The 288358-nt window shown below is 41.5% G+C and overlaps 1 protein-coding gene and 1 long non-coding RNA gene across 51 annotated transcripts; both read right to left on the bottom strand.

Moving 5' to 3' along the window:
* Window positions 1–212: 212 nt before the first annotated feature.
* Window positions 213–180825, bottom strand: CLASP2 (cytoplasmic linker associated protein 2). 50 transcript variants are annotated; one of them, XM_053904085.1, is made up of 44 exons: window positions 180458–180825; window positions 166213–166291; window positions 160129–160232; window positions 158328–158419; window positions 157085–157160; window positions 155209–155306; window positions 146180–146250; window positions 123427–123573; window positions 107959–108038; window positions 104760–104852; window positions 100697–100842; window positions 98051–98186; window positions 92599–92669; window positions 88347–88406; window positions 87083–87160; window positions 86194–86361; window positions 83952–84007; window positions 82587–82760; window positions 76362–76385; window positions 74631–74648; window positions 72477–72581; window positions 72294–72320; window positions 68933–68959; window positions 66201–66371; window positions 65649–65756; window positions 61639–61701; window positions 60549–60655; window positions 58862–58885; window positions 57220–57464; window positions 54761–54824; window positions 43373–43536; window positions 42541–42619; window positions 42364–42414; window positions 38483–38626; window positions 24551–24694; window positions 22713–22819; window positions 21162–21315; window positions 17671–17899; window positions 10830–11023; window positions 10195–10323; window positions 6165–6371; window positions 4539–4655; window positions 1843–1983; window positions 213–1774 (listed from the first exon to the last, which is right to left on the bottom strand). In XM_053904085.1, exons 1-43 carry the CDS (start codon window positions 180650–180652, stop codon window positions 1897–1899), a joined length of 4713 nt encoding a protein of 1570 aa, XP_053760060.1. In that variant the 5' UTR covers window positions 180653–180825; the 3' UTR covers window positions 213–1774; window positions 1843–1896. The 50 variants fall into 50 exon arrangements, with proteins under 50 accessions (XP_053760060.1, XP_019274100.1, XP_053760061.1 ...); XM_019418555.2 differs by having other exon boundaries at window positions 107959–108041; XM_053904086.1 differs by lacking the exon at window positions 74631–74648 and having other exon boundaries at window positions 107959–108041.
* An 88492-nt stretch (window positions 180826–269317) lies between these two features.
* On the bottom strand, window positions 269318–270432 carry LOC128777208 (uncharacterized). The gene is made up of 2 exons (XR_008422382.1): window positions 270250–270432; window positions 269318–269433 (listed from the first exon to the last, which is right to left on the bottom strand). It is a non-coding gene; the product is annotated as an uncharacterized LOC128777208 (long non-coding RNA).
* Window positions 270433–288358: the final 17926 nt, after the last annotated feature.

The following is a 288358-nucleotide window of genomic DNA, read 5'->3' on the forward strand; positions in this document are numbered from 1 at the left end:
TTTCTTCCTAAAGATAAGCGATGTCACAGACATGCTGTACAATCTTGTGGATGCTACTCCTGACAAGTCTTTTCTCCTCAGATGCACTTACAAAATTCATGAGAACACCACTGATACAGGACCTTCAAAATTAAAGACCTAGTTAGGAGCTAAATGACTTGTCACACAGTGAGACAGAAAAACAACCGATGCACATTGTTAATTTTTTCAAGTAATGTTATGTACAGTTTTATTGCCAGTATATGCACAACAGTAAGCATAGAACTATAAATACACAATGTAATTAACAGTAGAAAACAAAATTGTTACAGGTAAAGGGGGGGATATAGAGAAACTATTTTCCTGCTGCTAGAACAGAAACAAAGGGAAGAGCCCATGACAAACCATCCATCCAGTACTTTTGTCTTAAACTCTTTACATACATTTCTACATGTTTTTCAGTTAAACAAAGAAAGTACAGATCACTCCGTAACAATAGCAAACTGCTATTTGCCTTTCCAGTCAAATTCACTTCATGTTAGGATTAAAAAAAAAAAAAAGTCAAGATGAGAAATCATTAGTGTCCCGGTTCCAAGTGATCTCATTTGCTTTGCACCAAACTGGTGAGTTTTGCAAGTCGGCTGCACAGGAAAAGAACAGGTGTAGCGAAAGGTGATTAAAACAATGTGTTAAAATGTAACAGAAAATCACCCTTGAAGTAGTTTTCCAAAAGACACTGTAGGCAGCAGCTCAGTTAAAAGGATCAGCCCTGAAGAGGTAGAGAATTTGAGTCCATTACAGAGATAATAGCCTTGTGCCACCTTCTCTCTCGTCAGGATCAACGTTTTCAAGTAAGACAATTTCACGGTCAAAGGAAACCAGGTGCCACCATTTAAAGAAAAGGTGCTGGTTGACTCGCGCGTCTCAGTGATTAATAAGTTTGTTTTTTAATGAGAAACAGAAGACGGTCAAGACGCACATGCACTGGATTTTCTTCTCTCTTTCCATTATCAAGTTTATTCATAAGTGAATTTGATATTAATAAATACGAAAAAAGCATCATTCACAACAACGAAAAACAAACCAGAAACCCTGCAAGAAAACCTTCTATTTTAATAAGCATCTAGAAAACAACAGGCAGATGATCTGGTGCCGCTTTCTTAAGGGGCCGCAGGGGGGACACGGTTTTAGGTGAGGCGGCAAGATCGAGAGCCAACACGCGGAATCGGCGTCACAGAACTGGCTGATTCTGTGGCACTCTCTGAGGACGTCGCTTTACGCTACGGGTCACCCCAAAGAAGTTGCGACTAACGACACGTGTCACCGTCACGTCGACAGAGTCCAGCCGTGGTTCAAATCAGTCCTGCATCGTTTCACATCATTTCAGTATTTCTAGCATAGGACGTGATACAGAACGAAACTCCAAGTAGCAATAAAAATAGTATTCTGCATTTGAATAGAGGCAAAAAAATGTTTTAGACTGTTAAACTTTTAAAGCTTTAAGCATTCCTCTTTCACCAGCATTTAAAAAAATGTATACAATCATAACACTGGCAAAGGTTAATGGGAAGACAAGTACAAACGTGAAATGACGAATTCGATTAAAAATTACTCTGTATCGATCCACTGATGTTAATACTGCTTCTTCTTGAATTTGGAATAACTATCATAAAAGTTACATGCAGACTGAGGAGAGCCCTCTGTTACAGAAAATACAAAACGAAACAAAAAACTAAAGCCGGGAAAAGATGGGAGTTCCGAAAGATGCGTTTGAGTACTTCCTCTCGCTGCTGAGGGGTGGTCTGCCCGTCCCGGGCCGGGGCGGCCTGGCCCGCTTCGGTCCGTATTTCCTTTCACTGATGAGGGTGGTCTGCCCGTCCCGGGTCGGGGCGGCCTGGCCCGCTTCGGTCCGCGTCACTAACTCTGTCCGGAAACATCAGCAGCGGGGTCAGCTCCTCCAGAACCTGTCTGTGCACGTTTGATGTACAGATTCAGGAGCTTCATCTGCGGATTGAAACCAGAGCGAAGGCGTTTAGCAGGCTGCTCTAAATTACAGGAAGATGCTCACGGAAACAGGTTTTGTGCGTATCGTGAGTCTAAGAAGAGAGGCTTTAGGGGCGCCTGCCTGGCTCCGTCAGTGCGGCATGGGGACCCTCGATCTCAGGGTTGGGAGTTCGAGCCCCACGTTGGGTGTAGAGATTGCTTAAAAATAAAAACTTAAAAAAGTAAATAGAGATTTTAGATTACGTTACGCCCAAGTTATTGTTGATAGTTAAGAATTACCAAAAAGCTTTTCAAGTCTCCATCTGTTTATGACTGAGTGCTCTATTTATGCATTTATTTAAGTAACCTCTGCACCCAACGTGGGGCTTGAACTCACGGCCCCGAGATCAAGAGTGACGTGGTCTACCGACTGAGCCAGCCGGGCGCCCCTGGTGACTCTTACAATGTGCCTTTTCTGTAACACTAAACCTGCTGTAGTGTTAGCATGTGAAGCTTAAACGTAGAAAAGAAGTCTCATTAGGACAGTCGGGACAAACATTCGAGCACTATGTGCTATAGAGTAAGCTAACGACCTGAGGAAATCAAGACACGAAACATGCCAGTCGTTGTCTAGAGTCACAGAGGCAGGTAAGAAGTGGCCCAGGACAGAAAACCAGGCCCCTGGGTTCCAGGACCCGAGATCTTCAACGACTGTAACACTGCCCTCCAAGAATGTTCTTGATTTGTGTCATTTTGTGGTCTTTACCAGATGAGACCCTATTTTTATCAACTGTTAATGCATATGCAATTTTGTATTCTACTTTTTTTCGTCTGATGTCATTTCCAAATATTTTTTCGGCCTGGCTATAGTCTTCATATGCAACATTACTGGCTGCCTCATATTCTGACAAAGTGCTTAACTTTAACTCTTCCACAGACATCTTTGGTCATCAGGACACAACCTGAGCTTATCACAAAACCTGAGATCGTTTCTCTTTGAAAAGCACTGTGTTGGGGCGCCTGGGTGGCTCAGTCGGTTGAGCGTCCGACTTCGGCTCGAGTCATGATCTCGCGGCCCGTGAGTTCGAGCCCCGCATCGGGCTCTGGGCTGACAGCTCAGAGCCTGGAGCCTGTTTCAGATTCTGTGTCTCCCTCTCTCTCTGACCCTCCCCCGTTCATGCTCTGTCTCTCTCTGTCTCAAAAATAAATAAAAACATTATAAAAAAAAAAAAAAAAAAGAAAAGCACTGTGTTGGGCACCTGGCTGGCTCAGTTGGCAGAGCACGTAGGGCTCTTAATGTCGGGGTGGTGAATGCAAGTCCCATGCCAGGTGCAGAGTTTACTTGAAAAAAAGAAAGAAGAGAGAAAAAAGAAGACTGTGTTGTTTCAAGTTTGCTTTTGTAACATTAAATCATTGATCCAACGGGTTTTTAGTCTGATGTCCAGGGGCTTCGGGCACTCACTGAATCCCCTGAAACCACGTGTAAAATTTTCTGTATTTATTTACCTTTCTTGGGATGTGGTAGTAATGCCCGAATCTCAAAGCGGGTCTGCGAGTCAGAGAGAGTTAAGAACTACCACCCACAGAGAATGCACGCAGGTATTTACCTGAGCCTTACAGGCATTTTCTCTACTGTTTCGGTATTTTAAAACTAAATCTGACGATAGTAATGACGATCGCTAGGGTCCTGGGAAACTCTTAAAATGAGGGTGTCTCCTGCAAACAGCTCATAAGCAACAATCCAACAATCATCACCTCGTACAATAAATTTCAATGTTTGACAGTATCAAAAAAATGAGGGAAACAAGACTTAAAAATTTTTTTTAATGTTTTATTTATTTTTGAGAGAGACAGAGACAGAGTGTGAACAGGGAGGGGCAGGGAGAGGGAGACACAGAATCCGGAAAGGGCTCCAGGCTCTGAGCTGTCAACCCGGACGGAGCCCGACGCGGGGCTCGAACTCACAAGCCACGAGATCGTGACCTGAGCCGAAGTCGGATGCTCAACCGACGGAGCCGCCCGGGCGCCCCAAGACTTACATTTTTTAAAAGTTTATTTATTTAAGTAATCTCTACACCCGACGTGGAGCTTCAACACACAACCTTGAGATCAAGGTCATGTGCTCTACTGATTCAGCCAGCCAGGTGCCCCTGGTTTTTCTTTTAAGTCTTAAGGACAGTAAATACTTGATTATCGGAGTTCATAGGGGAAAATCTAAGAAATATTCCCGGATTCCCCGTTTTGGGAGACAGGAAGTGATCCACGAATACACAACCACTATTTATTCTTAAACTGTCCTTGGGGGCTAGGATCGGGTGTGGGAGCTGGAAAGGAGTCAGCTGACTGGAGGCGTTTCTCTCACGGCCACACACCCTCCACCGAACCGGCGGCGGCTTCCCCCAGCGACCGATGCGAAAGTAGAAACAGTTAACACTCAAACGGTAGGAGGAGTGAGTCAGATACTCAGGGCCTGACTTATCCGAAGCCAAATACGAATTTACCCTTAACCCGACAGAGACCTAAATTTTGAAACAGGCACCACTGCCACCACCCGTGGACCAAAGGTCGCCACTTACCTTGCTGCCCGTGAGCTGACTGAGATGTGGTTTTAGTTCATCACCAATTACCGCGTGAACGGCCACCAGGCAGAAGACACAAGCTTTCCGAACACTGCTCTCCGAGTTATCGTAACCCTAGGGAGGAGAGTCCTCGTTAGCACTCCTGGGGGGCCGGAGAAAGAACCATTCCAGCATGGACAGGCGGGGTGGCTCCAGCACGAGATCGCGGGCGCACCAAGGACAAGAAGCTTTAAGGACGGAAGCGACTCCTCCAGCTCTCCCGGCGGAAACGCGCCCTCCTCTCGGTCCGCCTCCCCTCCACCGTCCGCTTTCCCTATCGGCTCCTACCTTATTTGGCCTGGAAGGCGGTCCCTTTGCCAACCGGCCCTGTGACGTCTCCGGATGGACCTTGCTAAAGCACTCAGCCGTAGGGAGCCCAAGAGCGCCTCCCTTCCGAAAAAAACCTGAACTGAAGTAACACTGGGCCTGGCGGTCAGGGCCCGCCTATGATCCAGGCTGAGTTCTAAGCTCAACATCTGTCCCACCCCTACCGTTACCCTAAGTCATTCACCCAACAGAACATGTAGTCGGTAGCCACCGTGTGTATGATACCCACACACCATGTACATTCTGTGCAAAGAAAGGGATTTGGATCCCATCTTCAAGGACCACACAATTCGGTGAGCGATATTAGACTCAGAACAGAGTCAAAGAGAACATTATAGATGCACAAAGAAATGAATAATTCTCTTCGGGAGGGGTATACGCTCTGTAATTCTGGTCATTAAAATTACATTACAGAATAATAATTTACTGGATGGGAGAGTTAACAATTCATGATTAAGCAAAAAAGCACGCTATAAAATATGATCCCGTTATGAAAATGTTTCTGTGGATGGGCTTGTGTGCATAGAAAAAAACCACATTACATCTATGGCTGTAAATCAGTGTAACCATTTTGGAGAGAAATTTGGCAACACCTAGGAATTCTACTTCTAGATATATACACAGAAGTATAAGAAGATATTATAAAGAAGTTCACTGCAATATTTATATCATTAAAAAAGGAAACAATCCATATATTCATGAAAAGACGAGTGGATCAACCAATTGTGGGATTCACATACGTGGAAATTACTCAGCCATAAGACAGGAATGAAATTCTAACACATGCTGTAACACAAGCCCCGAAAACATTACGCTAAATGAAACAAGCCGGCCACAATAGGACAGATACTGCGGGATTCCATTTACGTCAAGAACCTAGCAAGCAGAAGAGCCAGAGCAGAAGAGGAGTTACCGGGGGCTAAAGGGCACGGGAACAAGGAATTATTAATTAATGGGCACAGTTTCCATTGGGGACGAGGAAGTCTGTCCTGGACATGGGCAGTCGTGAGGGCTGCACAACAGCATGCACGTATTTAATGCCGACGAATCTCACGCTTAAAAGCGGCTCAATGGTAAGTGTTAGGTTACGTATGTACTTAACACACACACACGCAAAGCTGGCCATGGAAAGTCTCTGCTCTGAACGTCCGGGACGGCAGGAAGGCTTGGTTATGCCGCTCGTGCTGCCTAGAGCGTGCCTAAAATAACCGAATCCCCGATGTAGTACAGCTTATGCCTCCAAGTTTGGATTCTTACCTGTATCAAGCCTGGCATAATCTCTGGCAAAAGCAGGTTAAGGGTGTCCTTGGACACCCGCTCTATCACTTTCGTTTGCATCTTGATTGCAGCCAGGTTGATTGGGTAATCTGCGGTTTGGATGATGGGGCAAAGCACTTTGATGCACTGCTCGGGGCTGATAGAAGTGGCCAGCACCGATGCGGCTTCCTCAGCAGATCTCACCACCTGAGACAAAGGGGAAATTGGGCCGGGAATAAATTTAAGAACGTTATGCTGCGTCCTGGAAGTACAAAGTCATGAAATACGCAACAGGACAGGATATCTACAATTAAAAGCAACTTTTTAAAATGCTTGTTTATTTTTGGGGAGAAAGGGAAGGAGTGGGGAGGGGCAGAGAGAGAGGGAGACAGAGAACCCGAAGCGGGCTGCGGGCTCCGAGCTGCCCAGAACCCAACACCGGGCTCGAACTCACGAACCGTGAGATCATGACCTGCGCTGAAGTCGGGATGCTTAACCGACTGAGCCACCCAGGAGCCCCAGCACATCTACAATTTGCTTTGAAAATACTACAAGAAACACGACAAAGTGAGGGTACAGGTAAAACAGGAGCGGCAAACTACAACCTGTTGAAGCCAGAATGGACACGGGGAGAATATTTCTTCCAGAATTCTTCCTTCTTTTGTGTTCTTAATGTTGGCTAATGGCGATTTTTACTTTTATTCTTTTTGAGAGACAGAGCAAGTGTGTGTGTGTGCGCACAAACGTGGGAGGAAGGGGAGGAGGAGGAGGAGAGGGATGAAGAGAGGGAGGGAGAGACAGAGGAAGAGACAGAGGGAGAGAGAGAGAGACAGACAGACAGACAGAGAGAATCTCAAGCAGGATCTGTGCTCTCAGGATGGAGCCCAACACAGGGCTCGAACCCATGAACTGTGAGATCACGACCAGAGCTCAAGTCGAGAGTCGGATGCTCAACCGAACAAGCCACCCAGGCACCCTGGCTAATGCAATTTTTAAGTGCTACTGTAGTCTTGCTGTGCTGGGCAGTGAAGGCTCTATTTACCAAGACTATAATGCGAATGGACCCTCTACAGCAGCCGTGCTGAGACGCTGCTCGTTATCCTATACCCTCAACTCCAGGAGTGTCTGTGTTCTTCTTTTCATCACATTAGTACAAAATAAAATAAAACCTCATTAGTAAGTTATCAAGTTAACATGCTATTCTGTTCACAGTGATTTTCTTTCCTTCCGTACTGGGCCTAGGAGAACAGACACTGACTTTGCAATGAAGAAAAGAAACGGTTGTCCATCTTCATAGAATCTGTAATCTCTAAGATGGTCTTGAGACCACGCAAACATTACTGCTTTGGACTCTACTCGTTTCTCACTTAGGGTCTCAAGCTGTGAGCGGCACTAAGGAAAGGTACAGCGGCAAATCCAATGGCAGACCCGGGGCTAATTTTAGCTGTATTACCTTAAGAATGTTGATTTTACCTTTTGTAAACATAGGGATTCCGGGTCTTATTTGGGTCAGAGGGTGGATAACTGAACCACAAATAGTCGTTTTTTAAACCTTCAGCAAGATACTATGGATGTTCCACTACTGCTGAACAATAGCTCAATAAAAAATAATCCGAATAAAAATCCATACAGATTTAAAAGTTATGACTGACTCTCCTACAAGACTCACAGTCATATCATTTGAAACCCAGAGGGTTTCGAGTTCTTCAAATATGTACCAACACTTCTTTTTTTAAGCTATCTCTACACCCAAGGTGGGGCTCGAACCCATGGTCCTATCAAGAGCTGCTTACTCTACTCACTGAACCAGCCAGGTGCCCCAAAGTCCTCACCAACACTTTTGTTTTATTTATTCATTTTGAGAGAGAGAGAGAGGGAGGGAGGGAGGGAGGGAGGGAGAGAGGGAGGGAGGGAGGGAGGGAGGGAGGGAGCCTGTGTGCCTGAGTAGGGGAGGGGCAGAGAGAGAGGGGGAGACAGAAGATCCCAAGCAGGCTCTGCACTGTTGGTGTGGAGCCCAACTCAGGCCAAACCCGGGAACCCTGAGATCACAACCTGAGCCGAAAGCAAGAGTTGGATGCTTAACTAACTGAGCCACCCGGGGGCCTCATCTCACCAACACTTCCGATTGTCGTTCTTCCTAGTGTATATATAAAGTGGTATCTCATTGTGGGTTTAGCTGTATTTTCCTAATGAGTACCGATATTGAGCATCTTTTCATGTGCTTATTGGCCATTTGTATATCTTCTTGGGTGAACCGTCTATTCAGGTCCTTCGCCCATTTTTAAATTCAGTTATTTCTTTTCGTTGTTGAGTTGTCAGAGTTCTTTATATATTACCTCATCAGACATAGGATTTGCAAAGATTTTCTATTCTGTGGGCTAAATTTTCCACTTTTTTTATGGTGTCCTTTGAAGCACTAAAGGTTTTTTTTTTTTTTAAACATTATTCTTTGTGACACTGCTTTATTTATTTTTTGAGTAAACTCTATGCCCGATGTGGGGCTTGAACTCATGACCCTAAAAGAGTCTCACTGACTGTCGCAGCCAGGTGCATCTGAAGCACAAAAGTATTTATTTTATTCATTTTTAAATGTTTACTTATTTTTGAGAGAGAGAAGAGAGGGAGGGAGACACAGGTTCCGAAGCAGGCTCCAGCTCTGAACTGTCGGCACAGAACCCAACGTGGGACTCCCAACTCACATGCTGTGAGATCGTGACCTGAGCTCAAGTTGGACACTTAACCGACTGACCCACCCAGGCGCCCCGTTATTTTATTTTTAAAACAATATTTTACTTTTAAGTAATCTCACCACCCAACGTGGGGCTTGAATTTACAAGCCCGAGATCGAAAATTGCGTGTTCTGCCCACTGAGCCAGCCAGGCGCCCCGAAGCACAAAAGTTTTCAATTTTGATAAAGTCCAATTTATGTTCCTGTTGCTGTTGGTTACTTGTGCTCTTGGTGTTACATCTAAGAAACCATTGCTCAATCCAAGGTAACAAAGGTTACAATCATGTTTTTTTCCTGAAAGTTTAGTTTCAGCTCTTTCATTTAGCTTTGATCTACTTTGTCTCACTGCTGTTTTCTAACTTTTCTTTTTTGATTTCTTTTGCTTATGTCTTGGTTCTACAGAGATATCTAATGCTACTGCTCTGGTGCCTTCTCTTAGAATTGCAGTCTGTACCTGACATTTCCTTTTTTTGTTATGTCTGAGACATAATAAAAATCCTCATGGTTATCTCATCGATGCCACTGTAGCTGGTAGAAATATTGTGACTAAAAAGAGAGGAGACAGGAGAGAGAGACAAACCAAGAAACAGACTCTTAACTCTAGGGAACAAACTGATGGTCCGCAGAGGGCAGGTGGGTGGGGGACGGGGGAAACAGGTGATGGGGACTGAGGAGGGCACTTGTGACGGACCTGGGGAGTTGTATGGAAGTGACCAATCACTGTATTGTACCCCTGAAACGAATCCAACTCTGTGTTAACGAACTAGAACTTAAATACGAACTTAAAAAGCACCCCCACCAAATGTTTTTTTATACAACTGTAAATGCATACACAGAGGAGACAGATTTACAGGACTTCCAGGAAAGCTATCCTCATTATTTTACTGAATAAACTTTTAACAGAGGCGATTCCCAGAGGCGATTTACTACCACTTTAAAATAATGATTCTTGTCTTCATTAGTTATCTCAAAAAACCAAATTCTTATCGGTAAGTGGAAAGAGAAGGCTGGCGATTCTAAGTAGAAAACTACAAGACAAATTACAGAGGAAATGAAATCAGGATTATTTCCCAGAGCTGGTTGTATTAGGGGAAAGTCCATGATATCACCAGAATTCACTTAGTAGAAAAAATATGACTGCAACTCCATCAGATGTTACCCGGAACATCGAAGTTAAGTGTTCGTTTGATTGAAATGATTGATACTCTCCAAGGGTACTCTTCAAGCGATGTTTGTATGTTTCATGCAATCACATCAGAGGTGCTGAGAATAAAATAGTAACTTAATCATCAGGTAACTTACCTCCTTATGAGGGTCTTTATGTGCTTCCAGCGTTTTCATGACCGTCAGTTCTGCATAGTTTTTAAATCTGGCTGGTTGATGCCTTAGGATTTCTCTTAAAACCTTTAACGCCAAAGCCCTGATTGTAGGCTAAGAAGAAATATTTTAATGTTTTTAATATTTTGGGTTGTAGACAATCTACTACATTTTCTGTCTGTATTAAGGATCTTAACGTTGGGGCGGGGATAAGTTGCAGACAACTGTATAAAGCATACGGTATATGGCATAATTAAGTTTTCACATCTCTAGTTGAAAACTCATGTCATACTTCATATATTTGTAGGAGATCCAGAACCAACAACATTCCACGAAAAAGGAAATTTTACTTCTGAACTGGTTTAAATACGCAAAACAAGTACTCTTCTATAAAAACACTTTCAGCTACCTTTCATTTCTCCCATTGTCAATTGTTCCAAATCCACTGAGTTGCTGGTTTAGAAGACAAAATACTCGTAATGAAAATTTCACACGGGAAGAAACAGTAAAAGAGACCGATCTTCTCAATTTCCAAATTTGTGAAGCACTTGATTAGCAGGCAAGGACGGGCAATCCAAGACAGGAAAAACAGGCTATTATTTACATATTCTGCCATTTACCTCTTTATCCCCAAGGGTTTCAAGCAACAGAAGTAATATTGTTTTGAAGTGTTCATCCCAAACGCTGAAAGATTCCTCCTGTGTCAGTTTCATGAGTTCATAGAGGGCAATTTTTCTTTCCTCTACACGTTCATTATGGTTAGACAACTCCTTCAACAACTCTGCAACCAGGTCAGAATGGTCTAGGGAAAGATCTGGCAGGAGGACACAAGATTAATTCTGTAACTCTTGTTAAGTATGGGGATGACAACTTTAGTTTTAAGGGAAAAAAAAGGACTAATTTTCTTTTCCATTTAGTCATCTTGAACCCATCAGTTTTAGTTGAAAACTTTTTATAATAAAAATTTACATGGAGAAAATATATAATGAACCCCATATACCCATCGCCTAGATTTAATAATTAGCCAGATTTTACCATTCTTACTTCATCTTCCTCCCTCCCCACATTCTTCCTGAAATATCTCTAGTAAATGGCAAATACATCACTTTATCTTTTATCTTTAAGTACATCAGCATGCACGTCTATGGTGTCACGCCAGGAGGCTCACAATGTTTGATGCCTCCATTTTCAGAGGTACCAATAATGGCCAACAGATTGAAGTGGTGACAACGTGACCCTACCGTTGTAAAGTTCCCCATCAATCTTTTTTTTGAGGGAGCTGGGGTATGGAGAGAGAGACAGACACAGAGAGAGAATAAGTGAGAATAAGTGGGGGAGGGGCAGAGAGAATTTTAAGCAGGCTCCACACCCAGCACGGGACCCGAAGCAAGGCTTGATCTCAGGGCTGTGAGACATCATGACCTGAGCTGAAATCAAGAGCTGGATGCTCAACCGACTAAGCCACCCAGGCACCCTAAGAAAGACTGTATTTTACTTAAGGGGATTCAGAAACCTGAGGAAAGGAAATAGAGCTGAACCATTAGAACAGATGAGTTCAATGAGAGTAAAACTAACAGATGATAGGGAAGGAAAACGGAGCCAAAATGATGACAACATTCGCTATTAAAAAAAAAAGTTTGCTCTGACAACTTTCATGGAATTACAATTAGAACACTAACGTCATCATACACAGCACACAAGATATGATTACTGAACTTAAAAATTTGAGATATGTGAGAAGACCACTCACATATATGAAGATCTATGACCACTAAGGTGAACCAAGTTGGGGTTTTGGAAGATCAAGCGGAAGAACCTCTATAAAGAGCAGAGCAAACCATGAAGAAGAAATCTGAGTTTAAGGATAACATCAACATCTTAACCTGTAGGATGAAAACTGTCCACAGTAACTTCATTTATACAGACCAGCACTGGAACAGCATTGCCAGTTTAACAGGAAATACCAAAGCAGGATAAATGTGTCTCTATAAACCTCATAAAAGACATTCCTGCAAAGTTGTGTTATCAGACTTGCACAGAGGATTGTTCCAGTAAGAGTGAATTTTATTTCGGCCCAATAAAGGGAAGTCACCAAAAAATGCTTTCCAGGGAATGCAGCTCTTTTCTCTACGAATATAAGCTTTGTAGTTACACTAGGAGATAATCAGAAATGACTAAAATGGTCTGGACAGGTGACTAACAGGAAAATCATTTCTGCCAAAGAAAACACATTTGTTACAAAACCGAACTATTTATATCATACAAATGAGATAAGCCTAAAGTCATTAATTCAGATAAAGTGTAACCGACTGTATTTCCTCTTCTGATAGACAGGCATCAAGGTCATGTGAAAAGATAAGGCTCTGGACCCACCAAACCTGTGCCTCTGATCCTGAGTGCGACAGAGGTACATTCTTAATTACTGTGGAGGCTCAGATTTCTCACGAGTAAAATGGGAAAAGAGCACCGACTTCCTACTGTCACGGGGACCTGGGCTGAACTAATAGTTTTTCTTGTGTCTTTATGATTAATATTGGCCCAATTACAACTCTGATAATACTTCTGTTGCAGTGCTGAAAATATACGGGATATTCTTTTCACTGGCAAACTTTGATAAGAGGATTCCTTGAATAACAGTGTCATCCTCACCAGCAGTAATATTCTGATATTTTATGGTCTCTGGTAAACTTTACAAAGGTCATGTGGACATTAGTGGGGTGTTAGTTTTTTGTGACACGTTAATCTTGATAAATTTATCACTCATGTGTCTGTAATGTGTAGAGAATCATCTGAATAATAGACATACTAATTAAGTCTCAGAATTTCAAAACAATTTCTTTCTACAGAAATTCTGACTTAAAAAAATAACTACATCCTGCCCAAAGTTATGGATTTTAAAAACCAAAAAAAAAAGAGGAGGAATTTTGCAACCAGGCAGACATGAAAGGACAATCCAAAAACCAATGGAGGTCAATACGTTAAAAAGAATGGGTAATGCTAGCAGTGTTCACAAAATAGGCCTTTCTAACAAGGCCTTCCCTACCTCAAGTTTAAAAATGAACACAGACAATAAATGAAAATAACTGCAATATGAAGCTTAGAGCAACTACTATTTTGTTTGATGGCTTATCCATTTTCAGAGAGCGTTTACTCAACGTAAAATGGCTGTCTTAGGTTTCAGAAGTCAATCAAGTGTTATGCTGCGAAGAAATTAATTTTCTCAAATTCAAAAATATTCCACCCAGTTTAGATTTTGGTTATGTAATTTCCAAACATGTCTTCCTTTAACAAATGGAAAATATATGATCTTTAGTAAAGGAGAAGAGAATTAGACAATGAGTGGAGAACCTTGCCAAACTGTTATAATTTTGGCTTTGTGATAATATTAACTCTCTTAACTTGAGCAGTTGGTAAAAACGTAATTCTTCAGCCTCACAAATGAAGAGATTTTTCACCAAACTACAGATGACCAGGCCTGGGAACACAGATTTCTGAGCAGCGTAGGCAGGGTCTCCACACCTGACAGTGGTGAACTACGGAATTTCAGGGCTCAGCCAGGGCAAGAAGGGTGTCCACATGGAGTGGTGACCAGGTGTGACCTGTGAGAGCCCAGGGAGAAGGAGAAGGGCACCCATGGCCCCGGGAGTCAGAGCCCAAGGAGGCTGAGCGCACCCAGGTGGAGTGGCAGAGGTCAGGAGTGCAGGAGAAGGAGGAGGGGCAGAGATGGAAAGCTGGCTGCAGACAGGAGGACTGATCCAATAGGTAAATATATTAAAGGTAATGAAAGGCAGGTTGCTCAGTGTCACAAAGGGGGGGCTTGTCCATATAGAACAGGAGGATACTAGAAATAATCTTATGGCGCTAAATTGAATTGGGAGTTTATGTAAACTCATAGCTCTTGATATAGAAATAAATAGGTATACATCAGTGTGTGTATGTGTGCACGTGGATAGACATACGTATACATATATTCCCTTAGCTTTGGCCGCTGAGAGGTCTTAGGGGGAGTGATATCCCACTAGCAGTGGCTATACCTAGTGCTCAGACTTTAGCCTTTAAAGACCATTTTCTATTAAATGAAACCGAAGATCGACCCCTGGGGAAATGATTGATTCGAAGACTCAAGCAGGGACAGCACAACATTTTGTCATGCCAGATGCAAGGATGGGGACACTGGCAAGAGAACAGGTCAAATCAAAGGCAATCTGAGCATCAACATAAATAATGATATTACAAATTATAAACGGTTGAGTACAATGCAAACCATGAGTTCATGTAATTATAAATACATAAATGAAACTTTTTAAATGAATACATTTTAACACAGTTTTAAAGTACCACCTTACAAGGCACTTACTAATTATACTTTTTTTTTTTTTTTTTTAAACGTTGACTCCTTTTTGAGAGATAGAGAGACAGGGCATGAGCAGGGGAGGGGCAGAGAGGGGGGAGACACAGAATCTGAAGCGGGATTCAGACTCTGAGCTGTCAGCACAGAGCCCGATGCAGGGCTCGAGCCCACGAACTGTGAGATCATGACCTGAGCCGAAGTCAGACGCTTAACCGACTGAGCCACCCAGGCGCCCCAAGCACTTATGAATTATAAAAAGAGTAACTTCACAGTGGAGAGCCGTGGTAAGCACCAACATAATCAGGTGATAAAAGTTTCTATCACCAGGCACTGGGCAAAGTGAAACCATTTATTACCTGAAGAATGGACTTTCACTTCTGGGACACTGATGCCAAGAGCACATGACCTGAATCCAACCACAAGAGAACGTCAGACAAACCCAAAGTGAGGGAAGTGCTAAAATATAAGTGGACGTCACAAGTGCCACGGCCACCGAAGGAGACTACAGAGACATGATGAGATTCTGAAGTGGGTCCTCTGGCTACAAGGTGTTATCACTGGACAGGTGACAAAACTCAAATGGGGTTTCAGGACGGGCGATTATTAATGCACGAATGATAATCGCCTGATTCTGAGGCGTACCTTGGGGTTATGTGGGAGAGGGTCTGTGTTAAGGGGAGCACATCCTCAAGTACTTGAGGTGATGGATCATCGGTCTGAAGCTTACTCTCGAGAGGTCAAGAGAAGGTTCGTTGTGCTGTACCTTCATTTTTTAAACTTTCGATTGCTTTAAAATTAAAAAAAAAATACATAAATTGCAGCTGAGGTAAGAAATGTCAGCGGACCCAGTCTGGTCTGCCAGCTTGTGACGGCTATACCTAAGTAATTTAAGAACAAAGCTGCTAAGCTACAGGTCTCAGTTTACTGGGCTGCTGGAACCACAAAGGGATTAAGGGACAGGCACACGCTACGTCCAATGCATTCCCTCTGGTTCTGTTGCTGCCACAACTAAACCTCAGCAACAGAGCCAGCTAATTGTGACAGATCAAAACACACCAAAATCAATCATTTCGGCAGTTTATAGATTCTTCTGTAATTCAGAGTTAGTTTGGCAAGTTGCCATAATTCTGTCTTTGTGATAACTGAGATATATTAATACTTAAAAAATTTTTTTTAAATGTTTATTTATTTTTGAGAGAGAGACAGAGAGAGAGAGAGGGAGAGAAAGTGCAAGCAGGGAAGGGGCTGAGAGGGAGACACAGAATCCGAAGCAGGAGCCAGGCTCTGAGCTGTCAGCACAGAGCCCGACGCAGGGCCTGAACTCATGAACTGTGAGATCATGACCTGAGCCAAAGTCTGACGCTTAACAGACTGAGCCACTCAGGTGCCCCAAATTTTTTATATTATTAAAAAAATTTTTTGTTTTAATGTTTGTTTCTTTTTAACACAGAGAGAGACAGAGTACAAGCAGGGGAGGGGCAGCGAGAGAGAGGGGGAGACACAGAATCTGAAGCAGGCTCCAGGACTTGAGCTGTCAGTACAGAGCCTCATGTGGGGTTCAAACCTATGAACCACAAGATCATGATGTGAGCCAAAGAAGGACGCTTAACCGACTGAGCCACCCAAGGTGCCCCTAAAAATTTTTTTAAAGTGTTTCTTTTTGAGACAGAGAGAGACAGAGCGTGAGCAGGGGAGGGGCAGAGAGAGAGAGGGAGACAGAATCTGGAGCAGGCTCCGGGCTCTGAGCTGTCAGCTCAGAGCCCGATGTGGGGCTCAAACCCATGAACCGCAAGATCATGACTGGAGCCAAAGTCGGGTGCTTAACCAACTGAGCTGCCCAGGCACCCCGATACATTAAGGCTTAACGTGACATATTGGTAAAAACATGATTCGTCAACCTGGTTGGTAATCAAAGAAATAAAAATGAAGATATTTTTCCACTTACCAAATTATAAAAATTAAAAAAAGATTGCTGATCTCTAACTTCTCAATCTTTCTAGTGATTAAGGAAATGCTATCATTGGGATGACCTATTTTATATCCGTCATGGTGACAAAATTTTAAAAGGTTTGAATATTCTGTGCTGGTGAAGCAATCAGCACTACACCTCAACTGGCCAAGTATTCTGAGTCAGTAATTGGGTAGTAACTCTCAAAACTTCAACTTAGATATCCCTTTATCAAGCAATTCTATCTCTAGAAACCTCTCAGAGTAAGTTACTGACATAGGTGCATAAAAGCTTATGCAGAAACATGTTCACTGACAGCAACACTGGGGGAACAAAGGAGAACCAGAAACTACCCGAGCGTAGTATCATACGAATGTTAAGGGGTGGATTTTCAAATTCACCCACATACAGTTATCTATTATTTTACATTACTTGAATCTTCAGTAAAAAATTAAAGACTTATATAAATTTGCAGAGAAAAATGTAGTTCCTTGTTACTAAAAATACCTAAGCCATATGCAGTGTTTTGCACTTTGTGTCTGTACGTCTTACTCAAACCTAACTGCAAAGTGTGGCTGGAAGGGCAGATGGGTAGTACATAGCCATCCTCCTTCCGAAGGGACGCTGAGGAACAGTCAACCAAGCACCAGGCCGGGCAGCAGCGTCAATGTTGGAACTCAGTCCTGTGCCCTCGGTCCAAGCCGCTCAAAGTGCTGGAGTTGGTCCTAAGCTGACTTCAGATTCTCATGGTGACTTTGTCCACACTTGGTCGTGAACGCATCTTAAGACAGTTTATGATTTCACACTTCATTAAAGGGCCCTTACAAAGAATGAGTAGTTCTTCAAAGGTTTTGTCACGCTGGTCTAAAAATTAACGGCTGAACGGCGTCTGGAGATAAACTAAATTTAAGCCGCAGCGGACTTCACTTGTTTCTGGGCAGTCAGTATGGTTTTCCTGGTTTTTGAGGATGATGTCAGGGTTACCCTGTTTCTCACTCTGGGGCAGAAAACTACCAAACCACCGGAAAGGAGCTCCTGGAAGATGGGGGAACACCTCTCCCTTCCGAAGCTCCTTACTTCTTAGGGAGTTACCGTATTTCTCCTGCTCCACTGATTACCAGCCCCCGAAAGCACAGGTGACCAAACATGACCCACGACCTACCGTCAGGAAACTGGTCGGCGTCGTCGTCAAACATGGCTTCCTTGAGGGCAGACTTATTGAAGGGACTGATGCTATCTGAATAGTTATATGGATTATAGTCTCGCGAGCGTGGGGAGGAATGAGCAGGCATCGACTGGAGCAACGAAGCTTTATTATCAAGGGAGGTTTGGCTTGAGTCGGTAGCATCGCCTCCTGCCCTTGGGTCAGGCATCCCGGGACCGCCACACATCTATTAATGGGAAGGGGAAGGCGCAGAAAATTAACTCACTTTCAAATATCTCTTTGAAATTCTAAAAATGATGTTTCTCTGTTGCTTCAAAGGAACCAACGTGAGAAGTTAAAACTTACATTCAAAATGTCAAAGCTTATCGTAAAGATGTAAAACAGAAACAAAAAAACCTAAACCCGCAGCTGTGAGAGCAAATAAGAACCATAAAAGAATGTCGTTTCCAATGACTCCTGCAGTTCCCTTGCTAAGGGCTTGACCAAACAACACGCAGGCAATTACAGCTCTCTATGCCAGTTAAAGACATAAAAGGACTTTCACTACCAACACGGAACTAAAAGCTGCCAGATTCCATTGTTAAGGTAGTAAATCACACAAGGACAGGATGTCAACAAAGTATAAAAGAATCAAATTTTGGGGTTGCCGGGGTGGCTCAGTTCGTTAAGTGACCGACTCTTCATTTCGGCTCAGGTCACGATCTCACAGCTCCTGAGACTCAGCCCTCCGTCAGGCTCCATGCTGGGCATGCAGTCTGCTTAGGATTCTCTCTCTCCCTCCCCCTTCCCTGCTCTCTCCCTCTCGCACGTGCACCCTCTCCCTGTGTCTCTCTCTCAAAAAAGAAAAAAAAGGGAGGGGGTTGTCTGGGTGGCTCAGTCAGTTAAGTGTCCCACTTCTGCTCAGGTCATGATCTCACGGTTCATGGCTTCGAGCCCCGTGTCGGGCTCTGTGCTGACCGCTCGGAGCCTGGAGCCTGCTTCGGATTCTGTGTCTCCCTCTCTCTCTCTGCCCCTCCCCTGCTTGTTCTGTCTCTCAAAAATGAATAGTAAAACATTAAAAAATGATAAAACACTTTTACCAAAGGCCTCAAGGCTTGTAACTTTTGAAAGGATGGCTGATGGAGTTGGAGCGCATTAACATACTTTTATCATAAAACATCAATACTAACGCTGATTCTAATGCTAGCATGAAACTCATTACTACCACCAGATCACCATCACCACCGTCTACTCAGCAACTATGTGCTAAGCCATTACTCAGGTGCTTTACTAATATTCTTCAAACATGCGCCGTGCACCTACTGTGTGCCAGGCTTCATTCTTGGCAGTGGGGGTATATTAACGAACAAAAGAGCATGCTGGCCACCTTCACGCAGTCTACATTCTAGTTGGGGGACAGACAGTACAAAACGCAGTGAATGAGTAGACAGAATGCTGGAAGATGATTCGCGTGCGGGAGGCGGTGCCGTGTTAAAGGGACCGCGAGTGCTGCGGCGGGAGGGAGGCAAGTGCAGGCCAGCTAGGGTGGTCGGAGTAAGCCGTGCGAACCGGGACTTGGAGGAAATCAGCCAGGAAGCAGGTTTAAGACAGCGGGAACGGCCCAGACAAAGGCCCCGAGGCAAGAGCGCGCCCGGGAAGTTCAAGGAACAGCAAGGAAGCCAGTGTGGCTGGAGCAGAGGAAAGCGGTAGGAGACGAGGCCAGAGAAGTGACAGGGAAAAAAAGCCTGTTGTGTAGACGTTGGCTTTTATTCCGGGACGTCCCACAGGGTTACAAGCGGAGGTGTGCCAAGACACGACAGGGGGTCACCGGCAAAATCAAGGAGGCCGGTGAGGTGCCGATTTTCACAGCCCAGGGGAGAGAGGACTGGTGGTAAGGCCGGCTGGAGCCGGAAGGGCAGTGACGGAAGTGGACGGAGTTTGGATCTATTTTGAAAACGGGACGACAGAGCGAGCGTGGAGGATGAGAGAAAGAGGGCTGTGAGGACAACTCTCCGGTCCCAGGCTTTTGGCTAAGTGACTACTGCTACCAACCGCGACACAGAGGAGCAGCCTCGTGGCGAGACTGCCGGTGCGGCAGGAAGCGGGCCGGAGGCATGTGAGCTCCAGAGGGAAGCTGGGCTGCACAGACTCGTATCACTTCTGACACGGACCACACCTTTCAGAGTACCATGTCGTCGCCTCATCTTCCTAACGGAAACACTGAGCTTTAGACGTGATAACGTCATCTGACTACTGGGTATCTGCCAGGAAGCGGGATTTGAAGTTACTTCGGCCAGAATCCTGTTTGAGCTCCCCACCCCGCAGCCTGCGATCTCTGAGGAAAAAAAGTGTCAGCAGTGATTCTTACCAAACCGTTACTGCTTTTGGGGTGGGGAACCTCAAATATGAGTGGTGAGCCGGCTCTGGCCCGATAGGCACGGGGAGAAAAACAACAGCGGGAAGGCAGAGGAGGGAGCCCTTTCGAGATGTGCTGACGAACTGCCACGCTCCCCAATTCTGCCAACGCTGAGAAACCACAGATTCCATAGGAAATGACGGGATGGCTTGTTCTGAGAAAAGTCTAAGCAGCAGCAGCAGCAGGGTAAAAGACAACTACTCTTTTTTTTTCCTTCCCTCGCCCCAAACAACTACTCTTTGTATGAACAAACTGAGCAGTATTCACCAATGTCAGAAAAATGGGTCCTAACATCCTTCACTGGAGCCACACAAACCGGTGACACAAGTCTCCACCACTGCACTAAGGGGGAAAGAAAAATCGAAACACATTAGGTCTTACGAGACCCATGTGATCTGGCCCACGTTCCACCCCCAACCCTCTCTCAACGATCCAACAACACTGCCTCTCATCCTGGTTCCCGACTAGGCACAACTTGCTCTCATCTAAATGTCTTTAGACTTGCCACTTCTTCTATGGGATTCTCCTCTCCCAGACCTTGTACGGCTCCATTTAGGTCTCGGTGGAAAAATCACCTAGTGAGAGAGGCCTTCCCTGACTGATTAATCTCAAATAGATTCACTTTGGGGAGCCTGGGTGGCTCAGCTGGTTAAGCGTCCAAGTCCCGATTTCGGCTCAGACCGGGATCTCATGACTGGTGAGATCTGTCCACACGAGGGGCTCTGCATGGACAGTGCGGAGCCTGCTGGGGATTCTCTTTCTCTCTCTGCTAGTCTGCTTGTGTGTGTTCATGTTCTCTCTCTCTCAAAATAAACGAACGTTAAAAGAACCAGATTCATTTATGTTCTAACCTAAAACTCAATAGTACTCGTCTCTATCAGAAAATTCATAAGGAACTTGAGGGCGGCGATTTTGCCTTGTAAAATCTAAGACCCAGCACGGTGCCCGACGTGTGGCAGATACTCATTGAACGCTTACAGAGCAAGCCCTAAAAACTGACATCTGAAGACGACAGAAAGTTAAAAAAACAAAACAAAACCCAGCAAAAGTCTTAATGAACAAATCTGCACCGTAAGAATGTTCAAATACTCACAGAATCACCATCATCTTTTTTAGAATCTCTTTTCAACGGCTCATTCATATCTTCTTGACTACGGAAGCTGAAATTCTGAATTGCTTCAGTGACACCTCTAAGAGAGCTATAAATATCTTCAGAGTTCATATTTTCTGTGTCATAATCAAATGCACTATGAAAAAGATGACTAGTTGTTATTTGGGGGTCGTTTTAAAACACATAACACATTTGAGATTAGGTAGGGTATTTCTAACAACAGGATGAGAATGTACACTCCCCGAAGCACAATTAGCAAAACCAAATCAAACCTGACAACTGTCAACGGTGAAGGCACATGTCCCCTGGTCCATCCACTAAGGGCAGCTTACGAGGACTGTGAATGCATAGCCCTTAACAACTGGTTTGTCTTTCACCTTCCAAAATGTTCTGATTAACCAGAGGTCAGCAAACCATGACCCGTGAAATCTAAAAATGTTTACTTCTTTAGACACTTGGGAGAAAAGTCAAAGTAACGATTCATGACACGTGAAAGTTACATAAAAGTCTTCTTTCAGCGTCCGCAAATAAAATTGTATCGGGTAATCGGGTATCGGTACCCACAACACTTACTTACTCCGGCCTCCTCTACAGCCGCCTTTACGCTGCACCAGCAGAACCGGGTACAGGTAACAAGGCCTAAAATATGTGCCATGCGGCCCTTTACAGAAAGTTTGCTAACTCCTATGATTTGTTTACAATAATGGCACAACTTGAAGACAAGACAAAGGTATTATACACAAATTTACAGGAAGGCAGAGAAGTTTCGCTACTGAACATATGTTTATAGTACAATTCTATAATTAGATTCTAAAACTCAACTGAAGCTGGAATTCAGCCATCAGATCGTCACATGTGTGTGACAAGGAATAACTAGGCTAGATGTTAAGTCTGCAATGTATTTTTCTTCCTCAGACGCTGAAGCATTCTATAAATGTAATGAATATGATGAAGCATGCTATGATACATGGCTAATAATAAAATTGATAACTACACTAATAAAAATGGACTGCTATGCAAATGTTTTTAAAAGCTAGAAAAGGGAAACAAATGTTAGTCCGTTAATGAGTCAAGAACTTCATCTGAAATACAGCCTATGCTTGAACTTCACAAGTGTGTGAAAAGTTTACACAGCTTATATTTTGTATTAAGGCCCAATCTCATAGTCACATTTTTTTCCGAAGACACAGTCATAATGCTATTTCATATTTAGCCTTTCCCCATTCTTCACTATTTTTATGCTTTGGTCTATAAGCACATCTGAGAAACATAACTATGCCATTTAAAGCATCAAGCAGTAATTTACAAAAGTAAGTGTCCTTTGCACTTACCAAAAAATTTGATATCCTATGCGTTATTTTCACTTAAGGCTTAGTTTGGGAATAAACTTAAAAATTTTTTGAATCTGCTACATTTCTACATGTCAAGACCTTTGAAGCCAAGTGGAAATCAACTGGAATTATATCAATGTCCGTTGTCTAAGAGTGGGACTCTGCAAACACAAGCCATGATGGAAAAGAACTCTTTTGTTACCTTGGAGATAAAGTATTCTGTGATGTGTTGGTAGGAGAAGTAAGAGGACTGGACCAGTTGGCTGGTGAACGTGCTGTTGGCCTTGTCAAAGGACTCCCCATGGGACCCTGATGGGGGGAGTCAAGTAAATATTAACACATGACAGGTAAGTTCAACTAAAAGGCTCTTAAGGAAGCCATGCAATCAAGAAGTTGAACAGTATGAAAGAGCTGTATTTGTAGGTCAGTATTTTAAATATTCATGTCCTTATCTCTGCTTTCTGTAGGGAAAAACTTTCCCCCTATTTGGAAATCTAACTCTTTAGTCTTCTCTTGTTTTCCTTACCCACTTCCTGCCCTCAAATATCATCAACATCTTCCTCCTCAAAGAGTCATTGGACCCCAAACTAACAATTTGTTTTTTAAAAACAGTTTTGTTTTTAAACAACAGTTTACTTATTTTGAGAGAGAGAGTGAGCGCGCATGTGAGCAGGGGAGGGACAGAGAGAGAGAGAGAGAGAGAGAGAGAGAGAGAGAGAGAGAGAGAGAATCCCAAGCAGGTTCTGTACTGTCAGCACAGAGTCAATGTGGGGTTTAATCCCATGAACCATGAGACCACGACCTGAGCCAAAATCAAGAGTCAGATGCCTGGGGCACCTGGGTGGCTCAGTCGGTTAAGCGTCAGACTTTGTTTGCCTCAGGTCATGATCTCACGGTCTGTGAGTTCAAGCATTGTGTCTGGCTCTGTGCTGACAGCTCGGAGCCTGGAGCCTGCTTCGGATTCCGTGTCTCTCTTTCTCTCTGCTCCTCCCCTGCTCGCACTCTCCGTCTCTTAAAAATAAATAAACGTTAAAAAAAAAAAAGAGAGAGAGAGAGACGCTTAACCTACTGAGCCACCCAGGTGCCCCCCAAACTAACAATTTTAAATTAGCTCCCCATTCTGGGGTGCCTGGGTGGCTCAGTCGGTTACGTGTCTGACTCTTGATTTTGGCTCAGGTCATGATCTCATGGCTTGTGAGATTGAGGCTAAGAGCCTGCTTGGGATTCTCTCCTTCTCTCTATGCCCTTCTCTGCTCATGCTCTCTCAAAATAAACAGAAGTAAAAAGAAGTAAAATTCACTCATATTATTAATTTGCCTGCCTGTTAAGATACAATTAAACGATTCCTTCTCCTTCTAAAAAGATAACTAGCTTTAGTCCCAAGACATCATTCTGATTATTTTTAACCCTCAGACTTTACCTTAAGCCTGCTATAAATGCATCTAATTTCTCTTTCATCCACAGTACAAGGTCTGTCCTTTTAAAAAACCTAAGTTCAGTTCTTTAGGCATATTATGTAAACGATGCTTGCCATTTAAGGTCTATAAAATACTGTAATGTTTCCTTTATTCAGAACTTACTTTCCCAAAACCAAAGTTTGCACCTTCAAGCAAGTATGGGCCCACAAACCTGTGAACAGGTTTTGGAACATCCCTTCCAAAGCCCCAGCTTCTTCAGATGTTATTTGTCAGTCAAGTCACCCCTTCTAGCCCTCCAACAAGGACCCATTTCTCTAAAGAGCATGTCCCAATTCCAACGGCCTGCAGAGCCGCTGCCGTCATCAGAGTTGTGCTCGCGTTTTACTTTCCTGTTTGTGTCCTGGCCATGTTCATCACCAACCTAGTTGATACAAACATGCGAAGCCTAAGGACCGTACTCTTTCCAGGACGGGATTTAATTCTGCTTAGGGAATGCTGCCCAGTACAGATGCAAAAATTATACACTAGGATCAAAAGTTTACTTCGTGTAAAAGCAAGCAACTACTGTGAAACCAACCACCCATCATACCACAGGATAGCCGAGAGAAGAACTGAAAGGTACCTGGGTTCCATTGCCAGTGTTTCGAAGGTGATTATGAAGAAGCTTGGTAGCACCATCCTGAAAAGTTTTTGGTAAAGCTCCTAATAACATTGTAAACTCTGGAGTATTGAGTTCAAATAGGGAAATCAGCACGGACTGTGCTGCCTGTAAAATGAAGACATTTAAGAAGTAGATGAGTGTACTTTGGTAACTCAAAGGAGACAATTTTCTTCAGTCAACATTTCTGTTCAATAGCACAAGGCCATCTTTCCCACAGAAACATAAGTTGCCTTTACATACTTTCAGATTTTGTTGCTGGGAGAATAAAAAAATATTTATTTGCGAGAGACAGAAAGCGAGCACGCACGAGCGGTGGAGGCGCAGAGAGAAAAGGAGAGACAGAAGAAGCCCAAGCAGGCTCTACGCTGTCAGCACAGAGCCTGACATGGGGCTCGATCCCACGACTGAGAGATGACGACCCGAGCCATTACCAAGAGTTGGATACTTAACCGACTGAGCCACCCAGGTGCCACATCATTTATTTTTTTTTGAGGGTAAGAAGGGAAGACAAAAATTGTCAAAAATATAATATAGCACTCAATGGCAGCAGTTAACCAGTCTCCGGGGTTATTTTTTTTAAGTTAAAAAACAAAAAAGTATTTTGAGATAGAGAGGGAGGGAGGGAGGGAGGGAGGGAGGGAGGGAGAGGCAGGGCCAGGCAGAGAGAGAAGGTCAAGCAGGCTCTGCATCGTCAGCACAGACCTGATATGGGGCTTGATCTCACAAACTACAAGATCATGACCCGAGTTGAAACCAAGAGTCAAATGCTAAACCGACTGAGCCACCCAGGTGCCCCAAGACAGTTTCCTTCCCAGGGTTATTCTACCAAAATATACCACTTCAGTTTTCCTAATAAATAACTACAAAAAGATGGATGGAAATACCTAAGTATGGGTATCCCATACCCTTCAAAAATTCCCGTCGTACCACTTGACTTTTATGAAAGACCTACCACAGTACCTGCTTTCCCTAACCAAAAGAAAAACAAAGATCCTCACTTTTATCAATAAAGGCAAAAAGCCAAACTACACTCAGCATTTGCTTTGCACTGAGCCTGTCCTCCAAGCAGTGAGAAGGGCGTCACCAAGCTCCTTCCCCAAGAACTACACTCAGCATCGCAGCATTGAGCCAGCATCGCTTTGTTGAACTGGGTTGTGTATGTGTGCTTTATCTTGATTTGTGCTGCGTGTCTGTTAGCAAGCTGCACCCTAAGGTGTCAGAAAAGACGAAGAGGGAACTCTCAAAGGTTTTTCCATGGAAACTAATGGCACTGCTTCTTTGCTCTACACGTTTTGGTGTGTGAAAGGGTTCACACAACAGTCTACTTTCGGGTAGCAGGGGAAACCTGCATATCCCTAAGCTATACAAAGCTCATCCAGAGCAACTGAATACTTACTTTTCATTACATAAGTGAAAAACCAGTCTAACGTTTGGGTGGAAACGGGAACAAAACAAAGCTTACTCAGATCGGTTAAGAAAACTTATAAATTTACTTTCTTCTTTTAAAATAACCAACTGAAGGGCGCCTGGGTGGCTCAGTCGGTTGGGCGTCCGACTTCGGCTCCGGTCACGATCTCGCAGTCTGTGAGTTCGAGCCCCGCGTCGGGCTCTGTGCTGACAGCTCAGAGCCTGGACCCTGCTTCCCATTCTGTGTCTCCCTCTCTCTCTGCCCCTCCCCTGCTCATGCTCTGTCTCTCTCTGTCCCAAAATATAAATGAAAACATTAGAAAAAAATAAAAAAAAAAAATAACTGAGTTACTGAAAGCCAAACTTTGAAATTCAGATTTCAAAGAAACTTAACGAGAGGAGAAAGAAACCCACATAGCTCACAATCATGACTCAGAGGGAAACGTGTGCATCTGATTCTGGACGTGTTCAGATCCCAGTCTTAGAAAACTTAAGTGTCCTAAGTTTACGACATCTGAACACGCAACACCAGTGGAATGGTTACATTCTGCTCCACTGGTGCGACGGCAGACCGCAGAACACAGCCTTGGAAGGTGACAGAGCTGAACACACGGAGAGATTGGCAGAGGGCTGTTAGACACTGCCGAAGGAAAGAGCTAATAAAACCACAGCTGTGACATAAGCCCAGTTTTCTGAGAACGACAAAACACACATTGTGCGGGTACGCACTCTAACACAGTGCTTAAATGAAACCGTGTATTTTGAAACAAAACTTTATGATCTTTTTTGGAAAATATTAAAACTACCTCAAGTTTATTTGAGCCAATGAATTAAGGTACACTTTATTCCATCTAGGGTTTATTCTGGTGTATGAGACTCTGCTTTCTTTCCTCCCAGAGACAGAGAACCCAGCTGTTCCAAAACCACTTCCCGGTCAGTGTATCCTTTCCTCGTGACTCAAAGTGACACCCTTATTGTGAGTTAACCTCCTAAATAAACCTAAGTGTCTTGGATCCTCTATGTTCTATCAACTATTTCTCTATTTCTGCATTAAGTAATATGGGTTTAAGTTGCATGATTTGAAATGCAATAGTCTGTGAGTATATTTTGATAAAGCCCGTTTTCATTAGTTTATATTATAGTATCACATTTTTTTTTTACTAGATACATTTTTTAAAATGTTTATTTTGAGGGGTGGGGGAAAGGCAGACAGAGAGAGGGAAAAAGAGAATCCCAAGCAGGTTCCATGCCGTCAGTGCAGAGCCTGACATGGGGCCGATCTCATGAACTGACCTGAGCCGAGATCAAGAGTCGAAGCTTAACTGAGACACCATGATGGCCCTAGATTTTAATTAATTAACTTACTTCTTTCACAGCATAAACCAGGTCTTTATTAGAGTACTGTATTCCATTTCTGTCTTTTTATTTTCTTAAAGATTTGATTTTTAAGTAATCTCTACACCCAACGTGGGACTTAAACTCACAACCCTGAGATCAAGAGTCCTACACTCCACTGACTGAGCCAGCCAGGTGACTCCCCTCCTTTTTTAAAAGTTTTTACCGTTAGTTAGCATAACAGGGTTATCAGTTTCAGGTGTATAATACAGCAATTCAACAATTACACACCTCATCCCGTCTTCATCAGAAGTGCGGTCCATTACCTATGTAATCTCCCCACCAATCTCCCCTCTGGTAACCTTCAGTTTGTTCTCTATAGTTAAATTTGTTTCTGGGTTTCTCTCTTCTTTTTTTCCCTTTACTGCTGCTGATTTTTTTTTAAGTTTATTTATTTTGAGAGAGAGAGAGAGAGAGAGAGAGAGAGAGGAGTGGGGGAGAGAGGGAGAGAGAGAACATGTGCACGCATGCAGGGGAGGGGCAGAGAAAGAGGGAGACAGAGAGAATACCAAGCAGGCTCCACACTGACAGTGTGATGCAGGGTTCAAACTCACAAACTGTGAGATCATGACCTGAGCCGAAACCAAGACTTGGATGCTTAACCCACCAAGCCATCCAGGGGCCCCACTTGTTTTGTTTCTTAAATTCCACATGAGTGAAATCATATAGTATTTGTCTTTCTCTGACTTACTTTGCAAAGGATTATACTCTCTAGCTCCATCCATGTCATTGCAAATGGCGAGATTTCATTCTTTTTTATAGCTAATATTCCACTATGTATGTATACCACATCTTCTTTATCTATTCGTCTATACATGGATACTTAGGCGGCTACCATAATTTGGCTATTACAAACAATACTGCTATAAACATAGGGGGATATGTATCCCTTCGAATCTGTGTTCATGTATTTCTTGGGTAAATATCCAGTCGTATGACTACTGGATCGTACGGTAGGCCCATTTTTAGCTTGAGGAACGTCTATACTGTTTTCCACAGTGGCTGCACCAATCTGCATTCCCACCAACCACACAAGAAGGTTCCCTTTCTCTACATCCTCACCAACACTTGTTTCCTGTGTTTCTGATTTTAGCCATTCTGGCAGATGTGAAGTGGTAACTCATCGCAGTCTTGATTTGCATTCCCGGGACGATGAGTGATTTTGAGCATCTTTTCATACGTCTGTTGACCATCTGTATGTCTTCTTTGGAGAAATGTCTGTTCAGGTCTTCTACCCATTTTAAATTGGATTGTATGTTTTTTGGGTGTTGAGTTTGATAAGCTCTTTATAGATTGTGGAGTTCTGTGGCAAACCTCTGTGTTGAACAAGTCTGTCGGCACATGTTTTCTTTTTTGATTTTAGAGAGCGGGGTGGAGGGGAGAGAGAGACAGCATGAACAGGGGAGAGGGGCAGAGGTGAGAGAGAATCTTTTTTTAATTTTATTTAATGTTTATTTATTTTTGACAGAGAGAGTGAGCAAGCAGGGAAGCAGCAGAGAGAGAGGGAGACCAAGAATCCAAAGCAGGCTCCAGGCTCTGAGCTGTCAGCACAGAGCCCAACATGGGCCTCGAACTCACAAACCGTGAGATCATGACCTGAGCCAAAGTTGGACGCTTAACCGACTGAGCCACCCAGGGGCACCCCGCCTTTTTTTGAAAAAAAGAAAAAAAGAAAAAAAGAAAAAAAGAAAAAAAAAATTAATGTTTAAGAGAGAATCTTAAGCAGGCTCCAGCCTCAGTGTGAAGCCTGATGTGGGGCTCGATCTCACAACCATGAGATGATGACCTTAGCTGAAATCAAGAGTTGGCCATTCAACTGACTGAGCTACCCAGATGCCCCCGGCACACTTTTTCAAACAGCATTTACTCATTTTGCGTCTCTGTGTCACATCTGATAATCCTTGCAACATTTCAAACTCTTTCACTGTGATCTCTCACGTTACTTTGTAATTCTTTTGGGGTACCGCAAATTGTGTCCAAACGAGATACCAATCGATACATGTGTGTGTTCTGACTGCTCCACTGAGCAGCTGCTCCCCGTCTCTCTCCTTCCCCCCAGACCTCCCTGTTCCTGGACACACAGCCGTGTTGAAATGAGGCCAATTAATAGCTCCACAACGGCTTCTACGTGTTCAAGTGAAAGAAGGCGTTGCGTGGGTCTGACACTGAATCCAAAGCTAGCGGTGATTAAGCTCAGGAAGGCAAGTCAAAAGCCAAGACAGGCCAGAAGCTAGGCCTCTTGTGGCACGCGGCCAACTTGGGACTGCAAAGGAAAGGTGCTCGAAGGAAACGGAGCATGAATGGTAAGAAAGCAGAACGGCTTCATGGCCGATCTGGACCTAGTTTCGGTGGTCTGGACAGGAGACCAGAGCAGCCACAACGCTCCCTTAAGCCAAAGCCTCATCCGGAGCGGGGCCCTAACTCTCTTCAATTCCGTGAAGCCCGAGATTGGTGAGGAAGCCACGGAAGTTGGCTCGTGAAGTTGAAGGAAGGGAGCCGTCTCCGTCACCTACAGGTAGCAAGGTAGCACAGGCAGCACGGGAGTCCCAAAGCGTTCCTCAGAGGACCCAGCTGGGGCGACCCCCGAAGGTAGCTGCCTAAACAGCGGATTTCCAGTATAGACGGAGCAGCCTTGCATCAGGAAGGAGACGCCTCCTAGGACTTTGACGGCTGCAGAGGAGAAATCGGTGCCTGGCTTCGGAGGACAGGGTGACTCTCTTGTTCGGGCTAATGTAGCTGGTGACTTTGAGTCGAGGCCAGTGCTCGCATCATTGTGAATATCCTGAGACCCTTAAGCGCTGTGTTAAATCCACTCTCCTTGTGCTCTGTAAGCGAAACAGCAACGCCGGAAGGACAGCCCATCTGTTTACACGGTTTCCTGAATATTTGAAGCCACTGCTGAGAACTATTGAAGGAAAAAAGATTCCTTTCAAAATATTATGGATCATGACAATGCACCGGTACCCAAGAGCTACAATGGAGCTGTGCAGTAAGAATTAATGTTGGCCTGCTAACACCATATCCGTGCTACAGCCCATGGGTCATAAGCTAATTAAAAAAAAAAAAAATGTTTCTTTAATGTTTATTTACTTTTGAGAGAGAGAGAGACAAAGAGAGAGCAGGGAAGGGGCAGACGGAGACAGAGGATTTGAAGCAGGTTCTGTGGTGACAGCAGAGAGCCCAACGTGGGGCTCGAACTCACGAACCGTGCGATCGTGACCTGAGCCGAAATCAAGAATTAGACACTTAAATGACTGAGCCACCCAGGTGCCCCAAGAAGTAATTTTGACTTTGATGTCTTCTTACTTAAGAAATACATTTTGAGGGCACCTGGACGGCTCAGTAGGTTAAGTGTCTGACTTCAATTCCAGCTCAGGTCACGATCTCGCGGTTCCTGAGTTCAAGCCCTGCCCCGGGCCCTGCACTGGCAGCACGAAGCCTGCTTGGGACTCTCTCTCTCCCTCTCTCTGCCCCTCCCCACTCAAGTTCTCTGTCAAAAACAAAAAAGAAACAAATACATTTTGCAAGGCTACCGCTGCCACAGTGATTCTTCCGATGGATCTGGGCAAAGGAAATTGAAAATCTTCTGCAAAGGATGCACCATTCTAGATGCCATTAAGAGCATTTGTGATTCATGGGAAGAGGTCAAAATATCAACACTAACAGGAATTTCAAAGAAGCTGATTCCAGCCCTCAAGGACAATTCTGAGGGATTCAGGACTTCGGGGGAGGACGCAACTGCCGATGTGGTGGAAACAGTAGGAGAAGTGGAATGAGAAGTGCGGCCTGCAAATGTGCCCAGATTTCTCTTGACGAAACTGGGACATGAGGAGACGCCTCTTACGGATGAACAGAGAAAGTGGTTTTTGAGATGAAAGCTATTCCGGGTGAGCACGCTGTGAAGACTGTTGAAGTAACAGCAAAGGATTTAGAATATTACATAAGCTTAGTTGATAAAGGAGCAGCAGGGTTTGACAGGACAGACTCCAATTTTGAAAGAAATTCTGTGGGAAAAATGCTATTAAACAGCATCTCATGCTACAGAGAAATCTGTTGGAAAAGGAAGAGTGGATCGATGTGGGGAACTTCACAGTCTTATTTTTTAAACATGAATTCTTAATGATTTTATTTTGACTTAGTTATTTTACAACAATTTTAAAACTCTGAGTGTAGCTGATACCCAACATGACATTGTTTCAGGTATGCAACATAGTGACTTGACTTCTCTATTATTCTATGCTCACCGCAAGTGTAGCTATCGTTTGTCACCGAGCAATGCGGTCATGACATCCCTGTTCATATTCCTTCTGTGGTACCTCTTACAACTGTGACTTATTCACTCCGTAACTGGAAGCTGGTATTTTCCATTTCCTTTTACCCATTTTTCCCATTCCCCGCCCCCCCCACCCCCCGGCCCCTTTCCCTCCGACAACTGTTTGTTGTCTATACTTATAGGTCCGATTCTGCTTTTTGTTTATTCATTTGCTTTGTTTTGTAGATTCCACATAAGTGAAATCACATGGTATTTGTCTCTCTCAATCTGACTTCTTTCACTTAGCATAAGACCCTTTAGGTTCATCCATGTTGTTGCAAATGGTAAGATCTCAACCTTTTTTTTTTTTTTTTATGGCTAGTAATAGATCTCAACCTTTTTTTTTTTTATGGCTAGTAATAGATCTCAACCTTTTTTTTTTTTATGACTAGATGAATAGATCCATTCATCTATCAAAGAACACTTGAGTTGCTTCCATATCTTGGCTATTATAAATAATGCTGCAATAAACACAGGGGTGCAAAAGACCTTTTCAAATTAGCATTTTCACTTTCCTTGGGTAATAACCAGTAGTGAAATTATTGAATCATATAGTATTTCTATTGTTGTCTGAGGAATCTCCATACTGTTTCCCACCACTTCTGCCTTTTAAAAAAAAAAAAAAAATTAATGTTGATTTATTTTTGACAGAGAGAGACAGAGCATGAGTGAGGGAGGGGCAGAGAGAGAGAGAGAGAGAGACACAGAATCTGAAACAGGCTCCAGGCTCTGAGCTGTCAGCACAGAGCCTGACACGGCGCTCAAATTCACAGACCACGAGATCATGACCTGAGCCAAAGTCAGACCTCAACGGACTGAGCCACCCAAGCGCCCCAACTTCTGCCTTATTTCAAGAAACTGCCACAGCCATTGCTTCAGCAACCACCACCTTAACTAGTAAACACTGAGACAAGCCCCTCCACTTGCCAAAACATTACGGCTCTGAAATCTCAAATGATAATTAGCATTTTTTAGCAGTGTTTTTAAAGTAAGGCATGTACTTTTTTTTTTTAGACATAATGTTTTTGCACACTTAATAGGCCACAGCATAAAGATAACTTTATATACACTAGGAACTGAAAATAATCATGTGACTTGGCTTTATTGCAGTGGTCTGGAACTAAATTTGCAGTTTTCTTAAGTATGCCTGCCTATATAAGGTTTTAAAATCAGGAAGTGTGAAGTCCTCCTACTTTGTTCTTTTACAAGATTGCTTTGGTTATTATGGGTCTCTTGCAATTCCATATGAATTTTGGAAAGAGCTTGTAAATTTCTACAAATTTCTGGGATTTTGATAGGGATTACATTTCACCTGTAGATCACTTTGGGTGGTATTGCCACCCTAACAACATAAAGTCTTCTCATCCATGAACATGGAATGTTTTTTGGTTTATTTAAATCTGTAATTTCTCTCAAAACTGTTTTGTAGTTTCTACTATAAATTTTGCACTTCTTTTGTTAAATTTATTCCTACAGATTTTAATCTTTTCGATGCAGTTGTAAATGAAAGTGATTTCTGAGTTTCATTTCTGGATTACTCATTTCACGGGTTTAGAACTATAATTTCTGGATAGCGTTTTATATCCTGCTGCCTTGCTGAACTTGTTTATTAGTTTTAATAGTTTTTTAGTGATTCCTTAGGATTTTTTCTACATATAATCGTATCATTTGCAAATGGAAATAGTTTTACTTCTTTCCAATCTGGATGCCATTTATCTATTTGTTTGTTTAGCTTTAAATTCAATTTAGTTAACATACAGTGTAATCTTGGCTTCAGGAGTAGAACCCAGTGCTCATCCCAAAGAATGCCCTCCTTAATGCCCACCATCCATGAGATGGGATCTTTAGCCCATCCTCCTCCTCCATCTCCCCTCCAGCAACCCTGTTTGGTCTCTGTATTTAAGAGTCTTTTATGGTTTGCCTCCTCTGTTTTTATCTTATTTTTCCCTCCTTTCCCCTATGTTCAGCTGTTGAGTTTCTCAAATTCCACATGAGTGAAATCATAAATCTGGCTTTCTGATTTCACGCAGCATTAATACCCTCTAGTTGCCATTTGCAACAATGTTTATCCACATTGTTGCAAATGGCAAGACTTCATTCTTTTTCACTGCTGAGTAATACTTCATTGTGTTTATGTATGTGTATGCTTGTGTGTGTGTATCCATTCAACAGTCAATGGACATTTGGGCTGTTTCCGTGATTTGGTTATTATTGATAGTGCTGGTATAAACATTGGGGGTTCCCCTTTCAATCAGTACTTTTTTAGTGTTTGTTTTTGAGACAGAGACTGAGTGTGAGCGGGGGAGGGGCAGAGAGACAGGGAGACAGAATCTGAAGCAGGCTCCAGCCTCTGAGCTGTCACACAGAGCCTGATGTGGGGCTCAAACCCACAAACCAGATCATGACCTGAGCTGAAGTCAGACGCTTAACCAACTGAGACACCCAGGTGCTCCAAATCAGCATTTTTGTATCCTTTAGATAAAGTCCTGGTAATGCAATTGCTGGGTCACAGGGTAGTTCTATTTTTAATTTCCTGAGGAACCTCCATACTGTTTTTCAGAGTGGCTGCACCACTTTGCATTCCCACCAACAGAGCCTAGACGGTTCCCCTTTCTCCACATCCTCGCCAACATCTGTTGTTTCCTGAGTTGTTAATTTCAGCCATTCTGACAGGTGTGAGGTGGTACCTCATTGTGATTTTGATTTATATTTCCCTGATGATGAGTGATGTTGAGCATTTTTCATGTGTCTGTTAGCCATCTGGATGTCTTCTTTGGAAAAGTGTTTATTCATATCTTCTGCCCATTTCTTGACTGGATAATTTTTTGGGGGGTGTTGAGTTTGGTAAGTTCTTCATAGATTTTGGGACACTAACCCTTTATCCAATATGTCACTTGCCAAGGATGCCTTTCATTTATTTTTTCCTGTCATAGCTAGAACCCCCAGTTGAATAGAAATAGAAATTGCTGAGTTGTACATATTTTTAGACATAAGGGTACTGCACACTTAGACCAGAGTGTAACACATAGTATATACTGAATTGCAGAGTATATGGTGAATAGAAATGCTAAGAGCAGACATCCTGTCTTCCTCCTAATTTCAAGGAGGAAGCATCCAGTCTTTTACCATTAAGTATGATTTTAGCTGTGGATACTTGCAGGTACCCTCTCTTGGGTTGAGAAAGTTCTCTTCCATTACCAGGTTTTTTTGGTTTTGTTTTTTGGGGGGGGTTAAATCATGAAAGGATGTTAAGGTATTGCCAGTTGTCTTTTTCTTTTTTTCACAGATTTATTTTTAAGTCATCTCTACACCCAACATGAGGCTCAAACTTACAACCATGAGGTGGAGAGTCCCATGCGCCACCACCTGAGCCACCCAGGGACACCACCAGATGCCTTTTCTATTGATGTGATCACATGTCTTGTCTTGTGACTGACAGGGTGTATTACATTAACATACTTTCAGATGTTAATTTAACCCAGCATTCCCGGGATAAATCCCATTTACTTGTGCGTGGTGTGTAATTCTATGCTGCACGATTTAGTTTGCTAATATTTTGTCAAGGATTAAACGCATCCATATTTGTAAGAGATACTGGCCTGTAGGCTTTTGTGTGTGTGTGTGTGTGTGTGTGTGTGTGTGTGTGTGTGGCATCATTGTCTGGTTTTGGTATCAAGGTAAAACTGCCCTCGTAGAATGAGTTGGAAAGTGTTCTTTCTTCTGTTTTTTGAAAGAGTTTCTAAAGAACTGGTATTAATGTTTGCTGGAATTCACCAGTGAAGCCATTTGAGCCTGGGCTTCTCTCTGTGGGTTCTTTTTTGATTACTAAGTCAATCTCTTTACTTGTTCTTTCATTTCGAATTCTAGTAATTTAAGTCTCTTTTCTTCTTTGTCAATCTAGTTAAAAGTTTGCCAATTTTGTTGATCTTTCAAAAAACCAGCTTTTAGTTTCACTGATTATCGTTTTTGTATTTTGCTAATTTGTGCTTTAATCTTATGTCTTCCTGTTTACTTTAGGGTTTGTTCTTTTTCCCATGTCATAGGTGGCAGTTAAGCTTTCTAATTTAAGATCTTTCTTCTTTTTTATAATAGGCATTAACACTTATAAATTTCCCTCTAAGCACTGCTATAGCTGCATCCTGTAAGTTCTGGTATATCATGTCTTCATTTGCATTCACTTCACTGTATTTTTCTAATTTCCCTTTTGAGTTCTTCTTTGATCCACTGGTGATTTAGAAGTTCTCTAATTTCCACATATTCGTGAGCCCTCCACACTTCTGTGTTACTAATTTCTAGTTTCATTCCATTGTGGTGAGAGAACATTCTCTGTATTATTTTCATCCTTTTAAGAAAGCTACTGAGGTTTATCACCTAGCATGTGGTCTTATCCTGGAGAATGTTCCATGTACATTTGAGAAGAAGGTAATATTCTGCTTCTGTTGGGTAAAGTGTTCACCATTAGAAATAAAGGTCAAAAAATGTATACTCCATGCTCTTCTTTGTAGTAAATATTGAAGATAATGATTCACAAAGGAAGAGAGTGAGCAATGCTACATGCAGGATGCAAGAAATGACGGGTGAAGACGAAGTCTCAGGAAGATGGCGAGAAGAACAAAACGTCTAAGAAGGGGCTCCCCATGGAATAAATAAATAAATAATTTACGTCTTTGAGCACATGGAAAATGTTAGCCATAAGCATGTTGCAGAGATGGCGAAAATATGAACAGATAAACATTAAAAAAAACCCAGGCAAATGAAAAACAAGGCAAATTATTTACACCACGACAAAACTCTTATAAGAAAAGAAGGAAGCGACAAACCACTTGGTATAGGAGTGAATTCTTCCACAGTCAAAAGGTAAATTGATTCTATTGATTACCAATATCTGATTCATACGTATTCTGAAAATTATGGGGAAAGATACACGGAAAGATGTGGGAATGGTATGGGTTAAGCTAAGTTCTTATGTACAAAGGTAGATAGAAAGCTACTCATGGCTAGATTTGTCAATAGATCAATAGATCATGCCCAAAATGAGTAAATCAGGAAACACTGTAAATTCTTATCTGAAATACACTGGTACATCCAAGTAGAAACATTTGGACTACAGTTGACCCTTCAACAATGCAGCGGTTAGGGACACCAACCTGTGCAGTCAACTCTGCACTTTTTATAAGTTGATTCCCCCTAAACTTAATTACTAATAGCCTACTGTTTACCAGAAACCTTAACGGCAATATAAACAGCTGATTAACATATCTTTTGTATGTTATATGTATTATATACTGTATTCTTTTAATAAAGTAAGCTAGAGAAAAGATGTTATTAAGAAAATCATAAGGAAGAGAAAATACATTCACAGAACTACGCTATAAAAAAAAATCTGCATGTAAGTGGACTGGCACAGTTCAAATCTCTGTTGTTCAAGGGTGCACTGTATTTTTTTGTTTTTATTCACTTTATTTATTTTTTTGATCATGATACGTGTACTCTTTAATCACCCTTCTGTATTTCCCCCATCCCTCTCAGTTTTTTTCTACAGTTAAGAGTCTGTTTGGGGTGCCTGGGTGGCTCAGTCAGTTGAGCGTCTGACTCCAACTCATGATCTCGCGGTTTGTGAGTTTGAGCCCCACGTCGGGCTCTGTGCTGACAGCTCAGAGCCTGGAGCCTGCTTCAGATTCTGTGTCTCCCTCTTTCTCTGCCCCTCTCAGAGCTCATGCTCTTTTTCTTTCTCTCAACAATAAACAAACGTTAAAAAAAAAAAAAAGAAGAGTGTTTCTTGGCTTGTCTCTTTTTTTTCCACCTTTGTTTTGTTTCTGAAGTTCCACATGAGTGGGATCATATGGTATTTGCCCTTCTCTGACTTATTTTGCGAAGCATTGTATTTTCTGGCTCTATCCATGTTGTTGCAAACGGCAAGATTTCATTCTTTTTTTATGGCTGAATAATATTCCACAGTACATGTATATGCTACCTCTTATCCATTCATCAATTGGTGGACACTTGGGCTGCTTCCGTACTTTGACTATTGTAAATCATGCTGCTATAAACATGGGGGTAAATGTATCCCTTTGAATTAGTGTTCTTGTATTTTTGGGGTAAATACCTAACAGCGCAATTCCTAGGTCACAGGGTAGTTGTTCTATTTTTAATTATTTGAGGAGCCTCCATACTGTCTCCCAGAGTGGCTGCACCAATTTGCATTCCCACCAGCCAAGCAAGAGGGTTCTTTAGTCTCTACATCCCCACTAATGCTTATTGTCTCCTGTGTTTTTGATTTTAGCCATTCTGACAGATGTAAAGTGACAACTCACTGTGGTTTTGATTTGCATTTCCTTGATAATGAGTGATGTTGAGCATCTTTCCATGTGTTTGCCTGCCATCTGTATGTCTTCTTTAGAGAAATGTCTGTTCATGTCTTCTGCTCATTTTGAAAATTGGATTATTTGTTTTTAGATGTTGAGTTCTGTAGTTCTTTATGTATTTTGGATACCAAAGAGGGTCAACTATATTTTGAATGGTTACAAAATTAGAGGTTGGGAGGACTATGGCAATGAGAGTTGGTTTCTTATTCTAAGTTTGAAAACTATACTCATATTAACTGGATAAAATTTTAAATCATTTAAAAGAGAAGATTAAAAAAACAAGTCTTCATATCACCAAGTAAATAAATCAATACTAACCGGTAACGTCCAGAAATATTAATTCCCTTTGTTGGCAATCCAAAATGACTGACTTGTTTTTCTAATTTACCTTCTAAATCTTACGTTAAAACATACCTTCCGAACATCAGAACTTTTGGGTTCTGTTGTCCAAGTGATGACCCGAGACACTGCCAGGCGAGTTTCACTGGAATTTATAAAATCTCCTGGATCCATCTGCTTGGCCAGAGTTTCTATGTATTTAAGGATAGCAACCTTCACCTGCAGAGGTAAGCAAATGAGAGAGGACAACCAGACGGTCACTGAGGGATACTGACTACACTTCAAAAGCAATCAGGCGATTATTTTTCCAACCAATACGAAACGAAACGTCAACAATAACAAAAAAGAAATTACATAACCACCTACATACCTGAGGCACAAATACATGGAAATGTGGATTTTTGTTTTCACATATAGCAGAACTTTTAAATCCCAGGTGTTTCATTCCCTGTGTCTGAAATGCTGAAGACTCTCTTGACAAGATTATACCCTTCTCCTTGAGTCGGCCTTCAGAGCTTACAGCTGACTCTTGTCTACATTTCCCTGGGAGCCAGTCTTTATAAATTAAGTGTAATTTGGCTTTTGGGGAAATGAACCAAAGTATTCTGGAAATAAGGTATCATAAACCAAGTAAGTAATCAAGGTGGGCAATACAGGTTTTTCTGCCAAACATACAGTAACGTTCACCCCATGAGATCCGGAACCACCTTTCAAGAGAAGTGTCACAAAGAAGTTTTACACAAGGACCGCTGGAGCAAAGACAACATCTCTTTGTAATTCCTGAGGTTTGGGTGCCTGGTACAGGTGGGGGTGTGGCCAAACGCAGGCTTCAAAATCAGGTGGGGCAGAGCGTACATGCTTCTTCCTAGGCTCAGCCTTTGTCATCCTTAGAGTGAGCCGCTGTTCAATTACCGCCGTTCTCTCAGGGATGCGAGGGCAGAAGCACCGGCTGAGAAAAACTTCGAGAAGTCACATCTTCTAACACCCTAGCGGTTCTAGACAAGGACTCTGAAAGACTCTGCTAGTGCGGTTTAGAAGTGGCAGCTGGCAAACCGCACAGCTGGATAGAGCAGGTGTTACGTAGAGCAACATACTAAACACCCACTTGCTGACTTAGATAAAGGAAGGCGTGTATGATTAAAACAGCAACATTGAAAAAATACTGCCAAAGACGAAGATAATCAGGTTTTCAATGTTCTGTCTCCCCTTGTTATTGATCTTAAGATGTTACTTGTCTCCCTAAACCCAAATAAGGTCTTCGGGAGGTACTGTGCCAAGTTTTATGTAAAGGAAGCAAAGTGTTAATATAAGGTTCTGACTCTTGCACGTTTTCCCCCTTTGGCTTCCAGTTTAAAAAAAAGGGGGGGGGGATCAGATTACATTCTTCATTTCAAAATGATTAAAGTTTTAAAACTTTTTTAATACGTTTATTCATTTTTGAGAGAGAGAGAGAGAGAGAGAGAGAGCACGTGCAAGTGTGAACAGGGGAGGGTCAGAAAGAGAGGCAGCGGGGCGGGGGGGGGGGGGGCGGATAGAGGATCTGAAGCGGGCTCTGAGCCGACAGCAGTGAGCCTGATGCAGGGCTCGAACTCACAAACCTCAAGATCGTGACAGGAACTGAAGTCAGATGCTCAACGGACTGAGCCACTCAGGCGCGCCTCAAAATGAATACATTTTAAGAAGTAACTATAACTTTTAGATGTATTGAGAAAAAATTTGAGAGTTAATCCGTCATCTGTCCAGGTAAGATGTACAGTGGAGAGGGAAAGAGGCTTATGACTGATTTTGCAGTAGCAAGCCCGATAAAGTACAGTAGCACTTAATATTCTGGATTCCCAAAGCCGTGTCACCTCTCAGTGTGAATAACTGAACAGCAACTACAGTGAATCAAAGAATGAACATCAATGTCGTCGTTTTCAACTTGCTACCACCAATAACTGAATATATTTATTTGTTCTACGTGAGATTCAACTAGTGCAGGGCCTTAGCAATTTACGGAGACACGTAAGCTTTCAAGGGCTTCACAGAGTAGGTGCGTTTATAATCCTACTAGGCAAAATAACCACAATACACACATAATAACCAGTTGAAGGTTTAGATTTAAGTAGGATATTTCACGAGTTTATATACACAGTCTGGAATTTTAATAACACAAACATGCATTCAGAGAAGGAAAAATAATCTAGCTGCTCAAGTGTGTTTAACTTTACAACATATCTGTGAAACCCAGAAAAAGATCCCCAAAATCATTCTTTTTAATATTACTCAGAATCACTCTGTATTGCTATTTCCCCCTATTCTATTGCTTCTTTTCTGACATTTAACCACATGACTGTGAGAAATAAATTTTCTCTTTTATCTGAAAGATCCATCATTTTTTATCAATAAAGAATTTTATAGACCTCATACACAAGTTGTTTGTGTATAACCTGTTTTTTCTATAACCTGTTCAGTGTTTTAATCTTAATCTGTCACCCAATTTAAAGTTACTTTTATTTTTGGCCTAAGGTATGGCTCCAATTTAACTTTTCCTTGTTATCTTCAAGTATCAGTTTAGGAGTTTTAGAGTGATTTTCCCCTACAACGTTGCCTGCATACGTGTGTGTATATAATCTATAATACATGTATATATAACATAAGATATAAAAGCCATATAGATAATGGCTTTTACAGATTTAGTCTGTAACTCCAGTACCCACTATGTTTCCCAATAGGAAAGCAAATTTTAATTAGTTTTGTTTCCCACTGTTTTTCTTTAGGCATTTAGCAACTTTATTCTCTCCCCGAACTCCCCTATGACCCTTATTTCTTAAGCTAACGGTTTAGACCTCCCTTTCCGCGTCCCCATGAAAAATCTCTACGTATATTTTCTACGGCACTTGAGTGCCTACTCCCTGGTACCTAAATCATAATCCTTACTACAGTTTATCATGCATTATAATAATGATAAGAAATTGTAAGTTTTATATTCCTAGGAGTGCCTTGCACAATGGCTAGAACAGAGAATGAATTCAAAACATATTTATCAATAATATCAAGTAAATTATTCTCCTGTAGGTCACGTTTTAAAATCAAAACAGATAGAATCCCTTTCATAAAGCAGCTCTGAGAAATTAACATTATGTCGAGTCTAAGTCAACCCTGGTAACAAACATAATTGTGAATTTTAAGGCAAAATCATATTCAGAAACTTAAAGGAAAATTGATCATTGGCAACAATGCTTGTAGAAATATATTTCGTGCAGAAGAGAGCAGAAAAACGTAAGGCTTTTAAATGCACATATGCTTGTTATTTCCCTGACTTTAATCTCATTTAATAAAACTAAGAAAACATCCCTACTAAAGAATTTAGGGGTCTCTTTATTATTTTTTCTTTTACGTTTAAGTCACAAATTGGAATCCACCTTGTTTTCACATAAGTTAACTAGAAAATGTGTGCTAATAGCAATTGAGAAAGTTAACCCCGACTCTAAATTTTATGCACACATTAGAAATATCACATTGCACAAAGAAGAAAAAAGTTATCGTTTCAGTTAAAGAGAACTGGAGAACAGCAGGGAGATTAAACTTAAAATTTTTGTTTACTAGAATAAATACATAGGCAAAACTGACAGTTTGCCCAAAATACCTATTCAAACTTCTACACTTAAAAAAACAACTGGGAAATCACAAACATAAGATGAGAGAGGACTTTATAGAACGAGTCTGCGTTACCAGCTTAGAGTTAGACGGCCATACTTGTGCTGCCTTCTAAATGGAGATCCCCAGGAAGCTTCTCCCAGAGACAGTCTGGCATTTGAGCCACATTTGAAACAAAATCTGTGCATGCTTAAAGTGAGGCTTACAGAGGTTAGTAGTTGAAAACAGATGCACACAAACATTCTCTGAAACACGGCAGCGTTTTTAAAGAGAGTCAAGAAAAGAAATAATGCAGATTAAAACAAAAACAAAAAAACCTTGGAGCTCCAAAAAGAGTGAAGCTGGTCCCGAAGCGCTGGCTTGAGTGTCTGAAAGTTTATAAAACAAAATCCACTGATGGAACAGCTTCTTATTAGACAGAAATATAAACGTCAACATTATTAACAAAACGCTTTAATTCCTTACAATGTCTTCGAAAGACTGCAAATTTTTACCTTCAAGCTTGGTGTTTGGGTCTGATCAACTGTAAATCTCATTAGAATATTGAATTGAAGATCATTTGGAAAAGATTCTCTGAAATAAGGAAAGAACAAAGCAGAACAAAAATTAATCAAGTAAACGTTTAGCAAACTAAACAGAAAACTATGCTTACTACCAAAACATCACGTCACTCAAAGAGCACGCACAAAGCAGTGTCTGTGAGCGGTATACCGTCTATGTCGGGAGGCACACAAGCTGTTCCCAGAACAATCTGAACATCTGAATCTATGCCCAAAGGGGCTTAAAAACCAACACTACAGCAATAACCGTCTATCTTGCTTCAACTGTGCATGTAAACAGAACATTCTGCAAGTTGACATGATCAGAACTGGCTCCCTAGACCTAGTATCTGAATTCTTAGACTCACCTCAACAATCTATCTACACAAGAAAGTAGAAACAGATCACTGGTTCAACATCATCTGAAGAAAGATGCTGAATGTTTAAATGCATAACAAAACATTCTTTTTAAATTTAGGAAATATTTTTTTTTTTTTTACATTAGATTGAATAAGATCTTGAACTCTATTTTGAATATCTTAAGTAAGATAAAATACGACCTTGAGTTACTCAACTAATGTTCATGACAGTTTTAGATAAGAAAGGCAGTGTTTGATTTAAGGACCATTGTTGCATTAAATATATCATGTGAACGAGCATGATTAATAATTTTCAAATGAAGCCCATGCAGCATAAATGGACTGAAAGGACTCAGAAATTGAAACAGAGAAACTAAACACTCCTGATTACTACTGGATAAACTGGAAATAGATGAAGAAACTATTACCTTGTAACATCAAGGGCTTTCTGAACTTTTGCCTGAACAGACCCCAGCAAATCAGCACCCATTTTTTTTAAGAGTTGAGTCAGCAGTACAAACAACCAATCTTGAAGATCATCTTTGTGGACTTGTATGAAATCCACTAGAGTCTCCAAGAACATGCTGAATACCTACGGTGGGTAAATGGGGAAGGGGAGAGAAAAAGGAGGAAATATTGACCTCTATGCTTCATTCAAAACCGAAATAGAAAGGGAATACAGGAATCAGAGGCACAGCGATTGGCAGCCAAGCGGAAAAACAATCTCTCTTGCTTTTCATTGGACTCTGTGATACAAGAGTACGTTTGAAATGTTATCCAACTTCTGCCGAAGTTCAACAATTAGCTATTCCATGCAGCATCACTTGGTAAAGAAACTTTGGCCACAATGGCTGGCACACCTAATGATGTCAATGATGCCATAGCTTAATCTGGTTCAACCGAAATCCACGGTAATCTGAAATTTCGGGCAAGGAACTACCTACTGATAGCCTCACCAGGACTCAGCTCTTTGAAGGAGTGGCACTGAGTTAATCAGAGGGGGACTATGCTGACAGCTACCTTAAAATATAAGAACATCCTGACATATTGGGCTAATTGGAGACTCCTACATTTCTCAATAGGTCAGTTGTCACTCATTTTTTTGGTATGAGATCTATTATTTATTAAAACCTCCCCAAACATCATTTTAACTGATCTGGAATAAGTAGAACTGTACCTAAAATAAAATAAATTCAGGACACAACTCTACATCTTCATTTTAGTGATTTCTAAAAAAATCCTAGATGGCTATTAGTCTCCATTTCTTTTGATGGGTTTTGTACTTGGTTCCAGTATTTATCTACTAGTTTAAAAAACTTTATAAGATAAAAAAAAAATTAAGGAAAGGAATGCTAATATTCTTAAGTAATGCATCTCATTAAAATACTTATGAAAAATGACTGACACTAAGGTATATCTCTACAAGAAATTCACCATAGTGGAGAATTTATTTCCAGGTAAAGAAAAAAACTCTTAGGACAACGTCAGGCATTTTATTATGAGACAACTTATAATCACAACAGACCATAAAAACTATAGTTTAAAAAAGTTAATAATCTCAAAACTTTGCTAATTTGGGAATTAAGGAGTTTTGCTCAATATATATCTTATTATTGACTTCTCGTTATTCAGTTATACACGAACTCCCATTTTTTCTCTTATGTTAGAAAATGAAGGATTTTCCTGACCAGAATTAGAACTAAGGTTTCATATTTGACCCCGAGTTAGAAAAAAATACACCTTAGCTCTGTGCTCAAATGTACTCTAATTATAAAAGCAGGAACTATGACTACTTAAAATTTTCTAATACCGTCCGATCCCCAGGCCGTATCTCTTCAACACTGCTCCTGCTTACAGTGCAAAATCATTAACTTCCACCCCACTTCCCCCAAAACCTGGCTTCTCTTAGATATAAAACTTGGCCCACTGACTCGAGTAGCTGCTGGCTGTCTCCTCAGAGTCTGGCATAAAGTTGAGGAACCCCACTAAACCCACTCTAGAGCAAGTGCATGTATCGAACTTAGTCCTCACTCTTACTGGTACCTGGCAAAACAGTCCAGTGCTGTGCTGGAGTCAGTGGGTACTCGCCTAGAAAGCTGACTGCTCAGCGTACAGGAATTTTGTAAGCTGGCTGGTAGCCTGAAACCGGCCATGGTGGGAGTATGCACACCTCAGAAGTTACAGCAGACACTACACATTGGGGCTTCCGGCGCATCCCCTTAAACCTGCTTTGCCAGGCACAGCACTCTAATTCTTTGATTCGCTTTTAATCTTGTTTCAACTCCTGCCTCTTTTCCTGAAGATTCCAACTTTAAGCTTTCACTACAGCAAAGCTAACATTAGAATGCCTAAGTCAACTCTCGTTTTATCTGGTTCTCAGGAAACTGAGAACCAGAAAATTACATGACTTGCCCAAGGCTTCCATAGTGAATGGTTGGATCGGGACTTAGAGCTAAGTCGCTAGGTTTCCCACTGTGTTCCATCCACTCTATTATGAGATAACTTACCTCATTCACTTTACTGTCATTCGACATAAAATTCTCCACTGACATCCCCTCACCCCCTTTGATTTCCTCTACAGCCACCCTTCTAATAATCGTTTCTACAAGGGAGAACCAGTTTTATTCCTCTTTAAGACTAATCTTTCTATTCTGGATTCTTGTTCTCTCCCCTCTACTATCTTTACTCTTTTATTCTCAGTCTAAATCCCTTGCTTACAGCTGCAGAAGACAATGTCTCACGAATTTCCCCTTCAGTTTCCCTCCCACCAATCATCTTCTCACCGTGAAATGCAGTAGCTCTTTCACTAGCTTAGTATGCTTGGCCATTCTGGAGCTTCCACTGCTTTCCTCTCATTATCTCCCGTCTTTCTTTCATTCTAGTTGCCAGCCATTGTGCTTCTCCATCCTAAATGTGTGGCGATTAAGAGCTAGTCTTCTTCTGGTTGCCAGGCATTGTGCTTCTCCATCCTAAATGTGTGGCGACGAAGAGCTAGTCTTCTTCCTGATTCTCTTTTCATCAAAAGTGTGACCTTAACAGACCCTCTCTGATCTAGCCTACTAGGCCCCATGACCTCTAGAACAGTTCTCTTGAGGCCTTCTCCAAATCTGCCCGTCACACTATCACTTTAGGCACCACGCCTTTCTACCTCAGGTCTGGATTTCTAGAACAAGCCAGGTGAGTACACGTTCTAGGCTTTGTAGGCCATATGGTGTCTGTCACAACTACTCGACTCTGCCACTGCAGCACAGCTGCAGACAGTATGCGCGTGAGCGTGCACAGCTGTGCTCCAACCAACTTTATCTACAGGACAGGCAGCAGGCCGACGCGTGCCTGCTTTCTCACCTGCAGACGGGTACCATTCTGAGAGAAAAAAACCCCTCCACTGTCTACACAACGGTGTGCAGAATAACATCTCAAATGCTTAGACAAGGTTCTAAGTCTCCAAACTGATCTCAGACTATCTGGCAACACACGGTCTACTGTTCCTGAGCACATCTCACCACACTCCTGATCTCCTACCATACTTCCTCTATTTATACGCAGCATGTGACTCGCTACAAAGTTGACCACTCACGTCCCAGCCAAAGAGCTTCTCCGACCACTTGAGGATATAGCCACTGATCTTTCCCTCTCGGAAGCTGTTGTGGGACTAGCTCTATGGTGCTATTTAGCTTTTTCTGTATTTATATTATCTTCCCATTTGAAACATAGAACACTCGAGAATGAAGCCTCTGTCTTTGTATAGTCGTGCATTACCAATTAGAACCAAGCTCACAGTTTACCAGAGGCTGAGGACTGAGTAAAACGTTGCTCAATTAACGTGTAGGAAAAGTTCCTTAAAGGATAAGGATCTTCTATTAAGTGGAAATTTACCCTGTAATTGGTAGCCAGCCCTTTGTTCTCATTGGCAAGGGAAGATGCACAGGATCTTCCCTTCACCCCGGCCCAGGTTAACCTCTTTCTCTCTTCTACACACTTCCTGACATCTCCCACTTCTCGGGACTCAGGGCAGTCCTTCCCAGGAGGCCCTACCATCTCATGCTGCCATAGCCGAAGTTTATGTTCCCGACAAGATCTGAACTGCTATTTTCTTCAAGAAGACTTCTCTGAGTCTCCTGGGTAGAAATTTCTTTTGATAGAGTACAGATGCACAAAAAAGTAGACATGTTATCTACAGTACTCCACACAGAGAATTCTACTATTGTTTTTCAAAATACATCCTATCAGTGGTACTTACTAAGTGACAACATACACGCCTGTATCTATCTATCGATCTATCGATCGATCTATCTAAAATATATATTGGGAATGTCACGTAAAATTTCTTATGTGGCTGCCTTATCACAAAGAGTTCATTGCCAGATGTTGATATCCTCCCATGACCTTATCTAAAATTAAAGAAGAAAATGGAAAGTAGATATGCTAATATTAGGGTTAAAAATTTGATTTCAGAAAAGAAATTTGAGACCCACTGCACCATAAACTGTTTTGTTTGCTTTTATGGAATGACATTTATAGAATATTAGAAAGTATATATGGGGAGATTGGGACTAATTTTTTTAGTAATTGCAAAATTTGGGAATTACTTTTTTAAATAATTCAATGGAACCAACCTTCAGTGGAATCGATTTGTAATTCCACGTATCTCACACCTGTAATTTACTAGAAAACGACTAGACCACTGGAGCTATTACAGTCGAGGTGGTCTTTTCTTAATCTCACTTATGTCTTAGGTGTGCCAGTCATCAAATACAGAACAGAAGAACATCATCAAATTAGATCAATTAGTAGATTAAGAAGCACATCTCCAAACAGAATGACAGTTTGCATAACTGCAAATAGCATTTCGTGGATTGCAAAGGGTCCAACACTGCATGAACTCTTCGGGAGAGAAAATAGAGAAAAAGGGTTAATTTCACAGTCATGCAGTAAAGTTAGGTTTCCAACAAATATTGAACCAACTTACTCTCTATTGAGAGTTCCAACACAGGGGACAGCATGCAAAAAGAAAAAAAGAAAAAAAAGAAAAACACACAAATTAGTCGCCATCAATGCAAAGTTCCTGTATGGAAGAAAAACACTTAGAAAATAAAAGTGACAAATGTTTTTCAAAGTTTTGTGATAAACTCAAAGTAGTTTTTAAAACAAGAGTTAAATGAATAGTATGAGAGAAGAGTATGTGATTTTTCCTGTGTTTCTCCCTCACCTCCTTGCAAAAGAAATTTAAAACCAAAAACCAGAAAACCAACTTCTTTTCCAGACCCTAATATCCTTGAGGCTCAACTTCTAGAAAGAATCTAAGACTAACAGCCACCCGCCCCCCGTTTCTGAAGAGTGCCAGCATTTATGTCCAAAGCACAGCATCTAGAGTTTCTCTTTTCCTCTTCAGAAGCAGTATGTTCATAAGTGACTTCTGTGAAGGTTTAAAACAACCACAGCTGTCTGGAAATAAAAAGGAACCGTTTATGCCACAACTTTAAATCTTGCCCAGGTAAGATGTCTGTTATGGTGTCCTGATCCTAGGACACCTCTGCTGCCTAGCACACTCTTTAAGAGACCAGATGTGACCTGGGCACTCAAGTGTGTCCATTTTAGTAGCCAAAGATTAAACTCCTACCCTAGCTATTCGAGACTCAAAGATAGGACCTCAAGAGGTAGGACTAGACGGACCATAAAATGCCAACTCACAGCACGCACCTTGGTGAAGGCGGCTCTTTTCCAATAGTCTCTTCAGAGACAAATGTCAGAACACGTAAGATAACTTCTAGCATCTGACGCTCCTTACGTTTGAGGGGAAAAAATGAGTCTAGAGCAGTCCAAATAAAAATCTTCCCTGATCTCCTTAATTTTCAAACTTATTTAGTCTTGAAAAACTTACATGAGTGCTTGGCTTTCTAAAGGCTTTACATATATTAACTCATTTAAATATCCTCACAATCTTACGAGGTACTACTGATTATTAGCTATTCATTACTATTAAAACTTGATTTTACAGGTTAGGAAACTAAGGCACAGACTGCCAGTAAGTGCTGAGGCACATCTGCACCTAAGGATCTAGCTCTGCCATCCACACTTATCACCGTGTTGCTCTCTCTGTCTCTGGAAAAATATCAACAGGCTTTAAATCAGACATTTGTAGGGGCACCTGGGTGGCTCAGTCGGTTAAGCGTCCGACTTCGGCTCAGGTCATGATCTCACGGTCCGTGAGTTCGAGCCCCGCGTCGGGCTCTGTGCTGACAGCTCAGAGCCTGGAGCCTGTTTCGGATTCTGTGTCTCCCTCTCTCTCTGACCCTCCCCCATTCATGCTCTGTCTCTCTCTGTCTCAAAAATAAATAAAACGTTAAAAAAAAATTAAAAAAAATAAATCAGACATTTGTAGCTTCTGTTCTAAATTACTGTCATACATACATCATCACTTATTCCCAACTCTAGGTATCTGAAGTAAAAAAAAAAAAAAAAAAGCGTAGCAAGTTACAGGCATATCAACTAACTTCAGCCTGCAAACTCTATTTGCCAATCCTGCCCAGCGTCTACCTCCACGGGATTCAGAGAGTGCTCTTTTCTGGCCCTTCTTTTCTGGGGTGTCTGCCTCATTTACCAGAGCTCACCTGATACTTTAGTTGGACTCGGGTGTTTACCGTGAAATATGTAAGAGGGGAGCATTCTGGGGGCTGGAGAAGGAGATCCTATATGAAAGTGGACCGGGCTGCCCACAAACTGTTTCTCTAAGTATCTTGTTTCTGCTGAGGACAGCAGGTAGTCTGGATCGTGTTGGGCGTGAGAACAACTCTCGTTTACCATGGCAGCTGGGTAATACCCAGAAGGTGTGAACACAGGACTGAAGTGTTGATTTCCACCTAAAAAGACATGGGAAAATCCACCTAACCAAGCTCATGGAATGAGATGTCTCCCGAACACTGCGGCCCATTCTGGGGGCAAGTCTTCAGAGAGTTTCTGCCCTGTGAGCTTTCAGGACAGTTGAGGTTATGGATAAGAGATTCCAGTTCAGAGTGGAGAGCTAACCCAGGTTTCAGGAACACAGAGAAATGTCCCTGATGGCATTTTTCAAGGCTATGAAAAAAAGTGCATGGCTCCTCTGGGGACATGGACGTAGTCCAGGCTGGGGTGAGAGCGAGGAAGGGACGACCAGCAAAACGATAGGCTCTGTTTGGGCGTTTTCTTGGGGACAGCGAGCAGTCACCGCAGGGTTTTAAGCTGGTAGAAAAGATCTGTCTCCTGTGCAAAGGACGCGGTGTGGAGCAGGTGCCACAGGCAACAGACCGCTCTGCCCCGAGTCAGCAGTGAGAACAGAGAGAGGTTCAGAAGGCTGAATGAGGAGTAAGTGGAGTTGCCAGAGTGATGCCCAAATCCTTCCCTGGAGCAATGAGGGAACGGTGATTTCACGAGACGAGATAAAGCAACGCAGGAGTTCTGAGGCTGAAGATGGCCACGAGGCAGGAGACTACGTGCAAGAGAAAATATGGGCTGGAAGTGCACATCTGTGAGTCACCAGGTTCCCGCCAGTGGTAACGTAAGCTCCAGAGAAGGTACAGAATTAAAGACAAGAGCCCAGGGCAAGAATCGAAGCAACACCTATGCTCAGCAGAACGAGCAGAGAGAGGTGCCGTAAGACGAGCGGTACGAGAGAGACCGGCTAGGACACAACAGGCACATCACAACAGGCACATCATGCTCCTCAGAACGACAGAAAAGACACAGTGAATGACTGACAGCAAAGTTGAAAGGCAAAAAGGAATGTCAACCAGCAAACTGGAATTTATGAGAAGTCCCCGGAAGCCGAGAGGATAAGACCATCTCAGCGAAAAATAGAATACTTATTAATGTGGCTAACGACAGCTCTAAGGTGACACCTCCTTCTATTTCAACCGGAGGAGAGGCAGAAAGCATGAGTTTATGTGTAGTTACAGTGGCTGGTCTGGAGGCAGGAAATGGAGTTTCTGCTTGATGGCTTCCGTTTTCTGGGTAAGCTAGGAAGCCAGGACACGTGCTTAGGGCATAAGATAGGTTGGGAGGTGAACGGGCTGCAGTTCTGAGGAGAGAAACTGTTTGACATGGTCTCCATGGAGAACAGAAGACAAAGAGGAGGATTCCTACATAGCACTGAGCACTAGACAAAAACCACAGATCAGTAGTGGAGAATGGCAGGAATACACATAGCTGATTTCACTCAGGGGCCAGTACAGTGTTTCCCTTCAAGAATCCTAACCTCCAACCAGGTGCCACGAGCTCCACGAGCAGATAGGTTCTTGAACCTATGTTTCTATTACAGTGTCAATAACTTAAGAATTAAGCATAAAAAACAGGGATCAGCAAACTATGGTTTGCACAATGGTTTTTACAATTTTAAATGGTTAAAAAAACTTTTTTTTTTTTAAGGCAATTTCGTGGGGTGCCTGGGTGACTCAGCCGGTTAAGCGTCTGACTCTTGGTTTTGGCTCAGGTCATGATCTCACGGTTCATGGGACTGAGCCTTGCATTGAGCTCTGTGCTGACAGGGTGGAGCCTGCTTGGGATTCTCTTTCCCTCTCTCTGCCCCTCCCTGCTCACTTGTGCACTCCCTCTCTCTTCTCTTAAAATAAATAACTTAAAAAAAAGTAGGCCTTTTGTATTACATAAAAAGGCAGTTTTGTGACACATGAAAATTAAAATTTCAAGGTTCATAAAGTTTTGTTGCAACCCAGCCACATTCATTTGCTTACATACTGTCTAAAGATTCCTTTGTGCTATATAATGTCTGAGTTGAGCAGTGGTGACAGTGATCAATATGGATGCAAATATTTACCATCTTGCCCTTTACAGAGCAAAAAATGGTCAACTGATAAAGAACAAAACTGTATTTGGAACGGGGCACTTGAGTGGGTGGCTCAGTCGGTTGAGCAGCTGACTCTTGATTTGAGCTCAGGTCATGATCACACGGTCGTGAGACTGAGCCCCACATTAGGCTCCAAGCTGAACATGAAGCCTGCTTAAGACTTTCTTGCTCTCGCTCTTGCTCTCTCTCACTGTCTCCCCTGCTCCCCTCCCTCCGCCCCTCTTCCCAGCTCATGCTTTCTCTCTAAAAAAACAAAACGAAAACAAAACCAAAAAAACGCTGTATTTGGAAAGAAAAGCCACAACCGTTGCCTGATCCTGAAGACGGGGCTGATGGTACTTTGTAAGATGGGGAGGGAGAAATCTGCTATTTTAATAATATCAGGATATGATGCAAAAGCTCAAATCAAACCCTGACATTTTAAAAAAATTTTTTTTTTCAACGTTTTTTATTTATTTTTGGGACAGAGAGAGACAGAGCATGAACGGGGGAGGGGCAGAGAGAGAGGGAGACACAGAATCGGAAACAGGCTCCAGGCTCCGAGCCATCAGCCCAGAGCCTGATGCGGGGCTCGAACTCACGGACCGCGAGATCGTGACCTGGCTGAAGTCGGACGCTTAACCGACTGCGCCACCCAGGCGCCCCAAACCCTGACATTTTAAACTCAGCACAGTATGGTGACATATCCAGTGTATTCTTTTTTTTTTTTTTCAATTGAGAGGCAGTGTGAGCAGGGGAGGAGCAGAGAGAAAGGAGAGAGAGTGCCAAGAGGACTCCGTGCCCAGGGCAGTGTGCAGCCTGATGTGGGGCTTGATCCCAAGACCACAGATCATGACGTGAGCTGAAATCAAGAGTTGGATGCTCAACCAACTGAGCCACCCAGGAGCCCCATCCAGTCTATTCTCAACGAATTCCATTACTGGCAGGGCCTCTGACAATCACCGAACAAAAGTCAAACAGAAACAAATGAATAAAAATCCTCCCATCAGTCTTTGCTGAACTAAAAAAAACCTAATCAAACACACCAGATGGGTAAGAATTATATACTGTTATAAAACCTGATGAAGAAAACCCAAAAAGTCACCTTTCTCACAACTCTAGGGAGGACTGTAGCTGGTTCTCCGAGTCTGCTAAGGAAAGCCAAACATACGTGCTCGGTTCAGGTCCTTTACCAACATCAAACTCAATTTCCCTATTGATCTCTAACAGCCTCTTTTAAAAAGCAGTTCTCTTTATCACTGTATAAATCCTAGCATCCAACTAAATTGTATTATTGCCCTAACGAAAAATAAAAAATTGTGACTTTGAGAAATAATCCAGCCCTGGTCCTATACCTTCCAGTAGACAAGAATTTTACCACTTAATGAAGATGTTTTAAAATTCTGTTTTTAAAGGCTGTATAGATAATTATTAAAATATTATTTATAAAACAGGTCCATCCAGATCACAACTGTCTTGTCCTTTGGTTTATATGGCCAAGAAAATATTTCAACAACCAATTTGTTCAGGATTTACCGAACTTTTGCATTACAGGGAGTCCTACAGCTGTGATTAGTGGTAGGAATATAAGTGTACAATGGTAGAGTTATCTACATGCCCAGCTTGAAAATTATAAACTGTATGTACGTATGTATGTATGTACGTACATACTTATTTATAATCTCTACACCCAATGTGAGGCTTGAACTCATATGAGGCCCTGATTCCAAGAGTCACATGCTCTGTCAGTTGAGCCAGCCTGGTGCCCCTGAAAGTTGTAAACTTTAAAACAAACTGCTTGCCAACTGTTTTTTTAATCTTTGTTTTTAATGGAATCTTGTATTCTTGGATAAGATAAATATATCTTCCGATAGAGGATAATCTTTGAAAATTGTTTTAAAGTAGAAGCAATTTATCACCTTCAGCTGGATTTTATTATGTATAAAATGGGATTTCATTATCTTTAGCGTTCCAAGTAATGAAAATCTTGAAAATAGAAAAAAAATGAGAATGATATGCGCAACAATAACGTGAAGACAGTAAAAAAAAAAAAAAAAAAAAAAAAAGCAAAATTCATTAATATTTTTCTTATAATTTCCCTTCCACATCTCCCTCTCACTTAGGTTAGAAATTCTCAGGTAGACAACTGGTAACCTAAAAAAAGATACTTAAAGTTTCACCACTGTCAGACACATTACTGAAAACAGAATAAACAAATACGTTTTATAACAGTACTATCCTGCAACGTAAACCACAATTTCACAATACACATGCAGATTATGCCTCAGTATTTAAAATTAAGTATGTTTAAAAACTTTTTTTTTTTAGCAATCTCCACACCCAATACGGGGCTTGAACTCACGACCCCGAGATCAGGAGTCACATGTTCCTCTGACTGAGCCAGACAGGCACCCCTAAAATTAAGTATGTTTTAATCAACATTAAAAATTAAACAATGTTCTGAAAATTTTTATGGACTACTTCAATAAATAAAATGCTTTTTTGACTGTTCCTACGAAACCGTGGCCAACACTGTATTTTGTGCTTTTGTGTTATTTAATGGCAATTCTTTTCTACACAATTGCTCTTTTAAGAATATATTCACGTTAACCTTGCAAAAGAAGAAAACAATAAGAAGCTCACAGAAACATCTCTTTTTGACTTACCCCAATTTCTTTTTTTTATAAACAGTAAAAAGTTTCTAGTAATACAAAAACATTCAGTTTGACTAATTCTGTGAGTTGTGCTTGTTACTGATGTCCCTCAATTTATATAGTCTTAAAACAGTTCCTCTTTGGAGAAGCTTAAAAGGTTGCCAGTGAACAATTTCTAAATTATGTATGACATCAAACAATTTCAATTGTGTTTGAAAAGATTATTACCATTTTGAAGCAATAATAAAACGCAAACGGCCTACAGTGTTTTGCTATCACTTTCCTTTTTTTTGCAGCACACAAATGACATCCCATAGGAGTAAATAATCTTAAATACTAAAACATACCTTGCCGTGAGGATCAGCAAACATTCTTGTGAAAATTTCACATAATCTTTTCAGTTCAACTCGACTGTCAAAATAATAAAATAGCTAATTAATATCTTGCTATAGGAAGAATTCATTTAAAAGGAACTTTAGGGGTACCTGGGTGGCTCAGTCGGTTAAGCATCTGACTTCAACTCAGGTCATGACCTCATGGTGTCCAGTTTGAGCCACCAGGCTCTCTGCTGTCAGCACAGAGCCCGCTTCAGATCTTCTGTTTCCCTCTTCCTCTGCCCCACCCCTGCTTCTTCTCTCTCTCTCTCTCTCTCCCTCTCTAATAAAAAAACAATGAAACCCAAAAACCAAAAAACAAAACTTTGGAGTAATCTTAGCTGTAATTAGCTTCTTGCAAAAAGAAAGGCTAAAAAAAAACCAGTCCTCAAAATCATAAAGTTTGTGGGACTTACTAATCAGGAATAAACACAAATTTATCAAATGCAACAATAATCCTGTTGCAACCCACATTATCTTAAAAGTTGAAAGTTATATTAAAAGAAATACAGTTGTATTTCTTTAATGTAGCATGACAGGGGAAACTGTACAAATGACATTCCTAACACACAAATTTTATCCTTTATTTTTATTTTTTAAAAACTTTTTATTTATTTTGAGAGACAGAGCATGCATGTGAGCAGGAGAGAGGGCACATGTGTGATATGGGGCTTGATCTCATGAATGGTGAGATCATGACCGGAGCTGCAATCAAGAGCCAGATGCTTGACCAAATGAGCCACCCAGGCGCCCCTGAATTTTTCCTTTAATTTTTTTTTTATTAAAAAAAATTTTTTTTTTAACATTTATTTATTACTGAGAGACAGAGAGACACAGAGTGTGAGCATGGGAGGGGCAGAGAGAGAGGGAGACACAGAATCGGAAGCAGGCTCCAGGCTCTGAGCTGTCAGCACAGAGCCCAACGTGGGGCTCGAACCCATAAACTGTGAGATCATGACCTGAGCCGAAGTCAGACGCTTAACTAGGTAAGCCATCCAGGCGCCCCTGAATTTTCCCTTTAAATGCGAAGATGTTTTCTTAAATTTGGCCACCTGACGACTAAAATCTTTCTAAACTATGCCTACTCCCTCGCCACTGAAAATGATATACTGAACCTAATATTAACCTAATCTTGATGGGGCCAGGAACAATATTATGATGATTTATTGCAATGATTCATGAAGTGTGATATACACACATTAGAATATATTAGGTAGTACATAAACATCTACTTTAGATCAAATAGTTCTAATACTTCCTAAAGTAAACATACAACTAGTAAATCTAACCCTGATTTCAGGTATCAAGTCAGGAAGTAGCCCTCTAATTTTCCAGTACCCTCAAACTTATGAATTATCTGAAACTAGTTTTTTTTTTTTTTTTTAAATGTATACTTTTTATTTTTGGGAGAGTGACAGAGAGTAAGCGGGGGAGGGGGGGAGGGGCACAGAAAGAGAGGGAGACACAGAATCTGAAACAGACTCCTGGCTCTGAGCTGTCAGTGCAGAGCCTGACATGGGGCTCAAACTCACAAACTGTGAGATCATGACCTGAGCCGAAGTTGGACGCTTAACCGAATGAGCCACCCAGATGCCCCTGAAGCTAGGTTCTTAAAGGGGTTGGCCAGAGAAGTTTAAAACATTACAAAGATAAAGACAATAAAAAATTTAGGGGGAAAAAAAGGAAGTAAAAACCATTAGGAAAGGAAACCAAATCAAGTCAAACCAAACTAAAAACCAATATAAAGTTCTGTTGCATTTCTTTTATTTTATTATTTATTTATTTATTTATTTATTTATTTATTTATTTATTTATTTATTTATTTATTTTTTATGAAGTTTATTGTCAAATTGGTTTCCATACAACACCCAGTGCTCATCCCAAAAGATGCCCTCCTCAATACCCATCACCCACCCTCCCCTCCCTCCCACCCCCCATCAACCCTCAGTTTGTTCTGTTTTTAAGAGTCTCTTATGCTTTGGCTCTCTCCCACTCTAACCTCTTTTTTTTTTTTTTTTTCCTTCCCCTCCCCCATGGGTTTCTGTTAAGTTTCTCAGGATCCACATAAGAGTGAAAACATATGGTATCTGTCTTTCTCAGTATGGCTTATTAAGTTCTGTTGCATTTCAATACACTGGTCAACTTTTTTTTTTAAATAAACCAGTCAGTTTTAATTTTATGTACACTTTATTATTTTTAATTTTAAAAATAACTTTTTTCATTAACTTGTATTTGTGAATACAAAGTTTCCTTTTAAATAAAAATTTCTAGTTTAGATAATACAGATGGCCTTGGAGACTGGGAAAATATTTTGGTATCACCTTCTGAATTTAAAACAAGTCTGTTCCCATACGAATATCTTGAAAGTGTCCTGGGAACAAAGTTGAAAGTGCGAACCTGACAGGACAATTATTTTAAGATAATAAACTCACCTTAGCGTTCTCTGATTTTTTAGCAAGTTTTGTAGCCCCAGGAGGCCTTCTTTCCTTTCTGACCAGTTGGAACTGGCACATCTATTGAGGACCTCGGCCACATCTTCCGTCTGCCTCATGTAGGTAGGAATACTGCCATTTCGAGAGCTATACGAGCGTTCTGAACAAGCACTCGATGCATCGCTGTTGGCGTCATCATCTGAATGCATTCCGTAGGATTCGTATCTTCTTCGAGCAGGCTTTTTCTGTTACACATAAAGACTCTCATTAGCAGTAGCCAAAAGAATGTACTGGTATTTCACAATTTCTACTGACCACAAAAGGACTGTTTTTTTTTTTTTTTTAAATCAGTACCAAGCATGCGTCTAAGTACTGTAATAATAAAATTATTATCAAGGTTGTATCCATCGATAACTGATTTTATTTTCAATATTTAGTTTTGCTTCAGAAAACAGGTTTTAGAAGTTAGTAGACAATGAGATAGTTTTTAATGATGGGATATAGTGGAAACAGAATAAGACTACACGAAAGTTCATGTATGTAAAGTGAGAAGTGCTCAACTTGTGGGTTTTTCCTTTTCATGGAAACCAAAGAACGACTAGTATATATTTTAGATGAAGAGAAATTACTGGGAATTTGAGTTGGTAAGAAGAGAACATTACTTTATTTTTTTTGAATATTACTTTTTTAAAGGATGAGAATGGGTCAGAAAAACACGTTTTCTTATATGAACTTCTACTTTTGCCTGTGTATCTTCTCTTTTCTCTAGTCTCCCTTTTACTTCAGCTACTGCTTCTCTTGTCACTCTTTCTTCCCTTGTACCCAACCCTCAAGTCTCCTAGAGAAGTAAAATACAGACATCATGAGAATGATGAGAACCTATTTTGCTTACTATTATTTTTAGGAGGCAAGCTCCTTGAGGGCCCTCCATGTTTTCCCCAACGTGTCTATACTGTCTATTTCAATAAATGCAAGAAAGTCCACTTAGATTCGATTTCTTTACACCTGAAGCTTACCGTTTAATATATGTAATTGCTAATTATGCCTTGCATACTAAAAATGAAATGAGCAAATAGTTTATTTGAGATTTCCTTGGAAGAATTGGAGATACATCTTTATATAATCTGGTATTTGAATTTAGGCTAATGAACAGTGAAGACATTTCTAGAAACATGTTAATAAGCACAAGAATTTAAAACAGTTCCAGATGGCTGTAAATTCTCCAAAGTCTAAAATCTTAAAAAAACAAACTTGAATTTAATTCAAAACAGTTTTATAAAGACATTTCCATCACTAAATGCCTCTTACTCATTTAGAGACACCAAGTTAATTTAGAATGTGATAATGTGCCATGTCCTGTGCCGGGCTCCAGGATCAGTCTTGTCACAGACAGAAGTGTCAATGGTATCGCCTCATCTGTACGGAGCAGTCAAGCTTAAAGGACAAGAACCCCCACAGGACATTCTATCCAAGCAGTATCTCCCTAGTAATAAGCATATATACAGAAAAGTGGGTGTATTAAAGGATCTTATTACTTCCACTTGAATATTTATTTTATAGAAGACTATCATCTGTTAAACTGATGAAGCAAAGGAAAAAAGTTATGGTATCATAAGATGTCAGAAAACAGCAATGTCTATACCTTAGTCCGTATGTCTCCTAAGAGCTGAGCGCAGTAAATTTTTAAAGAGAAAAATTGAAAATAATGAAGAACATTTTGCTAAACAGCACAATGAAGCAGGCATAAACAATGCCCATAATCAGAAACAGTAAGTTTTGTTTGTATACAGATACATAAAAACTGCTTAGTAGCAGAGTAGATCTTCAACCTTGGCAATATCCTTTAGTCCTAAGCTACGAGAATATTCCCATAACCAGTTTCCTAAAGAAACTAACATTTTCTTTCTAATTGGATCCTTTTGTCGTTTCCAAAGTTAACTTTGTTTCTATGATTTTCCCCAGGTCCAAATTAGGCTTAATCAAGTTTTTTTTCTAGAAATTGATAGTTACAACTGGAATATCTAAACTATGCAAATAATGGAAGTAGACCGAAGGAGATTATTGGGATTTAGCTTTTAGCCCTGGTGGCTAAATACCCCTTATATAATCCAAACACACCTTAGTATTAGAAGTAATAGTTCAAAAATAACCCATTCAATTCATAAAACTTATGTGAGCACAGTTTAACTGGTACAACTTCCATCTAAAAAGAAACTAGAAAACATGATTTAAGGAATACGTTGATTAGGAATAGTAAATTTAAAGCACTTGACTGATCGTCAGAACAAGATGTGATCAATATATCCCATGCCCAAGAGAACAAAGTTCCTACCTAGTTGTATTATTTATAAAAAATTAAATAACGGAGGTAAAGGGGAAAATTCCGCACTTAAAGACTGTTAGCGCAGAACTACACATGTGATTACATTTCCTGTACTACAGCTATGATCAGCAGATATTTTTTAAAAGTTTTTTCCAAATACACGTGGCATAAATTGTATTATAGCAACACTGGTTAAGATGTGATACACAGTTTTAAAAGGCACGACGTATTTTTTTTTTTTGTTTCAGAGCAAAGATGAGGACTTTTATAAGTTATGATAAGTAACTGAGTAAATGCTTCTTAAATATAGATGGGATTAATATAATTTGAAAGAGGAAGTGCAGACCGAATTGATGTGGGAGATTGGCAGAAACCAACTGTATTCACTGTTTCAAATGATACTCCCTTCATAATTTTAAGTGAGAAAAACAACGGTGATATATGGACAGCACTCTTCTGACAAACTATCATGGATCTGTAGATGATGTTTTTAAATCTCACTCCTTAACGTGTCAGGCATAACAAACCAGGAGGGTATCTTAATTATAATTTGTCTTGAAGTCGTGCTTCTCTCAGCTCAGAAAAATACAAGCAAGTAAGACTAAATAAAATCCTACCCCGAACTAAAACAATGCCTAAATACTCCAAACGTGAAGCAAGCCTTGACACGTATGCCTGCAGTGCACCCATTTATGTACTAAATCTGCCCTTACTCTTCGTGGACGACAGTGCCCCAAACACATCCTCATGTTAACAACATCAATATTCACATTACATTCCTGACACCCCATCAACTACTTCTGGCCCTCGCTTCAAATTCTGACCGAGTAACAGGGACCAAGAACTGATGACACAACTCTGCTTTTTCCATGGCCCACGTTTGATCTTCCTAGATTGAATCCACTAGCTTTTCCCCGTGACCTTCCCCACACCGGGAGACCGGCTTACCCACACGTGAGTTTCGTAATTGGAATATCTCTAATGAAAAGGAAATGGAGAAGAGTACCAAGGCATCTGCTACGGCCTCCTCCACGTCAGAGCCTGTGTTCAGGACTCGCATGGCACTGACAGAAGACGACAGTCGGCTCGATTGGCTCATCCCATACCCTGGACCTAATTCATCAGAAGGAGGAAAAGAGCTTTGAGAGAGTCATAAATGTAACAGCGTCACATTGGAAACTTCAAGATCCTTAAGGGGAGGGGAGGGGAAAAAAAAACAACAAAAAAAAAAACCAATGGGGCAAAGCATTTTAAAAGCAATTCTGTATTTTCTGGGTACATTTGGTCTTTGGTCAAATAAAATGGTAAAGGCAATTAAATTACTGACAGTGTATGGAAAATAAATTTAAAGAACAGTAGCTATGATACATTTATGACCAGAAAATAGAAGAAAGCATGGGTGGCTAACTAAGGGCTTGTGAATCTACAGCCCTGGCAATGAATCCAGCTCTATCAGCCAGGCAAATCTCAGCCATGCAGGTGAGCCATGGAGGAGTCTAGAACACACGTCAAACCTCAAACCAATGAAGATGAGGGAACTCAGTGAAGCTACACCAGTCTACAGGGAAAACCCGCCAATTGTTGTCTCTTCTCCGTCAGGAGAGGGTTTCATTCTACAACTAAGATATGCCATTCGACATCTGTTAAGCACCTAGTGTGTGCCCAACACTCTGAGGTATGTAAAGACAAACCAGAGATGGATTCTCCCCCTCAACTACTTTCTACACCATCATTTACAATTAAAACACTTCATCCACCATTTTGGTTTTTTTTTTTTCCAAAACATGTACAAAGATGAAGTACATAATTGAGAACAGAAAACAATTCCATATTTAAAAATGACGTAACTTAGATTACATACACACAAAAAGGCTATCTGTCAGTGAGAAAAATGCTCAAATAAGGTTGTGGGAGGGGGAAAAGTTACTTGGGGGAAAATGAAAAAAAAATACACAGATGATTTATTATCTGACAAATCAAACTTAAACAAAAACAAAGTGATTTAAAAACACGAATGTACCATTCAATGGAAACTGAAAAGGACAAAAATCTGAGATGAATGCACAGATGATAGTGAAAATGTACTCATCCTTCACCTGAGGCCCCATACACATCGGGGGCGTAGAGGGCACCAGTAGATCTGGAATGGTGTCTGGAGGCTGGAATAACAGGACCATACAAACCTCATCTATTACCACAGAAACAAGGAATAGTGGCAGCACTATAGTCAGGCAAGGAGACTTAGTCAACACTGGTATTACTAGTAATAGGTAAGGATCAGAATACTGCCAAGCAAGGCAACTGAACATCAGGACCGTAACATTATCCTCGACACACAGAAGATCTTACACCTAAGGGGACAGACACAAGCCCACAGGAGACAAAAAAAAAAGCAAGTATTCAAATGGAAGGAAATGTCGAAAGTACAAGCATGAGACAAAAAAATGAACACCGTAGTTTAAAAAAAAAAAAAACCACCATGGTAACTAGTAACCAATAATACACCTAAATCCTTTAGTCCCGAACCCAATGAGGCAGGTATTACTGTTCCATGTCATAGATGGGCAAATTGAAGCAGACAGGGACGCTAATTAACGTGACCAAAGCCACACTACGAGTAAGTGATACACCTCGGTATCTGTACTCTTTCAAGGCCTTTGCTCTCGAATGGTACATGTGCCGTCGTCACATCGTTCAAAAGATAACATACCTCACTTACGTTAATCAAACATTTTCCATAATGGTTCACAGAATACAAGTTCTGCATTCGGTAAAAGATTTAAATATCAAAGACATGTGAACGTAAAAAAAGGATATCAATAATACAATCAAAAGACCTACAAAAGGTCTCCCTATATTTATGTCATGTTTCTCTACGTCTAATTTTAGCATATTTTAAGTTGCATACATTAAAACCCCGATTTTCACAACACCATAAAGTCCATCTTCTTCCTACATAAATATTAAAGATTCATTTTAATATTTAATGAAATAGATTACTCATAGTTAGAAAGTTACTCTTCTTCAGATATATATATATTTTATTAAAAAAAATTTTTAATGTTTATTTATTTTTGAGAAAGAGAGACAGAGTGTGAGTGGGGGAGGGGCAGAGAGTGGGAGACAGAGAATCCGAAGCAGGCTCCAGGCTCTAGGCTCTAGGCTCTAGGCTCTGAGCTGTCAGCACAGAGCCCGATGCGGGGCTTGAACCCTTGAACTGAGAGATCATGACCTGAGCCGAAGTCGGACGCTTAACCAACTGAGCCACCCAGGTGCCCCTCTTCAGATATATTAATTAGAGCAGTTAAAATACTTTTTTACAAAAAGTTTATTTACTATTTTGAGAGAGAGAAAGTGAGCAGGGAAGGGGCAGAGAGAAAGGGAGAGAGGGAGAATCCCAAGCAGTGGGATTAGTCCCCAACGTGGGGACTAAACTGACAAACTGTGAGATCATGACCTGAACCGAAATCAAGAGTCGGATGCTTAACCAACTGAGCCACCCAGGTGCCCCCAAAACACTTTATTACATGAATCACTCTTTTCTTTGCCACTGGACCTTAATGAACACAAAAATGATCAAAAGGATTGAGACAAAGGATTAAACAGAATGCTGTTCAAAATGTTTAATCAGACTCTAAGAGGTGACTGCTGTTGTTAATAAAACATAATACATAGTTTTAATTCTACCTGAAATAATTTTTAAAATGGTGACCGTTGAGTCAATATGAACATGCCCAATGGATGAAAATTTGTGAAAAATTTTATGGTATCAATAGTGGCTGAAGGTAAGAGGTGAGTGGCACCACTCACATTCTTGTAGGAACATAAGCCTATTTTTTGAAACTTGGCTCCAGAAGTAAATGGCAACTAGGGTACAAGTTCCAGAGAAGTTCAGCTTTGCTCAGCTCTGATTTATTTCTGATGCTTTAGAGCCCTTACACCGGTTCTGTGCCCCAGCTGAATGCATAGCAAACTACGGGGCTCACTTGCTGAATGGCAACATTCAAGTCGGAGGTGAAAAAAGAGATTCACCGGGTAAAGCCAGTAAGGACGGCAGAATGCAGGCAGACGCCACAGACACCGGGGATGGGAAGGGTAACCTGATCTCCGAGGCGGCTACTCCTCACCCGTCTTATAAGAGGGCGGATCTGCTACCTTTACGAAGCAGCATCCAGATATAAATAAAAGGGCTACAAACATCAATTCTCCTAAAACTACAGGGTTAAAAGACCTAATCTTCTTTAACCCAAATAGAATGTTTCATTAGAATCAGGAAAACAGCTTCCTTTAATAATAGAAATTTAAGTGATTTAAGTTGTCAAATGGAGGCTTTGAGATGAATCTAGAAAATTAATGGCTAGCTACCATTTCTCTTTAAAAAGACCTAGTAGCAAGGCTTATTTTTTAAGTGATTCATGGTTGGTTATAAATTTCCTCTCATGTCTGACTACTGCACAGGTTTAAAAGGTACAGAAACAGATTTTGTTTTCTTCTTGATATCTCATGCTTTCTAATAATTCTGCAGTACGGCATTATGCAAATACAGGTGTTACCCCATTAAAAACATCTAAGATCTCTGCCACAGAAGTACAAGGAAACTACTTCGAGGCAAGCAGTCAGAGCTTGGTCAGATGACCAAGTGCTTACTGTGTGCCAAGCACTGTTGTCTATGTTCTCTCGTTTATAGCTTCTTCAAAACAATCCTAACAAGTGCATGCTATTCATGTCCTACTTCTACAGATGGGGAAACTCAGGTACAGAAGTTACAGAGCCCAGGCCGTCTGACCCTAGAGCACAGGCTCTTAAACCATCACACGCCCACTCACTTTCTTCAACTCTTCAAGATGGCATGCTTACTTTATACAAACGTAGCATTTATTTCATTTTTAAACATATACACACGAACATATACCATGTACATCTATATGCAGGCACGTGTGCATATGCACATACATAGTCTGCATATGAACTAAAAATACTGTATATGACTCTTGCATATGAGTTAAAAACATCCCTGGCAAAGCACTGGAAGGGAACTCTTCACCCGGAACTAGAATGCACACATCAAAGGCCGAGGATGTCCCTATCTGTGTCCCCAGCGCAACAGGGTTTTCTAGGTCGGTACACGACAGTCCAGTGACTTATTTGAACCAAATGGCCCAGAGAACAAGAATTTAACCTCTGGATGTTCTACACTAACATGTCTATTGAAGGAAATAATAATTCCACTTGGCAGAACTGCACCATGTGCAGAACTATGTTGTACTTAAAAGTCACAAAATCTGAAGAGCAAATCTCTAAGTATTACAGTAATCTCTGTTTTGTGGAATTAAAAGAAAAAAATCTGAAAGGGCTTTAGGTATGTATATATAAACAAAGTACTAGTTAAAAAGCTGAAAGATCATGCAGAAATTCTAAAACATTTCAATGTAAAAAATTCTGCCTCTCTGATTATTCTCAAAAATTGTAAGTTTAAAAAATCATTTACTATTTTTATAGCTGAGGTAAATATACTATTATAGGGAAGGACATAGTATAATCTCTATAATCAGGAACACAGAGGTTTTACAGCAGTGACACAACACAAGCTAATATATGCGGAACAACTATTAACCTGTATAATTACTATTTTATATACTAACCATTTTAGTAAGTAGTTCATATGGTATTTTGCAGCACTCTTTCTGGTAAATATCTAAGGTGAAATGTTAGTATTTCTGCTGAAAAAACCAATAGCATTTATCTTATCAAATGAAATGGTCCATACTTCACATGAGAGTAAATATTTAGCTATTATCTTTAAACTTTATAGGTTTATTTCTTAAGATAAATCTTGAACTCCACATCCTGTAGTCCAAATCTATGTGCTATTTACTTGATTATGAAGACAATCTGTTTATACAAGGTCTAGCCTACTCATTTCAACAAGTAAATGTCAAAGGAACTGCCAAACCTATAATTTCCTTACGACTCTTTCTTCTGTCAGGGCAGAAAAGAGAGGCAAAGAAAGACACAGTCGAAGAAAGCTAAGCCCTAAGTACACGGAAGTTATCTGATGGCGATAACAGGGCAAAGAAACACACCCGACACCTGCGCAGGTACCTACCGAGGGGCTGAAAAGAACGAACAGGACTTGTGTCCCGGCTGCTCTCCCGACTGGCTTCCCGGCTGCACCCTTGACTCACACTTGGTCGAGGAATACGACTGCTTCGGGCTGGTACAAAGAAACAGCCGCAGAGAAAGGGAGGAAACAAAAGACAGAATTTGCATTTTTGATATGTTAATTTTAGTTTTCTTTCTCAAAAACTGATTAATAGGTTAAGTTGTACTAAGGCTGAGAAGAAACTACTCTTGGTAAGGTATTACCAGGAATACGATACAGGTAAATTTGAATACAGTCCTCCAGTTTGTATGAGATTAGAAGGGTAAAATAGTATTTTGCAAACATAAGTAGGCTGCAAATAAAAAGCTTTAAAATAGACTTTAAAATTATACTTTCAGGGTAAAATACCTAATTCAATTTACAACCTGTATTTAAATTCTCCCTGAACTCTCAGTTGTTTTCTTCTAGCTTCTAAGCACCCAGCTGAAGTCTTCACTGTTACCCAAGCCTGGAATACAAACGAAGAGGTCCCAAGTCTCACAAAGAAGACCTTACCCACGGACAGCCTAGACGGACTAGCCTCTCTGCTACACCCCTGGCTCCGTGGGATCTTGCTTCTCTTTGGCGCCGAGGCGGAATTGACCAAGACTCTCTGAACACCAGAGCTCACAGTGGAGAGGGCTGTTGTGCTCAGAACTCTTCCCGGAGACCCGGACCGGCTGCCAGCTGAACACCAAACACACGTGCAAGTGTTACGACGTGAATTCTAAGAGAACTTGTTGAAAGGATAAAAATTCAAGAAATACACCTGAGGAGACTGGGATAGTATGGCAAGTTCTAAGTTCAAAGGAAATGGACTGAGGAAGACATGTGCATAGAATCATAACCTGGAAAAAAAGGTATGCTGTATATACTAGGACTGAAGAGTGAATCATATAAAATATATTTTCAGTTTTGGGGGGTATAAGATGTTATGTTTTTAATAAGGGCAACACTAACAATAGTATGTTTGTTTCGGAACACAAATAGTATAAAGGATTTCCAAAAAAAAAAAAAATAACTTATCTGACAATACATTTCATGTGGCTGAGGCTATATATTAAAACTATATATTTATAAGGAACGAAATTAGTCATTACGTTATTTCTATTTTTTTGTTAAGGATATAATAAACATTTGCTTCCTGTGAAACAGCTGGCCTTCCTGAGATGCTTCTGAATGGGTATGACAAAATTATTTTGTTACTATGTATACTTTTAATTTTCACAAAATTAAATTTTAAAGGTTTACAAAATTGGGCCGGCTGAAAAAGAAACTTGCTTTTTGCCTTCAAACCGCAAAGGGATCTTGGGTGGCCACATCCAGGATGGAGATGCAGAAGTACTGAGAGTAAAAGAGAACTAACAGCAAATGTCAGAGAAGTCCGACCCTTTCCCAACTAGTGATTCTCAGTCTTGGAAGGCAGAGGATACGTGGGCCGGGGAAAAGAGAGAGGGAGCCGGACAAAATCTCAGAGACTGGGGCAAGGATTAAGAGATGGGCTGCTTGTCAATCAAAACATTTTACGTCTGCACTGAACGGGAAAACAAACTAGGTCAACTCCAAGATGTAATTTAACTCTACATTCTGAATGGCAGCGTTATAAAAAAGGTGAACTTGTACTTAAATAAATGAAAGCAACTTTTCCCCTTTGTTGGGCATCGCTTCTCTTCACCAACAGGGCGGTCACTGCTCACCTTGATAATCTTATTTCATTTCCACAGAGGAAAACCCAAAGACTCAAGTGCCAATGTGGTCAAGCAGGAGATGTTTATGAGGGAGGAGCACTGAGTGTGAGGCAGGGAGCGGTGACTTTTCAGCTCCAGCCAGCTGTGGCTTGAGGCAAGACTAGCCAGGTTTTAGGGTTTTGTAAAAAAAATGAAAACTCTGAAAGTTCCTCATTTTTATCATGGTGTGTAGACCAAGTAATACATGAATGGAGGCAGGCTGGATATTGTCCACGGGCTGCCGATCTGTGACCTTCACTGTAGCTTTCTTGGCATGGTCTTGCTGGATACGATTTAAATTCATGCTTAATTCACAAACTTTATCAGCACACAAATTTTAAATCATCTTCCATTGGTTATAGCAATACTGTATAAAAGCAGTGTTTCCAATGAAATTAACAATTTATTTGAATAGAAGTAATTCTAAGTTATTACAGGGAAATTATTCAACTCTACTTTAAAACGATGGCTCGTCTGAATTATCTCTTGGTGTTTCAGGTGAAGAATCTTCAAAGTAGGTTTTTTTCAGTTATAACCTTAAGGATACCCACAAGGCACCTATTTTCTCCATGCAGTATCTAAACTAAACATACACACCAAAACATCCAAACACCCAACATGCCACAAACTCACAATGCAAGATAAGCCAATGGAATATTTTATGGGAACACTTGCAACGATATAAAAAGTATAAATAATGAGCTGAATGAACACATACAATATGATATTCTGTTAAAACTGATATAAATTTTAAGGGGTGAAGGTGTTGGTAGGAGACCGGAGAATCTCTTGAAATGTGTGGGTCTATTCAGCAGAGAGGAAACACGCAGGACTCAAGTACAGTAATCACTCCACCGGTTCTGGATTAACTGCATTTATCAAAATCATGCAAGCTCACCCTCTATTTAAATTCATTTATACCCTCTCCTAGAAAATAAAATCAGCAATGTTTATTTTGCTTTCATCATTAGCCTCTCTTCTCCACTAAATCCAAACCTCAACCAACAGTGTGATAATTCCAATGCCTAGGACTCGTTTTGGAGTTATTTATACTTAGGAGATAACACCAAGGCTCATTTCCCAGCCAAGAACTACCAAGGCTAATTGCTTCTTCTAACAAAACCATTGAGTTGATGAAAAAGGGCATGGTGTTACCTGGGAGCGGCATGCTACTGGAAAATACTCTAATTTGCAAAACCTGACAGTGGGTATCGAATTCTTCTCACGCTACCTAAAATTTTCAAACTACCATTTTAGAACTTTTTACAAGGTATTTGCAAGGCATTACTAAAGCTCCTTTGCTTTTGAGTGTCAAAACCTGCGGGATCCACTTGGATATTTTCAACAACTCAAGGTTTTAGCGATAAAGACAGGCCAAAGATAACTGGCAATTTTTGCCCCAGTGTGGTCGCACCACGATGGAATATGATGTTGAGAATTTCTGCTGAATAGAACCCAATCTCGATAATGAAAACAGGTGATCAAACAACAGATGCACACAAAAAGTCTATAGATTCTTACCACCAATGGTATTAGCAGATTGTGATCCTGAACAAGTGTAAAGGCAGAATTAGGGTAAGGATTATAATCCATGAGGAGGGAAGGAGCAGATTTAAAATGAATGGCAGATGAAAATAAAGCTTTAGTCAGTTCTTATAAAATAAAAAAGCCCTGAAGCAAAAAAAGCAAACTTCAAAAGAAAACTCCCTAAACCATAGACGTCTGTAACAAAAGCAGTACATTGAGTAGCTTTTACAGCTGAAATCAGACACTCATGTACAGAGCAGATGAAATGAAGTGCAAAAATAAATGTAAATTCTTCAGCTTTCCTTCTACTAACGGCCTATAATCTCAATAATTAAATGTTTAACTTTTAATTATTTAAACATTTAATTTGAAACTACAGGTAAAGAAGAACTACAACATCTTAGAGCTGAAGAAAGCATACATGAAAAAGCTACATTTTTTTTCCTTCAGATGCACAGGAAAAAACCCCAAAAACAAACGGCAGGGGCTTGGGGTGAGGAGACCAAGGTTCCGACAGGCTGCACAGCCGTTTGTACACAACCAGTCACTACCGACAAGGACACAAGACACCATCCTTACGTGTAACTAGAAACCTGGAAATCTCTCCAATGGGTCTGCTTTTATTTATTTTGATCAGTCATCAGAACACACCTGCTTTGACCCATGATTTTTTCCCTAAATGCTAATCTACAACCATGCAAAGACCACGCAAACTCTAATGAATTACTTCACAACAAAGTGAAGACGGAGGTCACAGCGATATTTCTGTGCAAGTATGTTGTAAAGAAACTTGCGTCAAATCATACGGGGCCACAATTTCTTTTTGCAAAAGGATCTAGAATGGAATATACAGTCACTCGAATAAATAAGGAAGCAAGCCAACAAAAACGTCTCCAATGTGATTTAAAACCTGAGTGATTTTATAGGGAGCAAGTCTTCTGATCTTAAAATCCTACCAGGTCTAAAAAGCCTGTCATTATGTTCTCATACTTCCGTAAAGGATTCTAAGTATTGTAGATTGGGTTTCAAAGTGAAAAACCAAATGTAAAATAGTTATTCTATATCCTCCTGAAGTGATCAGTAATTACAAAATACCTAAAAGGGAGGTCCTTAATATATTAGAAAACCATACACAAAGCCCTTTGAACCTTTGCCACAAGCTCCATCTTGCTATTCCTTTAGAAAAGAACTAAGTAAAACAGCTCACATCAAATTAAATTTTATCCTTAAGATCCTAGATATAGACAGTTTTGGTTTGCTATCTTTATTCTTCTTTATGCTTTAAATTTCCCAACTATCATTATTTATTTGTTTCCTGAAGGTCATAAAAATAAAAGGTACAAAAGTACACAACAGGAGTTTAGATTTCAGTTATAGTTAATATGGTTAAGAGTGGCAAGGAGGACAATTTTATCAGCTGAAATATATAATGCTTATTCTGGGCCCAGGTACGGTCTTCAAGATATTAAATGTACTACAGCACTGAATTACTGCAATCCTCTGAGATTATCTTCTTCATTTTATAGGTGAAAATACAGGGGCGCCTGGGTGGCTCAGTCGGTTAAGCGTCCGACTTCGGCTCAGGTCATGATCTCGCGGTTCGTGGGTTCGAGCCCCGCGTCGGGCTCTGTGCTGACAGAGCCTGGAGCCTGTTTCAGATTCTGTGTCTCCCTCTCTCTCTGACCCTCCCCCGTTCATGCTCTGTCTCTCTCGGTCTCAAAAATAAATAAACGTTAAAAAAATATATATATAGGTAAAAATCCAGAAACACAGCAACTTTAAATGAACCGGAAGAGCCATGATTCAAATGTGGGCAGTATGGCCCCAGAATCCATGATCTGAATTGGACACTTCTCAGACTTTACTATAACACGCTCACTTGGCGATCGTGTTAAAAAGCGCCTGAATTCAGGAGATGTGTGGTGGCATGAAACTGTGCATCTCTAACGAGCTCCCAGGTGATGCTGGTACTGCACTTGGAGGAGAAAGGCTCTGAGCTGCTATGCTGCAACTGCTAAAGACTGAGTTACTTAAGAGATCACTCAGGGCTCCTGGCTGGCTCAGTCTGTTAAGCATCCGACTCATGATCTCACGACTTGGTGCGTTCAAGCCCTGCCATCGGGCTCTGTGCTGGCAACTTGGAGCCTGCTTGGGATTTTCCCTTTCCCTTTCTCTCTGCCCCTCCCCGACTAGTGCTGTTTCTGTCTCTCAAAACAAACAAACAAAAACTTAAAAAAAAAAAAAAAGTTACTCTTAAAATCCAGAAAAAAATAAAAATAAAAATACGGAATATCAGGGAAGATTGTGGATGATTTATTCCTAATTTGGTTGGGAGAAGAGCCTTTACCCAGAGGACATTTGCCATTTTTCCTATTTATAAATAATCCTCAAATTGCAAACCAATTTTACCAAGCATTTCCTTATCTTTAGGACTCTTGTTGAACGTTCCATCATTTTTCTGCCTGGATTTTTTGACTTCGGAAAGAGGAGGAAAGGAGAACCCGCTGGCAGGACCTGAGTCATCACTGCCTGGCTCCCTCCAAGCCTAGCTCTTTTCCTGGATTCCAGGATTCGGGAATCAAATAAGAAAGCAGACAGAGCATCTGTATCTTCATAAATTGCCTAAACCACCGTGAAAGATAAAGACATTTCTTTTTGAAATGGCCAAGTATGTAGAATAACCCCCAAATTATTTCCCTAGAAAAAAAATCTCTGTTTTTAGAGTCAAGGGCTAATGAAAATCTCTTGATAAAGAAAGAATAGGAAGAAACTCTTTTAAATTAATAATGCCATAAATGTGTTCAGGAACATGTAGAAATGAATCATTCATTTTACCTAGACCTCAAAATTGTGCTTTTTAATAATTGTACTTATGAGGAACTCCGCTTCCAACGAAATAGTAAATATAAATCTTAAATTTAACAAGGAGCATAATAGAACTGGACATTTCAATTTATGTTTCCTCGCTATAAATCAGTATATACCTGTCCCAGATGCTAACTGTATTCTGAAGGATTTTGGACAGAGTTTGAAGACACGCTTATCTGTCCTCGAATAGCATTAGCTAGATGCAACCAGATTAGATGCTAACACATGGCGATTATTTTGCCTCTAAAAAGCACAATTTTCTACATTTGCAAGTTTGAGTAGACCGTGAAAACCTTAAGGCTAAGAGTTCTGTGCTATTTAAAATATCTCCATGCAAAAGTTTGTACAGCAGATGAAGTATTTTCTTTCTAAGTGGCAGATACCAATGATGCAGCCCTAGGAACACACCAAAGACAAGACGACACCCACTCAAAAAAATTCCAGAACATGCACAACAACTGATCCAAAACATTGAAAAAAAAAATACCTTCATTTTTGTCAGGTGATGACGAACCTAAAGTACAGAACGAGAACTCAGTATGCGGCTTGTGTCTGGAAGTCAGCTTTGTCTTTACCCACTGCTCAAGCGCCTAGGACAGTCAGTCATACGCAAGCAACACGCTTCTCCTCAAGTATCACACATCCGGGAGGACGCATAGGCAATACGTACGCTGAGACTGAGACACCATTTTGGTTCGACTTCTTCCTCGAGAATCTGTCTTGGCATTTCCCATGCCCGCGAGGGGCGCTGCTGAAAGCTTTGCTCTCACCCGGCCTGAGGAATAAATTGATGTATGTAATTAAAGATGTTTTTCTATAATAATACGTACTAATGAGGAGAAAAAAAAAATCTCACTATAAGTTTCTAATTGGGTGTGCTTTTCAAGTATCAAATTCTGTCATAATGTAACCATCACTGAGAGGTTATATTTCTCTTTAAATTTTTAAAATATATACTCCTTTTTATGTGCTGCACCATAAGCTAACTTTTCTTCAAGGGTAAAAATAAAGTCAAACTAAAAGATCTCCTTTCTTAGTTTGATATTATTAGTCCAGTAGAGTTATAATTAAGATATTTACCACAGCATGCCACTTGCTCCTTAACTGGCAGTTCCAATTCTAAAATTTCAATTTCTATGAAACTCAGTTTATTCTGAAATACAGACTATAGTTTTAAATATAAGCCTACTCTTAGAACCAACAACCCAAACAGTTCTTTTGACTGAAAATACACTTCTAGATTTGCAAGAAGAGATATCAGGTCAAGTATTTCATTTTTTATCCTGTGCTAAACATCAGATTACTATAGATGGATATATTCTCTTCCCCCAACCAATTTCATTTATGAAACAACTTGAGGAAATACCTATCACATAAGAGCTGGCACTTTTCTTGGTATGTTTCCTTCTCCACCTCCTGGCCGCACTCCCGTCCCTACCACTGCCTCATTCCCCTCCACAAAACCGAGCCACAAACATCTATTTCTAGAGCTCCTGAACCAAAGGAGATCACATTTGTCAAAGTACCTAAGTGTCATTAGTAAAAAAATATATTAGTAGTAAGCAGTCTCAACCACTATCAAATCTGAACCGATACTGGATGCAATCATAAAGAGGGCTCACAATCCTTTGAGGTTAAAAGGTACAATTTGTAGGGCAATCACTGTACTAGCTAGCCTGGTATGGCCATATTAGTTAGGAAAAAAATAAATGAAGAGCAAGGACAAATTACAAAATTAAGAACTGAGTGAGAGAAGATAAGAGAGTGATTAAAAACCAGGAATAAAACAGAAGTCTAGTTGGTGAGTCCTATTCTCTTAATTCTTCAAGGCCCTTAATAAGCCCATAGTTCAGGCCTTTTACCCTTTTACAGTGTCTGTTTAAAGTAGGATACAATGTTCTCCCGACTAAGAAGCAAAACAGAAAGACAAAATTATTATTTTTGAAATGGAGAATTTATCCAACATAACAAGGAAATGAGAATAAATATTTTGATACTATCATTCTAAATTACAAGGCTAAAGTGCCAGAAACCATTTTATAGAGTACTCCAATTTAAAATTTAAAATATGAAAATATTTCAAATACATCAGAGTAAATATGAGACCAAAAAAATGTTAAATATACTTGGCTTTGTACCACAGGGTCATCCATGTAAAACTCAGGAGAAAAAAGGTGTTTCAAAATCAGAGGTTTAGAGGACAGCCTTCAGGCAGTATAAATTGAAACACGGAATTTTTTTCCTTTCTACAAATTCAAAAGCAATGAATAATTATTTTCTTAAAGTAAACTGGCTTAGTAAAATAAAGTGGTATGTCTACGAAGTTTTTGTAATCCCCAATTCAAATCATATATGCAACTTTCCACTGTTTCTAAATCAAAGACACACTTAAAAGCGGACTAAATAAATGCACTTAGCCCCTCATGATAAAGCAATGGAGCATGCTCCCCCAAAGTATAAATGAATTAGCATAAATTAAAAAAACACACACACAAAATTAAAGAAAAACATTAATGATGCTGCTACAAAAAAAAAAAGAAACTATTTATTAACCTTACACCAGATATTATTAAACATGTTAAGCAACTATGTTTTCCCAGCACGAGATGATCCAAGATACAAAGCAAAGCTCAAGATGAAGAACTAAAGAAAACAATCCACATCTGTAACTAACACAACCAAACATAAAATGTAGAAGTTGTCATGGCTGTCAAATTATATAGTTTTGCAAATTAGCCTATTTTAGTTTGTGATATTTAATTCCTACTAATGAAAATATTAATGTAGAGGTATTCGTGTTACTAACAAAATGTATGATTCTTACCATCTTCAGATGTTGCTCCTAAATAAGAGAAATAAAACAATAACATTTCAACAAATTCTGCCAATGCTGATGTTAAGATCTACTCGTACCTCCCACCCAAGACTACAATGAAAGAGTGAAAAAAAAAAAAAAAACTTCTAGTCTGATAGCCTTAAATTAACTTATAAAACATTCAGTTTGAGAGAAAACAAAATTTGAAGTAACCTAATGACACACAGCACAATAAAGGTTGAAACTAGACAAATGAAAATGGCAAAATCCCACAACAAACACTTTTACCTGTGACATTTCACATTCAAAATTTGAAATGGTGAAGAAAGTTATAGAAGCTAATCACCCAAGAAAGATGCAGTCCTGTCACTGCTTTCTTTGAAATGAAGATTTTTATAAAACAAGAATACTTTCTGTGCATTTTCTAAAAGCCATCCATAAAAGAACTAGAAAAACTGACAAACACGGGAGCCAAATGCATGACCCAGGTCTCATTAACCCACTATTTTCATCAAAGCATTACAGAGACCTATCAATCCATTAGCTATTTACTCAACATTTATATACATTCCCTAAGATGTAAAGGAAAAGTAGCAAAAATGAACAAGTAAAAATATCATAACTCACTACTACTAAAGGGCAGTAATAGATATACCTCTGTAGAGACAGATTTAAAAAAAAAATACGATTGAACATCATTGAGAGTAACACATCACATGACACAGATGATTCTTCAAACAGGTTTATGTTTCTGACCCAAACAAGAAAAGATTTTAATCTGGAAAATGAGAATAATTTAAGGACATATAATTTCAGTGCGAGAAGTGGTACTAAAGGGTTTTAAAATACAGAAACTATCTTTTGGTGGACTTCCATTTCATTCAGTAATTTTTAAAATTTATGAAATACTTTAAACATAGAGAGGAGCACAGAGACAATCATGTCATGTATCCAACCCAAGATTAAATAAATCTTCCATTTCATTGGAATGGAAGTTAAATCTATTTGAGTTTATGAAGGAATAAACAGGAAACCACACAGTTCTCCATTTTTCCTCGATCTCCTACTAAGACTTACAGATTGAGTATCTTCTTACAAGTTCTTAACAAAAGCTCAAGTTCCTACACAACATTATGGTATCTGATGAAGCGAAGGGAAAATGCAGATAATACGTTGTGTAGTATCAGACAAAAAAATACCAAACAGATACAAAACACCACACTGAACCGAGCAGCTACAGATAAACTATATTCATTTGAATACTGAAATTAAAAAGGCAAGACTTAAAGTTCAGTTCTGGTTAAATGTTAGTTAAAACTCACTCTTAAAAAGAAAGCATCTGTGACTTGCGTTTTATTTTCACAGATAACCATATGAATCTATCAGAGCTAGGAAACTCAAGAGTTCAATCAAATGACTTAGGGGATTCCTTTCCATTTTTATGAGTCTGATTCTATTTCAGAGGAAGACTTAAGAAATCGAGACTAGTTCTAGGAGCTAAGGCAAAAAATTGTAAGATAATTGATTTTACTTACAACAAACAGTAACCTAGTACTTGAGTAGGCTGGGAAACCCCAAAATGGATATGCCTAACCCCAAATTCAGAGAAATACGTAGCTATTTTTATATCAAATTGCTGCTAAATAAACAGTCTATTTTCAGAAATTAAGAGAATGAAGATATTACATAGGATCCAAGGGCCAAAAAATCTTTAGTAGAATTAGAAAAGAAAGTTCTTACCATCCATCTTGTCAGAAGTATCCTCTTTGATGAAAGAGCAAGCAAAGAACAGAGGAAAACTTAGCATATTAGAAAACAATAATTTTACAATCCCTAGAAACATTATTTTTAAGAAGACAATTCATAACACAGACATATACATATGTTTTCAATTAAAACATACTAGGAGATTTAAATAAGATGAGGTGCCCATATGAGGGAAAGATGAAAAAAACAAAGAATCGGTAATGAATTTAATTTTCACCGGCCGAGAGAGAAGTTAGTGAAGCCTATATCCCAAGCTGGGACCTTTGCCATCATCAGGCAAACCTCTTGCTTTGGTCTTCGGAGTTTCTTGAAATCCAACACTCGTGATATCCCTGTTCCCAAAGGATTCAGTACTTAGGTGAGAGGAAAAACCCAGTGGCAATTGCTTTAAGGAACGTACTGTTTAACATTGAAAGAATATAGTAAGAAACATCTCTAGTGACTTCCAACTCTCCTCTCAAGCACAGATCTCTCTCCTGAGTTGCAAACACAACATCTCGATGCCACTGGATCTCTCCTGCTCTCATTATACCACTGTGGTTCCTCAACACCTCCAGTCTGCTGTGATGCCTCCCTGGGACTTTAAATGCTAAACGCATATAACACAACAAGCTTCTAGCGGCTCAGCCTTTAGCAATCTGCCACTAGACTGAGAGACTCTGAGTACAGAAGCATGCATTTCTGCACCTCTTGTACCAAGTGGGGTGCCTGGCAAAACCAAAGTGCTCACTGAGTGTTTGCTGAAAAACAATGGAACACTGCCTCTGATCCATAAATGTCCAGTTATGAGAAGACTCAAAGTAGAAGAAAAGAGACTATGCCAGTCACATGTGTATAAGAACGCTGGTGGTGTTGGTGGATGGGGAGAGGGAGGGAGGGAAGAGGAGAGAGGCAGAAGAGGGGGGGAAGCGGGAGAGGGCGAGGGAGAGGAAGAGGGGGAGAGGAAGGAACAGAGAAACAGAAAAAGAGAGGAAGAAGGGAGAATCCATTATCCCTGGAAAGAGCCAGAGGCAAGTAGCTCACTGAGTATAAACCTGGGCCAGATAAAGAGGATAGAGGGACACCACTCCCTTCTGTAATGAAGTAAATGTGCGATTCAAACCTCAAAGAACCAAAATAAACTGGATCCATCTCACAGCACTATTACAGACTTTCTTAAGGAAAAAAACGTTACAAACTGCCTTCCTGGTTCACATTAAAACGTTTCAAATATTGTATGTTTTTCCTGCTAATAAAAATAATAGACACTAAATCTCACATTTTTATTTTGAAAACTCCAGATAAATAGGTTTTCTATTTGTTTTCCGGTGTTCTCCCCACTTAAAAAAAGGTAAGCTATAATTCCTGTACCATAAAATTCACCTTTTTATAGCATACAATTCAGTATTTTTAGTATATTAACCACCCTCATCACAAATTCCATAAAGTTTTCCTCACCCCTAAAGGAAATCCTGCATCCATTAGGAATCACTCCCTATACCCATGACTCTCAGCCCCTGGCAACTACGAACTTATTTTCTATTTCCGTGGGTTCAGCTCTTCTAGACATTTCATGTAAATGGAATCAAACAGTAAATGTCTGTGTCTGACTTCATAAGGCTCTCAAGGTGCACCCATCCCGAAGCTTGCATTAGTGCCTCTATGTAACGTACTCCCTTATATGGCTGCCTAATATTCCGTTCCACTGTATGGACACATCTGTTTAACGATTCACCAGCTGATGGACATCTGGGTGGTTTCCACGGCTACTATGAACACTCATGTATACATTTTTATGAGAACGTATATTTCATATTATCTTAGATATACAGCAAGGAGTGGAACAGTTAGGTCACATGGTAACCGTTTCACTTCGTGCGAAACTCCCAAACTGTTGCCATAGCAGCGTTCTTACCAGCATCGTGTGAAGTGCTCACCAGCACTTGGTACTGTCCATCTTTTTGGTAACATCCACCCTCGTGGATATGAAGGGATAGCGTATTATGCTTCTGATCTGTGCTTTCCTAAAGACTAATTATGGTGGGCATCTTCTCATGCACCTTCTGGCAATTAATATGTTGTCTTTAGAGAAATGTCTATTCAAATCTTTTGCCCACTTTTAAATGTAATTGTCTTTGTTACTGAGCTCTAAGAGTTCTTCATGTAATTGGGATCTAAGTCCCTAATATCAGATACGTAATTTGCAAACGTTTTCTCTCATTCTCTGTTCTGTCCCTTCACTTTCTTGATGGTGCCCTTTGAAGCACAAAAGTTTTAAATTTTGATGAAGCCCAGTTTATCTCTCCTTTCTTAGATGGTTTGTGTGTTTGGTGTAGGATGTGAGAAAACATTATTAAATCCAAGGTTACAAAAATTTACACGTATGTTTTCTTCCAAGAGTTTTATAGTTTTAGCTCTTAAATTTGGCTCTTTGATCCATTTTGGGTTAACTTTCTGGATATGGTGTGAGGGAAGGATCCAAATTCATTCCTTGGCAAGTGGCTACCCAGTTGTTTCAGCACCACTGGTTGAAAAGAATTCTTTCCCCACTGAATGGTCTTGGCACCCTTGTGAAAAAATCAACTGATCATAAATATACTGGTTTATTTTTGGTCCCTCAACTCCATTACACTGGTCTCTATGTCTATCCTTATGCCAGTACTACAGAGACTTGATTACTTTAGCCTTTAAGTTTTGAAACTGGGAAGTGTTGAGTCCACCGACTTTCTCAAGATTGTTCTCAAAATTGTTTCATCTAGTTTTGATCCCTTGCATTTTCATATGGATTTTAGGATCTGCTTATTTCTATAAAAAGGCACCTGGACTTTTGACAGGGATTACATGGAGTCTGTAGGTGAATTTGCTATATTAATAATAAGTCTTTAGAGAACCTGGGTGTATTTCCATCAGTTTAGATCTTATTTAATTTCTTTTACTATAGGTTATAGTTTTCAGTGAACAAGTGTGAAAATAAATAAATATATACACATATAAATATATATATATATACATATAAATATATATATATGTGTGTGTGTGTGTGTGTATATATATATATATATATATATATATATATATATGTATAAATTTTGCCCTTGGTTCTCTGTCCCCTGGTTCCTGAGACAGAGCACCTAAGACCCTTAAAATTTCCTAAATTGTAAGAGCACTAAGGATATCTTTTGTTCTAATATTTGGTCTTTGACCCTGGTGCCTGACAGATACCTTGACTTAAGACCCCTATAATTTCCTGGGTGACAGGAGTGTCTTTTGTTCTACTGAGGTGATTCCTGGTGGCTCCTGGAGAGCTTCAGAATGGAGGCTAGTCGCCAGAAAGATGAAGCCATGATTAGAAGCTTGAGAGTTTTTAGCCCTACTCTTCATCTTCTGGGAAGGGGAGAAAAGCTGAAGACTGAGTTAATGACTCATCATGCCTATAGGATGAAGCCTCCCTAAAAATCCCCAAAGTACAAGGTTCAGAGACTTCTGGGTTGGTGAATGTACCAGGTAGGTGGCACGCTGTGACTCCATGGGGACAGAAGCTCTTGTGCCAAGGACCCTTCTGGACCTTGCCCCATGTGGTTCATCTGACTGCCCATTCACATCCTTTACAAGTCCTTTGTAATAAACCAGTAATCTAGTAAATAGACTGCTTCCTCGAGTCTGTGACGCAGGCTAGCAAATTAATTGAACCTGAAGAGGTTATGGGAGCCTCTGATTTATGGCTGGTTTGGTCAGAAGCTTGGGTGACAAGCTGGGTTTGCACGTGATGCCTCAAGTGTCAGGGTGGGGGCAGACAGGGGCGATCTTATGGGACTGAGCCCTTAACCTGTGAGGTTTGTGCTTACTGTAGTTAGTGTCAGAACGGACTGAAATGTAGGACACCCAGCTGGTGCAGGAGAACTGTTTGGTGTGGAAAACCCACACGTCTGGTGTCAGCACCATTATTAGTGTGAAAGTAAAGAAGAAACACGGGAGTGGTTTTTCCTAGAGAAGTCTTACACTTCTTTTGTTATATTAATTGCTAAGTATTTTATGCTTTTTAATGTTGTTATAATCGATATTGTTTCAAACTGTTCGTTGCTGGCATTCGGAAATACAACTGATTTTTGTACATTGACCTTGTATTCTGCAACCTTGCTGAACTCATTTTTAAGCTCTAATAGTTTTTGTGTGGATTCCTTAGGATTTTCTCTACATAAGATCATGTTTTCTGCAAACACAGACAGTTTTACTTTTCTTCCAATCTGGACACATTTGATGTCTTTTTTTTGCCTTAACGACCTGGCTAGAACCTCCACGGTGATGTTGTTGGGAAGGGCAAGGGTGGGATATTCTCTTCTTGCTGCTGGTCTTGAGAAAGTATCCCATCTGTCACATTAAGGATGATGTTAGCCCTGGGTTTCTCATAGATGTTCTTCACTAGGTTCACAAATTTCCCTTCCATTCCTAGTTTGTTGATTAGTATTCTCACAAAACGGTGTTGGGTTTTGTCAAACGCCTTTTCTGCATCTACTGAAACAACCGTGGCTTTTGTGGTTTTGTCCTGTTACTCTATTAATAGAGCGTACTTAGTTGACTCGTTTTCATATACTCAAGTCACACTGCATTCCTAACAAGGGAACATTTCTGTCCTTTCACTTTGTAACACAGAAACGTTTTACGAAAATTAAAAGCATTAAACAACCCACTTTTGACATCTTTTTTAACATCTCTGTCCATATGTATTTAACATCTCATATATATTTAACATATATATTTAACATCTCAGTCCACATATATTTATCTATGTATACTTTTATATAAAATGATGAAATTATCACATTGTTAGGTACCATTCATTTGATCTTTGTTGAAAATACTACTCGTTAATGGCTGCCTAGTATTTTAAGTACATATCATAATTTAATCATACGTCCTTTGTTTACATATCAAGGTTGACTCTAATAATATCTATTATTAAAAACATGATGAATATTCTTTTTTATTTCTTGGTATAATTATCCCCTTTAAGTTTTCAGCCACTCAGTTTTATATTTTTACACTTAAGACTGAAATCAGAGGGACTTTTCCCTCCTGGCTTTTGGCTTTTACGTTTAGAAATTCCTTCCCCAATCTGAGAAGAGATGAATACTCAAGTACTTTGGTTTCATCAAGTTGCTTTCCAACTTTTTAGTCCTCTGGATTAAAAATTTTTTTTAATGTTTATTCATTTTAGAGAGAGACAGAGCACAAGTGGGGGAGGGGCAGAGAGAGCTAGAGACAGAATCGGAAGTAGGCTGCAGGCTCTGAGCTGTCAGCACAGAGCTCAACGCGGGGCTCGAACCCACGAACCATGAGATCATGACCTGAGCCAAAGTCGGACACTTAACCGACTGAGCCACCCAGGTGCCCCTGGAATAAATTTTTATATTTTTATAAACCCTATTTACCGAGTAATGTATCCTTTCCTCACTGACTGTTGCTGTGCCACACTTTATCACGTACTACAATTCATCTTACTATCTCTGCACTTCCTACTGCGTTCCAATGATCTGCCTGCCTAGGGTTCTACCAGTACTACCTAAGAGGAAAAAAAAAAAATGAAGCACAAAAATAGAGATAAGCAATATGAATCAGCAGCCTCGAACTTTTAAAGTTGATTAACACACAGAGGCACCTGGCTGGCTCCGTTGGAAGAGCACACAGCTTTCAGTCTTGGGGTCGTGAGTTTGAGTCCCACGCTGCGTGTAAAGATTATTAAATAAATAAACTAAAAAACATGAAGTCGATAAGCATAAAAAACAAACTCCAAATAGCTCTGGGAATACATGGTTCAGCTCTGATTATAATTAAGCTTTGCACTTTCCCCAGATCCCCGAAAGGCTTTCTCGTGGTAAGGGAACAGAAGCTGGCTACAAGGCCAAAGCCCTTTCCAACTTCCTCAAGTAGGCAGTGGTTGGGTGTGGCAGGAGCACAGAAGGGTGCAAATTCTATAGGCAAATTATGGAGTCAAGAACTGTTCCTCTGATGTGGATGTTCGGGAGGATGACAAGGGAAAAGTCGAAACAAGGCAGCTTGAGTACCTTCCAACTATGTCCTAAGTACGGAATTCTATTAAAAGATGCAGACTATCCTTAACTGGGGAGAATGGACAAGAGGCGATTAAGATATCGCGGTCGCCTGACTTCGCTGAGACCAGGGAGAAAACAACGGACGCTACCCCACGGAGAGCGGCCTTACCTAGTGACGCGTAGGAACCCGGATTCAGGGCCCCTGCACCCAACCGCCCGCTTCGCGCAGACTGCCCGGCAGCATGGTGAGCCTTGGCACCGGCAGCAGCATTCACGTCGATGTCGCTTCGTGAACGCTGCAGGCTTCCGGGAAGGCAACTGGCTTTGCTGCTGCCTGCCGACACTACGGGAAACAGAGCAGAGGCGGCGTATACGATTTAAATCGGCACGAACAGTAAGGAAGTTACATCGCCTTGAAAACAAGACGAGCTAGTCCGTGACGACCAAGGGTCAAAGAGGGAGTGGTGCACAAATGGACACCGGAAAGCACTTCGCAGTATTTTCAGGTCGGGGTCCTTCCGTTTCAATCCTGTTACCCCTAAATCTTCTTGGACAGTCTTCCCAGTGTTTTTTGGCCTCACTTTCCTCTTGCGTAAAATGGGAAAAACCTCTATATTGGTGACATTCACACAACTGCTCTGCAGATGACGAGAGGGTGTCTATGACTGATTCATGAAAATAAAGCACAGGAAGCACGGTACAAGATACGTGCAAGACAGCAGTGTTTTCCTTACTATCAGAGACATGCAAGGAGAGCTACCAGTCTAGTATATGGTTATTCAGAAAATAATGCAAATTCTACCCCTCTTAGGCAAAGCAGATTGAGCCATTCGATTTCTGGCCTGCAGTTTTCAGTTTTAAAAATGAAGACTTTTATACACTGTGACTTATGATCCATGAATAGGCCATGAAATCAACAGAGTGGGTCACGACCAACGTTTTAAGGAAGTGAAACAAAAAAGAGTGCATCGCAAGTAAAGGTAAGCGGTGCTTCAGAGAACCTGGCTTATACTCTATTCTGTACAGTATGTGTATATCATGTGCATATAATTACATACACCACGTTGTACATACTGTGTGTAGTATACGTATATGGAGTATACGTATATGGTATACAAATGTAGGTACAACGTACATATGTGGTATTAGCTTCCTGCATAAAATGTTCTCACTACACAGTTAAAAGCAGTAGCTTTTAAACTGTTCTGATGTGGCCCATGGTGAGAAAATCATTTTATTATTTTTTTAAACGTTTATGTATTTTGAGAGACAGCATTCGCACACACGAGGTGGGGAGGGGCAGGGAGAGAGTCCCAAGCAGGCTCCTTGCCATCGGCACAGAGCCCGATCCGGAGCTCAATCCCCGGACCTTGAGATCGTGACCCGAGTCGAAGTCGAGAGTTGGCCGCTCAACCGACTGAGCCCACCAGGCGCCCCGAAAACAATTTTAAATAGTAACATGACTTCTAACGTAGCTTTACTTTGTTATTCAGTACAACATGCTTGGACTCTTGCTTAGAAAAAGACAGTTTACCTCTTCCAGCCACAGTCGATGGGTTTGCTGTAGACCATTTGGAAGAAAAAGGGCGACTGCAAGGTAAAAATAAATGCTTTTAGTAAGAAGATGTAATTTATCACTCTTCTCAGAACAATGAAATACTGAGTTTTCTGAAGAGTTGTCTTAATTTCATTTTAATTTTCCTTTTACAAATCACTTCGGAACAGTGTGGTCCCTCAGCTGTGGAGCAGAAATGAGATAACTAGCAGCGAAGAGACCACAAGCTCTACAAAGACAAGCAACCGGCCTGCTGTTGTTCACTCGGGTCCTCGGCACCCATCACAGTGCTCACCACGCAAGACTCAATAAAGCACACTCCAACCCCTGTACCCCAAGATGTCTTCCTTAGAAGGAGACAGGGGTAGTGTCATCACCAGCACACAGGGAGTTCAGCGTGACCAAAGCCTCTTCACCTAAGCCGTAATGGGCGCGGCCAACGGCACTTCAGGCAGCTACCGCGTAGGTATCACGCCGCCTACGGCCATGCTGAGCGTAACTGCCTGGGACAAGAGGAACGAGGCTGAGGGCTACTGCTGAGGATAATACCAACGATTAGAAAGCAAAACAGCTCAGATCATCTCAAAGAATCCATCTGCCCTAGTTATCCTTACAAAAATGTTTTTTAAATGTTTATTTCTGAGAGAGAGAGAGAGAGAGAGAGAGAGAGAGGCAGAGAGACAGAGAGAGAGAGGGGGAGACACAGAATCCGAAGCGGGCTCCAGGCTCCGAGCTGTCAGCACAGAGCCCGATGTGGGGCTCGAACTCACGGACCGCAAGATACTGACCTGAGCGGAACTCGGTGCTCAACCGACTGAGCCACCAGGTGCCCCTGCCTTAGTAACTTGATTATCTTTCATTATAATGCTATTCTGCAGCCCATAGGTAAATAATATGTCTAGGTATGTCTAGGGGATCAGGGAAGTTTATCTACAAGGTTTAAAGGTGCGGGAAGAGGAGCAAACACCCCAGACAGGTTCATGGTAGGAAAGGTAATTATTCCTACGATAATTACACTGAAATGGATCGTATCTGCTTTTTCTCTGGACGTAAGTACAGCACTCACAAAACACTGGGAGCGCCTTCCTGGATCCTGTGCCCTGGGTGCCTCACTTGCCTCTCCCTCGTCCCACTCCTGCATCAGGGCCCTGCCAAGCAACCAGCAACCTTTGTGCGGTCCCACAGGATTACACAGAGGTGAGCTCACATTCTGTGAACTGTTCTTCCCTGGGGAGACCTGCAGCTACTTGGGGCCACCCTAGGGAGTAGACATGGCATCAGAAATTCTAGCAATCTCACAGGGCTAGAGAGATAGAAAGTTAGGGTTAAGGCTGCCAAGGCAGGCAGGGTTTGAGGAAGCCGATAGAATGAGAATGCGATTACACAGAGGTGAGTCAGATACTAGTGAATCTGCCCCTGATCCACTTTGCCACTGAGGAATTGGCTCAAGTCTTCAGTTGTGCAAAGGCAAGGAAGGAAAGCAGTGTGTTTACTAGTCACACGGTGCGGTGTAAGGGTTCTGAAGATGACTTCAGAATCCCCATTACAATTCCTCCATTATAATGCCCTAGAAATGGGCGGTCTACTGGACCAACTATTTTGGGGGTACTAAAAAAAAATATATATATAAATTAGTGCTTCCCAATCTTTATCAAAGGCATGAAAGCACAGACACAAAATCTGAATCACTACACTCTTTGCCTGAAAAGAAGTTACACTAGCATGTAATCCAACCCTTGCAACAACAGACCAAGAGACGAGTAAGTACAGCTGACCTCGAACAACACAGATCTGAACTGAGTGGGTCCGCCTACATGAGGATTTTTTTAATACAGTACAGTACTGTAAATGTGTTTTTTCCTTATGATTTTCCCAATATTTTTTCCTCTACCTTACTTTATTGTAAGAATACAGTATATAACATACATACAGCATACAAAACGTGCCCATCAACTGTTTATGTTCTCGGTAAGGCTTCCGGTCAACAGCAGGCTATCTGCAGTTAAGTTTTGGGCGGGTCAAGTTGTATGCGGATGTTCGACTTCACGGGGTGTTGATGCCCCTAACCCCCATACTGTTCAAAGGTCAACCACACCTTCCAGTAATCATTCTTTTAAGGCTTGAAGGGGAAGCAAGCAGACACCCAACCATCTAACTTACGGAACTACCGGGAGTTGGAGAGAGAGTAAGAAATCAGTAATTATCATTTATATGACCTTACTTGAGACTTTCCTGTGAGCTAGATGAGGACCTGTCTGATTGTGGAAGAGATGCTACACTGCCAGAACTCTTTAAGTAAGTCTGAAGACTCTTCTGATACGATGGCTCAAGTGAATTATACAACGTTTCGGCTTCACCAGGAAAGTGGTTTCTAAGACCCATGTATGTCCTGTAAAACAAAAGAACAAGTAACAACAAAAGAATATAAAGTAATAGCTTTACATAAAATGTGCACATTCACGACGAATGAAGATGAGACCATATTAATATATCCACCACCTATCAAGTGAATACTTTCTAAATCTAACAAGTTTTGGTGGAAAGATGGCAGGCTTTTGAGAAAAGATCTCAGTCCAAAATCTGGTCGTGATCCTTACTGTTTGCATGGCCGCGAAAAAAACCCCGAATCTCCAAACTTCTGCTGCCAGTCTACAGAGATAGCATGTTTGCAGGTCATTTCCAAGACTAGACAGTAATGTATACCAACTGCTCCACAGTATCAGGTACTTAGCACATTCTCAATAAGTGACAGTTATTTTTATTCATAATGAAAGTGAAGGTGTTATGATGGAATAGGAATACTGACGATGATACAAATGACAATGTGAAGTCCACCGTTAGACATCCAGTACAGATACAAAAAAAAAATCTCTACTCCCAACATGGGGCTCAAACTCACAACCCTAAGATGAAGAGTCGTAGACTCTACCAACTGAGTCTGCACATCTAATACAGATTTAATGGAGAAAAATCTATCTCAATTTTACTAAAGGGCTGATGTAGTAGAATACTTGAGACACTGCTGATATTTTCATTCTTCCGGTGTAATTCTTTCCAAAGAAAAGACCCAAGTATGTTTAAGATGTGACAAAAATACATTATAGACCTACTTTCTTGCCTCCACTCTGGCTTCAGCATCAGCATCATGAATCCCCTTCTTAATAGTTTCAACCAAGACAGCTGCATGTCTATGAAAACAAAACATATTACTTTTTTTAAGATTTTGTTATTTTTAAGCAATCCCTACACTCAACAAAGGGCTCGAACTCACAACCCTGCGATCAAGAGTCGCATGTTCCACCGATTCAGCCAACCAGGTGCCCCAAACACCTTTAGATTCATAAGTAAAACTATATTTCACCACAAATCATACTGCCTATATGTTACAAATTAATCACAAAGGGGCAGGGGAGGTAAAAAGATTAATTAGTGCGTAATAATCTAAGATTGTAAGAGTTTCTGATAATCTAATCGTAACCCCACATATTTCATTCATGGATGGTTTCCTCCTGACAAGTCAAATATTAAAAACTTGAATATAATTATTTTTATAGAGTCCAAATAACGTATAAATGTACAGTGCTTAAATTTTAAATTCTCAACGAATAAAAAAACCCCTTTGGTGTGGTTCTCACTAACCCACCAATGTAGAAAATAATCTGCTAATAGTATGATCAGTTATGATCTGGACCAAGCTAAATTGTAGTTGCCACAAAGAACTTAAAGGAAACTTAGAATTATATCATGCCTACACGAAACAAACTTATTTAAAAAAAAAAAAAAAAAAAGGCTGTGAATAGGTTCTTACAATTTCCATGTAAATGCAGGTATACGCCAAACTTCAAACTTGAAATTATACCGTGCAAACAGCCAACTAGCTAGCTGGCTGCCTACATTTTTCTCTTGTTCATCTCAGAGCTGCAAGAGATACTGCCCAGTATATACCTAACCAATGATACTGGACAGCTGGTATGGAGAAACTTTCCAATGAATCTCTCTCTTCTTAAAATCTTTTTCCTCTGAAAAGAAGTGCCTTCCTTCCATCTTAAATCATTCATTACTTGATTAATTATACCTCAGGAAACCTAGGTCACTTGTCTGGAGATACATTTTAAAATTTCTGTCCAATTTAACCTGCAGTATCTTATTTAATCCATCCTACTTAAGAGATCCTCATTCACCCCATATGTAAAGAAGAAAATCATAGGTGCACCAAGTAAGAGGAATCAGACTACATTACAGCTTTAAAGGAAAACCAGTATAAATAGCTTTTAAGCAAAAGGAGAAATCATGCAAAACCAATACCATCAACTTCTAAAGAACTGGTGATAATGGGAAGGAGAGGGAAGCAGGAAAGGAAGAGTTAATACATACCTTTCCAATGAATGAGTCTGCCACTCTTGTAACAATAAATCTAAAAATTCAAATGAGCGCCTGAAAAATAAGTTAATTATAACTAAATGTTATAACACTACGTTAAGTTATGTTTATTTAAAGCTAATTGTTAATTAGCACTTTCTTCTACTGTACTTTGTTCTCTGAATTAAAGTACAAGGGGGGCACCTGGGTGGCTCAGTCAGTTGAGCGTCCGACTTCAGCTCCGGTCATGATCTCACAGTTTGTGAGTTTGAGCCCCGCATCGGGCTCTGTGCTGACAGCTCAGAGCCTGACGCCTGCTTCAGATGCTGTGTCTCCCTCTCTCTCTGACCCTCCCCCACTCACGCTCTGTCTCTCTCTCAAGAATAAATAAACATTAAAAAAAAAAATTTTTTTTTTTTAATTTAAAGTATGAGATATTTTTAGGTTATCTTTTTTTTTTTTTTTTTTTAGGTTTATTTATTTATTTTGAGAGAGAGAGAAAAAGTGCAAGCAGGGAAAGGGCAGAGAAGGAAATGGAGAATCTCAAGCAGGCTCTATGCTGTCAGGGCAGAGCCCTACGCAGGGTTAAATCCCACGATCCATGAAAGCATGACCTGAGCTGAAATCAACAGTCACACACTTCATCAACCGAGCCACCCGGGTACCCCATGTTTTTAGTTACTGTAACTTCTCAAATACTTAACTACTTTAAGGCTCCAACTACTCCTATGCTGCACAGTTCAAAAAAACCTTCAGGGTTCCCCATGATTTTAACTTAAAATGTGTGTCAATTATAAAACTTAATACTATTTCATTTTAAAAAATACTTATGGAGCACCTACTATGCACTAGAAATTGAAGACATACAAAGGTGACCAAGAAAGATGGAACGGATCTTCCATTTCCACATCTGTTTTCTTAAACATGCATACACGTAATTTTTAATCAAGTGTATATTTCCTCCTATACCCTCTAGTTCTCGACTCCTTCAACTGTCTCACTCTTGAGCTTCTCTTTCTTGGCATCTGATGACACAGTTCTCCCCTATTTTTCTTCTTTTATTAACACTTTTCCTCCACCTTCCCTTAAATAAGTGTTGACCTGGTTGGTGCTCTTTGTAACCCACCTGTTTCATAGCCTTTACTTGGGAAACATCATCTGAATCATCTATACCCTTAGCTCTGACTATCAGCTATGCTGCTCACATCTAGTCCTTTACCTCCAGCACTGGTTCTTTCATTCAGCCGTGAAGTCAAAGTTTCAACCAGCTCGCGGACATGTCTACACTGGCAGAGACTGTCAGCTCAAACACTACATACGAAAGGACAAATTAATTCTTACCCTCTCAAATCCATTCTTTTAGCCCACACTGTATAGTTTAGAAAATGTTAAGTTAACTTGCCCAAAGTGATAGGACCTAAACCCTGGCATTCTGACTGCAGAACTCCCAGTGTGAAGCATCTGATCTATATCCAATGATCAAGTTCTCATTTCTATACCCTTAAATCCCTTGGATTTATTTACTGAATAAAATCTGTAATCAGTGATCACCAATACAGCTTACTTCAGACCCTGCCCCTCTTACATGAGCTACAAGAACAATAATTCCTACTTAATTAAACCAATATTTCTCATTGTCCCTTTTTTTAAAAGTATATTTATTTATTTTGAGAAAGAGGGAGAGTACAAAGGGGGTGGGCCAAAGAGAGAGGGAGAGAGAGAGAGAAATCCCAAGCAGGCTCTGCACTGACAGCATGGAGCCCGACGTGGGGCTTGAACTCACGAACCGTGAGATCATGACCTGAGCCAAAACCAAGTTGTATGCTTAACTGACTGAGCCCCCCAGGCGCCCCTCTCACTGTTCCTTTTTAATCACTGGTCATAGCTGAAATAAAAAGATGGATGACATTACCTCCTCACCAAAAACTGTCCAAGTATGAAGCAATGTCAAAATTTCTCTTCGTAGACGTTCACAGCCCTCTACACTGACTTTAACCTACTCCTGGCCTCCCTCCCCCACTCACATCAGCCTCTTTTCCTACTGTAACCTTCCGTTTATCACGTGTTCTGGCCTCAATGGCCTGTCTGATGGCTCTGCACCACTCAGAAGCTTTACATCTCTGCCTAGGTAACACCCACTCAATTCCCCTACAGTTACTGAATTGCTTCCCATTTTCAAGGCATTTGTTTTTTAAATTAAAAACCTTTATTAATGTTTATTTTTGAGAGAGAGAGAGAAACACACAGTGCAAGCAGGAGTTGGGGAACGGAGAGGGAGGGAGGGAGACACAGAACCTGAAGTAGGCTCCAGGCTCTGAGGTGCCAGCACAGAGCCTGAAGTGGGGCTCGAACTCACAGACCGTGAGATCATAACCTGAGCCAAAGTTTGACGGTTAACCTAAACGACTGAGCCACCCAGACACCCCTCAAGGCAATTTTATGACGCGTTTCCTGACTCCCTCTTCTCTGTTACATTCCTATTTCTCTAGTTACCACTTTCCTCGGTGTTAAGACAGAGACTGGCAAACCTCTTCGGTAAAGGGCCAGGCACAGAGATTTTAGGCCTTGTGAACCACAAACAGTCTCTAACTCGTACTTTTCTTCTTTCTCCCTTTATAACCACCCTTCAAAAATGAAAGAAATAGTCTTTGCTTGCAGACTGCATCAGACTAGACTGTTGGCCAGATTTGACCAGCGACCTGTCATTTGCTGACCCTGGACATAAGAGACAGGTGACAGAACACTTGTCACCAAAACTCTGAACCACTTAAAGGCAGTAATACCTCTTTCAGCTTCTTCCTAGCAAAGTACTTAAATACATAGATTTATCAAGTAAAAAAAAGAGATTCTTTACAATTTTCTTTGTTTTGTTACTCAAGCAATAATGACCAAAGGAGTAAGAACAGATTTTATAAGCATATAGGAACAGAGGTAATATTAAACATGATCAGATAGGACTATAGTTTAAATTGTTTTGAACTAAACATCCTTCACTGCAAATATAAAAATGTAGTTTGATTTTCTTATATCTGCTGTCTTGCAAAAATTGTTTGAGATGGTTTTTGAATAAAGTAAATCAAACCAACAAAATTTTAAAGCAGTTAAGAAATTGAGATCAGGAAAAGAATATGAATTCAAAACAGATGGGTACATGCATCATACTAGCATATACAATATGGTACTTAAAAATGTCTTTAAAGTCATTTCTAAAGCTTATTTTTAATTGTAGTCGACATACAATATTATATTAGTTTCAGGCATACAAGCTAGTGATGTGACATCACAAAATGCTCACGACAGTTATGACCTGTCACCATACAAAGGTAAACGATATCATGATTATGTTCTCTACGTTGTACTTAACATCCCTGTGACTTATTTAAAGTTCAAGTTGGTACCTCTTAATCCCTTTCAATCTATTTTGCCCATCTCCCTCCCCTCTGGCAACCATTAATTAGTTTTCTGTATTTATGAATGTTTGTTCATTTGTTTTATTCTTAGGCTCCACATGTAAGCGAAATCACATAGTATTATTCTTCAATTTTTTCTGTAGTATCTATATATTTATGTATTTATTTCTTTATTTATGTAAGTTAAGTAAGTAAGTAAGTAATCTCTATACTCAACATGGGGCTCAAACTCACGCCCGAGATCAAGAGTCACGTGCCCTTCTGACTAAGCCAGCCAGGCGCCCCTGACTCTTCACAATTTTCTTAAACATCAAACGTACAAATCTTGTTTTTGTTGGCTTTAGTATTGATGGTGATCCCGATGGTATTAAAACCGGCAGAAATCACAAGACAGAGAAAGACTGACAGGCTGACCTGGTGTGGCTGTTTATTCTGTCCCAAACACTCTAATGAATTCTACTCATGTGGATCTGCCTCATTTAATCCTCACGATGGCACGGGGTCGACATCATCAGCGGTACTAACATATACACACACTGACGTGCAGAGCAGTGTAAATTGCCCAAGTAGAACAGTCAAGTGGCAGTTGTGGGACTCTAGCAAAGGCCTGGTTCCAGACTCCATTCTCTCTGAAAGTGAGGCAACGAGTGGCCCAAAGAAACCAAAGCTTAAAAGGAGAAATCTGGAAAACACGGGTGGTTGTAATGGTCACTTCTTTTTCCTTGTAGGACACGAGATGAAAAAGTTTACTAAGGTTTCCAGAAGGCAAGAAATTTGTGACAACTAAGTTTTGCACCAGAATTAAGAATTTAACATAATATAAAACTATACTAAATTAGTTTTTTCTCAAAACTTACCTCCTTACAGGAACTGATTTTGATGTGCAATTGCTTGTGATTAAAGGTATAAGTCTGGGTACATGAGTATGCTGAAAAAGATGTTTTAGAAAAGGTTGAGAAATATAGTCCGCTTCACATAATCTCTTCTATCTGCCTTACAACCAAGTATTTAGGTATATTAGAACAGAACAAAAAGACCATAAAATGAGATCTGGAAAGAAATCAAACCTGTCAAACGGTTTCCCCCACTTAAATAACAGTAATGACGATATAGTTTCAGAAGGACAGGTGTGGCTGTAATACTACCTAAGAGAAGTTAATTGTGTAACTGCAAAGAACTGTCGGGGCAGTGTGTTTGGGGGCGGGAGCCCTAGCAGGACTGGGCTTGCATCTGCCAAACTCTCTGAAGTGCCACAGCTACGGCCGGTGGAAGAGAATAATTAGTAGGCCATCAAAGCGAGTAACCAGAGTGAGCCTGCAACCCTACCTGCTGGGAATGCACTCGGAAATGGTGATTTTAATGAAGTTTCACTGTGGCTAAACCACAGCTGTCTAGAGTTCAGGTAAAGTTCAACAGATATAATGTTTTGATTTCTATTTGTAATTTTACATTCCTCTAGTGAAGTGAACACTAAAAAGTACACAATAGACAGAAGGATAAAATAGTAACCTAAGCAGACATATTTGATGCTTCACATACCCTATTTTTTCTTCTGAGCTAATGGTACAGGCCAGATTACCTAGGAAACCAGCTCTGAGATGAAGTCTAGCATGTAGGATACTACCAAGTGCCCTTGGGATCAACGCCTGTGGAAGGAGGGCAAAGGAGGCAGGGGTGGGCCGAGGAAGAAATGCATCTGTGATTGGGCCTTAGGATCTCTTCGCTAAAAGCCGTTAGGGAGCTCTGGAGTTCAAATGGCCCTTCAGAGCAGCTCAAATTGGTTCCGAACGGCCCCAACGTCAACTTCCACATCAACCAGTTGTCGCATGTGGGCCATAATGGGAAGGGGCGAGACCCTGGGGAACGCAGCTCTCTGCAGAAGTGCTTCCGGTATTGGAAAAACCAGTCTTTCACCGAAGAGGAGTGTGTGTGGCACATCTGTGAGCTAGAGTGAACTCAACCAAAATAAAAGAGCCAACTTTGTTCAGCTGCTTCAGAGGGAGGCTACCTACAGACCTGAAGTTGCTCCAATGAGAAGCGCACAAGGGAGTGCTGACCTGTGGGCTACTGAACTTACACTCCGCATAGAAGGGCCCTGTGGACGTGCTCCCTACAGCGCCCAGAAGAGCCTATTCCCAAACACTGCCACGGACCCCGAGCCCAAGGAGACTCTCCAGCCGCAACACACCGCGTAGGTCTTACCTACCATCCTCTTCTTCCCTTCATAACCTCCCCAAACCCTACTGCTGATGAACACGATTCAACACAGTGGCACGTACGGAGAGATACACTGGCCTAACTATTGCTATGTCACATTCAGGGAGAGCTGTACCCAAGGAAAATAAAAAGTGAACGTTACAATTACAGACGAAGCGTTCAACCAAACACCAAGTCGGACAATTCAGGTTTTAGTTTAGGAATGCAAGCTGACAACCGAAAAATAAAAACCTTCTTTAGAATTAAAAAAAGAATTAGAAGTCAAAGACAGCAATCTAAGGAAGGAGTCTTCTGGGAGACAGACAAAATACAGAAAATAGGAAATAACATAAAACAACAAAACCACCTGATTTGTATTTTCAGTGAGATGACAGGGTAGTGTATCAATAACATTAAACAAGCTTATGAAAAATAAGAAGTTGGAAAACAATGTATGATGTATAAGGCCTCAGAATGGCAGCATGGGTATTGTCACATAAGTAGAATTTAAAGGAATTTTTCTTGAGAACATACACCTGTAAGGCAAAAAACAAAAAAATTATCCAAGAAATGATAAATGATACTGAAGGTTCCAAAACTGTATAACAAGAGTAACAGGAAAAAAAAAAACAACAACCCAAAAACCTAGCAAAGAAAACAGAAGCAATAAATAACTGATCCACAAAAATTAATACAACTTAAGGAAAATTCATCTTCATCAGAAACTCTTGTACACTGTGGAAGGGAAGCACTAGAGAAGTTCGAAGTCTCTGCTGGAGGAAAACTCCTAACACCTGGAAAGCTTCCGCAAGTCTTTAGTTTTGCTTTTCTAGGAAAGAAACAAGTGGGATCTCAGTTCTTAGAGACACAATAAAAAGTGAAAATAATTCTGAATGAAAGGTAAATAATTCTGAGAAAAAAGGAATATGAACCTGAAGTCCAACTTTTTAGCTCTGTTAGGGTAAAGAAAAGTCATTTTAAAATATGCAAAAGTAAACATACATGAAAATTGAGAACACACTAAACCAAACAGAAATTACTCAGAACCAACTAAAAAGTGGGTGGTAAGAGCCAATGGCCAAGAGAGAAAGAAGTAAAAAAACTGCAATTTCCAACTGCTGGACATGAAAATGTTTTTATTCAATTTAACGTTTGAGGGGGAAATGACATGAATTAGACAAAAGGTAGTCTTTTTAAAAGGTGGGGGAAGCAAAACAGGTTCTATTCCTGACACTGATAAAGAATAAGGAACTTCTAAGAAAATAAGAAACAGGTAAGAAAAAGCACAATGAACAGAAAACAGAAATTACAGGAAGAAACGCTATTTCAAAACGGTAATAGTAAAAAACTTTGACCACACATAAAATAAAGTAAGAACTGTTAGGAAACTGAAATTGACAAAAAACAGAATCAGAATTTTTTAGATAAATTACCTTTTTAAAAAATGAGACCATGAAGAATTGGAATAATAGAAAATATCAAGTTGGATTTAGACATGAACAAAGTACTTTATAAGCAAATTCCGTAGTTTGCAAGTACTAAAAGACCACCTGTATAAATTTATGATGTACTGAGACACAAATAAAATTTAAGGCATTCACTGAAGAAGAAACTGTGTGATCAAATTCCCTAGTTAGAATGTAATGAAATTATGAACTAAGGACAAGAGCAACAAAAGAACCATCTGAAAACGAAGTATCATCATGTAACTCAAAGAGGATGTTGAAATGGAAATTACAAGTGATAAAGAAATATAAAGAGAATGTGGTAAATCTAAATGATTCATGCCAAAATCCAAGAAAACCTACAGCCTTATCATATTACAAAACAAAAACTGTTACAAATTATCTAAGGACATACTACAAAGATCTAAGGGGGGAAAAGGAGCCAAAGCAGGTCAAAGAAAGGAATTAAGAAACTTATAGGAACTAAAAAGTTAGAAAAAACTGAAGAACATCGCTGGAACCAACAAAACTAAAATTTGAGGCTTATAAAAGAAACAATGCCTCTGGCAAGTTAAAAAAGAAAAAAAAAAGAAAATTAGTATTAAAACAAGAAAAAATGGTACAGAACCACAGTGCTACAGAGGCATTATTTTTTTAACTTAAGAGAAGACAGTATACCACATCGTGCTGAAGATTCTTAAACTCTATATGAAAAGAATATTCTAAGAAAATACAAATAACCAACAATTCAAAGTGAAATGCAAAAGGGCCCAGGGTCTAAAACATTTGAAAAATTATTATAGAACTTCCAAGGTCAGCAAGCCCTAACAATAGAATAATGTAATAATAAAATATATAAAATAAGAAAAGTACAGGAAATTCTAAAAAGACTCATATATTAAAATGAATGCCAAAATCTGAAGTATTAGCCAAATGAATCCAGCAGTATCGTAACAAACAACGGCCAAGCAGAATCCAGTTCAATGAATGTCCAATGGATAACTAAAAAGAGAACCATTTCTAAAGATATTACATAGAAGCTGGTAAGATTTCACATCTATTCCTGATCAAAATTTAGCAAAATACGAACAGAAGGAAGTTCCCCTAACCTAACATAGAGTATCCAAAGAAATCTGCACCAAACATTGTATTTAAAGTACTCCCATTAGACTCAAGACAAAACAAAGACCTCAATAATTTCTGTTATTTTTCTGGATTTAGAGAACCTTAAAAAAATATTAAAACAGAAAAAACGGACCATCTTCAAAGATAAATTCATAGCTTTTTAAATAGCCATTTGATTTTACCGCTGAAAAAACCTTCTGGTGCAGCAACATCAGAAAGAAATTTCATTCCTTTAATAGGAAAGAATAAACTGACCAAAGAAACTGAATAGGAGCTCAGGAAACAAACCCATACGCTTAATGGAAATTTACTATATGAAAATGCTGCCGTTGCAAAAAAGACTGAATTATACATGCCACTGAGTCAACTCATTTTGTATTTGGGGGGAAAATCATGTTAGAGATCTGTATTTCACACAGAAACAAAATCCAGTTAGATTTAAACATAACAAACAAAATTATAAAAATGTTAAACTGGATATTTTTATAATTGTGAAATAGGGGAAGTCATTTTAACTATAACAAAAACCACAAAAGGAACATTGTCTCAATACATAAAAATTTAAAGGTTCTCTATATAACAAACAATAGTTTAAACAACATTTGAAGAACCGACAGACCGGTAGAAAACAGTACCTGCAACATATGTAAAACATATGTAACACAGAATCAATATACTTATGATATATAAAAAAGACCTTAGAAATCAGTGAGGAGAAACTGTACCAAGAGTATAAACTGGGCAATCCATAGAAGAATTCTGAAAGGAAAAAAAAGTAGCCAATGTCTCTAATAATCTAAGAAATGCAAAGTACAGAATATGAAATAATATTCCCATGTATTAAATTATAAGACCTGTAAGTGACTGATAATACACAATGTTGGTAAAGGATGGAAAGAAAGGACTCCATAAAGATGACTTAATGTCAATGCCTTTTAACAGAGAACAATCTACACGTTAAGAAGAATGAAACGTACAGACAAGAGAAGGTGCCCAAGTTCATGAAGTTGAAAAAACCAAGTGAGAAAGTATTATTTATATATAGGTAAAATATAAACATAGGTTTATATTTTGTACTAAATACTGTTTGTATAGGCATAGAACAGACGTTTGCAAAAGTATATACTGAATGGCTAGACTGATTAATGGTAGAAGAGAATTCAAGACGGGAGATTTATTTTTTTTAACTGTTCTTTTGGGGGCACCTTCAAGATATGGAAGATGAGAAATATTAAGAATTTGCCTATCATACCACTGCCTATAACAGTTTTACTGTTTGATATCTGCCCGTTACTACCTGTAACGTAATTACACATACACCTAAGTACATGCACATGTGTATATCACATTCTGTATGCAAGCGTATTTACTTCAAAATCTTCTGTATTATTTAAATGTTCTATATAACTGTAATAAGCACGTATTGCTTTTATTTCATAAATCAGTGAGTAAATAAGTAAATAAATAAAAATGCCAACGACTTATTTAAGTATGTTGAAAAAGAGGGAGGGGAGGAGAGAGGGAGGAAGACAGAAGAACCTACCCGAATGATGAACCTGATAGCCGCACATCCAGAAGTTGCCATGACTTTTGCACTATTGGGGACGAGATTAAAAAGCGTAGGTACAATGGCTTCAGCGCCATGATCAAACTTGTTTCCCAAAACTGTTGAAAGATGTCTACAAAGGAAGACCAAAGAATGTTGTTTTGTTTTTAAGTTAATGGTAAGTATAGGTAGAATCAGATACTTGAAAAATATTCTCGTTGAATTAACTTAAAATTTTTATTTTAAACAGTTCGAACAGCAGAAAAGCAAAAGAGAAAGGGAAGTGCAAATATTACTCATTTCCCTCTTTTCCCCCCTTTCAACTGTCCAGTCCAAAGCTGCAATCTGGCATTTTACTCTCTCTTTACAATGCAAAGAGAAGCCATCTGATCTCAGAATTTAACCATTATCTTGACAGGTAAAAACATTCAGCCCTGATTGTCCTGACCTTTATTAGTCTTCATCCATCAAGTATTTTTATTCTGACGCTCCGATATCGATCTTAAATTCAACATCTGTTCAAAATCTTACGCAATCACTACTCCTCAAGGCAGCCCCTATTTCTATTAATGGTACTACCACTATTTTAGTCAGCAATACTCCACCTTTGGGGTAGGGTTTCAGAATTTTTGACTGAAGATACACCTCTACTACACGCCAGTTAGCTGGGTGACCCAAAGGACATCTGTCTTCTCTTTCCAATTCTGCAGTTAAACAACGAAATTCAGCCTTTAATTGCGTGATTTAGTCAGGACACTTAGAAAGGATGTTGTAATCACGCACAGTTCTCACAATGCTTGCAGTGTTGGCTCTTTTCTGTGTATCTTATTTAGAATACACTGTTGGGATACAGTTAGCTCCAAACCTCAGGCTCTTGATTCAAAGAGGAACTCTGACTCAGGCTTATTTACTAGTGTTCAGTTATACTTTCAGTTTTCGAATGTCTAGACTTGTGGGCAAAAAGGAACCTCAAACCAGAAGCAAGCAAACAGATAGTGTGGTCGTCCCTTAAAAAGGGAGTTTTGTTCCGGAAGGCTGGTGAGGCACTTGGGAATCAGTGTGATCTTTATCAGTCTATTGGAAGGAGCCTTGTTTTGGAACTACTTTAGTGCCATCCCCATACAACGGCCTCTCTGGGACCGCTACCAAATGTCCTGGGTGTTCAACTGGGTTTCTGCATCCTACTCCTCGGAACTTGAATCTCTGCAGCCCACATGAGCTCTGGGAACTGTTGTCTGCCTTCTAGCTCCCAGCAACAGTTCTTTCCCAACCTCAGGGAGCTGCCCCTGTCACACGCGCAGATCAGCATCAGGTGAGACTCATGGGACCCAGCTGGCGCAGCTCCATCTCTAGAGCTCTCTTCCGTTTCTCTCCCTACTCTCCCGGATTCTGCATCGCGAGTGGTGACCACTCCAGCCTTCCACAACTCCCGTCTCTGTTTCTTCTTCAACTCAATGGAAGGGTCTTGCTCTGCTTGGTTTCCTTCTTCCTTCTCCAAGGTCCAGAAAGTGTCTCTTGGTCACCCTGCGCTGATCATACTGCTCAACGGATTGGTTTCTTTCCAGAATCAGAGTCCTGCTCTGTCCACTGTCCACCATCTATGAGCAGCTGTTCTACACGTTTCGTCCACGTTCCTCCGGGACACCTAGTCCTGTACCAGCTCTGTTGCATCATCAGCTAGAAGCAGAGCTCTCGCCACGAAATATTTTTCAAGGTTCTGTTTTGTAGATTTTTGTTTTCCTTTTTATTATTGCTTTTAAGAGACACTAAGTTATTTTGTACATTGACTTGCATCTGGCATCTTGCTGTCGTCCCTTAATTATAATAATTTACCTACACATTCTTGTGGTTTTCTGCATGGATAATTGTATCATCTGTTAATAATGTCAGTTTTGTTCCTTTTCTAGCAATCCTCACAGTTTTTATTTCCTGGGCTTTTCCTCCACTGCTGTGACCAGGACAGAATTCTGATTAGAAATATTAATAGTAGACATCTTTGTGTTCCCTATCTTCAAAGGAATGTTTATACAACGACAGTACTCATATCAGAAGTAGAGGCAAAAGAAATGTAACTGTCATACCATACTAGAATTTTGGGAGAATATTAACATACGGAATAAACTTAGATATTGATAAGTTAATGACACGCTACAATTCCAGAATAATTGTTAAAATTTCAGAACTGGAAATCCAAGTCAGCAAATCCAAATCAGTTACTATCCAAATCAGTAAAGAGAAAACTGAATAGTTCTCAGACCCGTTCATTTTCTTCTTACACACTCAGTGATCAAAAATGAACCGGTGGGCTTTTAGATATATAAGCACATTTTAACGTTTTTGTTAAGAAAGATTAAAAAAGAAAGAAAGAAAGGAAAGGAAAGGAAAGGAAAGGAAAGGAAAGGAAAGGAAAGGAAGAAAGAAAGAAAGAAAGAAAGAAAGAAAGAAAGAAAGAAAGAAAGAAGGAAAGAAGGAAAGAAGGAAAGAAATCACACAAACAGAATCCTTATTTATAATAAAAATTATTTTTGGATCACATACATGCTGTTTTTGGGTTATCCTGCTACTGCTTTACTTAATGAGCACTGAATCACTGAGTACTAAATTTACTCATAAAAAATACAAATCCAAAAAGAACATACTTACGCTACAGTAATGCAAGCTTCTCTAACCACTTGGGATCTAAGATCCTTTGCTGAAAGTTTAAGCGCTCCATCCAACAAGCGTAAATGTTGGAAGAAGCAGTCATATTGTGCAGCTCCAGCAACAAGCAATGATCGAATTTTCTTAAGCTAAAGTAAAGAGAATTTTCATTATTGACATAAACAGTGTCAGTGCAAAAAAGAAAAAAAAAGTTACCAAAACTTCATTATTTAAACAAAATTTAAAAAATAACATTTCAGTATATTTGTATAACTACATTCAGACCTTTTACCAGCATTAAATGTATTTTATAAACATGCAAACCACAAAAAGCTTTCTGGAAAAGAACATTATATATAGATTTAGTTATAAACATAATGGACATACATGATGTATGAATAGGTAAGTAAATCTTAAAGTTTTAAGGGAGTCTTTTTATTGTGTAAAATACACATTAACATAAAATTATTTCAAACATTTTAAAGCATACAATTCAGTGGCATTAAGTGCAGTCAAACCGGGAAACATCACCACTACCTCCCAAGGAGATTATTTTTAAAAGAGCCAGATCTGCAACCTGCACTCACCCATAAGCAAAAGTGCAGAATCCAATGGACCAACTACTGTGCCAGCTTCGTATTTCAACACGGTCACAGGTACTTTGTGAAAGAAATAGCTCTTTCTCCCTGTTTCTAACCTTTAGCATGACTTTTTAATACAGGATTGACAAATGTGTTCCATGCTAGCACCCGACATACCTAATAAAATCACATAATCAAAACATACCCACCAGTGCACATCTGTGCCCACACATAATGAGAAGCTAAAAGTTTACCCATCATCTCCATTATGTATAATTTCACAGTAAACTCTGAGGTTCTCTAAAATTCTAAGAGATCTTTATAAATCAGACGGATTAACAATGAAAAAGGTACAAAAGATACTATAATAGTACGAAAAAATCTGAAAGAATAGTTACGTAATCTTAAAGCACATAACGAAGGGAGACTATCATTGAAGTCAGAAGACACCTAAGCAAGAGTAACTAAAAACAAAAATCACAATACGGTACGAAAAAATTACTTGTAACACAGGAGTACAATACACAAAGAATGACAATAAAGTGAGACAAAGACAAATAACCCAATATTAAATTGAGCCAAATAAATACATGAAAATGTGCTCACCCTTACTAGAGATAAGCAAATGCTAATTACAATAAAGACACTTCATTTTTCTTCATCAGACTAGCAAAACTTAAAGACTTCACTGCATCCAGTATGAGAAAGAAAACAGACGCTCTTATTGTAAGGAAGATTATGAGCTACTGACACCTTTGTTCAAAACATTCTGGCAATATCTACTAAAATAAAATTGTAACTATTCTTTACCCAACAACCTCACTTTAAAAAACTTAGCCTACAAAAATAGAACACCAGTGTTATAAATGTGTATAAGGATGTTTATTGCAATGCTGTCAAAATAGCAAAAAAGAAAAAGCAACTGGTAAGTGCATCGAATGGGAAATGGGTTAGTAAATTACATGGTATCTTGCAACTAAGGAATATATGTACATATTGATCTGCGTTCAATAAATATCTGAGCAACTATTATATGCTTGGCACCTATAGCAAATGTACTGAATGGGCACAATTTATGAAAGTGAATGAAAATAAGTTATTAAGTAATATATCTAGTATGATCTCTATTTTTATAAAAGGAGTGGGGAGGGGGCTGTTTATTTTCTCATACATATACAGAGAAGAGGGTATACTCCAAAATGAAAACATTTGTTTCCCCAATACGAAGTAAACTATTAACTTTTTCCTTATAAAACTTCTGTACTGTTTCACTTACTAAAATGAGCCTATGTCACTTTTCTAATTAAAAAAATTAGGGGCTCCTGGGTGGCTCAGTCGGTTAAGCCTCCGACTTCGGCTCAGGTCATGATCTTGCGGTTTGTGGGTTCGAGCCCCACGTTGGGCTCTGTGCTGACAGCTTGGAGCCTGGAGCCTGGAGCCTGCTTGGGATTCTGTGTCTCCCTCTCTCTGCCCCTCCCCTGCTCGCACTCTCTCTCTCTTTCAAAAATAAACAAACATTACAAAAAAAACTTTTTTTTAAATTAAAAGACCATCTATATGTTTCCAAAAGGGCTGTTTCAAAGTAAAAGAAAAACACTCATTTTTTTAAAAAAGTAATCTCACCCAAAGCAGGGCTTGAACTCACAACTCCTTGGACTCCCGACCCCAAGGATTAAGCATTGTATGCTCCAATGACTGAGCCAGCCAGGCACCCCAACAGGAAACTCTTAAGTACCAAGTTTGTGTTTTATATTGACAACATTTAATTTGTCCTGTTTCTCCACAGATGCCCTATGATACAGGTCGTCCTGTCTCATACTAATCTCAGAGCTGAAGACAGAATAATGAGCCATATTTAACAAAGATGGGACACATTTTCTGTTAAACTACTTTAATACTTTAAAATATGTAAACTTCCTATTAAAGAGAAGCTAACATTCTTTTGTTTGTAGCATCCTCAAGGCCAATTTTCAGAAAGCCATATGCGATTTATTAACGAAAGTGGAGACTGAGAACAGGCTGCTCTCCAAGTGGAAGACTTCAGATGGAACCCTTTCTCTGGCTTTTTGGGGGTACTGAGGTACTTATTTGGAATCTCAGATGTAAATCTGACAAATTTACAAATTTTAACATATACAGTCCTTTGTCAATGTAGATGTTATTTTAAAAATATTTATCAAATATTTTATTAAGGAATTTAGGCTAAATAAAATATTGTTTTTCAAAATTAGATTTATTTATTTACTAAAAAAAAATTTTTTTTTAACATTTATTCACCTTTGAGAGACAGGGAGTGAGCAGGGGAGGGACAGAGGGAGAGGGAGAGAGAGAGAGAGAGAGAGAGAGAGAGAGAGAAAGAGAGAGAGACACAGAACCCGAAGCAGGCTCCAGGTTCCCAGCTGTCAGCACAGAGCCTGACGTGGGGCTCGAACCCTCGAACCGCGAGACCCTGACCTGAGTTGAAGTCGGACGCTTAACCGACTGAGCCACCCAGGTGCCCCTAGGTTTATTTATTTATTTTGAGAGACAGAGAGAGAGAGAGAGAATGCATGCAAGTGGGGAAGGGGCAGAGAGAGAGGGAGAGAGACAGAGACTCCCAAGCAGGCTCCAAGCTGCCAGCGCAGAGCCTGACGCGGGGCTTGAACCCATGTACCGTGAGATCATGACTCGAGCTGAAATCAAGAGTTGGATACTTAACTGACCGAGCCACCTAGGTGCCCCCTAAATAAAATATTCTTTTTAAAAAGTTTTTAAAAAATATTTATTTTTGAGAGAGAGACAGAATACAGTGGGGGAGGAGCAGAGAGAGAGGGAGACATAGAAACCCTTCGAAGTAGGCTCCAGGCTCCGAGCCGTCAGCACAGAGCCTGACGTGGGGCTCGAACCCACGAACCGTGAGATCATGACCTGAGCTGAAGTCCAGCTTAACCGAATGAACCACCAGGCTCCCCTAAATAAAATATTCTTAAGCATATGAGACTTTTTTCTTTTCAAATCATGGGTGAAAAATATTTATTGTACTCAGATGTATACGAGGAAAGAAAGCAAGCCAGACAAACATACTGTCATCGACTTCTGTCAATACTATGTGACTATCGGGCATGCAGGCAAAGCGACCTGCTTTACTGGAAGCCCTTCTACGAGCTGAGGACACTGCTGAGGAACAACTACGTTCGCCACAGCCCACAGAGCCACTGCCCTGGGACATCAGTGAAGCTCACATTTTCCTGGTCAGACAAGAGGCGGCACATGGAGGGAGACAAACAAACGTGTGAGCCAGGCTCCACTGCACTGATCAGCACGAACAATGAAAACTAACCCTACCTAAGCGAATTCCGATCACCTCAAAGTATTTTCCAGAAAGAAATGTTAGCTAGCAAACTCTTTCATAAGCAAATACTATGTGGTAATATGGCCCAACGTCCATGTCTTTGGAACAGTGAAAAAAAGAGGAAAGGGGTCAGAAAACAAAAAATAAAACTTACTGCATTGGCACGCTGATCCCAGTCATGTTTGTCATCTGACAATATTTCCCTGATTTTATTTAATGTTTCTTCAAGTTCTCGGCTAGAATAGATCTTAAAGATACAAAAGTATACCATTAGTATTTCTTGCCATGAAGCAAAATCAAAACTGTGCCCCGATATTTACAATAATCTTTCAAGTAATAAGGTTAATTCTCATTCTAGTACCGTTTTATTTTTAAATAAAACGCTATGTAATTTATTTTGTATGGCAGTACTTAGCGGCAGTGTTACTGCTCCCATCTTATTTATTTTAATTTACATCCAGGTTAGTTATATAGTGGAATAATGATTTCAGGAAGATTCCAGTGATTCATCCCCCGTGTATAACACCCAGTGCTCATCCCAACAAGTGTCTTCCTTAGTGCCCCTTACCCATGTAGCCCACCCCCCACCCCAACCCCTCCGGCAACCCTGTTTGTTCTCTGTACTTAAGAGTCTCTTATGTTTTGTCCTTGTTTTTATATTATTTTTGCTTCCCTTCCCTTATGTTCATCTCTTTTGTATCTTAAATTCCACATGGGTGAAGTCGCACGATATTTGTCTTTCTCTAATTTCGCTTAGCATAACACCCTCTAGTTCCATCCACGTAGTTGCAAATGGCAAAATTTCATTCTTTTTGATTGCCGAGTAACACTCCATTGTATATATATACCACATCTTCTTTATCCATTCATCCATCGATGGACATGTGGGCTCTTTCCATACTTTGGCTATTGTGGATAGTGCTGCTATCAACATGGGGGTGCCTGTGTCCCTTCGAAACAGCACACCTGGATCCCTTGGACAAATGCCTAGTAGTGCAATTGCTGGGTCAGAGGGGAGTTCTATTTTTAGTTTTTTGAGGAACCTCCATACTGTTTTCCAGAGTGACTGCACTTGTTTGCATTCCCACCAGCAGTGCAAAAGAGAGCCTCTTTCTCCGCATCCTTGCCAACATCTGTTGTCTCCTGTGTCATTAACGATAGCCATTCTGACAGGTGTGAGGTGGTATCTCATTGGGGTTTTGGTTTGTATTTCCCTGATGATGAGTGATGTGGAGCATCTTTTCATGTGTCTGTTAGCCACCTTCTAGTACCATTTTTAGTGGAAAATGGAAATACATTATAGACAATAAAGTAAAATCCTTTGTCTTCCTTATCTGTTACCCTTATGCTATTTCTCTGCTCATGAGTAACTTCAGATATATTCTTAAGATGGTTTGTTTTTAAAAACAAGATGCAAATATCCTAAGAAGTAATAAAAGCCCAATTCCCCAAAACGACTTCAGGTATGTATCTACTGCGTTCATATCCTTATCATGATTCACCACTGCAGAAGGACACGGTTTAGGTTAGCTCCCCCACACGGTAACCAGGAGAGCTACAGGCTTCGTCTCCTCAGGAGCCAACCATTTGCTAAACACCGTTATCCTCTCATTCACTTAAATATTGACATAACAGGGATGCGCTTCGCTAGGCATGAAGGAGACTATGGGGAGCAAACAACAGGTCTTTGCCTTATAGAGCTTAGAATCTAACTACAAAGAGAAAAAAGAAATTTACCAAATTATACAAAATTGCAAATGGAAAAGTACTGCCAAACAGAATTACAGTTCCATGTCTATTCATACAGAACGGGAGGCTTGAACTAGTTAAAAGAGTCAAGTGTGAACAGAGAGCTAAAGGGTGAGGGGAGCATCCTCAGGCCAAGTAGGGAGATTAGCCTTCCCTAGAATGAAAAGAACACGCAAAGGCTCTGCGATAGAAGGACAGTAAAAGAAGGCCTAAGTACAGGAGGAAAAAGTGCAAAGGGGGCCAGGGGAACAGCCAATGACCCAACCAGAAGTCAACAGGTGCACATTATTTTTCCACATCACAAGGGTTCGGCGTGCGCATGCGATCTAAATCGGTTGAGTCAGAAGGACTCTCGCAAATTTTACGGCATCAACCAGAAAAGAGGCAGAGGGCAGTGCAGCCATGTTGCTGACCGCGAGCGAAGACGAGACGGAGGAATCCAGAAGCGAGAGATGGAAAGAAAAGGGGTCCTGGTGACATTGAGCATCACTGTGATACGATGCATTGCTCTGGAGTATAGTATCGGACAAGCACCGTCCTCAAGAGAGTCTTTCTCTTTCAGTAGCCATCACTTTCCCCTTTTGCTTGAAACAAAAGCCCCCAAAAACAAGAGTACAGAGGGGAGCAGGGCACGAGACAAGGGGAGGTAGGAGGGAGCCCAGATAACATTCCGTTAGAGGATTCTGAGCAGCGCTTTCTTGCCTCCCAATAGTCCTTCTGCCCAATTTCAGAGTAAAGGCAGGCCCCCCAGCCGCTCTTAATCTTACTAGGATACGATGCATTATCCTGGAGCACAATGTCAGACTTCCTCTCCCCCAACAAGGGAAACGGGGTCAACTCAAACATTTATTTCCGTGAGAGGGTACACGACTTTTCAAACATTCTCTCAGGAGACGATACAAGCAAAAGAACTCTGAATACTACTAAGTGAGAAGTCCGACGCAGTAGGATTCCTCGATTTCTGACTTTTGCAAACCGGACTGATGGTGTCCACATACACAACACTGGAAGTGTAGACCTGTCAGGGGTCGACCGTGAGTCCTGTTTCGGACAGGCTGGGTCTGAGACGCCTCTGAGACCTCGAGAAGGACATGCCAGGTAAACATCAGCGGAGAACTTATTCTGGCGCTCACGAGAGATAAAAACCTGTGTGGGAGCTGAAGCCATGGGTGTGAAGAAGTGACTCAGTAAGAAAGTGGAAAGGAGAGGGCCCACCACTGACCCCTAAGGAATCCCCATATTCAACAGCCAGGTAGAGAATGGAATGCCCGTGAAGGAGACAGAGATGAAGTGGACAAAAAGGTAAGGGTGTAAAAACAAAACGAAACGAGTCAGAAGAAAGAAGAACAATGTATCACAAACAGCTTTGAGAAAAGCGGATGTAGTCGAACACTGCTCAAGGTAATGACTCAACTTTAGCCTCAGTGAAAAATCACTTGAAACTCTAATCGCACCAAGCAAATAACAGCTTGGTAATAATAAGCCCAGTGTTTTACTTACAGTAATTTAAGGGGAAAAGAACTTTGAGAAAGAGACCAAAATAACTCTATGAACAGGTGTATGAGCAGTAATCACAGGAAGTGCTTCTTCACTGGCGCCCTTACCTGAACAGAAGGGACATCGGTGAAAGCTTTTATAAAATCATCTTCATCCACTGCTCCAGCACCCCCTTCCTTAGAAGCACCTGCTAATTAAAAGGAGATGGATTTATTTCTTTAGTTTATTTGTTTTTTGAGAGAGAGAGAGAGAGAGAGAGAGTGCGCGTGCAAGCACAAGTGGGCAGGGGAGGGGCAGAGAGAGAGGGAGGGAGAGAATCCCAAGCAGGCTCCGTGCTGTCAGCTCAGGGCCTGATGCAGGGCTCAAACTCACGATCCATGAGATCATGGACCTGAGCCAAAATCAGAAGTCGGACACTCAACTGACTCAGCCACCTAGAAGCACCTAAAGTTTATTTTTATGCATTCTGGCACCAAGGAAAATATGGAAAATATAACTCTTTTGATATCAAAAAGGCATAATTTTGAGAGAAGTTCCATTTTGTAAGACAGCATTAAAATAAAATCAACATCTTTCAGAAAAGTCAAGGTACCTCACAGTAGTTGACTAATTCCTTATAAAGTAAGAGGGCAGGGGCGTCTGGATGGCTCAGTCGGTTAAGCATCTGACTTCAGCTCAGGTTATGATCTCGCGGCCTGTGAGTTCGAGCCCCGCATCGGGCTCTGGGCTGACAGCTCAGAGCCTGGAGCCTATTTCAGATGCTGTCTCTCCCTCTCTCTCTCTGTCCCTCCCCTGTTCATGCTCTCTCTCTGTCTCAAAAATAAACGTTAAAGAACAATTTAAAAAAATAAAATAAAATAAAATAAAATAAAATAAAATAAAATAAAGAGGGCAGGCTAGTCATAAAATGCAAATTATAAGAACCGAGCCCTCCCATCCTTATTCAATGCAACAGCAAGTACACAAGAAATACAGGTGAAAAGACAATCATTTAAAAAGGTAAACAGCAATTTTAATGACACCGAATATCAATAAATGATGGCAAATAAATGAGGCAGAGGGTCCATGTACGCAGCAGAGCCTAGGAAAGCAAGTGTGAAGGAAACGAGGTTCTTGAAATTAAATTTCAACAGGCAAACAGATCTCCCCTGACTGCACACAGACAATAAAAAAGTGAACTTAATAGGTAGTAGCTGTTTAAGAGCCAGTAACTGAACCACCGTCTTCCAGCTCCGGCTGTGCTCCTTCACATTCCGGGATGCTGGGCCTAGGATCGGGCAAACCACCTTTCTGCCAATTCTAAGGGTTTCCTGTCAAACTCTGCCAACAGGGGGAGCGGGGAGAATGGAAGGAGAACCAGGAGGGGCACCGGAGAGACTGGAAAGTGAAAGAAGGGAGCTGCTCCTTCTGGCTTCCTGCTTGTCTCAGTAAAACCCTAACAGCTCTGACAGGGCACTTTTCAGTAGCAGCACTTGGCCCCCGTCAGCAGTTGTTCTAACCCTGACCAGGCCCACGGCGGGCGCCCGTCGAGAGTAGCTCCTCACAGAGGTGTGAGCAGCAGCTCTGCAGGGCCCCACCTCCACGTTTTAGCAATCGTCACCTCGTTTTCCCTGCTTAGGAATAGGAGCTCTTGACTGTAATTACTACCTCCATGATGCTTTAGGGTCCTGTTTTTTCATTTTTAATTCACCAGGTCCATTTAATAATTCTTTATATTAAATTCTCTCTGTAAAAATACCGGTTGTGGGTTTCGTCTCTGGACTGAACCCTGATCGATGGAGGCAGTACTTAGTTTCTAACTCTATATATTTATTTCTTCATGGTGATAATTCGACACATTCAAATCGATTTCAACCACACCAAATGTACATCCTAAGAGACAATTAACTTAAAAAATCTATCCGATTAAAAAATTAAATAATAATATCTCCCAAATTAAGTTTATCATCTACCGAGAGAAATATTAATACTTCAAAACTGGATTTAAAAAATTAACATTGTCCTTGGGGTGGCGGGGTGGCTCAGTCGGTTGAGCCCAACTTCGGCTCAGGTCATAATCTCGCGGTTCGCGGGTTCCAGCCCCACGCCGTGCTCTGTGCTGACAGCTCAGAGCCTGGAGCCCGCTTTCGATTCTGTGCCTCCCTCTCTCTCTGCCCTCCCCTGCTCACGCTCTGTTTCTCTCTCTCTCTCCCTCTCTCTCTCTCAAAAATAAACATACGTTAAAAAAATTTTATAAAAAATGAACATTGTCCTAATTAAAAAAAAAAAACCACTCAGGATTTCCCAGGGCAGGTAAGAAGCTCCTCATCTTTAACAAAACAAACAAAACCCTTTGAAGCTATATCTTGTTGTGTGTGAGTTTTAAAGGGACTAGGAGCTGGACCACAGGACAGCGTAACAAAGCTGCAAGGCAATATAAAACTGCAAACGGAAAGCAATGACAATTTAACAAATTAAGAGAGGCATGAACGCATACTTGCTATAGAAAATTCAGCTATAAGAGTAAATAAATTAGTTATTCCCTAGATATTATAAAAAAATCAAGTAACAATAAAATTCTCAACCCTGTGCCCATGATCAGTCCTAGCAACTAACAGATTAACTGAAAAGCAGTTGAAGCAAAGAAACAAAAAATAAGATACCTAATCATACCATCTTAACATCTCATAACATTTACCAAATCAATCTCTTCATATGGGCTTCAATTTTTTTAAGTTTTTTTTTTTTTTTTAAGTCATCTCTACACCCAGTGTGGGGTTTGAACCCACGACCCCACAATCAAGAGTCACTCTCTCTCTTCCAACTGAGGCAGCCAGGCGCCCCTGAGTTTCATTGTGTTTAACAATGGGTCCCTGAGAGGAAAGCAGAAGCCTGGATTTTTATTATTTCTTCCCAATCTTTCACAGTTGTCTTGCCCAGCCTAGCCCACTGAAACAAATTTCTTTAGGGACTTGTCCTTATCAAGTAGTTCCTAAATATTCAACACAGTTTTAATAAAAACAGTTTTCTTTCCTCTTTCATTCAATATGGGTTGTTCACTTACATGCCACTTCCCGCAAAATACTTTGTTATAGTAACAAGAGGAAGCATTAGGCAAGTTTGAGAACAGTAATTGACTCCTGGAAAGTATACCTCTCAACTGGCAGAGGAGGCCTGTGCAGACGTCCCAGAGCAGAGCCAGTTGACAACTTTGGTGTGCTCAAGTGTGGAAGACAGAATCCTACAGAGGACTGGAAGACGGAGCGGGAGAGCAGTATGAAGACTGCCTACAGCGTGCACGCAGTTTACGAAAGGTATCGTATGGAGAATAGAATGTAAACTCCAACACATCAACCCACCAGCTACAACACAGCATTAAAAACCTTCAAGGGAATGCAGAGCATCTGAACAAATCCCAAATGAGCCCAGAAAAACATGCCAGGGACTGAGGACGTACATAGGAAAAGTCTAACTTTAAACAAGTCACGATTCACTGAGATCGTAAAGCCTTTTATTACGCAGTGAGTTACGTCTTAGGAGTAGGGCCAAATAACCTGGTGGGGAGGGTGGGCGGAGTCGAAATTAAATGGCTTTGAAAGTCCCACGGAAGCTGCAGACGCAAAAGGCTACAGATATCACCGAATGTGGCCTGATGACCAGCTGAGATGTGACAATTAGGTCTCTAAACCTGGACACGGGCATTACAGAATTTCTCAAGCATGCGCACGGTTCTGAACAGCTGACCCCAACCTATCTCACTCTTACCTTTGAAACTCACTTTGTATAAGCAGAGCTACTGCCACTGGGAGCGGACTGGGTCCGTGAATAGTGTCAGGACGGAGGACGTGTGGATCTGGTCCTTGCTTATCTCTTGTATTATAAGTAAACCTTTTTACAATCCTAGTCCGCCTAATGCTTCCCTTCCCCTTGGTTTTGACTGGGTGGCCAACAAAACAGAAAAGGATCTCTGCATCGGGGAAAACTCTGTGGAACAAACTGTTTCACCTCACGATCACTATTCCATTTTCTGATGCAGCTTTAAAGTTCACCTAAACAAATGCTATCAGACATTTTTAGCACCAGCAAGGAGAATGAATACCATAGGCAGAGAGTCAGAACGGGTGATGGGTTCTAATGTCAAGTATTACTGCAGGGAAGGACAGCGAGCCTCCACACCGAGAGGAGGTACAGTGAGTCTGCAAGCAGGAGCACGAGCAGGGGCCTCCAACCTGACTGAGCTCTTTCAGATGTAACTGGGTCAACAATCACACCGGAACATACTGATAGGCCAAAACAACAGAACGGCTCTGCTCAGATGTCTACCCATGCTAAAACAGAGGTCACTACATTTTTTCTGGAATGGGCCAGACAGTAAGTATCTTAGACTTTGTGAGCCATATGGTTTCTGTTGCAATTACTCAACTCTGCCACTGTAGGAGAGCAGCCACAGACAATATGTAAAATGAATGCGTGGGGCCGTCTTCCAATAAAGCTCTATTTATGGACACTACAATTTAAATTTCATATAGTTTTCACATGTCACACAATCTTATTCTTCTTTTGAATATTTTTAATCATTTAAAATGTAAAAAAAAAAAAAAAAAAAAAAAAAGGCATTCCTAGCTCAGGCATAAAACAGAAACCAGTCGGCTGGACGTGCGTGGCCCATGGGCTACAGTTTGCTGATCCCTGCTCTAGAACTCACCGTAAACTAGGTGATGCCCCTACTTGGATGGGGGCAGAGAGGGGGGATCAGAGGGTTCTGACATTCAGGGGGTAGCATGTTTCTAGTAAGCCAGAATGACTAGGGTAGGCACTCTCAGAAATTCCCAAATAGTACTTAAAGGCTGAAGTACAAAGAGAAAACTCATTCTACTTAGTCCTCAACTACCAATAAGATGCAGTGCTGAGTGCTGGATACAAAGGTGAGTGAGCCAAAGGGTAAAGCAGTGTGTTTCAGAGACAGGAGCAAGGGGAACAAGTCTCAGAAGTGGGAAAGGGCAGGTTCTTCCCATGTTACAACCAAGAGACTAGCCCTTAGAGAAAGATGAATAATAAAGAAACAGCATGGGGGGTAAATATGGCTTAAACCCCAATAAAATTCATAGAAGACCAGAATTTTAATTTTTTAAATTTATTTTAAAGGTTGATTTATTTGAGAGAGAAAGAGAGACACAGCACAGGCTGGGCACGGGCAGAGAGTGAGGGGGACAGAGGATCTGAAACGGGCTCCAGGCTCTGCACTGACAGCAGCAAGCCCGACGTGGGGCTTGAACCCACAAACCGTGAGATCTTGACCTGAGCCGAAGTCAGACGCTTACCTGACTGAGCCACCCAGGTTGCCCCTAAGACCCATAGTTTTCACAGTGAGTGATCCAAGGAGAGCATTACCAGTGCTTCTGAAGAGTGCTACCAAGAGTCAGAGACAGTTTAACCTAAGAGCCTTCTTTCAAGCAGGGTTGAAAACGATACTCGGTCGAAAACACAAGATTTTTACGCAAAAGAAGGAAATATTTCAGGAGGCACAGCCCAGAGTTCCGCACAGACCAAGAACAGAGGAAAACACTGGTTTAGAGAACCACACCCAGAGAGAGGATAAAACCCTCAAAGAAACACAATCCCAGAAGGAAGGGAACCTGACGACAGGTTCCTGTTGGATTTGAAAACTGCCATAAGTCAGTGACTACTATGAACTTCCTGTCCCTTCCCTTCTCAAATGGAGTGTCCATTATGGATACTCTGTTCTGATACCCGATTTTGATGCTGTCTGGGGGCGAGTAAGACATCTTTTTAGTTCACAGGCCTCTGGATGGAGAGGAGCCACACCAAAGAACCCTCCCATGTGACCTGATGGAGACCACAAGATCATGTACTTTGAACCTGACACTATCAATCAGTTGAAACTTTTGAGAAAAGTCCATGAGTGTATCTTGTACCTGAAAGGCATGTGAATTATTGTGGTCAGAGGGCAAGCTGCAATCGATTGTCTGCAAGAACAGCTGAGCAATTCCTCGCATTCCCGAATGCTCCTTTCACAACGTGACTTTGCATCCCCAGCCAACAGGTGAGGAGTGACCTTGAATTCTCGACTTGAGACAAGACCTAGGAGAGGCTGGGGGTGGGGCGGGCGGGGGGGTTCCTGACTGGTGATGCCCCAGTTTTGAGCAGGAATAAATCTCTGAGGAAAGCTTCTACAATTGCCAGTTTAGGCTCAAAGAACTCTCATCAACGAAATTAACTTCAAGCAATGAAATCACAAGGCAAACCATTATGAACTAAGAGTCACAGGTGACAGATAACAAATTTTAGAATTACAGACATTAGAACTGTCTAGTACGGACTACAGAACATATGTGAATACACAATTTAAAGAAACAATGTGGACAGAATCACGAACACACCAATCAACAAAGGCATGAGGAATGACAAACGAATTCGGGGGAGGAAGCACTTGCCCTACCACCTATCAAGATTTACAAAGCTAATTATGACAGGTTTTAGTGCCGGAACAGGCCAACTAATCAAATAAACAAATTAGAGACTTTAAAAAGAGACCCCAAAATACATGAAACTTTGATACATGACAAAGAAGTGATTAGGATTACTGGCGCAAGTAGAAACTATTCACACAGTAACCCTCTGGGGCACCTGGCTGGCTCAGTCCGTTAAGCACCACTCTTGATTTTGGCGAAGGTCATGATCACATCACATGGTCTGTGGCTTGAAGCCCGCATGGGGCTCTGCATTGGCAGTGTGGAGCCTGTTGGATTCACTCTCTTTCTCTCTCTCTTTCTGCCCCTCCCCAGCTTGTACCTTCACTCACTCCCTCCCAACATCAATGATAAACTCAAAAAAACAAAACAATAAAATAGTGTCCTAAAATTCAACAAAATGCTGAGATAATGGATTATCAAGAAAAAAAAGGTATTTTCTTACTAAATATTAAAACTTATAGTAGACATTTTGAATCCCGTGGGAAACGGTAGTTCCCCAAATTCAAATCAGACATTCAACTACATACTCCAAAAACCAAAGACCAAAAAGAAGAGCAAGCAAAACCACCCACAGCACATACTTATAATACAGCTCAGAGAAGACTAATAACACTTCAAACTTTGATTTACAAGTAAATGGGGAAAAACAAACATCCAAGGCCAGCCTTGGACTGGACTTGAGAGTCCTCACTGGAGAGAAAAATCAGAGGACACTCTATGGAGGATGAGGGTCCTGGTGGTGGTAGAACAGACCTCAGCTAAGATTCCCCCCAGGACTCCCAGGTAAGTAGCACTCAAAAAGGAGAGGGATCCCTTCGAAGCTTGTGGATAAAGGAAAGGAAGAAAGGGAAGATACAGGCTCTACTGAAATGAGATGCTATCACAGAATTAGAAATAGAAAGCCCCCCAGGTATCATTTAGTGAAGACACCGCATCTCATTATAACGAGGGCATTCTTGAATGAAGAAACTGAAAATTCTTCCTGGGCCCATAGAATTTATATATTTGATATAAAAAAATATTCTTAGGATATTTGGGGCAATTTGAATACAGAATGGAAGTGCTTAAAAGGAGGGGAGTATATAATTTAACAATTTACAAAAACTAAAATGGCGAGAAGAAACAAGTTAAATAACATCAAAAAGAAATCAGACAAATCTAGAACAAACCCAGACAATCTAAGACAACTGGCCTAGACTCTTCAAGTTATATCAACGTTACGGGTATAAAAATTGGTAAGGTGACTGTTCTATACACATTATAGAATCTTCTTGCATATGATAATGATATTATACATATAACAACTGTAGCATACCCGTAAGTCTTAGGAAGAGCATATTTAATATTTATGGCTGGAATGTCATAACGTCTACAACTTGGACACTACAATGTTTCCAACTGTTGAGATTAAAAAAAAAAAGAATATGTGTGGGAATAGGTTTATACAGAGTCAAAGATGGCAAACACTAGTTATTCAATCTAGGTGATGGGCGTTTGCTGCATGTCAACTTTGCTATATATGCTCAAAATTTTTCTTAATAAAAAGTCTGAGGAACCACTCACTATAAAAGCTATAGATCAGGAAAAAAGAAACTATAGAAACTAACTGAAATATATGCAATAGCACTCATTCAATGAAGTAAAGAATGTTTTCTTTAAATGCACAGACATTAATTGGCCATGCATAAGAACATAAATTAAAATAGATAAATTGTCATTGTATACAAAAATAAATTCAAGATATACTGATAAAATTAAGTGTAAAATAATAATTTTTTTTTTAAGTTTATCTATTTATTTTTGAGAGAGAGCACACGCAAGCCAGGGAGGGGCAGAGATGGGGACATGGAATGTAACACAGTCTCCAGGCTCTGAGCTGTCTGAGCCCAATGGGGTTCAAACCCACAAACCATGAGATCATGACCTGAGCCAAAGTCGGAGGCTCAACCGACTGAGCCACCCAGGCGCCCCTGATTAATGTGTTAGAATAAATTGGAATAAAACATTTGCATAGCCCTGGGACTGGATAATAGTCCTTTTTATTCAGGTTAGGAAATTTGGAAGTCAAAAAGAAAATAACACATATATTACCTACCACAACAAAAAGTTTTTAAGTTTTTTTTAAAAACTTTTTACAATAATTTTTTTTTACATTTATTTATTTTTGAGAGACAGAGAGACAGAACACAAGTAGGGGAGGGGCAGAGGGCAAATGAGACACAGAATCCAAAGCAGGCTCCAGGCTCTAAGCTGTCACCACAGAGCCCGACGCAGGGCTTGAACTCACAAACCACGAGATCACGACCTGAGCCAAAGTCAGACGTTTAACCAACTAAGCCACCCAGGCGCCCCCCAAATTTTTTAAGTTTTGATGTAAAAATGCCATGGACAGAGGAGATACGGATGAAATATTTATGATTTTTAACAAAAGACTAAGAGGCCTAATATTTTAAAAATGATAACAAACGAATGAGAAGAAAAAAAGCCCAATAAAAAATGGGCAAATAACAACAACATGTAATTCACAGAAGAGGATATGCTAATTTCATTAATAGATGTAAATATTCTGAACCTCAATAGAATAAAAACTCCAGGAAGGCAGCAGGGTCTTTGTTTTTGTTCACCGACTGTTTTCCGGAGATCACAAAAGTAGCAGCATGCTAAAAAGCTTTCCGTAAACATCTGCCAGCTGCTGGCCAGATGGATAGGTGAATGGAAAAATGCAAATTAAAAAGAAAAAAAAAATAAACACCATTTTTTACCTATCAAAATGACAATAATTAATAAGGCTGTTACACTCAAAGCTGGAAAAGGTAAAATAATGTCTTTATTAAAATTAAAAATACAACCTTTAATTGAACCTTCAGAGGAATCGATTCCACAGATCAGCAACAGAATGTGCAAATACAGGAAGTACACGGAGATCCGCATTCTTGGTGACACCATAAAGCTACAGACAACCTGAATGACCCTGGCAGAGAAACAGTTTATTACATCATGGTACGCCAATCATGTGGAATACCAGATGGCTATTAAAAGGATGTGATCGCTGCCATTCTTGATGCTGAAGGATGGACGTCTTGTGAAAAAAGTCAAGTTGCAAAGTGTTTACTAACTAGTGTGTTTAATGTGGGTGAACATAACATGTAATCCGGGCACCTACATAAACGAACGTGGAGTAAGAAGTAGAAGGACACATATCAAACAACAGTGGTTACGGCAAAGCAACAGGATTCGAGAGGTAAGATGCTATGAAACTAAACTTGTTGAATTACTTGAATCCTACTCATCTTACAACTAAAGCTGAGACAGATGGCACCAGTGCTTCTTACGATGAATAAAAATCCATCAGTGATACGGTTTTTGTTGTCATTTAACATGGAATGATGGCTACAGGCCAATCACTAAATCCCCAATGTCAATTATCTTGCTATATGGGATAAAAATAAGAAATATGCATCACAGAGCGCCTGGCTGGCTCAGTCGGTTAAGCATCCGACTTCCGCCCGGTCATGATCTCACGGCTTGTGAGTTCGAGCCCTGCGTCGGGCTCTGTGCTGACAGCTCAGAGCCTGGAGCCCGCTTCGGATTCTGTGTCTCCCCTTCTCTCTGCCCCTCCTCTGCTCATGCTCTGTCTCTGTCTCAAAAATAAATAAAAAAAATTAAAAAACGTTAAAAAAAAAAAAAAAAAAAAAAAAAAGAAATATGCATCACACACAGTGCTGGATAGGAGATGACCAGAGATGATCCAAGAAAAAGCCTCTGGCCAAGCAGAGGCTAGTAACTGTCTTATCTTGGATACATCATTTTACTCTCAGGAGGCTCAGTCTCTTCACCTGAATTGTGCCAGATAATCTTTAAGATTAAGGGCTAAAACACGCTGCTTCAGTACCTTCCCTTGGCATTAAGCGAAGAGAAGAAAACAAACACAACAAAACAAAACACACAAACAGAAAAATTATTTGATTTCATATAAAGTTCAATAGCAAGATATTGAGGTTTACCCGTTAAAAATTTGAATTCCAAGATTAAACATCCAATTCTGTGAGATTTGTTTTATTAAATATATACCGATTCTCATGATCTTTATTTGTTTAAAAGAAAAAAAAACTTAATTGTTTGCATGAGGGGAAAAAATGGGAACGATCAGCATGGAAAATCGACATTTGGATCTTCTTAATAAAACTTCAGGTCAGACATAAATGAAGTTAAGCAAATATAAAATATCAAAATGATAAGTACTTCTGAATCTGAAATGGTGGTAATTATCTAATTATATGAATTAAAAGTTAAAACCATTTCAAAGGAATCTTTGATATTAGATGAAAAGAGTAGAGAGAAAATACTGTCCACTTGAATGAACGAGCGAGTGAGAAAGAACATCAGAACTTTGAGAACTAACTAAAGATTTAGCCAATGATGTGTCTCAATGATTACATACAAGCCTCAAAAACAAATGACTAACCTCAAAATCTGGTACTAATCATTAACAATAACAATTATATTATCATCTAAGTCAACCTGTATATTAAAAAGAATAACAGCCAAAATAATTGGTACGGGGTGATTTCAACAAGAAAATACTAAAAAGTATTGACAAATATTGACAAAGAATAAATTTCAGGTTTGCTTATTTCCAAATATTCTATTTTTCTGAGAATCATATTAGTTGAGCTTTAAAATGACCGAGTTATGGATGCTGAAAGGTAGTGACCATCCCTGTAGATTATAATCTTAGAGCTAAAGGATCTAGAAGAATTCTTATTTACCCAGTGACATTAGTGTGGGTGGCTGTACAGCAAAGTGCTTTCTGTGCTTTGCCTACTTATTAGATGCATGACACTATGCAACTTAACTTCTCCAAACCTAAGTTTACTCATCAGTAAAATTGGGATAATAAAGCACGGAATTCTACGGGGTTTGAGGTTTAAACAAGAGAATATATGTGAGAACACGAAAACTTTTTTTTTTTTAAATTATTACCTAAAGTACTCTAGAGATACAAATATTTTAAAAAACCAGGTTCCATCAGTATATTCTAAACCATGAACCCAAAAGAAAACATATTTACCTTAACCCCTATTTAAAAAATTTTTTTTCAATGTTTATTATTATTTATTTAATTTTTGTGTTTGTTTATTTTTGAGAGAAAGAGAGGCAGAGCATTCGTGGGAGAGGGGCAGGGAGAGAAGGAGACCCAGAATCCGAAGCCAGCTCCAGGCTCTGAGCTGTCAGCACAGAGCCCAATGTGGGACTCGAACTCAAGAACCGTGAGATCATGACCTCAGCCGAAGTCGGACCCCTAACCGACTGAGCCACCCAGGCGCCCCCAATGTTTATTTTATTTTTGAGAGAAAGAGACAGAACATGAGCAGGGGAGGGGCAGAGAGAGAGAGAGAGGGAGACACAGAATTCGAAGCAGGCTCCACGCTCTGAGCTGTCAGCACAGAGCCCAATGTGGGACTCGAACTCAAGAACTGTGAGATCACGACCTAAGCCGAAGTTGGACCGACCCTTAACGGGCTGAGCCACCCAAGCACCCCTACCTTAATCCCTATTATGAAGTTATAAATGTTATTCAGAAAAGGACTATTTAGAGGAAATCATTAAAAAAAAATAATACATAAAGGAATTCATTTTATCCTTTTATCTAATTAGCTAAGCACAAAGGTAACGCTGACACTCACATAATATGGGTTTCTATAGCAATAATATACTGGTATGGAGCAACCCATGACCCTTTGTTTGATTCTCCTTGACTTAAAGGCCACACGATTACAATGTGAGTAAAACAGGTTGGCACCCTGAGCCAAAGGACAGAGAAAAACTAACACACACTAAAGATTAAACACAGGTCCTATTGGCTTTAATTAACTGGATAGGATACTTTGCTAAAAATAGTACACATCTCTTTAATCTTGACATATATCTCTGAGAAGTAACTTAAACTCCAAAACTTCAAAAGTAGATTCAGTAAGGATTCCAAAGAAATTCACTTATCTTGGCAATCTTACTTGAAAGAATATTTGTTAAACGCAGTGGACTGTGATGGGTTTATTCAACTAATACATATACCCCTCCACCACCATATTCCTTTAATAGGAACTAAACATACCTATCAGTATATTATATGCCTAGAAGTAGCAAACGAAATGCTTAGACTGAATCCTCATTATTCCATATAAACTTATGAGAAAGAAAGTGTATAGTCTAGAAAGCAGAATACTTACAGAGAGAGACAGGGACAACCCAACCTTCAAGTATTTCAAAGTATCATGTTAACAAATAATTAATCTTCCCTGCTTAAGTTACAAGGAGGCAGAATTTAATGCAATGTAAAATAGAATTCATTTATTCAGAACTGAATTTGGCTTATAACCTTTCTGGAGGACACTGTGCCACACTGAAAGGAGAAATCCCTCTATCTTCTGAGTCAGTAAACTTGAGAAATTTATTCCAAGGAAATGATTGCAAGAGATGTGTTGAAAGATACCCATAAAAGCATAACGGAATTATTTATAACGGCAGGAAATATTGAAAGCAACCTAGATATTATTTAGCTATGAATAGTTTTCAGTTAATAAATTAGGATAATGAGAAAATGCTCCACGTAGAATACTAGTAAGAAAAAAAAGGTATACAAAAGGACATCACGAATGGTGCCAATTCTGTCCTCCTCCTAAGAAAATGTGTGTGTGTGTAAGTTTATATATATGTAAATTATTGGAAAGTAATTAGAAGAAAGTTCATCATAATATATCAATTGATTATCCTCACATATAGTGGTATTGTAGGTGGTTTTATTCCAAATTGTAATCAATGTGCATACATTATTTTAATCAGATGTTGAATAGTCACCTATCAGGCATACTGTGAAAGGGACTGCTACCCTTGAACACTAAACTGAACCATATGACCAATGTCCTCTCTAATGCAAAGGTTCTTAAACTCTTACGAAAACTTTCTATAACTAATCTAAAAATCAACAAGCCTCTGCCAAGAACAGAAAATCTAAAGTTAAATTTTCAAAGGACTGAGAGCCAAGAAGGGCATTAGTTTCGGAAGCAGTATCAGTATCTTCTGGCTAGTAGCTCTTTTCTTAGGTAGAGAAACAGGCAGTGAACCTAAATGAGCTGGGGCAAACAAAAGCAACAGACAAAAATTTGCAGGGTGAATCTGCAATTGCCAAAAGGAGGAGGATGAGAAAGAGGACAAGGAGGGGAAGGAAGGAGGAATGAAGATCTCGTCCTCATTTTTATCAAAAGAGCCACTGCTTAGATGGATGATATAATCTGTATGAGTGATTAATGCCTATGATCACAAAAGCTATCTAGCATTTTCGTATCTGGTAGGACTACAAACCAGAGAAGGTGATGTGGCATAAAGGAAATCTGTTTCCTTAAAAAACAACAACAACAAGACACTCTGATCTTATCAGTTTAATTAACATCAAAATTAAGTAAGCTTTTGTAGGTAAACTACAATCTCAATTTTCCTCTAAGGAAAATAAAACATGAAAAGCAGAGTTAATCATAAACCAATGAATGGCTTAGATTCACAAAAATGTTAAATATTATCACCATGCATTTCACGTATTAATCCATTTTAAGTTAAATAAGACCTGAAATCACTATTGTATCATATATCAGAAATCTATAATTCAAAAATCAAGACAAAAAAAATCCCCTTTGCAAGTAATTCAAGGTAGCCATATGTTACAAAAGAAATCACAGAATTGTCGTATACTTTTTACCAGAGATGAGAATGCATAATAGACAATGTCATGTAATAGGATATGATAACTAACATTTGGGTGATAATATATTCCTATAACAAAGAGAAAATAATTAAAACACTAAAGTGTAAATTACCCAAAATACCAAGAGAAATCATTAAGACATTTCTATTTCAAAATATTTACCTATTTATTTATATGCATAAGAGTATATGTAAAGAGATTATATGTTTATATATAGATATATAAGTGTGTGTATATATCATCTTTCTTGCTAGTTATATGGCACACTAAAGACAGCTAAAATGAAATATTAATGGTATTTTTTCTGCATTGAGAATATCACATGACTTGAAATTAATGTTTAGTTGTATAGAAAGGTCAAGAGAACACAACTTACAGGACCTGGTCAAAATATACAGCTTATTTTTCCTTTCTCTATACTTTTAATAAAAAAGCTATAGGTAAAAAGAGGAAAAACAAAATTCTGAAGATCAGGATTTTCCTACCAGTTATCAAAAACAAGGCACAATCTGTTCTCTCAAATTATAACACACACACACACACACACACACACACACACACACACACGAAAGAAAAGGAGAAAGTAGCTAATGTCCTTTTAGCATTAAATATTTACTTATTCTAATAGGATTCATTCTACCAAAAAGACCTGGCAGAAAGTAGCACCTGAAAAGTACTCGCGGCTTTCTTATTAGAATATGAAAAAAATACCCATAAAAAAATTTAAAAGATAAACAGTATGACAGAAGCAGTTCTAATATGATCAAAGAATGTACTATGTGTTTGTAACTTCATAAAAGCTGTTTTTTCCTATTTATTATTATCAAATCCAGAAACCATTTTTGAGGCAATTTCACTTGACCACCACCCATTTCCTATTGTGACAAATGATTCAACATCCAGTATCTTCAACCATTTTTTCAACCCTGAAGTATTCAAGACTCACTACTAGATGAACGTATAGAAACGTTACATAAATCAGTATTTCTTTAACAACGATAGCACCTGAAAATTAAGAGCCAAAATCTGAAAAACCTGCTCTCTCCTTAAAAACAAAACCAAAAAACCCCAAATCGAAAGATTCCCTTAAATGTCTCCCTTGAAAAATGGCATCTGACAAATGAATACACTCAAGATACACTAATTCACAGGAAACAGCAATAGATCCCATTTTAAAAACGTTTTGGAAAAGGCAGCACGTTCTCTGTGTGTTGCAAGAGACGCCCCAGACCTGCAACCATGCTGCAGTCATGAATAAACATATTCCTCCGAAGTTCTAAGTATGTGTGTCCACATCAAGGGCGTGCGGCATGCACATCAGACTGGAAATGGATTTACATTACCTCCAACCTTAGGGCCACCTGCTGAAGCAGGCTTCCTCGCGCTGTTGACAGGATTTCCGGATGTTTTAGGTGCAGGAACCTTGAAGGCTGAGGCAGCTGATGATGGCCTATTTCCATCCACCGATTCCTCATCATCAAAGCTTTTATCTGCACAAAGCACGAGAAAAATGTATTTTAAGAGAACTACGCCCTGCTCCATTTCCCACAAGACTCAAAAATCAAATAAAGCTGTAAATAAAATCATTACTTTGTAAGATAGAATACAAAATAAAGCTCCTTTGGATAAGCATTTATATACTGGCCAACACTATCTGAAATAGCCCAGTATTATTTACAACTCGACTGCAATATTGTCACATTTCCTACCTATACATGAAGGCAAATCATAAAACCAGATATATTAACCCTGATCGTGAAAAGCATTTTTCATTTTTCTGCTACTCATGTAAGCATTTTCTGCCAGCTCCTCCCATAGTATATCTTCCAGCACACCCTGCCTTATTCCTTACACCCGGATTTTGCAACTTACAATCACAGATCCGTTTGCAAATCAGTCGCCTCATTCCTCTGAAAGCGCTGAATTTCCCTCACCCTAGGATGCTCCCAATGGTTCACATGGCCAAGTACAGTAGATCTGGTACTAAGCAAAGATTCTATCAAAAATAGACAGAAACAACCACAGAACCACCACTGAGGTTTGTGCCGGCATTTTGCTTTCTCTTCCCTGCCCTAGGTGCTGTAACAGCCAATCAGCTACAAGGTGACATCATCTTATGGCAGCTACTGCCAGATGAAAGGTAAAAATTCTCCATGTATTTAAAAAATTATCTATGCAGCTGCAATCCTCATCCTTTACCTAAATTTCAAAGGCTTTCAACACAAAGGTTTCTAAACCTAAATTTCTTTTCTCCTATTTAATTCATAAGAAAATTTATACAAATATAACATAAGGTTTTATGCAATATTCATTCTGCTGGGGTGCTTATTATTGCATCAGTAAAACATGGAATATCACAGTGCTCATTTCTGTGCATAATTAACTCTCTGATCTCACAATTTTGCTATTTATTTAGGCCACAGAAACCAAACTGAACAATCTGTTTTCATAAATGATTCTAAAATATTCTACCCAAAGCTCCTTTTAGAATATTCATTAATGACCACAATAGTATCATCTCCTTGTATAATATGAACCGCGCCTCCCCCCCCCCCCCCTCCAAAATCACAAGCTGTATGCATTTTACTTGTCTGCGAAGACGGTCTTCTCTAGGACCCTGCACAAACCAACCACGACAAACAAGATGGGCGAGGCAGAAGAGCAGATTTACCACAGGCTTCGGATCAATAATGTGTCAGAATCTTTTCCTTTCAACTTGTTCCCCTCACCTATGCAAATACCCAGATCAACTAGAATGAAATCATTACTACAGAGGGATACTTCAACTATTAAATATATTTTAAAGAAAATACACCAGACAAGTGGTAAGACTGTTGAATTTATCTGGAAAAAAGAAAATCAAATAGACAAACCAATATGAAGCCACATTTCATTCCATCAAGTTTTTTTTTTAATAGCATAATTTGTAAGAAAAAACTAAACTGAAAATACTATCTTCAAGTTAAAAGATAGATATATTTTTTTCTTTTTTAGCATAACACTATTAGAGAGCCAGTCTGGATAAGTTAAAACCTGTGCTCTATATTGACTGCTCTGTAAAAAACACTAATATGATCCCCAAAAAACTTTATTTTACCACCACCATGTAAAAGAAAACGTAGCCAAGAGAGACAGAGGAGACACACAGATGTATAGAAAGATAGGTACTAAGACACTGAGTAGCCAGAAGTTCCCATGGAAACAGTGTTCTGTTCCTACACACACAAGAATCGAAGAGAGTAAATGTCTCTTACCACTTAAAAAAATTTTAACTCTTAATTTTCTCAAACTATTGGGAAATTAAATTTTAACTTAAAAAAAAATTTTTTTAATGTCTTATTTATTCTTGAGAGAGAGAAAGAGAGACAGAGCATGAGCGAGGGAGGGGCAGAGAGAGAGAGAGGGACACAGAATCCGAAGCAGGTTCCAGGTTCTGAGCTGTCAGCACAGAGCCCAACGTGGGGCTCGAACTCACGAGCCATGAGATCATGACCTGAGCCGAAGTCAGACGCTCAACCAACTGAGCCACCCAGGCGTCCCTAAATTTTAACTTTTTTTAATCAAAAATAAGGTAGACAAAAGTATATAAATTGTAAGTCTGCAGTTCGATGAATCTTCACAAAACAGACGTGCAGTGTAACCAGCCTCCAGACCAGGAGATCATTATCAGTATCCTTTACACACCCTCACTCACCTCCCCGAAGTCATGACCACCGACCAACGCTAGTCTTGACTCATAGCCGCATTGTCAGCTCTACCCATTCTTGAACCTTCTCTAAAAGGAATCATACGAGAAGCTAGCTTCTTTTCACTCAATATACTATTTGGGAGATTCATTTTCATTGCTTATAGTTTTCTAGGGTATAAACACACCACAATTTAGTAATATCCATTCTACTGCTGATGGACTTTTGAGTTGTTATCAGCTTGAGATGATTATGAAATAGCGCTCTTAAGAGGTAAGCAAATAAAGTTAAAGAGGCTTTGGGCTTTTAAGCATTGTTGTGGGAGCAGTATACACATTTATTTATTTATTTATTTATTTATTTATTTATTTATTTTTATTTATTTTTGGGACAGAGAGAGACAGAGCATGAACGGGGGAGGGGCAGAGAGAGGGAGACACAGAATCGGAAACAGGCTCCAGGCTCCGAGCCAGCAGCCCAGAGCCTGACGCGGGGCTCGAACTCACGGACCGCGAGATCGTGACCTGGCTGAAGTCGGACGCTTAACCGACTGCGCCACCCAGGCGCCCCTACACATTTATTTTTTACTGAATAAGTCAAAGATGCACATTATAACCTCTAGGACAGTGGTACAGACCGGCAGCTGAGCATCACCTGGCAATTTCTTAAAAATGCAAATTCTCTGGCCCCAACTGAAATCTAATGAATCAGAAACTCTGGAGATGGGGGCCCTCCCAGTGACTATGATGCATGGTCAAGTTTAAGAACCAGGAGTTGGCAAACTTTTTCTATAAAGGGTTACATGGTAAATATTTTAGGCTTTGTAAGCCATACATGAATCTCTCTGTGCGGCTACACAATACTGACGCTATTGTGGTGCCAAAGCAGTGATACATGATATGTAAACACATAGGTGTGGCTGCGTTTCAGTAAAATTTTATGTACAACAGGAGGATGGCTGGATGTGGCCTGCAAGTGAATTTGCCGATCCCTGCTAGGGTAACCACTAGAATAAGAGTAAATGTATACATAGATAAACTAATACAAGAAAAATTCAAGAATCTACATAATTGAAAAGAAGCAGGAAAGGAGATTAAAAGATTAAAACAAGTGGATGAAATAGAAAAAAAAGATAAAGTGGCAAAAACGAAACCAAATATATCAGGAACTACCTCAAAAATAAATGAACAATACTGCATTTTTAAAAATAGGTTGCCTGTACAAGATATACTTTACAAAGCCACATAAAAGTTAAAGGTAAAATGACAGACTACGGCAAATACCAATCAACAGAAAGTTGATACAGCTGCTCTAATTTCAAACAAGGCAGTTTGAAGAAGCATTACTAGAGGTAGAGACTTTTAGTAAGGATAAAGGGATCAATCCAAAAGGGAAAAAAAAAATCAGGACTCTAAATTTTCACGGACCCAGTAACATAGCTTCAAATACATAAAGCAAAAAAGGACGTATCTACAGAGGGGAATTTTTTTTTTTTTTACCACTTCCAAAAATGTTATACCTTTTCTTGACTGTAAGCTAAAAGAATTCATGAAATGAATCCATCATCACAAGTCCCCAAAGTAAAAATGTCTTGTAATTTATATGGAAATTATAAATATTCTACGCTTAAAAATATCTTCTTAACTGTAAATATTCAGACCAAACCAGTTCTGGTTCTTCCTAGCACTTATCACCTCCAAAAACAATAGACGCTTTTAAGAGTGAACTAGAAGTTGGACTGGAAGTGGGCAGAAATGTCGTCCTGTTTATGCCATAACTCCATCACTCCTACTCCACACCTCTGCCCTTTCAGAGCTTATTCTCAACATAATGTCCTGAACTGAACAAAATCATACCACATCACTGCTCGAAACCCTCTTGGGTCTCCATAAGAAGGTCTATCAGTACCAGTGCTCCAAAACCTGGGAGATCTCAGATACTACGCGCTTCTCTCCAATGTGATCCTACTCACTGCCCTCCAGCTTCTTCTCCAAACCAGCCCCACCGGTCTCCTTGCCAAGACTCATAGGAAGGCCTCTGCACTGGTTCCCTCTGCCTCGAACGCTCTTCCCTGCAGAGCCACCCTGTCTACTCACCTCCTTCAGATCTCTATTCTTCTATCGCTTTCTCAATGAGCTCTTCTCGGATCCTAAAATTATAAACTTGACAACATCCCGACACTACCAATCTATCCCTACCTTCCTATTTTCTCTCCTTAGCACTTACCATCTATATATTTTATTATCTGACTCCCCCACTGAAATGTGTTATTATTAGAATAAGAAGTTGCCCATTTTGTCCACTGCTATAACTCCAAATGTGGAACGATGCTTAGAATGACCCTTCTCATAGTAGGAAGACCTTCAGTCTCCAGGTTATTGAAACACAATTCCGAAGGCAAACAACTATAAACACTGAATAGATATTTGAGAAAAAAATCTTGTTAACAACTAAGTATCTGACAAAATCATAAGAAATAAAGGACAAAACCAGTACATATGAATTTCTATTTTGAAGCCTTGGGGGCAAAGGAAATAGAATTTGAAAATCCACATAAAAAAGATACAGATTCTAATAGGAGACTCTTCCCATCAAAAGCTGGTTTACCAAATGACTATACTCTCAAGGTTAAAGTGAATGATAAGTAAGCCCTTATCTTCTTACAGTCTTTTATTCTGTTCCAATGACTCTCAAAGGAGAGCAATAGAGAAGCAAATCAAATGGAGTACTTCATTAAGGTGAATCGCTTAGACCGTCAAGACTCTCCAGCCCTCAAACTTAGTTGGCTCACATTGGGAGTGCTCCTACTCCCAAGCAACAGCCAAGGCAAATGCAAAATTTTCCTGGAATAAAGTGTCTGGCCTCGCATTATGTGCACAAATCATTTTCGAAAGGTCACTTGGCATGGCAGGACACAAGACACCGTGAGCAAGAATAAGCAGAAATAGACAATAGGAACAGATCCACTAAAAATCCTAAAATTATCAAGCACAGACCATAAAATGCCTATACTTGAAAGCTTTATTAGAAAAGCTTGAAAATAATTTCAGGGATCTTTTAGGAAGTTCAAAAAGTGACAGATTTTTAAAAGCAACCAAACAGAACTTCTAGAAATAAAAATACAATAACTGAAATTTAAACTCAGTGGGCAGGCATGACAGATTAGACACAGCTCAACTGAACTAGAAGATAAATCAAAGAGAAAAAATCACCTGGGCTACATATAGTAGGTGCTTTGATATTTACTGAATAAATAAAAAAGGATCAACTACAGAAAGCATGATTACTTTGACACCTTTGCTCTCACTCCAAAAAGACATTGGTATAGTTTAGTGCCGAACGTCATCAAGAGGAAGAATTTAAAAGTACTAGAAGATAAAAACTAATAAAGTAGCAGGTTGCAATGGGTATGTGTAGGATTGAAATGGAAAATGAGAGAAAAAGAGTAGTGGTAAGAGTAGAAGAAAAAGGGATAATAGATGGGGGAGGAAGAAGAGATGATAATAGAATGAAGAAGGGGAGGGAAGTGAGGAGGAGGAAGGGTGGGGGAGAGGACAGGTAGGCAGAAATAAAAAGCAGCCCAAGCAGAATAAGGCTCTACCTTTTGTTGCCTTCATCTAACACCAGGGTACTGTTCTCAGCAAGCACGGAGAGATTACAGGCCCACAATCCCTTAACTGCAATGCCTGAAAGCCAGGAAGTTCTAAAAGTCCAGCTTTAGCGTGTTGTTTTTTTAATTCCAGTGTAGTTAACATACAGCGTTGTATCAGTTTCAGGAGTACAGCATCGTGATCCAACACTCCTATACATTACTCAGTGCTTACCGCGGTAAGTGTACTTTTAACACCCTGTACCTATTTCATCCTCCTCTTCCCCTCTGGTAACCGTCAGTTTGTTCTCCATACTTAAGAGTCTATTTCTCGGTCTGTCTCTGTTTTTTCTTTGTTCCTGTTTCTTAAATTCCTCACAGCACTGAAATCACACGGCATCGGTCTTTCTCTGACTCATGTCACTTAGCACTATACTCTCCAGATCCATCCATGCTGTTGCAAATGGCAAGAGTTCATTCTTCCTTATGGCTGAGTAATACTCGTTATGTATGCGTGTTTATACACACACACATACCCACATCTTCTTTATCCATTTATCTGTCATTGGACACTTGGCTGCTTCCATAATCTGGCTATTATAAATAACGCTGCTATAAACATAAGGGCGCGTGTATCTTTTTGAATTAGTGTTTTCATCTTCTTTGGGTAAATACCCAGTAGTGGAATTACTGGATCTATTTTTCATTTTTTCGAGAAACCAAAAATACTGTTTTCCACAGTGGCTGCACCAGCTTGCATTCCAATCAACAGTGCAAGATGGCTTCTTTTTCTCCACTTCCTTGCCAATACCTGTTGTTTCTTGTGTTTTTGATTTTAACCATTTTGACAGGTATGAGGAGCTATTTCATTGTGGTTTTGATTTCCATTTTCCTGATGAGGAGGTTGAGCATCTGAGCATCTTTTCATGTATCTGTTGGCCATTTGGGTATTTTCTTTGGAGAAATGTCTGCTCACGTCTTCTGCCCACTTTTAATTAAATTATTTGTGTTTTTTTGGTGATGAGTTGTATTAGTTCTTTACATACTTCAGATACTAATCCTTTATCGGATATGTCTTTTGCAAAGATATTCTCCCATTCTGTAGGTTGTCTTTTAGCTTTAGCTGTTTCCTTAGCTCTGCAGAAACCTCATTTTGGTGTAGTCCCAACAGTTTATTTTTGCTTTTGTTTTCCTTGCCTTAGGAAACATACTGAGAAAAAAGCTGCTATGGCCAATGTCAGAGAAATTACTGCCCGTGCTTTTCTAGGATTTTTATGGTTTCAGGTCTCACACTTAGGTCCTTATTCCATTTGAGTTTATTTTTGTGCATGGTATATGAAAGCGGTCCAGTTTCATTCTTTTGCATGTAGCTGTCTAGTTATCCCAACATCATTTGTTGAGGAGATGGTCTTTTTCCCACTGCATTTACTTGCCTCCTTCATCAAAAGTTAACGGACTATATAATCATGGACTTCTGGTTTTGTTTTTTGTTTTTTTTTCGAGAGAGAGACGGAGACTGAGACAGAGAGCACGAGCGCAGGGGAGGGGCAGATGGAGAGGGAAAGAATCTTAAGCATGTTCCATGCCCAGTGCAGAGCCCAATGCAGGGCTCAATTCTCATGACTGTGAGTGAGATCATGACCTGAGCCGAAATCAAGAGTCGGTGGGCTCTCCATTCTGTTCCACTCATTTACGTGTCTATTTCTGTACCAGTGCCACAGTTTATATCACTACAGCTTTGTAGTAGATCTTAAAATCTGAGACTGTGATACCTCAAGTTCTGGTCTTCTTTTCCAAGACTGCTTTAGCTATTAAGGGTTTTTTGTGGTTCCATACCAATTTTAGGATGGTTTGTTCACCTTCTGTGAAAAATGCAATTGGTATTTTGATAGGGATTGCGTTAAATGTGTACATGGCTTTGGGTAGTATACATGTTTTAGTATCTGTTCTTCCAATCCACGAGCATGGACTATCTTTCCATTTGTGCCGTCTTCACTTTCTTTCATCACTGTTCTATAGTTTTCGCCGTACAGGCCTTTTGTCTTAGTTTATTCCTAGATACTTTATTATTTTTGGTGCAACTGTAAATGGGATTGTTTTCTTAATTTCTTTTCTTGCTGCTTCATTTGTAGTGTATGCAAATGCAACGGACTTCTGTACATTGATTTTGTATCCTGTGACCTTAATGAATTCACTTATCAGTTTTAGCAGTGTTATGGAGTCTTTCAGGTTTTCTCTATATAATATGATGTCATCTGCAAACAGTGAAAGTTGACTTTTTCCTTACCAGTCTGCATGCCTTTTACCTCTTTTTCTTGGACTGCCAGTACTATGTTGACTAAAAGTGGTGAGAGTGGACATCCTTGTCTTGTTCCAGAGTTTTGGGGGAAAGCTCTGTTTTTCACCACTGAATACGATGTTAGGGGTGAGTTTTTCGTATATGCCCTTTATTATATTGAGGTATGTTCCTTCTAAACCTGCTTTGTCGAGAGTTTTATGAGAAATGGATGTTGTACTTTGTCAAATGCTTTTTCTGTGCCTATTGAAATGATCATATGGTTTTTGACCTCTTTCTTGTTGATGTGATGTACACATTGACTGATTTGTGAATACTGAACTACTCTTACATCCCAGGAATAAATCCCACTTGATCATGTGAATGATTTTTAATTTACTGCTGAATCTGATTTGCTAACATTTTGTTGAGGATTTTTGCATCTATGTTAATCAGAGATGTCGGCCTGTAGTTCTCTTTTTTTGTAGGTCCTTATCTGGGTTTTAGTATCAGGGTAATGCTGGCCTCTTAGAACAGATTTGGAAGCTTTCCTTCCTCTTCTATTTTTTTGGAATAGTTGGAGAAGAATAGGTTATTAACTCTTCTTTAAATTGTTTTTTCTTTTTAAATTCATTTGGTAGCAAAATCTAAGCTGATTTGAACTCAGTTTATGGCACAACATGTGAACTGACATGAAGCTGTTTTCTTGTCTTTATTTTACTCATTGTGAATTTGCATATACTTAACTGCAAAAATATTAACATGCTTGACTACGAGGTACAGCCCAGAACACAGCTGGAGTTTTTGTGTGATATAATGGTTTATGATCGTTGCTTTTCTAAAATCTGACATACGCAGAATTCCAAAACATAGCTGGTCCCCAACGTTTCAGATAAGAAATTGTAAACTTATATTACCATTATCAGATTCCTTCCTTTTTTTTCTTTTTCCCTTCTAAGGAAAGCCATGTATTCAAATGGCTATTCAAACTTTCCACTTCACTTTTATGGGTGCATGTATTCCAACACCTGAAATTTCTGCCTCTGAATTCATTTAAAGGATAAAAAACTGCTCCATCCTTACATGACAAACAGAAGATCAAGCCAAAATTGTATACCGTATCTCCTTTAAAAAAATTCACTTTGTGTGGCTTTTCTTCAGTAAACCAACCAGTTCAGAAAAAACCCACAATGCCGCCATTTTCATGCACAAATACAGTGTTTCATATTGGTTTCTTATACCAAAGTTCCTCTTTTCTCTTGAAGCTATATCCTTCCTTATTCTAATTAAAACAATGAGCAGGAAGACTCTGGATTCCTGAATAGTCTCACCCTCTTACCTGTCTAACAATGACCATGGTCATATCGAACAGCTAAATCAGTAACTGAGATTAGGAAACAATCATCACTAGAAGATGGTACTACAGCGTCCTCAAACTCAAACACGTGGGATCATTTGCATTCCCCATTGTGCTTTTTTTGAATTTATTTTTTACATTTATTTATTTTTGAGAAACAGAGTGAGACAAAGCGTGAGCGGGGATGGGGCAGAGAGAGAGAAGGAGCCACAGAATCTGAAGCAGGCTCCAGGCTGAGGTGTCAGCACAGGGCCCAACGTGGGGCTCGAACCCACAAGCTGGGAGATCATGACCTGAGCCGAAGTCGGTCGCTCAACCGACCGAGCCACCCAGGTGCCCCCCCCATTGTGCTTTTACAATAGAATACTTTCCTTGGCTTTCCTCTGACCTCACAGGTCCCGCTGGCTCAGTCTCTTCCTCCTTTATCCAATCACTAAATGTTGAGTATCTTCCTTCTCTCCAGATTACACACTTTCTAAATGCCTTCATCCATTCTCAATAGTTTAAAACACCTTCCATATGATGACAACCCTGAGCTATTTGTCTCTAGCCTATACCGTCTCTGAATACCAGACGTAGATATTCAGCTGCCCTACTAAACACCTCCCCCACGGATATCTCAAAGGCATCTCTAACTTGACATATATACCTTAACACCAACACCATCTCCAAACCTGTTGTCCTGAAGTCTACTTCTATCCCAGTAAATGAAATCACCATCTACTTAGCTGCTCAAGCTCACAATATAGGAGCCCCATTCCGAGTTCTCTGCCTTCCTTTATCAACAGTTCTTGTACATAACTCCAAGTTATATCTCAAATTCACCTATTTCTCTTTATTTCTGCTGCCCCTCCTAATCTAAGACCAGACCAGTATCACCTCTGCCTACACTGCTGCAACAACTTCTTAACTGGTTTGCCTGATTCCATTCTTAACTTTCCAAACCCCAAAGTAAACAATGGGATCATCTAAAAATGTAATTGGGACCAGTGGCTGCTGAAACTGTTAAGTGAAAGGCTGCTGGGGAACTTTTTAAGAATAGATCAGGCTGATAACACCTAAACCCACTGTTGTATATTAATATCACACACACAAAAAGACAATCAGGCACTGGATAGCTTCTGACAAAATACACAATACCATCTATAAAAATATGTGTCCAGTGGCACCTGGGTGGCTCAGTCAGTTAAGCATCTGACTTCGGCCCAGGTTATGATCTCACCTGTGGTTCATGAGCTTGAGCCCTGCATTGGGTGAGCTCCAGCCCTGCATCAGGTAAGTCCAACCCAAATAGGGTGAACCATGCTCTCACGCTCGCTCACTCGCTCTCTCTCTCTCTCTCTCTCTCCCCCCCCCCCTTTCCCTCTCTGCCCTTCATGGGATTCTCTCTCTCTCTCTGCCACTCACTCGTGTCCCCGCCGCCCCCGAGATGTGTCAACCCCCCAGAAAAAAACAAACAAAAAAATTAGACCTGATTCTGATCAAACCATTAGCAGAATTTTCAATTTTTAGGAAATAAAGGGGCCATAAAAACCTTAAAAAACCGTAACATAAAACCAACACGGCAATGTAATCGTCAAAATCTGGCAGATGGGAAAACTTTACCTGATAGATGTTTTCTTGTTCAACAAAAAAGTGGCAAGAGAAGAAAAAGTGAGACAACTGCTGTAGATGAACAGAGCCTTAAGTGATATATCAACCAATTACAATGGTGAACCTTGTTTGAATCCATATTCAAACTGTAAAAAGATATTTAGGAAGCAACTGAGTAAAATCTGAACACTGAATATTTGACACTAAGGGTTAACTTTTTAGATGTGAAAACTGGTTGTCAATGAAATATTTCCTGGTAACAAACAAAACCTGTCTTTTCTAAAGTACTCTAATTGTCTTTTAAAAAGACACGTTACTGTGTGTGTGTGTGTGTGTGTGTGTGTGTGTGTGCATGCGTGCGTGTCCACACACATACCCCAGGCCAGCATGAGAGGTAAGGCCAGGGGATGATAGGAGGGATACAGATGAATAAAGATTGGTTATGTATTGATAATTTCTTGAAGCAGGATAGTAGGCGGCAATGAAGGTTTGGCACAACGTTCTCTATTTTTAGGCATGTTTGAAATACTTCCTTAAAAGAACTATGGTAATTTGAATCACTTTGCTCTCTTGTTTAAAAGCCTGTGATGGAACCCTAATAAAATTATAAGCACCATCATAAGACCACAGAAAATGAGGCAGGGCAAAGTATGTGAAATCAGCACCCGAAAGAGAGCAACAAATTCTTATAAAATGAAAATTAAAAGATAGAAAGTTTTTGAAGAATAAAACCACAGTAAAGCTGCAACTCATAATTCTCAGAAGCAGACTGAGACAGCAATGAGAACTCATCTGACCCACCTTGTAGAATGACAGGAGTGACAATCTCTAAGTCAGCAAATACAGGAATGATTTGCAAGGAACCACTGAAAATCTATGAAATGATTTCATCATTTAGCTCTTCCCACGCCCAACTCAGAAAGTTCAATATTTTATATATAAGTGTGCATGTTTATACACGCACGTGTGTGTGCCTATGTGCACATGTGCGCGTGTGCATGCACACACACACACACCTGTAAAAACAGAACCACCAGAAAAGGGGAAAAGGTTTAGCCATATTAACTTTTATTTGTTAAAATTAAAATTTAATAGAAGGATTAGATGAGAAAGTCAAGGAGAACTCCTAGAATACAAAGTAAAAGAGAAAGCCATAAAACTTAATAGAGGAGACAAAATAAAGGACAGTGAATCAACACAGGAGGTTCAACATATATCTGATGGGTTAACAATTCCATAAGGAGAGACTAAAGCTAATGAAGGGGAGAAACTTACCAAAAGAAAATAATAGAAGATTTCTCATAGTTAAAGAAAATGACAAGTGTTCAGAAGTAAAAATAATCAAATAGTAAACATTTAAAATATACTCAATTTAAACGAAAACAGAAACTTTCAGTAAAATGACTAGAAATTAAAACTCCAAGTGCTTCAAAACAAAACAGCCAAATTTTAATATTCACATAATGATGCTATGTTTTCAGCAGCACAGTTCATTTTAAATTGTTAACAATTTTATTTATAAAAAATAAAGTCCATCTTATATAAAGTTGGAAAGAAACGAAATTTGATAAAGTCTCTTAGAATTTCTAGGTAGGCATTAACTCACTAGTTAAAAAGCCTACTTGAAGTCTTACACCCTTTTCTTTAAAGAAGCCCATAGAAACTTTAAGACCTTTGATAGTTCAATGAAGGGGCAAACACAATTTAAACCATCACTCGTTATTAATAAAATTAAAAACAACATATTTCATGATAATCATAATACCAAGTATATAATAAATGAGGCTCAAATTAAGGTTTATTTATATCCGTTATAAAAACCACGTTGGGTAAATTTCCAAGAGCACTTCAGTTGGTCATATTAGCTGTCGAGAACATCAACTATACATTCTACATGCACAAAAAAAAAAAAAAAAAGATGTAAGCCTTTTCTTGAAGATTCGGGTTCATCAGCAACATCATGCTGGAGGGTATGTTGCTACTGGGGCCCAAGCCCTTGCACCCAGACGGGTAAATGGAGTCTGTTTCAAGAAGGCTAAGATTTTCGATCTTCGTACCCAGTGCTACTGCCCATCTTGCCGAATGTCCAATCTTTTATCCCTTGTAACTTACTTCTTCTCCCTACTGACTCTTTGTTTTCCCCGTTATCACTGCTCCTAGAAAACAAGTGTGGCCCTTTTGCCAGTGAGTTAAAGGGTTGCTTTCTTTCAGTGATTTGTATTACCCAATTCTAGCACAGAATATTCAAAGGTACAGGAGAGGCCTGATCTATCCAGCACTGGTTCTTGCTATTGTTCCCTACCCACGAAATCAGTACTGATACGTCAGTTTGGAGTGGTCCAGAAGGCTTACCTCTAGTAAAGTCAAGGTTGTATCATTACTTGTATATGGTTTTTTAAAAGATTCATGTTTGGCAGAATAGACTGTGTTGAAATGTTGTTAAGTGTAGAAACAGTCCGTTTGCAACAAAACCTTATTTCTTTCCAGCCATTCTGCAGCATAACAAAAGGCCAAATTCCTCTCATGAGCTTTTGAGGCAGATTGCAGGGCCCAGTGCCACATAATAATCCTACAGGTTTTTAACTCTATGTGGTTTGACTGCCCGGAGTTACTTCACAATCATCTGACTACTTGGTTTTATATTCCTGGATTAGGATAAAGAAAACTAAACAGAAAGGCACGTAAGAGCCACCCTCAACAGCTCTTTGCTTGATAGTCATTATAGTATTTCGAAAATCTTAGTTTGCCTGTTAATAAAACTGCCAATAAAATCTTTCATATAGCCTTGAAGTTAGGCTTATGTAACATATATTTAATAGACAACAGATTGATGACCAGAATATGGAAAGAGAACTATCAAAAACAACAAAGTAGAATAACCAAAAAGTTGGCGAAGGATGCCAGAATGCAATCCATAGAAGAGGAAATACAAATAACCAAACATCTTGATCAACCTTATTAGACAGCAGAGATGCTTTTAAAAGGATGAGATATTTTTCATCCATTTGATAGGCAAATTTTAAAAATAGTAACAATAGCGAGGGGCGCCTGGGTGGCTGATGGGCTAAGCGTCTGACTTCAGCTCAGGTCATGACCTCGCCGTTCGTGGGCTCGAGCCCCACATCGGGCTCTGTGCAGCCTGCTTCAGGTTCTGTGTCTCCCTTTCTTTCTGCCCCTCCCCCACTCATGCTCACTCGCTCTCTCTCTCAAAAATAAAATAAACATTAAAAAATTAAAAAAAAATAGTAACAGCAAGAACTGAAAAGAATGTAGGACAGCAAGCACTGATGGTGAGAATGTAAGTAGTAAAGCCTCTTTTGGAGGATATTATAGCTGTAACTAACACAATTTGAAATGAATACAAACCTAGGTCCAGAAATTCTGCTCTATAGTATTTTAAGAAACATGTGTATGTATACATACATATGATTTATAGAAAGCTGCTTCAGAATCATTTAGAGAAATTATATATGATCAAACAACCTAAAGTTCTTTAAAAGAAAAAATGGTCAGGATTCATCCATACTACGCAATATCATGCAACAGTTCAAACAAACAAGACAGTTTACACGAGGACATTAAAAAGAACACAAAACCCTATGTCACACTGAGTAGACACCGCAAACGGCGAAAATCCTTTCAGAATAGTATCGTTTACGTGGACAGAGTCCAAACAAAACCATTCATTTTGCTTCTTAGTATGCAGGTGAGGCACAGTAAAAGGTATGCGAAGACAAACACCATACTAATGGTTCACCTCCTTCTACGCCTAGGCTTGAGGTGGTTCTGAGGGGAATCTGCCTTTATCTGTGTTGCCTGAATTTTGAAAAGAAGATATTGCCGTTACTTGAAAGAATAAGAAACCCAGCTCAGGAAGAGCATAAACCATTTGCTATTCATGTTCACGTGGTACCCGTATGGTACAAGCGCACTATATGTGAAAAAGACTAACATGCAGAGGAGTAAACGCAGAACTGTTAAGAACTACAGATCCCTAGATAACCTGTTACATACTGTTTAGATTTCCCATTTTGATTTATGTTTTTAAGTTTATATTGAGTGAGAGAGAGAGAGAGAGAGAGAGAATGCAAGCGCACAAACACAAGCTGGAGAGGGGCAAAGAGAGAGGGAGAGAGGATCCCAAGCTATTAGTGCAGAGCCCAATGGGGGGGTGGGGGGTGGACCCGCCTTGAACTCACGAACCGAACCGTGAGATCCTGACCTGAGCCGAAATTAAGGGTCAGACACTTAACTGACTGAGCCACCCACGTGCCCCTTTATTTTAATTTTTAAAATAAATTTAAAAACTTTTAAAGTAAACTCTATGCCCAATGTGGCACTCAGATTCACGACACCAAGATCAAGACCCAGAGCAAGGCAGGCACCCCCCTAGACTTCCTATTTCCAAATAAAGGTGTATTACTTTAATAAAATACAATAAAAGTATTTCCGTTTTGAAGACCAGAGGCGCAGGAAAGTTACCCTCCGAGCTTTATAAGAGGCTGTTACTTCGATTTTTAAAAATTCAGACTATTCCTAAATAGTCTGAATGTATTTATGTATTGCTTGAAAAAAGAAAAATTAAGTAAATAGCCAAGGAATCTATGTTTAAGAAAGAAAAAAAAAAAAGGAAATAAAATCTGAATATGGCCCAAATCAAATGCAACATTTAGAGTTGCCTGTAAATTAAGGTTTAATATATAAATAAATATATAAACATGCAATGTCCTTAGTTATATGAGAAACTAATGTATCAATTTTGATGGATTTTGCCTTAAAACTTCATAGTTAAAATTATTTATTTCTACAAGGACATATAAACCAGTTACATAAATTCTTGGCATAAACCATTGCAATATCAACACAAGATATACTATTGTATTTCCATCAACATGTACATAGCGGTTCAAAAGACTGATGATGATGTACCTACATCATCATTTTGGTACGTTTGCATCCCATTTCTCATCGTGGGCTCGAGCCCCACATCGGGGCCCCAAGGGGACCAACTCCTGACAGTTTGAGTCATTATACTGTCATAAGGAAGGATAAAACTGTTAGAGTTAAAACTTCTGAATACAGACCAGTCTTCCTTAAGAACCCAGTGGAAAACATACACAATATTTTGGAGGAACTTCAAATTCCCCTTCATACACATCTCTGGTACGGATGAGACTATGAGGTATACCTCTAAGCATCTTAACAAAAGCTTTAATAATGGAAAAAACAAACAAACAGAAACACCGTCAAGTACGAAGCGTTATGAAGGACAATACCAAACACAACTTGAGGTTCTAGATTCGGTTCTGGTTCGCTCTCCGTGCCTAGATGTGGAACTTAACACGTCAGCAAGCCTCAGTTTCCCAATCTGTGAAATGGAAATACTAAGATACTCTGGACACCTCATTTGGCTCTGTACCTGAGGAGTTAATGTATACTAAGTATATATATCAAAGTGCTTTGGAACACTATAAAGCACTACAGAAATATTTTCAAAATTAATCTTACTATAATAAAACACTGGGAAAATCAATTTTTAATCAAATTATACCCTACACAGGACCTGTAAAAAACTAAGTATTTTCCAGAGAGCGATTTACTAGGGACACTGACAAATCACAAGCACGGTAATTAAAACAGTGTCTATGGCAAGCCATTTTGCTTCTTTAAATACTTTATCAGCACAGAATTCTCCTCGTCATCTCCAGCAGGAGAGAGGACGGGCTCGCTCACCAAAGCTCCCTGCCCAAACCTGTCATTCTTCAAAGGGCCGTGTTCTCTCTTCAAAGGTTTTGCATATGTTCCGTGTTCCTTCCGATATCCCTTCACATCCACCACCAGAGCCCGAGAGCTCGCTTGGGCTGCAAGGTAAATTGTCACATCTGCTAGATCCTGTCCGGACGTATCAAGTAGAAAGGAATGCTACACGCAAGTAAGCACACATGTGCACATATGCACACACGACTGCACACACACACACACACACACGCAAGTGTCCTTCGTTCTTCGGGGGAGAAATGTATTTCTCACACAGCAAATGACGGTCACTTTCAAAGGAAGTGCAGAACGCAAGCGTAAGAGGAGAAGAGACCTTACTCACCATCTCCCATAGCCATTCGGAGGGTCCCGGGAGCCTTTTGGAACCAAGGGGTCGGACGGCACAGCAAACAAACGCAGCTCGGTGCCTGCGCCACTGGCTCGGCCTGCAGCCGCAGACACCCGGAGCGAGCACTGTGTGACCCAGGCCGCGCCGCAGCTCTGCACCGCGATCGCCAACAGCTGCTACTCCACTTCAAAATAAAAGTCTGGGGTCTTGCGGAAACCCTGGCCTCTTTGGTGGAACCCGGCGGAGCGGGATCAAGATTATCCCCTGACTGCACACATGCGGTTACCTACAGGTGACGATGCTTCTCCCTGTCCCGGCTGCCTGGAATTTAATGCAAGAACAGCTCTGGGAGCCAATAAACGCCATCCCGCTGGGGGACTTTTAATGCAATCATCAAAACACAAGGCATGTGTTCAGCAATCATTTTCTGCTTCTCTAAAGATATCCATGTAATCAGTAGCAATCACATGATCTGACGGATTAACTGATTTGTGCCTTTTAAAAAGGTCTTCATCCTTTTGTCGTTACCTTTTAATGTTTACAACAGACACTGCTGCAAGTGCACAAACAGGAATAGCCCAGTTTCCATGATTAACTGCTCTCATTATGCAGGAAGCATTTCTGGCTGCCGTAAACAAATCACGTCAAAGGCAGCCCATCAAAGGCCGCTCTGTGTGCGGACAGCAGAGCCCCACGGAACAAAGCTTGCTTCTGGTGGAGCCAGAACCGAGCCAGTGCGCAGCTGCGGGACTCGGAGCGCCCTCCATCCAAGCTGCACAACCATCAGCACATTGTCAAGCTCCGGGAAGGCCCCGGGGCTCGTGGTCACAGACAGACACGTTTTAAAATCAATCTAAGAAAAGGGCTTCTTTGCTTTTCACTAAAGGCTCTGTTACAAACCCAGAAAAAACCAGACTTCAAAGTTACCCTATTGCCAAGTATCAAGGTAACTCCAAAGCCGGATTTCTATGCTTTGTTTTACTGCCAGCCTCCTAGAGCAATTCTTTTCCTAGCAACTGTTTCAAATAGAGAAGCTGGGAAATATCTTACAGTGATTTCACCCCAAGACTTCATTAGGTCCTGCACACATGAGACAGATCAGAATTATGCACAGTTCTTTCACAGTGAAGGAGAAACAGACTTGCAGTCACAGCCACCAACACTGTTGGTGTTTACATCTCAGCGTAGGAGACAGTCTAGAAAGCTCCATGACAACAACAGGCCCAGCCATAATCACAGGGAGCCTGCAACCCTCACCCTTTTCCTTCCTCCAGGGCTGGTGTTGCCTCCTTCCAGCCTTGATCTGATTAATGGTAAACTCAGTTTCCTTATAACAGCAGAGGGAATTCCACTGTACTCAGGGATTCTGCCTAACTTACTTTGTAACATGAGAATTAAAGTCAGACTTGAAGAACCCTCCAGACAAAAAAAAATGTGCATTTCTGGCCTTCCTAAACTAAATGATATGCTCAAATCTCTGATGACATAATTTTACTTTGTGATTTGAGTGTGCTGAACTAATTCTCTTGAAAACCAAGTCAAAGAATTCAACCAAAACTGAAATCAAGAGTACAGAGGGGCGCTTGGGTGGCTCAGTCAGTGTCCAAACACAGCTCAGGCCATGATCTCCCAGTTTGTGAGTTAGAGCCCCCCGTCAGGCTCTCTGCTGTGAGCACAGAGCCTGCTTCAGATCCTCTGTCCCTCACCTGCTCTCTCTGTCTCTCTCAAAAATTAACATAAAAGAAAAAGAGTACAGATACGGCAATTCTGAAAGAAACCAGAGACAAAAGCATGAAATGTAAAACTGTACACCGAGACATGCATAAGGGAGAAGAGGCAGACTAAAGAGAAAAAATGAACAAGACTATTTCTTCAAACAGTAAATAAATGCAAGGTAGGGTTAGATCATTTCACTCCCGACTCCCCACGTCTCTCTCCAGCCGAAAATGCTTCCTCCTCCCAGGGGTCTATCAAAACCCCTCCGAAGCTTACAACAAGGCCCTCGTGTCATGTTTCCTGCTTATTTTTCCAGCTACAGCTGATACATGGTCTTCCTTCCACTTACCCCTAGCTAGCATCACTGGGCTCCAGCCAGCCCTAAAAGTCCTTTTCTACCTCTGGGCCTTTACGGTCACATTTTTTCTACCCAAAGCACGTTTCCTACCATTTATCCCATGACTAGCTCATTCTCATTTATCAGGTCATAATTCAAATATGTCAACTCTCAGAGAGGCTTGCCCCACTAATTATGTCTAAAGGGGCATCACTGAGTCACTCACCATGTCTATACCCTATTTACTTCACTTAATGACAGTTCAGATGGCAACTTTCAGCTATAATGACTCTTAAAACATTATACCACCTTTATAACACATCCTCCGGGTTTTAGTGTTTTTATTTTTGTCTGTGTTTACTAAAAGGAATTTTTCATCCCCACACATTCTAAATCAAAAAAAGAAGTGTGAGGTTTCATTATTACCATTTTAGGCAAAGTCACACTAAAAAATTTTATCTACTGTAATAGTTTCTAGACTATCATATGGAACAACTCTGAACTGAATGTCATGTTTGGGTGAACTCACAACAATTTGCTTTGCATATATATGTCCATCAAGTATCTTCAATGGCTTTTCAGTCTGTTATGTGCAGGAACTATCTGCACAAGTTTTGTGTTGAGCCTTTACTCTGCCCTAAAATGCTTTCCTGTTCTATAATTTTAACGTTTTAGGCTGGGTGCACAATTACAATAAGCCAATAAGGGCTGAAAATTTTGTAGGGAAAAATCGTGCAAAACTTAAAAAAAAAACAAAAAAAACTATTACTTTGGGTACAAAAGTTTTGCCCTCAAATTGTTACTTACAAAAATTTGTTTTCAGTGTTCAGTTGATATATTTCTCTACCTATAAAAATTATTCAAAAATTACTCACGGAGTGCATGGGTGGCTCAGCTGGTTGAGCATCTGACTCTTGATTTCAACTCAGGTCATGATCTCACGGTTCATGAGTTTGAGCCCCGTGTCAGGCTCTGCACTATGTCAGCGTGGAGCCCACCTGGGATTCTCTCTCCCTCTCCCTCTGCCTCTACTCCACATTCTCTCTCTCTCTCTCTCAAAAATAAATAAACTTAAAAAAAAATTACTCATTATCCTAGGTTGGGATTACATAAACCATAATGTTAGTGGAAATAATTTCTTCAATTAGTGGTTTTCACTTAGCGGCAAGGATTTTAGGAATAATTTAATTTCATTAAACAAAGGGTAGTTGTATTTCTCCCATTACCAACTGTAATCACTGTGGATATTCATTCATTCACTTGTTTATAATCTAGCTCCCTTGCTAGAGTGTAGGCTCCCTGAGGCAGAAACTTTGTCTTCTTCACTGCTGTGATGATACCTAATTTATATTTTAAGATTATTCTCATTTCTGGGTAGAAAATAGATTCTAAAGTGCAAACATGGACCAGGTTTCTATTGCAGTCATCCAGGTAAAAGCTGAAGACTGACAGTGGGGTTTTAGCAGTGGAGACAGGAAAAAAAATGAACACATTTTGGATGTATTAAGATTTTAAAGGTAGACAGATGGGCGGTCAATTCAGGTTTCTGGCCTGAGCTGATGGTGGCAGCACTGACTGAAATGGGTAAACGGGGAACCACGGGTTTGAGGGGAAGGAAAAGACAACGGGCTTCCCACTTTCGGAGATCCCTATTAGGCACCCCAATGGGAATGTCATCGAGGCCACAGACTACCCAAACTAGAGCATTAGACAGACGAACGAGGGCCACAGAACCACACATTTAGTTAGGTGTCAACAGCGAATAGTTATCATTTCAGCCCAAAGGCTTTAATTACATTACTGAGAGAGAATACAGACAAGGTAGAAGAGAGACCTGGGCCCTGGGACTTGGCAACATGACCTGGGACTTGGCTTCCCTCTTCTAATCTCTTCCCTTATTAACAAATCCATGAAAGTGTTTTTCAATGACAGCATTACACTGTCTTCAAACCCATCCTGACCTATTTCTACATCCTACTGTATATACATACATAAATCAAACTTTAATGTTCACATTTGACCACACTTGAAATATTCACATGATAATCTCCAAGACAAATAAATGCCAGATCCTGACCCCAAACCTCCTGTTTATGGAGAGATAAACAAGAGAAAAAGAAATGGGAGCTAACAGAATAGAGAATACAAAATCAATTTCGAAGGTAACAGAAATAACCTCACAAAACACAAGAGATCACACTTTTGAAATAAGCCGTATTCATATAATAAATATCTTAAATTTATAATATGCAAGATACTTTTTTCTTAGAGTTGTAACTACAGAGTCTGGAATACGCAGGTGAGGATGCACTAGAAATCGTATGAAAACACAGCCATCCCAATCCAAGGAATTTTAACAACCATCCATCTTCCTGCTGTTTCTGGTTTCTATAGAAATAGAGGTAACTGCTAGAAAAAGAAGGATAAGGTACTTAAAACACCTTCTATTCAGGGAAGAGTGAGAAACAGCTGGCAGTCAGGACTGGTAGCGCTGAAGTCAATTTATGCTTCTGGAACTAAGTTTAGATTAGGGTAGACAATCTTTTTAGCACTAAACTCTCACTCCATCTGCCTTCCTGCAACACAAGGCTTAGTCTTGGTTTCATCCAGAGAAAAGGAACTATATTATATTAGCAACTAGTTTTCCCATTATTTGACTATGTAACAACTCACACACCCAATATTTCCCCCAACATCACTTACATTACTAAAGCTAACCACGTTCTCTTTTATAGGAACCTACTTTCCTAGGTGGAAAAACCACCTATAACTATCTTTGGAAGTAGAAGATATTCTTCACATATGTGGCTAATTATTATTTAAAACCTAAAGTCTAAGTAAATGCCGCCCAATAAAAGCAAACACAATCTCACAGCCTTACAAAAAGAAGAGCAACCACAAAATGGAGTAAGTGCCCGATATTAACCTGAAACCTCTTTGAATTCCAACGTGGTCTCATTCTACTTGAGAAGCCAAAGACGATCATGCTGGTGCGGTTCCTACATCTATGTCTCTTCACCAGTATCAAGTCTACAAGTAGGTGTGACAGAACCCATCAACCCCACAACTTCTATTAACAACTAAGTAAAACAACTACTCTGAGAATAAAAAACACTGTATTCATGAAACACAGAAGGCAAGAGGGTCAACGTTTCTTCAACTCAGAAGATACAAAAACTCAGGCAAAACAACAGTATCATTTTACTCCTTTGACCCATAATTAAATTTTCAGTTACTCCAAAAGAGTCAAGAGGACAGCGAATGGTCAGCAGTATGGAAAGACTTTGTTATTATCTCCTAACTAAGCTTCGGGCCACAAAATCATATCTGCTGAATCAGTGATAAAACAGTTGACCTGAAAACACGTTTCAGTCTCTAAAACTTGGCTAAATAATCTTAGAAATGTTTGAGAACTGGGATAACTTAATTATTCTTACCTTTGCAGACACTCAAAATCATACCGCCTGAATTTTGCACTTCATCAAATTTGGCAAAAATCATCTCTAATCTGGGAATAAAGAACACATTTTGTTTACTTACAGTTTAAACAGAATTTCCTTCACTATCTCCCTGAGAGAAATAAGGTCAGGGATTCAGTTAGTTCTACACGACTCTGTCTAACAATGATCTCACTCACTGAGAGAAAACACAAAGCCCGTCCCTCATGAGTAGAGAAGGAACCTAACACAGGCACATCTCCACGCACACAGCTTCGCGTTTCCTCATAAAATTATTTTTCCAAACCCATTAGAAATCTTTTAGTTACAACCTCATAATAAATCCACTCAGTCACCAACACATCTTTAAAAAGTACATACTCTTAAACACTGAGAACAAACTGAGGGTTGATGGGGGCTGGGGGAGAGGGGAAAGTGGGTGATGGGCATTGAGGAGGGCACCTGTTGGAATCAACACTGGGTGTTGTATGGAAACCAATTTGACAATAAATTATACTTAATATAAAAAGAAAAAGAAACAAAGTACATACGATCATGCAAAGGAAACTTAAGGCAAACATAAAAGCAATGATATAAAATGTCAGAAACTACAGTGATGCAGGTACGGCTGATAATTTGACATTTTCTCTATTAACCTGTTTTCATTCAACACCAATTCCATCAGTGCTTCTGATTTTATATTCAGAATTACTTTCTATACTTCTATCTCCCCCCCCTTTTTTTTTTAGCTAAAATGTATTTCTTATTACAACAGCAATGTACATTCATTATAAAAGAAAGCTAGGAAATGTAATTAGGAACAAAGGAAAAAACCCAAAACACAATCCCACCATCCAAGTTTTTAAACCATATGCTTTCTGATGGTTTGTATTTATATATAATTTTTCTTCAGATCCAAAGGCAATCATGTTGACAGCACTATTTTTTAGTTCACTTTGCCTTTACTTTCCACTATATCATGTTATGGTTTATTCTTAAAGTTATGACTTAGAGATTTGGGGAAGGAAGAGGGCCGTTGTCATGGTTTTTTTTTACTTGCCAGATGTTCTCTGACTCACCTTTGTTTTTGTCAGTGTCATTTCTACAACCTTAGTTAAGCGTTGGTCCACATTCTGTCATTTACTTGTAAATTGAGGATACGTTTGGTCTTAAAAATACATATGTTTTTTTTAGCTGAAAACCTTCTAGGAACTCATCATAATGAGATTTCTAAGCCTTAACCTCACCTCCTACCCCCATTAAATTCAACAAATAAAAATATCCACACATCTGGGGTACCAGGGTGGCTCTGTGGGTTAAGCCTCTGACTTTGGCTCAGGTCATGATCTCACAGTTCGGGAGTTCGAGCCCCACATCAGGCTCTCTGCAGTCAGCACAGAGCCTGCTTTGGTTCCTCTGTCCTCCTCTCTCTGCCCTTCCCGTGCACACATGCACTCTCTCTCAAAAAATAAACACACATTAAAAATTCACACATCTAGAAGGACTTCAGTTTAAAGACACAGGTTGCTCATTTACAGCTCTTCCAGAGTACTGAGCAGACAGCAGACAGGCTGCCCAGAGAAAAGAGGTGGGCAAGACTTAATGCGGGAAGAAACCCTGGAACCGGAAGGTGGGACCTCGGAATGAAGACCAGACAGACAGGAACAGAAAGGAGAGGATCCAGGAGAGCTCTTTGGGGAAAAAGGCAGAACAAAGATGTTAAGAAGTATGAAATTAACATACAGCTAGAGTAGCAAAGTGGGAGTAAGAAACTGACGATAGAAAGCTGAGAAGAGAATTGGTAAGGAATTAAGGTGGGCAGACAAAACATACAGCAAGAAATGTCTACAGGCAGCTTTAATTTAAAAAAGGAGGGGGGGGGGAATAAGCTGAAATTCTAGGGAAATATAATGGTAATAGGGAAGGAGGGAGGGAGGTTTAGTTAAGGTGGAAGATATCACCCAAAGGTCTTTGAAACTGGGTTCGGCTACGAGAGATGCACACTGAGCTTATCTCACACCCTTTATCCTGCTGCCAACCCTCACTTAGCTTCCTATAACTATCCTGCTCTCTCTTCTCAGTCTCCCTTTCTTTCTTTTTTTTTTTTTTTAGTTTTTATTTATTCATGTAAGTAATCTCTATACCCGACATGGGGCTCAAACTCACCACCCCAATATCAAGAAGTCACATGCTCTTCTGACTGAGCCAGCCAGGCACCCCCAGTCCCCCTTTCCTTCTAATGCTTCTCACTTGACCAACTTCCACGTGAAACACTGACATTTGCTTAGTATTCACTGAAAGGATTTTAGTTCCCTGTTTAAAATTTTATAAGAAGTTCACACCTTCCTATCTTTATTTTTTTTTACTATTTTTATTTTATTTGAAAGAGTGAGAGAGATCCTGCATGTGCATGAGTGGGGTAGGAGGGGGAGGGGCAGAGGGGGACAGACAGAGAGAGAGAGAATGAATATCTTATGCAGGCTCCCCGCTCAGCCTCAGGACCCCGACACGGGGCTCAATCCCACAACCCTGAGATCGTGACCTGAGCCAAAATCAAGAGTCAGACGCTCAACCAACTAAGCCACCCAGGCACCCCACACCTTATGATCTTTAAAAGAAAAAACTAAACATACTATAATTTTCTTTCTATGTGGCCCTCGCCAGATTGCCCTCATCCCTGATCATTAAGTCTCAAATAATACAAAGCTCCATATAACTATTTAGCTTATTCATAGTGGAAGATCACTGCACATATAATCTGATGGCAAAGGAATAAGGGCAGAAAGAAGAGACGAGGATCTTTTAAGTAATTCAGGAAGAAAAAAAATTATAAAATTCAGTGGAAAGAAAGTACAAAGAAGCCGGATTGTCCAAAAGGCCAGTGAGGTTCTAGGAAGGTTCTGACTCAGGAGAAAGACAGAGACCAACCAGTAAAGCTTCAGTATAGAACTGGAAAAGCAACCCTAACCAAAGTCCACATTTAAGTTTAGAGTCAAAACAACAAATTTCACTGTAGTTTTGATCTGTATTTCTCAAGATGGCTAATGGTGCTGAACATCTTTATTATGGGTTTATTGGCCATTTGTATTTCTTCTATTCAAATCCTTTGCCTGTTTTTAAAATTGGTTATCTGTCCTTTCACTGTTGAATTGTATAAGTTTTTTATAGATTATTTATATACTCAGGACATAAGTCTTTTATGAGATGTATGGTTTGTAAATATTTTCCCCATTATGTGGGTTTTCTTCAGATTTCTTGATGGTATCCCCTGAAGCCCAAGTGTTGGGGTGTATTTTGATGAAGTACAATATACCTATTTATTTATTTTGAGAGAGTGATCATGAGTGGGGGAGAGGCAGAGAGAAAGAGACAAGCTCAAGCAGGTTCTGCGCTGTCGGCACACAGCCTGACACGGGGCTCGATCTCAAAAACTGTGAGATCATGACCTGAACTGAAATCAAGAGTCAGATGCTTAACCGACTGAGCCACTCAGGCACCCCAATATATCTATTTTTAATTTGGCTGCTTATGCTTACGCTATACGTATTTAAGAAACCAATGCCTAGCATTTTCTAAGTTTTATCGTTTTAGCTCTTACATTTAGTTTTATGATCCATGTAGACTTAATTTGGGGGTTTGGTGTGAAAAAGCCCAACTTTTTTCTATTGCCCATGGAAATTCGGTTTTTACAGCATCATTTGTAGAAAAGACTATTCTTTTCCCATTGAGTGGTGTCAGTACTTTTGACAAAAATCAACGGGCCATAAATGTAAGGGTTTATTTCTAGACTCTTACACTGATCACATGCCTAGTGTTAATGCCACTACCACACCACCAGGCCTTATCTTTTGAAAAATAGCTGACAAAGGAAGAAAAAATTTTAATTATTATTTTAAAACTATTTGATTCAATGGCTTTATAAATTCTACTTACGTTTAGCTATTTTAATAAAGAAGAAGGTCTTTGACATAAATAAGGGTGGGCAAAACCAGAAATTTACCCTAAAGAGTTGTATCCAACAGGAAATTTGGAAATCACAAAGAGAGCAGCATTTGAGAAACAGAAATATCCTTTCTGAAAATTAAACTTTTATGACCACTATATGATTAAAAAATACAATTCTCAAAGAAATTTAATATTCGATATAAAGTTAACTTTTGAGAATAAATGCTGGTGGAAAGAGGGCAACAGTGGAACATTATTTGAAGAAAGAAGTAAACCAAACAGTCATTCATTATTTTACCTTATGAAAGTTTTAGATTCTTTGATATACATGGGTCCAGTATTTTGAAGATTCAAAATAGTGCCTACAAAATAGTGAGGTCATCATATGCTAAAAGGATAGAAGACACTCTGTGCATGCTTGAAGCAAAGCTCATCACACCTTATACCTACACAGAGTCCTTCCCACTCCGTACTACCCGGCAGAGAAGCACCGTGGAGAAGAACAAGGCGAGCACAGCACTGAGGAAAGAACTGTGGACCGGAAGTCAGAAAGCCTCAGCTTCTCACCAACTACCTGTCTCTGCTCTGGTCTCAGACTCCTGAGCTGTCGAGTGACTAGCCCGCTTAGAGGTTGGAGAAACAAGAAGAATGGACGAGGTTAGTAAGTCATTGGCTTATTTCAGTAAGAACATTAGCATAAGCTATCCAGGTATGATAAAACCCTTAAAGTTGATTCTGATGGGGGGAGAAAAAGCACATAAGGAGTTTCCCCTAACAACTAAAGTTACTTATAAAACATAACTTGGGAAGAAAGGAATATTACACGCTAATCTTACTTGGAGCATAAATGCAAAAATCCTAAGCACATATATGGACACTTAATTTATGAACACAAGGAACACTGAAGAAAGACATTTTCAATAAGTGGTCTGGGTCAAGTGGACACCCACATGGAAAAAAAAATGTATCTGCACCCCTATCTCACACCATTTTCAAGGAAAATACCACATGGCCTATACATCTAAATGTGAATGAAACTTGAAGACAATTACCCAGAGCATGTCTTTAAGACACTAGGGTAAGTAAATATTTCTTAAACCAGGCACAAAAATGTCTAATTGTAAAGGAAATGACTGAAAACTGCATGAAAATTAAAACTCACGTATGCGAAAAGACATCGCCAAGAAAGTAAAAAGGCAAGTCATAAGGTGGGAGAGGATATCTGAAGCATATACATAGCTGACAACGGGCCTGTATCTAGAACATATTTTTTAAAAGTTCTAATAATCAATTTTTTTAAATGACAGACCACCAAATTTTTTAAAAACAGGCAAAGACCTGAAAAGACACTTTAAAAGAACATATCCAAATGACTGATAAATGCATTAAACAGTGATCTTCTTTATTAGTAATCAGAAAAATGCAGATAATAACACATTCACCAGAAATCTAAAGTTAGTAAAAATAAGACTAATAATTTAGGCAAGTAACAGTGAAAATATAGACTAATAGGAAGTTGCAAACAGTGCCAGTAAGAATATAAATGGGTACAACCACTCTGGACAAGTGTTTGTCAATATCAGTTACAGGTGAACATACCCTATGGCCCCAAAATTTCACTCTCAGACATATTCTAAGAGAATGAATACATACGCACACCAAAAGACATGTACAAGAATGTTTTTAATAGCATTATCCAAAAAAGCTACAAGCTGAAAACAACCCACAAGCCCATCATTAGTATGGATTCACAGTATAATCTATTCGTAAAATGGAAAACTATATGGCAATGAAAATAAACCAACTGTAGCCAGATCCAACAGCCCAAATGAATTAAAAAAAAAAAATTAACAGAGAAGGCAGACACAAAAGAACACATACTTTATGATTCCATTTATATAAAATTCAAAAACAAGCAAAATGAAACTATAGTGATAAAAAGCGGGATCATGGTTACTTTTGGGAAGGACAGAAAAGGCAAGAATTAAAAAGGATTTGGGGAGGCTTCTGGATGATTATAATGTTCTACTTTGCCACCTGTGTGGTAGATACATGGGTATATTCACTTTGTGATAATTTACACAGCTGCATACTTAAGAGTTACGTATTTTTCTGTATGATGCCATACTTGAATAAAATTGTAAAATTATTTAATAAAAAGTAATTTCAATATACATTTTTAATTTTTTTAATGTTTTATTTTTGAAAGAGAGCGAGCGAGCAAGGGGCAGAGAGAGAGAGAGGGAGACACAGAATCTGAAGCACGCTCCAGGCTCTGAGCTGTCAGCACAGAGCCCGACATGGGGCTTAAACCCAAGAACCTTGAGATCAGGACTTGAGCTAAAGTCAGGCACTTAACCGACTGAGCCACCTAGGCGTCCCTAAATTTTAAAATATATATAACGTAACATATATACATACATATATGCACATACTCATACACGTAAATATATTACGTTAACATCAATTCTCTCATTCACATAAAATAACGTACTTTACTCAAATGAAATTGTTAGCTTTGTAAGTAGAAAATGAAGAAGCACTCAAAATAATGCATATTCCATGTGCAATCTTGTTACCAAAAAATAATCGGTACTGGGAAAAAACTACATGGTAAGAGACACAGCCAGATAGGAAGAGAGTTACGACAACAGAACAGACCACCACCTCTTAAGTGGTCTGGCTTTTCCTGACACCACCCTACACCACCAAAAATCTATCAAGCCTCCAGATCCAACCAGCAAGTTACAGGGGGTGAGGACAGAAGAATATCTTAAACCACAACCACAGGAAAGGAACTAGCAATATTCAGAATACGGGAAACTTTACAGGATAAACTGCCTGGCTTATTGAACAAATAAACACAAGGGAAAAAAAGTGTTGGAGGTACATAAAGATTTGGAAAGACTTGTAAGAACATACCAGCTAATTGCAGGACTTCATTTGGGTATTGATACAAACAAAAACAGACAAATACTTATGATGTTTAAAAGCAACTGGAAATTGGGGTGCCTGGGTGGCTCAGTCGGTTGACTGTTCAACTTCAGCTCAGGTCACGATCTCACAGTTCGTGGGTTTGAGCCCCGCGTCGGGCTCTGGGCTGACAGCTCAGAGCCTGGAGCCTGCTTCGGATTCTGTGTCTCCCTCTCTCTCTGCCCCTCTCCCACTCATGCTCTGTCTCTCTCTGCCCCTCGAAAATAAAGAAACGTAATAAAAAAAAATTTTTTAAGCAATTGGAAATTTGTTTTTTGGGTTCTTTGAAACAACTGGAAATGTGAATGCTGACTGGATATTTGACTTATAGAATTATTTGCAAAATATTTTTAACTTGTGATGACAGTATTATGGTCGTGACTGGAAAAAAACCTCTTTTTCAATTTCTGAATAATTACAGATGAAACATCATAACTTGGGCTATGCTTCAAAAGAATACAGGACAAGAGTAAGTAGGTAAGAGTAGAACATATGAAACTGGCCATGAGTTGTTAATTGTTGAAGCTGTGTAATGGGTACATGAAGGTTCATTATACTACTGCCTACTTTAGCGTATGTTTGAAATTTTCCATAATAAAAAGTTAAAAAAGACAACAGAAAAACCTTTCAAGCCTCCCTTAAAATGGGGACTAAAATTTGATAACAAAAAAATTTAATTGGAATAATATCTTTTTTTTAAACCTATTTTTTTAAGTTTACTTATTTATTTTGAGAGAAAGAAAAAGGGAGAGAGGGAATCCCAAGCCGGTTCTACACTGTCAGTGCAGAGCCTCATGTGGGGCTTGAACTCACAGAACCATGAGATCATGACCTGAGCTGAAACCAAGAGCTGGATGCTTAACCAACTGAGCCACCCAGTTGGCCCTTAAGTTTATTTCTGCAGGGGGAGAGAAAGCACAAGCAGGAGAAGGGCAGAGAGAGAGAGATAGAGGGAGACACAAAACCCGAAGCAGGCCCCAGGTTCTGAGCTGTCAGCGCATAGCTGGACGACATGGGGCTTGAACTCACTAACTGTGAGATCACGACCTGAGCTGAAGTTGGATCCTTAACCAACTTAGTCGCCCAGGGACCCCTGAAATAAGATCTTTAATAAAAATAGAAACTCTGAGAATTACTAAAGAAAAAAAGTACCTCTGAAGAAAATGTTGATATATGAGAAGCTTATTGATGGGATTTTTATTTTTACTGACCTGATTGATGAGACTCAGATATTCTTAATGTTCCTTTTATTTGACTACACTTTAAGAGTAGTGACTAGGGGTGCCTGGGTGGCTCAATTGTTAAGCAGCTGACTTCGGCTGAGGTCACGATCTCATGGTTCATGAATTCGAGCCCTGTGTTGGGTTCTGTGCTGACAGCTCAGAGCCTGGAGCCTGTTTCAGATTCTGTGTCTCCCTCTCTCTCTTCCCCTCCCCTGTGTGCACGTGTGCTCTCTCTCTCTCTCAAAAAAAAAAAAAAAAAAAAAAAAAAAAAAAAAAAAAAGAGTAGTGACTAATTCTTATATAGCTTTCTGTTATCCAGTACCTTGTATAGTATCTTTCAACAGGAGGCACTAAAAAAAATATTTACTTAATGAATGGATTAATATTTTTACTATAATCTTGCTCAAGCATCTTCCAAATACTGTAATGATTATTACTGCCTGGTATCCAAAAACAGTTTACCTGACATGGTATTTAATTACATATTAAATAGTACAGGGGTATCTATATATAATCAACCAGTGTCCAAGAAAATTACAAGATCTCAAGAACTTTTTATTTAATTTTATTTTTTAAATGTTTGTTTATTTTTGAGAAAGATGGGGGCAGAGAGAGAGGGAGACGGGATCCGAAGCAGACTCTGTTTTGATAGCAGACAGCACAACGCGGGGCTCAAACCACGAGATCACGACCTGAGGCGAAGTCGGACTGTTAACCGACTGAGCCACCCAGATGCCCCTCAAAAACTTTTTAAACGGTGATAACCTGCGTATCTTTTTGTATCTTTAGAATTTTTAAAAATTTCAGAAAATTGAACCTATTTAAAATACACACATGAAAGTAAACTTCTAAAACGAGTGGCAAATAAACAAATGTAGCGAGACTTACCTAGCAGGGGGAATCCCCCTCTTACAGAGGTCCACCCGCACTCTCTCTCCCACATGTCTATAGATCTCCACCACAGCCAACACTGCCGCATCTCTCACCTGCCAAAGAATTCAGAAATTTAAAAAAACAAAACAAAACAAAACAAAACACCTTAGATGAAACATAATAAAATACTTCACCTCAAGGCAACATTATACTCGCACACCAACTTGAAGCTCTCAGTTGGTTTTAATGCTTCTAAACCCCTGAAAGATTTTGGCAGGTCATTAACAAAAACCAAGAGGGCCTGCAGAGAAACCTCTAGAGAAACCTTGTAAAAGGTTCTGTAGAAACCTAAAACATGTAAATAAAAGCTATTAACGTGGCTTTTAAAAAACCTTCTATTTGTAATAAGCCTGCATAAAAGCTGCCGGTAACTGTATGATTACAAATCATTACTGCGGTTAATATACTTTCCTGGAATAAAACTGCCCTTCAAGAATGTGGTCCGAACCCAACAGTCAATAATGCGCAAAGCATCATTACTCACAATGGTCAAAAGATGAAAACCCAAATGTCCACCTATGGATGTATGTATAAAGAAAACGTGGTATACACACACAATGGAATATTATACAGCCTTAAAAACGAAAGGAGGAAGTCGGACAAAAGACAACACAGAAGAACCCTGAAGACGTTATGCCAGGTAAAACATGTTAAATACAAAAGGACAAATTATATGGTTCCACTTTCGTGAAATACCTAGAGCGTAACAACTCACAGGAGAAAAAGTAGTATGTGGTTGCCAGGAGCTGGAGGACTGGGGGGAATAGGGAGTTCTTGCTTAACAGGTACGGGTTTGGGAAGACGAAAAAGTTCTGGAGATAGACTGTGGTGATGGCTGCACAACAGTGTACTTAATGCCAACGAACTACACACTTAAAATCAATTAGAATGGCAGGGGCGCCTGGGAGGCTCAGTCGGTTAAGTGTCCGACTTCGGCTCAGGTCATGATCTCGCGGTTCGTGAGTTCGAGCCCCGTGTCGGGCTCTGTGCTGACAGCTCGGAGCCTGGAGCCTGCTTCAGGTTCTGTGTCTCCCTCTCTCTGACCCTCTCCAGCTCACACTCTGTCTCTCTCTCAAAAATAAACAAACATTAATAAAAAATGACCAGAATGGTAAATTTTATGTTGTGTATATTTTACTACAATTAAAAGAAAAAAATGTGGCCTCAAGACAGGAATTTGGAAGATGGCCGTATTTTCCATGCCCAGCCCACCGCCAAAAAGCAAATGAAGAGGAAGTAAAACTCTACAAACCTCCAGGGGCAGAGCCAGGCCTAGTAGCAAGGAAAACCTTATCCAGGGTTATTCCAAATGCCCAGGCTGTGCCAAAAAGGTTACAGTCAAGATTCAACTCCACTAGGATGGACAGGATCCAGAATACTCCCCTTTTATGCCTAGCATACGCAGCTCAGGTAAATTTCTAACAAGGGATATACCACTGGTACAAACTCTCGTTAAACAGGGTTCTGTGGCAAAAAGTTGTTACGCAGCCACTTTCAGGAATGAAGAAATGAGGCTGACAACCTGTCCTCACGGTTAAGTGCAGGACTACGGAAAGGAAGGCTCTTTGCCACTCCATCTTTCAAACCCGAGAACTATCCTTTCAGCACCACACATCCTTAACGCCAAACGAGTGACAAACTTAAGCAACTGAAGTGAATATAATGTGTTCTCAGGAAGTAACTGGTGGATTTTAAGAGCAAAATGACACGAAATCTTGATTTCACAACCCCCTCCACCCTCCCTCTTCTTTTTTAAAAACGGAGTAAGAGCCCTAAGAAGAAGAGGTGGCCAAAAAAGTTAGTCAATGCTTGAATGTAAATAAAATTTTACCTGACTGTTGGAATCTCCAAATAAGACACACAAATGTGGTACCAACTTGCTGAGGACTAGCGGCCGAGCCCCAAAACTAAATAAAATTTGAAACAAAATAAAGAGAATTTGGTTTTAGTCAAACAGTAAACAAACTATACTTTCTTCTGGTTTGTATCAATAAGACGAATATGGTGCACAGCACGGGCACACATCATTAAAACATGAAGGATGTGAGACACAAGCAAAAACTAATTCTAAACAATGTGAAATATGCAAAAGTGAATAATCATGACTGACAATGAAAACTGTCGACACATGATCCAACAGAACAAAATGTTCAACCGATGGCACTCTTAAACCTAGCAACCTATCAATCGCTCATGAAAATTTGAGCTTTTGCTTTAAAATAGTGATATTTTTAGATGCTGTGTCTCCAATAAATTTGCATTCCAATAAACCTTTATTTATGTTTATTAATATTTTGATGAGGTCATGGGTTGAAAGCAAATGACAGGAGAGCCAAAAACCACAAAAGTTGTGCAGACTGAATGCACTTACAAGCTCTAGATGGCAGAAAGGACCACAGAGGAGTAAAAGAAAATAAATGAAGGTATAGTTACAATAAAGGAAGTAACGCTACAGGAAAAGTTGAAAGTTACAATAGATCACCTATCTTGTTGCATAGAACTTGAGCACATAATCAAGAAACGGAACAAAAGCCCTGGCTTCCCAGTTTTTCGGACTGGAGTTGTGAGCTCTGTGTTATCTATGCTTCAGAGCTCTACATAATGCTACCCAATTCACCGTCTAGCTACCTGGCCGAATCTTGGTCAGTCTATGATTTTGGTAACTACCCACAGTGGTCTAGAAAACCTAGGTGGGGGAAATAGCTACAATATCTGAAATACCACTGAGTTAAAAACAATGCCAAACTGGGTCCAGAACAGAAGAAGATCCTAAGTTATACCAGCATTCCTGTTATATGACCATCTATTTTGGGTAGCAACTATTACTCAACTTATTTAAGAAAAAAAGAGAAACACTTATCACTGACTAGTTGTTTTAAATTAACATACACATAAAAAATTAACAGCCAAAGATATCAGATCAAATAAAAACTCTCATACCAGAGATCAATTAATAACTCATTTAAAATTTGTTATTTCCATAGCTTTCCTTGAGCTTTACAAAATGGATACTGTTTTTTCTTTTTAGCAAAATGAAAAACAAGTTGACTATTTTCAATAATCATAAAACTTACACGTTTAAGGTTTCAATAAGACATAGACACACGCCTTCTCGAGATCGAAAATTCTTGTGCTTAAAACCAGAAGTCAACTGTTCCCAAATGTACTATTTGAAGGAGAAGTAAACAAGAATAACAAAAAATTAAATTACTCATGCTTTAATCTTTTATCTATTCCCAACCTTATCACCAACTTTCATGAGAACTCAATTTTCCCATCAGATTTTACTTCTCAGTTTTTCTAAGCCAATTTGTGCTAGCAGCATTGCTCTCACCCATTTTCTAATATTATAATCACATTTTTTGGTTTTTATTTAATATCTTTCACTTTAGATTTCAATTATTCTCAGAAAAACAATGTCCAATACCTAAAAACCTTACAATTTCCATGCACAGAGAATTCTAAGCTTTAGAAACCTTTGACAACAATGCTACCATTATAAGCCCAGTAGTCCAGTAAGCATTCAAAATGTCTAATGTTGCCTGGCAACTACTACAGACTGTCACATGGAACAGGATTTTTCAACATTTTATAATTCAGGCTTTTCTCCTTCAGCACTGGATCCAAATACAGAAACATTATTTGGGTAAGTCATTTTATTGCTGCCTACTATAATTCTCTTTTGTAAAAAGGATACATAAACCTATACAGATAATCCAACTTTATTTTCCAAACATACAGCCAATTGTCTCAATCAGTCCTTTCTCTGCAGTTAGAAACACCATCCTTTCCATTTATTAAATTCATGCATGCATACACATATACGCGCGCGCACACACACACACACACACACACACACACACACACACACACCCTTCTCTTCCTGGACTCTATTCAGCTCTACTAATATTACTCTCTGCCAAACTTTCTAGAAGGTAACCTGGAAGTTTACCTGGAAAACCTGAAATGTGAATAAGCTGATGCAGCCCCACCACCTCTGGAACACCAGTCTATATAAATAAATACTTATATTTATGTCCAAAAACACACGTACAAGGATGTTACTTATAGTACTATTTATAATAACACATCAAAAGGGAGTTAAAATCTGAACCACTAAGCAAGTGCTGAAGGATACCCACCAAACTATTAGCAAGGACTTCATTCTAAGGTGTAAAATATCTCGGCCAACAGTTTATTTTTACAATTGAACACTCTTTGGATGTTTTTCTAAAACGTATGTAATACATAATTTTAAAACTGTATTCTAAGTGACAACACATTGCATATATTGTAAATTCTGATTTTTTCTACTTAACATGAGATATTCTATAAATCTTTATTTACATGTCAATTTATTTTCAGTCTCCTTTCAAAACATCTCCCTAAGGGCTAATTTTTTTTTTTTTTACTATATTCATAACACACAAATCAGTGTCCTAGAATATATGCTTTATCTAATCAGTAACCACCTGTTTAAATAAAAAATTTAGTTCTTGTCACTGTAAAAGTCGCAGTAATTAACACAACATTCAGTAGTTCTCAAAAGGAGCTTTCTCACTGAACACTGTATAACCTGCAGGTAAGAGAAACCAAAGAATAATATATTCAGCATATTGTCCAAGTAATAGAATCTGAGTCGGCTTTATAAAAAATGCCAAAGAGTAGAAAATAGGAAAAAGCAAAACAACACAATGTTAAACACCGACATTTTACTTTAAATTTCAATTTCTTTAGAGCATTAACAATGATTCACTGTTTCCAATTTCAGCTTCCATGTCCCTGGAGGCTTCCATGGCTCGCTGTGATTACCATCTATCTATCCCGATATTTCATCACTGATTAGCAAAATCGAAATTTAAAAGGTAGGCCTACCATAGGTGCTGCTACTTGATCCATCAGCTTCAATATCAGAGTCTGAGCTTCGTCTCGAACCTTGTCTTTGGCATCTCCCATTCTGTCTATTAAAGCTACAATAACTAGAGAAAGGCAAGAGGAAGAGAGTAAATATTTATAATTCATCTCCATTATAAGCTATATTTTACAAAATTATAATCAGCTCGTTTCATAAATGAAAAGTTACCAGGTAAGCAAATTATTTTCTTTACTCATGAGTCCAATAAAAACTAACGGAGAAGGAAGGTCCAAAAGTATACTTACAGCATGATATCCACTTATGACAATGTTCAAAAAACAGGCAGGACTAAACACTATCCTATTTAGAGACGTGTGTGGCTAGTCAAGCTCTACAGATCAGCGAGGGAATGGTCATCCGAAACGTCATGTCAGTGGTAACGTCTGGTAGAGGGAGGGAGGGGTCAGTAGGAAATGCAGAGAGGAAGTAGCTACGATGGGAGAGTTCTGGTTTCTTGACCTGGGCACAGGCAGGTGTTGGCTTATGATCACACGTCTGACAGGTACTTTTATGTATGTATGACATATTATTCTGACAAAAATAAAAGCCTAGGCCCCCGGGATTACAGTTTTTCTCTACTATGTCCAAGACTGTGGCACTGTTTCACGCAAGGAGGCAAGAAAGGCGGGTGAGAGTCTATTCTTGGAGAGTTTTCATGAAAATGGCTTCTGTAACTGTAAGTCAACAAAGAACCACAAAGAAATGACATCTGTTGAGGGTGAGGGTGAAGGGAAAGGGAGGTGAGGGCAGAATTCAGAGGGTACAGATTCTAAAGTTCACTCATAGGGCAAAAATCTCTCACAGTCAAAATTATCTTTTTGTAATCCCTTAAATCACCACTGCCCCTTGTGTGGTATTACAAGGTGTGAGGCCACATTACTCTCCTTTTGTCTTTACTTTCTCAGCTCCTAAAGGTTTACAGCAGTGCTCACCCCAAAAGGTGACTAAAAATTAAAGAGAGAATACATTTAAACAACTTAGAGTGAAGGGCACTAAGTAAGTACTCTGTGTGTCACCTGCCACCCCCATCATCCTCCATGTTGGACGGCAAAGAAATTAACTTGTTTCTCTTTTGACATGATAGCTATAGCCTTCCTTTCCCTGAGGCAGTGAAGGTTGAGGCCTAGTTTAAATAAGGGAAGGAAGAAGAAATAAGATAGAGAAAGGGATTTTCTCTCATTTATTTATACACAATTATAATTAAGTGTATACATAATTTGATGCAAATATATTCTACAATAAACACTGTCTACAATATAACAACCAGACTGATTTAGTAATAATAAACAACACTTAAGGAAAAAAGAAATTACATTATTTTTGGAAGAAAATTAGACTATAGTGAGAAGCCCACTATACCAAATGGAATATTATCCAAAAACCTAAGCTTAATCAAGGAAATGACTATAAGAGAACAAAGTTCTTGCCATAAAATCATAAGCCTAATCATGAGGCAACCGAAGTACCTGTCAGCTGGAACAATATAAATACTTCTCATCTTGCTTAGATGTATTGTTAACATTAGAGAAAACCATTGACATCTGTAGGACTGGCTGTTGTGGGACTCTGGTTCTGATAGCTTCTGAGAGGCAGAAGATAGTAATAAACACTTAATAAATGTTAGATATTATTCCGTACTAAGCATTGAATTATCTCACGTCAACCTCATAACAGCCCAATTAAAGAGAGTAGGCTCATTTGATAGAGAAGGCCCAAAAGGATTAAATACCTTGCCCAAAGTCACAAAAATAGCAAGTTGAAACCAGGACTTAAATAATCCACACAATTAGGTCCCAGTTATAACTACTTCCATTTACTTGTAATCGATGGGTTCTATGTGTGTGTATCTGTGTCTGTGTGTGTTAACAATCACACAACAGGAGTATGAAAAAAAAATATCCATGGCATTCTCGAGAGGTGGGATTTAACTCCAAAAAGAAAATTAAAATGTTGGCCCAAACCAGGGCTCACTTCAAGACAAAAAACTAAACTTTTATAGAATATAAATAGCAAAAACAACTTGACACTACATAAACATTTTATTATAGTTATTAAACAAAAAAAAATCCATAAATTTTTTGCATTAGAGTTCCTTTTTGATACATATTCTCTTGGTGTGAAACAGAACAAGATTTTATTCCTAGTTTTACCAGTTGTTAATTATTTAAGACCGTAAACTTCTCTGAATTTGAAAGTTTCCTTATCTATAAAATAAGGAGGGGTGCAGGCCTATACCTCACATGACTAGTGACAGAATGACATAAAACTGGAAAAAAAGAAACGAAAACAAAACCCACTTGTGCTAAGCCCATAATAAGCATTTGGAAGAGTCAACAGTCTACCCAAAAGATCTGTACGTATTATAATGACCACTGAATTATCATTCAACATGATGGATATTCAATAGATAATTATGGGACTCCAAAACAGAGCTTTTTACCGTGCAGCCAGTAAGAACCTGTTACACAGACTGGAACCTGAACAGTGAAACACCGAAGAAGTTCAAAGCACAGCTAGTCGTATGTCTTACTCTCTTAGCACTGTACGAGACACAGACCATCTTGCATTTTACGAGATGCAAGAGTGATGAGCAGGTAGCCCGATTATTCTAATACTCTTTCTGCAATTCCATTTTGGGTTAAAACTATCTGTTTAAAATTTGTAAAATATGAGATCCTTTACTGAATTCAGTTATCATAAAACCAGGGCTGGTGATCATTGTTAAATGTAAATCGGATATATTTTTTTGTTTGAAAACCTTATTTTTCCACAGTATCTGTGGCCACAAAAGAAATTTTAAATATTTTACATCAAAAGAGCCCATACTCTTTCTGGAACTTTGTCTAAAACTGAACATCAATCTCAATTTTCCTAAAACATCTCTTCACTTTTAATGTAAAAAGATAAAAAAAAAATACCTTTGATAGTTAATAACCTAAGTGTACCAAAAGACAGTATCACTCACATCAAGTTACATACATCTAAGATGACATTATTTAAAAAAAAAAAACCTTCAGGGGCCCCTGGGTGGCTCAGTCGGTTAAGCATCTGACTTTGGCTTAAGTCATGATCTCGCAGTTTGTGGGTTTGAGCCGCACACTGGACTCTGAGCTTACAGCTCAGAGCCTGGAGGCTGCTTTGGATTCTCTCTCCCCACCCCCCCCCCAAATAAACACACGTGAAGGGCTCCTAAAGTGGTTTGTCTAAGGTACAAAACAGAGTAAAACAAAAAAGCTAACCCTGGGCTCTTCATTTAGTACTGTACCTCCTTAAGAGTACACAGAGGGGCACCTGCGTGGCTCAGCTGGTTAACCCTCCAACTCTGGATTTTGGCTCAGGTCGTGACCTCACGGTTCCCAAGTTCAAGCCCTGCAGGCGGGTTTGAGCCCTGCGGGCAGGCTCTGCTGGGGATTCCCGCTCTCCCTCTCTCTCTGCCCCTCCCCTGCTCTTTCTCTAAATTAAAACAAAATGAAATATATACTGCCTATCTTGTGGAGCTATCATACAAGTTAGAAATAATGTGGGGATAATGTTTTATACACGTAAAGTTGATAAAGCCCAATATGGGTAACAAGTAGGCAATATACACTAGCAAAGCAGTGATGAAATTTTCGTTACACTACACTGACTCTGAATTAATAACAAGTTTGAATCTCACCAAGGAAAATGATGGACACTTGGGGTTCAAAGTGAAAATGATACTAATATTAATGTACACAAATAACCATAAAGAGTAGATGAGAAGACAGAAAAAAAAACTACACATACAAGCCTATATACATATATGGAAAACACATATGAAAAATAATAAAAGCAACTTAATGTAATTCATTGACTATTTAACAGTATAAGAACTAGAGAGTAAAGAAAAATTCAATTTTAGTATATGTGCTGCCGAAGAGAGCACTGAGTAAAGAAAAATTCAGAGTAGGTTGAGGTTGATCTGAAAAGCTCCCAGACACTGAAATCTGAAGTAGGTCTTTTAAAGAGAAAGGACGGGGGGGCACCTGGGTGGCTCAGTCGGTTGGGCGTCCAACTTCAGCTCAGGTCACGATCTCACGGTCCGTGAGTTTGAGCCCCGTGTCGGGCTCTGGGCTGATGGCTCAGAGCCTGGAGCCTGTTTCAGATTCTGTGTCTCCCTCTCTCTCTCTGCCCCTCCCCCGTTCATGCTCTGTCTCTGTCTCGAAAATAAATAAACGTTAAAAAAATTTAAAAAAAAATAAAATAAAAAATAAAGAGAAAGGACGGACCATGGGAAAGAGGAGACGATTTCAAAAGGAAAGAGCAGCACAGCAGAAGCATGAGCGAGTTAAGCCAGAACTGCCAGGAGCGAGCAAGTTGCTAACTAAAGTGGAGAGAGTACTTGCGGAAGACCGCTGATCAAGAAGGCTACTAAGACGTAGCAGGGACGTACAGGCTGAGAGAAGCGGACCGCCACCAGAGGAGAGCAAAACAGAGGTTCCGAAAGCAGGACAGTCCCGGGAGACAACAAACTGGGATTCTGGTCCCGTTATTCCTACTGCCTCATTATAAGGAGTCGGTGCATCAAACTCCATGCGGCTCTCCTTGCATTTGAAAAATAAGCAAGATACACAATACCTAGAATTACCGTCCGGTCTAAAATACGGTCTGTCACAACTAATAATAGGGAGCTACTATAGGGCAGGGGTCCCAAACATAAACGCCTACAGTCAGGGAGGTACGGGAAATGCCAGAACTGATCCAGCTCTAGAAAGGGCGGTACTCCAAGCTGGCGGTATTATAACTGCTATCCTCAGGAAGGGGCAAGACGAGACGGGAGGACTTGTGAAGCAGAAAGCTCAGGACCCATACCAAAGAGAATCTATGACAAAACTTCAGCCCACAAGGAAGTACCTGTGGGGGTGGACAAGCCCTAAATACGAATCTTTTACATAAAACTTCCTGATTTTAAACAATGACTCAAACTGTTTTAAGAAAATACCTAAGTAAAACACATATGCCTAGTTTTTAACATCTATCACAGGATTTTAAGCACAAGACTGATACGGTAAAGAATCGGCCTTTTCAGAAGACATTTATGCAAAGAATGACCTGGAACCAGGTAGTGATTAGAAAGGGAACTTACTGAAGGGAACTTACTAAGATGCTTCTGCTGAAAGGATAGTTAGACAATAAAAATAAGAAACCAGCAGAATCTGGGGACATACCAAACATGAAGAAAAAGTTGACCAAAGATAATGAGAAAATAAGTGTGGGCATTAGGAAGCGTTAACTTAATCCATAAAAGAAAATCATGGACAGCTGCGATTTCCCTTAACTATTGCTATACATTAGGAACCCAATCTACTCGTCAAAGCGCTCCAAAAGGCACACGAGGGCCACTTGGGTTTAGGAAACAGGTCAGAGCCAGCACTGTAATCCCGACGACTGTGCAAAGAAAAGCAATGCACCACGGGCTCGCACCATACCGCAAACACACTGGAAGTGAGTGTGGTGCAAAGGGCGGCTGGCAGCTCGGGACGGCTCTACAAACTATTTGCGGGGGGGAAAAAAAAAAAAAAATTGAGAGTGTTTATAAAATAGAGTTTTAAAAACAATCTGACCAAAGTAATTTGGTCTATTGAATCTAATAATAAAAAATTGGGCCCCGTGGTTTTTTTTCCTTTCATTTTGCTGTATCACTTATTTTTACTGTATTTTACAAAATATTGGTCCTGTACCACAGAAGTCTAAAAAGCAGTGCTGTAAGTTATAAATTTTTAATGTTAAAAAAAGTAAAAGTTAACAGTAGAAGTTTTTAAGCTATGAAGTAAAAACCTATTAGCAGAATATTTAATACGTCTTTTGCTTTTTTTGGTTTTATTTGTCTCAGAGGAAATAGAATTATTTTAATAGGCTTAAAATGTTTTATGTCTAGGCAAACTAAAATACTACGTAGTAGATCTCTGGGCTGTAGAAAATTACTTTTTTCCATTCACAGAGAACCAATTGTGTTAAAAACCATGAGAAAAAAATGCCAGTATGTCAACACCTACAACGATTTTTAAATAAAGTTAACTTACCCATTACTACATAGGACTTAAATCGTGTTGATAATCTGTCCACAAAGGCACTTAAAATTTCCAATCCCATTAATGATACCTACAGACAGAAAAAATTTTAATGAATACAAACTACCAAAACATTCTTTAGTATCAATATATAATCACTGACATATAAAGATCTTCATATATTGCCAAGTTTTTGTTTTTTCTAAGATACATTTTATTTTTTTGTATTTTTTAATGTTTATTTATTTTTGAGAGAGTGAGAGAGAGAGAGAGAGAGAGAGAGAGAGAGATAGGGAGAGAATGAATGAATGAATGTGTGCAGGGGTGGGAGGGGTAGAGAGAGGGAGACACAGAATCCAAAGCTGGCTCCAGGCTCAAAGCGGTCAGTAAAGAGCTGGGTGTGGGGCTTGAACTCACGAACCGTGAGATCATGACCTGAGCCTAAGTGTGATGCTTAACCGACTGAGCCACCCAGGCGTCCCTATTACCAAGTTTTTTTTTTTTTTTTTTTAAGAACATAAGGAGTTATGGAAACCAATTCAACAATAAATTTCATATTAAAATTTTTTTTTAAAAAATCCAAAAAAATAAGGAGATTGAAGTATTCAGGGGTAAACAGTCATGAGGTTAGGGCCCTCTACTCTCAAATGGTTCAATAAATGCTACTACTCCTACTAATGTATAAATATGCAGGAAGATAAAGGCAAAATGTTAATAACTGGTAAAATGGGTGAAGGGTGTAAAGGTCACTGACTATACTTCCAACTTTCTTCCTGTAATGTTGAAATGTTTCCCAAATGCAAGTTAAAAACTAAGAGCGCCTTTAATTACAGAGGAACTCCAGCTTTTATCTCGGATGGAGACTCTAGGAAAAATACCACTCCCACTTTACAAGAAAAAAAATAATCTGCAGATCTACAATTACTCTTAAATTCATCAGAAAGCTGAAGTTGTAGGATAATCACCTCGCCTGAAACTTAAGGAAAGACAGATGCCCCCAAGGGGAGATGGGACGTGAGCAGTAGGTCACATGTGGCAAAAGACAGAAGGAAAGCCAAGCCGTAGGACAAGCGGGCTCAGCGTTCCGCTGTACGTAGCTCATTGTTAATAGCCGAACGTGGGCCAGCGTGCAAATGTGTAATCCTCGCAGCCACCGACACAAAAGGAGGGACCCCATTTGCAGACTTTTTCTCCACAAACCTCCACCGGACACTATGACTGGAAAAGGGATCTATCTCTTGGTTGTCCGGGTCTCAGAAGAAGACAGCAGCTATCTCTGCAGGAAAGTCACAGACTTTTCCTTTCCCGTACCGTTTGTAAGAAACAAAGGTATGAAGCCGCTGAGAGAAAGACAAATACTGTCACCCCAGGACACAGGTAAAAACTCACTGCTACTGAGTGAAGAGAAAAGAAAAAAAGGGAGACAGACCTCAGACCTCTGAGGGAGAAGCAGAAAATCACCCCGGGCTCAAATGTTTAAAGGTCTCCAGCTGAGGAGGGGCAGGATCTCTAATAAAGCCTCATCCCCTAGACTCAGGGACAAAGGGCTCGTAAGGCTGAAGCTGGACCAGAAAACCCAAGAACACCGCCACTCCCCACAACCAGGCTCGCAAGAACAGCCTAGGAAGCAAGAGCACTTAATCACTGGAGGAGAAAACACGGAGAAAAACCCTCCACGAAGCACAGGAAAAAAAGGGAAGGACTAAAGTGTAGGGTGTTGAACACTGAGCACCTAACAATTTACCCCACTCCTGGGTCTGTATCCAAAGCAGGACACGGATACTCGTATGCCAATGTTCACTACAGCATTATTTGCAATAGCTAAAAGGCACAGGGGCCCACATGTCCATCAACTGACGAACAGACACAGAAAATGTGGCATACGCTCAATTAAAAATGTGGCCAGGGGTGCCTGGGTGGCTCAGGTGGTTAAGTGTCAGACTTGAGTTCGGCTCAGGTCACGATCTCATGATTCGTGAGATCGAGACCCACCATGGGCTCCACGCTGGGGGTGGAGCCTGCTTCAGATTCTCTCTCTTCTCCTCGTCCTCCTTTTCCTCCAACTCAGGGGGAAAAAAAAAAAAAAGTTTGGCCATAAATAGGACTGACTGGTACATGCTGAACATGAATGAACCCTGAAAACATTATAAGTGAAAAGAAGTCACAAATGGCCAAATGTCATACGATTAAACTTATAAGAAACGTCAAGAATGTCCGGAATCGATGAATTGTACACTTCAAATAAATAAATTGTATAGTATGTAAGCTATATCAATAAAACTGTTAAAACATAGTTGAAAATCTACAAATAGACTCACAGACTTAACAGACTTTACAGATGATAAAAGCAGTATCTCAAATCAGCAGGAAAGACAAGCACACTTGGTAAGATCTCACTTAAAAAGATCTATCCCTAAGATACACTAGCAAAATTATTAAAAACATGCAGACATTATTCATTGCAAGAGACCGGAAACTATCCAAACATTCATCAATATGAGACAGAGTCAATAAATTATGGTACATCCACACTCTAGGGTACTGTAACACTTTAAAAATAAAAATGACTACTCTCCTAATTCTGCTGTGCAGTAACCTCCATGATATACTGTTAAGTGAAAAAAGCAAGTTGGGGCAATGTGTATATACACAAAGAGGGCTATGAATAGACACAGTTACTTAGAAATGTTTATTAAAAATAACAACCATGAAAAACCAATCAGGAAAAAAATTAATCATTAGGAATAGGCTATAAGTAATAGAGAAAGAAACCAAGACTATTGTGAACACACCTTATTTGTAGCAATAACTAGTTTCACTGAAAATAAGTGAACCTAAATGTATACCGAATTATTATTATAAGCACACAGATTTTCAAGCACAGCAATTTGATGATCTCTCTCCAGGGGGATAAACACTAAACACAACAACAACTCTGCAAAAAAGAAACTTCAATGCTTTTAGAAATCTTGTTGGCTGAAGGAGATAGAAGACATACAGAAATAGGAAAGACTGCAGTCCGGAATCTGAATTAGAATCACTATAAACTCCTGGTGTATTTTTCTTTAAAACTAAAATAAAACCGAACCCTATTCATCGACAAGAACAATGAGTCCCACTGGCACTCACACTGCATTTTCCACATACTCGTTCCCACTAAAAAGAACAAGAGCTTCTTGGAGAAGCGGCTGATCCCAGGGCAGGAGCAGGAAACAGGACATCTCACGATGCCAGACAGCAAAGATACTATCAGAGGTTACTAGGGTCGTGCCAAGATAGGACAGTTTGAATGTTAATAAGGATAATAAGCGCACCATCTTGAAACATCAGATGTGCTTAAATACGAGAATTCGTAACGACGAGAACTATGTGGCCGATATTGGAGGATGCTAGAAGGCCACCCCAGTATTCTGACAATTAGTAAACAAAAGGAAAGAATCCTATAAATTACAGGTGTACCTCAGAAATATTGTGGATTCTGTTCCAGACCACTGCAACAAAGGGAATACTGCAACAAAGTGAGTCAAGTGAATTTCTCCATTTCCCAGAGCATATAAAAGTCATGTTTACCCTGGACTGAGCTCTATTAAGCATGCGATAGCATCATGGCTCTAAAAAGTACACACTTTAATTAAAAAATACTTCATTGCTAAAAAAACGTTAACCATTATCTGAGCTCTCAGCAGGTTGTACTCTTTTGGCTGGGGGAGGGTGGTTGATGGCTACCGACCGAGCCGGGGAGTGACTGCTGAAGGCTTGGGGAGGCTGTGGCAGTTTCTTAAAGTAAGACAACAGTGAAGTGTGCCACAACTGGCTCTTCCTTTCACGAATGATTTCTCTGCAGCATGTGATGTTGTTTGACAGCATTTTACCCACAGAACTTCTTTCAAAATTGGAGTTGATGTTCTCCAACCCTGATGCTGCTCATCAGCTGCTCAAAATATGCAATATTTTAAACGTTTGCTGTCATTTCAACAATCTTCGCAGCATCTTCAGCAGGAATAGATCTCGTCCCGAGAAAAGCTTTTTTTTTGGCTCATCCATCAGAAGCAACTCCTCATTTGTTCAAGTTTTATCCGGAGACTGCAAAGTCAGTCCCGACTTCAAGCTCCATTTTTTTTAAGGTTTTTATTTTAATTCCAGTTAACATACAGTGTTGTGGGAATTTCAGATGTACAACATACTTACTAATTCCACACTTACATCGCCCTGTGCTCATCACAACAAGTGCACTCCTTAATCCCAATCACCTCTTTAACCCATCAGAATATCCTGTGGGAAAAGGACAGTTTCTTCAACAAATGGTGTTGGGAAGACGGGACAAGAACGTGCAAAAGAATGAAACTGGACCACTTTCTTATACCTTACACAAAAATAAGTTCAAAATGGATCAAAGACCTAAATATGAGGTCTGAAACCATAAAAATCCTACAACGGAACACAGGCAGTAACTTCTTTGACATTGGCCGTAGCAACTTTCTAGGTAGGTCTCCTGAGGCAAGGGAAATAAAAGCAAAGAAGCTATTGGGACTACAGCTAAATAAAAAGTTTCTGCACAGTGAAAGCTCCACTTCTAATTCTAGTTCTGCTGCTGTCTCTACCACATCTGAGGTTACTTTCTCCACTGAACCCCTGAAAGTCATCAGTTTCTTCCAAACTCCTGTTTATGTCGATAGTCTGACCTCTTTCCAGGAATCACGAATGTTCTTAATGGCATCTAGAATGGCGAATCTTTTCCAGGTTTGTTCAATTTATTCTGCCCCGCTCCATCACAGGAATCACTACCTATGGCAGCTACAACCTTGTAATATGTATTTCTTAAATAAGACTTTAAAATTACTCCTTGATCCATGGGCTGTAGCACGGATATGGTGTTAGCAGGCCAACATTAATTCTTACTGCACAGCTCCATTGTAGCTCTTGGGTACCGGTGCATTGTCATGATCCATAATATTTTGAAAGGAATCTTTTTTCCTTCAATAGTTCTCAGCAGTGGCTTCAAATATTCAGGAAACCGTGTAAACAGATGGGCTGTCCTTCCGGCGTTGCTGTTTCGCTTACAGAGCACAAGGAGAGTGGATTTAACACAACGCTTAAGGGTCTCAGGATATTCACAATGATGCGAGCACTGGCCTCGACTCAAAGTCACCAGCTACATTAGCCCGAACAAGAGAGTCACCCTGTCCTCCGAAGCCAGGCACCGATTTCTCCTCTGCAGCCGTCAAAGTCCTAGGAGGCGTCTCCTTCCTGATGCAAGGCTGCTCCGTCTATACTGGAAATCCACTGTTTAGGCAGCTACCTTCGGGGGTCGCCCCAGCTGGGTCCTCTGAGGAACGCTTTGGGACTCCCGTGCTGCCTGTGCTACCTTGCTACCTGTAGGTGACGGAGACGGCTCCCTTCCTTCAACTTCACGAGCCAACTTCCGTGGCTTCCTCACCAATCTCGGGCTTCACGGAATTGAAGAGAGTTAGGGCCCCGCTCCGGATGAGGCTTTGGCTTAAGGGAGCGTTGTGGCTGCTCTGGTCTCCTGTCCAGACCACCGAAACTAGGTCCAGATCGGCCATGAAGCCGTTCTGCTTTCTTACCATTCATGCTCCGTTTCCTTCGAGCACCTTTCCTTTGCAGTCCCAAGTTGGCCGCGTGCCACAAGAGGCCTAGCTTCTGGCCTGTCTTGGCTTTTGACTTGCCTTCCTGAGCTTAATCACCGCTAGCTTTGGATTCAGTGTCAGACCCACGCAACGCCTTCTTTCACTTGAACACGTAGAAGCCGTTGTGGAGCTATTAATTGGCCTCATTTCAACACGGCTGTGTGTCCAGGAACAGGGAGGTCTGGGGGGAAGGAGAGAGACGGGGAGCAGCTGCTCAGTGGAGCAGTCAGCACCACTGCGTGTAGAGACTGAGTTGGCCTTCTCAGATGGACGTGGTTCGTGGTGCTCCCTAACAATTACGATAGAGCAATTGTAACATCTGAACGTACTGACCACAGACCATCATGACATACTGTAACCAGAAAAGTCTGAAATATTGCCAGGATTTACCAAAATGTGATACACAGATAACAAAGTGACCAAGTGCCACTGGGAAAATGGCAGCAGTAGACACGTTTCATGCCCGGTCACCGCAAACCTTCAGCTTGCACAGTAAAGCAAAGCACAACAAAATCAGGGATGCCCGCCTTTCTATTACAAACTATGCCAATGAAATAGAAGTGGAGGCCGGGGCGGGCGCCTGGGTGGCTCAGTGGGTTAAACATCAGACTCGATTCTGCTCAGATTATGACCTCACGGTCATGAGATCTGCGTGAGGCTCTGTGCTGAACGTGGAGCCTGCCTAGGACTCTCTCTCCCTTCCTCCCCCTCCGCCTTCCACCTCCCCTCAAAATAACTAAATAAACGTTTTTTAAAAAAGGACTAAATGGGAAGTTTCTCTGTACAAAGCATCCTAGTTAATAGGAGACAGAATGACAATTAGAATATCACTGTACAAGCCCTAACGAGTGAAGAGATCTAAGCACCGAACATTGATGATTGTTAACATCATAAAAAGATACTGGCAGACCTTATGTGCCTTCTCGACATTATGTGCCTCCTGAGGGGGAAGAAAAAGAAAGGTTGAAACTGATCAAGCTTTAGGTCCAACTACCAAGTTATAGTAAAATACAGAGGAACTAACACTACAGGACTGAAATCAGCAAAATCACAACTGTGTGAAACTCCACAAATAAAGTCCAAGAATTTTTTAAAAGAATCTTGAAAAAGAATTTTTAACAGAGGTAGAAACAAACTCAGAGACTTAATAAACACGTTAACTGAGGGATGGCCTCCCAAAGGTGTTCACATCCTAACCTCCAGGACCTTACGCGGTAAAAAGAACTTTAAAGGTGTGGTAAAGATCTTAAAACGGGAAAATTACTCTGGATTATCCTGGGCCCAATATATCACAAGATCCCACACGAGAGAGAGGCGGGAGGTTAAGCAGAGATGTGGGTACAAAACCGGCAGTCAGAAAGATCTGAAGGTGCAGGGCCCCAGGGTGGCTCAGCACTGAGGTATCTGTTAAGATCTTTTGCTCATTGTAAAAATCGGATTGTTCATTTTCTTATTGTTGGCTTTTGAGAATTCTTTATTTCGGGGGCGCCTGGGTGGCTCAGTCGGTCGAGTGTCCGACTTCAGCTCAGGTCACGATGTCACAGTCCGTGGGTTCGTGCCCCACGTCAGGCTCTGTGCTGACAGCTCGGAGCCTGGAGCCGGCTTCGGATTCTGGGTCTCCCTCTCTCTCTGCCCCTCCACCACTCCTGCTCTGTCTCTCAAAAATAAGAACATTTTTAAAAAATAATTAAAAAAACCCACAAAGATTTGAAGGTGCTATACTGCTGGCTTTGAAGATGGAAGAAGGGGCCATAAGCTACGAAATGGCATGCAATTTCCAGAATCTGGAAAACTCTCTCCTCTAAGTTCTCCAGAAGAATACAGTCTTGCTGAAACCTTGATTTTTATCCCAATAAAATCCATTCCGTACCTCTCACCTTCAAAACTCTAAGAAAATGAATGTACTATATGTTGCTTTAGGCTACTAAATGTGTAGTAATTTGTTACAGCAGCAACAGGAAACTAATGTATTAAACATGATGTGGAAATCTTATTTGGATCCTGGTTTTTCTTATAATAACGAATTTAAAAATTTGTATGACTTTTTTTTTTTAATGTTTATTTACTTTTGAGACAGAGAGAGACAGAGCATAAATGGGGGAGGGGCAGAGACAGAGGGAGACACAGAATCCGAAGCAGGCTCCAGTCCCCGAGCTGTCAGCACACAGCGTGACGTGGGGCTCAAACCCACAAAATGTGAGAATATGACCTGAGCCAAAGTCACATGCTCAACAGACTGAGCCACCCAGGCGCCCCGTATGATGTTTTTGAAAATTAGAAATTTGACCCTGCATATTTAATACCAAGGAATTAGCTTTTTACATGTGTTAATGGTAGTGAGGTTATGGTAACAATTTTTTTTCAAGAACACTTATCTTTGAGACACTAACTAGAAAGTCTTATTGACGAAACACTGTATCTGTGATTGATGACAAAGTAACGAGCATAATTAGCCATGGACTGGTGTTGTGGGTGGGTCTATTTATTCTGTCTACCTTTAGATATGTTAAAAATCCTTCATAGCTAAAAGTTAAAAATTACAGTAAGTGTGATTGCTCACGGTGAAATTGTTCTTGAAACAAAGGACAATTCAAGGCCCACACTCTTTCACTCAACCTCATCCTAAGAGTCTTAGCCAAATGCACCCAAACCAAGCAAAACTAAATAAATGGAAAGAAGCAGCAAAACTATCATTATGGTCTGGATTTTACAGTAGTCCCTACTCATCCCCAGTTTCGCTTTCTATAGCCTCAGTTACCCAAGGTCGGCTGTGATTTGGAAGCAGATAATTCTCATCAGAAGGTCAACAGTAGCCTAACACAATGCCACACGATTACAACGCCCACATCATTAACCTCCCTTCATCTCATCACTTTATTATCGCACATCATCACAGGAAGGGAGAGTACGGTACAAGGAGATTTTAAGAGAGACCACATTCACGTAACTTTTATTGTATTATGTTGTTATAAATGTTCTGTTTTATTATTAATGTTAATCTTTTATGGTGCCTAACATAAATTAAACTTTACCATAGACATGTATTTACATGGAAAAACACAGTAGATACAGGTTCTAGCTGCCGTTTCTGGCATCTGCTGGGAGTCTTGGAAACAGATTCCTCATGGATGAGAAGGGACTACCATATGTACAGAAAACCTAAAAGAATCCACAAATTGCAGAAAAAAAAATGTTCTGAATTATAAGTAGGCTGGCCATAAAAAGTAATACACAAAATGCCATTTCATTTCAATATATCAGAAAGCAAAAATATAAACATATATTAAATATATAAATACAAAAGCATAACAATAAAATGTTACAAATATGAAAGCAAAATAACATTTTTTAACAGGTAAAAAAACAGAAACTCTAAAAATCAAATTTGGAGCTAAGACCAAGCTTAAATTTTAAGGTGTTTTAAAGTCACAAAACTGAGGGCTGCGGGTGGCTCAGTTGGCTAAGTGTTCGAGTTTGGCTCAGGTCATGATCTCACAGTTTGTGAGATCGAGCCCCTGCATCAAGCTCTGCGGAGCCTGCTTGGGATTCTCTGTCTCCCTCTCTCTCTGCCCCTCCCCTGCTTGCTCACTCTGTCTCAAAATACATAAACATCTAAAAAAATTTTTTAAATTTTAAGTGAAATCAGTTAGAGGTTTTGTGTTTTTCTCCATCTACCTTCAGTTGCACTGGTACAGATGTGGGATACGCAGAGTTCAATTAACCAGAACTGCACTTTATCAAATGAGGACCATGAAATAAGTGTGAAGAGGGAGAAGAGAATTAAGAACGAATGTCAGATATCTGGATTGGAGTGATCAAACTCTTTAAGACGGAATACTCAAGGAAAATAAGGTTCGGGATTTGGAGTTCCAGAAGATCACCATCAGCAACAGTAATGCCACTTGTCAAGTCTGAATCACCAGCAACCACACACCTGAACTGTGTGGCAGCATTTACAGCAAGAATATGCATTGGTACAGCCACCTAACTACCTTTATGTCTTCATGGGTCGTCAGGCTGGGACACTTCCCGATCGACATCTACTTTATCTCATCACAAATTACATAGAATTTTCCTCTTTTAGTACGGTTAGGACATTATTGGGACTTTGAAAAATTATGTGTACTAGGTATTACGTATAAATTTTATTTCAGGATTATAAGGGAGACATTAAAAGAGGGCACTGAATCTCATGGGTTCAGAATCACTGCCTTACTCAACTTTCATGCACATACACAAGGTGACAACATAAAAGGACAGTTACAGTAAAAAAAATAAAAAACCTGGACATTCTTTAAGTAAAAAGAACAGGCAAGATCCATATATAAATAGCTAGATCTCAACTTTTATTTAAGCAACCTAAGAAATGGTATGTTTTAAGAAATTGATAGTTTATAAGAAATACAATCAAGGTGAGGCTGATATTGGAAAGTATCCTTCAAACGGCAAAGGGGCTGTGGTTTCGGATTCTGAAAATACTTGAAATCTTAGCACATTACTTAGCTGAGCACTACATAGTTATGATATAAATGCTATTTATTTCTCCATGTTTTAGGGTCAACTTACTGTTATAGTTGCAGATAAACAATACAAAAAAGTAGAGCTGACAAATGATAGGATACTCAAGAGTCAGGTTACAGAAAGGCAGAAAAGGAGGAGGAAAACCTTAACCTTCCCTAGGTTCAAGTACCCCTCGACCAATTCACCAAGTGTATGACGGGTGCTCAAGAAAGGCAATGACGCGGGGCGCCTGGGTGGCTCGGTCGGTTAAGCATCCGACTTCGGCTCAGGTCATGATCTCACGGTCCGTGAGTTCGAGCCCCGCGTCAGGCTCTGTGCTGACCGCTCAGAGCCTGGAGCCTGTTTCAGATTCTGTGTCTCCCTCTCTCTCTGCCCCTCCCCTGTTCATGCTCTGTCTCTCTCTGTCTCAAAAATAAATAAACATTAAAATTAAAAAAAAAAAAAAAAAGAAAGGCAATGACGCTTAATTCTTTCTGGACACAAAGGAGGTCCCACTGGCTCTGTCCCCAAACTGCATCTCAAAATCCTCCCCTTTCCAACACCGCTGTGCCACCAACCAGTCTCAGCCGCCTCCTTGCTTCTTCTGGTGCGCCTCTACAGCCCACGCGCGGCAAGGAAGCCACCCCTCCACTGACTTAGAGTAACCCTACAGGGCCCTTTCCACCTGCCGCCTCAATTTCATCTTTCTTAACACCTCTCGCTTGTAAACTCTAGCCATGTTGTCCTTCTTTATCTTCCTCGCAGAACTAGGGCCTACACATTTGCAGTTTCCTCTGTCTAAACCATTCTTCACTCCTACATTTATTTCATGTCTGTACGCAATTTTCACCTCACTTTCTCGACTACCCCCAACTAGTCTCATCTTAGCCTCATTCCATCCACATCAGTTGATTGCAATCACTTGTTACCTGACGTTATCTACATTGTATACCCTTCTGCCTTTTTTTTTTTTTATGTTTTATTTATTTTTGAGACAGAGAGAGACAGCATGAGCAGGGGAGGGGCAGAGACAGAGGGAGACAAAGAACCCGAAGCAGGCTCCAGGCTCCGAGCTGTCAGCAGAGAACCCGACGTGGGGCTCAAACTCACAGACCGCGAGATCATGACCTGAGCCGAAGTCAGATGCTCAACCGACTGAGCCACCCAGGTACCCCCCCCTTCTGCCTTTCTCTTTCTAGTGGGATCTCCATAAGGGCAAGGATCTGACTTTCCCATGTGGGTTTTTTTGTTTTTTTTTTAATGTTTCTTTATTTTTGAGACAGACAAAAACAGAGTACGATCAGGGGAGGGGCAGAGAGGGAGACACAGAATCCGAAGCAGGCTCCAGGCTCTGAGCTGTCAGCACAGAGCCCAACGCAGAGTTCAAACTCATGAGATGGTAACCTGAGCCAAACACTCAACCAGCTGAGCCACCCATGTGCCCCAATGACCATCTATTTAAAATTCCAACACTTGAGGGGCGCCTGGGTGGCTCAGTCGGTTAAGCGTCCGACTTCAGCTCAGGTCATGATCTCACAGTCCGTGGGTTCGAGCCCCGCGTCGGGCTCTGTGCTGACAGCTCAGAGCCCGGAGCCTGTTTCAGATTCTGTGTCTCCGTCTCTCTGTGACCCTCCCCCGTTCATGCTCTGTCTCTCTCTGTCTCAAAAATAAATAAACGTTAAAAAAAAAAAAAATTTAAAATTCCAACACTTGAAAGCAATTTGACAATAAATTTCATATATTGAAAAAAAAAAAAATTCCAACACCTTCATCCTGCCCAACACTATTCCCTTCCTGCTGTTTTCTCTGAAGCACTTACCACCATCTAGCATACTGTAGATTTTACTTACCTTGTTTGTTCCCTGCCTCCACTAGAACCTAAGTCCACAGAGGAAAGCATTTCTTTCTCCACTACTGTATCTGAAGTGCCTGAAGAGTGCCTGTTTGTAGTTGGTCCTCAATAAATATCCAAATGAAGTTAAATGAATGAGCTTTGCCAGTTTTCCTCATAGCGGGATCCTCAGGATCTAGACCACCACCCAGGATACAGCACATCACTCAAATTTATGGAAGTCATGATGGCTGTTAAGACGAACTGTAAAGTACTATCAAATCTGAAGAAAATTAGAACTTGCTCAGCATAATTTGAAATTTAAATACAATTCTCTATTTGTGTGTAGGTTCAAAAAATTCCACGATACGCTTTTTTTCAAAAGAGTCAAATAGGTTTTATTGTATCTTGGGTAAAAAATGACGACCTAGTTTGGTAACTTACTTTATAAAACTCAAATAAGAAACAAAGCCCAATGCCCTCTAACAATGCAGCATTCAGTAGAAAGAAGAGAACTAAGGATTCGGGAAGGAGAAAGGAGAATTGATGAATTGATGTCCTTAAGGAGGCAAGAGACCACGGAAGCGAGAAAGACCCTTCTTTCACGTAACAGAGCAGATGGCAGAATGTATGGGCGTAGCTACAAGGGAGTGTGTGGCTAAGGTCGTGGAAGCCTGTGGCAGTTATCTTCTGATTGTGGAAACTGTCTCAAGCTACAGCATCTAGTAAGGAGCATGGACAGAATGGTGAAGAGATGAGAGCCTGCGTCAGATCCTGGATACATTCTAGTTCTTATGGACCAGCTGAAAGGAAAACACAGCTAGTGCATAAAGACACTAAAGAAAAATCGGGCTACTGTGGAAGATGGTACATCTGAGGGGTGAAAGGGCCCAAAGCCAACCCACCGCGGTCTGCGTAGGTGACACCCTTCGCTGGGAAGGGAAGAAGCAAGCCCTGCCAAAGAGCTGACTGTTTCTGCAAGAGCCTATGTTACAACATGAAATCAATTCTCTTGAGTGGGTATATGCCTTGACACGGTGAGTCAAGTTAGGTGGTTTCTCCCAAATGGTACTGATATATCAAATGTTAACTTTTCCTGAAGTTCTACAAAAGAATGACGAGCTAGTATGCAACAGAGCATCAAACTGGTTAATTCTCAAACGGCTTATTATCCTTGTAAAAGTCAACCCCTTCCAAAACTCATGTTTAAGCTTCACCATTAAATCTGCACAGGAGTGGAGTCTGTCTTTCTACTCTATGAGAATAAAGCTTTCAAAGTATAGCCTATTTGCAGGGTTGTAAGTATAAATTACTTAGGAGAATCACTGCGTCCAGAGTTGAACTCGCATTTTAAAGCAACACTGCCACCAGAAGACTCGAAAGAAAAATAACTGCTAAAAACTACGGTACGGGCTCATTACAGAATTACCTGGTCTCTCAACGTGGCTACATTACAGCCCACCTCCTACCAGCTCTTCAAAAACACTCATTCCTGCTTGTATAATTTTTTCTCGGCATCAGCTAACCTGCTGAGACACAGGTTTCGAATCCGAGTCGGCCCTCAACTACGGTAAAAGGAGTTAACAGCATTTAACTGCTTTCCGTCCACAATAAATGAAAAACAAACACCTAATGCCCTGGGGTCAGCATCTTTGTATTAGACTTAACAGTAAACTTAATCAGGCACCTGATTAAGCTCTAAAGATGCTTTTAGAGACAAAGAGCACAACCTTGCAGGCTCAAAATTTATTTTAAAAAAAAAGCAATAAAGAAAAGAAACAAGATTAAGCAGGCTAAACAATCACTAAATAAGGGAGATTGATTTAACACACTCTTTTGAACTTAAAAATATCGTATCCCAATGTCCTCCGTCTCCAAGTAGCGGTGACACAGGGACGTACAAATGCAAAAAGTCTTCGAGCGCTTTGTGTATGCAAATCACCAATGAGTTTGAAACAGGAGGCGAAACGCTGTGTCCTGACGCCAAGTAACTCCGCATCGAGTCGCGGAATCGCTGAATTTGTCACTCTTCACAACCGGGGGAAAACTCGGTCGCGGTGGGAACGAAGCCCCCGGCTCGGGGGCGCGCCCAGGGACCCCCCGCCCCCCCCCTCGCCGACCCCCGAGCCCACAGGCTTCCCTTCCCGTTCCCGGGGCGGTTCGGAGGCGCCAGGCGCACCCCGGGGGGCTCGCCCGGCGGGACGCGCACGTCCGGGATTAAAGGGCCGGCCCGGGAGGGCGTGCCCGGCCCCGCCGCGCCGCCGCCGCCGCCGCTTACCCGGTAGTTGCTCGAGCCCACCCAGCCGGTGAGCGCGTCGATCGTCTTGCCCAGGCGGCCCAGGTCCTCCTCCAGGTCCGGGATGGCGCCGGGGGCGCCCAGATGGAGCAGCAGCTCCTGGCCGACCTGCAGGCGGCCGCCGACGTCCTTCTGCTGCACCTGGGCGCTGAAGTACTCCATGCCGCGGGGCTCCATGGCCGCCCGCCCGGCCGCCCGCCCGCGGGGGACCAAGTTGCGCCGAGCGCCGCCCCGCCGCCGATGCGGCTCCCCGCCGCCACGGGCCGGCCGACGCGCGGCTCGCGGGGGCGCGGCGGGCCGCGGGAGCAGCGCCAGGCGCCGGGCGGCCCCCAAACTAGTCAAACTCGGCGCCCCCCGCCACCCAGCCCGCTTTAGAGGCCGCGGCCGCCGGCTACGTCAGCACGCGCGTGACGTCGGCGCGACGCCGGCGAGCGCCCGCCTCCCCCGCCCGCGACTTCGCCGCGGCGGCTCCCGCCGGCCCTGCCGCGGGTAGCGGGGCCCCCGGCGGGAGCTGGGGGCCCGGCCCGGCCCGGCTCGGCCTCTCCCTGGAGGCTGGCCGTGGCCCGGCGGCCGCGGCATCTTCGTCCCCGCCTGTAAAACAGAGGTCGCTTCTGGAAATCAACGCCGGGGAAAGTTCCTGGCCCTTGGAAAGCCCCCTTCCCGGTCCGGCGCACTTCCTCTTAAAAAAGCACCGTGACCCCTGCTCCCAGCCACCTGCATCGGTTGGGTCACCGTGTAGTTTGTTTGTTTGTTTGTTTTTAACTCCGGTTTAATTTACATGGAATAAAATACACCTATTTGAAGTGTGCCGCCCATGAGTTTTGGCGGATTCAGCCACCAGGGTAACCGCAGCACCGGCAGAGAATAGCGCCCTTCCATCCCTGCACTCCCAGGCAATTCTCATCCGGTTTCTATCACTTTACCGTAGTTTTACCCGTCCTTTGACGTCACACAACTTCGCATCCCCTGTACTCGTTTGAGCCAGCCTTCCTTCTCTTAGCACGATGTCTTGAGTCTCACCCAGGACCGCTGGTGTGCCCGTAGGCCCTCCTTATGCACAGTAGTAGTCCACCGTATGGAAGCAGTACAATTGTGGACCCGTTCACTACAGGTATTTGCAGCTTTTGAATGATTATGAAGACAGCGGCTATAACCATCAGCAGTTCTGTGCAAGTCGTTGTGTGGACGCGTGTTTTCGTTTCTCTCGGGTAAATACCGAGGACTGGAATCACTAGGCTTTCGGAGAAGTATGTACTTCACCGTTGTCCAAAGTGGCTGGACCACATTACACTCTCACCGGCAGCGCTTGAAGTTCCAATCGCTGCACATTCTCCACGATATTTAGTAAGGTAAGGGTTATTGATTTGAGCCGTTTTAGTGAGTGTGCAGCGGTCCCTAATATATTCTCAATGCACAATGTATTTATCTTCCTGCCAGTCACTTCCAACCACAATTTAGTAATTATTTGTGTAATATCTGGGTAGTACACAAAAAGCTCCAAGATAATTTGTGTTTTCCCTAGGATGCGGCTTGGCAAATAATGGAGGCTCAAAATTTAAGGTGAACAAGTGAATGAATCCAAGGAAAATTGTCATGTTGATAATTGAAATGTTCATAAAAACAAAATAATAACAGTGACAACAATAATAATACATGCTCTAACTTCTATTCTTGTTTTTTTTTTTTTTAATGTTTATTTATTTTCCGAGAGCGAGCAAGCAGGAGGGGGAGGGCAGAGAGAGAGGAAAAGAGAGAATCCCAAGCAGGCTCCGTGCTGTCAGCGCAGAGCCCGATAAGGGGCTCGATCCCACAAGCCGAGAGATCGTGACCTGAGCCAAAATCAAGACTCAGACGCTTAACCGACTGAGCCACCCAGGTGACTCCTGTGGGTTTTTTCTTCCATATTTGTGTTTCACGTTGTATTTTAAAGTCTCTTTCATCAACAAGTGCTATAATTTCCCTGAAACTGGAGCGCAATGAAGTCAACTGTGGTAACTATTCCTCAGGTGCCTAAAGGTTCTATTCATGAAGGTTGCAGAAGAACGTTAAGAGGATCCTGTCCACAAGAAGTTTATACTCTATTTGCCGGTGACCAGGTGTAGTGCATGGTGTGGAAAAAGTTAAAATGTAGGAGCCCTGGAGTCCAGGTTCAGAAGTGACTGCTGCTCTCAGCCTTCCATTCACCTTTCTGAACTCAGAGATCACACTAGATGGTCTTTAAGTAACAAGAAAACTAAATCGTCTTCAAGTTATAAGATAATACAATGGCATTTGAATAACCCTGGAAGTACCTGTAAAATGCTTAGTAAACACTGGTTACTATTACCCATATATACCTGTGTACATTTTATTAGTTCATCAACAAATACCTTCTGAGCACTTGTTACCTGCTAAATACGGTGCCAGATTCAACAGATACAAAATTCATTTAGATCTGGTCTCCACCCTCCACAAACTCAGAGACAAAAAAAATCAAAGATCCTAGGATGCTATGTTGGGATAAGCAATGTGTTTTTGGAAACCTAGATGACAGGTTCCTTATCTAGATGGCACTGAGAATGGGAGTACGAGAGTTACAAATCAGGGAAGGCTTCCTGGAACAGGTTATATTTTAATTGAGATTTGAGGATACACAGGAATTAGCTAATTAAAGAAGTGGTTTCCTGGGGAATAGTTTATCTACAAATTTAGTCTGACTGTTGTAACATTTGTTATTACATACCTACTACAAAATCTACATATTCCTCTGTATTACTGTTACCTATCCTAGGTTAAACATCTTTAGAACAGAGTTAGTTCACAGCACTTAGTATCTCAGTCACTTTTTCACATACCCCTAGACCAAAAGGAATACCTAAGAAATACCACCTACTATGTAGTAAGATCCAAACAACTTAATGAATATTCATATCCTAAGACCTTAGTAGGCATATGAAAAATAATACACAAAAAAATGGAGAAAAATACATTTTTATTTCATTTTTAAATAACCCCACTTAGGTACTAATGAGATATCTTTACCTCTTGGTCACTGCAATTTCTCAAACCTTGGATTCAGATGGGATTTTGCTATCTTCTACCTGTTGTACACAGATTTCCACGTAGCATTTACTTTTCGTCACAGCAACCACAGAAAACAGTCTTGCAAAGATATGACGTCAATGAAAGAAATGTACCATAATTTAATGCTGAAACTGCAAACTTCCTGGAGCCAGTATAGTTCATGCCATGTCTGACAGATGCCAAGTTTCACTGTTTCCCTTTAAAATTTAAAATATCCCAGGGGGCGCCTGGGTGGCTCAGTCGGTTAACCGTCCAACTTCACTTCGGCTCAGGTCATCATTTTCACAGCTCGTGGGCTCAAGCCCCGCATAGAGCTCTGTGCTGACAGCTCAGAGCCTGGAGCCCGCTTTGGATTCTGTGTCTCCCTCTCTCTGCTCCTCCCCCACTCGTGCCCTGTCTCTCTCTCAAAAATAATAAATAAACATAAAATAAAATTGTCCTGGACTGCTCTAGGTGGGTTTGCTGCTGTACCCTGAGATGCCTGAGTACACAGTTTAGGAAACTTGGCAGACAGATCCCTGCCAATACCCAAGTTATCAGAAAGACAACAGGAAACACAAAAAGCAGCTCATGTAGGAAGAAGGCCTGGGTCCAATGAGAACTGGGCTTCACAAAGGCTGTTGCCTGAAGAGCTCAGCTTGACTTATGTCTTTTAATCCTCCAAGAACTCCTGTATGGAAGGTATTGAATCCCCATTTCAGAGACAAGAAAGCTGAGGCTCAGAAGCTAAATCTCCAGGCTTGCTCATGATTTCAGATCCATGATTAAAACCTAGGATGTCTGTCTTCTGTTGTCTCCCAGATAGATAATCCTAGAGGAAAGAAAATGAAAAAGAAAATTTTGGAATTAACTACCAAAATAATAACATTCCTCGTATAACATAGATTTCCTTTGAATATCTATATAGTATTTCCACTTAGATCTACCTTTCTCTGAATTACTGTTAAAAAGAAAAGGAAAGGATAAGGAGATGAAGAAAATGGGTAGCACTCTTAGGAAAAAAACAGTGTAGGAAACATCTACATTCTTTCGTAATCAGTCACTAAAATGTATCTGGGAGCACAACTCTATTTTTAACTGGCAACAAGACTGAAATAGATCATTTAAATACAGGAGACTGACTTCCCGACCCATTTGTTCACTATTTGTGATGATAGTGGAAACTCTGAGCAGACTTTGTTATGACATTGGACTTTATTTTCCATTTGAGGGCCAAGAGACAAATCACTGCTAGTTTGAAACCATACTTCACCAAAAATCCATCAAGTAGGGCACTGTGTTAAATACTAGAGTGGGAGGGGGCACTGGATGTAGATCACATCCTTCCTCAGGGGTTAAGTATGTACACAAATGTTCAGAGTAGCTTTCTTCATAATTGCCTGTACTGGAAACACCCCAAGTGTCTACCAGCTGGCAACCGGATAACTGTGGTATAGCCATACAGTGGAATTCTACAAAGCAATAGAAAACAGACTACTGGTCCATTCAACAGTGAGGATGAGTCTCAAAAACCCTATGCTGAGTACAAGACACAAAACAGGGATTCTATTTATGGGAAGTCCTAATACAGGGAAAACTTACCAATGGTAACGGAAGTTATCACAAAGAATGGGAGTCAGTGGGTATCGAGTAGGAGGGAACATTCTGCTTCCTGATCTGAATGGTGATTAGAGCAGAGAATGCATAGGTAACAATTCAGCAAGCTGTGCACTTAAGATTAGTACATGGTGCATTTGCGATGTATATGTTATAACTAATGAAAATGAGAAAAAAGATTAGGAACAAAGGATTACAAGGAAAATAAGGAATAAAAAAGGGACAAAAAGGAAAATATGGTCTATTGCAGTGTTATTCACTAGAAATATGATATACGTGTGATCATAAAATAAACGCAGTTAAAAATTTTCTAGTAGTCACATTTTAAAAAGGAAAAAGAAATGTGAAGTTATATTTAGAATATACGAATTACATTTCATAATATCTTATGTGGTAATATTTTTAAGTGACATTTAATAAGGTTATAGGTGACAATCTTTTTAAAGGTTATATTGAATAATTTTATAATATTTAACAATATCTTATTAAGGTTCAAATAATTTAAATTTGTTATCAAAATTAAAATCATTAATAAAACATTTTACATATTAGATGGTGCAGGTCTATTGAAAGCAGCACCAATTTAGAAGGAGAGAACAGATATTCTGATATTATTAGCTGGGTAAATAAAGTGATCTATTGATGTCTCTGAGCTTCAGTGTTTCATTTTATTTAATTAAATTAATTTATTTATTTAAATTTTTTTAATGTTTATTTATTTTTGAGAAAGAGAGAGAGAGAGAGACAGAGCACGAGTGGGGGAGGGGCAGCGAGAGGGACACACAGAATCCGAAGCAGGCTCCGGGCTCTGAGCAGGCAGCACACAAACTGGGAGATCATGACCTGAGCCAAAGATGGACCATTAACTGACTGAGCCACCCAGGCACCCCCCGTGTTTTGTTTAAATAAAGGGGATTAACAATGATTATTGGGAGAGATACTCCTCCATGAGCCCCACGGGTCCTGTTGGGTATGCCAACAATGCAAGGCCTTGACCACTCTGCACTTGGGCTACTGCGCCGGGTGATGTCTGCAGCAAGCAGCCTTGAGGGATGAAATAATGTCTCCCTCCAGGACAAAGAACAGTCTTGCTTAGTGCCTGCTATAAAATGAAGAATTGCCAACCTCTGGGTCTCTCCTGTAACTCAACCTCAACCCTCATGAGATTTGAGAGGCGAAGGGGAATCATTGCAAACATGAAGCTCTTGTAACTTACTGTGCAATGGGTAAGAAGTTTCTGGTCTCTGACCCAGGAGTCTGTGAAACAGCAACAGGCTAAGTTCATAACTGGTAAGTAGGGCAAAGTCAAATCCCATCACCAGCACCAAAGACTTTTTGTTTCTTTTTGGTAAAGATCAAATTAAATCCATTAGGAGGTGAAAAAGCTTCATAAATGTAGCAAATACATTTGAATATATGTATTCATAGATTGCTCTGGAAATTAATAATTGATGAAATAGACCTACCTGTCTGGGCACCACTTGCTGTAAACTTATTTCTGTGAGTAAATGTTTTCTCATTGGTTTCTGATGTAAAAAACTCAAAGGTGGGTTCCCAGTGAGTGGAATGCTTTGCTGAAGAAGGGGGCTGGGAGTTAAAGTGGGCACCGGGTAGAAGGTGCACTGAGGGTTGTGGATTTGCTGTGACCCTGCCTACCAGGAGGGCTCTGCCCAGCTCTGTACCACCAATGGCGTCAATTTTCCTAACTTCCCACTATGTCCCTGAGGTGCAGAAAGACTTATTTATGTAACCCTTCAACTGGGAAATACCTTCGAGTCTCCTACCATTTTTAAGAATTTGACTTAAGCTCTATAGACAATAACGCAAATCCAGAAGGCACTTAAATTCTCCTAGAATTCGACTCCAAACTCCCAATGTCGGAAACGTATGTTACAATGCTAAATGTGGGGAATGGTCATAAAAAGGGTACAGTCCAAGGTAGGAAAAGGTAACTCTTATATGGCAGATTTAAGAGAAGTTTTTTGATATATGAGCAAATGAGGTGAATGGGAGTATGAGCATGATTTCAGCAAGGAGAAGCAGAGAAGGAATCCCAAGAGATAAGAAAGAATTTGGATGCAGAGGCAGGAAATGACAGCCTGAGCTTAGTAGTTGTGGCCAGGCCAGTTCAGCTGGTTCCTTGGGACCTACGTGGGGGAGTTCTTGTCAGAATTTGTAAGCCCCGAAAAGGTTTTGTCGCATGTATTCAGAAAGGAAAATAAATAATATACCACTTTTCCATGGTAGTCAGTATCTTGTTTTCCATAAAAACCTGGAAAAATAGACAGTTTTATGTGCAATGAATGATTGGAAAATTTGGTGCTTTGATGTTACCAGGGATTTCTGTCAAATGTGTCAAAGATGGATTAGATCATGGTAAAAAAGACCATTGCGGAGCCTGGGTGGCTCAGTCAGTTAAGCTTCTGACTTCAGCTCAGGTCATGATCTTGCAGTTTGTGAGTTTGAGCCCCACTTCGGGCTCTGTGCTGACAGCTCAGAGCCTGGAGCCTGCTTGGGATTCTGTGTCTCCTTCTCTCTCTGCCCTTCCCCCACGCACGCCCTGTCTCTCTCTCAAAAATAAATAAACATAACAACAACAAAAAAAAGACCATGAAAATATCACCAAGAGCCACAGCATTAGTGTGCAATTTCTTGCCCCATCTGCAAGGATCCGCCCAGCTGGTATTTGCAAAAATAAATTCCTCAACAAATAGAAGACTGTTAAAAAAAAATGTCACGACAGAAAAATTATCCAGTAACTCCCATAAAATCAATTCCTGCCTAGTTGCCTGTGATGGATGTTTTACTCCAAATGGCATGTTCCTATTTCATTTAGTGGTGAGTTTTCTGATAAGAAAAAAGTACTAAAAAATTTGTGTTTTGAAACTTTGGTTTCTGTCTCATTTTCTGTATTAGTTACCTATTGCTGAGTAACAAATTGCCCCAATCTTAATGATGTAGAACAATGACACATATTTATGATCTTACAGGTTCTGGTGGGCCAGGAATTTGAGATTGGCTTAGCTGGAGGGTTTTGGCTCAGGTTCTTGCATGACGCCGCAAGATGTCAGCCAGGCTGCATCATCATCCGGAGACTTGACCTGTGTTGGAGGCTCTCCTTCACATGGTTGTTGGCCAAAGTTCCTCGTCTCCTGAATTTCTCCACAGGGCTGCTTGGCTGTCTTTATGACAAAGCAGCAGACATCCTTCAAGGTTGAGTGATCCAAGGCCACAGATAAAGTCTCAATGTCTTTTACGACCTAAAATCAGAAGTCAGACACCATCATTTACACAATTGTCTTATGATTCACACAAGTCATTGTGGGAAGGTACTAAACTAGGGCTCCAAGCCTTCATCAGAGGCAAGGATGGGGACCCTTTTGGAGGCTGACTGCCACACTATCTTTATAATACTTTTTAAATATTGAAAATTATATTTTCAAATAGAAATAGAATCAATGGTTAAAAGCAGTAAGGTATTTATTTATTTATTTTGAGAGAGAGAGAATGTGTATTGAGGGGCAGAGGGGCAGAGAGAGAGGGAGGGAGAGTATTAAAAGGAGTAAATTTCAGTTATAAGTTTGAAACAGTGAGAACAGAAGCCATTCAGGAAAACCTGAAATTACCGATGTTACTGACAGTCAGAACTACCCAAATCTCCCTATAATTATTTTGACAGTGATACATCCCAAACACCATTTTAATAAACTGAAGTTCATCTAAAATGTGTACAGGATATAATCAGATGTTAACTTTAATACAAATTTCCATTACTGTGGATGTGTGAATAAGCCTATAGGTTGGTACCTCCAGTGTTTGAGAAAAATGAACAGTAATTGCCTGAAACCATTTACATTTGAAGTGACGTTTAAAAATCATATTTGTAGGGTGCCTACAAATATTTGTAGCGTGTTGAGTTTGATAACTTCTTTGTAGGTTTTGGGTACTAACCCTTTATCAGATATGTTGTTTATAAATATCTTCTCCCATTCTGTAGGCTGCCTTTTAGTTTTGCTGACTTGAGTGAATCCTTTAAATGTCCACTTTACTGGGGCGCCTGGGTGGCTCAGTCGGTTGAGCGTCCGACTTCAGCTCAGGTCACGATCTCGCGGTCCGTGAGTTCGAGCCCCGCGTCAGGCTCTGGGCTGATGGCTCAGAGCCTGGAGCCTGCTTCCGATTCTGTGTCTCCCTCTCTCTCTGCCCCTCCCCTGTTCATGCTCTGTCTCTCTCTGTCTCAAAAATAAATAAATGTTAAAAAAAAAATTAAAAAAAAAATGTCCACTTTACTGATAAAGTTATCTTACAAAGTTGAGTTAATTTTCATTTTAAAAGCTAGCCTCTCAAATGATAATTAGAAAGTTATTCTAGTATTTTCAGTGCACACGACAAGGCTGCTAAGTGAAAATAAAATCTGAATTGTATGAGAATTCATGGTGGAACTATGTTGTTTAAGACTCTTGGTTCACTTACATCAGATTTAAAAGACTGGCATCAATAAAAATTGTCAGGGTTTTTTTTTCCCCACTAAAAAAACATTACTTGGCAAGTATTCTAAGATAACAAGGGAGCTGGAATGATCAGAAATGAGTTTGGTCTGCCAATAAACCACAGGCAATTAGATTCTTGGCGCATCGTGGTCACCAGAGATCTGGTCTGCCTGGCACCGTCTCCCATCCATTTTTGGATGATGCGGTGGCGGGACTAACTGTCCTGCTATGTATGCCCCACCCCCACCCAGTTTTATCACTTGAAGTTCTGGGTACGGGAAACCCCACAGCCTTGGGAACATGGGAAGAATTGGTCACTCCAGGGGTATGGGATATGGAGTGCTGAGAGGCCGACAACCAAACTGCCACGGGCATGGCGTTCAGTCAAGTTTTGATCAATCACTGCATCCCACCCACACGGCCAGTGATGAAGCGAGAAATGAATTTGAACAAAGCTGGTCTGTCTCTGGCACTTTCTTCTAGAGGTAAGAGGGAAATGAGCTCTTTTCAATTGTACAATTTACCGCGACCGGCATCTTGATCGCCGTGTGGAAACACCCTGCCCCAGAAATGGAGAACCAAAGCCCTGATCGTTGGACTCCTAGACAGAGGCACAGATAAAGCCATCTGCAACCCTGGACTTTCAACTTACTAAGCTATGGAGTCCCTTTTCCGTGTCAGCTGGTTTGAGTTGAGTTTCTATTGCTTGCAATCCTAAGAATAGTGACACTACAAGCTGTTAGCATGAAGACGGATTTATTAAAATTTTAAGCAACGGTAGTCCGAAAATGTACCGTTCTACCTCTTTGTCGGCATTCAGGGCATTTCTACTCAATGATTATCCCACAGAGCTCCTAAAGCAGTTAAAAAAGTATATCCATACATTTTTAACTGTCTGGATTTGAGAAATATTGTGACACCTGTAGCGAAAAGAAATCGCCTGATAGGAACTGTCAGGTCTCTGCTATTCAGTCTAATTATCCAAAATTGGTACTTGATGCGATAGCTCATGTCAGTTAGCCAAGGACACAGTAGGAAGAATCTTTTGAAAACTTTCCTGATGGCGAGAAATGGAAAATGTGTCCTAAGTTAAAATAGGTATAACCACATAATGGATTAGAATGTAAAGCTGACATAAAATCTTAGGTGCCTATAATTCAAGGATACTTCTTACTTGTGCCTAGTTGCTTCAGTTTGTACATCCTGGGGCACATATTCATTTTCCCGTGTAATTAGGAAAGGCATTTCTGTAAAAAAAAAACAAAAAACAAAACTTAGTGAAGTCTCATAATGGAAATGGGGAGCCATAAAAATCTTTGGAAAATCTAGAGATATGACCAAAACTACAGCAGTAGCGAAGATGAGCTGGAAAGAGAGGAGGTTAGAAATGAGATCCCTTAGGAGTTCAGTGCAATTGTCTAGACAATAAATATGACAGTCTCAATAAAGAAAAATGATTTCTTGCTCTGGGTTTCACCTCACCAATGCAAAGCACCCATCATACAAGGCAAAGTACATATGAAATACCAAACAGTCAACTTATATAGAGTTCTTTAGTTAGCAAATTTTTGGATAGCATTTAAGAGCCAGGTGCTGTTTTAAGCACGTTACATATACTGGCTCATTGAGTTTCCATAACAAACTTATGAAGTAGGTACTGTTAATATCCCCATTGTACAGGTGGGGATACAAATACTAAGGGAGATTAAGCAACTTGATCATGTTCACCCAGCTAACAAATGGCTTAGCCACAATGTGAATCCAGATAATCTGACCCCAAATCCTTTCACCCCAACTGCAATGCTCCGCTCATTTTTTGGAGGGAAACTGTTAATTGAGTGCTGCTACTCAAAATATACAGTTTAAAGCATTATTTTGAGAGCAAAAATGTGAACAGGAGAGTAAAGAGGTACTTGGTGGCCCTGAATCATTCAGAACGTGTGGAAAGGAATTTGATCCACATACAAAAAATTGCTAAGCACAGCAAACCATCTCTGAGGTTGTAAGATGAGCTCCACCTCAATTGATACTTAGGCAAAAATCAATCAATCAATCAATCAATCAATAAAAAATGGGGCTCCTGAGTGACCGAGTTGCTTAAGCATCTTGATTTTGGCTCAGGTCATGGTCTCACAGTTGTGAGATCGAGCCCCTTGTGTGAAGTATGGACCCTGCTTAAAATTCTCTCCCTCTTCCTCTGCGCCTCCCCAACTCTCTCTCCTAAATAAATAAATAAATAAATAAAAATTTAAAAATAAAAACAAAAATATAAAAACCTGTGTTTATCAAGGTAAACTTCTCAATATATGCAGAATATCTCTAGAGATCTATATTGTAGTTGGAAAATATGAATACATCTATCATGTTTTGTGTTGTCACTCAGGGAGAGGTAAAGTGAAAGGCGTTTTAGTTGTCTTCCCGCTTGTGGCGGCAGTGACAATGTTGAGGTTTTCAGAACACTGAAGTCAGCTCAGTTACTGAAAGACTACACAGCTAACAAATAATGATGAATGATGGAAGGAAATTCACAATTGTAAACACTAGTGAAGCTGGAAAATCTGTTAAGAAAAAAAACACAACAGGTTGCTTAAAAAAAAAGAGCAATTTATGCCAAATAAATGATCACTTTTCTAAAGTGAGAGAGGGAGGTAAATGTAATTAATTTGACAAATCAGTTTAACGAACGTCACAGATATAACATGAGCACTATATTACGAAATCTGCTCCTGGGAGTTTTCTAAGCAGTTCACATACATGTCTTTGGTCATTTAATTCTCATGGAAACCCTATAAGGTTTGATTACTATCATCCTGCTTCCATAGATGAGTGAATTGAAGCACAGAGAAGAAAAGTCACATAACAAATATGCCCGGGAAAGGAGATTCAAAACTCTCAGCTCCAACACCTACAGACAGCTCTATACATTCAGCTCGGCATTCTGTCCCCACACTTTTCCCTGACAATGAGAGTTGCTGTGGGGTTGAGACCCCAAGAACAAGCTGCAACCAAAGAGGTTCAGGAATTGGTAGATAAAGACCCTAGCTTCCGTGCCTCTCTGTGAGACAATCCCAAACATTCTTCACAGACCTCGGAGGGACTGAACCCCAATTACCCCCAGTAGTAACTCGCTCATTAAAGTTCCCTTTCCTGGCTGTCTTCCTTCCAGGTCTCACTCTCACCACCCTTCCAGGGATCTCTTTCTTTCTTTCTTTCTTTCTTTCTTTCTTTCTTTCTTTCTTTCTTTCTTCTTTCTTTTTTTAAGTCCATTTTTATTTATTTTGGGGGAGATAGAGAGCAAGCAGGGGATGGACAGAGAGAGAGGGAGACAGAATCCCAAGCAGGCTCTGCACCATCAGGCCGGAGACCTAAGTGGGGCTTGAACACACGAACCATGTGATCGTGACCCAAGCCAAAAATCAAGAGTCAGACACTTAACCAACTGAGCCACCCAGGTGCCTCCGGGGCTCACTTTCTGAATCAACTACTTGCACCCAAATCCTTGCCTTTGGAAAAACCCAGACTAAGACAAAACCCAAGCCAGTCTGCCCTCGGCTCCCAGCCTCTGCACATCTATGTGTTCTAAGAGCTGGTTGTCATCATAGTCCCTCTCGGAGAGAGTACACACTCATTGCCACAATGACTATATCTGTATCTCATACCCCAGGTCCCCAAAAACTCGTCCCCGGGAAAGAGAGGCCCAGGCCGGTAACCACGACTGTCCCAAGAGCTGGACCGTTTTTTCTGAACCCTGAGTCTCTGATAACAGATTCTCTGGTGCCTGCTTCTCAACCCTTCCCCCTCAACCAGAGCTGCACTTTGCCTTGGCCTCAGCTGTTCGTTCCTGCTTAGCCCCGCCAGGCTCCACTATGGCTCCCACAGATCCAGCTCCAGAAAAGACCTGCCTCTCCACTTCTCTTCTCACCGCACACCGTCCCAACCTCACCTTCTCAGGTGCAGTTGTCAGTGTCACTTCTCAGGTGTCGCTGCATTAATTCATGCTAAGAAAACTGCAGTTTTGCCCCGTATTCTTTTGTAGCATCAGTGCCAATATCAACCCCGCGAACAAGGCAATATTGTCTTAGTATCATTATGAAAATAATGGACTCACTTTGAGAACGATGGCACCAGAATATCTAGAGTGGGTTTAGTTGTGGCCTCCCAAAAGATATGGGCGTGTCCTAACCCTAGAAACTGTGAATGTGACCTTATTTGGAGAAAGGGTCTTCGAAAAACATAATGAAGGATGTCAAGGTGAGTTCACCTTGGATCATCATTAGTGTTTCCAGCCTGAGCTCAGAACATGAGGTGCCACATCTGTTTGACACCCCAGTTAGGGGGAACCATGTCAAGGCGGTCACAAGGCCGCACAGCTTTAATATCCTATATTAACTTACTGTGCATTTGGCAATCAACAGTCAGCCTAAGTCCACAAAGCCTGACTTTTTCTTTTAGGTATCTGTGTATCTGAAGTAATTGATAAGGAAATCATTTTTTTTTTTAAGTTTATGTATTTATGTTGAGAGAGACAATCCCAAGCAGGCTTCACGGTCAGTGCAGAGGCTGAGGCAGGGCCTGAACTCACGAACTGTGAGATCGTGACCTGAGCTGAAATCAAGAGTCGGACGCTTAACCAACTGAGCCGCCCAGGCGCCTTGATGAGGAAACCATTCTGTCTTTATTTTCCTAATGTGTCACTCAGATTTTTGATAGTCGTGAGAATCTCACTCCAAGAGTAGAGAACTACATCTTCCATCTTAAATTATTGCAACAACCTCCTTAAGAAATTATTCCCTGGTATTATGGAATGAATGTGTCCCTCAAAACTCTTAGGTTGAAGTTCAATGTGGTGGTGTTAGGAGGTGGGGGTTGGGGGAGATAATTATGTTTAAATGAGGCCGTGAACATAGGGTCTCCATGATGGGATTAGTTCTTTCTCTCTTCTCTCTCTCTCTCTCTCTCTCTCCCTCCCTCCCTCCCTCCCCCCACCCAGGTAAGGACATCACAAGAAGGTAGCTATCTGCACCCTGACTGTGCTGGTACTGATCTCAGATTTCCTAGCTTCCACAATGGTGGGAAATAAATGTCTGTTGTTTAAGCCACACAGCCCATGGTATTTTGCTATATAAGTCTGAGCAGTCTACAGCACCTGGCTTCTCCTTGACCTGTTCTTCACTTGCAGCCAGTGATCTTTCCCTTTCAAGATTTGATGTTACATTTTTTTTCTTAAAATCTTCATGAACCTCTTTAATTCCAAAAGACAGATTATAAACTGTTGACCTGGCTCCTATGATCTTTCCAGCTTTCATACACCTAACATACCCAATCCCAGGGAACCAGTTGCTGTCTCCTGAAAATTCCAAACCCTTTCCTACTTCAGCCAAACACATATAGTGATTTCCTGGTCTCAGGAACTACTCTGTACCGTTCTAAAAGCTGTCAGGTCATGAATAGCCCACTTTTCCTTAATATCAAAGCTTGTTAAGGCTTTACAAAGAAGGGTGGATTAGAAGAAATTTGACACATTATAGAAAAGGAAATGCTAGCCAGCCAGTTGTCCAAAGTGCATAGGCGACTTGGGGTCGAGCCAACGTGAGCGAGGGAACAGCTTCTCAGACAGGAATGATGCCAAGAGGATTTCAATGAGCCCATTCTTCAGACTCCCTGTTTCATTACTTTAAAAAAAAAGTTTTTTTCATGTTTATTTATTTTTGAGAGACACAGAGAGAGAACAAGCAGGGGAGGAACAGAGAGAGAGGGAGGCACAGAATCCGAAGCAGGTTCCAGGCTCTGAGCCACCAGCACAGAGCCCGATGCGGGGCTTGAACCCACGAACCCGGGACCCGGGACCCCATGACCCGGCTCGAGATCATGACCCGAGCCGAAGTCAGTTGACTAACCGACTGAGCCACCCAAGCGCCCCTCCCCCTGTTTCATTATTAAGGTTTTCAGAGAAGAGTCAGATGCAGTGAGCAGCTCTGTGCCTGTCCTTGCAAAAGCCACTGGGAGCAAGAGTGTATAGTACGAGAACCTGCGCTAAGACCTTTACTGACTGGGCTCTCGTTCCGTCCCATCTCTTTTTTGTTTTGTGTTGTCACACAACTCCCATGAATTCTCCCATGTTATGATTGCATATTATTCTGTCAAAGTATCTCATAAAGATATTTTGAAGTGCTTTCAGTCCCCTAGTGTAGTCCAGTTGTTGGAAAGGTCCAGATAAGATTGGCCCGGGTGTGCACATTCCTTGCTGCGGGGAAAAGGAAACCCAGTGCCCCGGCCAAGATCTCTGTGAATTCCCTATGGAGTTATGGTCTCATGGCTGTGCTGGCTCTGACCGCCTCCAGCTGAATTCTTGTTCTCCATCGCGCAGCTAGAGGCTGTTCCTTCGTCTCTACCCTGTCTTCATCCATTTCTACATTTTCAGACCCAAAATGGCTTCTGCTTCCCCGAGGTTCTGAGTACGTATCCGTCCACAAGGAACGTTTAGGGAAGTGGAGACACAGAAGCATCTCACAATCAAACATCAGACACTCTTGTTCTCAGCCGTCTTTTGGTTCCATCCCTCGTTTCTGTGCTCACTCCTCTCCTCTGTGCTTGCCCTCTCCAAAGAGAAACACACACACACACACACACACACACACACACACACACACACCAAATTCTTTCCATTTTCTTCTGTTAGAGCAGTATAATCTTCTCAAGCTCCTACCTTCCCAAAGCAGCTCTGAGCCTTTGACCAGGGACTTTTATGGTTTCCTTTTATAGATATAAATCTTTGGACTATCTGGTATTTGTTTTTGTTTAAGACTAATTAAAAAAAAATTTTTTTTTACTGTTTCACATAGCAATACAAGGAGGTTGGATATAAATCGGCAAAAACGAAACCAAACAAAAAACAAAAGGCAAAAGGAACCAATCAACAAACCAAAAACCAAGGATTACCAGGAGCACCATGCTCAGAATGACTCAAAGCAGTGCTCGAAGACTGTGCTCGTTGCCGGGCCCGGGGGACACACAGGTACTCTGCTCAGATCCCCTCAGAACCCTCTTCATATACCAGCAACCTTCTTTGTAGGGTTGCCCTTGGGCTACTGGAGTCACCTCCAGCTGGAAGGTTGGAGATTCCAGGAGTTCACATCTCTGAAGGTGACCAGGAGTTGGCCACTGACTAGTTGAGAGTGTACGAAGCCCAGCTCCTCAGCCTCAAGACTGGATGAACTCAGAGGTGTAAATTACGCCCCAGAACTCCCCACAGGATCAGACTGACTCCAGGAATTCATCTAAAATTGTATACTTGTCTGTCTGCCTCCTCTTGCCTGTCCTGCTTCCCCACTGCCTTGCTAGTCTGTCCTGGGAGCACTTCCTTAATAAACCTCTTCCACTTGAATCTGTGGCTCAGTCTGCTTCTGGGAGAACCCAATCTAAGATGTTAAGTATTCCATTTTGTTGGATAGGCAACCTGGGAATTCATTCTTGCCTGCATATACACTGAACACCTAATATATGTACTGGGCACTATTAAAATAGTCTGTACCCTCAGGAAAAGTGCAAACTAGTTAGTGAGGTAAGACACGGGGAGCCATAAGTATAATTTGAGGCCACATGTCCTTTATTTACAAAAAATACTGAATATTCTCTATGTACATATGGTAGAATCTCAACATGATAGGGAAGGAGTGCTTATAGCTTCATGGTCTTAGGTGCTGGATTTGGCAGGGCATATAAGATTTCCAAACAAAAAGTTGGAAGTGGAGAAATATTAACTAGAGAAAATTGTATGGGTAGTTGAACATATAAGGTTGAGAAGATAAAGAGAGACATAGTGTTCGGGGCACCTGGTTGGATCAGTCAGTAGAGCATGCACCTTTTTTTTTTTTTTTTTTAACGTTTATTTATTTTTGAGAGAGAGAAAGAAAGAGAGACAGAGTGTGAGCAGGGGAGGGGCAGAGAGAGAGAGAGGGAGACACAGAATCAGAAGCAGGTTCTAGGCTCTGAGCTGTCAGCACAGAGACTGACACGGGGCTCGAACTCACAAACTGTGAGATCACGACCTGAGCTGAAGTCATACACTTAACCGACTGACCCGCCCAGGTGCCCCAAGCATGCAACTCTTGAGCTCTGGGTTGTGAGTTTGAACCCCGCATTGGGCATGGAGACTACTTTAAAAGAATAAATAAACAAATAAATAAATAAAAATTTTTAAAAAAGAAAGAAAGATGTAGTGTTAAGAGAGCTCTTGAGAGGATCCTTTGTCTTCTGAAAGACTGAATCCTTGCCATATAGCTTCATCCTTTCACTTGGCCATTCATATCCCATGAACGTATGATATGATGCACACAGGGGGTCATTCTGTACTTGGGTAATGGCTAAAAATCTTAGGGAACAGGTTCAAATATGCAAAAAAACCATGTTACATCCTTTCCCTCCCCTTCTATATAATTTCCTGTGTAATTATCCTTGTAAGCCTCCATTCCGCTAGGGTGGTGAAAATTTGATCTTGATCAAATCGTGTGTCCCTCTACCACTCCTTTTCCTTCAAGTTGCATCTAAATTCCAAGAGCTTTGGGGGGAATTTAGTAGGACCCTTAATCCTCACCACCATCCAGACATCTGATCCCTGGGTTATCAGGCATGAGCAGTTAACTGCTGAGTTGTCCTTCATGCCTATCCTCAAGACATCTGTAGATTCCGCTGTCCTTTCTGCTAATCTCATTCTGTGCTGGGGCATGGTGTGCTCTAGCAGGTTGGTCCTGGGGGTGTGCCCAGGGGTGAGCAAGGTGCAAGGATTCATCTCTATTTAAACTTCCATCATTTTTCTGTTTTCCTTCCTTTGCTTCTTTCCTCTCTACTTATAGAATCATATTTAGTAACAGGACAGGAGTTGGCCCTTACATTATTCTGTTTTTTTTTTCCCTCCCAAATATTGTCTGTATTTTAAGCCATTTCCATTCCTTAAGGATTTTGAAACTATCAAGTGAAGAGGAGATAGGCTGTTCTCTTCCTGCTGTCACATCTTGAAGGTGGGGAGAAATCATAGAAAGAAACTGGACAGGGAAAAGAGGTGACTACAGCACAAAATTTAAGAAAATACTAACTCTTGGGGTCATATAAATGCTGACTCTACAGAATCCTGAGAATGAGTGCCTCCTAAATTTCATGCCCTACAGATCTCACTTGCCTCATGCTAGTCCCAGACTTGGAAGAAAATACCAATCATTGCCCCTAAAAACCAGTTAAAATAAAATTTTTAGCCTATCTAACTTGGTCAAAAGACTAAAAGAGACGTCAATGGTGGTTAGAGCTCCACAGTGGATTATGGATGATATCTATGTTGTTCATCTTTTTTTGGTATTATTTTCTTTTTTTCCTCCACGTTTATTGAGGTATAATTGCCAAAACTGTAAGCTATTTAAAGTATACATGAATATTTGATATATGTATACATTGTGAAGGGATTCCCCCATCAAGTTAATGATCACATCCATCGCTATATACATTTGTTTTGTGTGTGTTGGGGGGGAAGGGTGTGAGAATAGTTAAGTTCTACTTTCTTGGCAAATTTCAATTATATAATACAGTGTTACCAACTATAGTCACATGTTATAGATTAGATCCTTAGGACTTATTCCTTTTATACTGAGTAGCCTTTTTGTTCAAGCAACCCTTATGCTAAAGACTTGTGATAAAAGGGTACTTAGAAGATATCAAAGAGAATCTTTGGCTCATTGTTATCTGAACGTGGCCTTCTTTCCACTTCATTTTCCAGAATGTTGCCATAGGCAGAGACAATGAAAAGGCGGGAGAAATGGTCCAGAACGAGGCTGGGGATGACTGTTGTATCTTGTAAACGCTGTGTACATTTTGTTTCTGCTGGCTGCTTGAACCACCCTTTAGAAGTCCCTGTTAAGTGTTGTCACAAAATATTTGTAGGTATTCTGTATATTTCTAATATCCTCCAATGAGCATGTAATAATTTTATGATTAAAAATAAAGTTATGGGGCGCCTGGGTGGCTTGGTCGGTTAAGCGTCCGACTTCGGCTCAGGTCATGATCTCACGGTCCGTGAGTTCAAGCCCCGCGTCGGGCTCTGTGCTGACAGCTCAGAGCTTGGAGCCTGTTTCAGATTCTGTGTCTCCCTCTCTCTCTGCCCCTCCCCTGTTCATGCTCTGTCTCTTTCTGTCTCAAAAATAAATAAACGTTAAAAAAAAATTTAAAAAAAAATAAAGTTATATAAAATAAAAACTATTGTGATAACATTGGCAGGGAAGCTAGCAGAAGTGTGTAAGGGAATGTTTTGCATTATTCCTGCAGTTTTTCTGTAAGTTTGAAATTGTTTCAAATCAAAAAATTTGAAAATCATGAAAAATCAAAACCTTTCTAAAATTAAAAAAAAAAAAAATGTGTTAAGGTAAAACCTCAGTGGCCCCAAACAGGTTGGAAGCCAGCCCAGAATTTTATAAGTCCCATAGTTCAACATACTTTCTCATATGCTATGTATATGAAGCTACTTGGCTTTTCGCTTATTAAGATTTTGGCAGATCCCCAATTTAGGCAACTTTCTTAAAGACTCGTTACAATTTTTATAATGGATAGTTATAAAGGTTGGTGTCCAGGAAGCAGAGGACACATAGAGGAATCTCTGTGCAACTTGGGCTGTAGCTCATGTTTCATGTCCAGTGAGGTTCTTATGTTTATTTTTTGGTTTCCTTTCTTTTCTTTCTTTTTTTAAGTTTATTTACTTATTTTTGAGAAAGGGAAAGAGAGAGAGTGAGCAGGGGATGGGCAGAGAGAGAGAATCCAAGCAGGCTCTGTACTGTCAGCGCGGAGCCCAACATGGGGCTTGAACTCAAGAACCGTGAGATCATGACCTGAGCTGAAATCAAGAGCCAGATGCTTAACCGACTGAGCCCCCCCGCCCCGGGCACCCCACATTAGGTTTTACTCTTGATGTTCAACATTCTATTGGTTTGGACGAATGTATAATGACATTTATCCACCATCATAGCTTCATACAGAATAGCCACCCAGCCTCAAAAATCCTCTGTGCTCTGCCTACTCATCCCTCTTCCTCCCAACACGTGGAAACCACTGATCTTTTTACTACATCCATTGCTTCGCTTTTTCCAGAGTTGCTGGAATCATATATTATGCAGCCTTTCAAGTTGGCTTCTTTCACTTAGTAGTATGCATTTAAGTCTTTTCATGGCTTGATAGCTCATTTCCTTTTAATTCTGAATAGATCCATTGTCTGGATATCACCCATTCACCTGCTGAAGGATATCTTTGTTGCTTACAAGTTTTGGCAATTATGACTAAAGCTGCTATAAACATCTGTGATAGCACAAGTTTTTGTGTGGACATAAGTTTTCAGCTCATTTGTATAAATACCAAGGAGTACAATTGCTGGATCATGTGGTCAGAATAAGTTTCATTTTGTAAGAAGCCTCCAGACTGTTTTCCAAAGTGGCTTTACCATTTTACATTTGACATTCCCACCTGCAATGAATGGGAGTTCTCACCACTTTATATCCTCACCAACATTGGGTGGTGTCAGGGTTTGGGTTTTGGCTATTTTTTTGAAAAAAATTTTAACATTTATTCATTTTTGAGAGACAGAGTGTGCGAGGGGGAGGTGCAGAGAGAGAGACACACACACACAGAATCTGAAGCAGGCTCCAGTCTGCTTCAGTCCATGTGGGGCTCAAACCCACGAACTGTGAGATCATGACCTGAGCTGAAGTCGGATGCTTAACCGACTGAGCCACCCAGGTGCCCCCAGGTTTTGGCTATTCTAATAGGTGTGTAATAGTATGTCACTATTGTTTTAATTTGCATTTCCCTGATGACATATGATGTGGAACATCTTTTTATATGTGTATTTCTTTGCACCAGCATATATGTGTCTGGTAAGCTGTCTGTTCAAATCTTTTGCTTATTTTAAAATCAGGTTGTTTTCCTATTATAGAATTTTAAGAGTTCTTTGTGTATTATGGATAACAGCCTTTGACCAGGTATGGCTTTTGTAAATGTTTCCTCCCAGTCTGTGTCTTCTATTTTCATTCTCTTAACAGTTTCTTTTGTGGAGCAGAAGTTTTAAATTTTAATGAAGTCCAGTATATCATTTTTTTTTCATGGATTATGCTTTTGGTGTTGTTTCTAAAAAGTCAACACCATGCCACCGTGCCCAAGATCATCTAGATTTTCTTCTGTGTTATCTTCCAGGAGTTTTAGAGTTTTGTATTTTACATTTAGTTCTATGACCTATTTTGATTTAATCATTGTGAAGGATCTAAGTTCTGTGTCTGGATTCTTTCTTTCTTTCTCCTCCTCCTCCTCCTCCTCCTCCTCCTCCTTCTTCTTCTTCTTCCTTCTCTTCCTCCTCCTCCTCCTCCTCCTCCTCCCTCTCTCCTCCTCCTCCTTCTCCAGCATGTGGACACCCAGTTATTCTAGCACCATTTGTTGAAAAAGATGATCTTTTCACCATTGTATTGTCTTTGCTTCTTTGTCAAAGATCAATTGACTATATTTATGTGGGTCTATTTCTGACAGCCACGAGATGACTTGCTGGGATATTGATTGAAATCATGGTAAAGTTGGGAAGAAATGGTATCTTGACAATATCCACACACATAGAATATATCCACATTTACTTAATTCTTCTTTGGTTTCTCTTTTTTTTTTTCAATGTTTTAAATGTTTACTTTTGAGAGAGAGAGAGACAGAGAGAGAGAGAGAGAGAGAGAGAGACATAGCGTGAGAGGGGGAGGGGTAGAGAGAAAGGGAGACAGAATCCGAAGTAGGCTCCGGGCTCTGAGTTGTCAGCACAGAGCCCGAGACGGGGCTTAAACTCATGAACCGCAAGATCGTGACCTGAGCCGAAGTCGGACACTTAACTGATTGAGCCACCCAGGCGCCCCTTCTTCAGTTTCTTTTATCAGAGTTTTGTAGTTTTCTTCATATAGATCTTGAGTCCACCATTTTAAAAATATGTGTACTGAAACACATAGACATACTGGTTGCAATTTGATCATGTTTAATTTTTTTCCCAACCATGACATTATTTTTACTATTATAATAGTAGTGGTAAAACTATATATAACAGTGTGGTAAAATACAACTAAATATTGGCCAATAGAATGTTTCCAATAAACACCCATTAGGTGGTGAGGAAAAAAAGTGCAAATAGTGACAATTTTTGATCAAGTCTGACACAGAAGAAAGAGCTCTTCAGACATGGTTGGTGCATCCCAATAAGAATATGGCACAGTGGCCAGCGTGAATTATACTAACATTGACACTTAAAGCTGGTCATGATTTTGAAACTCTTTCATGAACCTAGCAAATCAGGCAAAATAATTTTTGTAAGCCTTAACATTGTCGAGGTCAGGAAATACAAAAATACAAAGAAAGGATGTAAAACTATTCCAGATTAAAGAAGACTAAAGAGACAGGACAACTGATGCAATGCATGATTCTAGATTAGACCTTGGTCTGGGAGAAAAACAGCTAAAATGGTTACTATTGGGACAATGCATGAATTTTAATATGAATGGCAGATTAGATAATAGTATTATACTAAGAGGATGTCCTTGTACTTTGGAAATACACACTGAAGTAGTTAAACATTTTTTTTTTTTAATGTTTATTTATTATTGAGAGACAGAGCATGAGCATGGGAGGGTCAGAGAGAGAGGGAGACACAGAATCTGAAGCATGCTCCAGGCTCCTGGAGCACAGAGCCCGACGCGGGGCTTGAACCCACAAACCGGGAGATCATGACCTGAGCCAAAGGCAGATGCTCAACCGACAGAGCCACCCAGGTGCCCCCACACTGAAGTATTTAAGAGATAGAGAGGCATGATATTTCCAACTTACTTTCAAATGATACAGAAAAGATTTATACATACTTTTTTTACGTATGGAGAGATAATGACAAAGCAAATGCAGGAGAATGTAAACAAACTGGATAATGAGTATACGAAAAGATATTTTTACTTTCCTATAAGTTAGAAATCGCAACAAAATTAAAAGTTACCCCCCAAAAAATAACGATTTAAAATTAAGCCCCCAAAGTTTAAAACACATGTATTTGACATATTTTCATGATTTCTCTCTAATAATCCAGACTTTTTTTTTTTTTTTTTTTTGGCCCATCCAATAGCTGCGGATAGACTATTTGGCTTAAAGATGTAACCATAAGGGAAACATACTTTAAAACACCATATAATGTTCTATTAACATGACTGCTACGTAGGAAATATAAAGTTGAAGAGAAAGGAAGGCTTTATTTTAGGTTCTTAGAATCTTTAGTTCTGCGACACATGAAATTGACTCTGATGGCAAGATGATAGCATATGTAAGTAGATTTTTTTTCGGTGAAGGAGGCCTGGGAGGAGACGCTATAGCTCTTTCTCTTCATGAGAAATCGCAAGTAGTATTTGGAGGCAGAGGGTCACGACAGCAGCAGTTGACTCGAACGGTTCAGATAAAATGAGGGCGGAGAGGGAGAGAGAGAGGCTCACAAGGCAAAGGCGGCAAAGTGTGAACCAAATGGTGAGTTGAGAGGAAGCGTATATGGGAGTCCTCTGTATTGCTTTTTTCTACGTTATTGTTGTGACTTCTCTGTAAGTTCGAAATTATGTCAAACTAAAAGTTTACGGAAAAAATACAAAGAAGTATGAGTTAGCAGATGTCCTCCTCACGGTCCTCACCCTCTAATATCAGAACAAATTCCGAATCAGGCCATCTCCCTCTAATGTAGCCGTCTACACCGACGAATGTCTAGAGTAGAGCCGTCCCAGTTCAGTACTGCATTTTTTTTTTTTTTTTTTTTTAGCCTGCATCTCAAACCCTGTGGCTACCTACCAGTGGACATGGCTCCGCCTGGCTTTTCGTTATACTGAGAAAATCTGTCAGGATCAGTCCAACTGGTTAGGATCCTCTGGAGTAGCACCAATATGCCTACTTTAAATACATGCCATTTCGTGGAGGCTCAAAAAACAAACTAAACAACACGAAACTTACTTTGCTTCCAAAACAGAAGATTAGTGTGAGGTTTCCTGTTGGCCAGGAGATCCTGAGTGGCTGAGAGCTCTGCCCTTTGCGAAGGCTGTCTGCAGCCTACCTGGGGTAAAGCGCTTTGGCCTCCCTAAACTCCCTCCCAATCGTTGCGATCAGTTTTTATTTTCATGATTTCCTTCAATGGAAAATCAAGGTCACATAGCCTATTCTTCACCAAAACAGTGAAGAGAGCAGTATGTGGATCGACATTCGTTTCGACCTTTCTAATGCACATATCGCTGCCCTCTCTGGCTACCTACATCCCCGGTGTGCCATCAGTATTGACACAAAAGCAGTGCTCTTGGTATTATTATAAATAATAGGTAACGTTAATTTGAAAGGGACTTGTTTTGGTATTTGGGATACTTACTAAGATGGCTGATAAGTACACAACTTGTATTTAATAGAGGAGTTGGAAGCGAAGATACACAATCGTAGAGTGATACAAATTTGGGGAAAATATTTTGTGAATAATTTTGTGAAAAAGATAATGCATTGAACCAGTAGACTTAGATGAATATGTTTGGGTCAGCAGGGGCACACGCATGATGATGGGGAAGAGGTAGTTCAGTTTCTACACTTGTATAATCAAAAAGTAAAGCAAGCAGTAAGCGAGCTGAGAGCTGACCAAGGGGATGGAGGTCTTGACTGAGAACGAATTATATAACCTTGTGAGTGCGCACTAAGGAATTCTGTCCATGTTGATTACATTATAATGAGTAAAAACGCATGTCAATAAAATAAGTTGTACATAGGAGCTGATGGGGCATGTAAGAGGTCTATTGGCCATAACATTTAGAAGGAGTTTCAGGAAAAGATTAAAAAAAAAAAATTAAAACACTGGGGGCAGAGTGTAGATTTTCAATTAAAGGAATACATGGCATCTGTGAGTTCCTGAGTATCTTGGCCACTGCTCAGACCCATGTGAAAATTAATGAAGGGAAACCTCACTAAAATGGGTTAGAGAGGCTAGAAGGGAAGGTTAGAAGGGGGAGCCCTACCACTCAGTGTCAACCACAGGAAGACTTGTCAGTTGCAGAGACCAACAGAAGAGTAGCAACAGGAAAGAATCATCAGTTCCAGGGCCCAACAGGGAAGCATGTATGTTGCATCTTTTACAAGAAATCAATCAGCCCTGCAGTTCACCCAATGACAAACGTGATCACCCTGAAATCTTGCTTTTTTTCCAGTGGGCTTTTCATTCAAAACAACCCCTCGCAAATTTTTCCTTCTTCTCCATAAAATAATGCTCCTCTCCTTTGTTTGTTGAAATTGCCTATGGTTTTGCCAGCGCTTGCATTTCTCTACTATTCCTGAATAAACCCATTTTTTTTTTTTTTCTGGTAGAATAGCTCACTTTTATTTTTAAGGTTAACACCTACCATTTCTCCCACTGGTATAGCTACAACCTTTGAAAATCCACCAAGGACCTATGGATCCACATGGCCTATCCTCTCCTGTTTACCAATGCTACCGCATGTTGTAAACCCAGAGAGGGAGACAGCAGAGCTCTCTCTTCTCACAGCTTTTTGAGCATTGGCTTTAGTATATGTGCTACCGAAGCAAGCACTTGAGCACTGGTTTTAATATGAGCCTGAGGGGAGCCCGCTATCGTAGCTGTCCTCCCCGCTCTGAGATCAGAGATGAGGGTGAGACGGGTCAAACCTAAAATAAGGAAAGAGAAGTGTTCTCCATCTCAAACAGGGGTTTGAGATGATAAACAGAGAAAGAAGTCGGCCAGCACTTTTCCCCTGACTCTCGCTCTGCATGAAAAGTTTTGTCCCAACAAAGTGCTAAGTATCTGTGAAAATGCATACATTAGGGTGGTTTATTTTCTATGTCCAATAGTGTCATTTAATAAATAAATTTTGCTAGTAGTTCATTCTGTTAGCTCTCTAAGCCTAATGTTTGTCGTTAACTTTGTTGGGTAGATGCCAAGCTTTTTGACTGCAGAGTAACATTTTTGTTGCTCAGAATGCAACTTTGAATGATTTTTTTGATCAAAAAAAATTTTTTTTTGTTACTCCTCCTGTTTGTAACAAAATTTTCTAACTATATTGGAATAAATTATGTTGCGCTAGATAAAGAAAAAAATCAACAGATTTTTATCCATGAGGTCACTGCTTCTTTGAAAAAAAAAAAAAAGCAATGTTTTGATGACCTCCTACCAGTAATTGATGGAGTTTGAAACCAACCTGTATAGTCTGGTCCAGGGACAAATGGATTGCTGAGTTCCCATAGAGATATTTATTTAGTCATAGTTATACTTTGTCGTAATTTTTATGAAGTTTTTAACTAAAAAAATTTTTTTTTAATATTTATTCATTTTTGAAAGACAGAGAGAAACAGAGTACAAGCGGGGTGGGGTGGAGAGAGAGGGGGACCCAGAATCTGAAGCGGGCTCCAGGCTCTGAGCTGTCAGCATGGAGCCCATTGTGGAGCTCAAACTCACGAATCGTGAGATCATGACCTGAGCCAAAGTCGGATGCTCAACCAACTGAGCCACCCAAGCACCCCAGTTTTAACGTTTATTTTTGAAGGAGAGAGACAGAGCATGAGCAGGGGAGGGGCAGAGAGAGAGGGAGACACAGAATCCGAAGCAGGCCGCAGGCTGCAGGCTCTGAGCCATCAGCACAGAGCCTGATGCAGGGCTCAAACCCACGAACTGTGAGATCATGACCTGGGCCGAAGTTGGACACCCAACCGACTGAGCCAACCAGGAACCCTCTGAAGTTTTTATTTAAATTCCAGTTAGTTAATATACAGTACAATATTAGTTTCAGGTGTACAATTTAGTGATTCATCACTTCCATACAACACCCGGGGCTCATCACAAGTGCCCTCCTTAATCCCCATCACCTGTTTAATCCATCTCCCCATCTATTTCTCCTCTGGTAACTATCAGTTTGTTCTCTATAGTTAAGAGTCTGTGTCTTGGTTTTCCTCTCTCTTCTCCCCCAACCATCATCGTTTGTTTTGTTTCTTAATTCCACATATGAGTGAATCATATGGTATTTGGTTTTCCCCAACTAACTGATTTTGCTTAACATTATATTTTCTAGCTCCACCCACGTCATTGTAAATGGCAAGATTTCATTCTTTTTGATGGCTAGGTAGTATTCCATTGTATGTATACACCACATCTTCTTTATCCATTCATCCATCGATGGACATTTGGGCTCTTTACATAATTTGACTATTGCTGATAATGCTGCTTTAAACATTGGGCTACATGTATCCCTTTGAATTTTTTGTATTCTTTGGGTAAATAACTAGTAGGGCAATTGCTGGATCATAGGGTAGTTCTATTTTTAATGTTGTGAGGAACCTCCATACTGTTTCCAAAGTAGCTGCTTCTTTTCAACGGCACGTGGGACATTCTCCGGAAGAGATCATATGCTAGGTCACAAATCAGGCCTCAACAAGTACAAAAAATTGAGATCATACCATGCATATTTTCTGACCACAACACTATGAAACTTGAAGTCAACCACAAGAAAAAAATTGGAAAGACCACAGATACATGGAGGTTAAACAACATGGTACTAAACAATGAATGGGTCACCCAGGAAATCAAAGAATAAATTTAAAAAATACATGGAAACAAATGAAAATGAAAACACAAGGTTCCAAAACCTTTGGGTTGTAGCAAGTGGTCCTAAGAGGCAAGTATATAGCAATATCAGTCTACCTCAAGAAGCAAGAAAAGTCTCAAATACACACCTAACCTTACACCTAAAGGAGATAGAAAAAGAGCAACAAACAAAGCCTAAAGCCAGCAGAAGGGGGGGAAATCATAAAGATTAGAGCAGAAATAAATGATATAGAAACTAAAAAAACACAGTAGAAAAAATCAATGAAACCAGGAGCTGGTTCTTTGAAAAAATTAATAAAATTGATAACTCCCCAGCCACACTTATCAAAAAGAAAAGGGAAAGGACCCAAATAAATAAAATCACAAATTAGAGAGGAGAAATAATAACCAACATCACAAAACACAAACAATTATAAAAGAATACTGTAAAAAAATCTGTATGGCAACAAATTGGACAACCTGGAAGAAACGGATAAATTCCTAGAAATATAGAAACTACCCAAATTGAATCAGGAAGAAATAGAAAACTTGAACAGATTGATAATCAGCAAAGAAATTGAAATGGAATCAGTAACCAAAAATCTCCCCATGAACAAAAGTCCAGGGCCAGATGCCTTCACAGTGAATTCTACCAAACATCTGAAGAAGAGTTAATACCTATCCTTCTCAAGCTGTTCCAAAAAATAGAAACGGAAGGAAAACTTCCAAACTCATTTTATGAGGCCAGCATTGCCCTGATTCCAAAACCAGACAAAGACTCCAATAAAAAAGAGAACTATAGGCCAATATCCCTGACGAACATGATGTAAAAATTCTCAACAAAATACCAGGAAATCAAATCCTTCAGTACATTAAAGGAATCATTTGCCACGATCAAGTGAGATTTATTCCGGGGCTGTAAGGGTGGTTTGATATGCACAAATCATTCAACATGATACACCACATTAATAAAAGAAAGGATAAGAACCATATGATCCTTTCAACAGATGCAGAAAAAGCATCTGTTGACAAAGTACAGCATCCATCCATGTTAAAAACCCTCAACAAATTAAGTATAGATGGAACATACCTCAACATCATAAAGGCCATATATGAAAAACCCACAGCTAGTATCACCCTCAATGGGGCAAAAGGGAGAGCTTTTCCTTTACGGTTAGGAACAAGACAGGGATGTCCATTCTCACCATATTGTTCAGCATAGTACTCGAAGTCCTAGGCACAGCGATCAGACATGCAACAACAACAAAAAAAGGCATCCAAATCGGCAAGGAGGAAGTCAAACTTTCACTATCATGATAGCCTATGATGAAAACCCGGAAGAGTCCACCAAAAATTTTTTCTAATTGATACTTGAATTCAATAAAATCGCAGGATACCGAATCAACATACCGAAATCGGTTGCATTTCTATACACCAATAATGAAGCAGCAGAAAGAGAACTCAAGGAATCAATCCGATTTATAACCGTAGTCATGTTTTTTGTTTGTTTGTTTGTTTGTTTTAAAATCCACTGCGTACACATCTTCATTTTACATTTGTTCCGGGACCTGTGACCACTGTTGAGGAGATTCTTCTTTAAATCCACTTTTATAAGTCTGAGGTTCCCTTAGCGTCCCTAAAATACTTTTCTCCTCCCCAGGGAGGGATGGGGGAAGCAATAAAAGTTAAAATTTCAGGACAGCTATTTATTAGTCTTAAGAAAGTCACATTAAGATCTCTGAACATCTTTAGGAAAATCAATTCCATTTTATTGTAACAAATGAAACATTTAATACTTGTGACATTACTTGAGACCTCTTTGTTTCAAAAATTGTGCCAAAACAAATTTTGGGAGTTTTGAGGAACCTGGAAGTTCCTCAAAAGGTTAAGCAGAGTTACTATGTGACCTAGCACTTCCTCCTCTAGGTATATACCCAGGATAAATAACAATACACAACAACTTGGACACGCATTTCAGAGCGCATCAGTCATAATCATCAAAGGTGAACACCACCCAAATGTATGCCAGCCGGTGGATGGATAAACAAAATACGGTAAAGCCACGCAATGAAATACTGATGCACGCTACAACATGAACGGACCATGAAAAGATGCTAAGTGGCTGTTACCAAAGACCATATATTATATAATTCTGCTTATATGAAATGTCCAGGATAGGCAAATCCATAGAGACAGAAAATAGACGAGCGGTCGTGTAGGGGCCGGGAATTCTCTAGAAGGGGCATGTGAGTAGCTGCTAAAGGGGAAGGGTTCTCTTGGGTGATGAAGATGTTCCGAGATTAGATAGTGCTGATGATTACACACCTCTGTAAATATACCCCAAGCCACTGAACTGTACGCTTCGAGTGGGTGACTTCATGCTTTGCAAATTATATCTTAATAAGACGGTTATTTTTTTTTAAGAAGTCCCAACTATGTGTTTAATATCGCAACTAAAGAACAGAGGGAATGCTGCTGATGAATGATAGCTGCCCTAAGTGGGGTTTTAAATGGGCTTGGAGCCTCTGTGGCCTTTGAAGCAGGCATCTGGTTGAGAGGGAAGTCTCTTCTCAACACCGTCTCCCCCCAAAAGGTGGGGGATCAAACTTTGCCTGGACACCTTGCGAACGGAAGGCTGAGATTATTTAAGCAAAGGATGGAAGGCGGGGTGGCAGCATCTGAATGCCGTTCCTCGCGGTTTTTCACAAAGCAGCGGATCTCGAGCTTGGCAGGACACCACCGCGTGCTCACCTGAGGCGTTTAAACAAGATCGATGCCCGTGGTCCCACTTGGAGAGGTTCTGATTTACTGGGTCCGAGGTCAGGCCCGGGGTTGGAATTTTAAAAGCTTCCCTAGTGGTTCTGATGTGCGCACAAGGCTGAGAGGTACTGCGGTGGAGAAAAAGGAGTAGCAAAATATCTGACTAGTTTATTGGTCCCTGGGTGCTCTGAAATTTCCACTTACTGCTCATTTTTAAGAGCTTAAAATTAGGCCTCGCCCAGACAAGTGATTCTGGCAAGGGCTTAGAACAGCCAAGCTATTCTTAGCGATGTATTTAGGCTATTATTTGCCTTACTACTTTTAAGCTTCCAAAAACCATAGCTCAGTGATCGACGTGTTAGATGACTTGAGAATGTAGAACAACACAGCAGAAACCGCCAGAACTATTAAGTTTAATAAAAGTAAACAATCACATGGAAATAACTCAAAACACCATGGCTGCGATAAACTGTATCTGGTTAATTAAACATTAGCCAAGATAACGTTGTTCTTTCGTAACCATTTCAAAGCCGTCTTTAAGACTGTGATGATTTCTAAGAATGTAGCCGGCCTTCTGAGAAAGTAACAGTTAATCCTGTATTTCAAAATTCTGAATAATACTGTTTATTGCTTTTTCCTCAGAAACCTCCAAAGTACTTGAGACTCACAGACAGTCACAACTTCAGAAACCGTTAGTGGCTCATTGCTTCCGTCAGTAGTAAATGATGCACATCATGTTGGCAGACGCCATCACAATGGCATAATTATAGCCCCTTTAACATTTTTAGCTTTTTTTTTTTTTTTAGTATTTACTACCACATTGCTAAATGCCAGCTATGAGGCTATTTCTTGTTTCTTTTAAATTCCGCATTAGCTAGTGTCTTTTCAAAATGAAATTGAAGATTTATTTATTTATTTTTTTTACATTCCCATTTTCCTCTCCTCACCTCCGCTGCGTCTCATCCCATTTTCCAGATATAATTACGATTTGCAGTTAGGTCAATATTCATGGTGTATTTTATTATGGACTATGTGACTGTTGTTTACTGTTAAGCAACAAAGAAGATTGTGATTATATCTCCTTTTTGTGTAATTTTTGTGTATTCAACCTATGAAGGTATAATTGCCTTGGGTTTTTTTGTTTGATTGTTTAATATTTTTAGACCCATCATTAATTCATCCTCGAGATCTTTGTCAAAGTGATAAAACTCCTCCCAATCACTGTAAGCACTGTAAACACAAACACTATAAACACAAACCTAAAATTACAGCTTATCAACTCAACCGTTTTCTTTAAAGGCATCCTTCCTGGAGGCCTCTGTCCTGTTCTAGTCTGGATCATGGCTTTCTAGGTGGGTTACACAGCTGTCAAGGGAATGCACTTCACCATATTTTAAAGAATTCCATTCTGTCCCTTGTGTTATGGATTCTACATTTTCTCTATCTTGGTTTACGCTTTTACCTTGTAAACCACATAGCCCATTGGAAGAGAAATTATTCAAGACCTGGCATTTCTAATTGTATAGTTATTCTACCCTCATACTTGGGTAGTTTGGTTCTAGAATTCTACGTTGTAATCCATTTTCTCTTACGTTTTGGAAGTCATTGCTCGAAAGCTTGCAGCATTGCTCCAAACTCTTCTGGATTCCAATTTTTTTTTTTTGAGAAGCTTTATATTTATTTCAGTTGTAGTGATGTGTGTTGATATGGTTCCCTGTCATTTATTTTGCCAGCCACTCAGTAAACCCTTGCCATTGATCCAGGTTGGGTGAACTTTGCCTTATTTCTTTGAAAAAGTTCTCACTTCCATTGCTCTGTTTTCACTTCCTGGAATTCCTATATGTTGGATGTTAGACTTCCTGGAATAATTGAACTTACTAATATTCATATATCTTTTCTTTGATTTTTTTTTTTTACCACCTTCCAGGAAGATTCCTCTATTTTCATTTCCAACCTATTAAATTTTAAATTTAAAAAATTTGCTCCCAAGAGCTAATTCTCCTAATGTACTTTTAAGAAATCAGTTCTTGCATCACAGATGTAATGTCTTCTGTTATCTCTTGAAAGCTTCTTACAGATTTTTTTCCCATTCCCTGCATACTCTGTTTACTCTGACTTCCTTTCAAAAATCTCTTTCATGATAAATATTTCCTAAAATGTTTATTTATAAGGAAGATAACACGAAGCTATCGGAAGCGTTGTGAAGCTGTGTGTGTGTGTGTGTGTGTGTGTGTGTGTGTGTGTGTGTGTGTGAGAGTCGAATCACCAGGGGCAGTCAGGCAAGAACCTGGATATTTGATTGAGGCTTCAGCAAATATCAGGGTCTGTAGGATTTTTTTTCTCTTAACTCAGTCAATTTTCCCAGAGTGTAACCCTCCAATCTCTTGCCTAGGAGGTGGTTATGGGGTGAATTTTGTCCTCCCCAAAATATGGTGGAGTCCTCACCTCTGGAGCCTTGGAATGTGGCCTTATTTGGAAACAGAATCATTGAAGAGGTAATTAGTTAAAATGAGGTCCTACTGGAGTAGGGTGAGTCCTTCATCCAATATGATGGCGTCCTTATAAGAACAGACAGTGATGGGGGGCACCTGGGTGGCTCAGTAGGTTAAGCATCTGACCCTTGATTCCGGCTCAGGTCATGATCTCATGATTCGTGAGATCGAGCCCCACATGGGGCTCTGTGCTGTCTACTTGGGATTCTCTCTCTCTGCCCCTCCCCTGCTCTCTCTCAAATAAATAAACTTAAAAAAACAAAAGAGATTCTTCCTTAAAAAAAAGAAAGAACAGGCAGGACAACACACACACACACACACACACACACACACACACACACACACACACACCCCAGATGGCTATGAGGAGATGGAGGCAGAGATTGGAGCGATACATCTACATACCAAGGAGCACCTTGGGTTCCCAGAAGCTGGAAGAGGCCATGTAGAATCTTGGAGCCTTCAGAGACAGCATGGCTCCAAGACTTTGGTTTTGGGCTTCTAGCCTCCCGAACTGCGGGGTGATACATGTCTGCTCTTAAGGTCACCTGGTTTGTAGTACTTTCTGAGCTACAACAGCTCTAGGAAACTAACACAGCTGCACAAGCCTGGCTTTCAATATTCTGGGAACCAGCAAGCAAGGATCTAGAGATTTTCCTCATTCGGTACGTAGACTTTTATTTGTTCCTCTTCTTCTCATTATGGCACTTCCACCCTGCCCTCCGTTCCGCCTCAGATCCTCTGTGGTTCAACGTTTCCCAGCATGTAAACCTCCAATATTATGCTGCAGTGGAGGAAGGATGACCTTCTGGTGGTGCAGGCTGGGGGCAGTGACCTCTTATTCGGAACTGGTGTTTTAACTGCTCCTTAGACATATTATCAATCAGGCTTCCCACCCCCTTATTACCCTACCAGTGGCTTGCTTGGTCCTTCTGAGTTCAAGTCTTTTCCGGGTTTTGTTCTTCAACTTTATGTTCTAATCTGTTTCCCTAGCAATGGAAGAGTAGGTAGGTTTTTGGTGCCTTTTTTTTTAAATGTTCGTTTACTTTTTAAAAAGAGAGTGCAAGAGAGGGAGGGGCATAGAGAGAGGGGGACACAGGATCCAAAATGGGCTCCGTGCTGACAACAGCAAGCTTGAGGAGGGGCTTGAACTCATGAACTGCGAGATGGCTACCTGAGCCAAAGTCAGATGCTTAACCGACTGAGCCACCCAGGTGCCCTGGTTTTCAGTGCTTTTAAGTCAGTTTTTACTCCTTTGTCTGCTTTTTATGCCACCAATATTTAATTTTTTATTCTTACAGATCTATATTTTTTGCCGCCAGCAATTAATTTGCTGCCAGTATATTTTACTTATGTATATATACTTTAAAATTTCATCCTTTGAATGAGATTCTTACGATTCTTATTCAATTTGGCATCCTGATTCGAATATAAGCAATGAGAATTATGTTTTACAAGCATTGCGATAAAGTGCTATCATTGTGATAGTTTTGCATTGATACCTAGATAAAAAACAACTTTGGAATTAAGGCAATAACTACACGTGTGAACCAAGCACGTTACCCTGACATGGCGCTTAATAAAAAGCTCTTTCGCTTAGGTGATGGCTGAAACTGCTGGCATGCAAGTCGATCGCTTTGAAGGAAATTCCTCCGAAGGACAAGGTACGAATAGCTTTATTAATTTGAAAAATCCCTCCTACTGTCCTACAATGGCTGGACATGTCCACCCCTGTCACTTGCAATCACTGTGCCCAGGGTCTTCTGGAACATCTAATGAACATCTGTTTTGTTTATACAAGATCATCTCACTTTGAGTCACCACCATCCTGACACGGTGGAGTCACCTGTGCCGGCACGTTTCCTAGAAGAGCTTCTCAGCCACGAGGGTAGGGTGGCTCAGGACATACTGCAAGATGGTCTTCAAACCACTTTCAACATTTCCAGAAAACTCACAGCCAACAACACAATTTAATAAGTCTCAATTAGCCATCCTGGAGAAAGTCTCTACGGTAGCAACACTGAGCACCTTCCTAAGCCAACTGGTAGTTGATAATCTGGTTCTTATCGCAATATCCCTGGCACATGGAAACAAGTACATTTTCAAGGAGCACCTGGGTGGCTCAGTCGATCGAGCGTCGGACTTCAGCTCAGGTCATGATCTCACAGTTTGTGAGTTTGAGCCCCACGTTGGGCTGTGTGCAGACAGCTCAGAGCCTGGAGCCTGCTTCCGATTCTGTGTCTCCCTCTCTCTCTGCCCCTCCCCTGCTCGAGCTCTGTCTCTCTCTCTCTCTCTCTCTCTCTCTCTCTCTCTCAAAAATAAATAAACCATTAAAAATAAATTAACAAAACAAAATACATTTTCAAAATACCTTAATGTCTCTGACCTAATGTTCTTTTCAAGGTCTTGTACAAATTCTGACTGATAATATCTGACAATTTCTCAGATTTCCTTATTTGTTCTTGTTCACAAAATTTCAGTCAATACACATTCTTGAGTTTTTCTGGGATAAAAAAAAATCATCTATGATTATTTTGGTAGGATTCAGGAAGGACCAGAGAAAGGCTGTGCCCAGGCAGGCAAGTCCGGAAATCCAATCATATAAATTTTTAGAGGATCCAAGCTACCAGCTAAGTTGGAAGAGAAGAGAATTTGTTCAGCTTGATGAAGGGCATCTACAAAAAAACCTACAGCTAATATAATACTTAATGGCAAAAGATTTAATACTTTCCCCCTAAGATCAGAAACAAAACAAGTATGTTCACTCTCATCACTTCAATGTAATATTGTACTAGAAGTTCCAGCCAGTGAAATCAGGCAAGGAAAAAAATTAAAAGGCACCCAGATTTGAAAGGAAGACATGAAACTGTGTTTATTTATAGGTGATATAATTGTCCATATAGAAAATCCAGTGAAGGTACTAAAAAGGCTTCTAGAATATATATTAGTTTAGCAAACTTACATTATACAAGATCAATTTGTGAAAATCAGTTTTATCTTTATATACTAGCAAAGAGCAATGTAACATTGAAATTTTAGAAAAACACTATAAATTCCTAGTATAAAAATGAAACCGGGATAAATCTAACAAAGGATATGAAAGCTATAAAATATAATATAAATATAAAATATTTCTGAGAGAAATTTAAGAAGTCAAATAAATGAAGTGATATATCATGTTCATGGGTTAGAAGACTCAATATTGTTTAGATGTCAATAATCCCCAAGTGAACTATAGTTTCAACACAATTCCAATAAACATCCCAGCAGGCTTTTTATGTAGAAATTGACAAGCTGATTCCAGAATTCAAACAAAAATACAAAGATCCTACAATAGCCAAAATTTTGAGAAGGAGAAACAAAGTTAGAGGACTACCACCACCTAATTTCAAGATTAATAGAGGTATAGAAACCTAGATAGTACGGTATCATCACAGACAACAGTGGAACAGAATAGAGAGAAGAGAAGGAAAACCCCCACATGTGGATGGCTGATTTTCCCAAAATGTAAAAGGAAATTCTGTAGAGAAAGGATAATGTTTCAACAGGAACAACTGGTCACTCATATGTAAAAAACAAACAAACAAAAAGCAATTTTCAATTAATGACTTTCAGCATATGCAAAAATAAACTCAAAATAGACCATGGGACTAAATGTAAAACCAAAACTTATACAACTTCTAGAAGAAAACAGAGGAAAAAAAATCTTTGTGACTTTGGGTGGGGCAAAGATTTCTTAGTACGACACCAAGAATATAATCCATAACAGAAGAAATTAATAAAGTGGAGGTGAGCCAAATTTAAAACGAATGCCCTTTGGGGGGCCTGCATGGCTCAGTCAGTTAAGCGTCTGACTCTTGATTTTGGCTCAGGTCATGATGTCACAGTTGTGGGATCGAGCCCTGTGTTGGGGTCCACGCTGACAGTGTTGTTGTGGAGACTGCTTGGGATTCTCTCTCTCTCCCTCTCTCTCTCTGCTCCTCCCCTGCTCACATGCTTATGCACTCTCTCTCTCTCAAAATAAATAAACAAACTTAAAAAAAAATGAAATGAATGTCCTTCAAAAGGCAACGTTAAAAGAATAAAAAGCCAAGCCACAGATTCAGAGAAAATATTTGCAAAGTAGAATTTAGATAAAGGGTTGTATCTAAAATATATTAAGAACTAAAGGTCAATAATAAGGGAACAAAGAACACCTAAAATATGGGCAAAAGAGTTGAACAGACACTTCACCAAAGAAGATATATGGGTGAAAAGATGCTCGACATCACTAGTCATTAGAGAAATGCAAATCAAAATCAGAGTGCTATATCCCTGCATACCTATTACAATGGATAAAATTAAAAAGACCAGTTAGGGGCGCCTGGGTGGCTAAGTCAGTTGAATGTCCAACTCTTGGTTCTGGCTCAGGTGATGACCTCACAGTGTGCGAGATCAGGCCTGGCATCGTGCTCTACCTTGGCAGCGTGGAGCCTGCTTGGGATTCTCTCTTTCCCTCTCTCTCCGCCCCTTCCCCACTTGCTCTCTCTCACAAAATAAATAAATACACATTAAAAAAAACAAAAGACTGACTATACCAACTGTTAGCAAGGGTGTGGAGAACCTGGGCCTTTCCTACACTGCTGGTAGAAACATGAAATAGAATAACCACTTTGGAAAACGACTTGTCAGCTTCTTTAAAAGTTAAACATACACCTTTCCTATGAACCTGCCACTCCGGTGCTAGGTATTTACTCAAGGGAAATGAAAGCATCTCTCCATACAAAGACTTGTGTATAAACGTGTGCAGAAATTTTACGTAACAGCCCAAACCTGGAAACAACAAAATGTCCAGCAAGTAATGGATGAACAGACTGTAGCCTATCCATACGATGAAACGAAATAGACACGCAATAGAAGGAGTGAACTGTTGACACATTACAACATAAATCTCAAAAAAATTAGGCTGAGTGCAGGAAGCCAGACACACAAGATGTGCGCTGTACGATTTATACTTATGAAAGTCTAGGAAATGCAAACTCATGTGTAGTGACCAGAAAGCAGATCAGTGGTTGCCTGGGAATGGGTGGGGAGAGGTAGGAAGGAGAGATTACGAAGAGGCACAAGAAATTTGGGGGGGTTATCTTGATCGTGGTAGTGGCACTGGTGTGCGCACACACACACACACACACACACACACACACACACAACTGTACACTTTAAATATGTATCATTTATGGCATGTTAACCGTGCCTCAATAAAGCTATTAAAGTTCAACTCTAATTTGGTGAAGTTTCAGGATGGGGCAGAGAAATAGATACAGGTTAGTCACCAAGTTTAACTAAAAATATGATCACATGCCGTGTAAAAGAATCCTGTTCTCATTTCAAAGAGCACTTTTGAGAACTTTTGCTTGCTGTATGTCTCTCTATCACTCATTAATACTTCCATTCGTTTCTGTCTCCTCTTGTTCCCGACATAACCAAGTTCTGGGTTGGGTACTAGGATGGGCCCCGATGCAATGAATTACCAAAGGCGGCTGGAATGTTACTGCCCGAGGATTCATTCCTTAGTCAAATCAGGTACAGATCTGTCCATGAAGCAAGAGGATAGACGAAGCAATCTTTCAAGTTCTTTTCAATAAATTCATCGCGTAGTCATATCATAAATGGTTAACCGTGAAAATGAAGGAGCAAGTGGGTTAGATAATGGGTCTTGGCATTTGCAGTTTCATATACGCCCCCTCCCTTCTCACCCCTTAGTCCAACCCTTGACTCTATAGGTTCCCGGAATGGGTGGAACGAGCATGAGAGAAGCACACATGCGAGGTATGCCCAGGACAGGTATGGACATGCCAGAGGCACACCTACACCATGATTGGTGGATCTGGATTGGAATTCTTCTCCTCAGAAGTGCTTTACTCGTACATCACTTCTTTAATAAAAGGAGCCTCTGGTTTTACCAGTTATATGTTACTCACAACCATAGTGGGCAAGTCGTGTTTTTAATCCAAAATGTTTTTGTGCCCACGGTGATTGGGGAGTTCCCAAATGGTCAGGAATTCAGAATTCAGAAACCAAAACTCCCAGATCTCAAAAATCTTTAAAATAGAAACCAGAAGGCTCCAGTCTGGAATAGCACTTTACAAATGAGGTAAAGCAATTGACTAAATTGTTAAAGGAATCAGGAAGGAAAAAGGAAGAAAATTGGGGAAAACGAGACCCTTGAGGGTAGTGTCTACACTTTATTACCTCCGTATTCATGTTGCCAAGCACGGTAGGTAGACATCTGTTGGACATCTATCATATTGGGTGTGATTTGCATTCTTTTCCTCTTACTCTGATACTGGGCCACTCCTTTCCTGTGGGGGAGTCATTTTGTGTGAATCTGGTGAGACTCTCACTGCCCACTAGCCCACGGGTGACAGGGACTGGCAATTCATTTCCTCAGGAACAGTGATTGATTCAGAAATAGGCACATGAACTAGCTGGGCCCGTTGCAGTTTTCCCCAAGGCTTTTCTTGCTCGTTTGTTGGACAGACTTTTCTGAGATATAGACATAGCTTCTGACTATAGGAAAAAAATATGAGGCTGTGAAGACTGTGTTTGAGCACCCCCCCCCCCATCCAGCTGTCACTAAAAGCAGCCATGATCTTTTTTCTGTTTGAGCTAGCTTGAGTTGGAAAAGTCCTTTTTCCAAAAGAAGTTCCAAAAGAATTCCGACTAATGCCACCAAGATGATTTAATGACATCCTTGAAAATAGGATTTTGAAAATAAATATGAAGATCAGCTGTCTTCCGACTCAATGAAACCAAAATATAAGAAAATAAAATCCAACCACATCTTGAGAGAGTATGGCTTGCAAGAAGGAACAATTTGCAAATAGTAAAATCTTTTAGACAATGAATGGAGGTCATGAGGGAATCTACAAACTTTCTTTTTTTGTAGAATTTAAATTTTTTTTTAGAATTTAAAAGAAATCTGGAATTTCCTTTTTTTTTTTTAGAATTTAAAATCTTTTAGACAATGAATAGAGGTCGTGAGGGAATCTACAAACTTTCTTTTTTTGTAGAATTCAAAAAGTTTTTTAGAATTTAAAAGAAATTGGAATTTTTTTTAGAATTTAAAATCTTTTAAACAATGAATGGAGGTCGTGAGGGAATCTACAAACTTTCTTTTTTTTTTTTAAGAATTAAAACAAATTTCAAAAGTGGTGTAGCTACCTGCATCTGAAGAATGAGTAGCATCTCAAACACCTCTGAGAAGCCATCTGGGTGGCTCAGTTGGTCAAGTGTCCAACTCTCGATCTGGGCTCAGGTCACGATCTCACGGTCTGTGAGTTCGAGTCTCCTTCTCCCCTGTCAGTCTCTGGACTGGCAGCGTGGAGCCTGCTTGGGATTCTGTCTCTCCCTCTCTCTGCCCCTCCTCTGCTTGCATGCGCGCTCCCTCTCTCAAAATAAATCAACTCAAAAAAAAAAAAAAAAAAGACTTCTGAGAATGCAACTATAGCCTCTGTGTCTAAGTTGCACTAATTAGGAATAAAATGAAGCTGGGGCTCCTGGGTGGCTCAGTCAGTTAAGCATCCGACTTCAGCTCAAGTCATGATCTCATGGTTCCTGAGTTCCAGCCCGCATCGGGCTCCCTGCTGACAGCTTGGAGCCTGGAGCCCGCTTCCAATTCTGTGTCTCCCTCTCTCTCTGCCCCTCCCTTGTTTGTGTTCTAAATAAATAAATAAATAAAACCCTTAAAAGAATAAAATGAAGCTACATTTCCTTTAGTATCCCGATTGCAATGACTTATCCTGACTGCCCCTGCCTGCACGCTGACTTTCCTAGTCTCTGCCCCTGGATGCCCTGTCTTTCCACCGAGTTCCCCACTCTCTCACACGCCAGGGACACAATTACTCTCAGTCTTCTACTCTTGTCTTCTCATCAGCTTGCTTGACTGTCTGGGTTCTCCAAGAGGAGTCCATGGTCAAGGAGCAGTCCTGTCTCCTGAATCTCCTACTGCCTCCTTGGGCTGCCAGAGCTGCGTGACTTCTTATGTGAAGGGAGGGAGACCGGCTTCCCTGTGAATGAAAATCACCTGCTGTCAGCTGGGGCCCGAGAGAGCACGAAAACCTCACCAGGTCGCTCATGAAAGCACGGTAAGCCGTAAGTTCAAACACGGTCTCTCTCTCATGTACATACGTATGTACATACACACACGCAGATACACACACACACACACACAGATACACACACACAGGCAAATACACTGCTTTTTAGGCATAGAACACAACTCTTTCTCTAAAGTCCATAGTCGGTCTGCCTACAGCCAGGACAAACTTGACCTTTGTCATATCGGACAGTGTAGTAATATGGAACCTTCCACATTTCCATTTAAAAAAATTTTTTTAATGTTTTTATTTATTTTTGAGAGAGAGAGAGAGAGAGCGTGAGTGTAGGAGGGGCAGAGAAAGAAGGAGACACAGAATCTGAAACAGGCTCCAGGCTCCGAGCTGTCAGTACAGAGCCTGACGCAAGGCTCAAACTCATGAGCCTTGAGATCATGATCTGAGATAAAGTCAGATGCTTAACTGACAGACCCACCCAGGAGCCCCTCATGTTTCCACTTTAAAAGAAGCTCTTCTGTTGGGATGAGCACTGGGTGTTGTATGGAAACCAATTTGACAATAAATTTCATATATTAAAAAATAAATAAAATAAAATAAAATAAAATAAAATAAATGCAAAAAAAAAATAAATAAAAGAAGCTCTTCAGTTTACTTTCTTTAGTGGGACTGGTATAATTGATCACTTTCTTCTTTATAATGTTCTGTATTCTTTGGATTTTTACTCTGTTTTGTATTGCTGTTTTATGAGTGAAGCATGGAACCCTTATCTCCCTTTTCCCATTACTCACTCCCTAATTGTCTTGCCCATTTCCTCTACATATATGGAGAATCATGCCAGACACTGCTATAATTTTTGCTTCAACAATCAAACATAATTTAGAAAACTCAAGAAGAGCCTGTCATATTTATCCATATTTGTACTCTCCATTGTTCTTTCTTCCAGATGTTCCAAGATCTTTTACAATTTTCTTTCTTTTTGAATCCCTTTTGCCATTCTTTTGGGGGTGGTCTGCTGGTGACAAATTCTTTTAATTCTTCTTCCTCTGAGAGCGCCTTGATTTCCCCTTCATTCCTAAAAAGTATTTTCCCTGGATGTACAATTCTGAGTTCACAGTTCATTTCTTTAAACGTTTCAGAAATGTTTTGCCACTTTCTTTTGGCCTCCATGATTTCGGATGAACAATCTGCTCTCATTCAAAATGTTTTTACTCTATGAGTAAAGCATTGTTTCTGTCTCTTGCTTTCAAGATTTTTTTTCTCTGTCTTTAGTCTTATGGCGTGTCCTGGCAAGAATTTCTTTGGGCTTGTCCTGTTTGGGGTTCAATAGCTTCTTGGATCTATAGGGTATACATGGTGCCAGATTCAGAGACATGCCAGCCACTACTTTGTCAAACACCTTTTCAGCCTCATACTCTTTCTCCTCTCTGATGACACAAATGAAAGCCTTTCAGTCTGTTTTCTTTCCACCATTCATTTTCGGCAAGTTTCACTGATCTAACCTTAAACCCATCGATTTATTCTCACCTCCTCTGCAGTCAGCTGTTGAGCCCATCCGGTGAGTTTTTATATTTTATTATAGGTTTCATTTCCAAAATCTTTACCTGACTCTTCTTTATAATTTCTGTTTCTTTGCCGAAACAGAATTTCGGCATCACAATTTCTCATTGAAGCATTCTTTACGATGGCGGCTTTAAAATCCTTGTCAGATAATTTCGACGTCTGTTGTCATCTAGTCTTGCCATCTGTTGATTGTCTTTTCTCATTCCAGCAGAGATTTTCTTCTTTCTTAGGAAAATGATTGATGTTTTAAATTAGTTTCAGGCACTTTGGTTATTGTGTCATGAGACTCTGGATCTTATCTAAATCTTCAGTTTTCGTGGGTTTCCTCTGACAGCGCCCCCCCCCCCCCCCCCCCCCCCCCCCCCCCCGCCAAGAGGAAGGATGATGCCGCCATTCACTGTCAGGTGGGATGGAAGTCCAAGGTCTTCCTGTGGTGTCCTCTGAGACTTCAGAAGATGGAGGTGCTTGTTCCTGACTGATTGGGATGAAAGTCCTGGCTCCTCACTCGGCCTTCTCTGACACCATCTCAGTTGGGGCAGAGGTGGAGAAAAGGAATGCTCCATCCCAGGTCAGTGAGGGCAAAGTCTAGGCCTCCCACTCAGTCTCTGTTGATAGGGGTGCAGGTGGGGCTCAGTTTTTCCTGTGGCATTTGACTGCAGTAGGCTACTTATTGTCTACAAGTTTTCATTCTTGCTAGACTGCCACCCTCCTTTGGTGTAAAGGTCTACATCTGTGTTTTCGTCTACATCTGTTGGCATTTCTGTGTTGTTAGCCTCTCCAGGACCCAGCTGAGACTAAGAAAATTCAGGGAACTCAGTGCATGCCATTCTTTGGGTTCTGAACTCCCTAGCCATTCTTTTTCTTTGCTCACGTTTCCAAGGTCTTCTTCAACTTATTTTATATATGATATCCAAGGTGTTTAGTTGTACTTAGTAGAAGGAATAAGAAGTGTGTCTATTCCATTTCATCTGCAACCGGAAGTTTCTTTAGTTTACTTTTCATACTTAAAAGGCTCAGCTGGGAGTCATATTGTTTGTATTTAAGTCCCAACTACGCCATCTGAGATCATTCTTTGAGTCTCTGTTTTCTCATTTGTGAAATGGAGATTAAATTAGCACTTGCCTCATGGGGCTGTAGTGAGAATCAAATGAACACACACACACACACACACACACACACACACACACACACACAGGCACACACCCAGTACCAATGGCTGGCCCAGTAAGTGCTCAACAAAGCACTGAGCTGTTATTATTTACAGTAGCATAAGGTATCTATCTACTGGATAGATTGGCCCCACCCATGGGTTAGCAGGCTGTAGTTTCTCCTTTCAAGGTTTTGTGCTAGCTATTATGTGCCAAAGAAGGTGTCTCAAGTCCACTCCTGAATTAGCCCACACTTGAACCCAACCTCTTGACTGCACTGTACCTTACTTAAGGTTTCAATCCTCAGTACCAACAGCAGGCTCTTCCCTCCTGGGCACCATTTCCCATATAATTGCTCCGGGAAATTGGAGCTTTCTACTTTCCACTGCCTCAACTGTTCTTAGAGATCTCTCCTTAGTTTCCTCCAAAGCACCTTATATAACAGGCTCACCAAACGTTTTAACATTACACACTTACACACACACACACACACACATATATGTTAGTACAGAGAAAACGGAACTTTAGGAGTGTATATCAATCATCACTACTCCTAAATCAGCCATGCTACAACATCTTGAGTATTTTGTGTCAACTGAAAACTCTTGAAAGTTTTGTCCAAATAATACAGCTCTTACAACCCATAAAGCAAAAGACAGCACAGTGATTGGACAAGTCTATATGTTTTGCTGTGCTCACGAGCATAGCTACCATCTGTCACCATACAGTGCTCTTAGAATATCATTCACCGTATTCCCCATGCTGCACCTTTCATCCCTGGGACTCATTTATTCCATAACCGGTAGCCTATACCTCCCACTCCCCCTCATCCATTGTGTCCCTCCCTCCAACCTCTCCCCTCTGGCAGCTATCAGTTTGTTCTCTGCATTTATGGGTCTGTTTCTGCTTTTTTGTTTGTTTTGTTTTTTTTAGATTCCACATGTAAGTGAAATCCTATGGTATTTATCTTCCTCTGACTTATTTCACTTAGTATAACCTCCTCTAGGTCCATCCATGTGGTTGCAAATGGCAAGATACAATGATAGTTTTTAAAACAACAGTATTTATCTTGTCCCTATACCACTAAAAACAATCTACAACAAAGGAGTATTGAAACCATCTTTTAAAAATGTTTTCTGTGTCTTTCTACTAAGAATTCAAACATCTTAAGAAATAATTAAATAGCTCTAATTCATACAACTATACACTCTTCAAATAAAGATACATCTTTTCATGCATCCAAGAACTAGTCACAAAATATGATTTTTAAAAACAATATATTTCAAAAAAAATAGAAATAGTATAGGCAACATTAGTTTTTGGCAATATTATTTTGTACCAGCCATAATTAAATTAGAAATTAATAACAAAAGTATACCAACAAATCATAAACATTTTTTGTATCAAGGAGGATATTGAAATGAGATGTGAAAACAGTGAAACATCTGAGATACACACAAAGCAGGTGCTTGGAGGAAAAGGGAAAGTCTTAATACTGAATTTTTTTAAAAAGCAAGATTGACAGTAAAATAATTCAATGTACAAATCAAGAAATGGGAAAAGCAGAGGAAAATAAGTCTAATGGTATAAAAGTTAATGGATTAATAAAGATAAAAGCAGAAGTTAGAAACTGAAAAAACTGGCAGATCCGAGAAATTAAATCTGAAACCGAATTCTTCAAAAATAAAGCAAGATAAGTCAACTGTTATTCAATTTAACTAAGGTTAAAAGAGTAAAATTATGAATGCAGAAAATAAGAATTTATACGAGAGACTCAAACATAGATACAGGAGAAATTAAAAGATGTAGGAGAGACTACCTTGTACATCTCTATAAAATAAATTTGAGGACCTGGTCCAAATGAGGGATTACTCAAACTGATCTCAGAATGGAAAGAAAATATAGGGACTGATTACCATAGAAAAAGCATATGTAGGGGCACGGGGGTGGCTCTGTCGGTTGAGCATCTGACTCTTGATTTTGACGCAGGCCATGATCTCATGGTTCGTGAGTTCGAGCCCCACATCAGGCTCTGCGTTGTCAGTGCGGAACCTGCTTGGGATTCTCTCTCCCTCTCTCTCTTCCCCTCTCCTGATAGTGAACTCTCTCTCTCTCAAAGTAAATAAATAAACATTTAAAAAGTGTGTGTATGGGGAAATATTAAAGAGGTACTCCCTAGAAGGTGCCCTGATACAGATATTTTTACTTAAGACTTCTACCGAATCTTCAAGAAATAGTGACTTTGTGCTTCTATGTTCTAAAGTATGCAAGGATAAGACTTCTAAATTTCTGAAGAAGTGAATATAACTACAAATACAATACAAAAAAATAAAATTATAGTTCAATATCACTTGTGAATATGTATATAAAAATCCTAAGTAGTGATACCCATAAAAAAAACCCTAAATACCATATTAGCAAGCAGTTAAGAAATACATTAAACAAATAATATAACTTGACTAAGTGGTATTTACTCCATGAATGCAAGGATTTTTCAGTAATTCACCATTTAGTAGAGAAAAAGTGGGAAAATAATATAATTATCTCCACATACACTGAAAAGCATTTGATGAAGCCCAACATCCATTTTTTAGAACAGCTCTTAATAAAATAGGAATACTAAGATGGCTTAGTCAATAAATTATATTGAGATAACTGGCTATTCACCCAGAAAAGAGAATTGGATGACTGCTTCTCACTTTACACCAAAACAAATTACAGATGCATGAGATTAAATTTAAAAAGTAAACTTATTAAAGTATTAGAAGAAAATATGACAGAATTTCCAAAAGAATCTTGAGCAAGGAAAAAACTTGCCCAGCACCACACAAAAATCAAGAAGCAACAGATTTGTATATTCCACTGCCTAGAAACAGAAAACAAAGCTGCAAAGCATTGAAATTCCATAAACAAAGGAAAAGGAGAAATGATAAACTTGGAAAAATATTCATATCACATCACAGAGAGTTAATTTTCCTACACAGTGTCTACAAATTAATAATAAACAGCCAAAAGCCAATATAAAAATGGCAAAGAACATAACTAGATAATGAACAGAAAGAGAAATGCAGATGTTGTTAAACATATAATACATGCATCATCTCATTAATTACAAGAGACACCTTTTCTTTTTTTTTTATGTTTATTTATTATTTTTGAGAGAGAGAGAGAGACAGAGTGCCAGTGGGGGAGGGGCAGAGAGAGAGACACACACACACAGATCCAAAGCAGGCTCCAGGCTCTAAGTTGTCAGCACAGAGCCCAATGCAGGGCTCGAACTCACGAACTGTGAGATCACGACCTGAGCTGAAGTCAGATGCTTAATTGACTGAGCCACCCAGGCGCCCCAAGAGACTCCTTTTCTTATATGCCAAACTGACTACACATCATGTTGGTGAGGGTTGGAGAAATAGCCATTCCCTTCTATTTTTAGTGATAGTGAAAACTGATTTAACTTCTGTGGAAAGCACCTCAGCAATATCTGCCCAAATTCAAATACACGCACCCTTTGACTCAGGAATTTCACTAATAGGAATTTATCCTACAAAAATATTCATAATTTCTGATATTTCATACGAAGATTCACTATAGCATTGCCATATGTATTTATTTAATAGCTAAACATTGCAAATCTACACGTCCAAAATTAGGGGGCCAGTTTCCTAATTACAGTAGATACATGCAACGGAGTACTCAACAGCTTTTACAGAAGGAAGAATACTGTGCGCACTGGGTAAGAAACATCTCCCAGACACAGTATCAAATAAAAAGGCAAAAGGCAAAACAGTGAGAGTGTATGATACACTCTGTTTATATAAAACAAAAATAAACCCACAAAAATGCATATTTAATACAGCTATTTTATATGTACATACTATACATTTTCCTATATTTCTCTAAGGGGACCCGAGACACCGGCAATCCTGGTTACCTCTCAAGAGTGAACTGGGTGCCTTGAAGGAAAGACGCAAAGATACCCTTGTCTTACGTCAGATTCTCTAGACACCGAGGCTGAGATAGGGATTATTGAATGTGTGATTTCAGGAGAAGGGGAGATAAGAAGGATAAGGCACGAACCAAAAGCTAAGCAAGAAGGTCTCTTAGCTGGAGTCTAGACTAAGTTCTGGAGTGTGCGTTTTGTCCCAGCGTTGGTCCTACCTTGAAACAAGGGGCCCGGGTCTTGGTACCTTTATCCGTCAATCCTTGGCTGTGAGCTGCCTCTGGAGGAGGGAGGATCCTCTCGGGAGGCTGTTATTGGCTAAAGGCAATTGTCTAGAAAAGGAGCAGCTCTGAGCAATTAGCAATCAGTCTCCAGAGCAGCGGGGGAAGGAGCAAGATTAGAAGCAGGGATCCGGGCCCAAAAGTTGCCTACTGCAAAACCTCACTGTACTTTTTGAAAGCTGTAGAGGATGTACGGACCTCTTCCAAAAAAAAAAAAAATTCAATTAAAAAATCAGTATTACAGAGGGTCTCTTTGTGGTTCGTCTAGATTCTAAATTCAGCATGAATGCCAAAATTTAAACGGGAAAAGTTAGCCTTAGACATCCTTAGCAGGGCTCCAATTTAGGACCACATGTTAGTCATTTTTTCCCCCAGGATTGGAACAAATTGTGTTTTTTTGGACGAACACCACGTGAAATAGTTGGCTTGCATTTGTGTGACCTTCTGTTTGAAACATTTACCGCGTTAAACACTGGACTTGTATTCATTGGTGCGAGGCCCCGGGACATGGAGAGGAACGGAGGGAAGAGTGGAGTTTTATGTACCATCACTCCAGGATGGAATCGTGTGTTGGTCTGTAGCCTTTATTTTTCCACACTAAATGTAGTCGTGAGTGTAGTACATGTCGCACAGAAAAAATTACCCGGACTGGACAAAATGAAAAGATAAGTAAGGGATATTTTAACATCGTATTAGAGAATTTTCTAACAGACTCACCTGAGTTGTAGCTCTCAAGAAATATCACTTTGTCTGAGCACTGATTCGGGCCCAGATGTCTCCTAACTCCGTAAAGTTAGATGTTAACTTGTAAAACTTGCAAGGTATGATTCCCCTCCCCCCACCCCCAATCTGGTAAATAAGATGAACCCAAAGGTTATGGTTTTATTGCCTTGTGGGATATGATCCTGTTCCATGTCTAACTCAGCAATGTGATTTCAGCATCCCTGTTCCCCCTGACGTTTCCATCTCAGTTTCTCATATCCTCATCAAACTATTTTCTCTGTTTTCTGTTTTCTTCATTAGTGAGTTAAGTAAAATATTGACATGTACTAATTATCTTGATAATCATGCTTTTTTTTTAAAAAAAATTAATGTTTATTAATTTTTGACAGAGAGAGAGAGAGAGAGAGAGAGACAGACAGACAGAGCATGAGCAGGGGAGGGGCAGAGAGAGGGAGACAGAATCCGAAGCAGGCTCCAGGCTCTGAGCTGTCAGCACAGAGCCCGACGTGGGGCTCGAACTCACGGACCGTGAGATCATGACCTGAGCCGAAGTCGGACGCCCAATTGACTGAGCCACTCAGGCGCCCCGATAATCATGCTTTTTAAAAAATTTGAGAAAGTATGCTTTTTCGGTATGAATTAACATAATGTACATTTATGTGGTTAAAAGCACATGCTATGTAGCTTGCTAAAAAATAATACATTGACAGTGAATCCCAGTGGAATAAAACACTACTAGATTCATTATACATTATCTTCTCTCTGGAGGGCATGGTTGCATGTGTTTTAATCTAAGCTTATGAGTCTCGCCTGGCTGCTGAAGTACTTGACGTGTATAGATAGTGCTTTGAAAAATAGCGTCACCAGGAAAGAGAATAAAAAGGAAAACATTCATGTATTTTTCCTGATGCATTTGCCCCCCAAATCCACGTACCATGTTTAAGCAAATAAAAATATAGCACATCTAGTTAAACTTGAACTTCATGTGAACAATTAATAATTTTTGGTATACGTCTGTCCCAAATATTATGTGTACTTTATCTGGAAAGGTTACCTGGGGTGTCTCAGAGGTCAGATGGGATTGTGGGAAACTTGGGGCAAGAAGGTGATTGGCCGCAATGCCAGAAATGCAAAGGGCCATAGGCACAGACTGAGTGCTGTGCTCCGAATACCAAAGGCCAAACCCAGGATGTAGAAACCTGTTCCAAGTTCATTCAGAGGAGTGAATGATGTTGAGTGAGAAGCCGAGTGGCAATGGAACAGGGCAAACAGCTAGAGCCAGAAATGGGGCCAATGTGGAGAATTCACAGAGCTGCTCTGAAGGTTAATGTGGTAAGTGGGTTCTTACTGCTCTGGAGGGTCCATCCAGATGAAGGAGTTGACTAGACATATCTAAAAATTCAGGGTCAGGGAAGACATATTTTTTAAATGGTGGCCAAACACATATAACATAAAATTTACAGCTTTAACCATTTTAACTGTACAATTCAGCGGCATTAAGCACATTCATGGGGTTGTACAAACCATCACCACTATCAATTTCCAGAACTTTTTTCGTCTTCCCGAGTAGCACCTCTCTATTCACTTATTCATAACTCCCCCGTCCCTGGTCACTTCTATGAATTTGCTTACTCTAAGTACCTCATACAAATGGAATCATACAATCTTTTTCTGTGTCTGGCTTATCTCCCTAAGCATAATGTTTTCAAGGTTCATCCATGTTGGAGTATATATTAAAATTTCATTCCTTTATTTTTTAAATTTTTTATTAAAAAATCTTTTTGATGTTTATTCATTTTTTGAGTGACAGAGAGCACAAGCAGGAGAGGGGCAGAGAGAGAGGGAGACAGAATCCAAAGCAGGCTCCAGGCTCTGAGCTGTCAGCACAGAGCCCGACGCGGGGCTCGAACTCAAACGGTGAGACCATGACCTGAGCTGAAGTCGGACACTTAACTGACTGAGCCACCCAGGCGCCTCAGAATTTCATTCCTTTTTAAGGCTGAATACATACATACACACCGTATGTGTATACACACACACACGACACATTTTGTTTACCCATAAAAAGGACATGTTTGTAAACATTTTTTATTTGTAAAAAATAATTTTTTGTAAACATTTAATTTTATTTTTGTAAATATTTTATTTCATAATTTTTTAATTTAATTTTTTGTAAGCATTTATTTTAATTTATTAACGCTTATTTATTTATTTTGAGAGAGACAGCGTGTGCAAGCAGGGGAAGGGGCAGAGAGAGAGAGGTAGACAAAGAATCCTAAACAGGGTCCGAGCTGTCAGCACAGAGCCTGATTGATGCAGGGCTCTATCCCCTGAACCGTGAGGTCATGACCTGGGCCAAAACCAAGAGCTGGATGCTTAACTGACTGGGCCACCTAGGGCCCCGGACATTTTATTTTTTAATTTTCCTGTGTAAGATGCCTATTCCCATATTATGTCATAAGGAGAACATTTTATTTTAATTTTTCTATGTTTTTATTTGCTTATGCATTTGTTGCTAAAAAATACCCATTCCATAATTACGTGTATTAAAATACAGCCTTAAAATGAAAAAAAAAAAATCGAGGAGTCGGCACAATGTTACATTAGTTTCAAGCGTGCACCAGAGTGATCCAACTCTCTGTACGTTATGCCATGGTCACCACAGGTGTAGCTACAGGTCACCATCCAATGCTGTTACAGTATCATTGCTTGTATCCTTTATGCTGTGCCTTTTCCTGTGACTTATTTCCTCCATAACTGGAAGCCTGTATCTCCCACTCCCCTTCACCCGTTTTGCCGATCCCCTCACCCCCTTTCCTCTGGCAACCATCAGTTTGTTTTCTATATTGATGGGTCTGATTCTGCTTTTTGTTTGTTTATACATTTGTTTTGTTTTTAGATTCCACATATAAGTGAAATCATATAGTTTTTACCTCTCTTAGCCCGACTTACTTCACTTAGCATAGTTCCCTCTAGGTCCATCCATGCTGTCGCAAATGCAAATTATATACGCATATGTGTCTGTGTGTGTATATATATGTCTATCTATCTTCCTTATCTATTTTATATACACACACACACACAGATTATATATATATAATCTTCCTTATCCATCCATCTATTGATAGACACTTAGGTTGCTTCCATAATTTGGCTCTTGTAAATAATGCTGCAATAAACATGGGGGTGTGTATATCTTTTGGAATTGGTGTTTTCGTTTTCTTTGGGTAAACACCCAGAAGTGGAATTATGGTATCCATGGTACGTCTATGTTTAACTGAGGAAACTCCATACTGTTTTCCACAGCGGCTGCACCAGTTTACATCCCTACCAACAACAGTACACGTTGTTCTCCACGTCCTTGCCAACACTTGCTGTTTCCTGGCTTTTTTATTTTGGCCATTCTGACAAGTATGAGGTGGTTTTGATTTGCACTTTCCTAATGAGTGATGTTAAGGATCTTTTCATGTATCTGTTGACCATCTGTATGTCTTCTTTGGAAAAATGTCTATTCAGGTCCTCTGCCCATTTTTTAATCAGATTGTTTGAATGATACCTACTTAAAACTGCTCTAGGGGCGCCTGGGTGGCTCAGTCAGTTAAGCGTCCTACTTCAGCTCAGGTCATGATCTCAGGGTGCATGGGTTTGAGCTCCGGGTCGGGCTCTGTGCTGACAACACAGAGCCTGGAGCCTGCTTTGGAGTCTGTCTCCTGGTCTTTCTGTTCCTCCCCTGCTCGCTCTCTCTCTCTCTCTCTCAAAAATAAATAAAGATTAAAACATTTTTTTCTAATTGCTCTAGAGTCTTTGGATAGACTGGGTAGCTCTGTTAACTTGGGCTAGGCTTTTGTGATCTCAGCTGAATTGCCTGTCATATCTGTGGTACCTTCTAGGTTGGCTGGGAGCTGGCTAGTCTGGGGCAGCCTCACCGAGGGTGACTTATCTCGCTCCATGTGGTCACTTATCCTCCAATAGGCTACCATGATCACGTGGTAGTAAAATAAGGAGAAGGGTGGAAGGTGTCTCTAAGCCTAGGGTTGGAATTAACACAATGTCCCTCTTGCCTCATTCTTTGTGGTCAAAGTAAGTCACAAGGCCAAGCTGGATTCAAGGGATGAGAATTGAGTCCAGCTTTTGATGGGAGGAGCTCAAAATTCATGGCATCTGGGGTGCCTGAGTGGCTCAGTTGGGTAAGCATCCAACTTCGGCTCAGGTCATGATCTCGTGGTTTGTGAGTTCGAGCCCCGCATTGGGCTCTGTGCTGTCAGGGTGGACTTCCCCTTCGGCCTCTGTCTCCCTCTCTCTCTGCCCCTCCCCTGCTCACTCAAAATAAATCTCTCTCAGAAATAAGTAAACATTAAAGAATTTTTTTTAATCATGGCGTCTATCCATATATGAGGAAGGAAATAATTGTGGCCATCTTTGCCAAAAGGCTACCACAACCTAAATAATAACATCATTTTATAAGTTTGTTTTCTACTTCTCAAATTGATCTACAGAATCCATGCAACCCCTATCAAAATTCTGTGGGTTTTTTTTTTTTTTTTTTACAGAAATGGACAAGCTTATTCCAAAATTCACATAAAATTTTAAGGGACCAAGAAGAGACAACACATTCTTAAAAAAAAAGAAGAGTAAAGTTGGAGGATTTACACATCCCAATTTAAAAACTTACTACAAAACAACAGTAATCAAGACAATGTATTGGCATAAGGATAGCAATGTAGAACAATGGAATGGAATTGAGATATAAATAAACCTCCATAAATAAATGTCTGCATCTATGGTCAATCGAAACTTGACAGAATGCCAGGACCGTTCAGTGTGGGAACAATAGTGTTTTCAGCAATTGGTGCTGGGACAACTGGACATGGAAAAGAATGTGGCTGGATCCCTATCTCACATCACATTCAAAATTGAACTCACAGCAGATCAAAGACCTAAATATAACAGCTAAAACATGAATGCTCTTGGAAGAAAACGTAGTAGTAAATCTTCATGACCTCCTTCCTATTTAGCAATAGATTCTTAGACGTGATACCTAAAATATGAGCAACAAAAGAAAAAAGTAGACAAATTGGATTTTTTTATATTACATACAATTTATTGTTAAATTGGTTTCCATACAACGATAAATTGGATTTAAGCCAAATTGAAAACTTCTAGTGTCATGTTTCAAACAACACTATCAAGAAAGTGCAAAGAAAACCTACAGAATGGGTGAATGTATTTGCAATCATATATCTGATTAGGGACTTAAATCTAGAATATATAAAGAACTTTTAAAACTCAGTATTAACGGGGCACCTGGGTGGCTTGGTCGGTTAAGCGTCCGACTTCGGCTCAGGTCATGATCTCATGGTCCGTGAGTTCGAGCCCCGCGTCGGGCTCTGTGCTGACAGCTCAGAGCCTGGAGCCTGTTTCGGATTCTGTGTCTCCCTCTCTCTGACCCTCCCCCGTTCATGCTCTGTCTCTCTCTGTCCCAAAAATAAATAAACGTTAAAAAAATTAAAAAAAAAACTCAGTATTAAGAAATGTAACCTAATTTTAAAATGGACAGGGGAATCTATAATTTATTTTTGTAATAATTTTTTAAATGTTTGTTTATTTTTGAGAGAGAAACACACTGAGACACACAAGAGAGGGGCAGAGAGAGACTGGGAGACACAGAACCAGAAACAGGAATCCAGGCTCTGAGCTGTCAGCACAGAGCCCGACACGGGGCTCGAACTCAGAACGGCAAGATCATGACCCGAGCCGAAGTCGGATGCTTCACCGACTGAGCCACCCAGGTGCCCTGGACAAGGGATCTAAATCGACATGTCCTAAAGAAGATACAGAAATGGCCAAAAAGCACATACAAAGACACTCAATATAATTAATCATCAGGGAAATACAAATCAAAACCACAAGCTCCCACGTGACACCCATTGGGATGCCTATCATTAGAAAGTCAGATAATAAAATGTTGGTCACAGGAACTGGTCACAAAAGATCACATAGTGCACAATTCCATTTATATGATGTGTCCAGATACACAAACCCATAGAGATAGAAAGTAGATTACTGTGGCGCCTGGGTGGCTCAGTCGGTGGGACATGCGACTTTGGCTCAGGTCATGATCTCCTGGTCTGTGGGTTCGAGCCCCGCGTGGGGCTCGGTGCTGACAGCTCGGAGCCTGGAGCCCGCTTCGGATTCTGTGTGTCCCTCTCTCTCTGCCCCTCCCCCACTTGTGTTCTGTCTCTCTCTGTCTCTGAAAAATAAGTAAATGTAAAAAAAAAATGAGGAAAAAAAGAAGAAAGTAGATTACTGTTTGCCAGGGGTCAAGGGAAGAGGGAATCTAGAATGCCTGTTAATAGGTATGGAGCTTCTTTTTGAGGTGATTTAAATGTTCCAGAATGAGAGGGGAGTGACGGTCGTACAACATCAAGAACATCCTAAAAACCTTTGGGTTGTACCCTTTAATGTGGTGAATTTTATGTTACGAGCATTTTATCTCAATAAAAAAATTGTAGCTGGTTTTGTGTTGTAGACATTAAGACTAATGGCTGCATACACTTCTATTTAAGGGGAGCTCATTAAGTCATTGATCCCCTCATTAAATCGAGATGAATGTTTTAAGCAAACTTAAGTACACTTAAAAAAGTTTCAGTAAAAGTGCTCAAGTGTTTCTAGCTTCTCACGGCTCTGACGTACACCGACTATAATTTGCATCCCTACACCCTCTTTACATGACCGTGCTTACTTGTGGGAAGAATAAGAAACTCAACCATTATTCTAAGCTCATGGTTTTAATTAGTGTAATTATATCAACCCGAGGGAGTTTTAAAAAGCATTTGCTACACATTAAAGTAGGTTTTAATAGCTGTAATTTTCAGATTTAACTATTTGGCCTCAATACCTACTTCTTATTTACACATTTTTACAAAAAAAAAAAAAAAAAGGAAGAATGAATTACAGGCATTTCTGTTTTTGGAGTCCTTCCCTGGGTTCACATTATGACAAAATGCTTTTGTATTTAGGACAAAGATCAATATGGAGTGATTCAATAACAAATCGATCTTGAATTACAAGTATTGCCATGGTCACACTACAGCTAACGTTAGTGCAACACGGTGACAGTGTGCATCTAAATAATTACTATCTGCTTTGTCTATGAAACATTATGCAAATAAATTTTTAATTCATTACTTTTTCCTTAACTAAAGCTTTTGTCTCAGAAGGGTGTCTCTTGAAACCTACCTTGCCGAATGTTTGATTAACTATTACTATTTTATACATTTAAATAAAAGTACGATTGATACCTGGGACTTGGAAGATTCTTAAATTTTTGAATAAGAAATGAATTTATTGATTTAGAAAAGATAATGCCCAGAGTTGATAAGGATGTGGAAAAATAGACACTGTCAATACTCTTGGCTGGAGATATAAATTGCTGCTAACCTTCCGGAAAACAAGTTGGGTTCAAAAACACAGCAAGATTCTGAAACTTTATATAATCTTTGACCCAAATATTTCAATTTTAGAAATATGTCCTAAGAAGATAATTGGGTTAATGTGCAAAGTTTTGTTCGTTGTATCACTGTTTCTATATAAAAACTGTACTGGGGGCGCCTGGGTGGCTCAGTCGGTTAAGCGTCCGACTTCAGCTCAGGTCATGATCTCATAGTCTGTGAGTTCGAGCCCCGCGTCAGGCTCTGTGCTGACAGCTCAGAGCCTGGAGCCTGCTTCAGATTCTGTGTCTCCCTCTCTCTCTGCCCCTTCCCCGCTCATGCTCTGTCTCTCTCTGTCTCAAAAATAAATAAAAACATTTAAAAAAATTAAAAATAAAAATAAAAGCTGTACTGTATGCCATCTACATATCTACCAGTAGGTATTAAGGTTGACATATTTATGCAAGAAAATACTCTGTGGCCATAAATTGATATTCCTTACTATGGAACCATGTCCAAAATACGTAATTGATGGAAAAAAGAACCATTAAGATGGTTCACAGAGCCTTTACACTTTCTATATTTTCCGAATTGTTGCAATGAGCATGTGTTACATCTGTAGTCATAAAGGTCAATAAAATGATTTCTATCTCACAAGGAAAGATGCCTTTCTGTGCAGTAACCAGCGGTTACCCCTTTCTACCTTATCCTTTTTAACTACTAGATGTCATTCTTCTCCTAGGACTTCTTTGAGCTTCCCCACTACACTACCCTGAAAGGAAGGCAAAGTGGATAGCTCCCTCCTGTCTGACAGCCTAAAAGATGTCACAATCGGGCCAAAGTTCACACCAGCTGAGGACACTGATGGCCAATTCCAGAGTCCTTAGCTAGTTGCTGCATTCAGGGTTCTTAGGTAGAGAGTCGCTACAATGTTTTACAATTAAGTTTGCTTGACGCCTCTTGCAGTAGCTTTAAGGAGCTAAGCACAGGTCACCCTACTGACCTCACCAAACCCTCAGCCTTGGGGACTCAGCCTTGGGGACTCCCTCAGCCTTGGGAACTCTCCCAATCCTCTGACATTCCTCTCTACTGTTCATCCCATCCCTCCTGTTCTCCGTCCAGGAGAATCCTGCATAGGCTTCCTTCAAGGGGCCTTTAATAACTTAGTTGGTCTCATTTTATTGGGGGTAGGAGAAAGAGTCTGCTGACAACTCTGTTTCCATCGTGTTAAGTATCAGGTGTACTGAAACCACACATTAATGTGCTTGGTCACCTGGATGAAAAGTTCATTTCACTTGGCTACTCTTAGGAGAAAAAAGTCCCATACCTATGATCTTGTTCTATAAACTTAAAGATGACACAAATAAAAGGTAGGAGGATAGGATATTCACAAGTTGACATGAGCTGTATTAGTCATAAATACCCTTCCTTCCAGGAAAAAAAAAAAAAGGAGGGGGACAGTACGGAGCTCACCAGCCTCAGAAATGCCACTTGTCCAAGAATTGTGTGCAAGTCATCTTATCACTGTTCTTATATAACATGGTACCCCCATGGTTGACTTCCGATAAGTGTCCACTAAACATAAAGGGAGTTAATGTTGCATAGAAACAATATGAATTTTATAGATTCAGTTGTGCACCGCTGTTGGATCTTGATATGCTGAATGTTTGCAAGGAGGCCTCCACTATAGCCAAGTTAGATCCAAATTCACAACGAAATTGGCAAAGTTTGTATTTTTGAAGAGGAAAATTGCATCCTACAGAGAATACTGACATCCGTAATTCTGTAATTGAAAGCAGTATTTATGAAAGAGAGAAAAGTTTTAGTGATCAGAGGAAATGAAAAAAAAAAAAAAAAAGTAAAACATATTTGTCTCAAAACAGCCAAGACTGGACATATTTCTCAAAGCTTCCACCAAAACTGGGTTACAAAACTGAGTATAATTGCAGGTGAGTCCTAGATTATAAAAATGAGGGAAATCCAAGTTTTTGTAATTATCTGTTATAAGCCCTGTGTGTGATTTTTCACACTCACTCCAGGCCAGTCTGAAATTGGCCGTGTCTCCCTTGGGCTCCTTTAGCGTGCCCAACCAGGTGCTTAGTGTCTTCTCAGGACTGCATTCTTCCTGTGACTCTGTCATTCACTCCTTTCCCCTAGTCCCTCCTGGGTCACCTGATAAACAGCCTTAGTATTTAAAGAAGAAGTATTTCCTTCCCATTATCCTGTGCATTAAGTGCATTTCAAGCATGGCCAACTTCTAAGGGAATAAATCTCCCTAAATAGGGAAATCTCAGGGTGCCTGGGTAGCTCAGTCGGTTAAGCAAGTGACTCTTGATTTAGGCTTAGGTCATGATCTTGCAGTCATGAGATCAAGCCCCATATCATGCTCAGAGCTGGGCATTGGAGCTTGCTTAAGATTCTCTCTCTCCCTCGCCCTCTGCCCCTCACCCACTCACGCACGTGCACGCTCTCTCGCTCTCTCTCAAATTAAAAAAAAAAAAAAAAGAAATTTCAGGCAAGAGAACAAGCTGGATAAGACATTTTGGTCAGGAGTATCTCTAGGTGCCCCTCAAATATTGTTGAGTCTTACCCACTAAGACAGTCTCCTCCCAGTCTGGCTCTCTTCCCTGGTGCAGCAGGGAAGCTAAGCTCATGTCACCCCCCCAGCCCCCCAGTGTGTGGCAAATCGCCTTCACCCCACACCACTCCCTACCAAGACTGCCTACCCAACTCCCCTCAAGGAGGGCTTTCAGAACTGCACCGTAAGCCATTTACATATCTACCAGCAGGCATTAAGTTTGACACGTTTATGCAAGGGCTCCACTTGTTTCTAAGGAGTCTTTGGAAACAACGTTGGCCTCTCTGTTGAGGGAAGGAGTGCAGAATGCTGATCAGAGGACTGTTGGCTATGTTTGTTTATGGGGACCTCTCAGCGGACTACCATTCTTGTCGACGGTGATTCTAAGTTTGTCACTTTTGGTATGCTTCTGGACGTGGGCTCCCTCTTGTGGCCCATAGGATATGAATATGACATACAAGATGTAGGAAATTATATCCGCATTTTTGCAGTTGCAAAGATTACTTGGGGACTGGTAGAAAAATGATTATAGCTAAATTGATCAATGTATTTTTTAAAGTCATCTCTACACCCACCATGGGGCTTGAACTCACAACCCTAATATCAAAAGTCTTATGTTCTACCGACTGAGCCAGCCAGGCACCCTTGAATTGACAAATGATTTTTAAGCCAAGATTGTATACACCTAAATTAACTTATTTAATCTAGAATCATACATGTATAAAGACCCAGGGTATAGGAAATTATATCACTTGAATAAAGAAAAACCTGGCTTATCCAGCATTCAAAAACTAATAATTAACATTTATTGAGTGCATACTATGTTCCAGATACTGCTGTAAACATTTTACACAAAGAATTATGTAACTTTTTAGTATGGAAAATTTATTATGGAGAATTAAGAAATATAGAAAAGCTCATACAAGAACCTCTCTCTCTATATCATCCACTTTCAACCATTATCAAAAACATTTTAACATTTTGCCATCTTGGTTTTATGGGGACATCATCATTCTTATCTTCCAATTTCTTTTTCCTGGAGTATTTAAAGCAAAATCCAGATGTCCTACAATTCAGTCATAAATATCTTAAATGGATTCTAAAGTTTTAAAATACGTGAGCTATTTTAATGTTCACAACAAAAGTAGATACTGTTATCATTCCCATTTTGCATACGTATAAACTGAGGCAAATATTAAGAGGTTCAAACCCAGAAACTCTGACTCCAGAGGCTGTGTTGTAGTCAGCTTCCAAGATGGCCTCTGCCTCCTGGTAGTTATACCTTGTGTCGTGTGCTCGCATGTTGGGCTGTGAGACCAACAGCAGGAGAGATGGCGTGTCACTTCTGAGATTAGACGGTGACTTGTGTCTTAGGTGACTGCCCTCTCTCTTTCTTGGATCATTTGCTCTGGGGGAAGCCAGCGGCCACAGCCAGCAGCCCCCTGGAGAGCCCCACATGGTGATGCAAAGCAGGCTTCTAGCCCACGGCCACAGAGGAACTGAAGTTTGCCAACACTGAGAGAGTTGGGAGGCCCATTTCCAGCCCCATTTGAGCCTTGAAATGACGGCAGTCAGAGCTAACGGCTTCACGAAGGCGTGAAAAGACCCTGAGCCAGAACCATCCAGCTAAGGCACTCCCGGATTCCTGACCCAGAGAAATTGTGAGATAATAAATATTTGTTGTTTAAGCTGCTATACTTCGGGGTAACTCGTAAACGTAGCGATAGATTACTGACAGCCTGTATCCTCAGTCACCGTTTTAGTCTTCCCCCAAATGCAAATCTGCAATAGCTTTTGTTTTGTTCCTACCGTGACGCTTGACGTTAAGGACAACATTGAGGCAGTGCAATGAACCGAAAAGATATATTTAGGGGAGTTTAACAGTACTCGTGCGTTACATCGCTGTTCTAATCTGTGAGTGTGAATGTGGCAACGCTTGAGGAGAGGTACCAGTTAATGAAGCCCAACATCCTACTGTTCATATTTCCATATCAGCACAAACTAATCTACCTCATATTTTAAAAAAATGATTGCAGACTATTCTATCTTAAGTATTAAACCAATACCCTACGAATTAGTCATTTGTTGCCAGGTTTTGTTTTTGTTTTGTTCTGCTATTACAAATGCTGCTTCATGGAACATCTTTATACATCTTACCTCGGTAAACTTTTGCAAGTATAGCCTTATGGGATATTTCTACAGTAAGCAGCCTAGGCCAAGCGTATGTGCATTCTGCATTAATAGTGGATGCAGAGGCGTCTGGGTGGCCGAGTCAGCCAAGCATCCGACTCTTGATTTCGGCTCCGGTCATGATCTCACGGTTCGTGATGGAGCCCCAAGTCAGGTTCTGTGTTGGTGGCGCGGAGCCTGCTTGGGATTCTCTCTCTTTCCCTTTCTCTGCCCTGACCCTGCTTGTGCTCTCTCTTTCTCCCTCTCTCTCAAAATAAATAAATAAACACTAAAAAAGAAAAAAAAAAAGAACTGGAGAGCACCAAACTTCAAAATTTTCCCAACCTAAAAGCTGAAAGAATATCCTCCATGGTTTGAATTTGTATTTCCTTAACTGTGGCTGAAGTTAAGCCTCTCTTTATAAGTTCACTGGTCATTAGTATTTATTTTTCTCAGAACCATCTGTCCTTAACTTTTGCACAATTTTAATCTTACTGGTTCATAAGAGGTCTTTATATAGTATGGAAATTAACCTGTCAAATGTGTGGCTAACATTTCTCTCATCATTTGAGCTTTGAATTTGTTTATGGTTTATGCATTTATGTACTCCTTAGTAAGGCTTTCCCTGTTCTACAATAATAAAACTGTATTCCCATGCTTTCTTCTAGAAGCTTTTGTTTTTCATTTGTTGCATAACATCTTTGCCCCTCTGGTTTAAGAGTGAGGTAGGCCTCCAGCATTTTTGTCCTCCAAAAGTTACCTAGTTGTTTTGATATCATATATCTCTTATCAGTTTGGGGTGCCACCTTTAACGCTAAATCTCTGCATATATTTGGGTCTATTTTGGACTCTGTTCCATAAATCTGCCCATTGTTTTGCAAGTATTAAAGTGTTGTTATTATTATAGCATTAATTTGTAGTAGGACCAGTCCCCTGCCATACTTTGCTTTAAATTTTCCTAGTTACCTGGGGGAAAACAGGTTCTACTTACATAACTGGGTTAGAAAAAAGCTTAGGGCAGAAAGCCACCACCACGGGGTGAAAGCACCCAAGGTTAGCTAGTGAGATATTGTAATGGGATCATGAGTAACTTGTTATATCACCTGCAGGAAACTACTTTCCATCTGATGCCAATCTACTACGGTACTTTGATCACAAACTCCACCCGCTCCCCAGACACTTTGCTTCTTACACATACAAGTTAATGATTACTGTCTGATTGTTTTCTCTATGTTCATGTGTGTAAGAGCTTGTTTTCTTCATGTTCACCATGTGGGTAATATCTTATGAGCTCAATAAATACAGAGACAAAACCCCTGTTCCAGGCTCTTGTCTCCTCCTGGATATTAGCCTCTCTTGTATTCAATTCTGTGTCCGCTCTCTTGCCGGACAAGAGAGACTTCCAGACTCATAGTCTGCAACAGTTTCCATGAATTACAGAATTATTTTTCAAGATAATAAAATTCCTGTTTGTATTTTAATTGGGATTATATTGAATTTATAGGACAATTTATGCAGATTTTGTATATTTAATATATTTAGTTTCCTGATCAAAGAAATGTCTTTCAATTTATTTCTCTTCTTTTATGACCCCAAATAGAATTTTAAAGTCTTCATGGGGCGCCTGGGTGGCTCAGTCGGTTAAGCGTCCGACGTCAGCTCAGGTCATGATCTCACGGTCCGTGAGTTCGAGCTCCTCGTCGGGCTCTGGGCTGATGGCTCGGAGCCTGGAGCCTGCTTCCGATTCTGTGTCTCCCTCTCTCTCTGCCCCTCCCCCGTTCATGCTCTGTCTCTGTCTCAAAAATAAATAAACATTAAAAAAAAATTAAAGTCTTCTTCATTTAAGTTCTATATATACATTTTTTATTTATGAATACTTAAGTATTTTACTGGTTTATGGGTTTAAAATAGTTTCTTCCACTGAATTTTCTTTTTTTCATGTTTATTTATTTATTTTTGAGAGGCGGGGAGGGGCAGAGAGAAAGGGAGAGAGAGAATCCCAAGCAGGCTCCACCCTGTCAGTATAGAGCCCAATGTGGGACTCGAACACATGAACCGTGAGATCATGACCTGAGCCAAAACCGAGAGCCGGATGCTTAACCAACTGACCCACCCAGGCACCCCTGAATTTTCTAATAGTTATTGATTAGGGATATGTTGTTGGTTTTTATATACTAAATTTATAACCTGCCATTTTACTGAATCCTGTTATTACTTCTGTTTTAAGGAATTCTGTAGGCTTTTTTTCTAGATAGGTATCGTCCCACTGGGATCCCCTTTAGCAGAGCAGTGTACCCATCCCCCAGCTGTCCTGAATGTTGACTACTAACTACTCGTAGCTGTCCCCATCTCTGGAGAATTGCCTTTCATTGAATGGGGGTTGACTTGCCTGTGAAATAACAATTCTCCTCCATTCCCATCAAGCAGCATATAGCCAATAACTAATGACTTACTGATTTGGGTGTTTAAAAAAAACCAGCTTTCCACCTTGCTTTAAAGTGGTCCCAACTCTGTGGTACCAGTTGTGCTCTGGAGCATTTGATGAGCTCTGACTTCCATAGCCTGCTTCTGTCACTCTCCTTCTCCTTCTGTAAGAGCACTGCTTCAAGGGGCACCTGGGGGTGGGGGGGCTCAGTTGGTTAAGCGTCCAACTCTTGATTTCGACTCCGGTCATGATCTCACGGTTCATGAGATCGAGCTTTGCATAGGGCTCTGTGCTCTCAGCACAGAGCCTGCTTGGGATTCTCTCTTTGCCCCCCTCCCCGCCCCACCCGCCCCGCTCATGTTCACTCTCTCTTTCTCTCTCTCACAATATATTTAAAAAAATAAAAGAAACTTAAAAAAATTGTTAAAAAAACCCCACACGATTCTGCATCCCTGTCTTAGGCTTTGCTTCTAGGAAACCAACCTAGGACAGTAAGTAATCCTATGGATTCAATCAGCATTTATTAAACAGGTGTTACTGGACATTGACAATGAGCTAGTGCTTTCTCGATACTGGGCGTCTGAACACACCAAGTTCCTTGTCTTTGTGGAACTTGCGTTTTAGTGGGAGACAATGGCAATGAATAAGCAAACAGACAAAGAAATATGTAATGAGGAGGATAATAGAGTGGTGCGTGAGGAAGTGAGGCACTATTTTGGAAAGACTAGCCAGAGAGGGTGTATCAGTTATTCTGCCTTTGGTACAAGTAGACGGAAAACACAACTCAATGTGGTTTAGGCAAAAAAAGAAAAAGGAAAAGGAAGAAATGTATTATATCACACAACAGAACGTCCAGAGGTAGAAGTCTCCACGGTTAGGAAAATAAAGATATTATCAGGGAACCGGGTTCCTTGTGTCTACTTTGCCACCCTTGGTGTATCAGTTTTGACCTCCAGACAAAAGAAACAAAGATTCTGAGGCAGAATAATTGTTGAACTGCAAATAAGACTTTGGAGACAAATTTAGTGTAAAATTTTGGGGATCTGCTCACTTATAGGTGTATAAGAGAGAATACAGCCTTCCAAAGACCGTGTCTCTGATCAAAGGCAGGGGCGGGACCTCTAAAGGTAGAGGTCACAAATTTTTATAAGGAGAAATGACTACTTGGCTTAAGCAAACTTTTGGACTGCCAGTTCGAAACTGGTTGGTTGTACTGGAGCTTGGGACAACTGATGGCTATGCTTCAAGTCAGTTTTTCGAGTCTGGACGGTCCAGTCACAAATTCACCCTCGGCAGCTTTTCTACGGACTCTGGCTAGCATTCTGAAAAGCAATTTCTCTGGCTCCTTCTTTTGGAAAAGCAGTTGCCCTGACTCCCTGCTGTATATTATAGGGTCAGCGTCATGCAGTGAGCAAGTCTGAAGGCATATATTCAAGGTTCAATGACAATTTCTTTAAATACTTTCTTCATGGTCACAAGATGGCTGCAGCAGTTCCACATGTCACATCCAGACACACAATATCCAAAGGCTATCATGTACCAGGCTGTAACATAGTTCTTTGTAAATCTTTCAATAGTTAACACCAGATATGCTAGATATAATGTGCCCGATTTGAAATGCAATGTTCATTTCCTCCCCAAGCCATGAAGTGTTAAAATATTGGTCAGAACGAGAATCATGGTGATTCACCATGATTAAAAGGGCAGGTTGAATCACGCAAGGACAAAAGATTCTAAATAAATTGCCCAAAGAAATGCCCAATTCAGTTTGCATTGGATTATCTTCTTGCCTGAGTAAGTGTTGGGGAGGGTTTGTTGATTACATATCAACTAATCCCCAAACTCAATGGCTGTTTTGTAATTACTGAACATCTCAAAGAGCTCTGCTTGTCCACACCACCTCCCCTAACCAATCCATGTGAAATTCTGTCTAACCACACTACTTGAGGAGAAAGCTGGGCCTGCAAAAGCACACATCTGGGAAAAAGTAAGAAAGAAAGGCTAGAAATCCAGCCCTTTCTCCTAGGAAAAATACTGGAGTTTACTTCAACTCAGCAGTGGTGTGGGAAATCTGCCCTGAGAACATTGCAATATGTGGATTAAGGATATGTTGGAGATCATCGAGAACTATCACCATTGTATTTTTCTTGTAACATAAAGAAAGTTAATGGGGGAGTGGAGAACACACGAGAGAACTGTCAGCCTAGGAAAAAGGTGAAAGGAGAGAGGGAGGTCTAGGGGCCACACAGACAGCCCAAGCCGGTTTCACAATGTAACCGGGGGCCAGGTTGAGATTGTTAACTTCAAAGCTCCTATAACTGGTTCAACCACATCTTCCCTGTCCTAACTTGGTAATGTCTTTGGCTCTAAACTTCATCCATCATTACAACCTGGCTCGTCATGAAGTAGTTCAGTTCGTATTCTTCAATCTGTCTCTTGCCAAATATACCTTTCTAGTTTGGTTCATGCTTTTGTTTCCTTGTCACGTAAGCAAAAACATGTCTCTCTCAAGAGGTTTAAGAGCTTTACACTCCAGTTTAAATGCTGGTTAACTGCTTACGGAGCCTGTATGGCAGAGGTAGTGCAGCTGGCCTAGCATTTATTCCTTCACAAGATGTTTGCTGAGTGTCTGCTGTGTGCCAGCAGGAGGTGAGACGAGCATGATAGCCCATTGTTTAAGGTGTTCAGCGATTAGTCTTTATTGCTACTGGAGTTGAGAGATACTAAATCATTTAGAGGACCCCATTCCCTAGTAGTAGACATTCATTAACAAACTTCATTGTTTGAGGGCCAGAATTCCATAGAAGGAACATCGTGCCTCTTGGTGACTTTCCCCAAGGTATCCGTTTCCACCGAGGAGTGAGGGCACAGAGGCAGGGAGCTTGGGTCCGGATGCGATGGCATTATGCTGACACACTGTGTATTACGTATCTTTGGCTGACTCGGTGTGCAGCCATAGCCCAGCAGACTCTAAGCCTAGGGTGGGTGATGGTCTGGTGAGGCCAAAGAAAATCCTGGAGACGGAGATCAAGACAGAGGTTTATGGGGGAAACGTGACATACGGGGCGTCGAGGAGCAGCTGACTGGACAGAGTATCGGCTGCTGGGATCTATGTGCAGCAAGTGTTTATTCATAGCAACTTACCCTAGACTATCGGTGGCCCTTCTCCTCCTCGAATGGCCAGCCTTTCTGAGGCGATTAAGGCCTGCCACCTGGACACTCTTCATTGGCCACGGCAGGAGCCCCTGGTTTTGAACAGTGAACAACACGTTCTTCTGCACATTCTGCTTGATGGACACCAAAATAGTGATTCACAGAGGCGTTCGGGGCATGTTTGGCACAACTAGCTATCCATATACACAGTGTGAACCATATACTCTGTCTCCCATTAAATAGTTTAAAAACTTCTTTCCAATTCCCACACGGGCACTTTTACTCATTCTTTCATTTATTCCTTTAAAAATATTTATTAAATACTGAGATGCTCTTTGCAAAAAAATATTATCTTCATAGATCTGAGATTTGGGATGGGTCCCTTCAGCTTCCTGCAAAGGAAAACTTGGGTTGTAGAGAGGAAAAACGTGGTGTTTCTGCTGAAATCTTTTTTTTTTTTTTTTTTTTTAAATTTTTTTCAACGTTTTTTATTTATTTTGGGGACAGAGAGAGACAGAGCATGAACGGGGGAGGGGCAGAGAGAGAGGGAGACACAGAATCGGAAACAGGCTCCAGGCTCCGAGCCATCAGCCCAGAGCCTGACGCGGGGCTCGAACTCACAGACCGCGAGATCGTGACCTGGCTGAAGTCGGACGCTTAACCGACTGCGCCACCCAGGCGCCCCTCTGCTGAAATCTTAAAGATATCCTGATGATACATATATCACAAACTAGAAAGGGATGCATAGGAAGAAATGCTGTGCAGGTCATTCTGTATTTTCAGGCATTATCTCTTGACTATGATATCCTGGTATCCTCTAAAGACCTTTTTTTCCTTGATTTCTATCCCCTAAGACCCAAGGCCTAGGAGCGGTGGAGACATCCTGCCATATCCTCATTCTGCCTCCCGGGAGCATGAAAACCTGTAGTGATCAAATGCCAACCATTGTCCCAGGTGCCCAGTGGTCTAACTGTCTCCCTCACTTCTGGGAACCACCACCTCTGAAAGGCACAGATGGCCACACCGTCTGAGCTGACCCATCAATTTCCAAGACGAGACCCCAAAAGGCAATAAGTTCATTTGCTTAAGTGTTTTCTCTTTAGGCTGCAAGAGTGACTTTTTATTCATTCAGCAAGTGGTTGAACACCTTTATGTTTAAGGTGAAACACTCTGCCTTTAAAAGGAGTTTCACTATTAAAGGCATCTCTTCATAATATTTACTTCTCTGTGGGTGTGGAGTAACCAGCTTCCAAGATGGTCTCCCAGGGACGTTCACCTCCTGGGAGTCCTGCTCGTGTGTGTTCCTCTCCCATATCATATCAAGGTTGGTCTGTGACTACGGTGGAAGTGATGGTATGTGACTTTCATGGCTCAGTCATAAAAAAACTTGCATCTCTGCCTGGCTACCCACAGCAACTGTCAGATAATCAATGTTAATTGTTTTAAGCCACTAAGGTCTGGGGTAATTTGTTATGAGGCAATAGTTAACTACTAATCTCCGTATAGTGTGAGGCCACAATTAATCTAGTTGAAGCTTGAGGTGGGGTTTAATAGATCGAAATGATTTGCAACGATAGAAATAACACTTATAGTTGTTTATCACAAAATCGGTTTTAATAAGCTATATAACTATTAAATGTAATTTACTTTCTCTAATTGCCAAAGTTACTATGAAAAAAAATTTCTTCCTACAATAATCAACACATAGGATACACATAATCAAAGTAACTGTGCTAACTTTACAGGAATATTTCTGGAAGATTTTAGAAATTATAATAAATGGAGCAGGGTTAATGGATTTAAAGACACTTCTTCAAGCAGTTAATGGTAAATACAAAAGAATCTCAAAAAGGAAAATTTAAAGAAATGTCTATTCATGTCTTCTGCCTATTTCTTCACTGGGTTATTTGTTTTTCGGGTGTGGAGTTTGGTGAGTTCTTTATACTAGTATCTTTGGATACTAGCCCTTTGCCTGATACGTCATTTGCAAATATCTTTTCCCATTCCGTTGGTTGCCTTTACTTTTGTTGATAGTTTCCTTTGCAGTGCAGAAGCTTTTTATCTTCATGAGGTCCCAGTAGTTTATTTTTGCTTTTAATTCCTTTGCCTTTGGAGATGTGTCAAGTAAGAAATTGCTGCAGCTGAGGTCAGAGAGGTTTTTTCCTGCTTTCTCCTCTAGGGTTTTGATGGTTTCCTGTCTCATGTTCAGGTCCTTCATCCATTTTGAGTTTATTTTTGTGAATGGTACAAGAAAGTGGTCTAGTTTCATTCTTCTGCATGTTGCTGTCCAGTTCTCCCGGCACCATTTGTTAAAGAGACTGTCTTTTTTCCATTGGATATTCTTTCCTGCTTTGTCAAAGATTAGCTGGCCACACTTTTGTGGGTCTAATTCTGGGTTCTCTGTTCTATTCCATTGGTCTATGTGTCTGTTTTTGTGCCAATACCATGCTGTCTTGCTGATTACAGCTTTGTAGTAGAGGCTAAAGTCTGGGATTGTGATGCCTCCCGCTTTGGTTTTCTAACATTACTTTGACTATTCGGGGTCTTTTGTAGTTCCATACAAATTTTAGGATTGCTTGTTCTAGCTTTGAGAAGAATGCTGATGCAATTTTGATCCAGATGGCCAACAGGCACGTGAAAAGATGCTCAACGTCACTCCTCATCAGGGAAATACAAATCAAAACCACACTGAGATACCACCTCACGCCGGTCAGAGTGGCTAAAATGAGCAAATCAGGAGACTGTAGAGGATGTGGAGAAACGGGAACCCTCTTGCACTGTTGGTGGGAATGCAAATTGGTGCAGCCACTCTGGAAAACGGTGTGGAGGTTCCTCAAAAAATTAAAAATAGACCTACCCTATGACCCAGCAAAAGCACTGCTAGGAATTGGGGCACTTGTACCCCAATGTTTATAGCAGCACTTTCAACAATAGCCAAATTATAGAAGAGCCTAAATGTCCATCCACTGATGAATGGATAAAGAAATTGTGGTTTATATACACAATGGAATACTACGTGGTAATGAGAAAGAATGAAATCTGGCCTTTTGTAGCAACGTGGATGGAACTGGAGAGTGTTATGCTAAGTGAAATAAGTCAGAGAAAGACAGATACCATATGTTTTCACTCTTAGGTGGATCCTGAGAAACTTAACAGAAGACAATGGGGGAGAGGAAGGGGGAAAAAAAGTTAGAGAGGGAGGGAGGCAAACCATAAGAGACTCCTAAAAACTGAGAACAAACTGAGGGTTGATGGGGGGTAGGAGGGAGGGGAGGGTGGGTGATGGGTATTGAAGAGGGCACCTGTTGGGATGAGCACTGGGTGTTGTATGGAAACCAATTTGACAATAAATTTCATGTTAAAACAAAAAGCAAGTTGAAGGAAAAAAAAGGAAATTTTAAGAAAATTGATTTTCATTGTTTCAAAACTCTCAAAATTTAAGATAAAATTTCTTAATAATAGTTGTCACTGATTAATCCTTTCAGTAGGAAAGTATGTGAGGAAAGTATTATTATACCCAAACTTTAGCCTAGGAAACAGACTTAGACAACTGAAGTCACTCGTTTAAAGTCACCCAGATAGGAGGTGACCAAGCTAGAATTTGAACCCTGTTTTGAACCCTCTCTCCTTATCCTATACTAACGGGAACAGGACCTTTGCCTAAAATTAGTTTTAAGGTTTGATATGTGTTGAAAGTCATTCATGTCACCGCTACACTTGGAAAATGAGCAGACTTAACAAATACTTATGATTTGCATTTTCAAAAGTCCTGCTCCCCATTTGTTCATCCATACCTTTCACTGGTTAACTGCTCTTTTTTTTTGGTTGTTTACCACAGACAGTTGTAAAACTGATAAGAGCTTGAGAGCTTACACGGAGAGCAATTACTCCCTGGTTAATATTTAGTTAATAAAAATACTCTTATTATATAACATCTATAGCATATGACCTATAACATGAGTTATTCCCCAGCTAACGTTTAGTTGATAAACTATTGTTATCTGCCCTTTTTGTAGTAGATAATATCTTTTGATGCTTGGTAATTTATGCGCAGGGAAACCTCAGATGTGGCCATTTTTGACATACTGATATGAATTAGTAGGTTTTCCTTGCTTTTTAAAATTTCCTACTCTGAGCATAACAAAACAATCAATGTGTATTCTGTAAATATTTTTTTGTAAGATGATCTATTTAATAAATATAGCAGGATCATAATCTATATTTTGTAATTTTATTTCTCAAAGAACTTCTGTCCTTTCTGTGTGATGAAAGCACCCAGGAGGTGATGTGTTTTGCTGAAACGCTCATGAGTTAGGCTTTTGCTTTCTCTCAATGTGCCCTGCAGTCTTCTGTATGTTTTCCATATCGCTTCTTCCAGGAAGGGCCCACATTTTAGTTTTTTTGTATCATTCGTATGTGAATCCTTTGAAGTACAATTCTACACTGTGATGCTAAGGTAGTTTAGAGAAACAAAAACATGTCACTGTGTTTGAGACCATAACATGTAATTTAAGGTGTTTTGAGGTCAATTAGAATGTACATATAACATGAGACTCCTCCTCCTTCTTTCTTCCTTCCCTTTACGTTTAAAACCGTCTACACCAATTTGTCCCTTAATTTCAACCTCAGTAGCTGCTGTGCCTTTTTGACCCATGGAGCTGTGTGCTTGGTGTCACCTCTCCCTTTTCACTGTGGACCTTGGTTCATCCATTACCCTCTTTCATTCCCTTGGCCTCCTTCTCTCCCTCTCTGCTAGCTTATAGCCTGCTGTTTATAACTGAGCTGAAAGCACCCAGGGGCGCCTGCGTGGCTCAGTCAATTAAGCGTCCCAACTCTTGATTCCGGCTCAGTTCATGATCTCCCGGTTCATGGGTTCACGCTAACAGTGTGGAGCCTGCTTGGGATTTTCTCTCTCCTTTCTCTTTGCCCCCTCCCCAACACATGCATGCTCGCACACACTCACTCTCCCTCTCCGAAAATAAAATAAATACATTTTAAAAAAGAAGTATCCAACCCAATAAAAAAAAATTAGCCCAACCTGTTAACAAAGTCAAAGACCTTTTGGCAAAAAATAATTCACGAAGCGGTAGGAAACATCAGTGGGTCAATAACTAATAGGAGAAATTGGAAAAATCATTAAAGAAAAATAATTAATCGTTAATGATAGTAACTACATTTATTGGCCTCACTCACCATTTACTATATTTAGATGGCATGCTGAACATTTTACATAAATTGTCTTATTTAATCTTCCACAACAATATAAGATAGTTACTATTACTAACACAACAGTGTTGTACAGGAAAGGAAATTGAAGTTTAAAGAAGTAAAGGTAGGTACCTTGCTGTTATATAGTTTTCTTTCATTTATTAGAAAAAGCTGGAATAGGACCCAGGTTTGTTTGATCCGTGTAACCACGTTTCCCCACTTGGTCCAGGCAACTTAATGAGTTCATTAAATGAATTTAATTTAATTTAATTTAATGTGTTCAGTTTAATGAACACATGCGCTCAGGGGATGAGACGTTTCTGTGTGTGTCTTTCAAACACAGAAAACAAGAAATAGCTTTCTAATTTTCTTAGGAAAACCAGCTTAGCCTTCCAAACCTATACTACACACAGATGCAAAAAATCTTAAAATTTAGCAAACTGAGTCCAGAACCGCAGTAAAAGGTTCATGTTGTCTGTCCTGCTAGAGTTTATTTTAGGAACACATGGATGTAAATCACATGCCCAGCCTGTGCCGTAACAGGTCATTCCCGTCAACATTCATATCTTCATTTAAAACCACGCACAAAGGCTCACAGTTGCACGCACGGAGCCCCCTCTCGACACTCCCTACTCTCTCTCTTACCGAAGGGTCGTTGTCTTTGCCACTCTGACTTTCCATCCTTACAGACTCTCCAGAACCCACTTAGGTCAGGCTTTCCCTCCCCCAAAATTGCTCTTGAAGATTATCCTCGATTATACACATTTCAATGAGCAATTTCCATTCTTACCAACAGCAGTTGGCAGGCCTGACCCTCCTCTCCTTCTTGCAATCTTTTCTCCACTTGGCCTCCAGGCAGGACACCCTCTCTTATGGTTCTTCTCCTATGGTTCTGGCTGCTCCTTCTGTCTCTTTTGCTGGCTCCTCTTGATCTTCCTGACCTCTCAACACCCGATGGGCCCTGGGCTCAGTAGTTCTTTCTGCCTCATGATCTCATCCAGTCCTGGCTTTTTTATTTTTAGTTTTTAAATTAAATTTTATTTTATTGAAGTCACGTATACACATTTTTCAAAAGCCAAATAATATTCATTAGATGCTAGAAGCTATATACATTGGCCTCTGCCCTGGTTGCTGGCACAAAGCCCCCAGAGCCCTTATGACTTTCTAAGTAATAAGAACACTAGGAGCCTTCCTTGCAACGTGTGCCTTTGGCCCTGTCTCTGACAGGGGGCTCCTAAAACTTGTGTAAATTTCTCTTATCATTATTATTTTCATGTTTTTTATTTATATTTGAGAGACAGAGACAGAGTACAAGTGGGGGGGAGGGGCAGAGAGGGAGGGAGACACAGAATCCGAAGCAGGCTCCGGGCTCAGAGCTGTCAGCACGGAGCCCCACGCGGGGCTCGAACTCACCAACTGTGAGAGTGTGATCTTAGTGGAAGTCGGATGCCACCTAGGTGCCCCAAACTCCTGGAAATTTCTAAGATTTAAGAGTTTTAAGGAGCATCTTTTGTTCATTGTGGTGACTCTGAGTGGACCCCTGGTTGGCTCCTGGGTGAGGGCTGGTCACCAGAAAGACCAGGCCATGATTAGAAGCTTTGGAATTTTGAGGCCTAACCCTCAGCCTCCAGAGAGGGTAGAGGGTCTAAAAATGGAGTTAATAACTGACCATTTCTACATGAGGGAGCCTCCAGAAAATCCCAATGGCATGGGGTTTGGAGAGCTTCTAGGTTGGTAAACACGTCCACCAGGAGGGTGATTCATCCCAACTCCACGGGGACAGAAGTTCCTGCACCTGGAATTCTCCAACACCTTGCCCTATGTATCTCTTCATCTGGTTGCCAATCTGTATCCTTTACTAAATCCTTTAATAAACTAATAAATGTAAGTGTTTCCTGGGTTCTGTGGGCTACTCTAGCAAATTAATCAAACCCAACGAGGGGCCCATTGGGACCTCCGATATATAGCCGGTTGGTCAGAAGCTCAGGTGACAGCCTGGGCTTGTGAATGTCATCTGAAGGGTGTGTGTAGGGGGCATGGTGACCACAAGTATCAGAAGTGAAGTGTTCTCTGTGAAGGCAAAGGAGACACACAGAGAAAAAAGACACACAAGGGATGAACTGGGTTATTCCTACAAAGGAAGAAAAAATACCCAGTTTTTCCCATTTGCACTAAAAAAGTCCTATGACAAAATGCCTCATGTTATTCTGCTTCACTTGAATATACTCTGCAGATATTGTTTGTTTTTTTAACAGATTGAGGATTTGTGGCAACCCTATGACCCAAAAGTCTATCTGTACCATTTTCCAACATGTCCTCCCTTCTCTCTATATTTTGGTAATTCTCACGATACACCTAACTTTTAAATTATTATTGTTATAGTGATCTGTAATCAGTGATTATGATTCGCTGAAAGCTCAGATAATGGTTGGCATTTTTAGCAATAAAGTGTTTCTTAAAATTTTTAAATTAAAATTTTTTAATTAACACACAATATTGTATCAGTTTCAGGCGTACAACATAGTGATTCAACACTTCCATACATCACCTTGTCCCCATCACCTATTTCACCGGTTGCCGCCATTCATTTCCCCTCCGATAACCATTGGATTAGTGTTTTAGTTGTTCTCTGTGATTAAGAGTCTGTTTCTTGGTTTCTCTCTCTCTCTCTCTCTCTCTCTGTTCCCCTCTGTTTTGTTTCTCAAATTCCACATGTAAGTGAAATCATATGATACTTGTTGTTCTCTGACTTACTTTGTTTAGCATTGTACTCTCTAGTTCCATCCATGTCCTTGCAAATGGGAGGATTTCATTCTTTTTTTGGTCGGAAAATATTCCATTGCATATACACACACCATATTTTCTTTATCCATTCATCTATTGATGGACACACTTGGGCTGCTTCCGTAATTTGGCTATTGTAAATAACGTTGCTATAGACATAGGGGTGCATGTGTCCTTTTGAATCAGTGTTTATGTATATTGGGGGTAAATATCCAGTATTGCTATTATTACCTAGTAGGGTAGTTCTATTTTTAACATTTTTTTAAAAGTAAGCTCCACACCCAACGTGGGGTTCGAACTCACAACCCTGAGATCAAGAGTAGCATGCTCTGGGAGCGTCTGGGTGGCTCAGTCAGTTAAACGTCTGACTCTTGGTTTTGGCTCAGGTCATGATCTCACGGTTCAGGGAATAGAGCCCTGCATCAAGATCGGTGCTGCCAGTGTGGAGGCTAGTCTTTGGAGAAATGTCTGTTCATGTCTTCTGCCCATTTTTAATTGGATTATTCGTTTTTGGGGGGGTGTTGAGTTGTTATCAGTTCTTTATATATTTTGGCTACTAACTCTTTATTGGGTATGTCATTTACAAATAGCTTCTCCCATCCCATAGATTGCCTTTTAGTTTTATAGATTGTTTCTTTTACCGTGGAGAACATTTTATTTTGATGCAGTTTCAGCAGTTTATTTTTGCTTTTATTTCCGCTGCCTCAGGAGACATATCTAGAAGTATTGCTATGGCTAATGTCAGAGACATTACTACCTATACTCTGTTTTAGGATTTTTATGATTTCAGGTCTCACGTTTAGGTCTTTAGTCCATTTTGAATTTATTTTTGTGTATGATGTACGAAAGTGGCCCAGCTTCATTCTTTTTCATGAAGCTTACCAGTTTTCCCAACACCATTTGTTGAAGACTGTCATTTTCCCGTTGGACATTCATTCCTGCTTTGTTGAAGATTAATTAACCATTTAATTGTGGCTTTATTTCTGGGTTTTCTATTTTGTTCCATTGATCTATGTGTTTGTTTTTATGTCAGTGCCATATTGTTTTCATCACTGCAGCTTTGTAATATAACTTGAAGTCTGGAATTGTGTTACCCCCAGCTTTGCTTTTCTTTTTCAAGATTGCTATGGCTATTCAGGGTCTTTTGTGGTTCCATTTAATCTTAGGATTGTTTGTTCTAGTTCTGTGAAAAATGCTGTTGGCATTTTGAGAGGGATTGCATTAAATGTGTAAATTGCTTTGGGTAGTATAGACATTTTAGCAAAATTTCTTCTTCCAATCCAGGCGCATGGAATGTCTTTCCATTTCTTTGTGTCCTCTTTAATTGCTTTCATCAGTGTTTTATAGTTTTCAGAGTATGGGTCTTTCACCTCTTTGGTTAGGTTTATTCCTAGGTATCTTATTATTTTTGGTACAATTGTAAATGGGATTGTTTTCCTAATTTCTCTTTCTGCTGTTTCATTATTAGCATATACAAATGCAATGGACTTCTGTACATTGATTTTGTATCCTGCAACCTTACTAAATTCATTTATCAGTTCTCGTAGTTTTTTTGGTGGAGACTTTAGGGTTCTTATACATAGTGTTATGTCATATGCAAATAGTGAAAGTTTTACTGCTTCCTTACCTATTTGGATTCCTTTTATTTCTTTTTTGGAAAAATTTCTTTATTTGTTTATTTTGAGAGTGAGAGAGGGAGAGAGACAGAGAGAATATGAGTGGAGGAGAGGCAGAGAGAGAGGGAAAGAGAGAATCCCAAGCTGACTCCACACTCAGCATGGAGCCTGATGCGGTGCTCAATCTCAAGACCACGAGATCCATGATCTGAGCCAAAATTAAGAGTTGGATGCTTAACCCACTGAGCCACCCAGGCACCCCAAAACACTTTCTTTTAAATTTTTTTTTATTTTAGAGAGAGAGAGAGAGCACACGCACAATGAGCAGGGTAGGGGCAGAGGGAGAGAGAGAATCTTAACCAACACGGGGCTCCATCTCACGACCATGAGATCACAACATGAGTCAATATCGAGAGTCAGACATTCAACCGACTGAGCCACCCTGGCACCCCGGAGGAGGCAGCTCTAAACTGGCAACAGTCAGTCCCCATTTGGACTGATTGCCCAATGGAGCCCCCAACTTGGTCAGCAATCCAGGTTCCCAGCTGTCTCTTATTGGAGGAGACCCCCACCAGGGGTTAGCCAGGCCCAACACTGGCTCAGCCTTCAAGGAGAATGTGTGCATTTGTGTAGAATAAGGCTTGGAGTTAGGCAGATGCCAGGTATCCCCACGAGCCCGCTCCTATGACCTGGCCCCTCCCTACAGCTGCTATGTTTCAGGTGCCTGGACCCCAGACCCGCACTGCCCGCACATACGCGGTTTGCTCTCTATCAGCTGGCCTCTGGCTGCTGAGGCCCTCCAGGCCTGTTGTGCTCAGGCTGGTCCCCCAAACCAGCATAGCCTCCAGGGAGGAGGGTACCCGCTCCCTAAATTGAGATGTCCGCTTTCAATGGGCGGTAGTCAATCACCATCTGGACCGCCGCCGAGGCCGTCCTGGGCTTCTCCAATCATCAAGCTTCCCAGGTGCCTGTTACATCGGAAGGCACCCTGACCCTTGCTGGCTGCCTCCCTCCCCCCACCATCCAGCGAGACAGATTCCCCCTCCCCTGCTGTCAAGTGGGAATACGCACACTTGTGGAGGTTAGCGCTTCAAATGAGGCAGATGCCCGTTTTCCGCACCAGCCCAATCCCAGGACCAGCCTCTCCAGACGCTTTGCCCGGTTATGGGTCTCCGGGCCCCTTTCAGCTGCGCGGCTCCCCCCGTGCACCCCATGGGCCATATCAGCTGCCGGGGGCAGCCGAGGCCCCCCAAGCTGGTGGAACTCGGGCGGGTCCCAAACCACCTACCCGGGCCCCAGGGCAGCAGGATCGATCTCATAACTCCTCCACCCCACCCCACCCCACCCCACATCTTTCTGAGGCGGCAGCCCAAGCTGGCAACACTCAGCCCGCATTTGGATTGGCTGTTGGAGGCGGTGAAAACTCACCGGTGTCGCTTGCGGAAGGATGACCTCGGCAGCACTGTAGGCCCCATCCTCGCAAGCCGGTCCAGACTCCTCTAGCCTCACCTAGAGGGGAAATGCGCACGTTACAGGTTAGGGTTCGGAGGGAGACCAACGACCCCCAACGACCTGCCTCACTGACCTGGCCTCTCCGGACTCCTGACCCACACAGACTACGCATGTGCCGCACCCACCCCAGCGGTCCCAGGGGAGCAGTCAGGGCCCTCCTGGCCTGTGGAGCTCCAGCCAGTCCCGAGCCACCGGCACGGCTTCGCGGGCAGAGGAATCCCACCTCAGAAAATCGTTCCAAGATGGCAGCTTTAAACTGGTGACAGCCAGTCCCCACTGGGACTGAAGGCCTGACGGGAATCCTTGGGGCTGGAAGATGCCCAGGACACCCTCAGGTAGGCAGTCCCCGAAGTGGAGCCTCAGAGATGTTACCACGGGGCGGGCTTTCTCCACACCGAGACCATTCGGGCGGCCGAGGTCTTCCCAGACCCCTGGAGCCCTGGGGTGCACCCGCAGTTCAAGGCTAATGGAGTGTGGACTCCACCGATGTGGGCAGCCCAGATCAGGGTGGCCAACCAGGGTCCTGGAGTGATATCGTGCTGGGAAAAGAAGACTGTCGGGAAAACCTGGCCTCAGCCTGATTATACGTATTAATACAACCGTGTGTATCCCCCCTGAGGGGAATCCAAAGCAGGGCAGTGCCGCATGATTGGGGTCGCCACAAATACGAGGCGCCTGGGAGTGTCACGGTCCTATAGGTCCCCAGAAGCCCAAGGCTGGGACAGAGTGCAGAATTTGAATGTGTGGGGAATGAAAGTCAGGGGACCTGGGAACCGGAAAAAGGCAAGCTATGGTGAGAGGCAGGAGCAGGGGCGCAAGTCATGGGGGCTGTGTGTGTCTCCATCTGCCTGATTCTATGCCCTAAGCCACACAAAATACACACATTGCCCCCCAAATGCAGAGCTACAGCAAGTGGCCTGTCTTCCCAGAGCGGAGCAGGCCCTCTGGCAGAGGAGTCCTCCGTTACAGATACCTGGAAGAACTGACGGAGAAGCCCAGCTACTCATCAGGCAACTGCTCCACATGGAAACTGTTGCCTCTTTAAAGATGGAGCCCGGAGGGGCGCCTGGGTGCCTCAGTCTCGCGTAGGCTTTCGACTTCAGCTCAAGATCTCACCGCTCCTGAGTTCCAGCTCCCTCCCAGTCGAGCTCTGTGCTGACCGCTCAGGGCCTGGAGCCTGCTTCAGACTCTGTCTCCCTTTCTCTCTGCCCCTCCCCTACTTTCTTTCTCTCTCTCTCTCTCTCTCTTAAAAATGCATAAATATTAAAATATACTTACGGAACCTAGGAGAAGCTTCAGGGAGATGCCTCTGTCCAGCAGACTATGCACGGGTTTGGAACCGGCCGTAACTCCAAAGGCCTACAAAAAAAAAAGCTGCCCAGGCCCTGCGGACGGGGTGCATACTGCGCACGCGCTAGCGAAGCCCGGCGCAAGGTCATGAGAAACCTGGAACTCCGCAGCTGTGTATACAGGCCAGGTCACAGGAGAGGGCTATTGAGGTACTAAAAACCCGTTAACAAGCCTTCTTTTACACAGACGCGCATAATCAACCTGAAGGTAATGATGGAGGCAACCCCGATGCCGGGAAGCCGGCTGACTGGCCGAGGGGCCTCCTCTAATAAGGGACCCCTGGGGGCCTTGATGGCTGGGGGAGACAGGGACCCCAAGTGGCAACTGGGCCAAAACCGGCCTCAAAAAGAAAGGGTTGCCTTTTGAGAACCGCCGCCCCAGGAAGAGCTTAGCTGGGGGATCTCTCTGCCCGGCGTGTCAGGCCTGGGGCTTGGGCCCCGCCCGAGGCCCCTCCGGCCCGGAGGGCCCCACGTGTCCGACGCGGCCCGATGTGCTGCGTACTGGGCATGCGCGAGCCTGCACCTGCCGGCGCGGGGCAGAGCCGGGGGCTGCGGAGGCCGAGGCTAGGGAGAGGGCGGTGGGTGGCGCACGCATCTGCCTTTTCCCAAGCCCTCACCGACGCCAGGGCGCCTCCGTACTCCTGCGGGCGTAGCTGGCGGAGTGTGGATGGCCGGCCGGGGCGGTCGCGCTGCGGGGGCTCCTCCGACAAGGGACACCTGGGACCCCATCAGGCCGTCGGTGGAAGTGGGGACTGAGTGGGGGCAGTTTCACGGGGCCGCCACAGACAGATGTGGGGGCGCGTGCTCCCTCCTCCCTGAGCCCAAGCGGGTGGTTCGGGAACCAGCGAGTTGCACGGGCTCCCGGGGCTCCCCCTGCACCCGAGGGGGGCTGACGCGGTGCACGCGGGGCCCTGTGACTAGGGTCTGGGTAGAGGCCCACGTGGAGCAGGACAGGTGGCGAGGGGGGATGGGGACGACCGGGGTAGGGGGAATGAGGGGGAGGGCGGCTGGTGGGGGTATCTGGGAGCCGCCTAATTCCAAGCCCTGAACCACACAAATGCTCGTATTCCTTCATTTTATGCCCCTGAGGTAATATGCACCCTGGCGCAGGTTGAAATGGGAATTAGGTAGATCAGCCTGCTGCTTCTCCTGTGACCAGGCCTTTCCAGGTCCCTGGTTTTCCCGTGCTGGGCAGCTTGTGCATGAACAGGATACACCCCTCAGCCTAGCCAGAGGGCGGGGTCTCCCCCCCTACCATCTGCCAGGGGCTAGGGTTGGTCCAGAACCTTTTGGGTATCCTCTGGGAAGGATGGAGCCCATCTCCAAAAAGTCTTTCTGAAGTGGCCGCTTTAAACAGGTGACAGTCAATACCCATTTGCACTGACGGCCTGTTGGGGTCCCAGGCTTTCCCACGTGTCTCTTGCTGGAGGAGCTCCCGCAGCCCAGCAGACCCCATCCTGGCAAGGCGGTCCACACTTTTCCAGATTGACCATCAGGGGGAATACACACATCTGTGTCAGTGAGGACTTGGGATCAGGCAGATGCCAGGTGATTCCGGGACCCCCCCCCCCCCCCCCCCCCGCCCTGGGGGCTTCCCAGGAATCAGGGCCACAGCCGGTCTCTTAGTGAACAATTCCAGGGCAGCCTGTCCGGCCCCATCCTGGCAAGGTGGTTCAGACTTCTACAGATTTACCTTCAGGGGAATACGTGCATTTGTGTAGGGCAGGGCTTGGAATCAGGCCTTGTGCCCCTGATGCCCACTCCTTCTCTGGGGCCTCTCCAGACGCTTGTCCGACCCCAGGTCCCTGGCCACCCTGACTTGCGTTTCTGCGTATGCCCCTCATCAGCCTCCCAGGGCAGCGAGGGCTCTTCCAGGGCTGCAGAAGTGCAGGAAGGTCTTGAACCACCTTGATAGGCTCCTGGGCAGAGGAACCCTGTGCCCTACAGTGTGTCTTGGGCAGCAAGTTTAAACTGGTTCCAGCTGGCCCACATTGAGCCCCGCTGTCTCTGAGGTGCCCGGTTTCTCCAGCAGTCAAGGCTGGCTTGTGTGTTTTATTGGAGTATACCCAGGCTAGTCAGCTGGGCAGGACGCTGGTGAGGTGGAGTGCTTTCCTCCCATTCTGTGCGCGTTTTGCTTGGAACTGGGCAGTTGCCAGGTACCCCGAATAGCCTGTTCCAGTGACCTAGACTTTCCCTACAGATGCCCTGTTCCTGGTCCTTGGCTTTCTTGACCTGCACATGCACCGTCTGTACCTGGCCAGCCTGACTTGGGCACCAGGGGGGCATTCCAAGCCCGTGGAGCTGGGGGAGGATCCCATCCACTTGAATGGCTTCTGGGTAGAAAGAGCCCACATCAGAAAATCTTTCTGAGGTGGCAAATTTATATAGGTGATGGTGAAACCACGTTTGGATTGGCTGCCTGATGGGGCCCCAGGGTCCTCCAGCAACCAAGGCTCCCAGGGGTCTCCTTTTAGAGGCTATCCCCACCATCCCGGGCAATCCAGTTCCCTCTAGCTGTGCCTTCTTGAAGAATAGGTCATTCATGTAACTTAGGGCTTGGAATTAGGCAGATGCCCTGTCCGCTCAATAGTCCCCTCTAGTTACCAGGCTTCTCCCAACACTTACCCCGTCCCGGTCCCTGGTTAAAGTGACCAGAGCAAGAAGGGATTACGCAGTATACACCCATCGGCAGGCCTTGGGCAGTTGGAGCCTTTGGAGAGTGGGCCTGTCCCCAACCACATGTATAGCCTTTTGTGTGAAGGGCGTCCATCCCTGAAAATCTCCGAGGTGGTGGCTTTAAACTGTGGACGGTCAGTCCCCATTTGGACGAGCTGCCTGACGGGGTCTCCGGCTTCTCCAGCCATCAAAGCTGTCTCTTGATGTGTCTCTTACTGGAGGATATTCCAGCCAGTCAGCTGGGCCCCAACCTGGCAAGCAGTCTCGTTTCCTCCAGCTCTGCTTTCAAAAGGAATACATGCATTTGTGTAGATTTGAGCTCGGAGTTGGGCAGATGCCTTTGTAGGGGCCAAGGGCAGATGCTCTCTCTCATCGGAGGACACGTAGGCCAGTCTCTTGGGCCTGATGCTAGCAAGGAAGTGCAGTTTCCTCCAACTTTGCCTTCGAGGGGAGTATAGACCTTAGTGTAGGTAAGGCCCGAGATGAAGCCGATGTCTTGTACCCCCAACAACTCATTCCAGTGAACCAGCCTCTCCCGACCCTTGTCCGATTCCACTCCTCTGGGCTGCCTGACCTGCATGACCAGTACCTCTGAAGCCCTACGTGGCTATGGAGCTGGGGCTGGTCCCGAACAGCCTCTTGAGTGAATGGCGCCCATGATGAAATTGTGTCTGACGTGGTAGCCTTGAACTGGCGTCAGTCCATCCGCATTGAGAGTGGCTGCCTTACGGGGTCTTTTTCTTCTACGTGAATCGGTGCTCCCAGATGTGTCTTAGAGGGTACCCCGACCGTCACGTGAGGCCCCAGCCTGGCAAGGCACTGCGGATTTTTCCAGTTCTGATCTCAGAGGAAATTTGAGGGTAGAGCCTGGGGACGGGCATGTGCCTTGAAGCTCCAACGGCCAGCTCCCATGACCTTGCCTCCCCAGACGCTTGCTGTGTTCCAGGTGCCTGGCTGTTCTGATCTGCTTGGCGGGTGCATCCACAGCTGGGGTCCTCCAGGCCCGTGGGGCTCGGGTAGGGCCTGAACCACCTGCACAGCCCATGGAGGGGTCTAGGAAAGTCAGGGACCCACATTGTGCTCTCACATTCATGTCCTTCTCTCTCCCTGCATCCTGCTTCCTCACAGCCCACTCTTAGAACCTTCCAGAATGCCAGGCACAGCCATAGGAGATTCTTCCATCAGTCAGGAGTTGTTGCTGAAAGGGAGGCTGTTTCTACACAGGTCCCCACCCTGCGAACATCTCCTCTGCATCAGACTTTCTCACTTCCAGCTGTGCTGGTCAAGGCCAGGAGACATCACGTCAAGTGGACAGTGTTAACTATACAGGTGAGTGGGTTCTGGACACAGCTCAGCTCCAACAGTTAAGACAGTTGTCATCGTCAGAGAAAGACCACACCCTCAGCACAATGGTATGGGAGGTGTCCCCTGTCATTAGTGCCCCTCCCACTTGTCTTTCTGCATCTTGTTTCTTTCCTTGGGGCTGCCTTTTCCTCCTCTCTAACCGGCCTTCAGATCCCTAGGTCAGTGCAGGCTCTCCTGTCGTCCTTCACTATTAAAAGTGATTTGAGGGGCAGCTGGGTGGCTCAGTCGGTTGAGCCTCCCCCAGCCATTCATTGAGGTGGCCTTTGTCCCCACACTGTCCCCCAGGCTGCTGTCACTTGGAGACCATCCAGCTACACACCCCGTCCTGTGCACAGCGGCAGCTATTTAGGGGAAAGAGCCTCCCGAACAACTGAAGGTAGGTCATATGGTGGTGCATGCCTGGAACCCTCTATGTGGAGGTACACAGAAAGCAGGCATTTGGCCCATCAGGCTTTATGCCCAGGCCTCGAGTCCCCAGGCATTTCTTCTGGGTTGGGATAATATCTCTGGAGATACAGAATGGGCAGCTGCTGAAAGCGTCCGTCACCCAAACGTGTAGCTTGTTTGCCCGCACTTGCCGGGACAGGATCCACCGTGAACTTCTACAGTCATGGCCTGGAGTCCCCGTCTCAGCTTTACCATGAGAACACAGTCCTCAGGGAAGAAAACCAGGCCCTTCAGGTTCAGCCGAGTCACGTTTCCAGAGCTAGGTGGTAAAAGCCACAAATTGTGCTCGTTCCCCACTTCCTTTCCTCCCTGCCCACACCAGTCCCTAACGGGAGAAGCAAAGAGGAGAAGGCAGAGGTGACAGAGCTAAACAGACCCAACCCAAAGTGCCCTGGCTATTCTCAGCCTAGAAAGGGCTGCTTCCTGAGAGGTCCCAACCATGGGCTCCAGGGACACAGCTCTAAGAAACCTACCACCTCGGTGCGACCCACAAACATTCAGATAGCCAGAATCGTAAGTTGTCAGATTGGATACTGGTTAGGTGTCTGTTCTGCCTCTCCACACTTTACCGTAGCTCTGTGTGTCCCTCCCGGTAACAATCTGTCATCCCTGTATCCCCTCCCCCCTCCCCCCACCCAAGTCCCCAGGGCTCCTCTCTGGTCACTAATCCTCAGAACTCTGGGTCTAATTCAACGGGCACCCGTGGATGGGTGTGTGGCCTGGGGGCAGCTGACGTTAGAGTTAACGGACTCAATCAAGTCAATATATTAGCAATAACAAATTATTTTTACTTACACATATTTATGGAATAGCCATAAAAGGCTAAGAATAGTTTGCAAAAGGGTTAATCCCAGAATGAAAGAAGGCTTGTGGGATAGGGAAAAGACAGCAAGTGATGCTTCTAAATTAGCCACCTCAGAGCAGGAGGATGTGCAGAAAGGTCACTGCCTGGCGAAGAAACCAAAGTTCGGTGCCCCGAGTTAACAGATCAGACAGAAGGCACCACGACTAAGCCACCGTTGCGTGCCTGGACAGCCTCGGCAGACCTCCTGGGGGGGAGATCGTAAGGTTTCCATGAGGACATTCTGCCAGGCCTGGAGACTCCCCCGGGAGTGACACCCCTGCAGCCTGATTCTCAGAGTCCCTGTCAGTGACCTTTGAGAAACCATGAAGAGCAGAGAGACGCCGCAAGCCCGGAAAAGAACAGCTGTCCCCATTTTCAGAATGATGGTAATGGTATCGTCTCAGAGCCACGGACAAGAAGTCTTGGTGTTGATCTTTGGCAAAGTTCAAGAGTGAAACGTTGCACAGAGAGCGTGTGAAAACCTAGACAAGAGCGAATGTTAAAAACCAGAGTGTTTTCCCTAAACGTCAAGGAGGCCTTATGAAAGAAGACCAAAGACGTTGCAAAGGTGGAGGCTCCCCACTCCCCAGGGTGCGTGGCTGTATGAGCGGACGCTCTGCTTCCCTGGGCGGCTGTAGCGTGAACTGGTCTTCCTGTGGCCTTGGTTCCCTGTGTGTCCCTATGGATGTGTCTGGGCTCCTCTTCCTGCCACCTTTGGCCCCACACTATAAACACCCCTGTGTTCTGCTCACCAGAGTGCTCCCAGGAGACAGAAGTCCGCAGCCCGAGGGAGACTCTGCTGTCCTCTCCACTGCCATCCCAGCGCCGGGAGCTAGGGGTGGGGCTGGGAGCACGGGAAGGGGGAATGGCAGCAGCTTTTGGAAGACTTGAAGGAGAAGCAGCAGGAGATCTTGAATTTCCAGGAGGAGCAGCTATATCCCTCTGGGAGATAGACTCCAGGTAAGAAGGAGCCCCATTGATAAGGGGGGCAGCCCCATTTTCAGATTTTGCAGAAGGGATATTGGCAAGACAGTTGCTGACCCCTTTTTGAAACCTGTTGGCCCTCTGCTATTTCCCAGAAGGAAGGACTTCTCTGGGAATGCTCTTTTTCCTCCAAAGATAGAGCAAAAAAACCTCTTATGGAAGGCTTCAGCCTATCATGTACTGGAGAAAGGATGTACTCATGCTTCCAGTCAGCTTAAGGATATTAGCCTCACCAAAAAGTAGGGGGCATCTGCGCCAGCCATGCTGCTCGTCCCCAGCACGAATCCTACAACGTCTTGTCACATGGGGGAGAGCTCTGTAGGAGCAGTAACACTACGGGGCTGCGGTGTCTGTTTCTAGCTAATGTAGCTAATGGCACGACTTCAAGCCAAGTTACGTCACCTCCCTGAGCCTCTGTTTCCACGTCGTTGGAATAAAAGTGCTGGTCTCTGTGATCCCTAGGTTGACATCTAGGGCTAACAGTCTCTAATGCAAAGACCGGCTGACAGCGGGTTGCCCTGGCGTGGCCGAGGGGCCCTGGCACTCGGCGGGCCCTTGCTGATCTCCTGGCAGCTGCAGCATAAGCTGGCCCTCCTGCGGCAACAGCGTGAAGAGAAACGGTAGCTCTTCCAGTCTTTCTGGTCAGAGCTACGGCTCGACTGGGCTCTTTCTAGACATTCCAGAAGGGGCTGAAAGGTATGTGTTCTCCTCATCCCCCTACCCCTGAGCTTCCTGCCCTTAAGGTTGCAGTGAGGTCTTTGCCTTGGGAGTTGTGGAGGTCTGGAAAGCTACCGAGTTCTGTCTCAGAGAAGAGCCCAGCTAGACCTGGGGTTCCCAGGACGAAGAGAGGGAAGCTCTCCTACACAAAGTCCAGAGGTTGGTGACATGAGCAAGATCCAGCCCAGGCGTCCTCAAAAATAGACCACAAGAGTTTAGCTCCACCCACCTAGATGGCCAGAGAAAAGTCCAAGCCCAGACTATACAGTGGTTTTTTTAAATGCAAGGAACAGTCCTGATCATCGTGTGCAAAGCTCTCAGACATTGTGAATAATACATACTGACCTCCCATGCAGCCAGTAGAGTGGATAATGTGCTCCTACCCTGACCCATTCCCAGTGAGAAAATTAAACAATCCAAAAAAACACATTTGCAGAAATACCACAAATAGGACTTGGATTTCAAGCCTGAAATTAAATTTTAAATTCTTTTATTGAGGACTTTTGCTACCTGCTGAAATAATCTAGTCTTTGAGAATCTTCTACAGATGAGACAGGGTATTCTACACAAGAAAGTTAATAAATCCAAGCAGGCTGGAACAGAGAGCTGATGCCAACATGATGAAATTTAGCAAAGATTGCAAAAATTCCTGAGCTTGATTAAAAATATCAGTAGGAGAAATACTGGACGGGAGGCCTGGCTGTGTAGCCGTTTATGGGCTTGGGGATGGGGGAGTTAGGTAGAAACACATCTACACAAGCAGCATGCAGGCCAAGGTTGCTGGAGAAGCCAACTCACCCTGATCCAGAAGTAGTTTACACATAGTCTCCATATGGTGAGATCATGTTGGAGATACCGTTAGATTGTGGGGCACTATCTTATAAAAGGGACATTGACAAAGTAGACACTGTAATAAAGACACGGCCTATGTTGCTGAGGGGCCTGACATCTCAAAATGGTTGAAGGAACTAAAAAAAAAAATAGGCTTGGAAAAGACCACGAGGAGATGAGAATTGTATTTGAAGAACTGTCAGGTAAAGGAGAGCTGATGTGTTTTGTGTCCCTTCAGAGGGCTGAACAAGGGTCAAAGAGTGAAGGACAATGGGATGTGAACATACATACTCAATGCTTTCCTTAACACTAGAGCTTTCTAGTGTGTAATGGCTGGTTTGTGAAGGAGCAAGCTTCTCATCCAAGCCTTCTTGAAATAGAAAGGGATGATTTGTCAAGGATCCTATAGAAGCAGCTCTTGCTTTGGGCGAGATGTTGATTCTGTGAGCCTTTCAATTCTCAGTTTTCTTGGTTACATGTTTTAAAATTCCTTAAGCAGTATAGTTGAAGAATTTTCAGTATTCAGCCAAATTTGAATTTTCATAAAACCTGATTGAATTTCCTAATTTGCTGATGAGAAGGTGAACCAGAACTTGAAGAAATGTAGAGGGTGCAGCAAGCTGAGGGAATAGCTTATATACAAAGTCATGGGGGCACCGGGTCAGTGGGGAATGCTGGGGACAACCAGCTTGGAGGGGAGCTTTGTGTCAGGGGTGTGAGAAGTCAGCTCAGTTGAAAGGAGAAGCCCTACAACGTGGGATGAAAGTTTGCATTCCACAAAGTGGACAATGGAAAATGAGTATTTTTTTTGCCCGAGCAGAATAGGTGTTTGATGGGAACAGAACTCTCAAATAGTGAGAATGGTGGGTCATCTGGAGTCCAGAGACAGGGGACTCAAAACCCTCATGGGAATCATATTCTTGGTTTTGAAAGCTTGTTTAATCCTACCTTGCCCAGCTCCCCTGGTTATACCGTCTGAGATCTCCAGCCTCACTGAGACAATGGTTGAAAGAAAAACGGCCACGCATGTGATGACGTTATGGAAATATAAACCTCTAAACCAAGATGATGCCCTTTGACCCAAAATAGGGGGGGTCCGAACATCAAAGGGGGCAATGTGGTAGAGTCCCCTCCCTAAGGAATGTGGTGAGAAAAGACCTCAAGATAAAGGAAGGCAACCGGCTGTGTGCCTATGTGACATTCCTCATGACCCTGTGACAGGAGACCGCTCAATCAGACTGTATGTCTGTACGTAAGTCTATACATTACCCATACATGGGAGACAAAGAAGTAGGAAATGCATAAAAGGATACACCATACGGCTCATTTTTGGGGCACAAACTCTCTGAGCCCGTGCCCGCAGGAATAAAGTTGCTTCCTGGAAAGAAAAGCCTCAGTGCCACGACTCTGCGAGAATCCTGCTACATTCTCTGATGCAATGTGGGCCAGGAGCGAATGGTCAAGAAAGAATTCTTGAAACATTTTTGGTGTAAAAAAAAAGGTGGTTTTATTATAGCACAGCGACAGGACTCTTAGGCAGGAAGAGCTGCCCCGGGATTGTCAGGAGTGATCAGTTATACACTTTTAAGTTGGGGCGACGGTGTAGAGACAAAGGAAGTTTCCAAAAGGATTTTCGTATGTTACGGAGACTTCTGGGATCCTGGAGGCCTGGCTATTATCAAGCTAAGGCTGTTTTTTCCCTCTAGCAAGGCATTAACATCAAGACAGTTAAGAGTTCCTGGAGGAACGTCATGATCTGCCTGTTTCAAGTATTTGTCCATGGGGTGCAAGTTACAAGGAAATTTAATTCTGTCCACATTTCCTTTTGCCTTTGTTCTCCACATCATTTCCCCCTGAACAGTTTTGACCCTTAAGTCTGTAAGGTTGCTGAGAGTGGAAGGTCTTACCTTCTGTAACTTCTTCCTGCTGAATGGGGAACAGAGATAGGACCTATGGGTCAACATTGGTCAGTGGGGGAAGATGTATCCGCTGAATCCAAGGTAGAAACATAAACGAATTTCCTTGAGTAGAAAGGGTCATCTGAAGGCTGGAAGTTATGGCATGAAGGAGTCTTGGCAACAGGCAGGAAGACGCTGGAAAAGACGACAAAATGAGGTTAATATTATTATGAGAATAAAGCCCAATAAAAAAAGACTTTTTATAGTCGACCACAATTTTCCTCCAGTTCTTCATTGTTTGGAGAGAGGTTTGAGGCCTTCCACGGGTTTACAGAAATAAGAAGGTGTGTTAGCTGGTACTGTGGATTCCCGTGAGGAAGGCAAGAGGTTTAATTTCTTGATCGGAGTCCATGAGGAATGTCCTTCTAATTTTATGGCTGTGGGAGTATATCATGTGACCTGGTACAGGCCCTTCCCTTTTGTAGTTAAATTCCTTGCCTTCCAATTGGAAGGATTAGCCTTCCAATCCTTTAAATAAACCATGTCCACTGGGTTTATACTTGGTGGGTTGCTAGTAACTGTCAGATCAGTAGTAGGGAGGATACAGCGTGTGTATTTAGAGATTTAGAAATATTCACTCCGCCTTATGGGCAGACTTATTTGCTGGGAGCGCTTTGGCCTCAATAATCTGAATTAGACTGACTATTGTACACCCGGCTCTTCTTATCTCCTTTTCCATGAAACTACTGCCATCAGTAAACCAACTGTCAGCTGCATTATCAATAGGAGAATCTTTTATGTCTGAGCTGCTGGAATAAACAAGATCAATAGCCCCTGTTCTGTAGGACATCCTGAGGTTCCTGCACCTGCTGGGAAGTGACAGTCTTTACTCGCCTGGTAAGGCTGCCGGGGACCCTGTAAGCAAGGTTACAGGTCAACATTTCCAAGGGACTCTATTGGCTGCATGCTTTGTAAAGTCAATCTCAGCTCTCAAAAGCTGTCTGCTCATACCTGAGTCTATGCAGGTCTCTCAAGTATGACGTTCCAGGGGCATCTGGGCGGCTCAGTCAGTTAAGCGTCAGACTCTTGGTTTCAGCTCAGGCCATGATCTCATGGTTCATGGGTTCGAGCCCCACACCAGGCTCCATGCTGACAGTGCAGAGCCTGCTTGGGCTTCTCTCTCTCTCCCTCTCTCTCTGCCCCTCCCCCGCTTGTGCTCACTCACTCTCTAAACAAACAAACAAACAAACAAACAAACAAAAAACAAACTTAAAAAAATGACATTACAGTCAAAAGCCTTGATAAAATAGCCAATGTTTTTGATGGTGTCCTATTACAAGGAGAACAGATTTTTATTAAACTTATGCAAATACTGTAATTGCCATGGAAGAAAGAATATTCACTGAGGGGTTTTGGATTCTGGAGGGTTCAGGTAGAGAGAAAAGTTAAATGCTTCGATTTGTTCACAAGGGAATATTTTGTCATATTTCTGTAAGTCATAGATTATCTTAAGAGAAAGTTTCCTTAATCTGGAAGAGCAAACATGAGAGAACCAGAAATGTTTCAAACAGGCGTCACAAAAATTATAATCCTCTTCCTCAATTCATTTAGTCCCATGTTAATAATTCTTGTTCAGTTTGAATGCAGCCTTTTAGTCCTGGAAATTCTTACCCAGTTCAGTTTTGGAATTTTAAAGATGACAAAACCCTGCATTTGTCAAAAGCCCTTTTTATGAATCTCCTTGAAGATGAAATATGTTTTGCAAGAGGATAAGTACCATAACTTTAGTACCAATAGACTCAAAAATGGACACAGAGATCTGAGGAGAGTTCATTATAAATATAGCTGACAAAGAAATCTGGTTATTTCTGTGACACATAACACTTGAGTAATCAGAATATCAAGTAATGGCCTTATACCAAAAACATATTAAAACTTTAGGAATTCATATGATCTCTAGACTAGTTATAGTTTACCCAAACAACATAACCCAAGGCTTATTATTTAACAGTGTTAAGTTTAACATTCCAAATAAAGCCTAGTTAAAAAGACTTTATGTACAGTTTAAATCCTGGGAAATTTGTTAAAAACCTCAGAAAGTTATAAATCACATGCCTAAAGAGGATTACAGATTATTAGAAAACTTAATCCTTAATTATTTATTTAACCAAAGTGGCAAGAGATTCCAAAGGCAAATATGTAGGGTTATATAGTTGTTAGCAAAACTTAGCTCCTTTAACATTGAATTTTGTTCTGTTTTTAAATTAGTGTTTTTATTTTCCTTTGGTAAGTCAGTAGTAGATGACTGGATCGTTTAGTATTTCTATTTTAATATAAACCTTATGGTTTTCCACCGTGGCTGTATGGATTTACATTTCCATCAACTGGTTCTTTACACCTTTGTCAACACTTGTTATTTCTTGTGTCTTTGATATTAGCCATTATGTGTGAGATAATATGTCATTGTGGTTTTAGTTTGCATTTCCTTGATGATTAGTGATGTTGAGCATTTTTGTCGTGGCTGCTGGTTAGAGTAGTATCGGCTGCAACGTTTCTTTTAGGTCTTTGATTATACCATGCCACTCTCTTCTGGCCTACAAAGTTTCTGCTCAAAAATCAGTTGATAGCCTTATGTAGCTGTCTTTGTATGTAAGTACTTTTTCCTCCCTTTGCTGCTTTTAAAATTCCCTCTATAGCTTTAATTTCTGCTAGTTAAATTATGTGTTTTGGTGTGGATCTTCTTGGGTTCGTCTTGTTTGAGGCTCTCTGTATTCCTGGAACTGGACGTCTGTTTCCTTACTCAGATTGGGGAAGTTTTCAGCTATCTCTTCAAATAACTTTTCTATTATCTTTTCTCTGTGTTCTCCATGTGGCATGCACATGTTATTATGCTTAATGCTCTGAGTTCCCTTAACCTAGTCTCATCTTTTTATTCTTATTTATTTATTCTTATTTTTTAAAATTTAATTTAATTTTCTCAATTTACATCCAAGTTAGTTAGCAGATAGCGCAACAATGATCTCAGGAGTACAGTCCTTAGTGCCCCCTTACTCATTTAGCCCATCTCCCCTCCCAGCACCCCTCCAGTAACCCTCTGTTTGTTTTCCATATTTAAGAGTCTCTTCTGTTTTGTCCCCCTCCCTGTTTTATATTATTTTTGTTTCCCTTCCCTTGTGTTCATCTGTTCTGTGTCTTAAAGTCCTCATATGAATGAAGTCATATGATATTTGTCTTTCTCTGACTGACGAATTTCACTTAGCATAATACCCTCCATTTCCATCCACGTAGTTGCAAATGGCAAGATTTCATTCTTTTTGATTGCCGAGTGATACTCCATTGTGTATATATACATACATATATATACATACATATATATATGTATATATATGTGTATGTATATATATACAAATATATATACACACATTCTAAGCAGGAGCTTCTTTATCCATTTATCTATTGATGGACATTTGGGCTCTTTCCATACTTTGGCTATTGTTGATAGTGCTGCTATAAACATATTCAAAAACCTGATCAAGACAAAACATAAGTTTTGGTTTTCTGGGCAGACAAAAGAAAAAAAGCCTTTGTTTACATTTTCTTACTAGCAGCAGACCAACAATCCAAGAAAACTTTGTCTTTAACAGAGAAAAACAGAATTCCAGTCTTATAACAGTACACTTTAAAAACCCATTCATTTTAACCTTAGTCCTGACTTCACATAAAATTCCTTTCCAAAGATTTCCCTTCACAGACCCCTGTAGCCTTTTCTTTTTCTTTTAATGTTTTATTTATTTTTGAGAGAGAGAGAAACAGAGTGTGAGTGGGAGAGGGGCAGAGAGAGAAGGAGACACAGAATCCGAAGCAGGCTCCAGACTCTGAGCTGTCGGCACGGATCCCAATGTGGGGCTTGGACCCACAAACCGGGAGATCACGACCTGTGCCGAAGTTGGACACCTAACCGACTGAGCCACCCAGGTGCCCCACTCTGTAACTTGTTCGTTCAGATTTTGTCGTAAGCCTTTTTCTTTTTTTCATCATTCTTAATTTCATTTAGCAGAATTTTAACTCCTAGGAGCCTTGAAGGAAAACTAAGTAGCAACCAATTGTAAACTGGCTGTTACACCAGAATTCTTTAGATCTGAAATTTATGAAGACGTTTCACAATTTTAAAGACTTGCTTCTCTATAGTACAATCTTTGATTTCTAATCTCTGTCCTCCCACCTCACTATGCTCTGTATCAGTGTTGCTGGCCTTCCCAGATCCCTATCCTGGCGTCCCATGACCTGATTTGTGGGGCCCTAAGCTGAGTGGACAATGTTCCTGTGTCCGAGGCAATCCTGGTTGTGGGAAAGCAGGGGGTGGTGGCCTGGTTTATTCCAGCGGCTGTCCTCCACCTCTCCTGCCCGCCGCGTCTGCCCTTCATATAGAAATGTCTCGCCCGCTCTCTCCCTCTCTTCTCAATGCCCCCCATCCATCTCATTGCCCCGTTTCAATATGAATGTTAATACTGACCCAACCCCCAGTCCCTCCACACGTTCCTTTCTACTTCCTTTCTTTCTTTCCTTGTGCTGTGCCATTTAATTCGCCACCTCCATGGCCATATCCTCAATTGCATTCTAAGTAGGAGCTGTTTCTGCTCAGGGTTATCTAAAGAAGGGCCACCTTGATCTTTCCTCTCAGAACCACAGACAAGCCTGTGAAGCATCGTCATCCTCGTGAGCATCTGTTGAGTGTGGACCTACACACGCGCTGTCCTGAGCCCACTTTGGTAGCTTGTTATCTGTTACAGACACTCTGGCACGTGGTCATCCGGGGGCAGAATAAAATCACTCAATCCAATGGCTAGAAATTGTGGATTCGCGTGCAGATGGGCGGCCTGCGCGGAAGGGATAGGAAACCAAGCAGCCGCGGGATGGTTTTTGTGCGGACTGAGCAGGGGCGGCAGGCAGGCAGGGAGGCCTGTCAGCCTCACAGTTGAGAAGAGGCCTCAGCTGCTGTGCTGTCTGAGCACCAGAGACACACAGACGGGGAAACAACCCCACCCCGGGAGTTCCCCCAACAGGAGGGCAAGACGTGCATTTGAGCAAATGAGTACAAGGAGCTCCAGGCGCAGTGCTAGAAGCCATCCTCTGGCGGTGAAAGGGCAGATGCGCAAGCAACATTGTCTCGGGCCAGGAAAGTCACAGGTTCATGGCTGTGTAGGTTCTCCGGGTGGAGGAGAACATTGCACGTAACGGCGGCCGTATCTCAGTCCCCGGAGACAGAGACGGTTCATTCGGGCCAGGTGAAGCAGAAGGTGGGATTAGGGTAGGGCAGGAGTGCCAGTTCCAGAAGCAGGGTCCTCTGACTCCGAAGCATGGGGCAGGCCTAGAAGCTCAAGGAGTGTGGGGGAAGCCGGAGTCCAGGGGAGTCTTGCCAGTGGGAGGTCGCTGCTGAGGTGGAGAGGTTAGAAAAGGCTTTCGCAGCGTCCAGCAGGCCCATGCCTGTGCCTCACTCATGAAGGAAGCCTGAGCCCGGTGCTCAGAAAACACCGATCTCTAAGCCCGGTGATGTCCACGGCTGCTCCCCTCCCCCCCGGGTGCCGGGCAGCCCAGGGGGCTGTGAACCTGGGAGCAAGACGAGGGCCCCGCACCCCGAGGGGAGGAGTCGACCTCCCTCTGGGCCGGTTCCCACGGCAGCCTCGATGAGCCCACAGCCCCGCGCTGCCCGGCCATGTGGTGAGAGACAGTGTCCTTTCCTGCTTCCGTCCCCTCTGTCCCAAGAGTCCTACGGATCAGGAGCCGGATGGTGAGTTGGGGCAGACGAGACCTCAGATGCGTGTCTCCGGTGGGAGGTTTGTCATCCACGGTGGCCGCTTTCACTGCAACTCTGACGACGTACCCTTCCCTCCTACCCCTGGCCCCCGGGGAGAAGAAATGAAAGAGGGAAAGGACAGAAATAAAGAAGGCAGAGAAGGAAGATGCATAAACCCGTTTCTTTCACTCTCTGAAGGCTGGCTGAGCTGAAGTTCAGGGACATGTGAAAGTGCAAATGCCTCCTTTCCCACCCCCACCCCCACGTCTGCATTGTCAAGCACGACCACAGGATGTCGCGAGAGACGACAGCCACTTGTAGCCACCCGCTGCATGGCGTCCCCGGGTCAGGCCTGGGGACAGCCAGCCCCCCAGGTGCCCTCAGCCCCCAGGCCTGCTCTCTGTTTGGCGGAGCCCTGGATGTGAAGGTTTTCCAGTCCCTCCCGGGGATTCTAGGGTCAGATTAATCTTGTCGACCCTTGGGGACTCAACTATGCTAATTCCAAGAGAGGGTATGTTTTGCCACCTTGACCTTGACATCAATATTTACAAAACCGTTGACCGTCCCAGGCCAGCTCTGTGTGCGCAGCGTAATATTCCTAGCCAGCAAGTCTTACTCGGGATTCCCCGGGCGAATGAACTAATGTCAACACTGTTGGCTCCCGTTCACTGCTGGGGGTTCCAGTACTGCCCGGGGTCAGGCTCTCTTCAGCAACAGGCATGGAGGCCCGTGCACATCTGCATGGGGGCTTCCAGGTTCCCAATGGTCCCATCTAACGGCCTCATCCTAATCTGGCTTCATCTGGAGGGTGTTAGAGACTTTCATGGGCGGGGGATTCCAGTCCAGGAGTAGTTAGGAAGATTGTAGAATCCTACTTTGGATTTTAAGAGACACAGAACACTTCTGACCATTGACAGAGAGCTTATTCCTCTTCCCCGAGGACAGTCCAAGAAAAGGAACTTCTGGAACTGAGAACCAAACTGTCCAGACAGGAGAGACTCTTGCAGAGCATGGCTGAGAGTCTGAAGACTGCCGACCAGGAATGGAAGAGGAAATTGTGCTGTGGATGGATGGTGACCAGAGAGGCCGGGGGGGGGGGGGGGGGAGACTGATGTGAGGTCCCCAAACCTCCTGGCCATGAGTAATTGTGGATGCAGAGGGAGGAGTGTGTGGGGACAGCAGGAGACCTTGAGCTGAGTGACGAGAAAAACACCCTTTAGAACAAACACCCGGGGCTGGTCTGGGCCCAGCTGGTCATTTCTGCCTCGTGGGGCTGTTCCATTGTTTCAGTGACCAGGACACGTGATATTTTGAAGAAGGCAAAGACGAATGTGTAGCTAAGGAAACCCCGGCACGAGTCAGAGCCACAGAGCCCACCCCAAACCCATCCCGTCTGTCTTCAGAGTCTGCAGGTGATCCCCGATCTGCTCTGACCTTCCAGCTGAAGATTTCCAGGCCTCTTGTAGGAAATGGGTCCTCAGTAAGCATCCTTGTAGCTTCCTTCCCTGTCACCCCTCCCACCCCTGCCATCTTGGTTCCCTATCACATTGTCGCCCTCTTCTCTCCTCACCCACTTATCCCTCCTTTTGGATGGTTTGGGGTCTGGAGAAATGCAATTCAGTTGGTTCGCGATGTCAGAGGACACCTGGGAGTCTGCGTCCGAATTGGCTTCCAGGACAGGGATCCTAGGGCCGGTTGTGTGTTCCCGTTTTTCCCATACCACTTGACGAAAAAGTAAAAGCCAGAGGCAACCTACTAAGTCAATTGCACTGCACGCTGTGGGGCTGGGAACAGCAATCAGATTTTGATACGTCTTTTTCTTTAAGCAACATTGCAAAAGAAACCCACTGGATCTTACTGGCATAAAAGCAAATGTGATAATAAATGAAACCTGAAACTTCCAGGAAGAGCTGTTCTGTACGTTTATGTAACCACTAACACATTCCCTCGCAAGCACTTTGAAGAGACTCGAGGTGTAGGACGTGGCTTGAAAATCAGAAACTAACCCTTTTAGCTTGAACTTAAAGCTTTGCCATAAGCAATTGAGCATATTCCCCAGAATGTTCCTTGGTTGTAACCTGAGAGAATGTTGAGCCCGCTGCGTGAAAATGGGTCAAGCCATGATTGTACCCTGCCTTTTTTTTTGGTCTAATTCCTCTTTGTTTTTTTTTTTTCTGATGATTCCTTTCTTTCCTGAGACTTTTTAGAAGAGCTCTTACAGGGGAGCCTGGGTGGCTCAGTCGGTTGAGTGTCCGACTTCAGCTCAGGTCATGATCACAGCTCGTGAGTTCGAGCCCCGCCCCGCGTCGGGCTCTGTGCTGACCGCTCGGAGCCTGGAGCCTGGAGCCTGCTTCTGCTTCTGTGTCTCCCTCTCTCTCTGCCCCTAACCCACTCGCATTCTGTCTCTGTCTCTCTCAAAAATAAATAAACATTAAAAAAAAGGAAAGAAAGAAAGAAAGAAGAGCTTTCACAAGATGGCCTCCGTAAAGCCTCGTTCCTGCCCCAGCAAAGGTAACCTCACAGCTCCCCTTCCCCGCTAGCTTCCCCCAGTCTGGAGGTTTCCTCTTCACTTCCAAGAGGCCATTGGAAAGCACTTGAGGCCTGGATTCCAATCCCAGGCTTGTCCCTGACTGGCTGTGTGGCTTCGGCTGGTCCCTCATCTCCAAGAGGTGGCACCAGACTCAAGTGAGCTCCCTCGGACTCGGCCCCTCCCTCGCCCCCGAAGTAAATGGGACATGAACTTGACAGGAGGACTTCCTGCAAGATGTCCTCTCCTTCCCACAACAGGCTGTTTCTATGTGTCCGCGTATCACGGGAATCACTTCTTTTCCCGGGAGGTCACCAAAGCCGTCGTTTTCACTCTCAAGTGAATTCTAGCGTAACCTGGCCCCTCAAGAGGGACTGGTAGGTTCTGGCCACCTCTCGCTCTTGAGGGCCTACCTCTCCCTCTTGAGGTGTGGGGCCATCATCACCGAGGTGGGGGAAGCTTTGCCTCTAACCTGGTGGCTCCAGTGGTTCTTCCACACTGCAGTGTCCCCCCCCCCCAACTCATCCACCGACCACGCTTTCACAGCACTCCTGTGTCTGCCACCGTTCTCTTCTCACTTCAGCCTCAGGGAGCCACCGGCATGGGCTGGTAATGGACTCTCAGCTTGTGTCATCTTTGTCACCAAGTGAAACCTCTAAGGGCTCTGCTCTGTACCCCGGTCTTCTGACCCTCCCCTTCTAGGAGCCACCCGAGGTCCTTCAAACAGCAGGCAGGATGGACCTCCCCCACTGCGGAGGAGCTCTGGTCCCACTCCTCCACACCTGCTGGGGGGGCCGGAAGGAGCCGGAGACATGGCCGGGTAGGGCAGGGCGAAAGGCAGAGAGCCTTTCCTGCAGTTAAGAAACACCACCGGCCAAGGTGTGCCTGGCTCCGCACCGAGAGAACACGCATGGTTTGTAGAGGATCTTGTGACACTGCTTTTGAATGCCACAGTGGCCTGGGAACTAGCAACGGCCATGTCTGCCCTCAGCGCCCATCCTCAGAGGGTCAACCCGACAGATGGGGCAGGTGGTCCCGACGCAGGAGCTCCTCGGCAGTTCTAAAGCACACGATGGACAGCGGGGCTCAGCAAGCACTACTCTCAGGGCCATTCCCACCGAGGCTCGCTCAGCCGGGTCACGGTCAGGCTGGATGTCAGTCTACACTGCAGCACCTGAGTGCTTTGAATCCGCATGGTGAAAGTCGAGGCTCCCCACCCGCCAACTCATGCTTAGCCTAGCACCTCCTATTTCTATTTCTGTATGATCTCCAGACTGTGGTGACCTCACTGTGACTATCCTGTCCCCTCTCATCATCCTAACTCCTCTCTGGGGCACTGTGACCAATGGCCAGAGCAAGTCCATTGAAAGTCTTGTGTAAAAGCAAACCAGTGATGGTTTTTACATGCTATGTGAGAGGCCCCCAGTTGTGAGAAAGCCTGGGCTCACCTCACGGCGCTTTAGTACGTGCATATGTGGGTCTAAATGTATGATACATATTCATACGCGTTGCTCTAGCGGTATGTTGAGGGCCAACATAACTGGTGGACAGGGTCCATTAGAGGGAACGAAATGCAGCCTTTGGTAGCTATTAAAGCAAAATGTGTGCAAAGAAATAAACATTTTTGGGGCATCTGGGCGGCTCATTCGGTTGAGCGTTCAGCTTCGGCTCAGGTCAGGATCTCGCGGCTGGTGAGTTCAAGCCCCGCGTCGGGCTCCGTGCTGACAGCTCAGAGCCTGGAGCCTGTTTCAGATTCTGTGTCTCTCTCTCTGCCCCTCGCCTTCTCTCTCTCTTAAAAATAAATAAACATTAAAAATTTTAAAAAGAAATAAACATAAAAAAAGAAATCAACATTTTTTCTTCGCCTCCTTTGTTTCCAAGTTTGGCACCAGTCTCCAGGCTGAGTGTGGAAGAGTAGGGAAGACACCTTGTTGTTGAAAAGCTCACAGTCTAAGGCTTGAAGTCTGAGTCTGAAAGAACAAGCTTTTCCTTCTTTGTCGTTTTGTGAGAATCCTCAATCTGCAAAAGTGAGAGCATGCTTCTTAGATTTGGGGGGACTCAGTAGTGGAGACAGAAGCTACGTCCTGGTCTCAGTCCCAAGAGATTGAGTTGTTGTGGTACCCAGAATCTGCATTTCTTACATAAATGCCCCAGAAAGTTGCGATGCACGTGAGCTGCAGAGCATAGTTTAGGGGCGTCTGGGTGGCCCAGTCGGTTAAATGTCCAAGTCTTGGTTTCAGCTCAGGTCATGGTTTGTGGGATGGAACCCTGTGTCGGGCTCTGTGCTGACAGTGTGGAGCCTGCTTGGGGTTTTCTCTCTCTCTCTCTCTCTCTGCTCCTCCCCTGCTCATGCACACACACACTCTCTCAAAATACACATTAAAAAAAATAAAAAATTTAGTACTATACATTGAACCAAAACTATAAATGAATTTAACCAAGGCTTTTTAATTGAACAGTGTATAAGTCATTCCATAAACGTTGACATAAAGGTCTTAAAAGATTCCTTGCGGAGAGTCCTTAGGTAATGTCCTTTTGTCTTCCAGAAACGGAATAAAGCTCTCACATCACAATTATTTCCTAGAAACGGTGAAAAATGTAAAACAAACAAGAACTACCACCACCCTCACCAGACTCGTGCCCGAGGTGCAGACACACCCCACTTTCACCTCCTCCTTTGCTTTCACACGGGGTGAAGTATTTTCCTGAGGGTCTTTGACTGTCGATTCAGAGATATTTCCTGGCAGAATCAGCAGAACGCATGAGATATCGGCAAACCCACCAAGCATCGCTCTAGACAAAGTAGCAAAATCTGGGGCCCTCTAGGCCTGTGGTTCTTCCCGGTCCCGGCAGTTCCTCCTTCACCCCTGTGTTTCCACGGTGGGGGGTGGGGGGGGCACTGATAATGTGATCAGTAACCAATGGACAAGTCAGAGATGCTTGCAAGAATTTTATACGCATAACGTCTAGGAAAGCGACAACATCCGAGATCACATAAATCTCAGATCTGCTCAGGATCCAGTCAACCAATCCACTCTATGAGATGTTGAAAAGCAGCTCTTTGCCTTAAGAAAACTACTTGCAAAAAAAAAAAAAAGTATCTGAGAGGAAGATTGTCTAATCTTTAGCTTTTGGTAAATTATATTCTTTTCCCTTATGTGACAGAAACAGAGCCCCCCCCTTTTTTTTTTAATATTTGTTTATTTTGAGAAAGAGACAGAGTGAGAGAGCCCTCGAGAGTGGGAGAGGGGCAGAGAGAGGGAGAGAGAGAGACAGAATCTGAGCAGGCTCCAGCTGTTAGCACAGAGCTCAACGTGGGGCTTGAACTCAAGAACCGTGAGATGACCTGAGTTGAAATCAAGAGTCGATGCTTAACCAACAGGGCCACCCGGGTGCCCTTGACTCTTCCAGTTTTAAGGGCGTGTCTAATCCCATGGGGCTACCTGGACAATCCAGGAGAATCGCCCCACCTCAGGGTCCTTACCATAAGCACATTGGCAAAGTCCCTTTTGCTCTGTGATGGAACATATTCACAGGTTCCAGGGGTTCGTACGGGGACCTCCTAGGAAGGGGTGGTGTTTTTCTGCCCACCACCACACTATTTGCTGAGGTGCCAACTACTAATACTGGAACTAAAAAATATCTTTTCTGATTTCAACAGTGAAGTTAAGACACTACCTCAAGGCACAATCTGGAACAGCAAAGCAGAACAAAGGTCAATCAGGGGCAGCTGGGTGGCTCAGTCAGTTAAGTGCGTCCGTCTCTTTTTCTTTTTTAATTTTTTTAACGTTTATTTATTTTTGAGAGGCAGATAGATCACGAGCCAGAGGAGGGGCAGAGAGAGAGGGAGACACAGAATCCGAAGCAGGCTCCAGGCTCCGAGCCGTCAGCACAGAGCCTGACGCGGGGCTGGAACCCACGAACCGTGAGATCGTGACCTGAGCCGAAGTCGGACGCTCACCCGACTGAGCCACCCAGGCGCCCTGTAGTGTGTCCAACTTTTGATTTCAGCTCAGGTCATGATCTCATGGTTCATGAGACCATGCTGACAGCAAGGAGCCTGCTTGGGATTCTCTCTCTCCCTCTCTGTCTCTGCCCCTCCTCTGCTCGTGCTCTCCTTCTCTCTCAAAATAAGTCAATAAACTTTTTTTTTAAAGGCAAATTAGAACCATAGAAGTGCTTCTTGGATGACCATCAAATTGCCCAAGTACCAGGCTCTGCAGCGTAATCGTTTTGCTTTGTTTTCCAGATGTGGCTTTTTTCCCTCCAAGGGCCGACTTGGCAGAAATCTCATCCTAGGGGAAGTGCACAGTGGTGGCGGAAGGGAAGGCGGTGCCAGAGGTGGGGTGCCTGGGACCCCGCTAACCTCCTGCTGGGAAGTCTCAGCTGGGTCTCAACGGGGCAGAAGGGCAGACACAATGGTTTCCTTTGGACCTGCCCTCACCTGAACGCGGGATGCTTGTGCGCCTCCCCCCAGAGGCCACGCGGGGGCGCCCCGGTACTGCCCTGGGAAGTCGCCTCGCAAAGAAGCAAAGTGTGGAAGGATCTTGAGGGGCAGGTGTCAGCCCGGAGCGTCCAGAGGTTCCCGACTCTAGGCCGCACCTCTGCTGGGTTGGCAGCAGGCGGGCGCGGCCCAGGCCTTGTTCCTCAGAGCTATCTTGCTCTGTCTCCTCTAAACCAGGTTCTGGCCAGAAAGAGATGTGCCCATGCTTCTCCAGAGGATGGGGGAGGACTGGCCTGCCGTGTGTGTGTGTGTGTGTGTGTGTGTGTGTGTGTGTGTATGTGTGTGTGTTGGGGATGAAGGCTGGCCTGGGTGTGTGTGGAGGGGGACTGGCCTGCCAGGTGTGTGTGTGTGTGTGTGTGTGTGTGTGTGGTTGGGGTGGCTGGCCTGGGTAAGCAGGGGTGGGCGGGCTGGCCCAGTCGTGATCAGGCTGGAGAGGATGAGGAGGCTGGGGGGCAGGAGGAAGAGGACCACGGCTGAACAATAGGTGGGGGCGGGGCAGGAGGCAGGGTGCGGGCTGGAGGAGCGGGGTGACCCTAGATGCCAGGGGTGTGAGTCAGGCAGCACAAGGGTGTAGTTCTCCATAGAATCCCGGGGCTGTGCAACAGAGTTGCTGCTCGAACTTTATTAGGACGAGTGCTGTGGGGGCTGGGAGGCTGGGGGAGGGCCGTGGGGAGGCCAGCGACCGAGTGCGTGCAGCGGAAGTGTGTGAAGCTGTCCTGGGCAGAAGTCAGAGCTCCTACACGTACACCAGGGCACGTTTCTCAGTTTGGGGCTCACCTGCTGGACAGTGCAGCCGGGGCGCAGCGGCCAAGGGCCCTGGGCCCGGGGGCCCCACACAGGCCAGGCTGGGCCACTGACAGCCTGCAGCATCCAAAGGCAGAGATACGGGTGGAGGTGAAACAAGAAGGGAATTTATTTCAGCGAGGCTGATGCCAGGAAGACGCGGACTGGGGTTTCAAAGACTGTCTCCACGGTGCCGAAAATGCTTCCAGGCTTCTATAAGGACAACTTGGGACCGAGGCGGGTGGGCACGTGCAGGTGCGCAGGGGAGGTCAGGCTGTCCTGTCGTGGGTGGGATCTTGCTATCGTGGGACGGTCCTTATTGCTTGAGGGGGGCACTTGCGGCTTCCGGCAGGGGATGCTGGGCCAGCAGAGTCTTCTGCCTGTTAAGAGAGAAGGTGGAAAGAATGTAACCACCTGGAAAGTACAGCCTGAGGTCAAAGTGGAGGGAGTTGAAGTCGACTTTTGACGGGAGTCGCTGCTGCTCCCCCGGGTGGGCGTGTGGGATGCGGCTGTACAAGCTGCTGCAGGGTGGGGGTGTGGGGGGATCCGCTTCCCCAGCAAGGGGTGGTAAGAAGCCAATTCCATCTTTAGGCTAGTGTAGACGAGGTGTTACCAAATACGCAAGGCAAGCAGCTTTTCGCAAAAAATAAAATCTAAGTGCCGGGATTCCGGCTTCTGGGCTATTTCCATTCTGCAGTTTGGGCTGGGTTGGGAAAGAGCTGGCTTCGGCCACTGAACTGAGACACCCCGGGGGGGGGGGGGGACACGTGCTACATCTTACAGCACGAGGAGAGCAGACAGCGAGACCCCCAACTCATACACGGGATCTAGCCCAGTTTTTGCTGCGTAGCAGGTAAAGTACGCGAACTTTGTAGTCTGATCTGATACCGAGAACAAAGGCAAAAGAAATGTAGCAAAAATGAAATCTCCTTGCAACTTGCAGGCCATTGACAAGTACTGGAGGCAGGCAGAGTGAGCTCCATCACAACTGCCTTAATGTTAATTCTTTGCTAGTGGCAACGAGCAACCCTAGCTTGACAGGGGTCTGACCTCCAGGGTCCTGTAAGTCTTCTTTAACCGATGAAAATCCCTTCGGAAACTTCCTTTATCTCAACACCCTCCTCCCTCCGCGAGATACACGTTAGCGATCACCTTTCAACATAGAGCCCACTGGTATACATCGGAAGGGTCTCATGACTAATATTCTACTAGACAGTACTGAATAACCTTATCTTAACAGCAATTAGCCCCTCAAGGTCCTGGAAGCCTTGCTTCTAAATTCCTTGGAGACTTAGCTCTCCCTCCCGTCCCCCCCCAACTAAAAAGTATGTAATCAGTCACCCCTCATAATCCCCGTTACAGCGTTTCCCACCCAGAGTCCTATCCCTACGCTTTAATAAAACCACCTTTTTTGCACCGAACATCTCAAGAATTCTTTCTGTTTTTAAATAAAGTTTTAAATATTTTTACTTTTAGAGAAAGAGAGAGAGAGAGAGAGCATGAGTGGGGGAGAGAAGCAGAAGGAAAGAGAGAGAATCTTAAAAAGGTTCCATGCTCAGCACAGAGCCTGAGGCGGGGCTCGATCCCATGACCTGATCCAAAGTCAAGAGTCAGTCGTTGAACTGAGTGAGCCACCCAGGCGCTCCTCAAGAATTCTTCCTTGACCATTTGCTCCTGGACCCCAAACATCCCATCACAATCCTGTGAGTGGAGGCCTCTCTTGGTCTGTTTTGGAGCAGCACAGCGAGGTGCCTAGGAGAGGACTCGGGCCTCCTTGCCTCTCCCTCAGTGCTCGGGTGACAGCCCGGGGATTTGGCAAAGCTTCTGTCCTTCCCTCCACCCCCAGGGAGAAGTTAGCCTGGGCCCAGTGTTAGCCAGGGACACCCCACAAAAGCTCAGAAAAAGCGGAGTCTTCCCCTCAGGCCACTTGGCAGTCCTGTCCGTCCTTCCCTTGGGGGGCCCTTGAAAGAAACATCAAGGCTGACATGCTCTCAGGGGGCATGTCGAGCGGCGAAGGGCGGGCTTTCACCGCAGACCCCACAGGAACTTCCATCCACCCAGCTCCTGGGCAAGGGAGAGGGCGCCTCTGCTCTCCTTTTGCTCCAGAGGCAAGCAAAAACTGTCCTTAGGGGGCTCCTGGGTGGCTCAGTCGGTTGAGTGGGCTGACTGTCCCACTTCAGCTCAGGTCACCATCTCACCACTCATGAATTCAAGCCCCACATGCGCCCTCTGCTGTCGGCGCGGAGCCTGCTTCGGGTCCTCGGTCTCCCTCTCTCTCTGCCCCTCCCTTGCTTGTGCTCTCTCTCTCTCTCTCAAAAATGAATAAGCATTAAACGAAAAACCTGTCACCAGAACTGGGGCGGTGCTTCTCAAATACAAGCGTTAAGTGTTTTCTTTACTGCAGGGTTTTGTAACGGAACCAATGTGAGTTCCCTCCTTGGTGAGTCAGAAGCCGCACCAGGTTGAGTTGTCCCAAAGAAAAGTTCAGTTGTAGCAAATAAGGAGATAATGGGGAGTGGCTTTCAAAGCCAGGACTCCCAGAGCAGGGGTGAGTGGGCTCCTTTCATTTAGGGTTAAGATGCATATTTAGATAGGGAAGCCCTGTCATCATATGTAGGGTGAGTAGAAGTTGTCCATGTGCCTTAAGAAAACATGTCTACACACACATTGTTTGTTATGTCAATGAGGCCGAGGCTCCTTCTGGGGTGGAGATTTTAGTATTATAATGAGTTAAGGTAGTCATCGGTCATTCTAGAGGTCACTCCAGGGCCCATCTGCACAAGGAGGAGTCAGGGGTTAAGTTCAAACTGGTCTGGGTGGTCTGGGCCGGCTGGAGGTCATGTCAGGGCTGGCTGGAGGTCACATGGGGCAGTCGCTATTGCGTGAGGGTGGTTTCACTTTCTTTAAAAAAAAATTTTTTTTTTAATGTTTACTTTTTGAGAGAGAGAGAGAGAGAGAGAGCACAAGCAGGGGAGGGGCAAGAGAGAGAGGGAGACACAGAATCCGAAGCAGGCTCCGGGCTCCGAGCCGTCAGCATAGAGCCTGATGTGGGGCTCGAACCCACAAACCATGAGATCGTGACCTGAGCCAAAGTCTGGCCTTAACCGACTGAGCCACCCAGGCGCCCCGGTCTCACTCTCTATTTGCCCGAGTAAAGCGATAAACCAGAAAGAAGAGGTTGAGGAAGAATGTGGGACAAAGGTCAGTGGGTACATGCTGGAGGGCTGTAAGGTCAGGTGTTGGGAGCCAGCTGGCGAGTTGCATTCTGGTTTTCGCTATTTTCTGTACTCTGTAAAAGCCTCTAATCAGAATCTAAATTTTCTTTAATGTTTTATTTTTTAAGAAACAGAGAGGGTCAGAGCGTGAACGGCGGAGGGGCAGGGCAAGAGGGAGACACAGAATCCGAAGCAGGCTCCATCCAGGCTCCGAGCTGTCAGCACAGAGCCCGACGCGGGGCTCAAACCCATGAGCTGTGAGATCATGACCTGAGCCGAAGTCGGACGCTCAACCGACTGCCCCACCCAAGCGCCCCGTCTATTCAGAACCTAGATGAACACTTTCCAACTTAGATTTTAACATAGAGGTGCCACACCGTTACAGGGTAACAGCACCTGGGTTTGCCCTCCTGCCTGAAGACACAAAACAACAAAACCAGACTAAATACGTGAAACACAGATCTTCAAGATATCAGACATCAGAGGACAGCGATCCCTGAGGGGCGGGAAACAGTGGAGTCCGGCAATTGCTCTAATTTACAGCCTTGAGCGATTTCCGCGCATCGCAGGGTGGAGGAAACTGAAGACGAGCCCAGAAGGCCTGTCGAGTTGAGGACACTGAGCTGGGAGTTCAGGGAGGCCAAGGTCGCCAAGGTCCTGAGAGGAGAGAGCTGAGGAAAGCCAGTCAGAAAGATCCGTCTGGGGGCCTGCCCAGCGTGCAGAACCGCCCCGATCAGCACCTCCAAGTGAGGCAAGTACTCAGTCGGGGGGAAATCATTACAGGGAACAGGGCCAGGCACCCCACGGCGCTGGGAATGGCCCTCGTTCCCAGGAGAAAACCCCTCATAACCCGGGGGATGTGGGTGGAGCACTTAGGAAGGTCTTGCCTCAGTAGCGGGAACGAATCAGCCCTCGACCGAGCACTGATCTGGACCACTTAAATCCTAAAAGCAAGACCACAAATGATCAAACCCTTTCCAAAGAATTTAAGTGCATCCCAGAACGAAGCTCAAAATTCATAGGAAATTCATATAAAAAGAGTAACATTTACATAAAAATAACCAGCAACCAACATAATCAACTTCAGCATGTCTGGTATCCCATCAAAGATTTTGAGGTGTGCGAAGAGCCTGGGAAATGACTCTTAGTGAGATCAGTCAATCACTGAAAAATGACCCAGAGGAGACGAAGACGCTAGAGCCACCGGAGGAGGACATTTCGACATTTATTATCACTGTCTGTAGCCCATAGATTTAAAATATTAAATAGATAAATGGAAAACATAAAAAAGATCCCATCTAACTCTAAGAGATGAAAACGGTGATGTTTGGAAGGAAGTGCCCTGCAAAAGGACGGACAGCAACTCGAAAATGCAGAAGAAAGACATTTGAGGGGCGCCTGGGTGGCTCAGTCGGTTGAGCGTCCGACTTCGGCAAAATAAACAAACATTAAAAAAGGAACAATAACCTTTGATAGGACTTGTATTGAGTCAGCAGATACCTCTGAGAGATATTGATTGCCCCCTTCCCCGCGTGAAATCCCCCAATCCGTGAGCACAGGACGCCTTTTGGCTTCTGTGGGCCTTCTTTAACTGCTCGCAGCCATGTTGGGTAGTTTTCCGTGGGGGGGGGGGGGAGGGAGAGAGAGGAGGAGGGAGGGGGGGGAGGGACAGAGGGGAGGAAGAAGAGACAGGGGGAGGGACAGAGGGGGGGAGGGAGAGTGGGGGGAGGGAGAGACGGGGGGGTGGAGGGACAGAGGGGGGCAGGGAAGGGAGAGAGGAGCCAGGACGAGGACCCAAAGGACTGCAGTCTCCAGGGTGGTGTGAGCCCAACCCCCACAGATCACTCTGATGTGGCAGCTGCAAATCGGGGGAGAGTCAGTCCCCATTTGGACCTGCTGTCTCAACAGTCCCAGATTTCTCCCAAACCAGGGCACCCCGGTGACTCTCGCTGGAAGAATCACCAGAGGGCAGCCCTGTGTGACCCTGATTAGGCCATGTGGGATCCTCTAGCTGTGCCTTCAGGGAGACCGTGCTAGGGTTTGAGATTAGGCGTCCCCTGCGTCCTCGAGAGACATCTTCTGTTACTTGGCATCTGCAAACCCTAGCCGTCTTCCAGATCGTTGGTGACCCTGGATTGTGAAGTCCCCGTACGTTCAGTACGCAGTCTTTCAGCAGGCCTTGGGCAGCAGGAACCTTCCAGCTCTAGGGAACCTGGGCATGGCCCCAAAGGACTGCAGAGGTTCCAGGGTGGTTGGAGCCCCCCCACCCCCACCCCCCGCCGATACCTACTCTGAGA

Source organism: Panthera pardus, unplaced genomic scaffold (assembly GCF_024362965.1).
Source record: "Panthera pardus isolate Hobbes unplaced genomic scaffold, ASM2436296v1 HiC_scaffold_16, whole genome shotgun sequence".
NCBI classification, from domain to species: domain Eukaryota; kingdom Metazoa; phylum Chordata; class Mammalia; order Carnivora; family Felidae; genus Panthera; species Panthera pardus.

Coding starts and splice junctions, on each gene's coding strand:
- CLASP2 (XM_019418555.2), bottom strand. CDS start 180,652: ATGGAGCCCCGCGGCATGGAGTACTTCAGCGCCCAGGTGCAGCAGAAG. Junction 98,187..100,696: donor GAAGCTTGCATTACTGTAGC/GTAAGTATGTTC, acceptor CTTCCTTTGTAG/ACATCTTTCAACAGTTTTGG. Junction 43,537..54,760: donor TTGCTGATCCTCACGGCAAG/GTATGTTTTAGT, acceptor TACCCACCGTAG/GTATTCAGCATGTTCTTGGA.